Source organism: Anguilla rostrata, chromosome 1, assembly GCF_018555375.3.
Source record: "Anguilla rostrata isolate EN2019 chromosome 1, ASM1855537v3, whole genome shotgun sequence".
Lineage (NCBI taxonomy): Eukaryota > Metazoa > Chordata > Actinopteri > Anguilliformes > Anguillidae > Anguilla > Anguilla rostrata.
Genome location: NC_057933.1, coordinates 26,449,636 through 26,661,076, shown reverse-complemented (window position 1 = coordinate 26,661,076; position 211,441 = coordinate 26,449,636). Strand labels below are relative to the sequence as shown.

Here is a 211,441-nt window from a genome sequence, read left to right as displayed (position 1 = left end):
GGAATGGGATCTGGAAATTTGATATTTTAAGCATACAGTATTGCACTGCTAACTTTCTCGTCATGCGGCTTGGACTTCTTTTTCAACAGCGCTTGATATAGGCTACTGATCGAACTGGAAAAAAAGGAGGGAGCACTTTTGAACTTTAACTAAAAAGCAACACTACTTTTTGGGGGTACCCAGTGGTAAACCGACACTATAAGGGAACAACGTGGATATTATTGAACAGCAAAAAAAACTGAGCTGGGTTTTGATAGTGTGCACAGACCGGCTACGGCGGGTCTGCGCGATGCCTGATTTAACTGGTATTGTTCTCTGGGGAGCGAGCATGCATGGTAATATCGTGGATCCTTAGCCCTCACGAAGATATTTGTCTATTTAACCGTGGGATATTACAGCTCTTCAAACATGGATGTTACGGTTTCCGAACTTATGGTCAACTTTTTGGATTCCCCGCTGGTGGTTTGGGTAAGTAGCCTACCATTGTGTTTCACTAGATGAGAGACACGATGTTGTTAGTCTTAGACCGCGCCCTGCGGAAGAAAAACCGTGTGCACTTCTCATCCTCCTCGAGGCCCTGGAGCTTGGAGCGGAAGGTACATTTTTCCCGCTCTTCCCGGTAGAGGGTGGTGAGGCTCTGCCGAGTCTGTACAATTTCACTGCTAACATCCAGGCCTCGGGACTGAAGGAGGCTCAGTCTCTGGAGGGCAGCATTGTGATATACAAAGCTGCCCTCCTTTCCTTTGCCTTCCTCTGCCCGACTGCCCGGAAGTATCCTCGTACTCGCTCCTTCACCATTTCCCACCACTCCACCAGGGAGTCAAAGAGATGTTTAAGACTCACCCACTCCAGGCAACGTCTCGAGAAGGAGAGTCGCACCTGGGGGTCTTGGAGATGGCTGGTGTTCATTCGCCAGAGCCCCTTACCCACGGTTATAGGTTTCTTCCAGGCCAGGGACACGGTCACCATGTGGTGGTCTGAGAAGTGCACCGCCTGGATGGAATAAGCGGACACCCCCAGGCCTGGGGAGAGCAGAAACAAATAAATTCTAGAAGAGGAGCTGCCAGAGGAACTCACCCACGTGTGTTGGGGGGGAGAGGCGCCCCCGGCGTCGCGGAGGGAGAAATCCTCTATGAGGGACCGCTGCAGGTCGCTGGATCGGTCCCATCTGGGTCTGCTTCGGTCCTCGTCTGTTAGTGCACAGTTGAAATCCCCCCCCCACGACAACCTGCATTGTGCAATGTAAAAGTGGTGATAGTTTTGTAAAGAGGGAGACCCTCTCGGCCACGCTGGTGGGGCCGTACACGTTGATGACCCTGAGTGGGGAACCCCCGACCTCGAGATCGGTGACAAGGATTTGCCCACTCTCTACAATGTTGCTTGATGTTATTCGCACAAAGGGATTTTTCACCGACGTGCCGACCCCATCAGCTCTGGCGATGTTAGAGCCAGACCAGAGAGAGTCTCCCAATCTCCATTCTCCCTCCAGAATGCCATCCAACTCCCGGAACGGAATGCCACATTCCTGGAGCAGGATGACGTCCGAGCGGACCTGTGAAAGAAGTATTTTCATTTTTGACTGATAAATCCCTCTCTCTGCAGGTGAAAACCTTGGGGCCTCTCGGTAACGGCTCGGAGGATAAGCTGTCCGTGTTCATGGACCTCGTGGATGGCGTCTTCCTGCACAAGATCATGACACAGATGTAAGCAGCAGCTCTGCGTGTGATTGTATGAGAGAGCGAGTGAGAGAAAGAGAGTGAGAGAGTATGATTGGCCAGTGTATGCACATGTTGACAGATGATTGGTCGGTGTGTTTACTTTTGGCGTGATTTGGCAGGGGTGCATCATTGAAGCAGATGTTGCTTGAGAAGTGTGCGTGAGCAGCACCTGCTTTAGTGATGAAGCTGGAGGGAGGGTGTAATCCAGACAGTGTGATGACTGCCTCGTCTCGAAACCTTGTCTTTAATTCCGCCTCGAATAACTGCCTCTACCTAAGTAGAATACAACAGAGCCGTTTTGAGAATGGAGAGGACACTGAATCAGTTCGACTTCCCGCTCATTCACGCGTATTAGTGGATGGTATTCAGTGAAAGTGATAGCAATGTTAGCGGTACTGCAGTACTTCCTCACTGTTAACTTATGACAGTGATATCAGTGTAACAAGTAAAATGTGTCGAGCGGTACTGTTAATATTGTTTCTTATGTGCTATTAATGTTATCAGAAACGGTATTCGTAGTAATATAATGGTAATACGTTATTGTAATTAGTTGTAATTGTAATTTGTATTATTGTATTATTTCTTGTCCTTCCTGTGAGAGGACTTCAGCAGGAAGCAGCACTGTGAAGCTGGTTCAGTCCTGCTGACTCCCGGTCCGGCGGGTATGCAGGATATAGTCGTGCTGTCATGCAGTTGGGGTTGCCGTGCATGAATAAGTCTTGTGAAAACTCCAGTCTGGCGGTTTGAAATGATGCAAATGTCAGAGCCAGCACGAGTCTCTCATTACGCTGTGGCAGTCCGGTCTGTGACCTGTCGCCATGCCGACTAACATGGCGTCCCTCTATCCCTTCAAACACTCAACTGAGGGGCTGCAGCGTTGCATATTGCTGGGTTAACTGTAGATGCGCCAACAGATGCTGGTGAGAGAATATAGATCAGAACAGGCCTTGAATTCCTCTATTGGCACGCCCCTTGGAGCGACGGTTCTCTTAAGATTTGAGGGGGTCCTCAGTGATCATTACGGCAACAGTGGAATTCAGTTTGTGATGGACTCAGCTGCTCAACCATAAACAGGATCCTCTGAAAATTTGTTCACTCTCCTTAACGGGAGCCTCTTGGCTGTGTGCGGAGTCGTAATTTATTACCGAACTTGAGAGCACTTCTGCAAACGTGCTGCTTCTGCCATTAACGTCTAGTGCCAGTAGCGCTGGGCTAACCGCTCTCTGTGAAATATTTGAAAACGGAGCCGTGGGCGGGTTGGGCTATCCATCGGAATGAACCGCTGGCCTCTGGGAGCTGGAGTGTGCCATTTAACGGCGCGTTTTTACCCCCTTACACCCTTCTTTTCGGCGAGCCATGCGGCTGTCGGACATGCCTCTGCGCTAAGTCATTCCGTGCCCGCTAATCCCGCAGCGGCAACTGGACCAGCTGCGTCCGTTGCGAGGCGTTGCCAACGGCCGTCGCTTTGCCATCTCAGAACGTGGCTGCGTTTTAAGCACATTTTTTATTGACAAATGTTAGGGAGGGGATTTACTTGTTTCCCCCGGGCACTCGTTTGTCTGAGGCGGCTTCTGCACTCAATTTGGGGGATGCTCATGGGTAACGACAGGCCTGTTGACCCCTGAGCACCGGCTGTTGCCACGGGAGATGCAGAGAGTGAGAGAATATGACATGTGACCGGCGAGGTTAAAGGTGGGTCAGGCTGGCGGGGGGGCAAGGGGTGGGGGGGAGGGTGACTCACACCCAGCTAGCTCGGAGCATTGCATTTGCCGAAAGTAGAACGCGTTAGCGCGTACAATGCAACACACAGATGCCACGATGCAGTCTGGAGGCCTAGATGTATTGCATTGTGCCAGTTCATCTGCTTAAATGAACATTAATGACCTCGTAATGTGTTGACCTGGTAGCTGAAGCCTACAGGTTACGTGTGTTTGTTTGCTGCTTTGTGAAAGATGTAACGCTCTGTAAAATACGTCTGGCCTTGATTCTCTTTACTTCTCTTTCTGCGGATGACTCTTTCATAGAACTTTATGCCCAGATATGAGGAACTGTACATTTTCATCGTATTTGGAGAAATTACAAACCTTTTGGAAATATTGGTATGCCTATAGGGTTTGTCAAAGACTGTGGGGCAGACATCTGCTCTCAGGTCCAGAATGTCACTTCTAACCCCACCATAAAAAACAAATTTCAAATCGACTATTGAAGCCCTATGCTCAAGTGGTTGTGTGTGCAGAACTTGGCATTGCACTCGACAGGATGGGTAAGCGATTAGCCAGTGCGTTAGACGTAACTGTGGTGGAGGGATAAATTCATGGGAACTTTTGGGATTTTTAAAAAATGTTCATCTTCAATCAATCAATCATCAATCAAAATTTATTTGTATAGCGTATTTTAAAGCAGATGTCACAATACGCTTTACAGAGAACCCTGGCCTAACCCCCCACAGGAGCAAGCCTAAGGCAACAGTGGCAAGGAAAAACTCCCTGTGGTAGATGGGAAGAAACCTTGGAAGGAACCAGGCTCAAGGGGGAAACCCATCCTCCTCTGGTCGGCTTAGGGTGCCGACTGGTGACCAGAATGTCAGCCAGTTTCATAAGATATGTGATGTGGCCCAGATGATGGGTGGGGCCGGGTGGCGGTGATGGGGAACAGCAGGTGGCGACAGATGTGGGCAGGGTGGAGGCAATGACGAAGGAGGGGCTGGACCGCAGAGGTGGGGGAGACCAGACGACTCTCGAAGCACTCTCGAGGGTTGGGGCAAGAGCCCCGCTGGCAGTATGGGGAAGAGGGTAGAAAGGCAATTAGGGAATTTGCAATATAGCAGACAGTGAGTAAGGTGGCAGTGGTATGTATTGGGGGGACCCCGCCAGGAGTAGAATATGGCTGGATATCTACTAGGACAGGGATGGAGAGCCCATGCAGTCATGAGGGGTAGACAACCATACCCACCTATCAAGAGCCAGCCCATGTAAAGTCGGGTCACAGCTGATTGACAGGTGACAGTAGGGAAAGGATTGCCACCTACAAAGCTCTATGACTACAGGTTTCTCGCACCCTGTCTCCAGACTACAACTGATTGTAAGCCTGACCATAGAGGTGCGTTTTTAATCTAGATTTAAATATTGAGACTGACTCCTTTATAAATTTTGTAAGCTGGTTCCACAGTAGTGGGGCCCTGTAGGAGAAAGCCCTACCACCTTTTAGGATTTTGTAAATTCTTGGGACTACCAAGTAACCTGCGTCTTGGGATCGGAGTGACCTTGTGGGCTTATAGGGTAGGAGCAGGTTAGATATGTAACACAGGTGCACGTCCATGCAGAGCTTTAAAAGTCAGGAGCAAAACCTTGAAGTCTATCCTATGCTTAATGGGTAGCCAGTGAAGCGACGCTAGTACTAGTGTAATATTTCTTAGTTCTGGTCAAGATACGAGCAGCTGCATTCTGCACAAGCTGGAGACTCTTTAACGAGTTATTAGGGCAGCCAGAAAGCAGGGCGTTACAGTAATCTAACCTAGACGTAACAAATGCATGGATCAATTTTTCAGCATCCCCGACTGACAGGAAATGTCTAATTTTAGCTATGTTGTGCAGCTGAAAGAAGGCAATTCTGGATATGTTTTTTATATGGGTGTCAAAAGATAGATCAGGATCAATGGTGACACCAAGGTCTTTAACGACCATATTAGGTTTAGCCAAACAACCATCACAGTTTAGGGAGTAGGTGAGAGTAGACTATTTCTCCCTTAATATTTTGGGACCTAAAACCAACATTTCAGTCTTGTCTGAATTTAGGAGCAGAAAATTTGAAAGCATCCAAACCGTAATATCTACAATACAGGCCTCTAACCGTGAAAGCGGCAGTGCTTCGCCAGGTTTCATTGAAATATAAATCTGGGTATCGTCCGCATAACAGTGGAACTCTACGCCATGTGCCCGGATAATATTGCCAAGTGGTAGCATATATAGCGAGAAGAGTACTGGTCCTAGTACTGATACTTGTGGAATACCGCATTACATTATTGAGGAGCTGGACTCTTCTTTTAATTTTACAAACTGTTTCCTGTCACGTAGGTATGATCCAAACCATGCGAGTGCCTGTCCATGAAGTCCAACACAGGCCTTGATTCTGTCCAGTAGAATTCCATGATCAATTGTGTCAAAAGCTGCACTCAGGTCGTCCTCAGGAGCACAAGAACCGACACAGAGTTACGGTCGGCTGACAGTAGTAAATCATTCGTAACCTTTGTAAAGTGCGGTTTCTGTGCTGTGGTGGGGTCTAAACCCAGATTGGAATACTTCATGGATACCGTTAGAGCTAAGGTATGCACTTAGTTGCTTAGCAACAGTTTTCTCCAATAATTTTGGTAGAAATGGAAGGTTTGAAATAGGTCTATAATTTTCCAATTTATGAGGTTCTAGGTTTGGTTTCTTCAATAATGGCCTAATAACTGCCACTTTTAGTGACTCTGGTACATATCCTGTGACTAGGGATGTGTTAATGATTTTTAGTATATGCTGGCCTAGTACTGGAAATAGTTCTTTAATCCAGTTTGAAGGAATAGAATCGAGTAGACAGGTCGTTGGTTTTGCAGACATAACTAATTCGGATAACTCGACCATGCTAATGGGCGTAAAACAGTTTAGTACCGCTGTCTGTAAATCTTCCTGTTTTAACTAGGTTTGTTAACATGAACAGAAATAGTGCATGATGGAGACAGTTTGGAAATCTGGTCTCTAATAGCCTCAATTTTCTGATCGAAAACGTTCATGAAGTCAATGCTGCTAAGATTGGAGGAATAAGTTGAAAACTGATGATTGTTTTTTAGTTAATTTATCCACAGTACTAAATAGAAATTTTGGGTTATGTCTGTTTTGTTCAGTTAGTTTTGAGAAAAAGGCAGATCTAGCAGAAACAAGAGCTTGATTATACTGAAGAAAGCTGTTTTTCCATGCAAGATGAAATAGGCTACTTCTAGCTTAGTAGACCGCCATTTTCGCTCTAATTATCTGTTAGACTTCTTCAGGGCCCGGGTGATATCGTTGTACCATGGAGTGTGCTTTTTCCGACTAGGGTTTCTTCTTTTAAGGGGGGCAACAACATCAAGAGTATTCCTGAGGGTGAGGGTTAGTTAATGAGTCAATTGGTCCAGAGTAGCTTCATCAGCATTTTCATCAGCCTTTTCTTCTGTGGAGAGGAATGACTCTGGAAGCATATTTAAAAACTTTGGAATAACCTCAGGGTTTACTGATCGGCTGTAGTAATGTCTAGGCTCTGATACAGGAGAATTTGATGCCTTAATATTAAACGTAATGAGGAAATGATCTGATAGTATAGGGTTATGAGGTGCGATGGTAAGATTTACCACACTAATACCATGGAACAGAACTAAGTCTAAGGTATGGCCACGGTAGTGAGTAGGCTCACAAACATTCTGTACAAAACCAATGGAATCAAGAATAGAGGCAAAAGCTGTTCGTAGGGGGTCACCATTTTTATCCACATGTATGTTGAAATCACCAACAATTATGACCTTATTTGCTGAAATTGCTAGGTGTGATAAAAACTCAGCAAATTCCCTTAAGACCCAGGTGGCCTGTAAACAGACACAAGAAAAAAGGACTGCCCGCTAGCACTTTTATTAGCTAGATCGGGCTGTACACAGTTAGGAATAAGAACTTCAAAAGAGGAGAACATATATCCATGCTTAGGCGCTAGACTCAATAAGGACTGATAAATAGCTGCAACGCCTCCCCCTCTGCCTGATGGACGTGGCACCTGCGTACCTATGAAACCCACAGGAGACGCTTCATTAATCGCAACATATTCATCAGGTCTTAGCCAAGTTTCAGTCAGACATAATACATTGAGATCATGGTCTATTATCAATTCGTTGACGAGATCTGCTTTTGGAGTGAGTGATCTAACATTTAATAGACCAATTTTTAAGGATGGTTCACTATGATTAGTAGCAGCGTGCTTTGTTTTTATGACAATTAAGTTATCCACATCAATTCCACGGTTAGCTTTACGTTTGGCATAGATGCGTGGAACAGACACAGTCTCAATATAACAGATATCCGATTCTAGTTTAAAAGTATTAGTTAAAGGGGCTTTTGAAATACTATTTCTGTTAGCTAGCTCTGAAACGCACCTTGCAGACAGAGGCGTAGGGCCATATGTCTGGGACACAGGTATAAAGAAACGAGCAGGCAAATACGTAAGGTTAGAATCCTGCAGCCTGGCCGGCGCCCTGATGGAGTGTCAGGATCTGGCCTTACTAAGACTAGCAGCTATGTTGTTCAGTAGGACACGAGAACCTCTCCAGCTCGGGTGGAGTCCGTCTCTCTTCAGTAGGCCAGGCCTTCCCCAGAAATCAGGCCAATTGTTAATAAAGTCTATGTCACTAGATGAGCACCACTCCAACAGCCAGAGATTTAGCGAAGATAGCCTACTGTAGACCTCATCGCTCCTACGAGCTGGAAGTGGGCCAGAGCAAATTACTTCCTGACACATCTTTTTAGCCACTGCACACACCGATATAAAATTATTTTTAGTGACCTCCGATCGGATGTCGTTTGTGCCGGATAACAACGTGGATAACAATCCTAGAGTATTTACGTTTACTTTTAGCCAGCACTTTTAAATTTGCCTCAATGTCGGTGGCTCTGGCACCAGGAATACACTGTACTATGGTCCCTGGTGTCTCTAATCTCACGTTTCTCAAAATGCTATCCCCTATGATCAGGGCTTTCTCAGTAGGTGTGTTACTGAGTGGGGAATATCGGTTGGAAACGCGAGTTTGGTGGTGCTCGGCGGCCCTGGGCCGGCAACTATGTTTCTTTGGTACCGTGATAAAATCGTCCTGCAGCGAGGACACTGGCGGCGGAGAAACACTCGCATCTAAACTAGCATCCGGCTCGGGTAAAAGGGAGTCTAAGAAAGTCTCACTCTCCTGAATCTGATATAAGGTCCGGATGCGCGTCTCTAACTCAGCTATTTTCTGTGCCAATTCTAAATTAAGCTGACACTTAGAACAAGTACCATTACTCGTAAAATTGACAGCAGAGCTAAGACTAACCATACACCCAACTATGCAGGGAATGGAAGCCATGATGCGCTCTTACCGTATTTTCTTTAGTCATTCGATTTACAATCTTTGTCATATTAAAACTGCATCCTCCATTTGGTGGTGCTAAATGGAGTACTTTTGTATTAAAGGTTGTCTGTGTAATTTTTGGTCTTCATGAACTCATCCCAAGTGTCTCGCGCAGAAGTAAACCAAGCTCCTTCTGAACTTACGTTTCTGTGTTTGAGCTGAGGTTTCCAGATCCCCGCGGTCTGCCAGCATGCGCAAGAAAGGAACCTTCACCTAAGATCCTCAGATCATTCAAAGCTCCTCCCTGGCACCTTGGATGTCAGTTGGTCATAGGGTTCAAATCCACTGGTGGTTGTTGTGGTTGAGCAGTACTGTACGGACTGTACCATGTTTTACTGTCATGCAGCTGTTGTTTATTCAGGGACCACCATGCTCAAAAGACACTAGACTAGACTGAGGTAAGTGGTGTCTACAGCCCCACGGTGGCATGGCCTGCTGTTGATTCATCCGGAAGCAGTTTTATAGCCCATTCCCTAGTTTGCGTGCAGTCTTTTCCCATACCCCCATTTTCCGTGCCGAAATGGCAAGGTCCATCTCCCCACCTCCAAAAAGTGTAGCCCCGGTGTATGTTCTTGGTGTGGTTTTTGCTTTGGAATGCCGTTCAAGTGTCCTCCCTCATCCTCCAATTGGCTAGCCACGCACATACCACGCAACTCAATGGTATTTTTCATACCGAAGTGTGGAAGGGGCTGTAGGTTTCCCAGAAAAAAAGCATAAACGTGCAGTAGGAGAACGGGCTGTTTTGCTTTTCCGCACTACGGCGCCGTTATCAGCTCCCCAGGAAAAGATCATGCATGTGACCACTCTGCCCTGAACACCCTCGTTTCTCCTTTTACTCCTTCAGGACGATGAGAAGTTCCTGACGGACCTCTTCGCACAGCTAACCGAGTAAGCGACAGACGACCACAAAAGACACGAACTGGTAAAGAAAAAAGTGACCGCCATCTTAATATTCTTCTTTGGTTGGTGATTGTTATTATTATTCAGTGAAAGGCGAAGACTGAGGTTTAGAAGGGGTTATTTTACTGTCATTAGCGAAGGTTGACAAAGTCCTTTTTTCACAAAATGGATGTATTTTCGTGCTTGGCTTGGGTCCATTTGCTTGTACAGCATCACCTGAAATGAAACTCTTCAGTATTGCTGCAGTTGAAATTGAACCTTGACTAAGGAAACTGAAATAACCATTATCTATATGTGTATTCCTGTCTTGTGTATTCCTGTCTAATGCAACATTTTTCCTTGATGTAGGTAAATTTCCTGAAGGAATTTTGTGCTTTTTCTCAAACATTACAACCTCAGAACAGAGATGCCTTCTTCAAAACATTGTCAAACATGGGCATCCTTCCAGCACTTGAAGTAATTTTGGTAAGCCAGAGAGATGATATATTGGTCCCCAGCTCCACGGCATTTTCCCAGATGTTTTCAGTGATTAGGTGCCATATCCAAAGAGTATAGAATGTCCGCTGTCAACAGGTGTGTCCCTGCATACTTCCATGCTCTGTACTACCGTTCTCTTGAATGTCCACTCCAGTTTCTTGGAACACAGAAAGCATAAATGGAAGATTTTGTTCAGTACTGGGATGCAGTGGTGAGTTTATCCTCAAGTTTGCTGTAACTATTCAAAAACTGAATAGATGGTTCAGTTACTTCTTTCCCTGTCAAAGCATGCATCAATGCATACTTGAAAGTCACACTCCAAGATGGCTGCATACTCGCTTTGTGTTGTTGGAGCATGGAAGTTTGCAGTCTGGGACACACCTTATGTCTTTGTTCAGATTTTAACTTCCTTGTGCTGCTCTGTCTGTGATATCACAAGTCGTGAGTCTTGCTTGATTGGTCCTGGCTATGCAACATTGAGTGAGATTTATTTGGCTATATTATTCTGTCTGTGACATAAAAAGGAGTGAGTTTTGCTTGTTTGGGCCTGGCTCTCCTGCTTTATGACATCATGAGGGGTAAATCTTACTAGACGGATTATCCTTGCTGTGTCTGTGACATCACAAGTTTCTCCTCATTGGTCCTTGGCAGGGAATGGATGATGTCCAGGTGCGCAGTGCTGCTACCGACATCTTCTCCTATCTGGTGGAGTACAACCCCTCCATGGTGCGGGAGTTTGTGATGCAGGAGTCCCAGCAGAACGACGATGTGAGTGGTCTGCCCATCGCCGTCCGGACCCTTTTGGCTTTGTGTTTGGTGTTGTACCTTGTCCTTTCATGTTTCACTGACCGAAACGTGCAAAAATTTAAATTCTGTGTGTGGAAATGTGAGGAAATGACCACAGAGAAATGTATAGCTGAACTAAACGGGTAGTCCAGTTTAGTTTTTAAGCTTCTTCACATCAAGCACTGCTGCACTGTGGATGTCTTCCCACATAATACATTATTTCAAACCATTCATAGTATACCGGGACTCATGTGGCACAAGCATATTCGGATTCCATCAGTTTTCCTTCAGTGAGCTGTGTGCCTGTATCAAGAAGTAACCTGTTAAGGCGCTGCCAGAAATCAGTTGGAACAACTCCATTTGTCTCTGTCGCATGCAGAAGGTCCATCTGGCTATTACAGTATTCAGCGAGCATATACAAGTAGTCTGAGAAGGTGTGCCGAAGTCCACATGAACTAGCTTAAAAAACTGAACTAGAGTAAAAACTGAATCGCACTACGTGATTGGTGCATGCGAGCCATTTTTCCCAGTCATGAAACTTGAGTATTGGGGAAATTATTGGAGGCTAGGGGCAATGGAACAGGAGAACAGGTTTAGCCTTTGAATGTCTTTACCCCTAACTTAGCATAAACCTCTTGCGTATTGAGTAAGAAGCATCCCCATTGGGGCCGGGTTGGTATTTAATTTACATTTAAATTCATATTTACATGCATTTGTTTAGCAGACACTCACTTCCGGAACGGTTTATAGAATGCTGAAATCATACGCTTTTATCCTCAAAACATAAACCGCTGCATATCTGTCCCGGTTAGCGGGTTCCTTTCAGTCGGCCCCCAGTTTAGCCCTTGATAACAAGACTGTAGCCAATCAATGGCTCAAGTGAAGCACTTTTGGTCAATGCTAAAACACAGTGGACAGTGCAGCCCTCCAGGCCTGATGCCAGGTGTGCATGGCAGTTTGAGTGTGTCTGGCACACCAGTGTGGTACCAGCACTACAGTCCCTCTTATTCTGACGTTCCGTTCCTTTGTGTGATTATGTACTTAATGCATCGTCTTTTATTAGCTTGTATATTCACTCTGGATGAGGTGAGAGGGGAAGCACTGTATTGAAATAAACGGTGAGTGTGTTGACTTTGCTGGGTCACACAGATGCGCTGTAATGTGGCTCCGCCCCTCATTTTCCCAGGACATCCTCCTCATCAACCTGATCATCGAGCACATGACTGCGACACCGACCCGGAGCTGGGCGGGCCGTGCAGCTGATGGGCCTGCTGCGGACGCTGGTGGACCCGGAGAACATGCTTGCCACCGCCACCGTGAGCCTCGTCCCTTCTCTTTTTCTCCTCTCCTCCACCCTCTCTCCCCTCCCTCCTTATCTCCCCGCGACAGTCGCTCAGCCGGTTCGGAGATAAAGGAGAGGACGTCATGTCTGTCGTCAGGCGATTTTCAGAGATTGCGCAAGATGGACACCAGTGGTGGGAAATCCTGGTCCAGAAAGTACTCCTCAGTGTTTTGTTCCAATCACCTGGATTTTGTAATGAGCAAAATTCTTCAGCTGTTCTTCAGAGTTCATGGGTGGAAGAAACACGTTTACTTTCTAACCCCAGGACTTTCAACCTCTCATGGGCACCTTTCCCAATCGACATTCAATTCAATTTCATTTGTATAGCATTTTTTACAGAGAACTGTTACAAAGACACTTTACACAGTAGCAAGGCAAGAGACAGAGCAAACGGAGCAAACACCAGGCCTGTACCCCCCAAATAGCAAGTAAAATAGGTAAAAAAAACTCACAGTGGGGGGAGAACCCTCAAATAGTGGTGAAAAAACTCCCCAATGGAAAGAAATCACAAGAGGAGCCCCACTATAGAGGAGGAGCCCATGCTTCACTGGCCAGCCTAGTGTAAATTAGTAGACTGCAAATCAAATGGGGTGAGCAGGTTACATCTGAGGTGAAAACTAACAGGAATAATAGAAGACCAAATGGTATAGTTCAGAATAGTACATTTTCGAGGAGATATAGACAATCGACAAAGAGCTGTTAGACAGGCCTATCATTATTATTGGGGGAAAGTGGAATCTTAAGGTAACTGAATGAATGGTTTGGGATACTCACCTGTGCATCCTTCTTCATTTTGGCAGAAAACTGAGAAAACCCCACCTGTGACCAACAGAGAGAGAATAAATGTGCATATAGTCAGTGATGCCATTGACTATCTTAACTGCTAAATTGGCATCTTCAGCAGGCAGCTTTCACAATTTTCCAGTCCCAGCAGGGTGAAATATGCACACATTAACACCAAACCTGCTGCATTTAATCCATTGTCCGTTTTGATTCAGTGAAAGACTCTGAGGAGAAGGAGGTGTTGGCCAAGCCTACCCTGACGGGTCGCCAGAGCCCCAGCTTCAAGCTGTCCTTCTCCAGCGCCCCCAAACCCAGCCTCACCGGTCCGCCCCCCACCAGCCACCTCCCAGGGTCGCCCGGGTCACTGAGCATCGGGGCCAGGACCTCCCCACCAACGACAGCCATCACCACCAAGGTAGCCAGCCTGAGTTTCCACGCTCTGCCTTCAAATAGGACCACTTTCTTTGGTCTCTGCATGGTTGTCATCCTCTTCACAAAGGGAGGATTTAGTAACGGCCTTTCACAGATGCGTCTTCAAGCATTTCCTGTTTCCCTAGAGCGGCCTGGTGGGCCTTGTCGATTACCCAGATGACGACGAGGAGGATGAAGACGATATGGAGAACCAGGAAGAGATTCTGCCCTTGTCCAAAAAGGCGAAGCTTAGCTCTTAACTTTTTCTCCCATTCAGTCCTGCCCAGAGTGAGGCTCTGATCTCTACCTGTCCAGCAAAGTGTCGCTTCCAATGATTGCGGAAATGATTGGGGGGGGGGGGGAATGACGAGTATTGATAAACAGATCATCGCCGTCCACGTTCTCGTGGGTGCAAAGAGGTCCGAAGACGAACGAGCCCCTCCCCTCCGTGGACACGCCCGCCTCCACACGCAGTTCCTGATACTCAAGTGCCAATCGGACGAGCGAGTCGTGAAAGGAGGGGAGGAATCGTGGGAGGGTGCGTTGCCCCTTTTCTCGGGATGAAATGAGATTCAGCTTTCCTGCAGGTGGGGACTTGGAAGACTGACTCCCAAAAGAGAATATAGGGGGGTTAGGCCACACATTCGAGGTTTGGGGGTGGGGGGTTCCCCTTTGGGATGGACGGACACAGCCTACCCCAAACAGTGCAAGCCAGTCTGCTCGCCCTCGAAGAGACGCTGACTCAACTCCTCCCTCTTCCCTTTTCTGTTCTTTTTTTCATCTCTCATCTAAGCCCCCCCCCCCCCCCTTACGTACTGGGACCAGACTAAGATGACCCAGAAGATGACGTCCTTCACTATCACTCAGCAGGAACCCCTCAATAAATGCCAGCAAATTCTCCTTTCGTACAGCTTTCTTTTCTCTTTTTTTAATGAAGGAGACCTGCCTTTAATAATTATGACTGTCACCATTCGCACTAGGTCAGGGTTTTTTTTTTTTTTTTTAAGCCTCTGTTGAGGAATAATTGAAAAGTAGTCCCTCTTTAATCCCTTTATTTTGTTTTGGCCTTTGAAACTGCAGACATTGGAAACTTGCCCTCCCCTCTTCATTAAAGATAGTGGCGTTCTAGATGTGATAATTTTGTCATATCTTTTGTTCTTTTTCTTCATGAGTGTACGCTTAGTCATTGGGGACCATTAAAAGAATCTTTGATGTAATATAACTTAATTGTTGTGCTGGTACTTTGCATTGTGTTTACTTTTTGTCTATCTTAAGGTGTAATTAGTTGACTACAAATGAATGCATTCAGTAGCAATACTGTTTTTTAAATATATTTTTATAGTTTTTAATCCTGTCTAATGTAATAAACCTGCTCTATAAACTACAAATGCCAAGCTGTTCCAAGATTACAGTCTCAATGTCAGCATATTTCTGGAAATTGTTTTTTCTTCAAAAACTAACAAGATTTCCTTGTCACCACAAAAATCAACTTGCCAAATTGTGAAGTAAGTAACTCAAATTACACTCACATTATTTAATTTGAAGCCAAAGGGGCTGCTGGGTGGTTCATCCTATTAAGGCACTCTTCTAGAGCCTTAATTTCAAACAGTTAGTTTCAAAAGGGGGTCTTTAAAGGCACTGTAGGGGGGTCCCTTGCCAGACTTGATATGCAGTGACTATATATACGCTGCCCTCCATAATGTTTGGGACAAAGATGTGTTTTCTTGCTTTGACTATAGTTCACAAGTTTAGATTTGTAATCAAACACTTTTGTTAAAGGCTATTTTTATACATTTTAAATTCACCATGTGGAAATTACAGCAATTCATTTTAAGTAACCCCCTCCATTTCAGGGCACCATGTTTTTTTTTTTGGACAAATTGCTTTGCTGAGAAACTACTTTAACCTCATGGGAATTGTTTTATTACTAAAATTATGGAACGCAGAGGCAAATCAAGAAAGAAAAATGTCTTTGTCCCAGACATTATGGAGGACATTGTACATTTGGGAAAATTCATAGATTGGGTTTAAAAATATTTTAAATATAGCCCTTTATAACTTTGATGGGAGTCTCCTGGATGCCATTGCACCAGGTTGGGGGTGCCTGGAACACAAAAGGATGAAAACCCCTGCGCTGGAGCAGTCTTGCACCACACCAGCAACCTCCATTAATTGATCAGGGCCCCACAAAACTGCACATGAAGTGTCTCCCTCTGGCTTGTCTATGCCCACCCGGCTTTCAAACTGTCCAGAGGGCACCCGTGGACTGTATGCCGGAGCCGCATGTTTTCCTTCAACTGAACTCCATGCAACCTTGGCTGTGGGCTGCATTGTGGAAAGAAGTAGCCTGGGGCCACCACTCACACCTGGTGGATTAAACCTCACGCACACCGCATTAATGATTCATTAACGCGCTCAGTATATGTTTGGGTTGGTCAGCTCTCCCAAGTAAAACAGCAAGGGCTGAACCTTGATATCTCCATTTCGAACCCATCTCAGTGCCATTTTTCATGTGGACTACAATCACCATGGACTCGCAAACGACCGATTTTGGTATAGCTCAATTACACCATTACTGTGCTATGGATACCCCTAAAAAATTAGCATTAAAAATCAGACTTTTTTCTGCAAACATAACTCAGTTTAAACCCAGTGGATCCTTACACAAGACCCCCTGTTCCAGGGATCATCAACTCAAATCCAAATCCAGCCCTGGTTTTCTTTTCTCCCGGGTAATTAGTGCTACTGATTGGCCGGACTGTCTTCACACTTGACTCCCAGGCAAAGGGAGGGTGGAAAACCAGCATTTCTCGGCCCTCGAGGACCATGAGTTGCTGATCCCTGCCCTATTCTATTGGTGATTTTGAGACTTTTATATTTCAATGGCTGTTATTCAATTTGAATGAGACCTCAAAATTCTAAATGCAGGATTTATGATTTGATAATATTATAACTACACTAAGGCATATCTATGATGCACTGGCAATCTCAGTCTTTACACACTTTAGCCAAATTTGTGCACCTTTTACCAGTATTTGTTATTCTAAAAGGTGTTCAGGACATTTCTGGGCCTGGTGCTCTTTATGCATGGTCACAGAGCTTGTGGTTTGGGATATGATTCCAACGAAGTGTTTGTTGCTAGTTTGCTGCAGTGGCAGATGCTAAGAAGCCTAGATGGAGCGAAGCAAAAAGACAACCTGACAGGGCTCATTAAAAAAACTAGAGTCAACCTTGGAGTTACTTTTCTTTGGTGGTGTCAGCTGAAGTTCGCCAAGGGGATGAAAAGCATCGCGGAGTTTTCTGTTGGACCTGCAAGTAACGTTATTTTTAGCTAGTTACCTTACGCAGCTGAATGCCCCAGGTTGAGTAGCTTTTGCATCAAATTCTGTTCTTCTATCCTGCTGTTTTCCCCTCCAATAGGAACTGCTGTTACTATTTATAGTTGCAACTTAGCTAGCTTGGCAATTCACCGGCATTTATTTCAATTGGAAAATGAATTCGATCCTGCATGCATGCTATCTAGCTAACGTTATATGCAGCTAAGTCTTCACTAACAAAGAAAAAAAATAGCGAACAACTTCGAAAAGGTAACGGATAACTTAATGAAAAAGTCTTCATTACAACACTTTACAGTGAGTACAAAGCCAAGAGAGGGGCCAAAATTTTCAAATACAATTTTAATAGAAAGGAAAGTGCAAATGTTGAGTGCATCCAGGTGAAATTAATTTAAGCGTCATCACCAGCAATGCAGTGCTTTCTGTTGACTCACCGCTGATCTGTTGTGCAGCATTTGGGTCATTCATAATCATGTTGTCCTCACAGATAAATTATTTGGAAGTACAAAACAGGTGGTTTGAACTTAACTCACACCTCATGATTCATTATCAAGTTAGGCAAAAGGATGGAAATAAAACATGTATAGAACTACTCCAGGATACTATCCCATTCAGGAGAGCAAATTAAATTAGCCAAGACTTCATTAAAATACTATAACCTGTACTAACCTTTCTTTCACAATGTAGATAGCTTTTGTATTCCCTTACTTAAAAAAAAAAGCTTTTCAGTTGAACATATCTGTGATCATTTTTGGTTATGTATTCAAAATATGAAATATTCTAATGGACCAGATATTATTTTTCAGTTTAATTTAATTTCAATTAATTTCATTTTTTATTAAAAGTGTGATTTAATCTGAATGGAATATAGTGTTGCTGGAAGGTCTAGAACATTGTGAGTTTATACTACAGTTTATATGGACTCTTGTTAATCTGTGTTTTCAATCCTGGTACACACGGATAATGAAAACTGTTTTACTACCTGTGTGAACCACTAAATCTCGTATGAACGGTTAAACGGGAATAAGGAAATTGGAAAAGTGGAAAATGAAGGTTCAGACGTAAAAGTCCTCCCCAATATTTTTTTCCAGTCCACTGGATTTGCTAGTTCACACAATTAATCAGCCATGAGGTAGAAATCATTAGTGAAATTGGCTGGCTGAGTTCATGGGTGGAAGAAGCACATGGCAGGACTTTTCCTTTCTGAACCCTGGACTATCCACCGCTAGATATCGGTAGTCTTTGTACTGGGGGTGGTTTTTTCCATGGCCACACAATGTTGTACAAGAGTTGCAGGGCCATGGGAGCTCACATTGCATGTGCATTGGATTGTAAAAGCAATCTGGTTTAAACCATGCCCTCAGAGTGCTTTTCCACACCTGTAAATTGTTTTAAATACCAGGGCATAGACAAAGGACATGTATGCTGTGCTGTAGTTTGTTTTGAAACAGTGGTTCTATTACAGGAGGCAGTGAGGGTACTTCAGCTGCCAAAATATAACTTGTCCGAAAATATCCACCTATTTGCTTGTTGTTAGGTTAGGCGTGGAGGGTCTGATTTCACCTGATCTCTTTCCTCAAATTAGAACAATATTTAGTGGGCTCAGAAAGTAGACACATCAAATTTAAATTTGAATTTGTAATTGTTTATTATTCACAAGGAATTAAAAGATTTTAGTCATTTAGAAGTTTTTTTAATTCCTTCAACTCATAGGTCGCCATTGTTAATACAGTCATATTCTGGGTAGTGATGTCAGATGGTTACACAGGTCTTAGTCCATTGCTGTTGCCCACTGATCAGCATTGATAATGTCTTCAATACAGTCTTTTTGATTCGAGCAAGAGCGGGACATTACTCAGGAGGAAAGCACCGAGAACAGCCCTCATCGAATAAATCAAAACAATGAAGATCTGAGTCCAGAGGAGACAAAAGTACGGAATAAGCGATGGTGTCTGTGCAACAACTGCTCACCTATGCCAACAGAGACGAAAAAGTTGTCTGTTGTGAAGAGCTCCACTTTCTAGCAGCAGCCATTCAAAGTCACTTGACCATCAGGATCAAACTACCGCTTTTGGTGAAACTTAATCGTGTACATTAATACAATCGACGTAACGTTATTATTGATCCGCATCGTATATGAGTTTATGGCAGTGATAATACCTACTTTACATACATAATCCCTAATGATAATACATGCTGATACACTAAGATGTTAACTTTAGAATCCATCCTATTCACAGATATCCCATGTATCACATCAAACACAAATTCTGAGGCATTGTATTGATATGTTTCAATATTACTAACCGCAACTGCTGAGACAAAACAACTGAGTTAACCTACAGTGCAACTAATTTATGTAATCTACCCAAAGTGCATTGCGTGTCTAAAATAATGGCGATCTCCATTGGTCAAATTTTTTATTAAAGGCTGGGGTTTTTTAATATACTATTTAAATACTATGTATATCCTGTAGATGGCACTCTATAACTACAATAAGAAAACTATGGTTCAGATGTGGGTTCCAGAAAGGGAGCTAATTAAAGAAAGCACCAGAATAATCCACACACAAACTGTATCTGATTTTCTTATCATTCCCAGTTACTTCCCAGTTCCATCACCCTGGGCAGACTGGTAACATTTTGGTGGCCCGTACGTGGAATCGGCAACTCCTGCGGGCCAAAGACTGCTGATCAAGGAATCACATAGACTTGACAGTACAAGAGAAGCTGTGAGAATGTTTGACCCTGTGAACTGGAAATGGCATCTTCAGATCTTCATCACTGGGTCATTGGGAGGTGAACAAGAGTTGAACATCCCGGCAGCTACAGCTATCAAAGAGCTTGAACTGTTCAAATATATTGTTCACGACTTGAAGAGTGAGCAAGTGAAGAGCGAGCAACTGCTGAGCTTGGAAGGCAAGGGACTCTCAATTGCTTGCCCTGGACAAAAGATAGTGGAACTTGCTCACATTGTTTCTGCTGTGGGCAAGAGGGACAGAGAGCATTGAGCTGCTACAAGAAAGTACCACAGTCGGAAAACTCTGGGAGGTCAACAACTAGGAAAAGAGGATCAAGCCTGCTTACTGTTTAGCTGAGAGTTGATGTGATTTGTCAGCTTCCAGTTTTGCGAATGGAGATGAAGCTAATAAGAGAGGCAAATGTCGACACTTTGTCAAACAAGTCAAAATTGCTCACATTGTTTTAGCTGTGGCCAAGAAAGACACAGAGTAGTGGGCTGCCACAAAAAGTACCGCACTCGGGAAACCTGTGGAGGTCACTGCTAAGGGACGATCAAGCGACCAGAGCCAGCAGCCAGTCCCAATTTAATTTAAATTGCATCAAGAGTGAAAAGCCAACTGATCAACCTCGTAAGTACACGAAATCGCCAAAATAATATATCACTCAACTCACTGGCAAGAATTATACACTCTCTGGTTTAATAAATGGCATTAATACAGAAATGTTATTGGACAATGGGGCAGAAGTGAGTGTTGTGAGCAGAGAGTGGGTCGAAAATGAACTAGCAGATGTTGAAATACAGCCCACTGGGAGTTTACTACCTGATAATCAGTTTCAGATCACTGCTGTTACTGGAAAGGTTATTCCATTTGCCGGATGGATCGAAGCACTTCTTGAACTCGAGTGTTCACCATGGGTATGTTGCCATTCATATACCAATCCTTGTTAGCCAGAATTGTGTAAACAATGCTTTCTTAGGATTCAATATAATTTAAGTGCTAATCAGGAACGACAGCAAAAAGCCTGTACTCAACTTGAAAGGGCTAATGATTAACAGATGCAAGGTCTATAACGTGAGGTGCCGAATTCGAGCCTGGCCAGAGAATGGACCAATGCTGTTTGAGCCAGCGATAGAGGCCCTGTGGCCTAATGCTTTACAGCTATTTCCCTCCCTCATTGGTGTTCCTAATGACACCTCTAAGACTGTGAAGAACCCAGTTCAGAACCGCACGCATCATGAAATTTACCTTGCGCAGAGAAGTTTTGGGCACTGTTGCACAGGTACATTGAATCAGCCCAGTAACTGAAGCCTTTGATGTTGAGTGAAAAGTGTAGTTCTAAGTGCAAACCAAATTGCCCAAGAGAAACATCGAGAGCAGAGAGACGCCTCACATCTCAAAAGAAAAATGGCATCTGCCTGTTAACATAGAGCACCTCACTGTACATGAACAGTAAGTAGTCCAACAAATGCTTTACGAGGAGTCCAATGTTTTTGCACAAAATGATGGGGACATTGGCTGTATCCCAAGTCTGAGGCTCAAAATCGTTCTCAAAGATAACACTCCTGTTCAGAAGTATTATTGTTCAATCCCTAAACCACTTTGTAATGAGCTAAAGGAACATGTCCAGACACCTTTGCAAAGTGCTTGGATCAGAAAGTCCACATCACCAATTGTCTGTGTTCGTAAGTGTTACAACCCGAAAACTCCTCACATCACACTAACCAGGAGTTAGAATGTCCGAATATATTAACTAACAAGATCCTGAAATTACCATAAACAGCACCAAGAAACAGACTCGATGAAAGGCGACACAATGATTTCATTTGGATGATATGAGTTTGAATTGCAAAACCATCCCAGACCGACATCCACTGCCACGAATGCAAGATCTTCTCAACGATCTAAGTGCATTGCGTGTCTAAAATAATGGTGATCTCCATTGGTCAAATTTTTTATTAAAGGAGTACCATGGTGATTTTCACACACAGTAAAAATTGCTCACATTGTTTTCGCTGTGGCCAAGAAAGACACAGCAGTGGGCTCTACCAGCATCAAGATGGAAAAATGCATGCAACTGGATATGGATCAAGAACTTTTAACTTCGGCAGAGCAGGTTTCAGCCGCATGGCAAGGATGAAAAGATGTTAAAAGGATGGTGTATCAGGGGTAGCTTCTTTGAGACTCTGCTCATCAGACAACATGGAGGAAGTGATTTGTGTTTGAAGATGAAATCCTTGACAGACAGTCAGGACCACGTAAGCAGTTGGTGTTACCAGACAAGCTAACATTGGTGGTACTGAAGAGCCTGCTTGTTGACTTGGAGCTGCTAAAGTAACCCACTTAGCTGGTGAAAGATTTCATTGACCTTATATACATCAGAAGGTGGAGGATTACGCGACAAAGAAGTGTGCTTGCATAAAACGAAGACGGCTAAGCATTCCAGACTGAGCACCTATGGGTTCCATAAAAACCAGCATACCCCTTGAGTTAGTTTCTGTTAACTTGCTGCATTTTGAGCAAAGTAAGGGAGGCTATGAATATATTCTGGTGTTAGCTGATCATCTTACGTGGTTTGCACAAGCTAATCCAACTTGGAAGAAATCAAGGAAAACAGCCACAGAGAAGATTGTTCAGGATTTCATCCCACGCTTTGGATACCCAGAAAGACTGCATTGCGACCAGGGTTGTGAATTTGAAGTTGTTCCAAAGACTTCAGCAACCTGCGCAAATCCCTCAATCATTCAGAATCCAAATCCAGAATATTCTTAGGCCATACAGACCTCAAGCAGAGGAAAACACAAAACTGAGACTGAAAGCAGACAAGTTTCATCCAATCTCAACAAAGGTAGTAGAAAGCAGAAGGTGAAAACCAGATTCAAGAGGAAGGTGAAGAACCAGTTTTAGAGGATGCACCTCCGTCAGATCAAATGCCTTCTAAAACAGAAGAAGCAGAAAGGTCAGATGAAGAAGAACTGTGTACCAACAGTGATGATGAAACTATGGTTCTGGTGTGGGTCCAATAAACGTGATTAAAGACAGCTTCAGAATTATCCACACACAAACTGTGGCCGGTTTTCTTATGGACATAACTGTTAGTCTTTAAGGCCTTTCTATTTTAAAGGGAACCTCACCTGTTAAGACTTGTAAGGCTTAATGTGTTGTTAAAACCACACAAAAGATTTCAGTTATTTTAAGCCTTAATAGAAATTTGGACTAAGGTTGCACTGGAGGTTAAGTCACTTGTTTTGCCCAGCGGTTGTGATAATGTTGAAAAATACCAATACAATGGCTCAGAATTTGTGTGTGATATGACACACCGGATATCTGTGAATAGGATGGATTCAAAAGCTAAACATCTTAATATATCAGCGTGTATGATCATTAGGGATTATGCATTCAAAGGAAGTATTATCACTGGCTTGAGCTCATATATACAATGCCGATCAATAATAACGTTATGTCAATTAAATTAATGGGGACAATGTTTAAATTTCACCAAAAACAATAGTTTGATCCATATGGTCAAGTGACTTTGAATGACTGCTGCTAGAAGGTAGAGCTCTTTACAACAAACAACTATTCTGTCTCTGTTGGCAATGGCGAGCACTTGCTGCACAGACACCATCTCTTACGCCCTACTCTCATTTCCCCTGGCCTGCGATCTTCATCATTTAGATTTATTTAATGAGGGCTGTTATCGGTGCTGTCCTGCTGAGTAATGTCCTGCTCTGGCTCAAATCGAAAAGGCTGAGCAGAAGATAATTTCAATGTCACTCAATTCTAAAAAACATCTCCCTGTTTTCAAAGCATAGTGTGGTAGAGCAGGACAGAGTTGGGGTCTAAATACTGGAGCAGGAGTAAAGCATGGTCATAGACAGTAGAAGCTCTGACATAGGACAGTTGGGGGAGGAGCCAGGCTCTTACATGCTCTTAAAGGGGGGCCACAGCATTCCGCCTGAACAGTTTAAAACCAGACATGAGGCGGCGAGGTGTTTTAGCTGAGACTGACGACAGAGGCCCCACCCTGTTCTTCTTCCACTGCCAAAACTTCCACTTCTTTTCTAGACAGCTGTCTGCAGGAGCAGAGGGAACAGGTATAATGTTCTGCTTTTTCTTTTCCGTTTTAAGGTCAGGTCAACTGTATTTGTTAAGCTCTCTCTGAGCTGCAGCCTCCCCCCATAAATTCAAGAGGGTAGAGACAAACAATCCCAAACTGAAGGTTGTTGCAGTGAAGAGACAGCAATACAAGTACAGGACACAGTATACAACAGATTATGTGGTACAAAATAATTCCAGAATATAATCTAATTTAGAACAGAACATTTTGAACTTAAATTAGTTGAATGATTAATTGTGCATGTCTGTCAGGTGAAATGGGTTTACCTGCGTCAGTCTTTGTGATCTGTAGCTCACTGTTCTTGTTTGTTTTCTGCTTGTCCCCCATCTACCCATACAGAGAGAGAGGGAGGGAGGGAGAGAGAGAGAGAGATCTCAAACAAGCTGGAAATATATTAGTATATATTTAACATCAACATCCTTCCTGTTCCCGTTATTGGATGTTGTAAGTTCTGAAATTTTACCAATGTGTTTTCTGAAAGTGAAGATTTTGGTGGTATGAGACACCATGCACTAAATAATTTAAATAGACTTATCGATCTGTCAGTGCTCCATCTTAGGTACAGTTGAGTTGCTACAATTCAAAATGTAGCAATCCATGTTCTCACCTCGGAGATGATGTCTCCTGTTGGCTTGAATAGGTTAGCCATGTTGCCCTCATTTTCTGTCTCTGTTGTCCTTCCCTCTTGTTCAGCCTCCTCCCGTTCCCTGTTTTCCCTTTGGAGAAAATACAATGCTTCAGAGAACCCAACTGAACAAACCCTACAGAGGAATCTCAAAGTTAAATATTTCAGTACCAGTACATTTTGTAAATATGTAAAAACGTAGCCATTTCTTTGTTTGGGTAATTCATATAGATAGCTGCTTTGTTTTTATAGTCTTACAGAGTGAGCAAAAGTAGGTCCTTGGCTCAATCTGTGAGCATGATGGATTTCTACTCTAATTGTAATTGGGCTACTTATTTTCTCAGATAAAGTTAGCTTTATTTGGGCCATTTCTGATACTGTGTAAAGTGGAAATCAGCAGATTCGATCTGTGGGTCAGGACAGTTGAGGTGATTCAAAATATCAGAATGCAGATATGTGTTCATTCAGAAAGTGAATGGGCTTGGAGCTTGAGTAAAAAATGACCCTCACCTCTCCTCCCGAAGCAGACGCACCCTCTCGACCCGCTCTCTCCTCTCCACAGCCTCCTTCTCCCTCTGCTCCTCCGTGTCCTTCTGCACACGCTCACTGATGACATCGTAATCTCTGGCCACGGTTTCCAAAAGCCAGGCCAGCCCGCTCTTGATGGCTTTCTTCCCGATCTCTTTCACAGCCGAGCACGGTACCTGAAGGGTTATTCCACTCATGAGGCTCTCGTTTTTTATGTATAAGAACATATTACCCCTTAAAATTTAGTTTGTAGTTTCATTTTTAATAATTGACTAATTTGAGATGTCTTGCTGGTAGTATTTTGATCATTATACTTCATAATGCATTGGCATGATGCCAATAGCTTGTCATGGGTGCAGGTGTAAACAGGCATTTTATTGAGCTCGGTGTCCTCAGACAGAGGGTGGTAGGACATTCAGATGAAAATGCTTGGGAACCTCTGCCTTTCCACTGCTGTCAGACACGATGCTGTTACATCACAACTGTCTGCTGCAGTCTTAACCCATAACCATCTGTCTCAGCCTAACCCCAGGAACACTCACGATTTTACAGTAGCATTTGTTCAGGTTAACGGTTTTTTCCAGCGACAGGCGGTCAATGATGTCGACCTCACGCAGGGCCCCATTCAAATCCTGTTTGTTTGCCAGACTGAGAGAAGAGAGGGGAATGGAGAACATGTATTTATTATGTTCATCACAAGCAAATAAGGTTGGCTTTCTTTTTTAAATAGACTGCATCAACATAAATTGGGACACATGACACTCTTCTCAAAAACAAGGTATTTGTTTCACATGTCCATGCCATGGAATAATATCCAGTATCCCATTTTAATTTAGTTTTTGTTATTTAAATTCGTAAAAGAATGGACATTTTCAAACAACAGGCGTTACAAGTCACATGGTTAAACTGACGGTGCAGTAATTATGTTTGCCCAGTAGAGGGCAAGCTATTTGTCTGCGTATGCCTGCGTTCCCAGCGGTCGAGTCAGTGTGTACTCACAGAAGAACTGGCTTCCCAGCGACACGAGGGTGCCCAAGGACTTTGGCCAGGACTTTCCTGGTTTCCTGCATCCGTTGGACATCGCTGGAGTCCACCACGAAAATGACACCATGGGACTCGGAGAAGTAGTGCCTCCAAATGTCCCTGATGCTCTCTGTCCCGCCCAGGTCGAAGATGGACAAATCAACCTGGCCCTTCTTCAGGTCCACAGGGGAAAATCCCACAGTGGGAAGCACATCCTCAGGGTTTTCTAAGAAAAAAAAGTGTATTAATCATCATCATCACCATTATTATTATTATTATTACAGTAAAAGAAGGTAAGAGAGATTATTTATCATATGCATGGTTTATCACTGTCATGACAGGCCATGTAAGAATGCTGTGGATTTTATTTAAATTTCCATGCTTTTCTGCCATTTTCAACTTTCTATTCTCGCTTTTATTGTCTGTAAGAGGAACGGCCAGGAAAATCTCACCTCCTTTAATGATTCTCACAGTTGCTGTTTTCCCCGCATTATCTAGTCCCAGCATAGTCAATGTGACTTTCCTGAAAATTAATGAAGAATGAAGGTCATGTTGCCAAATTGCTAAAATGACATTACTATACTACTACAATATTATGGACACCTGACATCCAACATCTCATCCAAATTCATGGGCATTGATGGGGGCATTGTCATCCCAGAAAAGACCATGTTTAATCATAGGATAAATGTGATCACTCAAGAGTAACTTTGTATCGATTTGCAGTGACCCTTCCCTTTAAGAGGATAAGTGGACCCAAACCATGCCAGAAGCATGCCCCCCACAGCATAGCAGAGCCACAGTATCCTGTCACTGTAGGGGTCATGTATTCAGGCCTGTACCATTCTCTTGCTGCACATGCGCTTGCCCAAATATGGTGAAGGATGAATCATCTAACCATATCACTTATTTCCACATACAGTATCTGTAGACCAGTGCCTATGGTTTTTGCACCACTGAAAAAAATGTGCATGTCTTTTTAATGAGGAATTTATGTACTGCAACCATACTATAACCCCCACCCCCACTACGTTGTTGTTGACAAGACTGTTCTTGCTGACACTCTGATCACATCCTGCGTAGACATTCTCAGTCAACTGAGGAAGAGTTGCTCTTCCATTTTTTTAACATATTGAACTAATGCACAAGCATCACGATCATGGAATGTGTACTTTCAAGCACAATTTCCAGCTTTATTTACCGATGTCTTTCCCATAAATCTAAATTCACTAACCAGTTGAGCAGTCTTTGTGATGGAAGCTCATGCCATCCATACCACATTAATGAACCCTCTTTTAAAGTCACTTTGGTCTTTTCCTCTTGATCTTGATAACTATTGAACAGTTTGACATATTACGAGAATTACGGGTCTCGTCATTGGACTCAGTAAAGACCTAGCAACCACCTAGCAACAGCCTGGCAACAATCTAAAACAACCTAACAACCGCCTGGAACTCCATAGCAACCACCTAGCAGCACCGTAGCAACTGCCTAGAACTCCATAGCAACCACCTAACAACACCCTAGCAACCTCCTAGAACACCTTAGCAACCACCTAGCAACACCCTAGCAACCACCTAGAACTCCATAGCAACTGCCTATAACAACATAGCAACCACCTAGCAACACCCTATCAACCGTGTAGAACTCCCTAGCAACCAGCTAACAGCACCCTAGCAACTACCAAGAACACCCTAGCAACCGCCTAGAACTCCATAGCAACCACATAGTAACACCCTAGCAACTGTCTAGAACTCCACAGCAACCACCTAGCAACACCTTATAAACTACCTATAACTCCTTAGCAACCACCTAGAATACCCTAGCAACCACCTACCAACACACTAACAACCACCCAGAACTCCATAGCAACACCCTAGTTACCACGTAGAACACCCTAGCAACTGCCAAGAACTCCATACCAACAACCTAGTAACACCCTAATAACCACCTGTAACACCCTAGCAACTGCCTAGAAAAACATAGCAACCATTTAGCAATGCCCTATCAACCACCTAGAACTCCATAGCAATCACCTAGCAACACCCTAACAACCACCTGGATCACCATAGCAACTACCTAGTAACACCCTAGCAACTGCCTAGAACTTCATAGCAACCACCTAGCAACACCCTAGCAACCACCTAGATCATGCTAGTAACCGCCTAGTAACACCCTAGCAACTGCCTAGAACTCCATAGCAACCACCCACTTACATCTTAGCAACCACCCACAAATCCATAGCAACCACCTAGCAACACCCTAGCAACCACCTCGAACACGCTAGTAACCACCTAGGACTCCATAGCAACCACCTAGCAACACCCTCGGAACCACCTAGAACTCCATAGCAATCACCTAGCAACACCCTTTCAACCACTTAGAACTCCATAGTGACTACCTAGCAACACCCTAGCGACCGCCTAGAACTCCATAGCAACCACCTAGAACACACTAGCAACTGCTTTGAATTCCATAGCAACCAGAAACGCCCTACCAACCACCAAGAAATTCATAGCATTCACCTAGCATCACCCCAGCAACCGCCTAAAACTCCATAGCAACCACCTAACAACACCCTAGCAACCGCCTAGAACTCCATAGCAACCACCTATAACACCCTAGCAACCACCTAGAACTCCATAGCAACCACCTAGAAACACCCTAGACACCACCTAAAACACCATAGTCACCGCCGGAACAACATAGCAACTACCTACCACTTTTCACTCTGTTCAGCACAAAGTCGACTTTGCATTGGCGGCAACCACACTTCACAATTTATTATTGTTGTTGTTGGTAACGAAAATAACAGCAGCAACAATTATTATTATTGATGCCTGTCAGTATGTATTGCTGTTGTGATACTTAGGCCTATGAGCAAACTTAGCCTGTCCCTGTTACTTTTGTCAGTCACTTTGAGCATCTGTTGTATAGATAGATATTGATTGATTGATTGATTGATTTGCACCTCTTTACCCCTTTTTCACCACTAATACCTCTAAATTTTAATAATGTAGGCAACCCTTTACTGTCACTTTCCAAGCAAGTCAGTGTATTGTATGTATGATTTTGGTGTAATGATGGCCTTAATGAGTGACATAAAATAAAATAGGAAATAACCAGCTGCTTTGCAAAATAAAATTTTTCATACAAAGATCAATTTTAATGGAAAATTTGTCAGGAATATATTTTCTACTTTTGCTTTTTATTTAGTGTTTTTACTTTTCCTCCATTGTCACCCTTATGTCTATTCACTGACTTCTAAAGCCAACCTGTTGTTTGTTACTGTTGCTGGTGTGATACGTAAGAGAAAATTTAGCACATATTTGCTTAGTCACTTTGGATATGAGTCTTTGATGATAGTTGTTAATATCATGGCTACATTCAAAAGATGGGATAGACAAATGTTAAATACATATATGTTAATATGATACAAATGTATGTATAAATATTTATCCTCAATTTGTCTTCTCATTGTAATTTGCCCTGGATAAACGTGGCTGCCAAACGCCAGTAATGTACTGTATGGAATTAAATATATATTAAATAGATATTTGACTATATGGGTCCTATGCGGCTTTGTTCATAATATGGCTTCCATTTCTGTGTGTACGTAATGGTCAACTGAGTGTAAAACAGACAAAATATAGAAATAAAATTAGAAATGTATTCGGAAATAAAGACAATTCCTACCTGGCAGGCTTTCCACACATTTTCAGAAAGTTCAAGCAGTTGGCCATTAGGATAAAATCAATGCCAATATGATCCAAAGGTAAAATACAACAAACGAATGTCTTGAATGATATCAATTAAAATAGTGGTGTATGCATTGATAGTGCCATACTTAAATAAAAAGGTTGATGGGACGTCACAATAAACCTAATGATTCTCATTATGATGTCACAAAATGCAGATTCTGCATATGTGAATCAATGTTAAATAGAACTCAAGTCCAATTTAAAACATAATACTTACTGTAGTTGTTGTTATTGCTGTTATTATCATTTATTATTGTTGTTGTTAGTAACGGCAATAACAACAACAATTATTATTATTATTATTGCCTGTCTGTATCCATTGCCGTTGTGATATTTAGGCCTATGAGCAAATTTAACGCATCCTATAAATCTGTTATATAGATAGACAGACTGATTGATTGATTGACTGATTTGTATCTCTTTACCCCTTTTCCACCACTAATAGCTTTGGATTTTAATAATGTAAATGACCTTTTACTGTCACTTTCCAAGCAAGCCAGTATACCATATGTATGATTTTGGTGTAACGATGGCCTTAATGAGTGACATAAAATAAAATATGAAATAACCAGCTGCTTTGCAAAATAAGATTTTCCTTACAAAGATCACTGGTGTACACTTTAATCTGTACATTTTAATGAAAAAATTGTCATGAATAGATTTTCTACTTTTTTTTTCTTTAATTTTTTTTTTTTTTTTTGTGATTTTAGTTTACCACCATTGTTTCCTTTATGTCTGTTCACTGACTTCTAAAGCCAGCCTGTTATTTGTCACTGTCACTGCTGTGATATGCAAGCCTATGAGAAAATTTAGCATGAATTTTTCTTATGGCTTTGGATATGAGTACCTGATGATAGTTGTTAATATCATATACCTATATTGAAAAGAAGGGATAGACAGATGTTAAATTGATATATGTTAATATGATAAATATGTATAATATCCCCAATTTGTCTTTTCATTGTAATTTACCCTGGATAAATGCATCTGTCAAATGCCAAAAATGTTATGTAATTAATAAAATATATATTAAATAAACATTTGTCATGTATAGGCCTATGTGTGTTCATTTATAAAATGGCTTCCATTTCTGTGTGTACACAATAGTCACTTGAGTGCACAACAGCAAAGATTTTGAATTAGAATTAGAAGTGTATTCAGAAATAAAGACAATTCCTACCTGGCAGGCTTTCCACACATTTTCAGAAATTTCAAGCAGTTCGCCATTAGGATAAAATAAATGCCAATATGATCCAAAGTTAAAATACAACAAACAAATGCCTCGAATGATATCCAGCTAAGATAGTGGTGTATGTATTCACAGCGCCACACTTAAATAAAAAGCTTTATTAGGCGTCACAATAAACCTAATGATTGTCGTTATGATGTCACAAAATGCAGATTCTGCGCATTTGAATCAATTGCGAACTATAGTTACAAAATAACTCAGAAGGCTTCTTAAATAATCATAGTTGCTGTTGTTGTTATTGCTGTTGTTATGATTTATTATTGTTGTTGTTAGTAACTGCACTAACAGCAGCAACAATAATTATTACTGATGCCCGTCAGTATCTGTTGCTATTGTGATTTAGCCTGTTACTTTTGTCAGTCGGTTTTCAAATAGATAGATACCTTCTTTACCCCCTTTTCACCATTAATTCCTTTGGATTTTAATGATGCTGATGTTGATGTTGTCTACCATTTATTGTCACTTACAATACAAGCCGGTATTGGCCCTACCGTATATAGCCTACCTATATCACCGATTTCATAGGCTACTAGTGACCACGAGAGGGCAGAACTGACCTTCATATACAATTAATTTGTAGGCTACATGCTATTTACTGTATCTGTTAATAATTAATTATTCTTACTGAGGATGTCTACATCATTTTAATTCTCATTTCATTTTGAATCTCATAATTTTCATTCATTTTAATTCTCTCAGATATCGATTTAAGCAATTATACACATTCCATTATCCAGGACAACTTCGTCAAGTTGACCTACCTTAACTGTGTAACTGCAGTGTTCCACCAATTACTGACCACGTGAGTTAGACTCTGCTACACCACACAATAAAGACTTTGAAATATCATTGTATCATTTTTGACTATCAATTATATTCAAATGTGTACACTTACCCTTCCCATTACAATTGACATTTTACTTTCTTAAATTAGATTTTCTCAGAATCCCCAATATGTTCAGAATACAATAAAATAAATAAATAAAATATTTGGACGACGAGTCCTTGGCACCCGGTAGTATTTGATACGAATATTATTAAAATTTTGAAACCGAAGACAATATCACACAGTTAAAATGTAGAGAGTTAGTTTTAAGAGCTTGGTTTACGCATTTAAGGAGCCGTTAAACGGTTCAGGTAAAATGACACCGAGGCGTTTCTTTATTACAATGGTGGGGAGAGAGACGTTGGGTTGTTGACAACTTTCATGAGAGTTGGCAGAAAAATGTCGCTTGAATTCCTTTTTATTATTTTATACATTCACACAATAATTTCAACAACTGCAAAACTTTAATTACATATCTAAGAAACGAATACAAGAAACGTAGCCAACGTAAATTGGGTTAATTGCGGTTCGATTTAAAATGTAACTAAACTGCACTACAGAGGCGGTTATATCATAGCCAAACCAGCACAAGGTGCGATTGAAAATGTTAAACATTAGCCTAAACCTATGTCCTTTTGTCAGGTGGTTTGTTTTTCTGCACGGACAATGCTCTGCTCGGTTCGTTTTTTATTCTACTTAAGGCTTAGTCGAGTTTTGATTGGTTACGGGAGACGTCAGTAAGGGATGTCGCTCTTGTGGTTACAGGTTGGATGCTGAGAGAAATAGCGCGAGGTAGTTTGCTGAATGGTGAGGAGGTGGGCTTGATCAGTGTTGCCGTAACGGTAATATTTGTAACTTTTTGGTTCTTCCGTATTGCAGCTGGCAATCTCAACTGTAACCAATTGTGCAACGATATCGGGATTCATCTTTTGCCAGGTGGCTGGCAAGCTAATTCCAGTTAAGGCATTTCTTCTGCTTTCTGCCTGACTAGTTTTTTTCAACAATATAGCCAACTAGCTAAGTTAACATAGGCTAATGGAAGTGGCTTTCTTGCTGGGCTCCAAGCGAACACTTTTCTGAACGGAATAGGATCTGGAAATTTGATATGTTAAGCATACAGTATTGCACTGCTAACTTTCTCGTCATGCGGCTTGGACTTATTTTTCAACAGCGCTTGATATAGGCTACTGATCGAACTGGAAAAAAGGAGGGAGCACTTTTGAACTTTAACTAAAAAGCAACACTACTTTTTGGGGGTACCCAGCGGTAAACCGACACTATAAGGGAACAACGTGGATATTATTGAACAGCAAAAAAAAAACTGAGCTGGGTTTTGATAGTGTGCACAGACCGGCTACGGCGGGTCTGCGCGATGCCTGATTTAACTGGTATTGTTCTCTGGGGAGCGAGCATGCATGGTAATATCGTGGATCCTTAGCCCTCTGGAGTGTCTGCATTTGAGCCCTCACGAAGATATTTGTCTGTTTAACCGTGGGATATTACAGCTCTTCAAACATGGATGTTACGGTTTCCGAACTTATGGCCAACTTTTTGGATTCCCCGCTGGTGGTTTGGGTAAGTAGCCTACCATTGTGTTTCACTAGTCAGCCAGCCAGCTAGCAAGATGGAGCTAGGTTCGCTGCTGTGGTTTCATGTTCACCTGCCTTGCTATGGCAAACGTAGCCAGTGAGCTGATACGGGGTAGACCACGAGCGAAATTGCAAACGATGGTGTGCCGGACTTGGCTACTAATTCAAATTGGGCGAGTTTAACATGGGGGCTGACTTGGTCAGCTTTCTCGACAGTTTTTTTTTTTTTTTTTGGAGATCAGTATTTTTTTAACTTTAGTTTGAGCATACCGCACTATTTCAGGTGGAATTCAAATCAGTCTTTAAACCAGATCATAATGTCAGCATTGTGCAATATGCATAGGCTACTCTAATTGAAAATTTTAGCCGATCTAATGGTGTGGACTCGAGTCTGCCTAAATTCTAGTATCGTATGACATTGGATTGAATTATTTCGTTTAGTGTTTTATTAGATATAGAAATGCAATCTCTGATCAGTCTGTCTTACATTATTAAATTGGTAGCCTACTCACTCGCTGGTCCTAAACACCGGGTAACATTTCCTGCTTAGGTTCCGATGTGCTTTTGCGTCAGACAATTGGGGAAAGTATTTATTTTGAAGTGAATAATCATGTTAGAGGACGAAAGTGTAAAGTCCAAAGATCTACTTTGAATTTGCGCTGCTTTATTTGCTGAATAGGCCTATGCGGTTCTACCTAAACGAAACATTCAAAGATTAGTTTTAGCATATTAAAATCAGTGTTTTTGAAAATGTCAAATAAAATAACCAGCCTCATAATCGTTACTGTTAATACATAATCGTATAAGCTGTTACTGTTATCTTTTGAAATATTTGATGGATACGTAGGCATTGAAATCGCAATGTGTTTTCTTGAAATTGGCCCAAACGGCAAATGAACACCGTGGTAAACTTACGTTTATCAAGCCAGTATCCCTGTACGATGGTAGAGTGCCATACATGTACCCGAGTGTCATAAAGTGCGTTGGTGTCACCCCCAAAGAATCGTTTTATTATGAATATCCCAGCTATCGGGCTTTTTTTAAACCAAAGCATACAAACAAATACAAAGTCTGAAGACAAGAAAATATTCTTGAAAAATATAAGTTAAAAACACTTCAAGTTCTCTTAAAAGCAGTTTTTTTCGGTTGTAGGCTATAATGACCCTGTTCATTATCTGAGCCTGACTTACAGCTGGGCTGCTAACTTTTGATGTACGAGTGCTATGCTGGGAGGTTTTAGTATGCTGAGTATTTGTCCTCTGTCGGCGAGTTCCAGGCTAATGTCCGTACATGTTTTAAAACCGGACCAAATTCAGTTCAGTCGCTAAAACCGCAGCGCTGCACAGCGGGTGCGCCCGGTCCAGCGCACTTGCGCTGTCACTTGACCTCAAGGTCAGTGAAAACCCCAGGAACCGGCCCGGACTCTCCCTCACCCTGACCCCACATCCTGTTTGGCCAGCAAATCGGTAGGCAATTCCTGTCCTGTCCCGGTCTTTGTTTTGCTTTTCTCTCTCTTGTTCTTAAATCTGCGCCCCCCTCCGCTCCTCAGAGGGGCAAACCCACACCCACCAAGCCTCCTGCCTGAATTGCACACCCGACAGCAGCATCCCATATTAAAAAGCCACAGCTATGCAGAAATGGAGCTCCACAGACAAGTGACATGTATGCCTATACCTACACAGAGAGAGTGTGATGACTTTTATTGTTTTATTTAACCAGGCTAAACTAGTAGTGTTGATCCTGGCACTTTCTCTTTCATGTTAGACTCCTGTGTCCCTCTACATCAGTGTTGGGAGAAGCGCCTTTTTCATACAAGTGGTGTCATCGCACATGCACATTTGGCAGATTGCACTGCGATCACATGACTTTAACTGTGCTGATTGGGCACATGCATCCGAATTGCCCACCTCTGGGTGACTGCTCCCTTCAGTCCTCTATATTTATTCCGTCTGTCAATCAACTAGTCCCAGCTGCAGTTTCATTCTTTGAGACTAAACAGCCTTTATGGACTTTGGGTCCTTTTTCAGCGGGAGACCTGACGATGTGTATCGCCAAGCGGGGCAGGAAGTGTGACTGAGTGCGAAACTGAAGACGAGTGCACCTGGCAGGGCATTTCCGCTCGTCGCCGACCCTTTTTTCACACTTTGTAGCACGCTTTGTAGTGCGTGCTTTGGAGCGTGCTCTTTGGAGTGCATGATGTGGAGAGCACGCCTTGGTTGTGAATTTAATAAGGTTAGCATTTGCCTTTCCAGCCCCTCAACAGCAGAAAGAGTGACATTTCAGGATGGCGTGGTGTGCAGGGGACCTCGTGAAGATTCAGGTTTTGCACTTGTTGAACGATTTGTCTCGCGAGAGCTGCCCAGATGTGGTGGTCGGGAGCCTGTTTTTACAGCTTTGACTCAGTCATTCCGGTTAAGAGTTGCGAGTCCCAGTTGGATTTCAATGCAAAAGCCTGCACATGGGCTCAATTAAGATTTTGAGTGGTTGTGTGTGTGTTTGGGTACGTGTGTATGTTCATCTTGGAGAGAGAGACTGTGTGTGTCTGTCTGTCTGTGTGTGTGTGTGCGCATGTGTGCGTGTGCGTGTGTGCGCGCGCGCGCGCGCACACGCCTCCCCAAGCCTGCTTAGTGGGTTGAAACGGAACCCCAGCTGATAGGCTACAGCAGGGCTGTAAGGACGGCTCGTCGACTCTTTACGATACGCTTTAAGAGAGGGTAAAAAAAAGTAGCGATTTGACACAGGGGAAAGGGTATCTCCTGTATGTCCCCATAAAGCAGTATTCAAGCCTCGTGAGGCCCTCTCTGACCCCTTTCATCCTGAGAGAGGGGAGATTCCCGGCCCCTCTGGGGCTTTGATCCCCGCCGCTGTCCTCTAACGAGGCCCTGGGCGGTAAAGTGATATACGGACCGCATAATGACGCAGGGCAGTGTCGCTCTGCTGAGAGAAAGTGTAACTGGTGACAGACCTAAGTGTGCCGAGAGTTGGAATGTGGAAAAAAGGCCTGCGTTGTGAGGACTTGCGAATCCCTCCCGCGCTGCAGTGGTCTCGTCTCGTCTGTGAGCTGACCACACGCAGTCGTCCTCTCGTAACTCTTCGCTCGACGGGCCCACATGCAAATGAGGAATTTTCAGTTATGAAGTGGTTTCATATGGTGTGTTTTTTTTTTTTCTTTATCACGCAGTCTAGGTTTCAGAAGTGCTGTATGCAGAAATGTGCGTGCGCACGGTGTGACCGAAAACTATTTTTGAAACCGTGTAGGCTAGGTGTTCTCTATTAGATGACTTGTCATAGGTCCTGTATCATTAATGCCTTCATCATCTCTCTGTCTGTCTTTTGGTTAAAATAAAAATTAGCATGACTGTGAACAAGATTGTGTTTGCATAGCATTTTTTTTTACAAAAACAAAATGACACATAGGCTACTAAAAGCAATATCTCAGCATCCCTCCTCTTTCTCTTTTTAAAAAGAACTAGGAAGTAGGCTGTATCAACTGATTTAACATTTCACTGAAAAAATTACTGGAAGAGCAATACCAAACAAATTCTACATAACATGCAAAAGGTCATTCAGTGTCTCAGGCGGTGGCAGGCCATGACTTTTGGCTGCTAGAGGACCTGGTTTTCTCCTCCGATGGTATTTTCATTTTTGACTGATAAATCCCTCTCTCTCTGCAGGTGAAAACCTTGGGGCCTCTCGGTAACGGCTCGGAGGATAAGCTCTCCATGTTCATGGACCTCGTGGATGGCGTCTTCCTGCACAAGATCATGACACAGATGTAAGCAGCAGCTCTGCGTGTGATTGTATGAGAGAGCGAGTGAGAGAAAGAGAGTGAGAGAGTATGATTGGCCAGTGTTTGCACATGTTGACAGATGATTGGTCGGTGTGTTTACTTTTGGCGTGATTTGGCAGCGGTGCATCACTGAAGCAGATGTTGCTTGAGAAGTGTGCGTGAGCAGCACCTGCTTTAGTGATGAAGCTGGAGGGAGGGTGTAATCCAGACAGTGTGATGACTTCGTTTTTGCCTCGTCTCGAAACCTCGTCTTTAATTCCGCCTCGAATAACTGCCTCTGCCTAAGTAGAATACGACAGAGCCGTTTTGAGAATGGAGAGGACGCTGAATCGGTTCGACTTCCCGCTCATTCACGTGTATTTTACTCTAAATGGTGCCATATTTGGGTGGCAGTATTTGCATTCGGAGGAGAAGAAAAACGGACCTCGAATTCTTAAACGTGGCGTTCCGTAGCCGAGCGGCGGGCTGTGTCTTAGTGACGTCGCGTTAAGCGTGCTACGTTGACGGCGGTGTCTCTTCTCCGGGCCCCGGGGGGGGGAGATTTGCACAGCGCACCCGTCTGTTTTGTTTAGCAGTCAGCGGAGAGGCGCGGGGCCCGTGATGCATGCGGGGCAGCCCGAATGCGAGGGGGGGAGGATGAGTCAGACCCTCCGGACGGGAGAAACGCCTCCTTTCCCATGCGTCTGGAATCCCAATCAAAGGGCTTCTTTTCAGAGGCCGAGCGAACAACTGGATGCCCCGCGGCTTTTAGCGGATGGCATTCAGTGAAAGTGATAGCGATGTTAGCGGTACTGCGGTACTTCCTCACTGTTAACTTATGACAGTGATATCAGTGTAACTAGTAAAATGTGTCGAGCGGTACTGTTAATATTGTTTATGTGTTACTAATGTTATCAGAAACGGTATTCGTAGTAATATAATGATAATACGTTATTGTAATCAGTTGTAATTGTAATTTCTGTTATTATTTCTTGTCCTTCCTGTGAGAGGACACTTCAGCAGGAAGCAGCACTGTGAAGCTGGTTCAGTCCTGCTGACTCCCGGTCCGGCGGGTATGCAGGATATAGTCGTGCTGTCATGCAGCTGGGGTTGCCGTGCATGAATAAGTCTTGTGAAAACTCCAGTCTGGCGGTTTGAAATGATGCAAATGTCAGAGCCAGCACGAGTCTCTTATTACGCTGTGGCAGTCCGGTCTGTGACCTGTCGCCATGCCGACTAACATGGCGTCCCTCTATCCCTTCAAACACTCAACTGAGGGGCTGCAGCGTTGCATATTGCTGGGTTAACTGTAGATGCGCCAACAGATGCTGGTGAGAGAATATAGATCAGAACAGGCCTTGAATTCCTCTATTGGCACGCCCCTTGGAGCGACGGTTCTCTTAAGATTTGAGGGGGTCCTCAGTGATCATTACGGCAACAGTGGAATTCAGTTTGTGATGGACTCAGCTGCTCAACCATAAACAGGATCCTCTGAAAATTTGTTCACTCTCCTTAACGGGAGCCTCTTGGCTGTGTGCGGAGTCGTAATTTATTACCGAACTTGAGAGCACTTCTGCAAACGTGCTGCTTCTGCCATTAACGTCTAGTGCCAGTAGCGCTGGGCTAACCGCTCTCTGTGAAATATTTGAAAACGGAGCCGTGGGCGGGTTGGGCTATCCATCGGAATGAACCGCTGGCCTCTGGGAGCCTGAGTGCGCCCGTTTAACAGACAGGCCCGGCGCGTTTTTTACCCCCTTACGCCCTTCTTTTCGGCGAGCCATGCGGCTGTCGGACGCGCCTCTGCGCTAAGTCATTCCGTGCCCGCTAATCCCGCAGCGGCAACTGGACCAGCTGCGTCCGTTGCGAGGCGTTGCCAACGGCCGTCGCTTTGCCATCTCAGAACGTGGCTGCGTTTTAAGCACATTTTTTATTGACAAATGTTAGGGAGGGGATTTACTCGTTTCCCCCCGGACAGTCGTTTGTCCGATGCGGCTTCTGCACTCCCGCAATCAATTTGGGGGATGCTCATGGGTAACGACAGGCCTGTTGACCCCTGAGCACCGGGCTGTTGCCACGGGAGACGCAGAGAGAGAGAGAATGTGACACATGTGACCGGCGAGGTTAAAGGTGGGTCAGGCTGGCGGGGGGGCAAGGGGTGGGGGGGAGGGTGACTCACACCCAGCTAGCTCGGAGCGTTGCATTTGCCGAAAGTAGAACGCGTTAGCGCGTACAATGCAACGCACAGATGCCACGATGCAGCCTGGAGGCCTAGATGTATCGCCTGGTTTTTTTTTTTGACCTCTATATTAATATGCTATTTTTTTTTGCTAGTGTCATTTTACATTTAGTTTAATACCTCACGCTATAATCTGCCCAACTCTCTATTATGATTATCTGCTCTGATAAATTCATCCTATTATCTCCCGTATTAGCATTGTCTTTAACTAGTGATGTCCAGTTGGGCGGTGGGGAATGGGCTCCCCCTCGATAGCTGGGGTCGTCCTCCTGGGGAGTGTTTTCTCTCCATTTTTTTAAACCTCACTTGACTGTTTTTTGTGGGGTTCAAGCTTCATCTTTCCCAATTTCCTACTTCCTGTTTTTCCGTAAAGCGTCTTTGTGACGTTATCTCTTTAAAAACTTCTAAGCCTATACAAGCAAAATAGAATTGAATTTAAGTGAACTGTGGGACCAGCATGTGAATAGAACGTTTGGGTCCATCCATCGCGTAGGTGTAGACTGGCCCTGTCAGTGGCCCCGTGGAGTTCAGGGGCCTGGGTGAGCTCACTGCTGTGTAAATGCTAATTACATGTTTTATATGTGGGCTCTTTGAGTGGACTATGGAGGCCCTCAGTCATTTTCTGCCATTTCTACAGTACACCCTTTTAAATGGCAGTTAATTTATTCCTGGAATGGCAATGGACACCCGCCTGATTCCTTCTCTCTCCCTTTCCCCTTTTCGTCTCTCTCTCTCTCTTGCCTCTTGCTCTCTCTCTTTCACTGTCTCTCTGTCTTTGTCTCTTGCCCCCCCCCCTCTCTGAAGCGTCTGTGTCTTTGTGCTCCACCCAGCTGTGCTAACGGTCCGACCCCCCCCCCCCCCCCCTTCGCCGCCCACCGCACCGTCCTTTAACCCGCATTCACAGACCCCAGCCCCCGCCCTCCCCTCTCCCCCCTGATTATAATGAGTGGGCTTAAATTCCTACCCTCCCAAGACAAAGAAAATATTACAAGGGGGGGCGGAGGGGTTTGCTGGAGGGACACCTTTTTCAGAACAATGCACACGGGGCACGTATGTCACTCCGTCACGCGTGATCTCCCCGCGGGGATGCGCCTACGTCACGTCTGCGTTGCCATGTGCAGAGAAAAAAAGAGGGGGTCGGGGGGGGGGCTAATGTTTGGGTAACAATGGCGTGCCATATGTCACCTTGTCTGCAAAGCCCTTCCACCACACCAGCAGCGGCTCCCATTCTGAGATGAGTCCAGTCCCCTCGTCTCTGGGAGGAGACGCTGTGGAGTTCAGCCCTACACTGATATTGAAGTTTTTGTTGCCCTTGAACATAAAAAGGATGTGTTTTTGTTCCTTTCATTCCATAAACTTTCATTCCATAAAACCACAATTATCATTGTCCTTGAAAAGTCTTGGAAGCATGCAAATTTGTAAGAATAAAATAAACAACATAACACTTCATGAAAAATAACACTTTGGTAGAGGTAGTTTTAAGGTAACCTTTAAAAAAATGTATTTCCTTGTTTTCAGTAAATTATTACCTGAGTATCTGATCCTAGATCAGGATCAACATTCTGTTCGAGATGATTTGGGGAGGCCAGAGGTGATCTTGGGACAGCTTTCATTTTCGGTCTCCTGCTTTATTAAAGGCCTGCTCATCACACATCCTACTGTGCAGTTGCTTATTGAATGTGGGGGGATGGAAATTGGGGGCACTGGTGAGATTGGGAACCCTGTGAAACCCGTCAAGGTTAGGGTTAGGGTTAGGGTTAGGGAAGGGACTTCCTGCAGAACGGGGTCTGGATGCTGCTTCACCTTTGACGCAGTACATTTCCCCTTTAAAACCCCTCTGCCCCTTTTAGCGAGAGCAGCAAGGGAAGAGGCCTAAACTCACTGCAGTCTGTAGAAAGGAAAAGGAAAAGTAGAGTCTAAATAAATTAAAAGTGAAAAAAGGAGTAGGGGGGGAAAAAAAATGTTTGCGTCACAGCTAACTAAGGCCTTTTCAGAGAGACAGGATGCTGAGCCAAACTGGCAGGATTTGCATGCGGTTGCCACAAAGCAAATGTAAATGAAGGAAACTAGCGCCTGTCCAGGACCCATATAGGCTACTCCAGCGCAGTTTTAAGGAGTCTTTCGGTCTGGTTTGTGCCTCTACTCTCTGTACATGATACGTCTCATGATCATAATTTTTCTGACAGAGATATAGTCTCAGGATCTTCATTTTTCCCCTTACCTTGCATTTTGCACTAATCTCTTCCTTAACTAGAGCGAGAAGCAATCTGTATATCATTATGTGGTGTAATAGAATGGGTGAGAATTGGGGGGAGGGGGGGCGGGTTATGGATGTTGCTGTATGGATATCTCTATGAAAAACATTTTTTGCTGTGTTTAATTCCAATTCTGCTTCTCTTTCTCCCCTCCGTAGCGACCCCAGCCCCACAAACCAGCGAGTGAACAAACACGTCAACAATGACCTCAACCTACGAGCGCAAAACCTCAAGATTATAATCAGGCACATCAAAAACTACTATCAGGTGACTTGCTCTCTTCCTGTTCCGGGTCCTTTTTCTGGGTTTTGAGAGCGAAGCAAAAGCTCTGAGGTTTTTTTTCCCTGGTGGTTTGGCTCTCCTCTCGGCGTGGTTTGAATGCCTCTCCACCATAGAGTGCTGTGTATGTGTGTCTGCGTCTGTATGGCATGTGGAAGCTTTACTAGGTGGTAGTTAAACGTGGAACCTGATCATTATTGGATTTCTGAGACAGATACAATGCTGATTTTAGAGGGGGAAAATTCACTGTTATGGCTAATGATAAAGTGAATTTTTGAGTTAGATAAAATTAAAATAGACCTTTCTGTGTGAATTGTGTACTGGGTTTGCACTGATACGATGATGCAAAAGTACTCCAAAGGCTGATTTTTTAAAAACAAGTAGCTTTAATTGAAGAATATTTTGTTATTAACATTCACATGTTGTGCATTGTGTCTAGCATTTCTACACTGAACATTGTGACATAAGTATAGGCTAAACATCTGTGTGTTGAATGTCAACCAATTGCTGACCATAGATACTGCCTGTCAATTAGTGACACAATATGAAACACGAAGCATGGCTTCTCTGCATTTGCACCTGCCAGGGAGTTCCTCTTGCTCTCACAGGTGTTCCCCATTGTGGTAGAAAACTGTTTAAACAAAAGTAATGCTTTGTGTCAGTTCGCATGTTGAGAAACACATTTACTTACTAATGAGCGGAGGTCCAGCAGTGGCTTGCTGACTATAATCACTGATAAACAAGCGGCGAATAACATTACATTACATTACAGGCATTTGGCAGACGCTCTTATCCAGAGCGACGTACAACAAAGTGTATAACCATAACCAGAGAATAAGTGGGAAACTGTCTGAAAATGCTATGAATCTGCCAGCGGGCTCATGGAAAACCAATGAGCCAAAATGGCTGTTTCTGCCATTGGACCGCTAAAGGCTTCAGCATAGCTGGTGCGTCTTTGCCGACGTGTGGACCGCTTGCGACTCACTCGCACTCCGCTATCTAGCGCTGTTAGCTTGCTGTCGATCAGTTCTCAGACTGAGCTGGCCATCTGCTATTTAGCCATCTACCATAAACATTAGCCAGCTACTTTCATGTCACAAAAAAGAGCCGCTACATGCTGTCATTGATTACCAATACAGACATGGTTAAAAAATGTGAAGATTGGCTTCTATATCGGTCGTCCCATGTATCGGTTGGGCTCTAGTTCAAAGATGGCTGTCTGGCCATACATCCAATTTGACATCTAACTTTAGGAGATGAAAAGACATGTTTTGTTGTTACCTCATGCCAGCAACTAAGCAAACATGAGAGCAACAGCGTATCTCTTTTTAGACTGTGTAAAAGAAAGTGTGAATTGTACATGCAACTGTGTTTATTGTGATATGCACGATATCCTTAAAGTCATTTCACACACAAACTTTTATTTCAGCTCTAGTACCCGCCTCGTGGGCATATGTATTTATATGTATGTGTCCGGTGTGTGTAGAATATTTTTGGGAAACTCATTATTGTTAACTAATGCAAGTGTTACTAATTGTGTTTGATAATATTAAAGGTCTGCTATATGAGCGGTTATACTCTAACCAATCACATAATCTGCTGTCATCTTTGTGTTCGATAGATTGTGATTCCCAGGGTCCCATGGCTAACACTAGGCTAATTGGTGCGATTGTGACACTGATAAGACCTCACAGTTGAACCCTATCTGACAGACAGCAGTTTTTGTAGCACTCATTATTTTTAAACTAGCTTCTGTATTTAATCCAGCTTGAGATTTACAAATATCTCTGGGCAGTTTCACTATGTGCATTATAGCTCATTCTAAGTATAGAATCTTCTGTTGTTTTTTAACGCACAGACCATAATTATAGTCATTTTAGAACGGGCAGTAGGCTGGTTTCTTAGGAAAACACTTCCAGTTGAACTAATTTTAGGAGAAAACAGCAGAAGTTAGTAATCAGGAGTCCAAATTTTTAGGTTGAGAAATCATTTCAAGCGTCGTTTCCTCAACGGTGTAATTTAGTCGGATGTAAAAATGTACGGTATTGAAGCTGACTGCTTGGACAACTTGGCGTTTCTCCTTTTTTGAGTTTGGTGATTTGAGGCAGAACAGCTCCACATACTTGTGTGGGAGTGAGCACTGGGCTGTCTGGGGTAATGGGGGCGGGGCTTTTAGCTCCATGGTAACCTACCCCAGCCAGTGCTTCCACACACACCTCTGCCTGAATCCCAGTGTTGGTGGTTGCGAACCGCTACGCTAATGTGTTTATGTAGGCCTAATATTATTACATTTGTTGATAAGTTGGCTATACCTTGTATTATCCCCAATGGGGAGATATAGTTGTGTTACATTGTCTTAAAAGGGAACGGAATTCTAACAATTTCTAACAATTGTATTTAATCAAATTAAATATTATAGCCAAGATAGAATCATAGGACGTCAAAGTAGGCTGCAGTATTCATAAATATGACTGTAGAAAAACATTACATTTTTAAAATTTTATTTTGTATATCATTTGTGTCTGGTGCATATACTCGTTACTTTTTTCTGAATGTCACTTGAAATAACTAATTAATATTGTAATAATAATAACAATAATAATCATAATCATAATAATACTGTAATCTGGAAACTATTTGACTCACATCATTCATAGTTAGAGGGCTGTTGTTAAGGGGAGGGAGGACGTCTTGGCCTCTGCTTTATCATTTCTAATTGTTGTTCTTATTCTTTGCACATGATATTTTTAGAAAAAAAATTAAGTGAAATTTGTGTGGGAGATTAATGGATTACAACCAGGAATACAACCTTAAAAACCTCACCGGAGAAACACACTCAAAACGCCAATCATTGCCGCAATAAATCTCGGTATGCGGCATATCCGTATTGTCCTCAGCAGGATTTCCCTGCGGCCACAGAACCTGTCTGGTCACGACTTTTGGGCACGAGGCCCAAATTATGTTTTTATTCAACTGCCAGTTGGTCCTCCTGATTCTTTACTACTCTTCAAACAGATGCATTTTTTCTCATGATTGTTTTCATCAAGTAAAAGTTTCACTTCTCTGTATTATTATTTTCAAGGTAGTAATGGAAGAAATTCAACCTTTTGAAGACATTGCACAGTGAAAGTAGTGGGTGGGGCGTGTATGTTAGGAGGAGGGGAGGGGCCAGGTGGACAATGGTTGCAGAACGGAATGGTCCGGTTCCTATGGACTGATGATCTTTTGAACGTATAATTAGCTGTCTGATAGGCTAGCGCCAATGTCTTGAATTTCATGTGAGCCGGTAGTCAGTGAAGGGAGACTAGGGGAGGGAGACATGGCTGAGCCTGGGGAGCGTGACTGGCTGCTATACGATTTCGGCCTCCATTTAGAAGAACGCCAAGTTTTATTTTTTTTATTTAGTTTCCCTTTATTTATCAGAGAGAGAGCCCCATTGAGATTGTCATGTCTTTTTGAAGGGCCCCTGGCTAGAAAGCAGCACATACCAATACACATGCAATACATGCGTGACAACATTGAATTGACGATACATTATAACAGTGGTGTTTTCCAATGGGAAACAACACATAGGCATACCTATCTGAGATTTGTTCAAATTTATTTTTTATTTTTATGTTTTATAACCCTGCTGTCAGCTAGGTTTTGGATTAGCAATTTCCCTTCCTGGATATAGATGGTTCCATAAAGTTGGGGGATGTTTCGGTCGTAGGTTTATAGCAAAGAGATACTTGATTGCGTGTGAAAATGATACAATTTAGAATTGAACTGAGTCATTGGGGCTAATGACTCAGTTTAACTCAAAATCAGCTGCATGTACCACTGAACTTGTTCTAGATGATGATATACTTTCATTATATTGGCATGTGCTCCAATATCAGTGCCTTAACAGATACTAACTCTTGACCTGTAAACATTGTGAAGTTCCCATTATGAATATCCTGGAATGTAGCACAGACGTAATGGAAACTGTTCAAATTCACAGTCATGGAAAATGATTTGTTTCTGTAAAGGATTCACAGATTTTTCTTTCAAAAATCAGTAGCAGGATTTCAGTTACAATCAAATAAGTGTGCTGATAGTACTAAAAAATTGGGCAGCTCACTGTTTTGATCTCACTTGCCATCAAATCAGTATGCTGACACAAATGGGGCCCTGGTTTGTATATTTCTTCCGCTACTATTAGTCATCAGGCTGTGCCTGTGGAGATGCAAACTTGTCTCAAAAAAGCAGCCCCGTAGCTCAAGGTTGCCCTGACTATTGAAAATCATACTTTTATCCTTACATCCTTACATTTAGAAGTCACAGAAAATATATACCTGATAGGAGTGGGAACCCTGGGGTCGGTTGTCATATAAAGATCTTGTACTTGTATGGGCGCTGGGCTCTGTTCAAAATGGCGTGAGCCAAAATGCTAAATAGCTTATAATACGGTGTAGAGTTTAAACCTTGGATGAGACAGATTTTTGCCATTTAGCCTTGGATACATACTGAGGTTTACTATCAGCAGACAAGCACTCTTATCCACAGCAACATTTATACCGCTGCATGTACAGTATACTGAAGCAATTCAGGTTAAGTACCTTTCTCCAGGGTACAACGCCAGCGTCCTACCTGGGAAGAGAACCTGTGACCTTCGGGTTACGAGGCCAGTTCCCGAACCGTTGTACTGCCGTGACAAAACAAATTATGGGCAGTGGCGGGTAATATTTCTGGAGAGCATTCAACAGCACTGTGAAGTACTGTGGTGTTTCTTTGGTATTTCTGGTAACTGATTCCTCCTGATGCCAGGAACTTCTCCACCCCGTTAAAGGTCAGAAGTTTACGACTTGCTTTGTAAGGTGGTATTTGTGCTCATCTGGCAGATCGGCCCATTCTCGGCCCATTCTGATGTGGATTATTTGTCCGTTGCTAATATTAGTGTGTTATCCTGTTTTACAGCAGTGCCATTCTGAGGTTGTGATTGTGGTCCCCAGAGGGGCGGGGAACGGATGTTTTAGGAACGGATTTAGGGGCATTGACCATTCGTTGGAATGTTATGGACAGTTCTATGTGAGTGCTTGTGCACTCCAAGCACTGTGGCTCCAAGTGTGTTAAGGAACAAAGTTCAGCCAGTGAGTGTGTCACATGGGTGGGGAGGGGCTTTGCTGACGTCGGGGGCGGGGTCTCTGAACGAGGAAGCACAACGGCCAACTTCTGCACACAGAGCTATTCATTCATTCAGATGCCTGTACTCAAAACTGAACATAATCCATTAAGTTTTCTGTGAAGTAACGGCTGTAGGCAATGTGGAAGTGCATGGAATTCATGGCCGCGAAACACTTAATTAGGCCAAGCTTCGAAGGATTGCTGTTCAGGAAAAGTGCACATATTCCACACAATTTTCCATTCAAATTTAAGTATTTTCATTAACTTATGTATACGAATGAAACCGGGGAAACCTGTTAATTTTACTTGGAAGTAGCAACCCTCCTCTAACGCTCTCTAGCTGTGTCCGCACCAGGGTGCCCTGGCCTGCAATTGGAGCATTCCGTCCTCTGGTCATTCACAAAAAGAGCAAAGCAAACGCCAAAGGGCGGCAAGGCAGTTCCTCCACCTGTCCTCACAGCCAGAGGTAAACAAAAACAGTTGAGCTCAAATTCCGTCTGCCCCGTTGTAGCCGTTGGATCGTTTGTGTCAATGAGGTACAAAGCTGGTGGCGGCGGCGTTAGCGTTTCCCTCGAACTGGTTTAACGGTACACGATGAACCGCAGTTTACATTTTGAAAATAACAACGTCGTTCAAAATACGCGGTTAACCGTCTGCTTGCGGTCGCTTGAGCGTGTACGTATAAGCCCTGCGGATACCTGAGGGCTGATTTGTAAATATGTGCCCTCTGCGTCCGTCCACAACCAAACGGTTTTGCTGTTGGATTTTCGAACGCGTGGCTGCCCATATTTGGACCGGGCGTGTATCCAGGGCTTAATTAGTCAGCGGAGCTTGACTACCTCTCCTCAGCGCGGTGGGAAGAGTGGAAGATCGCTGTGGAAGAGTCTCATCAGGAGGGATCTGGTGTGCCCCAGTGGTGCTGCTCGTGAGGCGGGCACGGGGGCTGGGAACATGGGGGGTGGGGAGGGGGGGGCCTTGTGCTCTCCTTGGGGAAGTGTTGAGTTCATATGCTATCTTTGCCTATGGTAAGGCGGTGTCCTCAGACCTGACACTGTCTGGGTTCAGGTGGTTTGTTTGTTTGTTTGTTTGTTTGTTTGTTTGTTTGTGTGTTTGTGTGTGTGCCATTGCAGTTGGGGTGTGCCTAAGCCAAAGGGTGCCGAGTGCTGTTGACCCTGTCCCATTATTAATTATCAAGAAAATTATATTGTATTACACTGTTTTTGGTTGTAGGTATTAGTATTAATTATAATGTATTTTTAAATATCTTATTTTTGGTTATTTACGGGAAGCATATCTTAATGCCTCCAAAGCTTACTGTAAGTAAACATGCTGTTATTATGGGGCCTAGCACATTTCATGTGATGTGTTCTGTCTTATCTGGCTCATGTGAGTCATAGCAGAAAAACTGTCAATCATTACAAAGTTCTGCAAGAATATGCGGTTATAAGTTTTCCTCACTGGCAAGATTATAGAGTCTCTTGCTCTGTACCCACAACAGTACGTATTAGTCTAATTGCTAAACCTCCTTTTTTTACAAGAGGGCACACCTGTCCTTGTAATTTTCTTTATAGCTCTGATAATCAGGGGCATACATGAGCTCAGTTCAGTATTACATTTGTACCATGACTGAGGCACACCCCACATTATCAAAGCACTTTGTGCACAAACTTAATATCCTGGAGTGCTTCAAAGCATGACTACCGGGTTGTGTAAGGGTGTGCGTTTAGTATGTCTGAGCCATGGTTAAGGGAAGTGAGGCGTTCGCGTGCTGAATGAGCCTATTCATTTTAAACGGGTCACGTCCGTGGGCATTTTGTTTCTCAGTTGCTGCTCTTGGTCCACTCAAGTCCGGGTTAATGCTGTCACCAGCTCGACACGCAGGCCCCGGTAACCGTGTATAGACCTGGGGATCCCAAAATTCCAGAGCTCAGGACCCTCTTAATGAGGAAATGCATCTTGTCTGACCCTCCCTTTATGTAAATTGTGAGGAAACTTTTATTGTGCTGAAGTGCGTGCATTGTAACTATGCAGTCCACATTGAAAGGTCAGTGTTTAATTTGACTAGTATGAATCTCAGTTAAAATTATTTTTTTGCCCTCTATTTTTTTTTTCAACTCACCTCAGCTCCCCTCCCAACACGCAGGCTTTGAAAACCTGAATTGGTGCGCCATGGCAACGTGTGGGGTTGGTGAACTTCTCCCGAGCCAGATTGTTTTTGTTGTTTGTTTGAACCAGGAGGGGCTGGCTTTTGTGTGCCTCCTTTGAGTCCGTGCCCACGTCACAGCCGGGTGTGTACGTGTCGCGCGACGTGTTAGACCCTGAGGAACCCGTGGCCTCTCCCCACCTCGTAGAGTCACCCGTACTCAGGGGGCCTCTGCTCCGTTCCCTTCCTTCCTGGTTCTCCGGTCAGGGGATTGTGGGAATTGTGGTCCCGGAGTGCAGGGGAATAGATGCTTGTGGGAAAAGATTAATTCAGAGTGGAGGTCTGTGATAAAGAAATGGGGGGTCGACCTGCAGTTTGTTACCCTCTCTCTCTAACTCCCTTGCCTACGAGGCTGTTATTTACAGAAAGGTGCCCTAAAGCCCTGTCTCAGGAATTCATGTCCTACAATTTTGACCTTGTAGCTTTTTGTATGGGCTTTTTGTAATGTGTTTCGCTAATGCCTTGATCCCATAAGTGAGTTTTTTGAGAAGAGGGTTTTTCTCGGTAATCCCCCAAGTCAGGTTTCGGTCTGCCTCAGCACACCAAGATGTTAGACTCCACACTGAAAGTACAGTCCTAAGTTCTGCCACCAACTTTTCACACTCAGAAGTTGCCAATCGCAAAAAGTGCCAAATATGCAGTGGAACTTGCAGTTCAAATTTCTTTGCATTTTCTTGAAAGTACCATAAAGAATGTAGCTATTTGTACCCATAGGGAAGAGGGCTATAAAAGGATGACTCAGTCACCCTTCGAGGGGGCATAGTCAGCCAGTGGGAGGACCTTAACAACCAATTCAGCTCCTCTGGCAGTTTGCACGATCAATCTGCAGCGTCAACATTCGTCTCTGCACGCGTGCAGAGGAGAGAGACACAGGAAGCGCGTTATGATTGGCGGCTCAGATTGGCGCCTCACCGCTCTCAGGCTTTCGCGTCGGCGAGATCGAGCGCTCCCCTCTGCCGCTCGCGCGCGGCCTCGGAGGCCCGTCCTTGAACAAACACAGGAAAACCAGAACCGCTCTCCCGAAAAACACAACGCCGGTATCTCGGCAACGGGGCCCGGCGCCGCACACCGCCCCCCCTAACCCCCCTTCTCCTCCTCCCCCACTCCCCCCCCCGGTTGTCTGAGAGGCAAGAGGTTTAAACAAGGCGTGGCACGTTAGGCTTTCTGGACAGGATGGCGTTAAACACGTTTATACGCTCGACGTAGATTTAAAAAAAAGCTACACTTGCATTCCAGTCATGTGCTGTCTGCCTGCCAGATTTCAGAGCCCCGCCCATTTACACCTGCTGTCGTCTCTGCCAGTTCTGTCATTCAAACTTTTATGCTTGAACTTCATGTTTTACAAGGTGTATCAATGACACAAAAGATGTTCCTACTGCCTTGTTCCATTTTGCGGGAGCTAAGTTCAAAGCCCGCCTCTGAACGCCATATGGGACAAGTGAATATTTCATGGATTGCCGGGTGCTTAATGGCGGTGGAGGATGGGGCGCTTTCAGGATTAGCACAACTGCCAAATCTAATCCCGAACGCCTAAATTCTCCGGATTTAGGTTTCAATCCAAATCCGCCTGACGTCCGGTGGCACGGTCGGTCTGGTCACTCTCCTTGTTCAAAAGATCGAAGAGAGTTAGTAAGACCGTGCTCACTGGAAAGATCCGAAACAGCATCATTTGGTTCATGACTGGAGAGGTGCTAATTTCTTACATATGACTTATTGGGCATCTGATCTCTTCCTAAGGTTGTTATTATTTAGTTGTATTATTATGTAGTGAGAGAAGAACTTAAAAAACTATGACAAGATATGCAAGACGCAGTTCATAATAGCTGAACAACAAGGGCATGGGTGGGTACAGAGCTGCAAATAGCAAACGGGTCATTGATAATACATCAAGCCAACGGAGCATGGATATAGCCTACTACATGCGTGTTGAGTATAATATTTTAATAACTGCACAATTAAAGCTGTTATTAGTGCGGTTGAGAATATCATAGATGGCGTGCTCGAAAGTGGAGAAACCTTAGCGACAAACTGACGCGCTAGCATTAGCTTTGGAAAGCCACGTCCTCCTTTACCTAGGATGAAGGGCGCTAGGTAACGGGGAACGTGCTTGTTCTGGGAAATGCGGTACGTAAAGCTGGGGTCTTCTGTTTTCCGCATTGTTCACAGAGCTCTCGTCTCTCCCCCCGGTGACGCTCCGCACCGGCGAGGCCGCAGCGCCGAGCCGAGTCACGCAGGGACGCTCCCCGCGCGCGCACACTGCGAAAACAAAAGGGAGGGCGGGGCGGAGCAAAGTTTTGTTCCCCCTGGCCTTTTGTGAGCCGAGTTTCTTTAGCTGAACCGCCTGTAACCCGAACCCCCCCCCCCCTCGCTGCCGCTGAATGAGATACTCGAGCTTTTCACGACGTCGTTGGGCACCGAGGACGAAACGCGATCCGGCCGCTTTTTCACGGAGCCGTGTGAGCGGCGGCTACACGCCCCTGCGACGGGGAAACGAAGCGCTCCGGTGCGTTAATGCGTGTTTATGAAACGCGTTCAGCGGGATTAACGGGGTAACTGGTCCGCAGAGTGGCTTGCTAATACGCAGGCTGCCGTGCGTGGCGTTCCTACCGGAATAGTCGGTGAAATAAAATTCTTTTATTTATTTAATACCGCCAGTGGAGTGTTTTTTTGGCTGGACCGCGACAGCGGGGCCAGCCCTACAAACGGGAATGTCTGTGACTGACTGAGTGAGTGATGAAGTTACTCCATTGGTCAGCCGAGTTATGACGTCACACCATTGGTCAGCCGGTCCAGCCATATACTAGGTTTAGACCTGGTCTTGTTTCTATGATATTTCTCTCAAAAGAACAGGCAGATGCAACGCGTTGTTTAACACTCAGGTTGAGTATATGACAGTTCAGCAGTGAGTTTAGATGCTTTCTCAAAAGGTCCGGCCCGGTCGTCGAAGGCTGAGATTCACAAACGAGCCAGATTTGTTTCATTACCACAGTCAAACAAAATGTTAAGTGCATACGAATAGTTCTAATGAAATTCTCCAAAAAATAATATTCCCTCTAGCCTTCTAAAGGAATGTTTGTAAGCATAAGCCCCTTAAAATAATGATACTTTATTAAGACTCAACATGCAATGTAAAGAGTGCTATGGAGACCATGCTAAGGAATTTCACCAAGCTAGGAGAGCAGTGACCTTGCACGTGGGCTAACAGTAACTTATAGGGTTGCTAGATAACCCAGGTAATTGCAGTCTATTTGGCTACAGTAATTATCCTTTGAATAGCATGCTCTGTCTGTGACAGTTTAGCTTTGCTGTGGCCATTGTTTTGGAAATATTCCTTATTCCAGACACAATAAGACCTCCAAGGTTTTGCTGTGAAGTTGTCTTTCTTCGGGGCAAGTTTGGTGAGACGGTTATTCATCGGGCCACTTTATTTCACGGTTAATTAGCAAAATTGATGAGCAGTGGCAGGTCCTTTGATTCAAAAACATCACGCAACACAGCTAGTGACCTGTTTGAATTAGTATGGCCACAGGAGAAAGAGGTGTTAATATCTGCTGGAGGTGATGCTGTTTACTGGCACTTGTAATGAACATGTTTTGGCGTTTGTTCTCTCAGAGTGGTGTTTTTGTGAGGTAGAGGCTGGACAGACTGACCTCATATGTCAGTGGGCCCCCGTCATTGGAAGGTTTCCTGAGAACGCACACACAGACACAGACACACACACACACACCTTGTCTCTTTTTGTGGCTCTGGAGCTCAGCAGGGTGTGCCCTCAGAAATGGGCTGAAGGGCAGTTCATAAGAGCCCTACTGTGGCTCACTGGCTGCTATTTTCAAACTGAGATTTATTCTGCCTTGCCCTGGGAGATAGAGGCAGTATTATGTATACCTGTGTGTGTGTGTGTGTGTGTGTCTGTCTGTCTGTGCACCTGTGTGTGTGTGTGTGTCTGTCTGTCTGTCATCTGTGTGTGCGCGTGCGTGCATGTGTCTGTCTCTCTGTCGCCTGTGTGTGTGTGTGTGTCTGTCTGTCCGTCTGTGCGTGAGTGTGAGCTTTAAGAGTGTGCGTGTGGGTGTGTGTAATGCACGCCAGCGCTTCTGTTTCAGTAGATTAGCGGGGATGGTGTTTGCTGTTTGTCTCGAGGGAATTAATCTGCCGGAAAGAAAAAACAGCCTCACGTGTGACACGGAGACAAAAACCCGCTCGCGGTGTGAATAGACCCAGCCCTCAGCTGGTTGCCGCGCGCACCGCCCACCCTCGGTGACGACCGGCATTGATAATCAATGGCGGAGAGCTGGCCAGCGCTGCGGTGGCTAGGCCTCTGGGCCGGTTGCTGTTTTTGATGACGACGGCCTGAGCACTCTGTGTTAGGGAGGGGCTCTCTCTGAGCAGGGATAGCTCAGGCTCTTTGTTCTCCCTGCCAACGAGGTTCCTGTTCCCAGAGGTGTTGGCTTTCTACTGTACCTTTTACCTGGAGGAGGCAAGGGACCCCGCACAGTACGACTGGAAAAGAAGGCTTTTATGAGAGTGTACACACACACACACAAACACACACATACACACCCAATAAATGCATGCACATCCACCCATTAAAAACACTAAGTCAAAAAATATATAGATGCACTACACAGTAAACGTGTGCATAGAGGGACACAGCCACACAGACACAAAGCATACACAACAAACACACATGTACTATATAAATATAAAAGCACATACAAAAAAATCCTTTGGCAATTTTTACATTTTGTCAACAGCAATTCAACAGTACTCATCGCAATTTAAAAGATCAATACTAAAAACTTTATGATACAATTAAACATTAATATAATAATGCAATTATTATGATGCAGACTGAGGCATACTGTGGGTGTAGCGGTGGTACTTTAATTGATATCAGTATATTGTGGTTTGTTGTTTGCAGAATGAACATCAATGATCTGTCTCTCTTATATACTATGTGCACGTATGCTGTAGTCTATATAGAGTATTCAGTTTGAACACTCAGCCATGTCCTGCTCTATGTGTTTTTGGTAGTAAACTGACTGGTCTTCTGCCGGAGAGTAAGTTTCACCGTGCGAAGCTTCTGGGTTTCGGATGCTGAGAGCGCGTTTACGTGCCCAGCTTCGTACGGAGAGGAACACCCGCGGTATTTCACTGCTGGAGTTTTGCACGGTTGATTAGAGGGCTTAGATGATCCAAATAAAAGGCCAACCTAGTGGAAAAATCAATAAGGGAAAGCCACAGATGGAACCCTTGTGCCAGTGAGTTGAGGCTGGACAAAGTGCTGACTTGCCTTTTTTGTTTAAAAAATCTATTAATAAAAAAGTATGCGGGCTTTAGTACTACAGGAGAGCTAGCAACAGCTGGAGAGTCCTGTCGCTGATTGGCAAGAGCCAGAAACATGGTTAACCAACACCCATCTAACCCTGGTGGAACAAAGCCAATTATGTCACGCTGTTGTAGGCCAGTCATAGTTACCCAAGTAATGATTCCTACAGTAGAATGTTACTATTCAGTTTCATGTTATTAAAAGTGTTATGTATATGTTGTGACTTTATTAATATTAGTATTATTATTATTATTTGGTGGCCTTCCCCAGTGCATTATGGGAAGTACTGAGGTCAGCTGGCCTCAGATGGAGAAGCAGGTACACGTTTCCTCCACTTTGCATTCCATTGACGCAGGGGTCAGCTGGAATTCTCTGGCTGTTTCTGTATTGGGCTGGAAGCCAGCAGAAGATTTTTTCAAGGATCACAATGGTGGGAATTACTTCCCTTTACAAACATACTCATTAAAACAATATTTGAAGAAGTACTCTTTAAAAAAAAAAAAAGATTCCCTATAAATGATTCATTTATGTAACGTCTGTGTTCCATTTTTGTGACACAGATGGTGATTAATGGTATTAGGAAATTTATACAAATGTCCAATATGGGGTTAAAAAAAACACCTCAAGAAATGCAATGCGGTTCTAGAACACTGACTTAGAATTTTGAAATAACAGTCCAATGAACCCACTCTTGGGTTAATAGCTTGTGCAGGACCTGGGGTGGTGACCTCGTATCTAGCAGTGCCATGGGCGGCTGTCCTCCTGTTGGCATGGGAGCTTTACACAGGGCACTTGTGCAACTGCCCCCATGACCCCCCACACACACACAGACACACGCACACACCCTCTCCAACCCGCCTCCCCCACCTCACAGGAAGCCCCCCTCAGAGTCCAGGCCCGGCTGCCGTGGGAAACGGGAAAACAAAGCCTCCCCGAGCTTTGCCTTAATTCACTTCATTTTCCTCTCTTAATCCCTCTGGCCTAGATAACAGGCACATCCTCCTGAATTTCTGACATCTTCGCCGCGCCGTTCGTCCGGCTGGCCCTCTCCTCGGTCCTCCGCCTCTGCTTGCCCTGGTTTACGTGTTTACAGGTTGTTTTCAGGTGTCGATTGTCAGTAAGATCAGATTCAGTTTTTCTTAAATAGTCGATGGTTAAACTCGTTGGCAGTGCGGGAACGTTCCCTGAACTGGCTCATCCCGTGAGCGGTGTGGCGTAGCCTGTTCTTCGGCCAGCTCCCGGGCCATAAACAAATCCCCCCCCTCATGCTACTGGGGGTTTGATCCCCCGCCATGACGCTTTACGTGCTGCGGCCTCATCTCTGTCCGCAACCCTCTCTGCTTTCCCCTCGTCTTAATATTGCAAAAAATGCAAAAGTAGGCCGGAGAAAGGAACCAGCTCTGTCTGGTGGCATGAAAAATGATATTTTAGAATGATTTCACTCATAAAGTGATTCTCTGTATGTCTACTGCTTGTGTGATGAGTGACGACATAGAAAACATTCTGAGCGTTACAGGTTGATAACCTATGATGCAGTTGGCTAAGCTGTGCAGTTTCTAATGCGGTTACATTTGATTGCTCTTGTTTGTTTCGGCTGAGAAATCTTTTAAAAAAATCACAATTCTTTTTTAATTCCCAAATTTTATAACGATGGATTTCAAGCCAGTCCTGTAGCTCAGACTGTCACCTAAAACAGGTTTTCATTCCAACCTTAACAAGGCACACCTCATTCAATGGCTAGAGATATTGTTGAGCTGCTAATTATTAGTGTCAGGTGTGCCAAATTAGGGTACAGGATTGTGGGTCTTCAGGAACATGGTTGATTACCACTGACTTAAAGTTTCAGACCATGGAAAGGGGACCGTGTCTGTGGCGGCAGCCGTTAAGATCATCCATGTGGACCATGGTGGATTCTCCACCTTTCTAAGCCCCGATAACACTCGATCAACAAACCCATATAGTACATACAGTATGTTCAGCGGCATGGTGGGGCTGTGAATACTACTGTACACAGCCTCACAGCAACCAGGTACTTTGGTTTTGGTTTGAATTCCAACCGAGGGCCTTTCTGTGTGGACTTTGCATGTCCCCCCCCTGTCCTTGTTGGTTTAAGCTGGGTACTCCGGTTTCCTCCCACAATCCAAAGACATTCAGGTTAGGCTAATTGGAGACTCTAAATTGCCTGTAGGTATGAATGTTGGAGCGAATGGCGTGTGGGCCCTGTGATGGATTAGTGACCTGTGTCCAGGGTCCGATCCTCTCACCCAGTGCATGCTGAGATAGGATCCAGCCACCCTATGACCCTGACCGGGAACAAGCAGTTTAAGAAAATGGATGGATGGACTAAGAACAATTTCTAGTATTCTTACAAGAATGAAAGAATGCAAGTAAAGAGAATGCAATGCTGTAAAGAACTTCATGTACACTAACTGGTGCAGTGCTTGTAACAGCTGTGTATTTTAACTTTATTGGTGCACATGTGGTAAATGTATAACATAGGTTAGTTTTTTCATCTTGTGACCCACCAGTGGTCATGCAACACCTGATCTCAGGTGTTGACTGTCATGTGAAATGCGGTGTTTTGCCAGAAAGGTTGCGTCATGCAAGCTGATTTTCCGCTGGTGTTCTGCTCTCAGTAGAGAGTAGATTGAAGTTTGAGCTCTGTGGCATTCATACACAAGGCCGTTTATATTTCACCCCAATTAAAGTAATAATAACAGAAACCATAATAATATTAATACGGTAATTCGTTTCCCAACATGCTCCTCCAATACCCAAGGCGGTTTATGCCGGTTAAGTGCAAGGTCTAGACAGGCCTTTCGCCCTAAACTCATGTCACGTGAGTTGCATATTCCCCGCCCTCTCTCCACATATCCAATCAGGGCTCGGTGACCTCGGCAGTGCTTCACAGCTTCATTTGTTCTTGGGGAAATTTGTTTTCCCCCTTGGTGAACCCCTGTTTATTTTTTTGTGCAGAACTGGTCCACACTCTTGGGCTCTTTGGCTGCAGTGCATCCTTTCTTCTCACCCCAAAATGATCACGTGACAAAAGAAGGAAGAGGTCAGACCCTAGGGAGCCAAGTTCTTTGAAAGCATCCTCCGTCCATCCGTTTTCTGACCTATTTATTCCTGGTCAGGTAGCAGGGAGCGCTGGAGCCTATCCTAGCACGCGTTGGGCGAGAGGCAGCAATACACCCTGGACAGGTCGCCATTCCATCAAAGGGCACACACACCATTCACTCACATGCTCGTGCCTAGAGGCAGTTTACTCTCCGCAATTTTCCTAACCTGTACAACTGTAGGAGTAAACCGGAGTACCCGGAGGAAACCCAAACAATGAGGACACGCAAACTCCCCACAGAAAGGTCCTGGCCAGGTTGTAACCAAGGGTAACACGGTTGCTTCACGGGCCTTCTTGCTGAGAGGCAACGGTGCTGCCCCCTCTTTGAAAGCAAAGTTTTGTTTTTCGGCATTTTTCGTTGCTGGGCCGGTCACAATCTTTTCGCTTATGGTCCATCCGCTTCGACCTGACCCCCGTCCACCCCGCGGTCAGCCACGCGGAGAAAGGGGGTTCAGCTACAATACCCTCCTCTCAGCGGGCAGGGAGAGCTCCGGCCCTGGGGGGGTTTGGGGGGGCAGTGGGGTACGTACTGCTCTCCGACTGGATAGGAAAGGCAGGGTGGGGGCCTTCGGGACTTAAGGAATGCCCACCCGCCGCCCCCACCCTCACCCCCACCTTTCCGTCTCCTGGGATTGTATCGGGTTGGTACTCAAGGAGTCGCGGCGAAAGGAGGATGTGGGCTGTTGGGTCTGGAGCTACGCGCAATGTCCCGTTAGCTTGTCTGTGACACTCGACAGCGCGTTCAGGCTAAGGGTCGGTTCCGAGACGCGAGGAGGCCGCAGGCTTCTGCTTTCATTCAGCCCATCCCTCTCCTTCTCTTACTCACTATATGAATATGCATAGGTACACGATATTAATGATGACTGTCTTTAAAAAGAGTAAGTAGAACTGAGGAACAATGTTTATATTGCTGTAATTTTTTCAATGTTCTGCATTGAAAATGGTCAATTTCAATGCAGAAATGTCATTTAATTTGGCGCAATTCAGACTCCATTCACTCTCTCTTCTTTTGTCTCTGTCTCTGTTTCTGTGTCTCGCACTCTTTCTCTCTCCCTCCGCTCTTTTCCTTTCCTCTCGCAGAAGCACGTTTCCTCTAATTGAGTGGAACAGCAAAACTCTGGTCCTTTCATGTGTAGCGATTAGCAGGAGAGGGGAAACATTAGCCAGCCACATTTCAGACTGGAACGCAGACTGCCCACCCCCCCACCCCCCCCTTAAACCACCCATCCGCCAATCCACTATAAATCAGAACACAGCCACTCCCAAACTAATTAATCGCAGTCTGCTGCTTTGAGCTTTCCTTACGTACATTAAGAATCAATATTAAGCGCTCTCAGAAATTAAGAACCACACTAACCTGACGACCAGTGTCCAATTAGGAATCATCAGTTCTACTTGTCAGACACCTGCACCCTGTCATAGTGGGGGGGGGGAGGAGGAGGATGATGACATCCACCTCTGTAGACATCTTCATAGTTGTAGGCATAACTTGGGCTTGAACCTGTGAGTCAGCAGCTGCAGTATATGCAAGCATGACATGTGACGGGGAGGTCATGTGCTTTTTTCGGTCTTGTTTGTTTGTCTGCATTTGCTTTCTGGTCAGCACTTTTCTTTGGGCACACGTAGCCGCTACGTCTTGGTTGCATATGAATTATTATGCTGTTTCATGTCTCCTTTCTTCTTATCTCTCTGTCTGTCTCTTTTCATTTCATGACATGCAACAGGTAGCCTAGAGCCAAAAAGGAAAGGAGAATCAGGGAGAAAGTTCATCATGAATGCTCCAAGCACAATTCTCAAAGTAGCTAATAAATAGTACTCTGTCCACATGCAGCTCTGGAAATAGTTGAGACCAAATTTTCAGTTTCACAGTTTATGGGTGTGTATGTCTGTGCAATATAACACTGTATATATGATTTTTGGATATTCTTTCATGAAGTATTGACCACAACTATTTAATTTTAATCCTAGCAAAAATCTTGTCATTCAGAACACGTATTTCCATGAAATGACAGCTTGTCAAAATACTAAAATGCAGTATTGAATAATGCAAACAAGTTTATACCAAACTCTTGTACTTTTTTTTGGCTTCTCTTTCTGAGCAGAGCATTCAGAATGAGGAAGTTTTAAATTAGGCTTGAAGTCGTATGTAGATTCTGTGCGTGTTGCAATTTCGAGAGCCAGTTGTGACATCTGTCAATCTCACGGGGGGAAATGAGTGCCGTCACAATCTGTGCAAGGTTACTTTGGCTTACTACGGCACCACTGAAAAGTGGGAGGGCAAAGTAGAGATGCTGCCAATCAGCTCCGTCGAGCAGGTGCGGCACTCCTGAAATGGAAAAGACGCAATGCTCGTCTGTAAACGGCACGGCAGTACGTGAGGTCTGGGATTGGCTGGAGGTTTTTGAGTGAGCGAGCGTGCTCCTGCCAGTGTAGATACAGCACAGTTCGTAAGTATTTGTTCACAATTATTTGTGAGACAATTTTTGTTGTTTTGGCTCTGTACTCCAACACATTGGATTTGAACCATCTAGCAATTACTGCCCTTTATAATGGGGGGTCAAAAAAATGTACAAAAGGGCTGTAATTTTTTACACAGATCACCCATTATGGGTGTAAATGCCCTCATATGAAAGCTGAAAGTCTGCACTTAAACCTCATATCTCCTGTTTCATTTCTAATCCGATGTCCTGGAGTATTGCACTCGACTTCTCAGTGACACAGCAGAAATTGTGTCACTGTCCAGATAGCTACAGACTGCACCGTGAATGCTACGTACTCGGGGGTTAATCTGCACCGTGCCCTCTGCAGAGGTGTGAAAGTAGCGCAGTGGGTCAGCGGGGCTGGGGGAGGTGGACCGCGAACGCCGGCGCATTGACCGGCGGTCACACGCCACAGCCCGCGCGGCGCACGGGGCGTTCCGGTCCCGCAGAGCGGGCGGGTGCTGGTCGATCCCCCCCCCCCGGAGAGGTCAGGGGCGCTGGCCCCGCTGGCCGGGCTCGATGTGGGTCACGTATAGATTCTGGATCACATCGATCCGCCCGTTTCCACTGCTGGGTTTGGATCGACTCCTCCTGCCCTGTGGTTAACATGCTTGGCACAGCACTCATACACACGCACATACATGTACTCACACATGTATGTTCATGCATGTATACACGCACATATGCATCCATGCACATTTATGCTCACGCACACACACGCACGCACGCACGCACACACGCATACACACATACGCTCACACCTGTTTACATACCGCTATAGTTCCTTTAACACTTTTATCATTATTAACTGGAGCCTGCAGTACTGTAGCCTATATCAGTGGAGCACAAGACTACAGGTGGAAGGTGATTTGGCAGTCACTCATTTTAACACTGTGGGAAGCATGCACATGGATTCTGTCCGGACCTTGGGTAAAGACCTTTGGACTCACGATCAAACGAATCTCTAGAGGCAGAGCTGCAGGAATACACTGCATGGACCTCACGGCCCCGATCAACCCCCCTCCTCCTAACTGCTCTCCTGCTGAGGGAGGGAAGGAGGGGGGGCGAGGCAGACCTAGAGACAGAGGGTCGGGCCACGAGAGAGGCAGGAAATGAAAGGGAGGTGAGGGAATGAGTCTGCGTGCATCTGTCTCAAAACTAGCGACAAAAGTAGCAACAAAAAAAAAACGTGTTTAATTAAAACCGGTTCAGTCGAATGCGGTTTAGTTGCGATGACTGCGGCTGTGGCGGTGCGCGCCCTCTCTGGTTTGTGCGGTAGCGTGTGTGGCTCCTCCTCCGGGCCCATGGCTCCCTCTCAGCTTCTTTTGAATGGAGGGGAGCGCTGTGCTTGAGCCGCGAATATAAATTCGAGGATCCCCTGCCGCAGATGAAACGGCAGATAGGGGCGGGATTCCGTGACCGCACGACCGAGCGGCCCCGGGGCCACGCCCTGATCAGTGTCACCGTGCAGAGTGGGGCCGACGCACTGATCCCGCACGATCACCGATTACTGGCAGCGTTTGGCTTCTGCTGTTCTCTTCACGGCCAATCTGTCTGTGGCCTAATTTTAAATTTAATTGGCTATGACCAAGACAAACTGCATTCTGTGTTTCTATCGAAATAAAGAAACACTTTCGAAAGTCAAAATTAATGACAAATTTTGATTGAATCCAGAATTGTGCCTCCATTTTGGATGGGACTACCCACTTTCCACTTTGGCATACCAGCGGAATAGTCATTAGTTTTTTTTAAATGTGTATTTTTTTGACCTACATGGCAAGAATCATTCACACCAATACCAGGCTGTGGACATATGGTAACACAGATGAAAGAGAGGACACACTGAAACTTAATCAAGCTCTTGAGGAAGGTGAAGGTCATGACCGATCGATCTGGGAAGACGACCGCGGGTCTGTTTACCCCGGGGACGAAGCCCCAGCGCAGGTGACCTTGTGGTTATGTACACCCGCATGTGAGCGTCCCTGCGGTCCCTCTGTTGATTTTTACACAGGGGGGGTCAGAGGGCACGCACGTGTAGACCGGTCTCGCACACAGCCAAGCCGGTTCCGGCCAAATCCCAAAGTAGGGAGGGGGTCGGAGGTCAAAGGTCGCGCATTTCAGAAGAGAGAAACGGAAAGAAATGAAGGATCACAGCATGGGGTAATGCGCAGAAATGGGGCGTGCTGAGACTTTGGCGCTAAAAAGAAGCTTCCGGAATTCCTGTTTGATGAAGTGCATCACACTCATTAAGCCCTTCAAAGCCTCACTTCCTGTCAGGCGATATTGCAGAATGCAGGCTGATGACCTTACTTGTAAACCGCTGATAGGCTGTCCATTAGGACCACTGTATGTAAGTTCAAACGGGAGTACATAAACCATACTGTTTAAACTCTGTAAATGGCTCAGCTCATTATTTCGGCTTCTGAATTACTTTTTTGTTGGACAATGCAAAAACAAGACCAGGTTAAAACCTAGTATATGGCTGGACCTAACACGTGATCCGGCCGACCAATGGTGTAACTTCATCACTCACTCACTCACTCAATCACAGACATTCACGTTTGTAGGGCTGGCCACGCTGGTGCGGTCCAGCCAAATAGTTTTTGTTTTTTTTTTGCTCTCCAGCTTTCTTTTAAATGTATTGCATCATTATGTCTATTGTTTCATTGTGCTGTCGTAAAGCACTTTGAACATGTGGCCTGAAAAGCACTTTACGTGTGATCTTATCATCAGTAGTACTGTTGCTGTTATTAAAATATCAGTATGTTAATGGCAAGATGGAGTGATATGCCGATGTATGAGTTTAAGACACATAACTGACATTATTTGTATGTCTCATGCGTATTATATATATAATTTTATTCTCAGTGATTAAAGGGCTTCCATTAAGTATGCAGTAGGCCAAATTTGGCACCTGGGCTTCTGTTTGAATATACCTGTCCTACAGACTTGGCTTATGTTACAAGATTTTTGTGAGATATTATAGGATATTAGTCAATCCAAGCTGTATTCACAGTGTAATCTGTTTGTCCTTCAGACGACAGTAAAATACACAAACTTTGGTGAGGAGACGGTCTGAAATGTCACCGTGGTAACAAAAGAGATAAACAAATCTGTTTTGGGTGGATGATTACAGTTAAGCCTCAGATCAGAGGTGGGTTGTGGGTCGGTGTATTCAAACAAAGGGGCTGGGTGAACTGGCAGCCTTCTTAGAAAAGGGCTGGCGCGAAACGACATGAAAGTATGAAAACCGACGTCAGAATACCCGCCGTGGCGACGTCTCTGTGTGGGAAACGCGACGAGCGCGCGGCGTAGAGTTACCGCCAAAGGCCATTCTCCCTTCGGCCTTCCGTCTGAAGTACCTGCCGCCGTCACTTCAGTGAAATCTATTTAAAGAGATATTTGTTTAACTTCTGAGGGAGATTTTTCCCCCCCGGTTCCTCTTTGCTCTGCTTCCAATTGCCACTTGTAATTCGCTAATAACCCGGCTTGCCCTCGTTGTGAGTAGCCAATCAGGAGGCCCCTCTTGAGTCATTAGTAGTCCGTAGTTATTATCGAGTTTTCTCTCCACCTTAAGAAGCACGCTTTTACGTTTTAACGCTTGATCCAGCTTCAGTCGTGCTGATGCGTGGCATCTGTCGAAAAGAAAATGAGAAGGAGAGAGGGATGGGAGAGAGGAGAGAGGAGGGGGTATTACTTCAGTGTTCCATTGTCGGGCTACCACCGGTCAATTACTCTGGCAAACTAGCCTGAAATGTATCTTTCCTTTCATCAATAATGTAGACGGTGTGTATTCGTGCATGTCTGTATGTGGTGTGTGAGTGCATGTGCGCGCGTGGGTGTGTGTGTTTGCGTGTGCTCGTGCATGTGTTGTGCTTGTGTGTGTGTGTGTTTGTGTGCATGCGTGTACATGCGTAAGTGTATTTGTGTATGAGAGGAGTGATAGAATATCTCCGTACCCCATCTCCCCGTCAGCGTTCGCTAGCGAGATGCATCAGCAGATTGTCCCCGGCTCGTGTTTAGTGATCGCCGGTGTCGATGACATCACGCCGCCGCGCAGATGTCGGGTGCGAGCGGACACCCCCTGCGCGAGGCCCCCCTCCCCAGGTGAAAAACGATCGCGGGCGTAATTCTTTTTTCGGTGTCGGGTTACTTCCAGGTGACTACCTGTCCGTTAGCGCAGCGGTAAGGCAACACCGCCATCTCGTCGTCATGAGCACCTCGCCAATCGCGGGTGATTAGCCTCATGTTTAATTCGGTAGCCTCTGCCAACGGATCACGTTTGCCAGGGAATTCATTTCGCAGGTGTGAATAATGGGGCTGGTAGAACATACTGTACCCTGACAGGACTGTTTATGGGTCTCTGATTACTACTGAGCAGGTCTCTGTGCAAAAAATGTTCTTGTGCTGTTATTAGCCCATCTACAAGCTTGTGTGAACAAGCATACGGAAAGGTCTCTGGGGAAAACAGGGAGACGTGTCACCCCCAATATTTTCATATGAATTTATGGCTAGACTAGATATTACGCCCGCGAGACTTGATGTTTGACTACGTGAGACTAGGTGGTCTAGCAGCTTGTCTCCCCCAAAGGTGAAATGAAACCCGCTCCTATAGGGACGAGTCTCGGTCCTCGACGTACTCAGAAAGCCCCCCCCCCCCGTCCCAGTAGACGTGAATGTGAACATATTTTTTATGTGGAACTTTCGGTGTGCAGAAGTGCAGCATGTGTGTTTAAGCAAATTGGGAAATCGTATTAGCCCTATTATCAAAGTGCTGTGTCTGCCATCGTCTCATCAGCACGGAGGGTGCACCATTAGCCTCAGGCATGTGCGCGACTCTTAGGGGTTGGAGATAATGATAATCTTATAACATTGAGATGTTTCAATGCCCCCCCATGCGGACACGGGGGGGGGGGGGGCGTGCCAGGGCAGTGCAGTCGCCCCTGAAAAAATAGCACCGCCCATTTGCCTGACGGCGGAGCTCTGCCCTGGGGCCCTCTTTTGTTTGGAGAGAAGGTGGTGTGAGCCAATGGGAACCCAGGGAGGCTTCCCTCAGAGACAGGGGGTGTCAGCCCCCGCTGATGGATTACCGCGGGTAATTCCCCCACCGTACCCGGGGGTCAATCCATCAGCTGGGGGAGCTGGGAGCCGAGGGCGGGGTCTCGTGATGTCATAGGGGCCCGCTTTGCCATTCTTAACATGTCGGATGGTGGGGGGGGATTTTCATTGTAACTAGGCCCAGAGTAAGACCGTAAGGCTCCACAAGCTATTTGAGTGCTGCTTGTTTTTGTTATTTTTTTCATACGAGTAGCAGTTGGTCTGAAAAACATCTCGAGTGACTAGGAACTTTTTTCCCGCTTTTTTTTTTCCGCAGCGATACTCTTGGCATCTCGCATTCTTCCTCTCGTAGATCATCGTCTAGATCAGCAGGCCGTGCTGCAGACTTTTTTCAGGCAGTTTTTTACGATGCAAACCGACACCCTGAAACTCAAAGCGCTTGTTGCCGCGGAAACGGCCGCCCTCTGTTTTTTTTTTTTCTCTCCTCTTGCTTGTCATGAATGAGGTTTTCTTGGCTTACTGATCTTTGGCCTAAAGACATTTTAACAGTTGAATCAACCTTGGCCGAGATCCAGATTGACTGAGGCACACAAAGCTGGAAATAGACCCAAAGCAATCACACTGATAATAGTTGGTGAAGTTGACCCCTTTGGCTAAGGGACAGAACAAATCTAAATAAAAACTTGCTCATACCTGAATCTTAGCAGGTGGTAATGATTGACAGTTGACAGGAAGGTTGATGTGAAATCACTATTTTGTGATAACATTGTGAAATGTGATTACAGTTAGGCTATCACCTGGTTAAAAAAATGAAAATGTGTGTTCACATGCATATGTGCGAGAGAGAGAGAATGTGAAGGTGTGTCTTTGAGTGTGCATGTGTGTGTGTGTGTGTGTGTGTGTGTGTGAGACAGAGAGAGAGAGTGAGAAGAGAATGCTAAGGTGTGTGGGTGTGTGTAGATATGAGAGAGAGAACATGAAGGTGTGTGTGTGTAGAGGTGTGTGTGTAGATATGAGAGAGAGAATGTGAGTGTATTTTAAAGTGAAACCGAGCGGTTGAATGGAGCACTAGAGGGGGCAGGACATGTCCGGTCTTGTCTGTTGTTTGCAGTGTGTAGGAGCTGGTAACCATGTGTGCTGTATGTTGACCTATGGCTCGGAGCACGGAACAGTGTCAGAGTGCGAGTGTTCAGGCTGTCACCAGCTTGTTAGGGGGTACGTGCGTGCGTGCATACATGGTTGTGTTTGTGTGCGTGTGTGTGTGTGTGTGTGTGTGTGTGTGTGTTTGTGTGTGCACCTTTATGAGTGTGAATGTATATATCCCAGCGGAAACAGGGAAGGACAAATATTTTTGTGCTGTATTTTCATTTTATTTCAATGGCTGATTGGTCTAATGGCATTAGGGAGGATGTCCTCTGTAAGTGCCATTTTTGCAGTGTAAGGGATAGGAGAGGAGAAGTTGGGGTAAAGATTTTACAGTTGAATGGATGCTTATTGAGGCTTGAGGAGGAAGAGACAGCGGCATCCTCCCTGCTACATTTTCCCTTTGCAATAGAGGCTGCTGTTGGGACTTTAACGTTGGCAATTGGGGTTTTGTGTGTCCTAGATGCTTCAAAATGGATATGAAAGTGATTTGTCGACAGTGTTATTTTTATGGATTTTTTCACCTCAGATTCTTGAGGGGGACGGTCCTCCATGTCCTCCGTGGACGGACCTCCTGTGGTGCGCACATTCTCAGCCCATCCCATCCTTTTTCCTTTGCCAGCTTTATTTGACCCCGCCCTGCACACATAACACTGCTCTCTCTTCATCGGCGTTTCCTCTGTCTGTCTGCGAACACGCCTGCTCGTTCATGTGTTCCTTCCTCTCTCACGGCGCACGAAGCCGCGCGGCCCGACCGCCGCGAGGTTCCTCCGTGGGTCACGGGCCCCGCCCCCCCCGGGCCTCGCGATGCCGTCGCTGGGGTGCTTCCTGCTGCGTCGCCGTTTTAACCGCCTCCCCCCCTCTCTCTCTTGGTTTGTCTTTCAGGAGAACCTGCAGCAGCTCGTGGTTATGAACCTGCCCAACGCCCTCTCCATCAGCAAGGACCCTCTGTCAGGTAACGTCAGCCTGCCCCTCCCCTCCCCCAAACAGCTGGAGTGACACCTCAGACCCGGGGTGTCAATCAAACTGAGAGCTCCTGGGCAGAACGTGCATCTGAGGCACCAGTACAGACACTGGGCCTGATCCCACCTGTGGCAGTGCTAGCAGCTAACCATTAGCTGTTAGCTGTGGTACAGGGAGCCCCACAGGGGGAAGCCGGGAAGAGAAATCCCAGGGAGGGAGGGTATTAGTTGAAAGGGAGTTTCCTTCCTCATTGCCCCTCTGAACGATTCGGCACCCGCTGTTTACCTCAGCCCTTTTCTAAGCCTCTAGCACAGTAGTTACTCAGCTGACCTGGTTCAGAGGGAGCAGCAGCGGTGGCTGACTGAGGACGTTTCGGTCGCGTACGCTGCCTCGCTTGTGCTCTCAAAGGACTTCAGAGATATGGGACAGGCCTACGGTCACAACAGGCTTTCAGAATCAGGAGAAAATAAAGAAACTGGTGAATATAAATGAATAAATGAGAAGAACCGGACACAGCATTGCTGAAGTGTGCTCTGAGGACAACGTTGATCTCCATGCTGAGCTGCGTGGGTCCATAGCTGGCCTGTGCCCAGAGATTGGAGTTACTTGGAAGAAGTACTAAGGAGGACATGCGTAGGCTATAGCGTATGACATTACATATAATTAAGCTGTAATTCATGGCAGTCTGTGGTGTATTGTGATTGTAGTGTGGTGTTTTGTGATTATGATTCAGCTAAGGGGTGGGTGTTGGCCCTTAACCATGATCGAATCACAATATACTACTATATGGTATATTGTGTCAGTTATTGCTTAAATATATGTAATGTAGTTTTATTATTTTATGAAACATTTGCCATATATGATAATAGATACAGAGAAAATTCAATTAAAAACTATTTCATTACACAAATAATTTATAAGAGAGGTACTTCCTGGCTGCTCACACGTAGTCCCAGATGGTTGCTATGCAACATTAGTAAACACTTTTTGTTTTGCCAAACTAGCTAGCTGGCAAGCTAGCATTAGTGAGCTATGCCTTATTGATGTTACATATGTAATACATCAATAAGCTATGTTCCCCTTGAAGGTGCAACCACTCAAAAATTGTCCAACATTAGTGGGATCACCAGATTTTGTTTGGTAGAGGAGGTGCGTTGCTCTGTGTGGTGAGGTGCTCTACCTTCTCCTGTCCCTGTGCTTGAAGACGATTGTTAAAAAAAATCTTTTTCACTTTTGAGTGACTGGCTGCGTAGCTGCAGAGTGATAATTGAAATAGAACTATAAAGCATTAGACTATGGTATACATTTATTATACCACAGCTTTCAACCTATCAGATGGCGAGATTAGAGCTAACTGTTTTATGATATACAATGATGCTGTTTTTCTTTTGTCAACACTTATTATATTTGCATTTTGCTTTAGTGCACAGTGCTTGTGTGTTTGCACAGGTTGATATTTTTATGGTGTTGTTCTTGTGAGTTTCTGTGCAGTGCTGTTAGCCTGATAAAAAACTAATCAAGAAACTTTGGAGCTCTTGTTTTGGAAAGTTGAGTGGAGGGATAGATGGAGGGGGCATAGAGGGGAGCAAATGAGGAAGAGAGCGGCATAAGGATAGGTGTGGAGGAAAGGGAAGGGTGAGACAGAAAGTGTTGTTTTTCTTTCTCACACATTCTCTGCGGTGCTGAGGTGCAGATGGGTTCTTGAGCGAGCTTTGCCGTTCGAAGGATGCACATGTTGGCGTGCTTTAATGAGGTCAGGAAGTGGGAAAGGCAGGAAAGCCCTTTGCTGCTCTCCTCCCAGAGCACTGACTCTACAGCCCAGAGTCACAGAGCCCAGAGTCTACAGCCCAGAGTCTACAGCCCAGAGTCTACAGCCCAGAGTCTACAGCCCAGAGTCACAGAGCCCAGAGTCACAGAGCACTGACTCTACAGCACAGAGTCACAGAGCACTGACTCTACAGCACAGAGTCACAGAGCCCAGAGTCACAGAGCGCTGACTCTACAGCCCAGAGTCACAGAGCGCTGAGTCTACAGCCCAGAGTCACAGAGCACTGACTCTACAGCCCAGAGTCACAGACTCTACAGCCCAGAGTCACAGAGCCCAGAGTCACAGAGCGCTGAGTCTACAGCCCAGAGTCACAGAGCCCAGAGTCACAGAGCCCAGAGTCACAGAGCGCTGACTCTACAGCCCAGAGTCACAGAGCGCTGACTCTACAGCCTGACTTAAACAGCCTGTGACATGCAATAAATAGACCACAGATGCCATAGGCTGTCATAGTACTGCTGTAGTGTACAAGATGAATCCTCGCACTGTTCGGATATGAGGCACATCAGGCATCTGGACTAATTCATTAATCCTTGTTTCATCGTTATCATTAATCCTTAATTCATTAATTCTTGTTTCAAAATTGAAAATTCAAAATTTTTGTGTTGCGGAGGAGGGGGGGGATGCTAGTATGGATATACCATGAATGTACTCCACTTCAACAGGTTGTCAGCCTTGAATACAAATTTATATTGACATTTAACGGAGGCAGTCAGATAATCCAACAGGTCGCTTATGCAGGAGGTGGCTATTCAGGAGTTGTGCATACCTGCATTACATGTCTATGCAGGGTCTGTGAATGCGTAAAATTTATCTGTAGAATAGCTGGTATTTTTCATTGTATTTCTGTGAAGAACATAAACTAGCTCTGTACTGTAGGATCAGAAAGAAATTCTGGCCAGGGAATTCCCCTTTGTGATCCCACTGTCTGCGGATTTGAAGCACCATAATTTGAAGTCCAGCTGCTCATCCTCCCGTTCATGTTCAGTGATGTCCTTCTCTCCTTTTGTTTTTGTTACGAGTGTTTTGCATGTTTGTTCCTGTCACGGACAAAAATAGTTTTTCTTTTATCAGTTTGTTTTTTCCCCCAAGTCGCTGTGCTGAACTGATCAGTGGATGGCGGTAGATTTAGGCCAAACAGGCTCCAGTAGATTCAGGGCTGAGCTTATCTCAGTAGTTTCAGAGATGAGCCCATCCAAGTCTATTTAGTGATTGACCCTTGCGTGGGGGCCAGCGTGGGTTAAAGGCCTTCCCCAGGGGACCGTGATGCGTTAAAGCCCAGTTTCGGACTTGATGTGGCCATTAAAGATCCAGATCTTATCAGGAAGAGGAGGGGCTTCCTCGGTGTCTCGTACAAGTTCCCGACCCGACCTTCTCAGCGAGGTCAACCTTGCTCATTCCTCAACCTGATTGGCTCGGTAATTCCCTCCCTGTCCACCTCAGCTGACAGATGACAAGCATTCTGCTGCACAATGATCTACTATGCATCAGCCTGGTGGTGTTACATGCACAACTTACAGTTACCTCCTCACTGTGAAGTCCTTTGAGATTCAGAATATAAATGTGATGTGTTATTCGCGATAGTAGCATTTGGTGATAGTGAATTGGTTTATTAGTGTCTGTGGTTTATGGCGTCTCCCTGGTGACAGTGCCCTATTTCTAAGAGGATTTCTCATAGATTTTAGCCTCCTCCTGACCTGCTTTGGCTGTGGTGTATCGACTGACACTCTCTGTGATGGCCTATGATTTAATCAAAGGGGGGAGGAGGAAGGGTGGAGGGGTGGTGGGGAGGGGGGTCTGGGGGGTAATGCTTCAGGCTGTGTTCAGACAGCAGGGAAAACCCACTGCTGGGGTTTCTATGGGATTAGAGCTGAGTTTAGAATCTGTTTCTGATTAACTAGGATGGAATTGCATTTAGGGTTTGATTTTAATTGGGTTTTGGTGGGGATTAATTGCATTTTAACTGGGAATGAGTTGCGTTTAGGATCGGGTTTTGCATTTAGAATTGGCCCTAACTGGGATAGTTACATTTGGAATTGGTTCATCTTTGTTGAGATTGATGGGTATGGGATTTATCTGGGGATTGATTGGATTCTTACTCCAAATTGCAGTTGAATTATATTTAAGATTGTTTTTTATTACAGTCAAGTCATGTTAATAGTTGGTCTTAATTGCCTGTAAAAAGCCTATAGTCGTTATTATCATTAAATAATTACATGCTGTTTGTTTTTTTCCCCTCTGTTTAAGTGATGTATGTATGCTGTTTGTAGATATTTTAAGACATGCCAGTGTGTGTCCAAATGACATCTAGCTTTTCCCCCCGCAGCTAAAAGCATGGAGGAGATGAACCGGCTGCTGCTGCTGATGCTCGGCTGTGCCGTGCAGGTAACGCCGTCCCCCGCTAACGAACCCCGACGACACATCAGTTCCGCTGCCGCCAGGTCTTAGGGGTCTTGTGGTGCATTCTGGGATGGCAGGTGTGGGAGTTCTGGAGGCTTAGGTTTTTTTTTTTGGGTGTTTGGACACCATTTGTATGTATATAACTATTTTTAGGGCGAGAGAGAGAGAAGGAAAGGGAGAAGCTTTGCAGTCCCAGCATACACCTGCACTGACAGCACTCACACAGCCCCTCATTATTTGGTTAGGTAATGAAGTGTTCGTTGAAACCAAAGTGTGCAGTAATAAAAACTAGCAATCAAATGAGTCCCTCCAAGTGAGCGGGTTAATCCCCCCACCATGGCACCCTCAGAGCCGTGATACCACCTCTGTCTGTTACCCACTCTGCTTTCCCCCCTGTATGGATAAAGGCAGGAAAGGAGTGCACTCTCCTTTTAAAAAATGACATTTAAAAATGTTAGAATTCCTTTTGGTGCGTTGGTCCAAGAACTGATGTGGGACTGTAGCCATGGCTGCCAGCCTAAGTATTAATCCTGGAATGCAGTGAGTAATTCCTCAGCATGGTCAGTGCCTTACACTTCCCTATTCTCTCCCCCATAAATACTCAAAGACCCTGAATGACACACGATGTATTAAATTATATCTGCCGCCCATATCCAGCGTTGCCAGATTGGACGGATTCCCGCCCAATCAGCCTAATTTGTTAAATGTTACTGTGCGAGGAAAAACGGCTTCAGGCGGTTCACTTTTTTCAAATCTGGCAGCACTGCCCGTATTTCAGTCTGTGGTCCGTGAGGTACGTTGCTCGCCCCCTTGCAGTAAAGCCCGTGGAGATCAAGCTGGCTCAAACATTGTTTTTCTCTCCTCCAGTGCGATCGAAAAGAGGAGTTTATCGAGAAGATCAAGCTGCTGGACATCGAGACGCAGGCTGCTATCGTCACACACATACAGGAGGTGAGGGGCGGGGTCTGGGTGAGGTGTGCACAGTAGGCGGGGCCAGTGCAAATTTTTTCATTATTATTATTATTATTGCTGTCGTTGTTGTTGCAACCTTTATGTAGCTGGGAAGTTTCAGAATTGCAGTCTCATTTGCCAGTGAGGGCTAGTTCAGGTGCTGCCGTCTCCATGGCGACGGCGTGTCGAATACGTCCGGTTTATCCTAACTGCGCCTCGCTCCGGGGGGGGGGGGAAATCTGCAGGTGACCCAAAACCAGGAGAACGTTCTGGACCTGCAGTGGCTGGAGCTGGCGGACCTCCCGACCGAGGAGCTGGACCCGCTGTCCCGCAGCATGGCGCTGCACCTGCGGCGGCTCATCGACGAGCGGGACGACTGCGTGGAGGTGCCGCGCCGACCGCTCCCCTTCCGCTCGGTCGCCCGCGCGGTGCGGTTTTCACCGTACTCAGAACCGTACAGCAGAAATCATCAGACGCGATACAGGCTGCTCGCATCGTTAGTTTCACGGTCGCTTTTTTTTTGTTGGCTGTTAATTCTGTCAACATCAACTGCTCTGAGTGCCTCCGACGCTCAGGATACACTTCCTGTGAGGAATGTTAATGGTTCGGTAAAGGATTTCCTCGCTGTTACGCATTTAATTTGAGAAATTTCTCCAATTTGAAATTTCACATTTATGCAGACCACACCCAGTGCGGCTAACGGTAACTACGAGCATAAGGACAGAGTAGGTTGCCTGGGTTGGCTGTTTGTCACTACGCAAATGAATGGAATTAAATGTGGTATTAAGAGGATGCTTATTACGCTAGCTGTGAACTGCACTGTCAGACCGTTACCCGCTATAACCTCGTGTTTATGCAAGCCGCGCAAGAACATAAAATCACCTCCGTTTCGCTGACGCACTCATTCTGTGTGACAAAACCAAGTACATAAGTTCCTTCCAGCAGATTTATAAGAGCAGCAGTGACTACTGAGGGTATGCTAGCAGCAGTAACAGTGTAGCAGGGACTGCAAGAATCAGCTGTTCCATTAGCATAATCAACTGTTCTGCTGAATATTCGAGTATCCTATTATTCAGTATGAAATTAAGTTATACAGTCTGGATGAGAATAGATTAAGCATTATTGACCACTTGGTGTGCCCAATTTTCTTTTGGCTCCACATTGAGGAAGTGCATACAGTTATAGAAACGATGTTACGCAAATATACTCACGCACACACACACACACACACACACACACACACACACACACACACACACACGCACACATACACGCGTTCTCAGACACCTGCACTGAGGAACAGCGCCTTGCCCGTTTTTCGGGTAGCCTGACCCCGCCCTCCCGTCCAGGCGATCCTGGAGCTGACCCAGGAGAGGGACTACCTGCAGTCCCAGCAGCCCGCCGCCCCGCCGCTGAACTCCGCCCCCGAGCGCCCGCTCCTCCGCGGCGGCTCCGTCCCCATCCTGGGCAAGGAGGAGCGGCAGCACCTGTCCGTGGAGCTGGCCGACAGCAAGGCCCGGCTGCGCCGCTCGCGCCAGGAGCTGTGAGTGGGGGTGGGCGTCAGCACGGGGGTTACTAGGGGGTTACCCTGGGGGAGTTACCAGCGGGGAGGGCGGCATTACCAGGGGCGTTACCAGGGGTGGAGGGCGTTACCAGGGTGTGTTCCAGCGTAGTGGCTGGGGTGTGCGTAACCAGGAGTGTTACGGGGGAAGTTCCTTGGGCTGGGGTCAGGGGAGTTGGGGGGGGGGGGGGGCTTACTAGGGGAGTTACCAGGACTTACTGGGGGAGTTCCTAGGGGCAGGGTGTTACCAGGGGAATTATGGGGGGATTACCAGGAGTGTTACCACGTGAGTTACTGGGGGGGGGGGGTTGGGGGGTTACCAGCAGTGTTTCGGGGAGTTTCTGGTGGGGGGAGGGGGTGTTGCCAGGGGCGTTACTGGAGCAGAATGCAGGGGGCGTGGTGAGGCACAGACAGGAGTGTGGTTGTAATGAGACTGATGCATAGATGGATGGATGGAAATTCTGAATCCACATTTGTCCCGTTTTCCCACCACAGGGAGGAGAAGACGGAGCAGCTGATGGATGCCAAGAACGAGATCGAGAGGCAGGACCTGGAGCTGCAGAAACTCAAACAGGAGGTCTGTGTGACGAGGAACCTACGGAGAGACAGTACACATTACACACAGGTCCTTCACACACTGACACAGTTATCCAAGTGACAATAATGCAATCCACCAGTCTTGCCTCCAAAGAAAAAAATTTCCTTCCCCGTGTCTTAAGTGGCAAGATTTATGGTGTCAAAAAGCTCTTAGTAAAGTTTTTATTTCCCTCCTCTCAACTGGAATAGTCTCTTAAAAATGTAACACAGCCTAGACTATTCAATTAGCATACACTTCTACTCTGTGAGATGGATTCACCTAGAAGGAACCCTGAAACACAAACCTGTGGTTAGATACTCTTCAACACAGCAATATATTTTAGTTATCTTTCTCAATATTAAAGTCTTTGTGTGACTGACACTTTGTAATGAAATAAATCTTGTAGTTTATTTGTGATTTTGGAATGCAGTTTTAGCGTTTAACGTGTGCTCACCTGTGTCATCCTGTGCTGTCCTGTGTCCTTCTATGTCCTCCTATGCTCTCCTATGCTCACCTATGCCCACCTACGCTCACCTGTGTCCTCCTGTGCTCACCTGTGCTAACCTGTGCTCTCCTGTGTCCGCGCGCGCAGAGCATGCAGCTGCTGGCGGAGGCGCGGTCGGCGCGGGTGTACCGCGACGAGCTGGACGCGCTGCGGGAGCGGGCGGGGCGCGTGGACCGCCTGGAGACGGAGCTGACGCGCTGCAAGGAGAGGCTGCACGACGTGCACTTTTACAAGACCCGCGTGGAGGTCAGGGCTTGTGTATGCTCACACACACGCGCTCATATGCACACACATGCGCACATACGCACATGCACACGCACATGCAGACACGCGCGCACAGACGCACACACACGCGCACAGGCACACACACGTACATGCACACACACACACACACGGACGCACAGACATGCATGCACGCACATGCATAGACACACACACACACACACAGGCAAGGACATACACTCACTTGTAATATGTAGCCCCTAATGTGCCGACTGTCTGTTTCTCTCTCTGTCTGTCTGTTTGTTCTTATGTGTTTGTCTCCCCGTTTGGTTGTTTGTCCGCGTGTGTTTTTGTGTGTGCACCTGTGTGTGTGCGTGTGTTCGAGCAGGAGCTGCGGGAGGATAACCTGACTCTGATGGAGACCAAGGCCCTGCTGGAGGAGCAGCTGAGCGGGGCCAGGGGCCGCTGTGACAAGCTGCACGAGCTGGAGAAGGAGAACCTGCAGCTGCGCTCCAAACTGCACGATGTGGAGATGGTGAGGCCTTTCGGTCCTGAGACGCATTTCGCTCCCACTGTCTCCACAGCTAGTTTGTTTCTGTGTTTCTGTGTGCATGTGACTGCTTGTCCTTGTGTATTCACATATACATTTACTTTGTGTCTGTGTGTGTAGTGTGTTCATGTGTGAGGGTGAATTTCAAGGTGTGTACTTATGTAGTTATGTATTTGTGTGTGTACGCATACATGTGTATTTATATATTTACTTGCATACTTTACTAGTTGTCTACGACCATGAAATGCACTTTTTTTTGTACATCGCTTTGGATAAAAGCATCTGCCAAATGAATGTAATGTAATGTAATGTGTGAGGGCTTTTTTTTTTTGTTTGCTGATGTATTTGTATTTGCGTCTGCATGCATGCATGCTTATTAACAGATTTACTTGTGTGTGTGTGCGTGTGTCTCTTCCTTTCGTTTGTATCTACTTCCTTGCATGTGTGGATGTTTGAATTTGAATGTTTCAGTTTGTATGTTTCAGTTTGAATTTGGCTGCTGGTGTATTTCTGTATTTGTGTATGTATAAGTGTGTGTGTGTGTGTGCGCGTTCGTTATTCATATTAAATTTGAATTTGCATGCTAGTGCTTCTGTGTATTTATGTGTATAGGTGTTTTTACATTATTGAGTTAGAATTTGATTTTGCATACTGGTGTGTTTGCCCATATTTAAGGGTGCGTGTGTGTATGGGTTATTGATATTGAATTTGAATTTGCATACTGGTCTGTTTGTGTATTCACGCGTATGTGTGGGTGCATGTGTGTACAGGGTATTGATATTGAATTTGAGTTTTCATGCCAATGTATTTGTTTAGTTGTGTATTCACGTGTATGTGTGGGTGCGTGTGTGTACAGGCTATTGATATTGAATTTGAGTTTTCATGCCGGTGTATTTGTGTATTCACGCATATGTGTGGGTGCGTATGTGTATGGGTTATTGATATTGGATTTGAACTTGCATGCCGGTGTGTTTGTGTATTTGTGTGTTCACGTGTATGTGTGGGTGCATGTGTGTATGGGTTATTGATATTGAATTTGAGTTTGCATGCCGGTGTATTTGTTTAGTTGTGTATTCACGCGTATGTGTGGGTGTGTGTGTGTATAGGCTATTGATATTGAATTTGAGTTCATGCGTTTTGTATTGTTACGTGGTGTGGTGTGTGTGTATTGTATGATTGATTTGATGCGGTGTGTTGTGTATTTGGTACGTGTGTGTGTGTGTATAGGTTATTGATATTGAATTAGAATTTGCATGCTGGTGTGTTTGTGTATTTGTGTGTTCACGCGTGTGTGTGTGCATAGGTTATTGATATTGAATTAGAATTCACGCGTGTGTGTGTGTGTGTATAGGTTATTGATATTGAATTAGAATTCACGCGTGTCTGTTCTGCTGCGGCGGTGTGCACAGGAGCGCGATGTGGATAAGAAGCGCCTGGAGGAGCTGCTGGAGGAGAACATGATGCTGGAGGTCTCTCAGAAGCAGAGCATGAACGAGTCGGCCCACCTGGGCTGGGAGCTGGAGCAGCTGGCCAAGAGCAATGACAGCGGGGAGGGTCAGTACACACGCACACGCATGCACACGCAGACACGCACATACTCGCGCACATGTACTCACGCACGCGAGCACACACACTCGCAATCACACAGTTTATTTCTAATCTGCGAAGTCAAATATGTACCAGGATAGTGTTATCAGTCTCATAAATTAGCGTTATACAGTTGGGTTTTAAGCCAATTTGAGTACTCTGGAGTAAGTTTGATAGTTTGAAACATGACAGTGTTGCCAACATACACACAGTGGAAGTCTGGGCCTTGGAACAGAAAGAAAACCTGAGATGCTGTCTAAATTCAAACACTTGTGACCTCTGTCTAATCTGTTATGTGGCAACTCATACACCTATTTAGGTCAAGATTCCTTTTTTTTCGGAGATTCAGTCTTATATGAGTGAACAGTAAAGCGGAGAGTACTTTTCAGGCACAGAACTTCTGTCCAGCTTACATCTAAATCATATTTCCTCTTGGCAGGAGTGACACTTCTCCTGAGATATATTGGCCTGAGGGAAATATGCAGTAATATTCTTCTTCCCAAACCTTGCCCAGTTACGGAGATGTTGTATCTTCTGTAATACAGGCATGGTTTCTTTAATCGCCTTTTTAGGCCAGGGCGGAAAGCCTGAGTTTTGAGTGCAGTGAAGTATTGTGGGAAGTCAAATGTGTACATTTCTGTACCTTAATTTAATATCTCTGTGAGTAAAAGTCTGTTCACTCTGTCTACTCAAGCATTAGTCTCTTCTATTAGGCAATTAGAAGTGTCTAGCTCTGACAAAATGCTGAAATGTTTAAGAATGCTTGATGTTCCTCTTACAGTTGCGCACTGTAGTCACTGATGGTCTTTGTCCTCATGACGGCTCTTTATTGGATTATCTAGATGAGAAAACTGGGTAGAGAACCATCTCTGTTTCGGTCTTTGTGCTGTTTTTTTGACATTTGTATCGGCTAGAATGTCTGCCTTTTTTCACAAGGGTTTGAGCCTCGGAGTGAAGTGTTCCCGACAGAATATTTATGCCTTCGCATCGACTGTTCTAGCCTATGAATCAGCACATCAGACTTTGCGTCAGCATTTTGGACTGTCTCTTTGTGACCGCGTCTCAGACAGCAAATGCTGCCTTTGCAGGGGCGCCTCATAGGGCAGGAAGGCACTGAGGTGTCTCATTCGAAAGTTAGGAAAAAAAAATGATGCCTAAGCTGTTTTCATTCAGACGATTCTGAAAGCTGCATCAGAGGTATCCTTCGCTGAGTAGGATATCCCATAGGTCTTTGCGATTTCCTCAGGCTTCTTACTTAAGTTAAAATAATGGTGGCTGAATACTGCAAAATGGCAGTTACGGTAACAATGGAAGAGCTTGTTTAAAACTTGATCATTTGTTGTTGTTACATTTAAAAGGTGCATTTTAATTATGTATTTCACTGGAATAATGTATGTAATGTTTTTAAGCCTCGGTGAGCTTTCCATGAACTAGCCAGCTAGCTTTATAGTAATCATGCACCACACCACCTCTGCATAGAAAATGAACAGAATGCGCTGAACGGCGGTGTAACCACAAAGACTGTGATGCCTAGGTAGTCTGCGACCCCCTGTTTCCAGTTCCGGTGTCATTATGTGTCGACCCCTTATTGGATACAATGCTATCATGTGACTGTGCACTTGGAAACTAAGTTCTGCACTTGTGTATGTATAGTTGCGGTTTTGTTGGTTAACTTAATAGCCTTGTTGCCTGTGAACTACTAAAGATAATACTGCGTTCCTGTTTCTGCTCACAGCGCGGAAGTCGTTCGTGTTCGAGCTGAACGAGTCTGCGCTGAGCCGTCTGCTGAAGCTGGAGAAGGAGAACCAGGGCCTCCAGAGCCGCGTGGAGGAGCTGCGGGAGGCCTCCCTCAACCTGGACCAGGCTCAGCTCCGCACCCAGGAGCTGGAGAAGGAGAACAATCAGCTCAACGAGAAGGTAGAACCAACCGTACAAACGGTCCTTCCCGATGGCTTTCTCTGGTGTCTCTCAACCTGCACTAAAATCATGACTACACTTAGAAACTAGTGGACAACCACAACCTCAGCGAAAACGTTAACAAAACGTACAAGCCTTCCCAAACACGTTCTCTGTAGCTGCGCAGAGAGGTGTTTCCCCACCTGTACCAAACCCATGTCTGTACTCACAGAACTAGAGAAGGGCAACATAACCTCAACAAGATGATCTAATGACTAGCCAAATCCTCCTCTGTATTCTTCATTAGTGTCAGTCATGCAACCAAATTGGGTGGGAGGATGTATGGTGGTCCTTGCTTGTTACTATTGTGTGAATGAAAAAATATTAAGTTGATAATGTGTATCCTATATTGGGTTATGTAACTGACACCTGAAAATTAGAATGTTTTTGACATTAGACTGTTCCCCTGAGAAACTGTACTCCGGTCAAATAGTAAAATTGCACTGGGAATTAAATGATATGTTATAAGGGGTGAGTTGTGTCATGCCTTTATTTGTCTGAGTCGAGTGCGGTGTCTCTGTGATATTGCTGTGTCTCAGATGGAGAAGCTGCAGGTGCTACTGGAACAGGAGAAGCAGGCCACTCACGACATGGGGAACCTGGGGGAGGAGCTTCTGAAGGACAAGCAGAAGCTGGAGAAGGCTCTGGAGGCTGCCCAGGCTGAGAAAGACAGACAGGTGAACTGGCGCATATTCTCCACCAGGGGCTGCGTGAGTAGCTCTGGATACTGAGGGCAAGGGGGGCTTCAACCTGAGGCTCCCTGTGGACTTCCTCTCGGGCCCCAAAGATGGATAAGGAGAAAAATAATGCATATGTTTTTAGTGAATGATTTGCTATTAATTTTAAAAATGGAGTATGGAAAATATGTGGCTTGTCTTTCCTGTTTTTGTTCCATAATATAAACAGAATCTGCCACTCATGGAAAAATAGTGCCGTTATTGTAGGGGTACGAAGGTTCTTGCCTACAATTCCCCTGTGGTTTTGTGTTTGTGTGCATGTGTGAGTTAGAGAATTTGCTGCGCACGCTTTCACACACGTGCGCGTGCGTTCCCGTGACGATGTCCCTCGCGCGTCCCCCAGGCGCAGGAGCTGGAGCACCTGAACCAGGCGGTGGCGTCGCTGCGCAAGCGCGCGCAGGAGGACAGCGAGGCGCGCGTGCGCGAGGTGGAGGCGGAGAACCGCGCCCTCCACCAGACCATCTCCGACGCGCGCGGCAGGCTGGCGCAGGCCGAGGCCGAGGCGCGGCGGGCCGCCGAGGACCTGGAGCGGGCCCTGGAGCGGGCCGAGCGGGCGGGGAGGCTGGAGGAGGAGGTGGCCCGGCTGGAGGGCGCCCGGGAGGAGCTCCAGAAGCAGGCCGCCGCCCTGCCGGCGGCCCGGCAGCGGGCCGAGGCCCTGGTGCGCGAGAACGGCGGCCTGGAGCAGGACAACCGGCGGCTGAAGAAGCGGGCCGACGCGGCGCAGAACGCCGCCCTCCGCCTGGGCGCCCTGGAGGAGGAGCGCCGGCAGCTGGAGGCCGAGAACCTGGAGCTCCGGCGGGCCGCCGAGCAGCTCCGCCCGGCCGCCGCCCGCCTCCCGCAGGCCGAGGCGGAGCGGGCGGAGCTGGAGCGCGAGCGGGACGCGCTGGCGCGGGCGGCCGACGAGCTCCGCCCGCTGGCCAAGAAGGCGGAGCGGCTGGAGCTGAGCTGCGCGGCGCTGGACGCGGAGAACCGGCGGCTGCAGGGCTGCCTGGAGGGCGGGCGGGCCCAGGCCCAGGGGCTGGAGCGGGAGCTGCGCGAGGCCGGGGCCGAGGCCCAGCGCCTCCGCAGGGAGGCCGAGGAGGAGCTCCGGCCGGCCGCCCGGCGCCTGGAGGAGGCGGAGGCGGAGAGGCGGAGCCTGGAGCAGGAGGCGGGGCAGGCGGAGAAGGAGCGCAAGCAGGCGGAGAAGGAGGCGCGGAGGCTCCGGCAGCAGCTGGAGGCCAAGGAGGCGGCGCTGGACGAGAGCGCGGCCAGGGTGGCGGGCCTGGAGAAGGAGAACGGGGCCCTGGGCAAGGAGGTGGCCCGGCTGAGGGAGGCCGCCGGGAGGGTGAAGGAGCTGGAGAGGGAGAGCAAGGAGCTGCAGAAGCAGGCCACCATCGACAAGAGGACCCTGGCCACCCTCAGAGAGGTAGGGCTGTGGGACGGAGACTGGGCTGGGGGCGGAGGTGGGGGCGGAAGCTGGCCTGGGGGTGGTGAGGCTCAGGGTGGGATGGGTTTGATCAGGCCTCCCCGGTCCTGGTCCTGGAGAGCCATAGAGCCTGTCGGTTTATATTTCCACCCCATATTCACCCAGTTAAAACTCAAGAAAGCAGGCAAGGGGATTTTACTGTGTTAACTCACCTTACTGCTATAAACGATCAAATAAGTGCTGAGCAATAGCGAAACAGTGTGAGGAGACTGGGAGGTTGTGTATGCGTGTGTATGTGTGTGCATGCATGTGTGTGTGTGTGTTTGCTTGTGTGTGTGTGTGTTTGCTTGTGTGTGTGCGTGTGTGTTTGATTGTGTGTGTGTGTGTGTGTGTCTGTGTGCTCGTGTGTGTGCCTGTTTATACAGAATTGCCCTGATTGCAGGACCTGGTGAGTGAGAAGCTGAAGGTGCAGCAGCAGTGGAACGACCTGGAGAAGCTGAGCCACGAGCTGGAGAAGATCGGCCTGAACCGCGAGAAGCTGCTGCAGGAGGAGCACAGCTGCGAGGACAAGTGAGTGCCTCCACCCGCCCGCGCTCTCCACCTACACCCTCCGCCATCACCCTCACACACTGAACCCTACATTCTAACCGCTACCCCTCCTTCACACTCCATACCTGAAATCCTCACCCCGACTCCATCCGCACCCTCTAAACCCTAAATCCTCACCCCTACTCCACCCTCCCATTTTAAACCCTGAATTCTCACCCCCAACTCCACCCTCAAATCATCAACCAGCAAACGTAATATTCCAAGTCCCTCAGTGTGCTGAAGCACACTCACATCCTAAACCCTAAAACCCTGCATCAACTCCACCCTCACACTCTAAACCCTAAAACCTCACCCCTACACCACTCTCACACCCTAAATCCCAAAACCCCACCCTCACACTCTGAACCCTAAGACCTCACATCCTAAACCCTAAATCCTCCCCTCTGACTTCACCCTCACACCCTCATTCTATACCCTGAATTCTCACACTTAAGTCCACCCTCAAACCAAACTTAATATTCCGGTCCCTCAGTGTGCTGAAGCAAGGAGAATTTGAGTCTGGTATAGTGGTGTTTATGAGCCGTTATGGAGGAGCGGGTTTTGTGTGTTGTCCCTGTATCAGCGTTTCAAATGTGTGTCGTGCTGTCCTTGTTCTGTGGACGCTGCCCCTGGGGGCCTTGGCCTCGCCAGGTATTCCGGGTGAGTTGTTTGCGGTTTTGTTTGCCGTGTAAAAACCTGCAGAGTTCTGTGTCTCTCCCTGCTGCCTGAGGGAAACTCCTTACCAACTCTTAACTTTTTCATTCATTCATTCATTCATTCATTCATTTATTAACTTTTTTTTAACCAGGGTAAGTCGCAATGAGATTGATATCTCTTTTGCAAGTGAGCCCTGGGGCCTACATGTCTTGGACTGTAGACTTGCATGAGCTTGGTTTTTTTTTTTACACTGTCTCTGGTTGACTTGGGCATGTCTCTCCGTCCCACCAGTAAGTACAAGATCCTGGAGTCCAAGATCGATTCGGATAAGAAGACCTGCATCGAAGAAGATCAGGTCTGGCGCCTGGAGAGTCGGCACTGCAAACAGTGACCCGAGCTCACAACGGTCGGAGAATCCCACATGCGCGGCTGAGGATCGGGCAACTTGAACAAGTACAGGGAAATCACATGCCTGCCATGATATCAACAGGTACAGGAGAAATCCCACAATGCCCTGCAGTGATTCCAGTGGGAATATGCTGCACGTATGAGGAGAAATCCAACTCCCTACAGTATGAGAATCCCAATGCCTACTGATATCCAACAGTACGGAGAAATCACAATGCCCTGCTACTACTGATCACATGTAGTGAAGGGAGACAAGCCTCAGCAATGGCATGAGAGAAATCCCACAATGCCGTGCACACTCTGAAGTCACAGTCTTGAGAGAAATCCCGCAATCCTTTGCTCACTATGCTCAGTACTGTAAAGAATAAACCCAACCTTTTCCTCTCTCTCTCCAAACATGCCTCTGTGTGCAGGTGAAGAGGAGCCTGGAGGCCCTGAAGCAGAGGCAGGAGGAGCAGGAGGCGCACTCGAACCACACCCAGCAGGCCCAGCTCAGACCCCCGCCCGAGAAGGGAGAGAGGGAGGCCACGGCCGAGCTCCTCAAACTCAAGGACAGGCTCATCGACATCGAGAAGAATGTGAGCTGGGGGTGGAGAGGAGAGAGAGAAGAGAGAGAGGGGAGTTGGGGGAGGAGAGCGCAGAGAGGGAGAGGGAGGAGAAGAGAGTGGGACAGGGGAGGAGAGAGGGAGGCTGGGAGTGGGGAAGAAAGGATAGCAGAGTAGAGTGAAACTAGCTTGTACTAGCTTCTAGTTTCTACTAGCATTTAGCTTCAGGCCAATACATATATTAGCACACACAAACACGTTTTAGCTCACCTTTGCCTGAGCCAGAGGCATTCTCTCTGAAAGGGGCGGCGCCCTCTGTTGACCTGTGACCCCCGCACCCTGTGCCCCCCCTCACAGAACGCAGCCCTGCAGACGGAGAAGCAGCTGCACAGGGAGCAGCTGAGGCAGCTGGACACGCAGAACACGCAGCTGAACGCGCAGATCCTGACCCTGCAGAGACAGGCCACCGCCCTGCAGGAGCACAACACCGCCCTGCACACGCAGGCCGCCAAGCTGCAGGTCCGCAGCCCCGCCCAGGCTCCTCCCATCTTTAACGCCTTCACTCCCCATTCACCCCGCCTTCCCTGCTTTCACGCCGTCCTCTCCCTCCGCCCCTTCTCTCCGCCCCCTTCTCACGCCCCTTACCTCGTCCGAGAGCCCAGTGCCTTGTCTCATGTTCGTCCAGTTCCCGTTTTTGTTCTTGAATTTATTCTGCTCTGCTTTTGGCATCAGTGCTTCCTCTTATCATTGTGCCAAACACACGTTTTTCTGACAGTACAGTTCTGTAATATGGCTGTTTAAACCAAGTGTATTACTTACTGTTATGTCATTATGGTTTAATCACATGGGGGTTTAAACCATAATGACATAACAGTTACTTCCCGATATGACAGTGTGGTTCTGTCACAAGGGGGTTTAGACCACATATATTATGTACCATTGCGGCAATATGGTTTAATGGCATGACGGTTTAAACCAATTATATTGTTTTCTGAGTTCTGAGATATTTACCATATTTGGAGCTTGGAGAAATGAGAACTTTAGTGTGGGGAAAGTCATATAGCGTCAAGATTTTTCCCACGCCACGTGAACTTCGAGTCCCACAATTCCTTGCTTCCGGGTCCAGGTGGAGAACGCGACGCTGAACTCCCAGAGCGCGTCGCTGATGGCCCAGAACGCCACGCTGCAGGGCCAGGTGCAGACGCTGGAGGGCGAGGCGGAGGCGCTGGAGGGGAGGTTCGAGGAGGCGCGGGCCGGGCGCGAGAGCGTCCTGCAGGACCACGAGAGGCTGCTGGCGGTGCACGAGCGGCAGGCGGCCGAGTACGAGCAGCTCATCGCCCAGCACACCGCCCTCAAGGGCAGCCACCGCGGCCTGGAGCAGGAGCACCGTGCGCTGGAGAACAAGTGGGTCGCGCCGGGGTCGCGCCGGGGTCGCACCGGGGTCACGCAAAGATGTTATATACTAACCAGATGGTTTAATCTTAGATTCCATCAGTCCGTTCCCTGTTTTTATCAGAGAGGTTTTGTTTAGTAGCTGGGCTTATGCTGAGGTCTCAGAGGTCACTCTGGGGTCACATAAAGATTTTATATTTTGACCAGATGGTTCACTCTTACATTCCTTCACTCTCCTCCACCCCCGCCCCCCCCCCCATTTGGGGAGGCTCTGTTTAGTAGCTGGAGATTCCGGTGCTTCTGTACGTCCATTGAAAATGATTTGTGCTTGATCATGCTTACACAAAAGGAGCACCGTATCGGAATGTTTCAGTCTTGAACGGAAGGGAGACAGAACCTTCAGTCTTAAGAATATGGTGATGACCATCTGGTTGGTATGTAATATCTGTGTTAAACATTGCTCGTGCTCAGAATGTACTCGGATCATGCAGGGGTCGTGTACAGGTCGCATATATCATTCCGGGGTCACGGTGGGGTTATAACCTCCATATCTGGCTCATCCCGAGGTCAAATAGGGTCACAGGGCTCAAAGATTATAGATTGACTGGAGCGTCAATACATCTATCTAGCGGTGGCAGTGTAGTATAATGGCTGGGTTTGCAACCCAAAGGTTGCAGGTTCGATAGAACTCTGCACTGTACCCTTAAACAAGGTACTTAACCTGAATATATCCAGCAGCGTAAACGGGTACTGTGTAAAATGACCTATCCCTCCATCTTCTAAAACCGCTTACTTCCTGATCAGGGTTTTGGGCCAGCTGGAGTCTATCCCAGCAAGCATTGAGCAAAAGGTAGGAATGCACCCAGAACAGGTCACCAGTCCAGGGCACACATGCAAATTAACTCAAACGTTCATGCCCCAGGGACAATGTAGACTCGCTAGGTGTGTTAGCCTAGCCCGCATGCCTTTGTACCGCGGGAGGACACCGGAGTCCCCGCACGAGAACAGGAAACCCGCGCGGATGTGGTCACTTCCTGCTGCGAGGTGCCGGCGCCGCTCCCTGCTCCGCCGTACCGCCCTGCGTTAAAATGGCGCGTGAGAACGAGAGACTCTGAGAGACAGCTGAAATTTCATCTGTTTTCCACACCTCACGCGCAGTTCTGCACGGCTCTCCAGTTACACAGCTGCCCGAAGGGGATTGAGGAAGACCGTCTCTTTATTATGCTGGCCTTGGCAGAAGACGATGGCGAAGTTCAGTGCGCCGCCATAAAGACTAGTCTCATGGAATTAATCTTAGCATACGGTGCCATGAAAGCATTTGCCCCTTGCTGATATCATTTGTTATTGCATAATTGTCACTCTGAATGGTTTCACATCTTTAGACAAAATGTTAATGTTAGACAAAGGGAACCTAACAGAGGAGATCAGGAAGAGGGCAAATACTTTCACGCCACTGCATATTTATTTTGTCGTTCGTGCCACTCTCATAATGATTTCTGGTGATATGCGTAGATCGTAGCAGTAATACCCACCCCCCAGCAATAGAGGGCGCTAACGGTCCTGCCTCTCTGTTCCTCTCCTAACCACTCGGCTGCCAGCCGCTGTAACAGGAGGCACTGTCGGCTGAGGCTCGACTGAAATGAACCGGTAACTGGATCAGGCAGACTGCTGATGGCGTATGTTGGGCAAAGGCGACAGGAAGTGGTTGGTGGGGCCGGGGTTTGGGGAGGGGGGGGGGGGAGCTGGGGCGTGGGAGGTAAAGGATGTCATACCGCAGGCGACACCTGATCTCGGGCGAACGCGGAGTCAAGGTCGACCGTTGGTCGCTGGTCGATGGCCCAGCTCAGCGGCTGGCATTACGGTCCTCGGTGACTTTAGAGTTGAGCGGGGTTCGGTTTCACCGCCGGTCTCGTTTGGGGAAAACCCAGTAATAAAAATCCACTTTGATTTCCTGTGCAGATGCACGAAAGCAGAACATTAAAGGAGACCAGCCTCCCCCCCCCTCCCTGGGGCGGGTTACAGTAGTCTTGCCCCCGCACGCCACGCCAGATCAAATGTGCCAATAAAACCTAATGAGCAGTCGGAGGGGTGGGGGGGGGGATGGTCACGCTGCCGCAGAGCTGGTCTCCACATGGCCGCACAGTCAGGGCACAAAAACAGCAGCACATTCCCCCACCCCCCTGGTCTGTGGCTGCTCTTAGTGGGCCACAGGGAAATACCAAAATGATTTGGGGGGGGTTGGAGATACGTGACTGGCTAGGAAAGTGTGTTGTCTATGTGAAATGGTCTGCGCAATGGAAACTCTTTCAGCGTCTGTGTTTTCTTTTGGTCTATTTTTAAGTGTCGATCACACCCTTGTTTTTTTTTTCGTTTTTCGTTGGACCCCTGTGGAAAAATCCACTTTAGTGAGCCCCCACACAGCTCACTTAATGCTGCTCCCGGTTGGCGGGTCTACTGTACCTGAGGCTCAGAGCGTAGTGACCGGTGTCATGACCTGGGCCTTAAACCAGCGGCGACTGTCCCAGACAGAGGCCTCTGAGGCGATGCGCGGTTGGCCTCGACGTCGCCCACCAGGGAGGAAGAGATTCAGTCGGGATGGTTTTCCTTGCTACATCAGACAACAACTGTGCGGCTTGGGCCTGTAATAACGAACAAGTGGCTTGCTGAGTGTGCATTAGTGGAAGTAAGCGCTAATACTCGCGCTCCCAAACTGACTGGACAGGCTTACAGTCACGCTAGTTTTGATGTGCTTGTCAGTCTGTGTGACGGGCTTGTTGGTAGTAATGGAAGGGGCTCCCCTGGGGTCTCCCACGCTAAAGAGGAGGGGTGGCGACACCCAGACTGTGAAACGTCCGGAGCATTAGCGCCTCTCTGGGTTCCAGATGGCGAACGGGGCACTGAGTGCAGAGCGCACCTAATTACATTACGCACTGATTAATTATTCATCACACACACACACACACGGGCATACACACACACAATCACACACACACACGTGTGCGCGCACACACATACGCACACACATACACATAAACACACACACAAACACAGGCACACACATGCAAGTATACACACACATACATGCATGTGCCCACACACACACACACACACATCCATCTCCGCTGCCGTTTTTCTGAGCACTGTGAGGTGATCAATACAGTCGGCGCCAGCTCAAACGCGTTGGCTGTCAGGAGGTGGCCGGTCAGGCGATTCTGTTCTGTCTGCGCCAGCGGGAAACCCACAGAGGGGCAGCCATTTTCTCTCTCTGTCTGACCGTTCGATGAGTTTTCTACATCTGGTCCACCTGTTAGTACAGAATAGATTTGTTTCCTTCCCCAGTCTGGTTTCTGCAGACAGTCTATGGAGAGACGCAACGTGAGAGCCCGTGGCCAGTCGGGTGATGGTGTGGCACTGACCCCTCCCTCTTTTGACCCCGCCCCCTTGCAGGTACGCAGTGCTGCTGATGCAGAAGACGGCCCTGGAGGAGCTGGAGGGGACGCTGCAGAGAGAAAGGGAGAGCCTGGGGGAGGAGATCCACAAAAACGGCCTCATCCTGGCGGAGAACCAGAGCCTGAGGGGGGAGGTGGACAGGTGAGCGTGCCCCGCCTCCCTTCTCTGTTACCCCCCCACAGTGAACAGCGGCTGTGATGCGGCTCTTTCCACCCTCACGTACAGAAACGTGCATTTTCCTGCAGCATCTGGCCTGTCTGAACAGCGTCGCCCCCTGCTGGTTATACCATGTAATCATTTCTATAGCAAATTTTTAGCCGGTCCACCATCCTGTTGTATTTTTTGCTGTGCTCTGTCGGGTAGTAAGCAGAGAGGGTAACGGATAGAGAGGGGGGACCATAGAAAGGTGTCATGATGCTGATCGAACTCTATGGGCGGTGGGTGCGGGAGGCTTGATTCGGCTGCGCCATACATCATCCCAGCTTACATGAATTTTTAGAGTAATGTCTTCTTTACTGTTAATTTGAGTTTCAGGGAGTCCAGAAAGCATAAAGGATCTCCAGAGGTCTTCATACAGAGGTTAAATAGGGCCACTTAGTTCAAAGACTATGGATAGGACTGCTTACGCATTCATGCAGTTTTGCTTGGTTCAGCAGGTACAGGCTAAACGGAGTAGAGCACTTTCCTCATACCGACTACGTCAGAGCTTCTACTGAAATGCCTTCTTCACTGTTTTTTTGGGTTTGAGAAAAACCTAGTGTCCAAAATTCAGTATAGGTTTTCAGCGATCCTCTCGAGTCTCGTCACCGTAATGTAGGGTTACCCTATTTCCTCCTGCTGGACCCCTGCACCCCCCGTTTCCTGCTCTTCTGCCCCTTCTTCTAAATGGGACGTTTAGAGAAATTTGAGAGGCCAGGACACGAGGCCAAAGCGCCGTCCCCGTACGCGTGTCCCATCCCGTCCTGACCACAGCGCGTCCGTCCGTCCGTCCCCCCGCAGGGTGACGCAGGCGCACGAGCAGCTGACGCAGGAGTGCGACCGGCTGCAGCTGCAGACCAAGGAGCTGAAGACCTCGCTGAACGAGTCGCAGCTGGAGCTGAACCGCTGGCAGGCCCTGCTAACGAGGCCACTCTACAAGTGACAGCACCGAGGGCCTGACCTCGTTCGTGGAAACCTGCTGCGGGTGTGTGCGGCTGTGTGTGGCGGTGTGTGTGTGTATATACGTGTGTGTGTGTGCGTGTGTGTGTGTGTGCGCGTGTGTGTGCGCGTGTGTGTGTATATACGTGTGTGTGTGTGTGTGTGTGTGTGTGTGCGTGTGTGTGTATATACGTGTGTGTGTGTGTGTGTGTGTGTGTGTGTGTGTGTATGTGTGCGTGGGTGGGTATGTGCGCACGCATGTATGTGTGTGTGTGTGTGCATGTATGTGTACATGCATGCTTGTGTGTGTTTCAGTGTGTTTGTGCATGTTTGTTGGGTGGAGGGCATGCCCTGAGGGAGGGGGAGGCACCAGTTTTCCTGAACTAAGGTCAAATATTTTCAAGGAAAAATGTGCATTTACATCTGAAAGGAGCCCCAGGCACTCTGTACCTCTGGCTTTTTAAATGTGTGTTTATGTTTATGCCTTTAGCTTGCTGCTCTTTAAGTCACTGGTGTCCGTTGGTTTCGCCCAATGAAAAGCGCATGCTCTGAACTGACCCCGCCCTCCTCCCCCCCCCACAGCTGCTGACCCGTCTGAAGGGGAACCTGGAGGAGGAGAACCACCATCTCCTGAGCCAGATCCAGATGCTGAGCCAGCAGAACCAGACCCTGCTGGAACGCACCATGGAGAGCAAGGAGCTGTACCACGAGGAGCAGAAACAGTACATGTGAGTGTCCCTCGTGTGGCTGTCCGTGCGCGTGCGAGCGTGTCCACGTTTCCTTTCCGTACGGTACAAGCGGCGTCCTGTAGCACGTGTGCTTCGGTGTCCGTGGGTCCATCCCCACAACGCGGTCACGTTTTCTGTGGCGTGTGGGGAAAATCGAGGGGGATTGTTTTTAAAAGTGCGTTCTGGTTGCGAACCGTCCCGCGTTCTGCTTTCGCTTGCAGAGACAAGCTGAACGCTCTCCGACGCCAGAAGGAAAAGCTGGAGGAGAAGATCATGGACCAGTACAAGTTCTACGACCCGGCTCCTAAGAAGTAAGGCTCGAGCCGCCCTCCCCTTTCGCTCGTCGGACAAGCAGTGAAAACGGGGTCAAATGGGTCATTTCGAATATGTGGGAACGTCCCCAAAAATTGGTCAGCCTTTCGGGCTGCATGTCCCAACCTTTTATGGTCCCAACCAGACAGGCGCACTTCTGAGGAAAAATAATATCACATGACATCCGAGACACTCATTGACAGCTTTATAGTCTTTATACACATGTATTTATTTCCACAGAATTTGAGTATCTTTGAGTATCCCCGGCCTACGGTTTCGTGGAGGCGTGCCGACGCTCTTTGTCTCGTCTCCTCAGGCGGAACCACTGGGTCGGGGCCAAAGCCCTGGCCAAATTCATCAAGCCCAAGAAGGAGAGCAGCCGCGAGAGGGTCCGGAGCGCCCCGGAGACGTCCCGGCCCACGTCGCCCACCGACGGCCTGGACGGCCCGCTGCCCCCGCCCCCGCCTCCGCCCCGGCAGCCCCGCCTCAGCGTGGACTCGGCGGAGGAGAGCCAATCCCTGACCATCTCCCCAGCGTACACCAGCAAAGGTGCAGAGCCTGAGCGCGGGAGCTGGCGTTGGGCGCGTCGGGCTAGGGTGCGGCCATTTTGGGGTCGGGTTGTGGGAATGGTTAGGGAGGCTAGCTGGAGGGGTGCAGATGTGGGAGAGGATTTAAGGGGTGGGGTTAGGGTGCAGTGCTCTGAGGTAGGGTCAGGGCTACGAGTGTTTGGGGTGGGGTTCGGGGAAAGGGTTTTGGGGCGTGGTTAGGGGAAGGGTTTCTTGGGTGTGGTACGGAGGGCATGCGTTTGGGTCGTGGTCAGTGGGAAGGTGTTAGGGTTGGTTTAGGAAACAAGGGTTTGGGAGGGGTAGCGGAAGCCTTTTCAGGATAATATATTTGTTGTTTGTACTGTAGGACACCGGGCTTGTGGGTAGGTCTGAAGGTCTTGCCCATCTTGTAGTGCTGGGAACATCACATGGCTTAGATTCTACTCGTGTCCTTCTCCAAATCCATCCCACGGGTTAGCATATGGTACAGGATTATTTCTAGACCTGTGTAACACCAGTCAACAAAGCAAATGGGTGTTATTGACCTGTGGAGTAAGACCCATAATTTTTTCCATTCAGTTAACTGTTCAAATATTGTACGGACCACCGTAAGTATAATGTTCCCTCGTAAAACAAAAGTGAGAGTTTGAAGTCTCAATACAATGTGAAAACAAGAGAATGGGCCTCATTCTCAAAATTCTTCCTAAATTCTTCCTGTTCTTAAACGTTCCTACGAAAAGCCAACCGGGGATTTTCCCGTGCGTATCCCAGGTGTATCACACTGAATTTGTAAATTTGTTTGTAAATTTGATGCACGTGCCTGTTCGTATAATTTGCGTAAGGAAACACCGAAGAGATCGAATGAAGGGCATTTTCCTCCAGGGTTGTGTGCAGACATCATCCATGCATCGCTCTCTGCAAACATATCTGCACGGTCCCTAAAGACACCCTCTCTCCCAGAGGCACGATTAGTCAAGCCATCCAAAAGCAGCAATTACACCAATGCTAAGTGTTGGGCTTGGCTGATCTTTTGTGGGTCTTTATGTTTTATTATCATATCATCAATCACTTTTATCGAGAAACAAAATGTTACATGTGTTCCCGACAAGGTTATTGTCGTAAGCTGAAATAAAAATCCAAAATATTTATTTTTTAAACGAAAACGAACAAACCCACCCTTAAATCTAACCGAAACTAAACTGAAATTGAAATAATACGAACAATAAAATTAAAAAAAGAATTAAAAGTTAAAACTAGTGAAAAATGTGATTATTCAGGTTATAAGTAAATTATATTATTATTTGTTATATTAATCTTATGATAATATATTAATATTAAAATTTGCCCCTGATTGAAATAAAACAACTACAACCTGCTGACATGCAGTTGTCCAGGACTGCTAGGGTCGATTGCGGCATGGCTGGCTGGAGTTTAAACCTCTAGACCACAGAACTGCATTTCAACTGGAACAGCTATCTGACTCTGTGGACTAGCTGTTCCAGTGATGATTCAGTTCTGTGATTTATGGGGCTTAAACCTGTTGACTAAAATTCAGCTGAATGCACTGCGATTGGCCCCTTGAGTTTGAGGACGCTGTTTACATTTTACTTCATGACTGCATGAAAGCATCCACAAGGGGGCGCCTGAGACTAAACAAACTGCCAGAAGCTACTACAAGCAGCGCTGTTATCAGGGAAATGTCCTGTACTAATACTTCATACTTTGTTCATATTTTACTTTGACTCATCACATTCTGATTTACCATCTTTTTTTCTTTCTCTTGGTGTGGGGAGTGTGTGTCATTTGTCTATTCTAGTAGTGTTTCAGATACCCATTGCATGCTATTACTAATACTGGTCTTTTCAATGGTATGTGGGGCTCTTTTCACTGTGTATTTATTTATTTTATTTCAAAAAATCAAATGCACCTTCATTTCTTCCACTCATCCCTTTCTTTCTCTCATCCTTTTCTTCTGTTTGTTTTTTTATCTTTTATTTATTTTGGTAAACCCCGCCCCTCTCGTGCTCATCAGCGCCACCAGCTGCCAAGCGGCTGAACTTTCTGAGGAGTAAGAGCCAAGAGAAGCTCAAGTCGCCGCGGACGCCCCCCCAGCGGCGCTCGCTGTCGAGGCGCCTGCGCTTCTGGTCGTCCTGTGACATCACGCCCGCCCCCGGCGACGCCGTCTTTCAGAATAACCAGTTCTGACCTGTTTCATCAACGGCACCTTCGCCCCCGCACCCATCATCCCATCTCACTCCCTCCATCATATCTGTCTAACGCCATCTTTGTGTGGCCTTTTCTAATGGAACCTTACGAACACACACACACACACACACACACACACACACGCACACATTGTGACACCATTTTCTTGAAATGGCCGGCTAATTATAATTATAGAACTTGGGCGCGAACACGTCTGCGTCACTTTCACCGCCCTTGAAACCGCAGCTGCACACACACGAAACAACACGGACACACGTAACCCAGCAGTTCTTTTCATCAGAACTGTAACACGTCCCCCCATCCAGTCCAGAGCGGGCTCTGCTCAAGTAGAATGTGCAGTAAGTAGCAGCCTTTTCCCAGAACACCCTGCTCTTGTGTCTTCTCTGTGCTGCAGTGACTTATGCGTGCTCGCCCCGTGTGCTTCATCATGTGAATGGAGGCTGTGAGTGGGGTGGGTGACTCGACAGTGCCTGTCGGGGGAACTCAGTACGTCAATAAGTGGACGAGCCGTGCGGCTGTATATTAAAGTGTCAGTCTGTGGCGGGCGAGTGTTGCTATGCAGCCTGCTTCGGTGCCTGCAGCCCGCTGACTGTTGACGACTTGTATGCCGTTGGCACGAACAGCGAACGCTGAACCGCCTGCTCTCCCCTGCCCCAGGGTTTGCTGTCGACCGCCACCATGTGTCTACACCGCCCCCCCCCCCCCCCGTGCACACACGCTCACTCACTCACACACACACACACACACACACACACACACACTTGCTCACTCACTCACACACACATTCACTCACACACACACACTCACTCACACTCACTCACTCACAGACACACTCTCACACTCTCACACTCACTCAATCACTCACACACTCACACTCACTCAATCGCTCACTCACTCTCTTCCCATCCTACCCGGCTATCTGTCCATCTGTCGGTCTGTCCGTCGCGCCGTTGCTTAGCGATCGCTCCCGCGTGCGTGTGTGTGCAGGGGGCGGGGTTTGTAGGTCAGCTACAGAGAGGCCCCGAGAGACGCCTGGCTAAATGAAGTTTCACACGTGTGCTGTCACCCTTTGAAATACGGCTGGTGTACGAACGGCCGGAAATAACACGCGGGGGAGACAACGTGTAATGGGATTACCAATCTACTCAAACGACAAAGCTCACCTTCTGTGACCTCGTCCATTACCTTAATCAACACCGTGCAGACCTGCAGTTGTACTAATTGCATTTTATTTCGATGGCAGTCCAGTCGATCAGCCTCTTCTACCACACCTTCATATTTGTTCTTTGATTTAAAAAAATAATAGTTGATAATCAGAAACATTGTGACAAGTGTAGGTTTGATGCAAATATCTAAATGACACATGTACGAATGCCAATATCTCCAAATGATTTAATTCAGCACTCTAGTGTGGTGCTTCACAAACATTTAACTCTTTAATCTGTAAGATCACGAACATGAGATTAGAATGCTCTTAACTAAACGTTCTAATGTCAATTCAACAATCACGACTGGTAATTAAAATCAATGGAGTTCTAGAATACTGGCTTAGAATTTTGAAAAACATTCCAACCACGCGGCGTCCTCATCTGGGCGTGGCACGCCTCTCTCCCGCGGGCCACGTGAAGGGGGCGGGGAGGAACGAGCGCGAGACCGTAGGCCGCCATCGCGACCGCGGCGCGGCTTCCCTCGGCGAGACCCGCCCGTGGTTGTCTGTCACTCCCCCCTTCCGCCCCCACAAACGAACGAACGAACGCTTGCTTGCAGCGTCTCCCGCGCGGCGGCTCAGAAGCGCAACCCCGTCCGCAGCCTCCAACCGCTGCAAACGCCTCGTCCACCCGCCTGCAGGCGCCTCCTTCAACGCCCCCCCTCCCTATACGTAAACTCCTGCTTGCAGTGTCTCCCGCGGCAACGTACGCCCCGTGCGTCCCGTCCCCGCCCGTCCCACCAGCGCACCGAAGCAGATTTGCGATCGGGGTCATTTCGGGGGATGTGACCCTCCTCTCTCCCGTTCGTCTTTCAGGCCGGAGCGAGACCACCGGCTCCAGGGGAAGGGATGTGACCCGCTTGCCGGGGGGCGGCGGCGGCGGTGGCGAGACCCCCAATGGCCCCGAGGAGCCGCTGGCCAGGCGGAGGGCCTCGGAGCTGGGGGTCCCGGCCTACTCCACCCCCACCAACGCCACCTCCACCCCCGGCCACGCTCCCAACTCCAGCTCCAGGCATGGCCACAGGCCCAGGGGTAAGGCTCTTTCCAGAACACAGCACACACACACACACACGAGGTCCACGGCAACAGGGTTCCTCTGGTTACTGCTGCGCTCGTTTCTCTTAGCAACCAGGTGCCCACAGCCTGCCAGTCATCACCAGTGTGACGCCCCCCCTCCTCTAACTGATTGTTGCGGTCCTGTAATGCTGTGCGACTTGTAAGAAAATAACCACTGGCTTACAGCCTGGGAGCAGTGCGCAGAGCTGCAGGGTGGTGCTCAGGTCACCGCGGTCAAGGCAAAACTGTCAAGGCACATCTGGTGGTTTCAGTTTTAGAAAAAGGAAGGAAATGCTGTATCTTTGATATGTTTTGTGCTGCTCGTTAACAAAGGCTTCTTTGAGAAGCTTGGAGAAGCATTCCACTTGCTTTAAAACTGTACAATCTGGACTCTCTTCTGTTAGAAAAATTTCAAATCAGTTTGAAAATAAAAAAAATTGCAAGGCATGGTACATACTGTTTTGAAAAGATTCTGCTTTTGGTGAATTGTACTTCTACATCGATGGGAAGAATGCAGCCTGTCCCCTTTAATAGAACAGTGTGTCAAGTGCAGTTCACACAGGATGCATAGGCTGATTAACTGATTAACGTATGGCAAGTCAAAACAGAAGTGAGACAGGATTACCAGAGATATGATAAAGAGCTAAAACGTCAAGATGACGATACGCGCGTAACATAGAAGGACTAGAAGATGCGAGTGATATAAGAGAGTGATGCTTGGGAGTAACCCTGCGGAGGAGTAGCGTTAGAGTCAGCCATTTTGTATGGTCAAATTAAAGATTTTTCCCTAGCGCAGGAGAAGTGGGTTTTATTACAGTCCCCCTCAAAAAGCCAGTCATTTTTGTGGAAATTACCCGCTGAAAAATTCATGAAGTGGCGTAATGGCGTTGGATAACTAAGCGCGTCGTGTCACCGAGCGTGTTCTCAGCCGGGTTGCCAGGAGACGGACTTTTAATACCTCAATTAACAAGACCTGCCCGAGCCTAGCTCTGCTCTGCACTTCAGGAAACATGCCATTGTTTTTAATACCATCGGAGAGCTTTGTTTGGTTTCCGCTGGAGTGGCACCGAATGGCTACTGTCAGCGTCCTTAGAGCAAGCCAATTACACTGTCTACCGCCGTACTGCCGGCAGATATTCTATTGACGAGGATCCTCGGCTGTGTATTAAGAATGCACGTTTTAAGTAATCCCATTGATCAATGATCGCTAGTGTTAACAGTGAATAATCGATGGTCTTTAAGGTAAATTCCATTACCTATATAGCTGCACTGCTCGCCAATGAAAATGCGAGTGAGGCAAGAGGCTATTCTTTTCCCTGACTCCAGGCTTCATGAACGGGTTTTTCCCTGCATTAGGCAAGGCGAGTTCCTTCATATAGCACATTTCATATCCAGCTGCAATTCAGTGTGCTTCACAAAGAACATATAAGCAGGTAACATTTTATTTAAAAAGGGAAAAAACAAGATGCAATGAGAATGGGAATTATAAAAACAGAAATAAAAAGAAATGTATAAAATAGTATATACATGTATATACCATCTTATATAATAAATATATACTATCTATATAGTAAATAAAAATATAAAAAATAAGTTGTGACAAGTTTCACTTTAAAATAGGCTATGTAACTAGGTAAAAACCAACTGAGAACATACATGTTTTAAGCCCGCTCTTAAAAGTGGTCAGAGTTGGGGCATGTCTCCACAAATTGAGTACAGACTGTCATGACTAAAAGCAGATTCACTAAATTTTGTTTTTATTCTGGGAACAGTTAGCAGACCTGTTCCAGAAGGTCTGGGAGATCTGGAGGGTTCGTATCTCAAGAGCATGTCAGAGATGTTTCTATACCATTTAGTGATTAATAAACAAGCAGCGGAATTTTTTAATTAGTTCTTCCAGTGTTGACACACTGGAAGCCAATACAGAGCCAATCTGAGTACTGGGGTAATATGTTCTGTTTATTTATTTTATTTTTTGTTTTGTTTTGTTTTTTCTGGCTTGGTTAAAGCTCTGGCAGCTGCATTCTGTATTATTATTTTTTTGGGACCCTGAAAAATAACCATTGCAGTAATCGCCAGGAAATAAAAGCAGGCATTAGTCCGCTTTTGGCATAAAATCTCATATTTTTGTTATATTTATTCGATGATAAAGGCTGATTTTGTCTTGACTGAAAATCGTTTTGGTATGAATCTATAATGACACCCAGATTCCTGACTTGTTTTGTAGTCTTCAGAGCGAGGGAGACAATTTGGGTGCTGACTCTCTGCCTCACTTCCTTGACACCAAATAAAATTGCTTGATTTTTATCTTTATTTAATTGCAGGAAATTCCGGCTCATCCAATCATTTATTTGTGCTATGCCTTGAATTAGTGAAACTAAGGGACTATCGTCACCTGGTGAAAAGAGCTATATAAAATTGAGTATTGTCCACGTAGTTGTGATAGGAAATGTTATTATTTCATATGATTTGACTTAGCGGGAGCTTGTAAATATTGAACAAAAGAGGACCAAGGACTGAACCCTGGGGAACTGGGAACTCCACATGTCAAGCCTTTCATTCAAAGTCAAAAAGGTAGCGAGGGAGACAAAGTTGGCCTTTAGTCTTTAAGATATGTCTTGATGACAAATAGCTTTTTAATCTTTAAGATATGTCTTGAACCAATTTAACACTGGACCAGATAATGCAACTCAGTTTTCCAGTCTGTCTAGCTACAGTATTGTTGTGATCAACTGTGTTGAGTGAAGGTTGTTCAAGGGAAAAGATCTCTGTAAGAGCCGTTTCGGTGCTACGATGGAGTCTAAATACTCTTTGTAAATTATCATAATGACCATTTGAAATGAGATATTTATTAAGTTTGCTTGAAAGACAGTCTTTTCAAGGATCTTACCAGTGAACGGAATAGAAATGGAGGCCATTATGCTCTGGGTCTCTTCATTCTCTCCGTGTCGACCGCAGGGCTGAGCTGCGACGAGGACCTACGGCTGCAGTCCCCAGACGCCACATTCGGGAGCAGTGTCCATGGAAACGCAGGTACGGGCTCGAGCGGATCGATTGCACCGAGCTGCCGTTGCTCCCCTGGGCTCCGCCCCCAAAAATAAACATGGCTATGTTATTAAAAAAAGGCACGAGCACAGGAAGCTGGAGTGTGACCCGTCTGTCCCCCCCCACCTCCCACCCCCTCGTCTTATTTCAGGTCACCGGCTCAGCTCTGCCGAGTTCAGCCGCAGTGCCTCCAGCAGCGACTCCCCTGTCCACTCCAAAGGTATTCATCCCCGCTTCTATTACCCAGAGTATTCACCAACATTAACCACTGTTACCCAGAGTATTCACCCACATTAACCTCTGTTACCCAGAGTATTCACCCACATTAACTAGGGTTACCCAGAGTATTCACCTGCATTAACCCGTTTCCCAGAGTATTCGCCCTGTCACTATTTAGAGTATTCAATATTTTATGCTGTTAACCAGCATAGTGATTCATAATCATATCTTTCAACCAGCGTATTCATGCACAGGTGATTCACCTGAGCACTCACAAGTTTTCCGGTGCCACTGAGGTAACCTAACATAGGCTTGATGCAACCCAGCCCTCTCGTCCAGTCTCCAGATCTTAGTGTTATTCTGCTGTTCCCCTCCTCCTTCCTCCTCTTTCCTCTTCCTCACTCCTGCTCCCGCCTCCAGACTCTCTGGAGCGCCTGGACGCCCTTGCACTTGGGCACGGCCCCCGTGACTCCCTCCTGTCACGTGCCTCCCCGCTCCCCTCTGAAACCCCCCCACCGAGGACCGGCCCCCGCCTGGCCCGCCGCCGCCCCTCGTCCCCCGGCAGCGAGATGGTCACCCTGGAGGAGTTCCTTCAGGAGAGCAACACCCTCTCGCCCCCTACCGTAAGTCCTGATCACCCAGTGTATTGTGGGTAATTGAAGGCACAGTCAACAATGTAGGCTTGCCAGGTATTCAGCTGTGGGTACTTGATGGTTGAATGCTTCTCACTGCTGTTGTTGAAGCTGAAAGGATTCCGATTCGCTGGCTCATGAGGGGGGCGTGGCTGTAAACAAAACATCCATAGATGTTTTGCATAGCAGGACAGCACTGGAACCTAATTTCTAACCTGGACCTCCTAGCATAAGGAAGTCACACAGACAGAAAGAATACAGGAGCTGAGTTTCAGGTCATCAGGGTTTCCCCCAGAAAAGTTGTTAGGCCCGGTATCTTTTGACAGGGGTCCGGCGCGGGCCAGCGACAGACTGATGGTAGGATTAAGGTAGGGCCCTATAGTTTATGTGATAACAGAATCACGGACGGAATCGCGGAATTGAGAATTTAAAAAAGCTATAACACAGATTCCATAGGGCCCTACGTTAAGTCAGTGCTAAAAGCTGACTGGAGATTTAAAAATATGACTATGTAATGTGAATGTTGTTATAAATAAGTCATTTATTCAACACACATTTTAAAAAATCAACAACTATTTACAGCATAGTCTTACAAAGAATCTGACAACAATACACAGTCTTGGAATGCTGTGTTTTCAACAACAACAAAATAAATTAAATTAAAATAAATAACATCAAAGTTTTTGCACTCTACAAAAAACTTGTATTCAAGTCCTGATTGGCTACTGCATCTTACAACAAGCCTTGGAATGCTGGGCACATTTACGGGAAACAAGAACCGGTTCCAACTTGTCCTATTCATTGGAATCGTATGCCTCAGAGCTTATCGATTCCGGTTATCGAAGCCCATATGTTTTTACGACAGCTGCGCATTGCAGAACAATGACATAACGCCTTGGGGGAGGCGCACACGCAGGCAGCCTCTCTCAGGTGTTTGTTTTGGACAGCAACAAATTTGATCTGGGCTGCCAGCCTTGATACATTCTGTTGCAATAAAGATTCTAGGACAACTCAGCAATTTCTCTGAATTAACGGGTTATTTTCTAGCCTGAAATGCGAACGTATTACTAAATGGCTACACATGTCATGGAACGTGCAAGTAGTTGACTGTCGCACTGGATATGAAGTAAATGTTTTTACCAATAAATAATGATAATAAATGCGATTTTATCCATGGAAATAGCTATACAAAAAGGCAAAATAAATGTTGTGGTTGCGATTGCCGTCGTAGATGTCAGAAGAAAATGTCACTGACAAAAAAAGTTTGCTCTCTTTGCAGTGGTTTGGGCTGGAAACGAGCTGTAAGAGCGGGATATGCACAACACTGCCTATCTGATTGGCTACTGAATCTTACAACAACGTACAGCCTTGGAATGCTGGGCACATTTCAACAACAACAAAATATCTATGTTACTGACTGTTTGGCTACCTAGCTAAGTTAGCTAAATGACCACGTTGTCGTGCACATCAATGTCATCAATCTAACGTTATTAATAAACAAGTGAAGTCGCTATTTTGATGGCGATTAATAAGTCATGTAATGTTACAATGTATCGAATATTACACTAATGCTATTAGTTTAACGTTACTTACACACTGCTTAAGTTAATATAAAATGAATGTACTTACTGACGAGATGAAGTGATAACGCAGCTCGTAACGAGGTTAATTAGCCTTCTAAATAAGAAGTGGTGGCTTGCTAGGTAACGTTAGCTTGTGATAGTTGGAAGCGTCAAGTGTTGAACGTCACTACGCACATTGAGAGTAAAGAACACTGATCTCAGACCTGCTGTTTTCCTATAGTGCGTCCACGTTTAAACCAACAGATGTCGCTGGGGAGCTTTCCAACCGAGCCGCCCCACTGTAACTGTAGTTTAAATAACATATTAAAAATACATTTCAATTTTTTTTTTCTTAATTCCCCGATGCTTAGGCCCGGCGGAAACCCTGGGTCATTTTACAGTATGTGTTGAACTCAGATTTGAATGTTTTGTGCTCTTAGGGGCACAGCTAATTGCTGTCATATGATCTCAGAGCGATGGAATATAGATAACGTGCCTTATGTGCCGCAGTATTATTGAAACTACAGTAATTTAGAGCTTTTAAAAGGTGTCATGCATGTCTTAAACATTTTGTAGTTTACTGCAGTCCCGCAACTAAAATGTCAGTGATGTTATTTATTCATGATTTAATTCATTTATTAGACATTTCAGTTATGATGAAAACATCTCAGTACATTAAAGTTCTGTCTGTCTTATGGTCTGTTACAGAAAAGGGGCTTGTTTTTTTAAGCATATATTTCCACTTTTTCCCCCATCATCATTTTTAGCTTTGTATCTGAAAAGATTCACTGTATTGTTACTAATAAAATTGTTACACTCCGCTAGTCTTATCCCACTTGTGTCAAGCCCTGTGTGTGGATGTGGGTGCTCACTCGTGTCATCTGGCCGAATGGGTCAGATGGAAGAGGCCAGTAGAGGTGGGGGGTGGGCCACACGTGTGGTTTTGGTATTCAACCCATGTCCCACTGGAGGAACACAGCCAATCGTAAATGGAGGTCCCCCCCCCCCCCCCTTCTCCTGTGTGTCCTGAGGGGGGTGCCTCCCTATGTTCCGGTCACCCTGGCAACATCTTGTGCAATATGCATCTACCCTCCATTATTTAATGGAAAAACGTGAAGAGTGCTCTGAATCACATTACCCCCCTGGCCCGGAGCGCCGTGTCAGAACCTGGGCGTGTCGGACACGTCGGCCTTGCGCCTGCATTCCTGGGGGAGGAGCTTCCGGGGGAAATGCAGCTGTGGAAAAATCAATCAAGCAGCACGCTACCGTCCAGCGAGGGAGACGATCGCACACAGACCACGTGCCTCGTGGGCTTCCAACAAGTCCCGACAGAAACTGAGATTATTAAGAATGACCTGCACCAACCAGAACAAGTTTCCCGTCCTGCCTGTCAGTTCCGTTAGTGGAGCTGTTGTACTGAACGCTAGAAGTTTCTACAAGGCGCATTTGATATGACCGCGCAGGCTGATACTGAACACTGCGAAACTTTCAAGTACGATCAATTATATTCAGGGGGGCTATTTTTGGATGTATGCCTTTTGGAAGAAGCGGTGTGTGACGGTGAAAATTTGATTATTATTTTTTTCCGTATTTTATCGGTCGAATTAGTTTCGCTCAGGACATTGGATCCGTCTGTTCGTAGCCTCTGCACAAGTGCGAGAGTGTTCTAATTGCGGGTTTTTTCGAGGTAATTGGGTTTCGCCCCGGTCTCGTGACCCACCGGAGCGCCAGACAAATTTCTTCTCCGGCGATGAATCTTCGTTCGTCGCGTGCGCGCCGAGCCGTTCGTCGCCATCGCTGCCTTGTCTCGCTTTGGCCGTACGTTCTGTAATGGCATTTGATTTCGGTGTAGCAGAAACGCCAGAGCGATGTCCGCTATCTTCGTGTGAACCGGTCGCTTGAAATGAACTTCCCCCCGATTCATTACAGATGGTGAAAGGACACGCCCTGTAAGCCAGTATGTTGATAAGAGAGGTTGCAACTTTACAAAAACCAGTGCCGGCTGGAATGTGACTGAAATACCAAATTAGGTTCCTTTTTTTAAACTGTGTGAACCCCTTGTTCCCCTATAGCAGGCTTCACATTGATATCTTCCATCTGCTATGCAAAATAGTCACTTGAAGAAACTGACAATAATTCTCAATGAGGGTGAGGGTAACTTGAGTAATTATGGTTTTCAACCAAACTCTACATCGTCACAAACAGACGCATTGGTGTTAGCCTATCAGGCAGCTAAAGGTACAGCTCCATTATATTTTTAAAAGACTATCAGACCCCTTTGTTGTGGTACCTCTGGGTATCTGGGTATCTTAGGTGTAGCCCCCAGGGGTGGAATGAGCTACCTACTGCAGTCAGGACAGGAGAAACCCTGTCCATCTTCCAACACGGACTGAAGACTCACGGCTTCAGATTGCACCATGGCTCCTCGACCCCCTCCAGATATTCTTTCTTACATTTAAGTTTTAGGTATAGTTGCGAAGAAACATGTCATTGGTCTAGTCGCTGGTCCTTTTGTTAGAATAGTATTACGCATAGTGATTATAAATGAGCCTCTGTGCCTTCTTCTGATGATACCGCATTTTAGTATTCTGAGAGCAGCACTGATGGTTTTCACTACTGTATGTCACAGTGGATTAGAGCATCTGCTAAGTGACTGTGATGTAATTGCAATGCAATGTAATGTAATTATGTGACCTTTCCTTCCATGTCTACCTCCTCCAGGTGCAAACAGGCAGCCGCGAAGATCTGATGACCGACTACTTCAGCAAGGTTGGGGAGTGGCCCAGCACCGGACGCCCCACCCCTCTGAGGGACGGGGCCAAGACGCCCACCAGTTACGTCACTCCCACCGTGAAGGCCACGCCCCCCGTGGACCCCCGAGCCCTCAAACCGGGGCAGACCGTCAAGCCCAGCGTCCGCCAACCCGAGGCGGCCACTCCCCCCTGCCACTCGCAGACGCTGCCCAACCGGCCAGCCAGCGGGGGGCGGGCCCTTCCGCAGCACCACAGCGGGGGCCCCCTGAGGGGGACGAAGGGCGGCCTCAGCCGAACCTTCAGCCTGGCCTCGGCCGACCTCCTGCGCTCCAACGGGCCCGACAGCTACCGGCAGGAGGGGGGCGGCGGCGGGGCGTGGCCCGGGGGGGACGAGGGGCGGGAGGACGCGGGCGTCGCCAGGAGGGCGGGGGCCGGGCCCCGGGAGAGGCCGCAGTCCGCCATCCTGGCCGGGTCCCTGCACCCCCTCCAGCCCGGAGATTCGGGCCACGGCCGCCTGTCCCTGGTCCCGCCGAAGGAAGAGCACCTCCTCCCCCCGCCCCAGCACCACTCGTCCTCCCTGTCCCTCTCCTCCAGCCCCACCCCCACCCCCCGGGACCGCTACGGGGTCCGGCGCACGGGGACGCCCCTCCACCACCGCGGGGAGGTCGCCATGGTGACGCCCGTGCGGGCGGTGCCGGCCCTGCGTCAGGACGACAGGGAGGAAACCCCGGAGGCCCCGCCGGCCGAATCGCCCCTCGCCAAGAAGTGGGAGGGGGGTGGAGGGGGTGGAGGGGGCGGGGGCAACTGCAGCATGGAGGAGCACCCAAAAAGCACCCCAGCCTCCCCGGACCCCAACAACGACCCTCAGACAGTGTGGTACGAGTACGGTTGTGTGTAGAGGAGGCTCGCCCTATTCTCACTGCATCTGCAGCAAGTCCTGCTCTTAGCACTGTGCTCTAGGTCACCCTCCTTGTCCAAGGGGAGAAGGGGGGGGAACATTCAGTTTATATGTAAACTTCATTACGCTACACCCAAAGAGCACAGACTGAAAGACCTCATAGCCGCCGACAGGAAGCGCTTTACCTGCAGGAAATTACCGCGGTTTAGCGTATGTAGATGCAGCCGGTCCCTCACTTTGACCTCTTTTTCCAGGATTCAGCAAGGTCGTATCACCTTATACGGTCTTTCCGCACCTTTAATACAAAGACGCTGCAGCTTTGACTCATGCCTTCGTGGCAACTGAGCTGATTGGCTTATCTTAAACGCGGTCGCCGGACTGACCTGAGATGCGTCAGTTTAGAAATGACCGGTCGGGAAAAAGGGCAAAACGGAGAGAAGAACACTGACAAAACAGACTGGAAAGTATTATCGCGCTGGTCTCTGCTTATAGCTCTTGATTTTCAGCTCCTTGCCTGCAGCGGCGTTCTTCTGGCCAAGTTCTATTCTGAATCAGAAAAACAAAAAAGTTTGGGAAAACGGAAGAAGTGCCACTCCCATCCTTGCGCGGTAATTACAGCCTCCGTTGCGGGAAGCGGAGGACAGTGGTCGTCCCATCTTTTCGGCCACCCCTTGCGTGGGATTACTGGAAATGCTCTCGTCTTTCTGGAACGATCTTTTCTTTCTCGACTGAGCTTTTCTTGTGCTTTGCGGGCAACCTCTGTTTGTCAAACATCGGACTCGTTTCAAAAGAATCTTTTGACGGAGCCTGTAATTGGCGCCAACGGAAAGACGTGTTCCTGTTTTTTTTTTTTAAAACGGTCAGGCTCCCGGTCACCCTTCCCCTAGCACTATGGCCTCCGCCTCCTTCCGCTTTTCCTGTCAGTGCGAGCCGTGTTGAATGTTGTACAGAAGGATCTGTTTAAGCTATCATGTAAATGCAGAGGTTTTTGAATGCATTTTCAAAGCACTAAGTATGTAATGAAGTAGAAACCGAGTTTGAACACGAGTGCGTTTTTTTCGTTTAGCCAATATTTATGTTGTGTGTGGCTTTTTTGTTTATTTTCCTTTCTTTTAATTTTTTTATTTTCATTTTTTGTTTCACTTGCAACATGATTCACATAGGCCCCAAGCCCCCGGTGAAGAAAAAAAAGTATTTATTGTTCTGGTCCACACAATTATATTTGAAAATTGCACTGAAATTGGTGTTTCTCTTGCATTGAGCTGGCCTCACAAAGTGAAGCTCAAAACAGCGTGGGAGTAATGGGTAGCTGTGGCTGAGCCAATTCTGAGCCACTTGCCTCGCATTGTACGTGGTAGCTTATCTGCAAATGATACGCTTGCATTGAATCACTCAAATGGGTGTGCAATGCCCTGTTGAATTTCTTAGCAGATGCAAACCTGAGCCTCCCGCATGTTGCATTGTGCGTGATAGCTTATCTGCAAATAATACGCCTGCATTGTATTTCTCAAATGGATGTACAATGCCCTGTTGAATTACTTAGCAGATGCAAAACCATAATTTTAAGTGATTGCTTGACATCTAAAAAAAATTAATAAACAGTTTGAATGTACAAGAGCAATGGCCCTGCTCAAAGTAATGTCCATATGGCCTAGAATCCTGTGTTGCGAAAGCATCGTTCGCAGTGTTTGCATCTTAAGTAGACAGACCCTGTGTAGAAAGGTGATTCAAAAGAAAATGCGATTCGATGTCTTCCATAGACAAAACATCAGACACAATCTCCAGAAGAAAACCCTTCCCCCGCGGTCTCCGGGGACTGTTTGTGGTTTTTCGATATCAAAAGAAGGCACTCGAAAGATATCGATCTGCCCCAATTCTCTACGTCAGCCATCTCCCGAGAGTACGTCAAACTATGTCCCAGAATAATCACAAGACACAAACGCATCTATCACCTTGACGTTTACAAACTTCAGAAAGCAGAAAAATGTGTTTATAGGGGACCGGCACATCTGCATATGTCGATGCTAGATCAATAAGAGGAACTCCCTATCAGTCTCTCTTTTTAACTGTTTCAGTGCTGAGCTTGCAAATGAAATTATGGAGATTTCCGACTGTGCAGAACTACTGTATGATTTGGAGCAGTACAATTTTGAAATCAGCATTTTAAAATGGGTTTTTAACACTAAATACTATGCTCTCTGTGAATATTACAATTTCCCACGAAGCCTCGTAAATTGTAAAATGATTGTACCTTTTCTATCAATGGAATCTTTGCTGTAGTTGATTTAGAAGGGCGGCGCGTTTGTTCTTTTTGTCGTTTTCTTTTTGTTTTTGAAACTACTGCAACCTTTGTAATAAAGATGTTCGAAATGTCCTCTGTGTCGTTGTCTTGTAGTCGGATACGTGATATGATACACATTTGGTAACAAAAATGACCTGCTTGTGATCATTTTTACCCTCATGCATATAACTTTTACAATGACTAAACAATGTTCGTTTTTTTTAACGAAGATTGTATATGTAAGCATATGTTGAAGATAATTTTTTCCCATTTAATTTGTAGCTGCGCCAATGTGTGACTGATGTGTGGTAAGTTATTATAGAGGATTCATCTTCTGTAACTAAATTTGCATGTCCGTTTCTCACCTTGAAGCGTTTCTCAGAACTCACTTGTTGAGTAGGGGGGCCAAGACTAAGAACAGGAAAAAATAGGAAACTTTGAAGCGCTGTACCCGCCCAAGAGTTGTGACACGTAATCTGGGGTCTCCTACGCTCCGCGTTTGTGCGCTTCCTGGTTAGAGGAGACGGCAACTCCTGATTAGAGGGACTGCATAGCTGTCGGATACTGACATCAGATACCCAACTGACTGGCCGATGCACTGTGCCCGGGAGGTGGATAAAGGTAGGGAATGACTTAAAAATCGTGAAACCTGTCATACTCCTTGTCTGATATTTACAGTCTCCAAGACTGACACGTGCTTCTTGCTGTTGTACGCGTTTAGTGTTTCCGTTCACATTTATGCTAAATATGTTGTGTTGCTTACTAAGCTTTGCAGTCACAATATAAATACTTTAGGTAACGTCCTTGTAGATAAAAAATGTTTTCTTCCTCCAGTTGTAACGGCGCGTTTATTATTCGTGTTTTATTGCTTCCTCCCTGCTCGGTTGCTCTAGGCAAACGACGATTGCATCTGTTGTATTCTCATCTCATGAGATATTAAAATTTCACTCCAATGTTTCTCGATCAACCTCAGACAACATTTCGACTCGTTTAGTGTTGTCCCAGGTCATTAGTCTCGTACCGGTTTTTTATGAGGTGTTTTGATTGGGTAGAAGATATTTACGCAAATACGATTGTTTACTGCACATACGCCTGTAGATTTTGAGATTGGCCTGGTTGCCAGTTATCCTGCTGGTTCTTTTGGTCGGAGGACCTTGGTATGCCAAGAATTTTCTGCCAACTATGAATGCGGCTAAATTGAATGTGCCAATGTAGGCTACTGTAGATTGCTTACCGCGTATGAAGTCTACTTCAGAACTGTTTACATGTTTGTCAGAAAGCTTGTTAGACATCGCATCATAAAGTGACGATCCCGCGAATTTATCCATATAGCCCAATACTAACACTAATATGACTATTACAAAAACGATTACTTTTCATTGAGTGTCCCAGTCGGTTAGTTCTTCCTTCGTAGCGTCCTGTTGTGGACACGGAACACTGCAGTCAGCTCCGCTGGGCAATTTCGCCGGTGGCCATGGTCAGTTGGTGGAATGCGCATTGGTTTATAGCACTTGTGATTAAACTGACACCGAGTAGATCTTCCACCGCTAGTGGTTGTTGACTTCGAAATGGACCGCTGTCGCTGTGAATCACAGGAATAGGTGGTACGAAGAAAATGATAATATGTCAAGCAAGTAATCCAATTGCTGGAGGACCGCTGATTTTTCTTCGGGATATGATAAATATATTTTGGAGAAACACTACTGTTTCATCGAGAGTTTTTTTCCGCATATTTATTATATCTGATCACATAGTGAAATAATAATGATTCGAAACTTTTAAATCAGCAGACTTGTCTTCTGTAGGCGATTGACATATGTAATGCAGCCTCACCTAGCATAATTGTGTAATTCCACAATTTTGCATGTCTTTCTAAGCATTGTGGTCTACATGAGAACTATTGCCAGTTATTTTGATGTCCGTGTATCCAGTTTTCGTCACTTTTGACGAAATACTGGATTCAGTACACATTCAGTGTGTAAATGGACAGTATATATCACATTGTGAGTTGTTAGCATGGACCAGTCACTGGAACCATACGTCTGAAGTTGCTATTTACTTAGCCTACAACCTGTGAGTGACGATATTTGTACAGCCGAAGGTCTTTTAAAAATCTCTCATTTATAGAGCTAGGAAATAATAATGCATGTAATCATGACCATGACATGACAGCTTTCATAATAATATTTTGTCTAGTCAAATTAACCCCCCAAAAGGTTTATCAAATACACATTTGTCATCAGCAAACGTTCGTCCTCTGAAAATACACATCGGAGTAATTATATTGTACCTGAGTATAAGTTATAGTAAACGATATAACATTGCACCATATAGTAAGCAGGTGTCTCAAAGGAGCCTTCATATACAAAAGTGCTCCCCAACCCTCATCCTGGAGACAATTCTTAGGGGTCATATTGCATGCATTCCAAGAAAATGGAATTTGTTTTTGCACAAGATGTTGATTTGTTCATAATTTAGCATAAGCTTCCCTGATTATAATTTATTTCTTTCTTCTTCTTTTTTTTTTTTTGTAAATTTTATTATGCTTGAAAAAATGTATAATCAGGGAAGCTTATGCAAAAAAAAAATGGACTTGGGGTAAACTCAATATTGGAAAATCATTCGAAGGATTCAGTTTTGCCAAAATAGTTTTTAAAAGACCACAAGGGGATATTCACATTCATATTCATCTTTAAATTATATTCAATGACAACTCTCATTCGTCCATCCTTTTCATGTTAAGACATTGACATGACTAAGTCAAAAGGGCATGGCCCATTTCAGATAGTCCTAGTCAGATGAGGTTAATGCCTTTGGTTGTTACGACATTGATGTGGGTTGGATGTTTATGTGTGAACCTTGTAATTGTTAAATTTCATTCCTCCCCTGCACAGGAACTGAGAGGATCCTTTGCATTTGGGAATATGCTAAGCCTGCGCGTGGGTACATTCTTCCATGCAGATTTACTCCTCTAAATGTTAGTTTGTTGAACATTTGAGCCCGTTGAAGAATGTGCTTCACAAAAATAAAGTTTCACTTTAAATATGTTAAGCTGGCATGGTGTAAAACCTATGACTTTTTGACCAATGCCTCCAAACCACTGTTTGTGCAGATTCTTATAGCAACCAAAATTGCCGTTCCTAAATTATATGTAAGCTCTTGTTTGAATGATCAGTTTACCGTGCCCTGTCCACTTCCAGGACCATAATATGTCTGAGATGGATTTTAGCTCTGGAATAATGGTATCCAATATTATTTTAAGCAAGACTGATATGCAGATGCTAATCAGTTTGGACAATCAATGCCTTTACTTCCAAAGTGAGTGCTGTAGCATTGACTTCAGTTAGCAGTTGTATTTGCGCAATATATTCATTGACTGATAAATATTTATTTATTAAACTTAATCACCCTGCTGGAGGAATACAGTTATGTATAGAGACAACAAGATGATGGGCAAAATTTCCGGGACTTTGAAGTCCGTTTAAAGACAATAGTCGTGGAACTAAACGTGGGTTTTTAAAGTATCGATTTGCTTGTACAACAAAATGATCATACAGCGTCAATTAATTTTGGAAGACCTGACTGAGAGTTTCTGTGGACAGCGCAATATCTCGTTTCCTTCGCCTTATATACTTGGATCTACTCCCAGCAGCCGTTCTGTGCAATTTTCTTGCAAATGTGTTCCATGTCAGCCTCTTTAATCAGTAGATTTTGTCGCTCCCCACCGATCGATACCACAGCCTTCGTCTAAGATGGATAGTGGAAGCCCAGCCATTGTCAGGGCAGACAACACCAAAGCTATGCTCAGATATCGTGCTATTCAACACAGGACATCACGAAGCTTCTATTGTAAGGGCTTGAATCCATCTCGTCTTTTTATAGTTCGTGTGCAATGCGAACAAATGATTCGTGAGGTACCAGGTCCGACGTATTATGACCCCCCGAAGATAAGGTAACGTCTCTGACGTGCAAGCATCGCAACGTCGTGGGCTGAAATATTCAGGACAATCTCAAATTAAATTTTTCACGAAATTTAAATACAGCGCAAATGTGCACAGATTGACGGATTATTACATGTCGCACAGCAAATATTTTTATGGCTATTTAAGTTCTGCAAATCAACCATTTTTCCTTGATATGTTTCTGGTGTTAACGCAGTGGACATACACCTTATTACAACCTTTCGGGGTAGGATTTATTTCAGAATAGTGACTATCTACCGCACGGTCAAGATGCAACAAATTGTTGTCGCGCACCACCCGTAAAAAACCATTAGCCATTTAAGCTACAGCTCATGTGAACGTACCTTAGCAGCAGAATCACTTAAACTTGGTGGCAGTCAGTAGTGGTGGCGTGCCCATTGATGGTGTACACTTTTCTCCAGTAGTTCATAATTTTTGTGCCGACCCGCCTAATGTACTGTACTCCTAATGTAATTTTGACATTTTGGATGAAATATTCAAATACTGCGTATCTGTAGCTATTATAAATGTTCATATACAGCACATGTGGAAATATAAGATTAAGTAATCTGGTGGTACAAATTTAACTGTATGTTTCAGTTAATTCATTTTTTAAAATTATTTAGCCCACTCCTGGAGAGGTCACCTTTCAAGAGGAGAACTGGCCAGGTGGGTTTTTTTCTGTTAAAATGCATCCAGTATCCACTGACCACTCATTCTTAAAGGACAGAGGCAGTTTATATGAAGGTGAACTGTATTTGTATAACATGAACAATACATAACAGTGGTCTCGGAACAAGAGGAGTTCTTTGAAAACAGGATAGGTGCCTACGTGGTATCAGTTTGAGTGTAGGACTTTCTTCATGAAGGCGAGATGGTGGAGTGAACTAAGTACTTGGAAGTTTTGTCTGTGTTGAGGATTTGTGCCAGTGTTGGATTTGGCCCAACCACCCTGGTTTGCAAGCATGCCAGCACTTCTGTTGCATACAGTCACTGCTGACCATGTAGCAGGCATGTGGTTAAGTGTCACGATTTGTAGCTGAGCCAAAAACAAAAATGTAAGCCAAAAAAAAAAAAAAAAAATAGGTCAACTGTCAAAAAAGGAAATAACAGATTCAGTGGTGTGCTACATTTTACTCTGCAGTTGGAATCCAATTTATTTTACTGGGTTTAAAACAAGTCTGATTTTTTTAAACCTGCTGCCTGGATATTTTCAAATGTGAGCCATATCAGTTTATGGTGCTAACACCATGGTTACATTCTGACATAATATGCATGTGCGGATTATTCAAGGTCTGATTCGCCTGTGCTGTTTTTTTAGTTGAAACACGATAGAAGCCATAAAAACCACAATAATTTAAATGAACCTTTCTTTTCTCTAGCACTGAAGGCACGAGCTCCAGTAGCTACGCTCCATTGTACTGATGGCCCTTCTCAAAGATTAATCTGTTGTGGTACCATCCGGTTTTGCTTATACAGATGTGCTTAAGTGCCAGAAGTGAATTCTGTAAGTAATAGCTGTTTTTAATGACAACAATTAAATCTGATGTATATAATTCTCGTGCTTGGACATTGTGCACAATAAGTAGGCAGCTGAGAGTTGTAAGCTATGATGAAAAATACCTTCACACTCTATAAAGCATGGAAATGATTCCACATTGACTGAACGGATGGTTTTCCATCCTAGACTTGTTCCTCAGTCAATAGATAGGCTGTTGTGTTATGGTAATTTGCTCATTGCTAACCAGCTAATTCTTGTTTCCAACTGTTTAATAATAATGTTTTCCTTGTTGCATCTTTCATTGTATGTTTACCAAAATGAACCTGATGAAGATGCACTGAAACCCTTGTTGTTTATTCACAATTGGAAACATTTAAAATTAATATTTTAATTAAAAAAGTTATTTTCCTCCTTTCAACTTTGACATTATATCCTGTATATTTTCCTTCCTTTAATTGCGAGCATTTTGCCATATCAACAATGCGTAGCCTCACGTAAAAGCAAGTTGGCAGCACGTCAAGGTAATATGCAATGTTAGTGTCATACAGGTGCTCATTAAAACACAAAGCACAATGCAGTTGTAATCAACAGGAGACTAAACCCCGCAAGTTGATATACACCCTGGAATAGGAAATGATAGGTCTTAATCTTGTTCTACATCCAGGAAATATGGAAAGTCGTGTTTTATACCTGCTAATCTCTCATTAATGGTAATGCACCCTCGTATTACTCTGCTTGTGAAACATGGCAAGACTATTGCATGTTGGGAATTCAGGATCAGATATCCTTATGCTCTTCTTTTTTTGTCACTTAAATGTTTCTTGTATTTTTCTAAATTTATACAACCATAATAACAAAGTACAATAACAAAACACATCGTCTTCACAGCCTATCTAGTCTTGTTCTTGCCTTACATTTACATTTCCATTGTAGGTGTCTCCCCATTGTGATATAAAAACAATCCATTGTCCCACTTATCTTCTAATTGAAATCCTTGTACTCTAAAATATGTGGGGTTCCCTATCAAAAAGATTTCCTCTACAATATCAAACCACTGTCCCTGACTAGGGCTCAGTTTTGTACCATTCTTGTTACTGCTTGTAGTTTACAATTTCCCATCAGATAATTTCCCATTGATTAACATGTTGGGAATGTGAATAACACACATGCAGATGCAAGCTATAATCGGTCGCCACCACTGCCATAGGTACAGACCGTCTCACTCTCTTTTGCAAAGATTCTAAAGGAAGAATTCTCAGGCAATAGGTGAATGACGTTCGCAGCAGTAATATTGGCAACAGCAAAGCGCTTTCAACCTGAACTAATATTAGTTTTCAGTTATAATTCCTGCCAGCTTATGCCAGCTTATTTCAGCATTGTACATAATATTGAGTCTTGTCAGTTATTGACACTTAAAACATGTTAGTATTGATCCTCTTCTCTTATCTGTTCAAAATATGTGATTTTGAGTTAAGCAAATTTGTATTTGTGGTGTAGGTTATGTGTTCAAAACATTATCCAATGTGTGCAATTTGGAGAGATCTTGGAAAACCCTTGCACATTTTCTCCTTAATTATCTACACATTTTGTTTTATTTTTTTTGCAGTGGTGGGAAAGAGGTTGGGGGTGAAATTTATATAATAATTTTGACACTCGCTCATGTGACTTTTGTGAAATGAACAGTACTGTTGCATTTTTATGTACATTTTGTGTATACCACAAATAAAATTCTTCACATATTTCCTAAATTTTGATACATAGTCTTGGTCGCACTCATGTGCCCTTAAACCATAATCTCTCTGCTGTGTTGCCACAAAGTTGTAAGGCTTTATTTAAGAGTAGTACACACAGGTGGAAATTGTCTTTGTGAATGCTTCGGGAGAAAGGGTTAATGGCCCAGGTCCTCCTCAGGCCAGTCATGGCAGGTTATCACAGCTAGCTTTTTATCAAAGTGTGGAAATCGGCCATAATGTTTTTAGTGGGGGCATGACTAACACCTTTTAACATTTAGTGATTTTGGCACCTCAGAGACCCAACTGTGGATGAGAAAAATGAGCCAGTAGTCTTTAGCAAGAGGCTTTTTGGATAAACATGCATGAGCCTTTGACTCAACCTGACTGGCTTGACTTTTATTCAGATTTTTGGTTTGGTACTGAAGTGAGTATTACAGGACAGAGAAGACACATAAATACAGCATATAGCATAAGAGCCACTCTGTTCCATTATTTGAAGTAAGAAGCGGGAAGAGTAATGGGTATGAATAGCCCTGTTTTATATTATGAAAGCAGCCAGTTTATCACTGCTTGAGAGGCTGCTTCTCTTTAAGCATAGCCTAGATGCACATTATTTTGAATATATTTTGCTTGCTCTTTTCTTGTTAATGATTGTGTTTAGTAAATAGAGATGAGGAGCAGGAATCCTTTGGCCTGTACATAAATGGGCTTCTACAAGATGTTATGCAAATTTGAACTCTTCACTTCATTTGTTCCACGTTCATCATTAGAACAACAATTATACTACTGAGACAGGATTATGTATGATCTCATCAGTTCTAGCTGAGACCATAAATGCTTTTTCCACGAGCTGGAGAAGGAGAACCTGCAGTGAGGCCTTTCAGACCTGAGACACATTTCACTCCCACTGTCTCCACAACTCATTGACTCTGGTGCCTCTGTGTGCACGTGAATGCTTGTCCATGTGTATTTACATTTACATATACATTTACTTTGTGTGTGTGTGTCTGTGTCTGTGTAGGTGTGTGTAATATCAATGAGGTTAGTAATGTGGCCACATCGTCATAGTTGTCCTCTTAAACCTAGTGCATGCATCTCGTACAACACGTTTGCCCCTTTTGTTCTTATTATTCTAAGTGTTATGAGTTCAGTTTGATTCTCGTTGAAATTCAGTTCCTAAATTAAAGTCAGATTCTAGCTCGTCCAAAATCCTACTTCATCTTTTTTCTGATGTCGAGTTGATGAGGTAGACTGCGATTGCCTAATGACAAATGACCATTCAGAAGTACTGGCAGCTTTTGTTGAGTCAGGAAGACCAAAACAGTCACTTGTTTTGCCAATTAAAGCATTTGGCAGAAAAGGTGTTGATTCTATGCCAGAGTTCATATTTCATTTGCTTCTTTGAGGATCGTGTCCTGTGGCATGAAAACCAGATTGTCAGACGGTGGATTTACCCTTTCCTTTAGCTTTTCTTGCTCAAGCAGTGAGCAAATGCAGTGGGAGTTGTAACACAAAAACAAGCCCTACTTTACTCGGCTCTTAAGTGATCAACTGTGACAGTTTAATACCCCTCACCTACCTTCTGGGCCAAAATTGATCTCTGATTTTGAGGTGAAAACAGAAACCAGCCGCCGCTATCAAGTTTCATGTTTATTTATTTAAAAGGAAAAATGCACATCTATGAACATAATATAAAATGTGCCATATTCAGCCATTGGGGCTCATTTTCATCTGCAGTTCCTGGGTGGGTTGTTAGAAAAGCATAATAGATAATATAAATCATGACATAATAGTACTTACACTGGCATTCAAGTACCAGGGTTGAGTACTATGGCTGTATTCTGACTGGTGCATGCTTTTGAAGGTCCTGTTCTAAGTGCTGTGATGCGCCTTGTGAGGATGGAACAGGAGACTTGTGGGTTGACACAGACACAACAAAATTCATGAAGTACTTCCAGTATATAAACTCTGTTAGTTAATTTTTTAAATTTTAATTAGTCAATTCTACGTACTAAAAGACACCAATGAAGGCAGGGAGGTCATTAGGGAATCCCCTTCCGCACGGCTCACTAGTGACTCAATGGGATCAAAGAGGCTCCTTTAGTCTGCGTACGCCGACTATGTAGCTCAGACACACCGCAGACGAAGAAGAAATAGGCACTGGTTGACTGTATGTTTTGGAGGATAGACATTGCTGATAAGCATCCTCCCTAACTGACTGGAGGACATTGCAGTAAAAAGGACAGCTTGGAGTTGCAATTGTATTTCCCAAATTGTGGAAAATAAATGAAGGAAGACACTTTGTTATTGAAAGTGTTCTCAGACTGCATGGCAATCTGCTGCACTCAGTAGAACAATCGGTCAGAAATTTCTTCAGCAGTAGCAGCTGGGCTCTGGGGCAGGGATTAATATTCTACTGGATCTTTCTGTTATAAATATGTGCCTTTAGGTCTATATGCCTTTGAATAATGCATTTGTTCTACCTTTTCCATTGCGTTGTTCTTTATTAAGAATAGTTCATTCAACTAGCATATTGGTCCCATTTGAAATGTACAGTGGTTCCCCTCCTCTTCACCCTCTTTTAGTGCTGCTATAGTCCAACTGCGAATGAAGAATAGATTCGGATTTGAGAATTAATGGGCCTGCATAGAATTAGGGAAAGCCAGAACTATAGGCGGGCATTCACAATGGGGTGTGGTGGTTCAGCCAGGATACTATTTAGGTGGCTGTGCCCTACCCTGACCCACCTCTGTCTACACCAGTGCTCTGAATGAGAGGAATCTTCTCACTCAGGGTTCGTTAGATTAATTTGTGACACTCTAATGATTACAGTTTGACCACTGGTTCTGGCCTCCATGCTGTCACACTGATCAGACTCCTTCCCTTGAGAAATGTTCCAACAAACTTGTCTAAAAAATAAAAATGGAAATTTGTCTCAACCATTGATTTCTCAGCTTGAGCATCAAACGTGGCTAGGGCCTGTAGCTGATGAAGTTTAGCATGTAGGCCATCAACCCTTTTGCTAGCCACAGAGCAGAAGTAAATGTTTAACTACGTAATAGCTCAGTGTAGAGCATCGTATCAAATTAAATTAGTTTAAATTAGAAAGGCCTGTAGCTATGGTAGGCCTAGTGCAAAGATGAAGCTGGCAGAACATTGCACTAGGTCTACCATAGCTACAGGCCTTTCTACAGTTCACTTACCTTAACTAACTACTTAACTTACAGTGCTTTAGCCAGCGATACCATACAGGTCTTTATATAGTTCACTTGCTTTATCTTACTACTTAGCTGACAGTGCTTTGCTTTAGCTAACTACTTGGCGTGTAATGCTTTAGCTAGCAGGCTAATAAAGGCAAGACTGTCCAAACCAGATCCTACATAAATAACCACAGTTACGCATACTTAGTGTTGTTTCCAATGAGATGTTGATACGTACATGTGTCACCAGTTCCGGAACTGACCGGAAGAGGAAGGCAACCCTTATTGCAACAGGTTATGCAGTGACACCTCATTTGTTTTGTGAGTTAATAAATGAGCTCAATGGCTCAAATGGAAGATCTGCCTGGTCTGTCCCTCACAAAAATCGCTATGATATTTAGTTCAGAGTACTGTCCAATTGCTTTATTGAGCTGTGTTTCTGGGATTCATAAACTATTTTTCTGAAGCTGAGTGTGCTTCTTCCTATGACATTTTTCAGCTCTGCTGACACTGCAAACTGAACCAGACCTTCCAAATAATATTTTGTGACAAGAGTCGAAGAGGAGCCAGAGGACATGGTCTCACTCTTTTGTTTGCATTAACAGAGACTGAGTCCTCACAACTGGATGCAATTTCTATGTTGGGAAATATTTTCCACTGGCTTGAGGTCCACCGTGTTACTGCTCCTCTAGAGCACCTCGTGCTAACGTGTTGGCTAGGGAAGAAACACAAGAAAATCAATCAAACCTAACATTCGGCAGAGTGAGTACCAGCCTGTACAGAAGACCTTAAATAATTTCTGTCTCCTGGCAGTGTAGATCATGTGTAGTGCAATGTGTTCCCTGCAGCAGTCAGACTAGCTGAGTCACTATAAGTATTCCATCACAGGCGCAAAACTGGCCTGTTCAAACTGCATTTGGCTCAGTACACCATGAAATCTCAGCATTTATTCTGGGTTGCATGCCCCATACTTTACGCTAGGTTAAACTGCACCCTCAGATTTACTACTTAAAGCACTGTATCCTCAGTCTCCCTCTTGCGCCTATTGCACTTACCATTATGCTGTAGCTTTATGCAATGGCTTCTTCTATCGTCTGTGTCACTGATAACTTGGTGCAGTCCAATTTTATTGTGGAAGCATTAAAAATCCATGAAAAATTTCACTACCTTTCACTATGCAGTGGAGATGCAGTATCTACGCTAGACCAGTCTGCCTGGAGACTGTTGCTAAGGTTTGAGATAATAGGGTGTTTGAAACTGATTTCCCTCAAGATTTCCTCTTCAAGCATTTTTATATTTTGGAGCTTGTCTGTGATGTATGAAAAATTCATAAGCAAAGAAGATGAGCATTTTGCTTGAGAATTTTATCAATGCTGCCAAATGCCAGTGGAGAGCTGAAGAACAGAAGGAAAAAAGCAACTTGTCTATCTAGGACAGTGTGTACATACTGAAATTTTCAATAAACAATATGTATAAAATGACAATTATGATTATAAAAATAAGTTAATGCTATACTGAATTAAACAGGCCCCAGTGTCACAGTGTAATTAACCCTTTGAAGACTAGGCTTTTTGGAATGTTTTTCTTTTTCTTCAAAATGTTAAGTTAAGAGCTGCTCCTCCTGGAGAAAGGGTGGCAGAAATATTTGTCAGCCACGGGGAATAACTGCACTGTCTCAGACATCATGAAGAGACAGCCCAGCTCTGCATCAAGCCCACCTCTGCCCGAGTGGTACTGCCAGTACCACTTGGCGCACATTTAACCCTTTGTAGAGTTGGCTTTTTGGACTGTTTCTTCAAAATTCAATGTTGGTGTTCTAGAACTTCATTGCTTTCAAGTACCTGTAGCGATTGTTACATCACCATTAGAATGTACACTTAAGAACATTCTTTTCACAAATTGGCGATCTCACACCGTAAAGGGTTAAAGGGCTGAATGAATCTGGAAAAACACAATTTACCAGCCAAAATAAATTTCCCATATGATCCAGTACAGAAATATGATTAAAAAACACAAATAAAACATGCTCTAACATGTTTTCCCTTTTTAACTTTGCGCAGTTTCTAGTTGACTTGACCTTGGATCCCCTGCCGAGAGCCCTAGCAGCTGTGGCCCCCTTCCGAGTTTGAGGGCGGCGTGGGGGGAGATGAGGAAGAGGCGGCACCCGGGAAAAGAGGCGGCATGAAGAACATGACAGAGGAGGGAATCATTAACTGCACCATCAGTCACGAGATCCACCAGTACCTGTTTTCGTGGGTCTACATCCTGGTCCTTCTGATCGGCTTCCCCGCCAACGTGTACTCGCTGTACCACGCCTGGCAGCAGCTGCGGGCGCGGAACGAGCTGGGCATCTACCTGCTCAACCTGACCGTGTCCGACCTGCTCTACCTGGCCTCCCTGCCCCTCTGGCTGCAGTACATCTTCAAGGGCGATGACTGGGAACACAAGGAGTGGCTCTGCAAGCTCTGCGGGTTCCTGCTCTACGAGAACATCTACATCAGCATCGGCTTCCTCTGCTGCATCTCCATCGACCGCTACCTGGCCGTGGTCTACCCCTTCCGCTTCTCCGGGCTCCGCAGCATGCGGGCCGCCACCGCCGCCAGCGCCTTCATCTGGCTGAAGGAGGTGGCGGTGGGTGTGGTCTTATTCCACCGCAAGGAGCTGAGCACGGACCGGACCAACCAGTCGGTGTGCTTCGAGCACTACCCGATGGCGGACTGGGAGCGCCCCATCAACTACTACCGCTTCTTCGTGGGGTTCCTCTTCCCGCTGGGCATCCTCTCGGCCTCGTACTTCCGCGTCCTGCGGGCGGTGAACAAGAGCACCGGCACCCAGAGCGCCCAGAAGACCCGCATCAAGCACCTGGTGACCAGCACCATCGTCATCTTCCTGGTGTGCTTCTCGCCCTACCACCTGTTCCTGCTGATGCGCACGGTGCTGGAGAGAGCCTGCCCCTTCATCGAGGCCATCTTCAACTACTACCACTTCTCGCTCATGCTCACCAGCTTCAACTGTGTGGCCGACCCGGCGCTCTACTGCTTCGTGGGCGAGTTTGCCCAGCGCGAGATGCTGTGGGCCCGCCAGGCTTGCAGCCGGGTGCTCTGCTGCGGTCCTGACGCCGCCGCCGCCGCGCCCAGCGGGAACGGGACCTGCGAGGCCACGCCGGTGCAGGAGTCCGAGGAGATGGGCGTGGTCGCACCAAACAAGGGGCGGGGCGAGGGCACGGACGGACAGGACGAGGAGGTGGATGACCACCCGTGGGGCAAATCAGATCTGGTCTCAGACCAAAGGACCACCATCTTGTAGGATTTGTCGCTTTATTTATTCGGTGTTCTTTTTTTTAGTTTTTGAAGGAAAAAAAGGGTGTAAAACGTATCATTTGGATTAAAGTGAGGAGTGGAGTACGAGAGGAGGACTGGCCTCCCCTGATGGCTGCAGCTACAGGAGTTTCTGGTCACCCCAGAAAGGAATCCTGCATGTCTTTGACCAAACCCTGCTTTTTTGCTGTATTTATTCAATTTGTCAACAACATTGTCAGGCAAAGTTTACAACACAGATTTTTTACCCAAAAATTGAAGTCATTGAAGAATATTAGCTTGATATTAGTTTATTAGTTTCCCACCACCGCAATGTCTCCTTTTATAAAACCCATTTACATTATTTGGTCAATTGCAAACAAAGAATCCTGCCCAGAGTTCTTTGTCCTCTGCCAGTGCAACACAATATAATTTTGAAACCAGACCAAATGCTTTTTGTATTAGACAATATCTTTGCAGCAACTGGTGTGCACTAGTGTCTGGGAAATCTATACTGACACAGAAGGAATACCCAGATGTACTAATCTGTCCCTGCTTGGCAGAGATGAGTCTAATATTGACTCAGGATATGGCTATTAAAGTCCACACAAACCTACCCTGTGACAATTCAAACAAGTGGTGTGGATCCCCCAAAGAGGGAGAATTCAGGTATCATTCAGGTATCTCAAGAAAGAAATATTCTAATTTATTTTTCATCAAGATACAGATGTTATCGAGCCATTATAGAAATTAATGTGCATTTGTAACCCATTAGCTTGCAGGCCTCGACAGCACCCAGTCTCCAGGTCGTTTTTTTACTTGCTTTACGGTCGAAATGCAGTGAAATGATATGACTGAAGCCTTTAACAAACCCAAAATCATGTTACTGTCTTTCCTATTTCCGGCTAATTCTGGCAGTACTTTGCTTGCTTAAGCTCAAGTTCCACAGCAGACATTAAAAACCATTTTGGGGGCAGGGGTAGGGTAGGGAAGCAAGCAGCATAGTGAGCTATGCGACAAAGGGGAGGGGGGGGGGAGTAAGCAGCGTAAATATCCATAAGGGGTGTGAAAGGTCTGATGCGGGGTCCCAGGTGGCCTGTTCCGTTGCCTGGGAAAAAGACTGGGCTGGGATTGGGTAAACAAGATGTCCATGCAAAGCCATTTTGCGAGGGAAACCGTACACACGCATGGGACAGGAATCAGCAGACAGCTTATTTTCCATAACCCAGTCCCACATTATGGGACAAGTGTCCAGCAATGTGCCACATAATGGGTGTAGGTTAAAGGCAGGTCCAAGTCCAGGGGTACAAAGGCACAGACCAACAGAGCTGCTCGCTCCGGATGGAATTTTCCTGGGCAAAAAACAACAAGCTATGAAGTAATGCTGTCTAATTAGCTGGATATGTAATGCTGTGGAGAACAGCTGTACCCTGGTGGGCACATGTGTATATGAATATAGTTGCCTTACAGTTATTATTATTATTTTTTGTATCTGATAGATGAGACCTAAACAGACCTCCAGGATGAGATTTTTTATAGCAATTTTATCTTTGGCTGAAAATTGAGCTTTAATATGCCTCCATGGATAGGCACAACGGTTTTTGATTTTTATGAAGAGCAGCGATCGATGAAAGGACTAATCTCATTTTAGAAACGGACAGGTACAAGCTTTGCTGTTGTGTCATATGGCAGTAATTAAATGTTAGAATGGCTGGTTCCGTCTTCCTAGTGAAATGTGTTTATGAGCATGTTTACGACCCCTTTGTCTGGTGAACCTTTGACCAAAGTATGTTTTACAGTGTAATGCATAAAGTATATATTTTTATAGGATTTGTGTTGTTTTTATATTATCAGTGAATGCACGGGTAATTTCCTCATTCAGTGTCTAAACTGCGTGTTGTTTTTGGTGTGGGAAACTTGCTTTGTGGCAAGCAACCTTTTAACAGTATTGTACTGCACTCGCTGATGTTGGAAATGGACAGACTGACTGAGAATTACAGATATTTCTCCAGCCTGAAATTTGTGCGCGTGTGTGTATGTGTGTGCACGCATGCGTGATTTAGCATACAGTGGAATCCCAAGAATTTGGATATGTCTTAAGCTATGTTCCTATGAGCTTCTTTTGGCATGGTTTTGTACTTTTTTTTTTTTTTTTTTTGAATATGCAAATTTTAAAAGGGAATTTTTTTTCTTTTTTTCTCACACAGATAGTACAAATGTACCTCACATTAAAGTACATGATGCCAGTATTACGCTGCACTGGAGAATGATTTAGTTTTTGTGCATTGCTGTCGCTATCGATCCAAAGTGTTTTGATTAATGAGGTGGGAGGTGGGGAGGTGACAGAGTACCAGAGGGAGGAGAATTTTAGAGCACTGAGATCCCGCTCTGCCGTGAGTGGGAGGCTCTGGATCTTAGCCAGACTGCAAAGGACTGTGACATCTCCAATTTAGCACTTCCTGATTTCACATCCCAGTCATTACACCCCTGATGAAAAACCATGGCAGCACAAAACAAAAACACTGAAAGACAACATTGTGTCTATGTGCAAATGTATAAAATATGTACTACACATCCTAACGGTCTCATTTATACAGTACATTCACATACAGAAATCCACATCGAAGAAACAAGACATGTATAAATACAGACTAATTCTCTCTCTCTCTCTCTCTCTCACAGTTGCTGTTTCACTGTAGTCAGGGGAAGTGGTTTCTCTCTAGTTGCACTGTAGTTCCTTCTGTAGTTGTGGTGCAATTTTTCAATGGTTTCTTTTGCTAGACACCAAAATGTATGTCTACTGCCTCTTGATCTTCCTGGTCTTCTCATATTAACATTATTGCCCAACAACTGGACTCTGCTGAGTGTGTACTGAAGACTGCAACTGGAAAATTTGAGCTTCTTTGCTATATACTGTATTCAGTGACCACTTTATTAGGAACAACTGCTTGTTAACACAAATAGGCAGCTCCTCCAAGCAGCGAATCATGTGGCTGCAAATCAGAATGTAAAGCATGCAGACATGAAGAAGAGATTTAATTTGTTGTTTGGCCAAGTATTAGAAAGCTCAAATAAATGCATAACAACTGAGGTGTGAAACTGATGGGCTACAGTAGCAGAAGATCATGCCGGGTTCTACTCTAATTAGTTAAGAACAGGAAGATAAACCTCAGTTGTCACATAATCGCCAAAACAGGATGGTTGAAGATTGGAAAAATATTGCCTGGTCTGACAAATGTTGAATTCTGTTGTGACACGCAGATGGTCAGATGGTAGGGTCAGAATTTGGGAATTTGGCATAATCAGCACAAATCCATGGATCCGTCCTGCCTTGCGTCAACAGTGCAGGCTTAGGTGGTGGTGTAATGACTCATTGGCACACACTAGACCCCTCAGTACGAATTGAGGATAATTTGAATGCCACAGCATACATCAGTGTTGTTGTGTTGTTGTTGACCATCTTTAGAGCCACAGACTACCCTTTTTTAAATGGATACTCTCAGCAGGATAATATGTGCCATGTAACAACACACATCATCTCAAGCTGGTTCCACGGACATGACAGTGACCTCAGTGTACTCCAAAGGTCTGCAAAGTCCCCAGATCTCAGCCCAATACAGCAACTTTGGGATGAGGTGGAGCAAGTTTGCAGCATGGAATGTGTGGCTGAAAAATATGCAGGAACTGTATGATACTATCGCTCTTAGGAATGTTCTAGCATCTTGCTGAATCCATGCCGTGAAGATCCAAGCTGTTCTAGACGTAAATGGAGGTCCTACCTGACACTAGATTGGTGTCCCCAATAAAGTGGCCACTGAGGGTATGTGTGTGTGTATATATATATATATATATATACGGGTGAAAAATTAAATTAAAAACCAATATAAAGTGTCTTAGTAAGGTGTTGAATGAATCATGAATGAAACATTGCATTGCAGAGATAAAGGCAAACTCACCTCACCCACCACCAATGTGTAGCACCTAGCTGGCTGATGCACGGCAGCTATTTCGCAATACAACGCTCTACACATTAGCTAACGTGGAGCGGGAGAGAACATTTTTTAGCAAATTACATCTGGGGATTAGGCGGCAGGTTGAGAGAGCAAAGTTGGGAATTCAGGAAGGACACTGGGGAACCCCCCCTACTCTTGGTGTACACCACACATGTCGAGAATATGGTGACGGGTGACTCATCTAACCATATCACTTTTTTCCACATCTCTGTAGACCGGTGGTTTTTGCACCACTGAACTTTCGAATGTGCTTTTTTTCATTCTAATTTATGCACAGCAACCCTACTATAATATCCCTCTCTATTTAAGTGTCAACAGACAGTTCTTGCTGATCACGTCCTGCATTGACATTCTCAGTCACCTGAGGAAGAGTAGCTCTCCTGTTTTTCCTTACATATCGCACTATTGCACGAGCATCACAGTCATCAAATGTGTGTGTTCAACCACAATTTCTGACCCCAATGCAGATGTCACTTGTCACTAGTCATTGTTTCTGTCAACCAGCCAGTTGAGCAATCGAGCCTTTGTGACTGAAGCTTCTGCTATCCGTGCCCCAATAATGAACCCTAAGTCACATACAGTGGGCTCCAGAATTATTGGCACCCTTGATAAATATGCACAAAAAATGCTAAAAAAAACGCTTAACTAAAAAATAATACAGTTATTGACATAAGCTTTATTTTCCAACATGTGTAAACTAGTGTGCTTGATTACTGATTCATTGGAATCAACCAACATCTTACATTTTTTTAATAAAAAAAAAAAATTCCTCAAAATACAGGTTCCACAATGATTGGCACCCCTGGTTTAATACTTCGTGAAAACACCCCTGGCAAAGATGACAGCCATGAGTCTTTTCCTATAATTTGTGATAAGGTTAGCGAACACATTTGGAGGGATTTTTGACCATTGCTCCATGTAGAACTTTTCAGAATCATTGATATCTTTGGGTTTGCACTTATGGACCCCCCCTCTTCAGTTCAGACCACAGGGTTTTGGATGGAATTCAAGTCTGGAGACTGAGATGGCCATTGGAAAACATGGATGTTGATTTCACTTAAGCATTTCTGTTTAGATTTTGATGTATGCTTGGAGTCATTGTCCTGCTGGACAATCTACCTATGACCAACTCCTAGCTTCTTAGGAGATACAACCAAATTTTCTGCCAGAAATTCCTGGTACTTTGTTGAATTCATTGTGCCATTGATCTAACATAGTGCCCCGGGACCACTGCCAGCAAAACATCTCCAAAATATCAATGACCCACCGCCATATTTGACTGTAGGTATGAGGTGCTTTTCCTGTATGCATTCCTCTTTTGCTGCCAAACATGTTGATGGTGTGTATGGCCAAAACGTTAAATTTTGGTCTCATCTGACAATAGCACTCTCTTCCTCGTCATAATTCCAGTGAGGTTTGGCAAGCTCCAGATTCTTAGTTTTGTTTATTGTGCTCAGTAAGGGATGTCTTTGTACCACCCTTCCAACAGTTAGTTGGTATGGAGGTGCCATTTTATGTTTTTTTCAGACTTGTTGACCACAAGAAACAAACCAAACTCTGCAATTCTTAAACAGTGATCCTTGGGTTATTAATGGCCTCTTTGACCATAGTCCTCACCGTCCATGCACTTGCTTCCTCTTCCTGGTAAATTTGCAACCATTCCATATGTTTTACACCTTTTTATTAGTGCCCTTACCGTGCTAAGTGGTATGTTTAACCATTTATGTCTTTTTTTGTACCCATTATCAGACTTGTGACAGTAAATTACCATCGGTCTCTTCTGAACTGACATTATTTGGCTTTTCCCATGCTGATGGATGACGAAGGGATTTTGTATGCTTGTTACCTCATTTTTATTCTCTAGAGAAACTGGAAGTGATGGAATGACACAATATAGTTCCTTTAGACTGAGATGAACTAAATTAAGTAAAATGGTATTACCAATTTCATTTTGTTTGATTTTACTTACAATAATTGTTAGGGGTGCCAATAATTATGGCACCTATGGTTTTCAGAAAAAGTTCATTTTTATTAAGTGTGCCAATAATTCTGGAGCCCACTGTAGATCCTCTTGATACAAATTCCAGATTTCCTCTGTTACATATTTCACACTGAAGGGTTTCATATCTTTAGACAAAATGTAATATTAGACGAAGGGAACGAGTAAACACAAAACACATTTTGAAAAACAAAAGTTATCAGACACCCACGTGAAAAAGTAATTGCCCCCTTAAACTCAACTGGTTGCATCACATTTAGCAGCAATAACCACATCCAAAATCATCCAGGTGTTTTTAACTCCTTTCTTAAGTTATTTTTCCCCTACATGCAGAACTTTACATTTACATTACAGGCATTTAGCATACGCTCTTATCCAGAGCGACTTAGACAACTTTTTTACATAGCATTTTACATTGTATCCATTTATACAACTGGATATATACTGAAGCAATTTCGGTTAAGTACCTTGCTCAAGGGTACAACGGCAGTGTCCTACCCGGGAATCGAACTTGCGACCTTTCGGTTACAAGTCCAGTTCCTTACCCGCTGTGCTACACTCCGTCCTTTAACTATGCTGAATGTCATCACTCATATTTCAGCCCACTTCTGGATTTTGTTCAGATCTTCTTGAATTATTCTAGTAGATTCAAGATCATCTGCCAGGCCTCCAATCATTGCATGATCTGTAAGGCCATTTATATAATAGGAAGAGTAAAGGCGCCAGTACCGATCTCTGTGGGACTGGACCATGCTCTGATACGATTCCTCCAACCATGACACTTCAGGTTTGGTCAAGCAGCCAATTCTAAACCCGCTCTGCTATGACTTTTGTAATTCCTACTGATTTCATTTTCGTTACAAAGACTTGTCAAAATCAAAATACATAATATCATAGGCCTGGTTCAGGTCACAAAAATAATGAAGCTTCCTCTAAAAAGTCAGTTTGTTTGACATGACCACCCCTTGAAAAACTTTTTTAGTCTCTAATTAAAGATTCCAACATTTTCCACATAATGCAAGTTAAACTGACAGGCCTGTAATTTCCAGGGTCAGCATGGTCACCTTTCTCATATATTGCAATTATACTGGCATGTTTCCAATCCTCTGGTATTTCACCAGTTTTAAGAGACAGATTAAAAATAGCTGTTGAAGGTCTGTAGATAATCTGCCCTAGTAGTCTCGGATATGTCCTGTCAGGGCCTTACTTGCCTTAAGTATTTGCAGTCTTTTTAGTACTTCTTCCTCCTTTTCTATCAATTTTATCTATGACATACCCATTATCATTTCACTAGTGATGCACTCAACACAGCTGTCAAAGGTATCACCAATAGGTTGTTTTTAATATTAGCATAATTAGTTTAGCAAAATCTAATTTTTAAGCATGTGTGGGTGTGGGTACATACTACATTGGTGCATATGCAGTGGAGTCCGTAAGTATTTGGACAGTGACAGAATTTTTTTTTTTTTTCGGCTCTGGATTTGAAATGAAACAATGAGTCTGAGGTGCAGACAGTTAAGTACAAAGCCAAAAACAACAGTTGTGTCACTGTATACTACAAAATACTTATGGACTGCACTGTATGTGTGTGTATATGCATGCATCTGTAAGCACAAACATTTTATCACTCAATATGTCTAAACAGTTTATGATCCACGTGCAGTTCATGACCAGTGCTCATTTCAGCAGTTTTTGATCAAAAGAAAAAAAAAAACTATTTCCGGACCACATTGCCGACATCGCCGGTGGTGTTTTTTTTTTTGAAGAAGAAGAAGAAGGTGCGGTGAGCTACATTGTGCATTCAGATCATGCCAGACGTTACTGGTTCCTGGAAAAGATGCATGCTCTTACGTTATCACCGGTCTGCGTTGTGAAATCCAACGCTGACTGTAGCACATTCACTCAAGCTGCAATGGCCCTTCTCTGATTCGTAATGAAAAGGTGTTGCCCTGACTTGTACTCAGCGTGACTGAGAAATAACGCAACAGAGTCATAAAATCGTCAGAGTTCATCAGAGTTCAAGGGGCTGATCATCATCATGAAATGAGAGTCTTAATTTGTCTGGCCTCTATCCTCCTATGACTCAAACTCTGACACTAACCACCTTTCTCTCGTCTTCCCTCTTTTCCTCGACCCAACCCATTCTTTGACTTCTCCCCCCCCCAAATTCTCCCTCTCCCTCTCTTTCTCCCCAATGGAAATAGAAATATATTTCCCACTGAGTCACTTGTTCCTAGGGAAGGTGGGTGTTTGGTGGTGGTGGTGGTGGTGGTGGTGGGGGGGTGTAAATTCCTCTGCACTTTCCTTATCTTTGCCATCTCACCCTTCAGAAGATACTGACAAAATATCACAGATACCCAACACACACCAGCACCGTCCGGCACACACCGTGTTGAAATCAGGGAAGCCTCCAGTTCACAGGAAAAGCTATCTATAGCCGCGTTTCCACCGCAGGAACTTTCCCCAGGAACTAGGAACCTTTTGAGGAACTGAGTGCGTTTCCATCGCAGGAACCATTAAGTTCTGGGGACTTTATTTTACCCCCAAAAAACGTCCCTGCTCGGGGGGTAGTACTTTCCAAAAGTACCGGAACTTTTGGGGTGGGGCGCAAGCGCTGAATATTTCTGATTGGTTTCAGCAGTGCTGAAGACGATAAGATGCCGAGGAGAATTTATTTTACTTGCAACACAAGAATCCCCGTTAGCATTCCATTGGCACAAAAACCATTACAAAAGGTCAACCGCTATCTTTCCTTCTTATGAATTTAAATAAATAGTGCAAAATGTTTCAAGGGCGTGTAAAGTACGAAATGAGATGGGAAGCAGAATGGGGAAGAAAGGTGATTTAAGTGACTTTGAACGTGGCATGGTTGTTGGTGCCAGACAGGTTGGTTTGAGTATTTCAGAAACTGCTGATCTACTGGGATTTTCACACACAAACGTCTCTAGGGTTTACAGAGAATGGTATCCAGTGAGTGGCAGTTCTCTGGGCAAAAATGCCTTGTTGATGCCAGAGGTCAGAGAAGAATGGCCAGGCTGATTCGAGCTGGCAGAAAGGCAACAGTAAATCAAATAACCACTCGTTACAACCGAGGTATGCATAAGAGCATCTCTGAATGCACAACACGTCGAACCTTGAAGCAGATGGGCTACAGCAGCAGCAGACCACACCTGGTACTAGCAAGTACCTAATGAAGTGGCTGGTGAGTGTATATATATATATATATATATATATATATATATATATTACATATATAGCACAGGCACAAATTAATGTAACTCTGAAAACTTCTATCTGCCCTCTCTACTGTTGCTGTTTCTCAGAGACATTTTTGTCTGTAGAAATGAAGTCAAAACAGTCTTCTTGACATCAACTGAGTTTTCCCAAGGAAACTTGCTATATCAAGTTTCCTTGGAAAAACTCAATTGAATGACATTTCCCATAATAAGACAAGGTCACACAAACTTCCTTGTGCAAGAAATAGTTAATCGATTTCTTTTTAATGCCTTAATTTCTCTCCCCAGTTTGGAGTTGTGCCTCAGTTACACTGTGTAAGGAGCACCATGGCTGAAACGTGGGCACTCTGAGGTGCTACGCTCTTAATGCACACTACACACCACAATGATCTACAGGAGAGCACTAGCGCTGACAAGAGGAGAGCTACATCTCAATGCAGACAAATGTTTTTCTGTTCAAGGACAATTTTATGAGTACTGGTTTAATTCAGCAGCTATGATAAGTGTGATTGCAGAAGTGAAGATGTTATAACCACAAATGATTGGAAATGAAATAGAGGCCACATATTTTTTATGTACTTGGTTTCAAATGTACTGTTGCACCAACTTCTCAGCAGAGGAAAACAACACTTGATTACACGCAACTGTGACCAAGGACACTGAATAAAAAAAGAAAGAAACCAGCAATCCTGGTATCCTGTTTTTTGTCTGGCCTTATCTCCTGCCTGCTGTAGCATGGAGACAAATTTAGGACAGATTCATGGAAAGGAAGTCTACATAGGCAAGTGAGAAAGATGGTTGGTTAAGACTGACTTGAATAGGCCAACAGGCCAGAGAGCTAGGGGTCCGGTGGCTGCATTTTTGGAGTGTTTGATTCAATGGTGCCAGACATGTGCATTTAAATGTATATTCATTAAAACAAGCAAACAGTCCCTAGTTAATGACTGAAAGGCACAGTCCTTCTCACCAATTTATTGGCTTGGGTGGGGTTTGATTGGTAGGGAGAGGGGGTCAGGCCAGAGGTGGGCGGGGCTTTAGGGTGACATCGCTCAGTCGTTGGATCAGCGTGGAGTGGACGGGATGGAAGGGCAGGGCGTCCACCTCCATCGCCAGGTTTCCGGACTTGCCACTGCGTATTCCATAATTCACCAGGATAGCCAAGAACTGCTCCTCCTGGAGAAAGGGTGGCAGAAATATTTGTCAACCATGGGGAAAAAATGTACTGTCTCAGGCACCATGGAGAGACAGCCCAGCTCTGCATCAAACCCACCTCTGCCAGCTGGTGCATTTTCAGCCCTTTGAAGAGCAGGCTTGTTGGACAGTTTTTTCAAAAATAGTCGGTGTTCTTGGACTTCATTGCTTTGAATTACCAGTAGTGATTGTTACATCAGCATTAGAATGTTCAGAACATTCTAATCATTTATTTGTGATCATACACGTTAAAGGGTTAAAATGGCGAAAGATTTGGTACTTTATTTTCAGACAGTGGGCCAGTCCAGTGGGCAGAGGCTAGGTTTGCGGCCAAAAAGTGGGACAAGAAGGTAGCAGCAGTGGCTAGACAGGAACCGAAGGGGGCCTCACCTTGGCAACAGTAGGCAGGCTGGCAGCCCAGTCGTTCCGCTGGTGGGGTTTCGGGGGGTAGCCTAAGCCTCTGCGTAGATAGCGCTCATGGATGGGGCAGATGTTGAGGAGGTAGAGGGCATATGCCACCGCATAGCCCCCCCAGTTAGACACACCTAGAGGAGATTGGGGGGGGGGGTGTTAACACATAGGCCTTCAGAGCTGAACCATTCCACCTACTCTGAAGTCTACTGAGGGCAGCAGGCAGTCTACACACATGGCTGCTAAATGTAACACACAACCATAAATGACAAAATATCTAAAGTAGTACCCAAATAAAGAAGTGACAAGTTTTAATTCCATCAATTTGCTTAAAAATACAGTTCCTCCCATCCTTTCAAATGAGCTAAGTTACCCCTGACCCTGTTTTAAGTGTATTAGCAGAAACTGTTCTCAGTTTGTGTTTTCCGGAGGAACTTAGATATCTAAAGGACAGTGAGTCAGGACATCTGGACTTTGGATTTACAAAGGTCACAGGGCAGCAAGAGGGCAGTCTGCTGCCTTTAAGCAATGACCCAAATTGAGGCCCTGGTGTTTTCGCTTCTTTGACGGCTTTGGTCGAGATTTTGTCCAATGGCGCAAAACCACTTCTCCTAAGCGTGCGTGTGCCAGTGGCCTGCAGCGACTGCGTCGTCCTCAGCTGCCCTCTGAACTATTCATCGATGCCGCCACGCGTCCCCTGCTCTACAGGAAGTAGCGCTTCCTGGGAGTACACTGAGGCTCGTTACAGCCAGGAGAGCTGTACAACAGTGAATGTGTACAAACATTACATTTCATTACAGGCCTTTAACAGACGCTCTGGTATTTATATTTATACAGCTGGATATATACTGAAGTAATGCAGGTCAAGTACCTTGTGTAAGGGTACAATGGCAGTATCCTACTGGGGAATCGAACCAATGACCTTCAGGTTTCAAGACCAGCTCCTTACCCATTGTACTACACTGCCACCCCACTAAAAGGCCTTCTTATTCACAAACTCCTGTCTAGGTGTGCTGTCCTTCCTAATTACAATGTAACTTTGCTGTCAGGAGCGCAGTACATCCATTGCAGATCCAGAGTATTGAGCTCTTCTGCAGAGCAGTTATTCCTCAGTAGTGACTGAGTGATCTCGCATGCGATTCCTGTTAAAGGTTTGTTCACTTCGGCCTTCAGTCAATCTGTCCTTAAACGCTTGAAGCCCAATGACCGTGACGTTAGATGCCGGCGCCTAACAATAACATTGTCTTAAATTATTGCTTTCATTGGTCATTGATTCAAGATGCAGCGTTATAACCCCTACACCGTGAAGCTTAGACTGGTCACACTTTGATCCAAAAACCCCCCATCCCAATCGGTAAAATCAGTAGAGATAACCAAATAAATGACAAGGCAGCCCCCTTCCAGAGGTCTGAAACTGACAGCCCCGGTTGATTTTTACGGTATTTTGTAATCCAAAAAATGTCCGCAACAAGAAAAATGGCTACTAATCCTTCTCTACTGGGATTTCCGTAAACAAAGGACCCCCTCATCCAAAACAAATGAATCCACTCTTTGCACTCTTTCTTCTCCTAGGAAAAATCGATGCATTATTTTCCATTGAGATTAATGACTTTTCTGGAGCACCTGAAAACGAGCATTTCTGTTTACGCAAATACAATTTCAAACAGGAAAAACGGTGTCTTTCCAAATAAGCAAATTCTTAGCTTACAAAGAGTGAAAAATCTCAGACATTCTAGTGCTGAGCATATCACCTGAAATCAAGCTCCCACCTAGAAAACATCAACCCTCTCTATGATCTACCCATCGTAACGCTGGAAACCACAATATATGTTGCAGTCACACCTGCCAGTCTTGTATTCTTCCAGATAATTTCAAAATCATTTCACGGCTTCCTTCTGGCTGAAATACTCCCTGAGATATTCTATTGCGTAACCAGAAACTTGAAGGAGGACAGTTTCACAGAACGAACAAGGTTTGCGCACCCACCATTTATTGTTTATAAGGGCTTTGGTCATCGGCGAATGCTTGCAAAAGGGAACTCATGGGAACTAAGCATAGGAGGAAGTATTGAAGAAATTGGAGTGTGACAGTAGCGACTGTCACTCTGCACAGGAAAGATTCAACTTTGCAGAAGCAGCAGCACACAAAGACGGCAAGGATCCTCTTTAGCATGTGGGAGTCTGTTTACTTACGTTGCTATTAGTTACTCACCAAACATCAGTTTCATCTGCAACAATGCAGGGATGACTCCGGAAGACTGGCCATATAGGCAAAATATCAAAGAAAAAGCCAGTTTTGAAACTGGCAAAGAAGAAGAAAAGGTTACAGTGAGCAAAAGAACTGGATGGTGGATGACTGGTGGATGAAGTGTTTTATGGGCAACATCCTGGAGTCATCCTTGCACTGTTGCAGATGAAACTGATGTTTGGCGAGTACTATTCAATGAAGCTGCCAGATGAGGACCTGTGAAGCGTCTGTTTCTCAAACTACAGACTCTGATATACTTGTCCTCTTGCACAGTTCTGCATGTGGGCCTTCCACTTCTCTTTCGGTCTTGGCTTCTTTACCTTCTTCTTTCAAGACAGTAGTGCACACCTTTGTATGAAATCTTTGGTTTCTTGGGAAGCACAAGCATAGAACAGCCTTTATCTCTCAAAACAATTGACAGACACGTTTTCAGAGAAAGCTGTTTCTTTTTGCCCATCTTTAAACCGAAATTGAACTATAGAATGCCAGTGTACTAGATACAGTAGCAACAGAAAGAAAGATATTTTTTATCTTAATTAAACAGCACAATTGTTTTCAGCTGCACTTAACAGAATGGGAGTAATTTCTCTCGTACCAAATGAGCTAATTAGCATGAATACAGTGTGCCGTCAGTGCACTGGAGTAATGGCTGCTGAAAATGGGGCTTTGCAATCATATCTAAAGACTGAATTAAAAAACTGTCATTTCAAACACTAATTTGTAAGATTTATCAATGTCTTTGCTGTATTTTATGATCAATTTAACGCTACCTTGGTGAATAAAAGTATCAATTTTTTTTTCGAAAATTAGACATTCCGTGATTCCAAACTTACTGTATACAGTAGTGTATATATACAGTAAGCTCCATGATGTTTGGGACAAAAGCATCTTTTTCTTGGTTTGGCTCTGTACTCAATTTTAGATTTAGATCAAACAATTCCCATGTGGTTAAAGTGCACATGTTCAGCATTTATTCAAGTGTATTTTTCACTTTGGTTTCGCCATGTAGAAATGACAGAACTTTTTATATAAAGCCCCTCTTCCCCGTTTTAGCACCATAATGCTTGGGACATATTGATGTAAATGAATGTAGCCAGCTTTAGTAATTTGTCACATATGCTTAGCATGCGATGACTGCTTGTGGTCTGTGACCCATAGATATTATTAGATGCTGAGTGCTTATCTTCTTTGGTGATGCTCTATAATGTCTGTACTGCAGCAATCTTCAGCTTCTGCTTGTTCTGGGGGCAGGTTGCCTTAAATGTCCACTTCAGAATAAGAAACACAAGTTAAATTGGATGCAGATCATGTGAAGGACTTGGCCGGATTTTTCTTTGTGGAGAGAATCCTTCGATTATCAACAGGAGAGGTCTTCCTTGGCCTATCAGGCACTTTGGGATTACTGAGAATCAAGACTAGATACAGAAAGCCTCTCTTATAGCTACAGTAAGGAAACAAAAAAAAAAAACACACCTGACTAATCAGAAACACCTGTGAAGCTATTTGTCCTAAACATTATGGTGCCCTGAAATGGGGAAAGTTACGTGTATGTAAAAAAGTGCTGTAATTTCTACATGGTGAAACCTAAATCTATAAAAATAACATTTAATATATATATACACACACATACATATACATACATACATGTATATATGTATGTATGTGTATGTCAGTTTTGTGAATGTCAGTGAACTGCACCTCACATCCCAGGAGCACGTGTTGGTGTTGTCGCTCACTAAACTTTTCTGAAAACTGTTGCAGCAGCAATTTCCTTTTTTTTTCAACCTTGACATTTCCATTGCTGAGAAAATACGATGTCATGTCAGCAGTGGATTGCACAAAACCCCTGATTTAGTGTCATCCTGTGGTATATCCACTTCCAGTCTGTAATAATTCTACTGTAAATGCCTGGCGCATTCCACTGAAAGTGCAGGGGAGGGAGACCTCCATCGTGCCAGCTGAAAAAGACCAGCTGAAAATGAGTTTCTATTACTGGGTGCAAGGATATAGAGGATTCTGGGCAATGCGGTCTCTGCCTGGGTGCAGTGTTCTGGCTGACCTCATCCCAGGCTAAATGCAGAGGAACAGAGGATTCTGGGTAGGCTAGTATCAGACCCGAGGGAGAGGCCGCGTGAGGACCGGTCGCGGGGCGGGCGGGGCCTACCTGCGGTGATGGCGAAGTCGGCCGCCACGTCGCAGGCGACCAGGCTGCCGTTGGGCATGTGCGCCCTCACGGCCTCCTTCACCTTGCCCATGCCCAGCTCGTTCCCCCCGTCCCCGATCCCTGCAAACGTAGGCGGCAGCGTGAGTCAGTCGCCCAGGAAACGGGGAGGAGGGCGGAGCTCTGAGGAGCTGTGAGTTCAGGGAACTGGCAAATCAACACTTCTATATCTGCTTGGTCATCTTCACCGTTAATCATCCAGAGTAACTCAAAGTATTGCAGACGCATGGGGGAGAGGGAGACAGGAGGAGGATTTAGCACAATGGAAATAATGGTAGGGAACATTTCAAGGAGTGCCTTGTTACTAATCGAGTGAGAAACAGCTTGTTGCTCATAATACATTCAGAACGCAACTCACCTCACTCTCTGAGCTCTATCAAATACTCCCCGATCTTCAGCCTCATGTGTACTACTAGTGAATGTAATTAGGACTGCAATCAATCCTACTGTTCAACAGCTTTTTTACTGTGAACAGTTCTACTTCAATATGGCAGCAATGTGTGGCACTGTGTTTATTACAGCAGCTCTGTCCTGAAGCGTGATCACGTAATACTTAAATAACAGTTAACAGTTCAAATCATTACTCTTCAGTTGCTTAAAAAGATCCTCCTTGTTTTTATCTAAATAAATGTCTCATTGACTGGTAATCCTTATAAAGGAAGTAGAATGCTAATTATAAAATGTAAAGGTAACTGGGTTTTCTACTGCAGAGGGTAGCAGAAGGTGGTAGTAAAGGCCTCTGTTGACATACCGGAGGTGGTGATCCCAGAGATGGTGCTTGCTGTGGTGAAGAGGTCGTCAATGGGGTCCACCAGATGCTTAATATTCACTCCTCTCATGTTGTAGTAGTTCCCATCAGCTGCTCGGCCGCTGCGCTCTATTGCCACCAAGTGGTCAAACCTGGGAATCACAACAGCAAAAAGACAAGGGAAAAATATTTTGGACAGATAATTCATAGAGGATTAACCACATAGTCATCAAATATACCCACATTGCAACATTAAAATAAAAGACAATTTTTTTTTGTCACGGATTACACACACATACACTATAATATCCACCCAAACACCCGGGGCTCGTCAATCACGTCACCTGGGTCTTTTTGGGTCGCCATCTTGGCACAGGAAATGCAGAGCAGATTCCTGGCCCGGGTTCTGGAAGCTGAGCAAAGGGACCGCCGTCTTTATCACGCCTGTGAACGGGGGGGGGAACAGACAAGGGGGCAGGGCTCAGATGGGTCGCCCAATCAGAGGGAGCATACCTGCGTCTGCTCTTCACCTGATATCACCAAGCAAGGCAATTTACATCACAACGCAAGCCATTCATTTCAAACATGGCCTCCTAACAGAGATGCTGTCCCCATCTTTCACTTCCCCTTCTTAAAAATTAATGATATAAACTCTGGGTTTTCAAAAAGGGGGTCAGTGGACCCCTGGCAGCCTTGAGGGTACTGTAGGGGGTCCCTGGCCAGATTTGATATGACGATGACTTTATTTGGGAAATTTTAAAAAATAAATTTAATGTGGCGGTCCCCTGGACTGTTTTTAGCTTGAGTGGGCATACCTCGATCAGAAAAGGTTGAAACCCAATGATGATGATGATGATGTAAATAATAATAATAATAATAATAATAATAATGATAATAATAATCTAAAAGCCAAAAACAGAGGAATAAACTTTGTGTTTATCAGTGCTAAATTTTGGCAGTGGTTTTTATTTCTTTTACTTTAAGGGAGATCTCTCCGGTTGACCCCTCTCACATTTATCTTCTTTCTCCCCCCCCTCTCTTTTCCCTCTTGGTCTGTCATACATTCCTTTTCGTCTGTTTGCCCTGCTGTTCTTTTTTTTCGCAAAAAGAAAAAAATCTCAACCAAACGAGCTATCAAATAATATGAACCTAATGCTGTAAGGACTGCCATTTACCCACTAGGAATGCGCAAACCCATAAACAACCACATACGTGTACAAGCAGACACAGACACGAAAGCATGAACGAACGAACGAACAAACAAACTCACACGTGGTACCCCCGTACCTTTATCCACAGCGTCCTCCATGATCCGGGTGTTCATCTCCAGGGTGCGGTGGTCCACCACCATGGCGACCTCCTTGCCGAGGGCCTGGAGGGTAGCTGCCATGGCGATGGCGCCCGGTGGCCCGTCGTTCTCCTCCGGGGGGGTGTGCATGAAATGGGTGGGGAAGCCGGTGGTGATGAGGACGGAGGAGGCGTGGGACAGGGACAGGCAGGACTTCAGGAGCTCGTCCTGGACGAACAGGGCCCGGATCCCCCGCTCCCCTGGAACGGGTCAAATGGGGGTCAGGGGGTCAGGGGTCGGGGCTTGGCCAGCTCATACAGGGACGGAAAGAGATGCATACAATATGGACTCTGTCAGAATGCTCCATTCAGCTCGCTGTACAAGTCAAGCATCCCCAAATGCATACATACCATTCCAATCCCAAAATACTAGATCCAACCTCCTACCATGCAGGGCGTGCATTTCCAAACTGCTATGCATTGCCAATGCTATATGGCTAACAATGTATAGCAGCTTGAACCAGCTTCTAGGTTTTACCAGATGCATGTGATCATCCTGAGTGAAAGCCATTTGCTGGTGCACTAACATTTTTCTAGGAAGGCCTGAAATGGCTCAAATGGCTGTGAACCAACTCATATTTATACTGCTGCCATACCTGCCGCCAAGTTTACCATCAGCAACCAGCAGTTTTATCAAGAGCTCTTCGATGATCAGTTTTCATACTTTTGAAGAGCCAATTTTGTAAATCAATTGCTTAAAAATAAATACTCAACAAGACATTTTATTGATTGAGAATCCTGCCCCAACACTCTAGCCTTTAAGTGAGCCAATTTAATTTAGAAACTTCAGCCTGCCTGCCAGAGGCCTTTCCACTTGTTCCATGGTAACTGCATTCTGGGATACCTGGATCCTCCCCAATAATCAGCTCCAGGGTTCGGATCCGCTGGACAGTTGCCTTGGATGCCAGGCTGTAGTGCAATGGCTGCTGGGATACACGGAAAGCCACGGGTTGCTGTTCAGGGTCGGAGGTCGCCGCGGCAGGTGTGCACTCTCTGTCACTGATGAACATGCAGCCAGGTGAGTGGGTGAACGCTAGTGGGGATTCTGCATGAAACACAAAGGCCAATGAAAACACCTGGCCTCTTCTAAATGGAGAAATATAAACCAGACCAAGTGGTTTACCTGGAGATCAGCAAACATGAACATTGTAGATTTTAAAAATTCATTTGAAATATAAACTTTCTCCTTTTATTACATTTCATTTTAAATTTTATTTTAATGTAATTGACGGGTGATAACTCTCTAACTTGACATAACATAAAATGTGAAACAATAAGATCGTTATAATGAATGAAAACTGAGAGGAGAATAAAAAAGGCTATTTTTAATGTTCATATTAATGACGCCGAAACTCCAGAGCAGTGGTTCTCAACCACATCTCTACAGCATCTGTCAGTTTACATAGGCGTTTGCACAAGCACTTATCGGGTTGTAGCATTTCGTGTAGCATTTCTGAAGGACTTGCGCAGTTCTAATAAACCCTTCATAGAAAAGCGTTTTCTCTCACTAGCGCTCTGCACCGCCTCCACGCCCGTCACCCCGCAGGCCCAGAACACCGGCACGTCGCCAGGGGCGGGGTCCACCGCATCGCCGTAGTCCGGCCTGGACACGTCCTGGATCCCGATCAGGGCTGGAGAGAGAGGAGCACACGGGCTGCTGTCGGTGAGGGCACAGAGGGACGGCGATCACATCAGTTCAGAGCCGGGTGGAGGAAGAGACTCCACGGGTCGACAGTAAGAGTCCTGTTTCTTCCACCCATGAACTCAGCCAGCTAATCTCAATAATTAGTTCTAAATTCTTGCTGAAGTAACTGTGCTAATTAGCAAATCCAGATAACCGGGTACAAAATACTGGGGGAGGACTTTTCATTTTCTGAACCGGGATTTTCCACCTCCGTTCAGGGCTCACAGGAGTAACCAGGGAACACCGTGGCTGATTCTAGCACACCTCACCCACTAAAAGGCCACTGCCCCTTAAAAAATCCATAATGCTGCAGTTGTGCTCGACCACTTTATCATCTGGACAATTCAATAACAATGTGCAAAAAAAAAAATAATTAAGCAAGACACAAAAAACTTTTTAAGTTCACTTTGGTGATTCAGTCACAACGTCAGGTGAAAGACAAAAAATGTTGGCTGTTAAAACTGTTAATTAAAAGTTAAGGATAAATAGATTATCAAAGATTCTGATACCACCCCCACCTCAATATAAACAGGATTTATGTACCCAGATTGTTGATAGTCGTGTATATTAGGATGTTCAAACTTGGCCATGGGAACCCACTTTGTATGCTGGTTTTTGTTCCAAACATAATTGTAACCTCTCAATTGTAATGAGCAGTTAATTGTCCTTAATTAGACACTTTCGAAAGTCTACTGAATGATTCATCCACTTAAACTCACATTGAGTTTGACAAAGCCATTCATGTCATTAAGGATAAGTGGAATCATTTTCTGTAATGAAAGGAAAATGAATCTTCAAGTTAGATTTTCCAAGATACGCACTTGCACATTCTAATGCACTGTCAGATGAAATTAATAGGGTACAGGGTGTCTAGCCACAAAGTCTAGCCATTTGTCTTCGCAGACACCAAACCATTAACTGCTCAAAGACAAGTCAAATGACAATGAGCCCAGTTTATTAAATTAAAGGGAAAAATCGAGTAGAAAATTAAACTTTTTCAAGAACCTTAATTGATCAAGAGATTCTGTCTGAAAACCTCCAGTGTACATTAAAGCAACTAAATTTTTTTTCTAAATGTGAGACCGTTCAAAGATGCACAAGGTGCATGAAAGCCCTGATAAAGTCCATACCATTTGAAGGGGTTCAGGTGAGGTTGGGTCAGTGCTCACCTGGGTCCCCAATGTGGACGGGGTCCCCGTGGGCCATCGGGGCCAGGTGCGAGGCCTGGGCCACGGCGTCCAGCTTCTCCTCCGGCACCGGCCGCATCGACACCACCATGGGGCACCGGAACACGCACACCCTGTGGCAGGGCAAGGAGGTCTGCGTGCGACAATAGGAGGGAGGGGCACGGGGCCAGGCTAAGTCCCACCCACAAAGGAATACAGGACCAATGGAAATAAAACTCAGCTGACAGGCAGTGGTTCACTTCAGCCAAACACTGACACTTAACAACCCTGCCCTAATCTGGAGTGCAGTTATCATGCGCCTGGATTGCAGAATGTACAGGCCTTTGGCTGAGACGTTCAACTGAGGTCCTGACTCACTACGGCAGTTAAGAATCCCAATGGCGCTTTTCAAAACAGTTGCTGTGTTAACCTCGGTGTACTGGGCCCCTCGCACTGTCTGGCCCCCTAATCATTCCCAGTTGTCTGGCTGCCCAAGTTCACTGGGTACAAAATCCTTTACATTTTCCATTTATACTAATTCCTCTGTTAATCGTTAAAGATTAAAGTTCTCCTGCTAAAGTTCTCTGTTGAGCTACCCAGTTAAATGAAGGTAAATAAATACATAAATAATCAGTTTTTGGCCATATGACCAGGCAGCAGCCCCGTGCCCCATTCCTCACCCTGTACATGCTGACGTTGCGGTCCTGCTCCACGTTTCGGACGGGGACGCCGGCAGCCTGCAGGCTGCGCTCGAAGCTAAAGCTGCAGCCGAGGTAGAAGGAGACCATGTCCTGCATCTGCCGGGTGAAGTCCGTCAGGCTGGGCACCTGGGCCGTCAGGCGGCCATTTTCAAACACGCAGTACCGGGGGCAGTCCGTTCTGCGGGGGCACACCGAGGATGAGGACGATCTCTCGCCTTCGCTCCTCGCGTAAATTTCCAGCATTCCAGCGCTTAACTCAAGCGCGTACAATTTTGACGATGCGTTTGTAGCGACGCTCAGAAAATCCAGTGAGCGTGTAAACATCCACATCCACTCCACTAGGTGGTGCTAATATTTTTGGGAGTCTCCATGAGTATGATTACATGTTCACCACATAAACAAAGACTTCTTATTAATACTCTCGTTCACTTTGTTTTCCTTAACAACCTTGCTGAACCAACAAGGCTGCTCACCTGTCAGTGATTTCCCAGTCTTGGCTGTTTTCTGCTGAGCCACCACTCTCCAAACTATTTACTCAGTCCTGCAGAACTAGCTAATCATTCATCAGGCTTTCAATCTATGAGCGACAAACTGAGATGCAGGTTTCATCCTGTGAATAGCTAACCATACTTACCTCATCTCATAGTATGTCCTCTCACCTCATGAAGCTGTCACAACCGCACTATGTTTACCTTTATTTATTTGTGTAAAGAAAACGAAATACTCGCCTGGTGGCTTTCTGCAATTATTTAATTCACCACAAATGTCACAGAGGATTCAAAGATAAGAGCGACTTGCCTGATGTCGGAGTCTTCGGCGAGAGGGGGGCAGGCCCACTCCCCCGGTTGGCTGCGGTAGAGCAGAGGAAGGGGGCTGCTGTTCACGTGGCAAAACGCCTCAAAGTCATCTGCTAGGCTCTTATGCAGGATCACCACATTCGCTTGCTGATACCCTTTAAAGACAATGCATAACTCCTAACTAACAGCAGAACTAATATGCCAATTGTACATAACAACAATAACAAATGCATGGTCGTAGATATACAGCACTTTCATAATAAGCTACTTTGATAGCTATTCTGTTTATCCTTAAATGAACTGAAGGATAGTTAAGGGTTGACAAAAATATTAATCCACATGTTAAACTGTTTAAGAAAACAGTTTAACATGTGGGATTTCTTTTTAAAATTTGGCATCTCCAACCCCACCCAAATTCAAATTTGCAAACTATTTAAGCATGTTCACATACACTCCGACTGCTGGCTCAGGAGAGTGAAAATGACAACCAGGTCTCCTTCTCAAATACACGGTGCCAGCCAGCACTGAAACCACAAGCCGTGCATGCATAGAGCCGGGGCAGAGGAGATACAATTATACACGTCTGTAGAGAGCAAGTCACAGGCACCCTCTCATATACCCCTTGGGTGACACAAAACCAGTCGCACGCCACCCCCTGCAGGGCAGCCAGCCAGTCGGCGCCAACGCCGTCCACATTCGACCCCAGACTGCGTTGCTCACACGTGCGTTGCTTTTACGGAGTGAGCTACCCAGCAGCCCGTGGTTTCCTTTTTAAAAAGCTTAGCCCTCCTCACCTGAAGCAATGCCCGAAGTGTTCCTGATATCCTGCGTTTGTGCACGGATCAGCGCTCGAAGAGAGGCTGGGCTCAGACCTTTTGACAAAGGCATTTCTCTTCTGGTTTCCTACAGTTCAAAGTTTTCGCCACTGACAGCTACAGAAATAGCGCCTTTAGTTAAACTGTGGGTAAACCAAAATTAAAGTGTAACGAAGGTATTGCGCAAGGCCATGAAATGACAGCCAAAAGCTGGGTAAATCGTGGCAGGCTTGGAGTGAAAAAAACTGACTCCAATTCCACCTTTGTGGAATGCACAAGAATGTAACAATTAATAAATCCATGTCCAAATAAATTGTTTATACTTCTATCTTACAGAAAATGGATTCAATACCTTGACAGGAGTTGTTTAAACTAAAAATTGCAGTAGTAGGCTGCTGGTAGATCACTTGGTAAAAGCACATGAATGAGTACAAAGGCCTCGAACCGAACCTAGTCCATGTCAGTGCCGACTGTGGCAGGCAGCCCTGCAGGGGAGGCACACAATTGGCTTTGTGTCGCCCAAAGGATATATGGGAGAGATTCAGTTAGTGGGGATTGCAGTATTCACTGATCAACACATGCCAATGATAGGGTCTCTTACACCCCTGGCATCAGAGGAAAACCACAATGTGCCTTCACTCTCCTGAGCCAGCAGCAGAAAGTTTATATGAGCAGGGGCTGTATTTCAGTTCACAAATTGGACCTTCAAGTGGGAAACTGGTTTATCTGACCAAAAAAACTAAATAATGGTGCAGTATTCCAACATGTGTCATTTTGTGTATAGCAGCCATTGGCATACAGTGTAATAACTTAAATTATAAAGTACAATGATGATGCTTGTTGACCAAGTCATACAGCAGGCATCTGGGCGAAAATAATTTTTTTTTTTTTAAATGCCAAGTGAATTAAACATTGCCTGTCCTTTTTCTTACCTCAACCACAATCCCAGAAATTTAACAAGCTGTTAATTTTTCTTAACTTTTTTTTTTAACTTTTCATGTTTTAGAGCTGGGGTCCCCAGTCTTAGCCAGAAAGGGCCAGTGTGGGTGCGCACACCTGATTCTATTAATCAACCACTAGAATCTTAGAATCACTAAGCACCGTGATTAGTAGAATCAGGTGTGTGCACCCACACTGGCCCTTTCTGGATTAACAGTTTGTTAAATTTCTGGGATTGCAGTTGAGGTTGGAATGAAAACCAGCATACACAGTGGTCCCCCAGGACCGAGTTTGAGAACCACTGCTCTAGGACTGTAGTTTGAGACCCCTGCCCTAGATACTGGTTCATAGGTAGACCTCATTATTGTATTTATTGTGATATTTCTAGAATATAGAATACACCTGGTCCAATTAAATTTGTTAATATGAAGGGGGTGAATACTTAAGTCACTTTCAGGTTTTTATTTTTTAAAGAATTCTGAAGATATCAAAATACTTTCTTTCATGCTGACATTGTGGAGAGTTACTTACATAGGCTACGAGCAGAAAAAAAATTTAATTAGACTTTGCAACACTGCAAAATGGGAAATAATCAATGGGAACTGAAAACTGAGCCTGCTTTCTCAGATTATTACAATGCCAGATCAGAATATGAAATTTGTTCACAAGAAAACTCCTTACCAGATTTCCTCCTTGTTGCCACTCCCCTTACATGCATTGCACCTTGAGTTGTAAGTCGGAAGGCAGGTTTCATCAACCAATCCATTATTTTAACAATTCGAGACATTGCACTGTACGTTAAAAGTACAGTGTATAAATTAACTTCTCTTAATAACCAAATGCTATACAGATTTAGGCCATGAAATTATGCTCTCCTTGTTCACCGTGTTGACCTAGACGACAGCATTGAATCCGATCTACATTTCTCAAATTCTGGGCTGCGCAGTCTGCTGACAAGTTCTGCGTTTGGCTGTCACCTGTACAAACCTAGCCTACTCGATCCCGTTAGCTCCCTCTTCAGCAGGCTATCTAGTGAGCTAAGGTCAGCTACATGTACACAGAGCTACAGGTATATTCATTACGTAGCATACATTGAGACTGAATTCCGCCCTTTGAAGAATCGCATCAAATGGTAAATTAAGGCCAGTAAACATACACCGCGTAACTACCTGGAAGTGAAAACAAGTTGCTAACTTCGATATAAGCTCGTACTGAAATGATTCAATGTAACTATTAAATTCGCTCCGGTATTGGCTAGACCAGAGCAGCTACACTAGGTGACTACCATCACTAGCACGTCGAATTTGCTTACTGCATAACTTGTCAGCAAAACTAACTACCAAACTTGTTTCGTTTTGGTACTTCTGAGCTCTAAATCGTAAACAATCCGGGTATTTTCTCTAGCTAGTGCATTGACATAACGTAGATAAAACAAGGTTCTGCATTTCCCACGCTAGCCCAGTTCTGCGTATCACCCTCTGCTGGTGATCGAGGGAGCGAATAATTCTCCACACAAGTGACTCCCAGTGCAGAAGATGGCGGAAGGCGAACTGAACGTAGATAGCCTCATCTCTCGGCTTTTGGAAGGTAAGAGACTGTTTCGTTTGGCCTCTCTTTTCACCGACGTCGACGGTGTTTTGTGAATATTCTTAATTTTCAGATCGATGTTTACTGTTCTATAAAAAGCCTCAGCTGGCTAATGTTAACGCAGTAGTTGGCTATATCTTGCACACTGAACGGATAATGTCGATTTTGTTTTGGGTAGCTAGCTGGCTAGTTTGCTAACGTTCGGAGGAAAAGAAGTGCATGGGGTGGTGGATTTTAACGAGTTCTACTCTGGACCCCAAAATAGAGCAAGGGTGTCTAAAATTGTCTGGTCGTATTATATATTTAGTAAAGATTTAAGTCGAGTTTTTTGTTTGATATTTGTTATTTAGCTCGATAGCAAGCGACTTGCTAAGCTCGGTATGTCATTGTCAGATGTTTTGGACCGCACATTTGCCTACTAGCTACGCAAGTTACTACTACTAGGTAGCTGCCTAGCTTCCACCACAGAATTTAGATTGTGCTTTCACTGATTCGGCTTGCGGTGCTTCGGCGATTTAACCGTTACAGTTCGCCAGCTAGCTAAAGGTTACTAGATACATTAGTGCCTTGCACTTGTCTAGCTCGTGAAAATATGAACGTTACCCAACAAGATCGATTACTGTAAGGTAGGCACACTTTGACGGTATGGTTACAGTAAAAGGGATGCAACAACCTGGATAGCTCTGTTAAACATGCTGCTACTAGCCTGCTTTTGTAACCATTCCTCTGATCTAAGTGCAAGATAGGATATTAAGGAGGAACATAAATATTTGTAGATAATTAACTAAGTGACGAACCTTTCTAGGGAATAATATTTTGTGAGAGGGTTTGGAAGATGACATACTGCCTGCTAGCAAGCATTTCTTGCCGCACACACCCCTTTTCCACGTTTAGAACGTCAGTCGCTTGGGCGGTTTGCATGGCTTGCTACAATTAACCGTTAGCTTAGCCCCTCACAAAATATTTAGCTGTGATTACACACAGCAGTTTTGGAGACGTATATGTCCTTGGCAAAAAATAAATATCGATGACAAGACTGGTCTGATAAGAGGTATTATTAAAGGACTATTCGCGTTAACAAAAAGAGTGTTGTAATGAATGTTGTTGTTATGCATGTATTATGAGTTTATATTAAATAAAATATTATATTTATATAAAAAGTTACTGTGTGAAGGAGTTGGGTGAGCAAGTGGCCTTCAAACAATCCTCTCTGCTCTTGTTAGCATAATTGAATTCCAGTGGAGTGAGCTGCTTTTTGACTCAACAGCTTAGCAATGTGATTTGCTTTGGTGCTCTTTAGTCATCCGTTCAAGCTGGAACTGGTGCCTCTTATAATTACACATTCTCTCGTACAGTTAGAAGCCTAACTTTCCAAATGCAAAAACTTGCTCCGTGTCTGATCCAGGGCAGGAAACAAACTTTTTTTGCTCTCTGGACACTGTGGTTGGTGCATCCCAAAGTTCACTAGCCAGTTTCAGTGCTTGAACAGACAAATATATATATTTAGAATAGACCAAGACCCCCAAGTGATGGGTGATTACCTGCCTAAGTGGCTGGTAGATTAGACAAACTCACCTGCCACAGATGAAATTTACCAGCATTTGCCTGGTGTCTGGTGTTAATTTAACATCCTGGTCTGATTTAAATTTGGCCTCGCTCCCCCGTTTTTATATTGGTAGTGTCGTAATATATGGCACTTGTTTTTATTTATTAGATAGTGTTGGGATTTTTGGGCACAAGTAAGAGGTATTGAGTGCATTGACGATGACCTTAAAGCATAACAATTTCATCCCTTGATTGTTAAGCAGGACAGAATCACTATTAGGTTTGTACTTGGAGGGATGAGGTGGGCCTTTTAAAAAAAAAAAAAAAAAAAAAAAAACCTTTATCTTGTTTAAGCAATTTTGGACTCCCTGATGTAAGAAAGGGGATTAGTAGAGGGAACAAAAGGACACGGGACAAAACCATGTTGGGGGTGGGCAGCGTGATAATCTGTTTCTGACCGCATTGGATCAGCTTTCTGTCTGTCGCCCCCATTAAAGAAAGCAAAGCAGGGGAGGGGGGTGACTGTCAGACAGGCATGCCAGCCCCCCGGTTGCGGCGCTGAATGTATTGGCAGGGGGCCTTTGCGTGTCCCCAGATTACCACAGCTCAGACTCGGTGCGTTTTATTGTTGGAGTTTGAGACCTGTGAGTTTCTGCCCATTGACTTCTAAAGGGATGGGGAACGCTGGGACTTCACATCTACCTTCCCTTCATGTGGAAGAATGGTGCTCAAAGAAGCATTGCATGGATCAACAGGCTAATAAGCTGACCAAAGTTTGAGACAGTCTGACAGAGATTATTGTTTAGGGATGGGCATGTGTATTGGATTGACCGATTGCTGGTCTGATATGTACCTACTCGATAAAAAAAAAAAAAAAAGAAGAAATGCATTAAAATATAGGATATTTCTTCCATCTTACAGAATAAAACAAATATATTTTGCATGTGCATGTTTCTATTGCAGTTGTTGATTGCAGTTATTTTTTTTGCTGCTAAGCTGTTGTTTGAGTGGGATAATGTTCGAGAGGCTAAGCATTAGGCTACGTAGTTTGAATGCCCTGTGCTTAGGAAAATTGCCCGAATTGAATTTACTACTTCCACCAATTGTAATGAAAATATGTGTTTGTGAAACATGCAATTTCATTACAATGGAAAAGTTACCACTTATCAAGGAATGCTTCTTTCTAACCAGGTTGCTTAATATTAAAATTCAGTTTGGTTTTAAGGCAAAATGGTCTCTCAGCATGTTTATTATCACAGATAGCTAGCTAGCTGTCTGTGTATATAACTGTGAATATAACTGGTCAGTTGTATTCAAAACGGAGGCTAAATTATAAACATACTACGTAGCAAGCTATAACTAGACTAGCTACTCTCTATACAGTCAGTCATGGACATCACGCTGACACTGTTGCAAGTATGATATTGTAACTACGGGCTTGCTTTATTTTTCAAGTCAGACTGATGTGGTTTAATTTAGAACGGTGACTGAACTTTTGCAGGTGCTAGCCTACTTCATAGCCCAGCATATGAGGAAAAATAATGCACACGTCCAAGCCAATCAGAATTGAATATTCAGCCAAGCTGTTGTATATTGGCTTTGTGGCCACGCATCATTTGTGAGCTGAGAATAAAATTCTTAGTATCATATCTCACATTGTGTGTTATTGACACAGTTGGCTAAGCATTTAGACTTTATATGATGGCAAAACTTGGGTACTGATAAGTGTTGTTTTGCGTGCTTTCATTTTCAGTACAAGGAGTGGTGCCACCCAGCCAAGTTGCATTCGAAATATAGATTCTTCCCCATGCTAGGATTCGAGCACTTTCAGCGATCGCTCAGTTTGTGAAATAATTGAATATCACCATCCCTACTATTGTCTCTAGAGTATTTTCCATGGGTGTCCAGTATTGTCAGCAAATGCCCTTAAATGGTAATTTGGTCTTCAACAAAAACTTGGCGATGAGTTTTATGGTGGGTGTCAGTCGCCTCCCCTCGTTGCCAGAGGCGACGCTTCAGCATTTTCAGAAAAGAACGAAGGGAGCCGCGATCGCAGCCGCTCCAGATGGCTTCAAAACACGCTGGACGCCAGTGTAGTATAATGGCTACGGAGCTGGTCTTGTAACCTAAAGGTGGCAGGTTCGATTCCTGGGTAGGATGCTGCTGTTGTACCCTTGAGCAAGGTACTTAACTTGCATTGCTTCAGTATAAATGTATAAATGGATGCAATGCAAATGAAATGTAGGCTAATGCTATGTAATGTAATGGACGCCTGCTGCCCCAGAGCTCAGGGTAGCCAGTGCCGCGCCCGAGGTCACTTTTGTATTAGAAAAGACAGACTCATGCGTCATTTTTCTATCTGACCCAGGGAGTCTGCCCAAAGGAGACACCTGGTTCCATTGAAACGTTAACCTTAAGGCCAATAATTTTCACACTGATGGGTTTTTAAAACAAATGGATGTGTTTGCCCCCAGTTAAGCAGCTGGTAATGAATAATGACGGGGTAGTGTAAATGATCAGTCTTTCTGGCTGTCACACAGGGCAGAGGACCAGGAGAAATGACTCATTAAAAAAAAAAAATGCCTTTTTATAAACCATTTATCTTATATTTTTGGACCAGTCTATGCACATTGGCTTGTCCAAGATGCTGACAAAAATGGACACACACACACGCATTACACAGGGTATGAGTTTTCCAAGATGTTAATTTCTCTTGTATTAATTCTCACTTCACTTCACACCTCACATTTTTATTCTCTGTAATGGCGTGGGGTTATATTTCATTCATTTCACTCGTTTCATAGTTCACTGGAGAGCAGCTTTCTTTAGATATGGATAGGTCCTTTGTGTACATTGGCAAGCACTTCTTAAAATAATTATCTAAGTATATTGTAGTGAGAGGACTTGGACGTCCCCGATGACTTTAAAGCGTGTAACCTCATAATAATGAGAGAAGGGGACAGTGTACAGAAATAGAACATAAATCTACTGCAGCCTGCGCCCTCAAGTAGTCCTGGTGTGCACCCAAATCAACACCACAGGGATTTATGGTCCAATGGTATTCCCGTATTTCTCTATTTTTCACTCAAGTTTATTTCAGTATCACTGCTATTTCGCTAACATACAGCAGGTCAGGAATAATTCTGTTTATGAAATACATTTCATTTTCATTCAAATTAGGCTAAGTCTTGGCTAGCTAATGTAGTTAGGCTTAATTATTTGGGAAAGAACTTGAGTTGTGCTTATATTGTTATTTAGAAGTGAACTGAAATAGCCTTAAATTTAACCATTAAAACACACGGTAGTTTGCAGTGACTGTGAAAATGCATAAAGGTGTACAACTGAGGAGAGCAGCACATTAGAGAAGCTGCTTCATGTTAAGCTGAATTATTTCACGTCTGGTGTGTTCTTGTCCGTTATCTAGGCTAGTTGAAATAAGCTTGTTGTGGAACCAAGAGAAAGATGTTTGATTAGCTTGTGCAACTCCTGTTGCATTTTATTGTGTCAAGCTAGGGCGAAATTATGGGTGGGAGTAAGCATTCCTGACTGGAAAGTATCTTTAATGAGGACAACAAGCTCACTTTGGGGTCGTTTCCAAATACATTCGGGTGAAGTAGCCTACTTGTAATAGCCTGCCTCTTTCACACTAGGAAAATCAAACACTGTGTTGGGAGTGCACACTTTTCTGTGTTTCTGGACAGTGATTTAACAAGGGGTTGGTCACAGAAAGTACTTTGTGCAACTGGAAAGATTTGGGAGCCTGTGATTTTTCTGGAACTTGAAGCTGTGTGGGGGAGGGGTGGATTTCAGTCTCCGTGGGTGTCTGCCAATGCAGAAAGCCTGGCCACTCTGTGTTCGCTGAATTAACCAGGGTTCCCACACTCCTTGAAAATACTCAAAAGTCCTCAGATTTGAAACACAGACACTGCCACAGACGGAGGGACAGAAGTGACCCCTAACCCCCACCAGTGAATATATACATATACAATATCTGTTTTTATTAATATTATACTTGCTAGTATAATTTATTTACAGTATTATAATTTTGTTTATTGTTATATACTAATATGTATTTTATGTCTGTTATATTTGCATATTTTCCTTTCATTATTTGTATTATTATTCTGATTGATTACCACGCTCTGGCAGTACATATTTCTATACAAATATGCCAATAAAGCATTTTGAATTTTAATTTTAAAACAAAAAAGCACAACCAAGGGGCTGAATTTCCTGAAAACAAGCACATCCTAACTGAGCTCTCGTGAAGTGCTTGAATGCTCATTTTGTTGGGTAATTTTTTTTTTTCCCTGACTCATGAATGGCTAGGTTTTACATTAATGATGCCTTCAGAGACTTTAGATCCTGTATGAGGAGCCGTATCTATTAAAAAGGCTGGTGGTGGTGACGATGGGGATGGTGAGGCTGAAGAGTCCTCTCCCTTCTTCTCTCAGTGCGGGGATGTCGTCCTGGGAAGATCGTGCAGATGTCGGAGGCGGAGGTGCGGGGGCTGTGCATCAAGTCCCGCGAGATCTTCCTCAGCCAGCCCATCCTGCTGGAGCTGGAGGCTCCGCTCAAGATCTGCGGTCAGTAGAGCCCCCTGCCTCCTGTCTGTCCCTCTCTCTCTTTCTCTCTCTCTCTGCCTCCTGTCTGTCTCTCTGTTCCCCCCTTCTCTCTCTCTCTGCCTCCCCTGTCTGTCTCTGTTCCCCCCCTCTGTCACTCCTGTGTGTGTGTCTGTCTCTCTCTTTCACTCACACACAATCACTCACTCACTCACTCTCTCACACACACACGTTGTTCTGCACATGCCAGTTAGCAGTACACCAGGTTCACGTCCGTTCGTGTGCGGTTGCTTGCAGCAGCCGAGCACTTCAGACCGACATGGTCTGGAATAGAAAGTTCTACCCGCTTGGCTCTGAGGAACAAATCTGCCTCACGCAGAGCTGGTCTGTTGCCCTGCTTGTCCTACAGCTGCCTGTGACACCGCAGCAAGGGCAGACATCTGTTCACACTGGGGGAGAGGGCCACCTCAGTCTCTGACTCTAACAACGGCTCATCTCAACCTTGAAAACGGTCTCTGTTCCAGCACACTAGGGGTTCCTCTCGACGTTGTAAATAGTCTCTGCGCCAGCAAAGTTGGAGTTCATCTCAAACTCGCAAATTATCTCTACTTCTGTCAAAGTAAGATTGCTTTGCCTCGACTCAACTCTTTTTGTCCCGGCTCAATTAAGTGGCTAGTGACTGTGTTTCACCCATGCACGTTCAGCCAGCATTGTGTCTCTCAGGAAATGACGTCAGAGCCCATGTTCTCTCTTGCCCTCTTCTGAGCAGAGTTCTGTTTTCGTCTTTGCTTTCTGCAGATAAGCGTGCCAGTAAATGCTGCATTACCACACACAGACCCCAAACAACAGGGTGCTTCTGACAGGACATGAATAGCACAGAGAAGCGTTAACCGTGCCTCACCGAGACACACAGACGCTCTCAGGTTACTGTATCTGCGGGAGACTGTTGCTAGGAGATGGAACAGTTCCCCGGAGCAACGCCGATGTCCGCCCCCTGTTGTTTCCCGTTACTTTATTTCTCCCTGGCGCATGTACATTGGGGACCAAAAGTCTGAGGACATGGCCAGGCCCTGATTGTTTCCATTATTTATCAAGGAATAATGGAATTATGGTACTCCAATTAAATTTGACAACGGGATGAGTTTATTAGGATAGCATTCACACAGTCACCCAACCTGAACACAATGGCACATTTGAGGGAACTGTTGAAGAGGGAAGAGGCCAGACATAAAGTGACAGATGAACAGATCATCTGTGGGAAGAGCTGAGAAAAGGCTGGGATGAACTGGAAGAGGTGTCGCGTAAGCTGGTTGAATCGGCAATAATCAAGGCAGAAGGCATACTCCCAGTTTCACGGTTTTACAGTTATTACAGGGTGCTTTATTATGCAAAACTATAGAAGGGAAAAAACACATTTTATAATTAAAGGTTTTATTGTATCTTTCCACATCATTCTTTTGGTCCCGCACATAAAACTTGTAAGCCTACTTTATACTGAAAACATACACTTAAGGTGGGGAAATGTCGGGTGAGTAACAGTTTTGGGCCAGCCCTGAACTTTGTTTGCATTAGCAAGTTGAATAAAAAAAAAAAAATTTTGCCATGCATGGGCATGCAGGCAGGGATGGTGATCAGAGAAGATGCTGAAGCATGTTAAGTCGTGTCGGACCCGTTGGCAGCCACTTTTCGTCAGCATTTTTTGCAAATTGTATATGTGGCTATCATCTTCAACAACCTCCTGGTCATTTTTTTGGCATCCAGAATGCTCTGCCATTTCGTCTTTGTATGCTAACTTTTGCCACAGCCTTGTCTTTGGAACTCGCACACAAAAAGCCACAAGTCAGCCAGGCACACTGCACATAGATACAACGTGACTCACTCATGAGTCGCAGGAGGAGGAGTTTTGACTGGGCAACGTTGAACAGATTGCTTAATACTGTAGCTAGATAGCGTAGCCTCCTAAATGCTTACGGTTTGGAAACCATGACATTTTTGAGTGCAGTTAATAGTGAAACTGCTTAATCGCAACATCCCTACTACAGAGTCCCACTGACTGACATTAATCTGGCGCTCCTGCTCACTGAGGGACCTTTAATCCCCTGTACTCTGCTTCCTGCTGCCGTCAGTCTGTCCCTCCACATACAGACCCCATCGCACCCTTTACCCTGTGTGTGCTTGGGGTGTTTGCATGAGCACATGAGCACCTGAGTTTTAGTATGAGGGCTCTGTCTTTGACCCTGTGGAGTGCTTTACCTGCTCAGCTGCCTCTTTAAATACGTACGTAGCTTCCTAATGTTGGATAGCTACCTGTGTTGTGCAGTTGTTTGAAATGGGAAAACCCATTAGAATTGTTTAAGGTTAATAAAAGCACTCAGATTTTTAGTTATGTGCTCTCTCCTTTCTTTATTTTTCCTGTGTTTTAAAAAAAAATCAATATGTATACTTTTACTCAGAAATGGTCAGTTTTTAAGAGCTCTGTCTCTCTCCCTCTTTGTCTTTCTGTCTCTGACTCACTCACTCTCTACCTCCTCCTGAAAGGAGGTTGTTTCAAAGTAGTTCAGCAACTAGAGCAGGAGGATATTAATGGAAACTGGGCTGGCTCGTGTGGGTTCCCCAAGCGTCCTGCAGCCCTCGGTTTGAGATGTTCAGGGCATGACTGTGCTGGCCTTTGGTACTCTGGTGTCTCAGTCTGTATACACAAGCGCCTGACTGGATTGGTCCAGAGCTGGTGAGCCCCTGGCTTGATTGGCCCGTAGCTGGTTGACCCAAAGACCTGGTTGGTCCACAGCTGGTTAGACCCATGTCCAGAAATTATTATTGTCTAACTGTATTTGGGTGCTGGTGACATTTTATTTGAAGCTGCCAGAACGAATAGGAATTCCAGTGTGGCTAACTGGTTTGGTTGACTTTGGCTAACACTAAGTTAGCCTAAATTAGTTTGCATAGTTAATGATTTGGGTAATGACAGACATCATTAGCCTGGATTTACGGTAGCCGCCTCCCCTGAGTGACACAGCCAATATAGCGGCAGCAGTATCTCACTCTCTGGCCCGCTTCGTGTCCTTGAGATGTCCGAGTCCCTCCGCCACACGCTTAATATTCATCTGGGTGGCCCTGTGGCCCTGCTGCATGACAGACCTGGAGATAAATGAAAAACAAACCCCACCTGACCTCATTTCCCTGCCCCCCTTCCACCTCCGCATACCCCACCCTTTGTCTGTCTCTCTGTCCCCTTCAATCTATCTATTCTTGCTTTCCTGCTCTGTTTCTCCTGTCCTCCGGACCCCGCCCTGCCCATCCTTTCCTTTCCTTTCCTCCGGTCCGAAAATAAACCGGCGAGGGAAAAAGAAAATGGCCGCCAATGGTGAGAAGGTGATGACGGGCTCTCGAAACATCCCAAAGGAGGGTGTCGGTCCGTCTGTCACTGTCTGTAGGCCCCCACCACCACCACCACCACAGCCTCATCCCCGGTTCTGTCTCCCCACAGGCGACATCCACGGGCAGTACACGGACCTGCTGCGGCTCTTCGAGTACGGCGGCTTCCCCCCCGAAGCCAACTACCTGTTCCTGGGCGACTACGTGGACCGAGGCAAGCAGAGCCTGGAGACCATCTGCCTGCTGCTGGCCTACAAGATCAAGTACCCCGAGAACTTCTTCCTGCTGCGCGGCAACCACGAGTGCGCCTCCATCAACCGGATATACGGCTTCTACGACGAGTGTGAGGGACGCACGCGTCGCGTACCGCACACGCGTTCTTGCGCACGCTTCCGCGACGCGTAGCAGAGACAAACTGGCACCAGCAAAAAACCAACCGCGTCTGCAGCTTTGCGTGCGTGAGAGAGAACGCTGGAGAGGTGGCCGGGGGGCATTCGCATTACATCCATTTAGAGCAGACGCTGTTAACCGGCATGACTTGCAAAAAAAAGTATATAAGAGCAATTAAGTAAACGGCAGTGCCACAAAAAAAAGGCTAAATAACACTTGTGAGACTGAAAGTGTAGCTAGAACCCGTTGTATTGTTAGCATAATGAAATATCTAGCCTAGCCTGACCGTGTTAATCGAAATGCTAAGACTGTGCTATTGCTATACAAAAGGGAAGGGAAGGTTGAGGGAGTCTAGACTGTCTTTTTTTTTTTTTTGTGCCGCAAATAAATGTTTAAATGCGACTTGTACTAAAGTTCAAGAATGTCCTAGGCCCCGCTTCCTGTTTGTTGATAATTTTCCTGTGTTTTCCGCAGGTAAGCGCAGGTTCAACATCAAACTGTGGAAAACCTTCACCGACTGCTTCAACTGCCTGCCCATCGCCGCCATCATCGACGAGAAGATCTTCTGCTGCCACGGAGGTGTGTTCACCTGCAGTTCAGCGAGCGAGTGGGGGCTGGAAGGTGTAGAAGGGCAGTTTCAGTCATGTGACGTGCAGTTTGAGTGAATGAACAGAAGTGCAGAAAGGCTAAGTTTCCGGGGGTTAAACATATCTTTTGTACTTTTTCCATTTTATGAAGGAAGATCAAATACAAAGTTCCAGATGCTCACTCCTGTCATATGCTCTTTATCATCTCCCTCTCTTGTTCCTCTGCCTTCTGGTCACCTTTCCTTCTTCTCTTCTCTCTCTCACTCTCTTGTTTTCTCTCTGTTGCCGTCTGTACCTCCCTCTCCTTCTCCAGGTCTCTCTCCTGATCTGCAGTCCATGGAACAAATCCGCAGAATCATGAGGCCAACTGATGTCCCTGATACAGGTGTGTGTACTGCGTGTCTGAGTGACAGAATGCGTGTGTGTGTGTGTGTGTGTGTGTGCATGCATGTTCAATCCTGTGTATCATTCAGAGCTATGCGTGTGTGTGTATCAGTCGATTTCTTGGTTGTTTGTATGCCTCTGTGTTTGTGTTCCTGTTTTTTTACATAGGGTTAGCCTCATATATTCCCCGTGTGTTAGAGAATACGCACTCACAGCGGGTAAAGATTTGCCCTTGCCTGCAAGCCGTGAGCTATGCCTGCCTGGTTCAGCATCTGGTGCTAACCTTGAGCTGAATGGAATGGAGTGCTCACAGACGCTCTAATTACCGAGAGGATGACTGCTCTTCACTCGGCTGTCTGTCCTGCCAGTCACGGTCCTTTTAGAACTGGCTTCGAATTTTTAAAATTGCAGTTTTAATTGCTGACACTCGCTTATGGGGTGAGTCAGTGTCCTGGAGTGTGGAACAGCAAGAGAAACTGTGACTTAATGACCATCCACTGTCTCTCAATCCCCCCCTCTCTCTCTCTGTCTGTCTCTCTGTCTTTGTCTCTCTCTGACTGTCTCTGTCTGTATGTCTGTCTATCTCTTTGTGTTTCTCTCTCTGGTTCTCTGTCTCTCCACCCCTCTCCCTCCCCCAGGTCTGCTGTGTGACCTGCTGTGGTCAGACCCAGATAAGGACGTGCAGGGCTGGGGGGAGAACGACCGGGGCGTGTCCTTCACCTTCGGGGCCGACGTGGTCAGCAAGTTCCTAAACCGCCATGACCTGGACCTCATCTGCAGAGCACATCAGGTACCGGACCGGGACCGAAAGCAGTCTTTCCCTCTCTCTTTCTCCTGATGTGACAGTTCTCTTGAGAACATCTCAATCAAAACCGCAAGCCTAGGTGGGCTGAATTGGCTGTTCTCATCGCCAAACATTCTTTTATTTTTCCTTTAAAGATTTTTTCCCTTATTCTTTATTTTATATCGCCTCTTTGTTGCTGCAGTCTTTTATCGATTCGGGACAGAAATAGGAATATGCTCTCCTGTGAAGCATGTGATGTCACGTATTAACACACCGAGATTCTGGCTCAGACTTCTGAACTGCAGTGCTGTATATCACTGTTCACCTGCTGACAGTAGATTTGTTCCAAGCAGGATGTGATTTGTACTGGTAGGGTGTATATCAAGTACATCTAGTTGTGTAGTGTTGTTTAGGCACAATTGTGGTGTCTAACTTACTAGGGGTAATGCTGCCTAACTTGCTAGGGGTAATGCTGCCTAAATGCAGGTTTTTAGTGTAAATATTGGATCTGCTGTGTTTAGCTTTGTCGTGTGGAGTAAATGAGGCATGTTGTCATGCGCCATCATCAGGCCATTAAAGGCTAGCGCGTGTGTTCGTAGTGCACGCGGGGGGGGGGTTCTCTCGCCCGTTCTGACTTCAGGTTGCGAAGGACGGCGGTAAAGTCTTCGATGTTATGCGTGGCGAGGTCGCGTTGTGTGTCGTAAGCACGCTTTGTGGAGAATGGGTAAGGGGTACGTATTCTCCGGTTGCATTGTGACCTCGTGTCTGTTGGCAGGTTGTGGAGGACGGGTACGAGTTCTTTGCCAAACGCCAGCTGGTGACTCTGTTCTCGGCCCCTAACTACTGCGGGGAGTTTGACAACGCCGGGGGCATGATGAGCGTGGACGAGTCCCTAATGTGCTCCTTCCAGGTTAGTCACACTGGTCCCTTATTTTTGAGGAGTTATAGTGTATGCTTGTGTTACAGCAGATATAGGCACATATTACTGAGCCCTTATTTCTGTTATAAGCATAATAGAATCGGTTATAAGACTACTATAATTAATGACAATGCAACGTTTTCTTTTGTAAAGTGATGTATGTTACATTATAGTTCATTGATAGACTTTTGTTACAGTACATTTTTACATTTGTTATTAATGTTATTTTAAAGTTTTTTTGTCAGAAAGCAAAACAAACGCTCACAGTTCGTCCCATTCTTTCACACACACACACACACACACACGGCCGTTCCCAATGCCACGGCGATGTTCAATAAAATGGCGCGCGTTTATGCACGCGCGCTCACGAACGCTCCACCCGCCCCTTTCTCCTGCTGCAGATCCTGAAGCCGTCGGAAAAGAAGGCCAAGTACCAGTACGGGGGAGTGAATTCGGGGCGCCCCGTCACCCCGCCTCGCACCGCCCAAGCCCCCAAAAAGAGGTGAGCGGCCAGCACTGCCCCGCTGGCCCTCACCCGAATCCCCCTCACTGCACCCCAGTAACCCCCCCTTCCCCCCCTCTGTCCTCCGCCTCTTGGGAGCAACCCGGGGCTCCCTCTTCCACACTGACCGTTCTCTTTCTGGTATACGTGTATATACATTTTGCTGTGACCAATCAATATCTCTCTTTCGTTTTTGCTTTTTTTTTTTTGTCTGTATTTTTGAAATATAAATATTCTTGTGTCTTCTGATGCCGTGAGGTGTTTTTCAGCTCCCGCTACACGGAGAAGCAATATAAAACAAAACCGTTCGAGAAGGGCAACGTGTATCAAATACGATTGCGGTTGCCTGACTTGTAAAGAAAAAAAAAAAAAAAGATTTTGCTTTGGTCTGCGTAAATGTGCGAAACTGTATTGGTGTGATTTCAAGCTGCTTCCCTGGTGGTCTGTGGACTGCGAGTTCCTCCCAGCATTGAGCTTGCCTGCACTGTCAGAACGTCTTTGTTCGATCTACGTTATGGACTAAAATGCACTTCTGTTAATCTGACCACGATTGTGGCTTAGATGCAAGACGTTGGGCACAAACTTGTTTGATTGAAGGGAGAGTTAAGTGCATTAAGTACACTGAAATGAAGTGTGCTCACAAACACACACACACACACATACACTCGCGTGGACCCGTACACACATTCACATATACATGCACAGTGAGGACCACGCAGCCACACTAAAGCTAAGAGTGGAGGTGCGTAGATCAAGTGACGAAAGGAAGCTTGAATTGTTCTGGAGGAACTCCCAGTACACGGCCCCAGGAACACAGGATGCATTTATGATAAACAAGAGGTCAAATTAGTGCACACTCTTCCAGTGCCTTTCACTGAGCTCCTTACCCAGCCCACGCGTCTCGCGCCCTGCGGACCCCGCGCTGAGCGGTCCCGCTCGGCGTGCTGCCGACCGCGCGCACGCCGACCAACCCGCTACCGCTGCTAAAGGAGGGCGGAGCCTCTCGCCGGGGCCTCGGCAAGGAGAAGCAAGGCCCGCCGCTCTGGCAAACGCCATTTCGGTACGCCCACCCCGGTCCATGCCACACTTTTTTTGAAAAAAAAAAATCTGCTCCCATGTGATAAACTGACAAGAACATTTGATCTTTACCGTCACGGACTGCCGTCCCGTACTTCCACAGACCAGGGTACACAAGGTTTGCGGCTTCGACTGCCGTTGAATGTATTAGGAAAGCAGGGTTGGGAATATTGTTTTCTTTTCTTTTTTTAAACATCCCCCCCCCCCCTTATCATTTTTAGAATTGGGGTTTAGATGAAGGACTGGGGACAGTTACCCCACAAGGAAGCTTGATTCTTTTTTTTATTTTTTTTTTTGCGCATAGACACCCTAAGGAACGGTACGACTTGACAAGTTAAATAGCAGAAGGCTTTGCTGAAAGGGTGGTGCAGTGTTTTGCTTGGCAGTGGAGACGGATTGTCAAGTTTTCAAGCTACTTTCAGTCACACAGCAAAAATGTTTTGTTCTGTGCCCTTCATTCTATCCCCAGTTGTGATTTAAGGATATCCAAGGAGTGTGGGTGCTGATTTGAAAGTACTGGCATTCCTTGCTACCGTGGATCTGTTGCCCAGAGGGTAGACTCCTCTTCGATTTTTCAGAATATGATGCCTCGTTTTAGTTTGTCTTTCATATTTTGTATGTTTTGAAGTTTATATTTAAGCTTTGTTAACTTTTTGTTAATTTATTTTCTCATTCTGGGACACAAAAGTTACAAAACGCAGTTTTCACGATTTGTACAAGGTACCGTTTCAAAACTCTTCGAATTCAATAAATGTAACAAACTGCAAGGTAAACCAGGCCTCTTTGTGTTTATTTGGTTGTGTTGTGGAGTTCTATTGATTCCACAATCCCTCTGTAATACAGAGGGAGGGTGGAACCTGGGGTACAGGGATGCATCACTGTTGCAGTAGTAGTGGAAATGACACCGAACCTTTCTCCCCAATTCAGTATAACCAATTGTGCCTTTCAAATTACAGGACTGCTGTCGAACCACTTGCATTCCTCCCATTCCCTCATCTGTTAGCCATTTACTACTTTGCACCATACTGTCTGCACAGTACTTGAAGAGACAGCTGGCACCACTAGGGGGAGATTATATGTGATCACAGGACTCCTGACATGCGCCACAGAGCTTGCCACAGAAAAACGTGGTCTTCAGCTGACGGAACTTCTTACACAAACGTAGGGGGGTGACATTGCTTTTTCAATAGCACACTATACGTTGTGTCCTTTTTGTCAAGCAAATTAGAATTTTACCTGTTGTTACTCTTTTAATTAGGACTCTACATATAGCATACCTTTAACGACACCAGGATAAAACTATACATCAGCTGTCTATGCATACCACAAAATATGTTAAGATTGTCCAAATTAATTGAACGCTCGTACCTAAAATGCCCTACAAACTGTAGCCAGTTAAAATTGGCAAACGATTGCTTTTGAGACGATCTTATGAAAAAATGAAATGGGATTTAAGTAAGGGTTTAAACGTTATAAGACAGCCAAACGCTTTGCTAAGATGGTAAAATGAGTGAAAGCCGTGAAGTGTGTGAATTTGCATTCAGCTTTAAAGGTTGTGTATTGGTCCTTTCACATCGCTGCAAACGTGGAAGTTCAGACAAATTTAAACTATTTCCCTTTACACCGTTGTGGATTCATTGTCTGGCTCTGTCGTTAAGCCGCCAATTAGTCGAGCCATGCGACCCTTGTCAGACGGCATCAATTTACCATAATAAACGAAGATTATTGTGAAAAACTTTGTAGTAGTTAGCGTTAATGACAGGGAATTAGTCTCACATCGACACGTTTAATGACAAGAAACTATACAAAAGTGGATTATGTGGAAGTCTGAATGCTGACCACTGAACTAATCCCCGCTCAGAAAAAAGGTATGAAGGCAGACGTTAAGACATAATGGTAAATTAATTTATTCGCAAACGTCAACATTAGAAAATATGCTATTCATATACAAACCAAAATACACTCTAAATACAAGCATTTACATTTCATTCTGGCGTTGCCTGTGAACTCGGGCATGAATGCAAAAAATAGAGGCTACAAATATAAATTACTGTAGGCTATTTACAAATAAGTGCTTCTTTGCAACGTGCGCTATGTACAGGAGGTGGTATTGGCACGCGATGCAAACTCGTCCCGCTTTGTGGCAGTGTCACAGTCGTGACAAGTTTAAAAGTACTTTCGTTCTGCATGCGTTTGTGTTCCAAAGCCACAGATCATGCATGTCATACAATCGATATATTGTCCATTGTGCATCCGCATTTCTCAACAATCATGTTGGGGAATTCGGCCACTTCAATCTCAGTGTAGTCTCCTCTTTTCACCAGGTACATCATTGGCAGAGGCGCGCTCTCCACCACCGCGCAGGTCCGCTCCCCATAGCTGTAGTTACGCTTTGGTTGCTTGCAGCCCCCCGCGCACCGGAATGCCTGATAACCCGCTGGCTCAATGATCCAGTACTGGGTCCAGGTGAGCTCTCGGAAGTTAATGAAGTACTCTTCTCTGCAGCACACGTCGTTGGCTTTATTCGGTTCACAGTCGCCCCGGGAACTGAATGGTAAAAAAAAAAAAAATTAAGAGTTAGAACCATTCCTCAGATATAATTTACACCAAGGACATTTTATAATGTACAATAGCCAACTTTTCATTTGTGGCATAAAACACTTACCCATATTCTTCGAGGTTTAGTGTGTACAACACGAGTTCTGGTTTCCCCAGGGTCTTGTCCGCGGGGTCTTGAGTTGCAAAGTGTACGCACTTGGCCATCTCGGCCGCGTAACTTCCCGGTCTCTCGCCTTCGATCCAAACCTCCAGATACAATGGGGTCTTGCGCTGGGTTTTGGACCAGTAGTGAATCGCCTGTGACACGTCAAAGCTCTTCCAACCGGTCTCAATAATGGGCACTAACCTGTCAACAAAGATAAGCATTCATATTAGCCCATTTCATTTGGCAGTCAATAAACGTTTTTTTCATTGAGTCAAGCCAGTGCGTCTAAGATATACAACGCTTTTGTAGAGATTTGTATTTACCTTGAGTCCACAAGAGATGTCCGGTTGGAACCGTTTTCCAAGACCTCCACCCAATAAATACTGACTCGGGCATTGTTGGCAGGTCGGTGTTTCCTCTTCTCGGGTACGGGTAGTTTTCTTGGAGCCTTCTTGAAGAGTTTTAGCTCTGCCATGGTGACCTCACTGTTGTCTGGAATCCTAGCCTCCATGTCAAAGACCAGTCGCTGCCTTGTCGTGTCAGAGTACATGACCTCCCCGGATATGTCTGAAATTAAAATACTCAGGTCAGGTATAATGCAGCATGCCAACTAATCCTAATCCAACAAGTAATTGTGCGGGCCACTTTCTTTAGCTTGTTACATTTATTTTGACATACAAGTCATGTAGTAAATTATTTAAAATTTAAATAATTTAAAGGTTATGCATGGTGTCATGTTTTATATGACGGTAGCTGACCTATTAGGCTATCGATTACTACTAATACTACTACTAATACTAATAATAATAATAATTGCATACATTTAAATATATACCTATGCACGTATGTGAAAACGTAGCAAATATGAAATGCATTAGATATGTAAGCCTACATCTACCGTTGGTCAAAAAAACGCACCATACCTGCATTTCCAGGGATCCCCCTCAGAATGCCGGCCAAACTGGGCAGAGACCTGCGCCGCCGCTTGTTGTGCAGCCTCAGCATGGAGAGGTATTTATTCTTGATGTGCGCCGGGATGACAAGGTTCTCCAAGTCCCTCTTGTGAATTTTGGGAAGCTCATTTAGGTCCAGTTTCTGTAGTAGGGCTTCTTTCATATCCTCATGACTGAAGCATCGCGCAGTGGAGAAAAGGACGGCGCACAGCGCCCAAATCGCGAAAACACCCATCCCTGAAGACCGAACAAATCTTACACTGCCAGTTGCAGAGGAAAACAATGTTTGCCAGGTGGGAATGATGTCCGTTGCTCTCAGCGTAATGGTATGATCTTGATCCCAGGTTGTCTTTATATAGGCTATACAGTCAACCCCTGACACCCAAAGAAAGCCGTTCTCACTTGCAGAAAGGGGTGGCGTCGCACTTCAGACGAAAGGGCTGGACTTCAAAGTCACATTCCAATTAGGGACTAATGTCAAGAGTGTCACCCTTGGAAGCTCAGCCCCCTTCCTGAAGACAAGAACGTTATTATTTCATGGAAAACATATACTTGTGGTTCAGAAAAATGAATAAAATACACTTTATTTTGAAAACGTGTGGACTTAAGTCAACAAACTACAATGAGGTTTTAAAAGCAATTAACCTTCCTATAATCGTCATCAAAGGATGGCTTGTATTAAAACATTTGCATATCTAAAGCGTGCTGTTCTAACAGTGAAAAAGAACCCTTTGCAGGTCTACCTAATATAAGTACTATTATAAGCTTCACAATTGCTGCGCTGTTTATAGAGAAATTATTCGTCATTTCATGTCTATAGGCAACATTAGCAAATGTTGAATTACAGTTCTTACGATTTTATCAAATTAATTTCAAGTGCATTTTAGGCTTTCCAAGACACGATATGTTCAACAGTGGTAGGTTAATGTATAGCCTTTCATAACCAACATGTCTGCTGTTACTGAAACTGTAATAGGTCAGTTTAGATGGAAAGGGACATGAGATTTTTCCATCTGATATGAAAATAATGAACTTTATGCAAAACTTTAAACACACTGCGCTTCGAGAACTACATTATTACACAAACACAATCAACTGAAGCGCGCACTGGGGATGTGGATTGGAAGGGGTATTTTTCACAAGGGGGTGATTATCTGTTTTTTTTTCTTGCCGAAGTAGCCTTGCCTTTTTTGTCACTTAAACACTAGAGAAGCCAGTGGCTTCGGGTTGGCTAATCTGTGACTTTGTGTATTGGGAGGGCAAATTTTCCTGAGATGTCAGACAGCGTGGACAGGAAGAGCCGATGACAGGCCGACACAAATCAGACGTCTAGCCAAATATAGGTCTACTGTCTAACGCATGCTAATCGTATTATTCCTTGTATTTGCTGAGCTGTGTCCCAAGAATGATTCTGTTTTACAATGTTTATGCATATTATTACTAAATCCCTAGCGAACCAATAAAATCGCAAAGAGACTAAGGAAAATAGTAGTCATCAACAGTTTTCACTTGGAATACAGTTTTGTGCAAAGTACTTGTGCAGTTCTAATAATGTCATACGCAGTAAACACACAGCCCAATTTGTTTACCTCAGCTTAAAGATTTGTGAATATAAAAGAAAATGTACGGCGAGAGATACGGCTTTTAAAAACTTTTTAACCGCTGTCAAAGAACAAAATATAGAATTTGGACATTGATAAAAAAATATAAACAACCAACCAAGAATAAACACAAAAAGAAACAAACGACTGCATTAAAAAATATGTAGACCTATATCCCCTCAGGGCACGGCGGAGAGAGAATACAAATAAACCTATTTCTGAATTCTACTTGCTTGCAAGGAGATGAGAAGTCACGGATTATACTTGGAAATCATGCCAGACGTGAATTCAAATCAGATAAACAATGGTTTCCAGTCTGGAACCCAAAATAGACGGACGCTTTTCACATAGCACTTGATATATTGAGTAACTAAATATACTTAAAGCACTTTATTTTAGCTGTATCATACTGCTAATTAACATACACGTATTTTGAAATGCCATAAACCATTCGCAACTCTCTAACGTGGAAATTGAATTCAGGGTAAAATCCTCTTCTGTTTTTCACCTGTATCTTTTTAATTTGTCTGGATAGATTTGACGGGTCTGTTGGTGAGCAGTTTGCGTGGCTTGCAGTACCTCCAACAATGATACCACCATTATTTCCTGCAATACAGGGACTATTTCGTAGATGTGTTTGAAAGTCATGAAATGTATGAATCATTGTTATTAGCAGTAATTTTTTCTCATTTATTCGATAGCAGTTCATAACTTGTTCAGATTTACACTGCTTGAAGCATATGTAATATGCCTATGCATATGTAATGTGTGCGTGTGTGTGTGTTTTCAGGAGAAACATAGGTAAATCTTCATTAATAATAAAATAGATTAGACTAATAGATTGATAATAGCATATTATTATGATAAATTAATAATATAATAATATTTTATCCTGCAATTTAAATTTAGGTTTGGGTTTTAATCCAGTCTAACTGGAGCCCTCAAAAAGGTGGGCAGAACCTGTTGGAGATTTGGAATATATTGCACTTCCCAGTGTGCATCACTGACTTGACCTACGAATGAGCACGTTTACTTGTGTATTGACCTGTTCACTAGTAGCCTATTATGCATTAAATCCTCTTGTCTAGGTTGCTAGCATCAGATGGCTGCATATTTGACGTAAATATGCATTCATTTTATTTTCGCTGAATCGATGTAAATTAAGATATGCATATGATACACTTTTATAAAGTAATTGCAATTAATTTTCTAAAATCTATTTTTCACCGTACGGAAATACTGATGTCACCAACAGTATTTACTGGTACAGTTGTTCTGCACTAATTCTTTAATTTAATTTCTTAACCTTTGTTGTAGAGTAGACAGGAGTATTTTCTCACTGTAACTCTGATGTTTCTAAATAAGCAATCTGGAACAATTTTATTAAACTAAGTTTAACTTCAGTTTAGTATGAATGTTGCTGTATCTCCTGTTAGTCCAAAGTCTGTTGTTACTTCAGCAATATTTGTTTGTGATCCTTTCTTCACTTTCTTTAAAAAGCTAATTCTGAAAGTTTCCACTGAATTAATATTCTGATATCAATTAAAACTTTGTATAAGAGCAGACTGATTGCTGCAGTTAACAGCAAAGTGTATTCAGTATAATTAATCAAGTGGTTGTTACATTTAAAACAGTTTCTGTTTCTTTAGATTAGAATTCCAATCATTTAATATTCAAAGACTGAGTGTCTCTTTCATGATCCAATTCTTTCATCATATTATCAAATGTTTTCAATGCTACAGTCAAACTACGGTAGTTCTAATGATCTTGCCTTTTATATGGTCTACTAAAGGACCCACGGCTCTTTGATTAGTCAAAAGCTGTTTATGTCAACAATATGCAATTTTCACTGAACTGAAAGGGTTGAGCCTATGTGTGAGATTCACCAGTCTCTGCATCTTCCCCATCCCCAATTAAGGAGTGAGCTCCCTGGGTGAAAACAAACAGACCCATCCCTCAGGTGCCAATCCCTCCCTGTACTTTTTTAATCAAAGACCAGGGGCGAGATCCCTCAATCTACAAAAAAGGTGTTAATGACTACCACAAGATTAGCATTACAAAATCTGTCCCTACTGACATTCCCTGAGGAACACAGAATGGCTGACAGTGAAGAATCTCAGACATGTTGTTGGTAGGTAATGCACTACCAATGTAGCATTATCAGAGCAAGAGGAAAGCAGACTGGTATCCGGACTTATCCGTAAAATTAAGTGTATTAATTAATTCACACAGGTTAATACGAGCACCAGTTGTGCCAAGCAATTACAGAACTAGAAAATAATTGTTTAATAAAAACCAGTCAAATTGGGATTAGCTAACTGCCAAAAACATGTGGCAAAGAGGGCACAGATGTCTTATGACAAACATAACAAAGTTGAAAGCATGAACGGTTGCACACATTTGTTTGTTGTGGTGTTTGGAGAATGACACACACATATAGACATTCACATTTGTCTGTCTGTCTGTCAGTGTCAATCACAAACCTCTATTTGTATTGTGCGTAACTGACCAAAATTGAATGCAGGGCGGATCATTACATTACAGGCATTTAGCAGATGCTCGTATCCAGCACGATTTATGTTTACATAGCATTTACATTGCATCAATTTAAACAGCTGGATATATACCAAGGCAATGCAGGTTAAGTACCTCACTCAAGGTACAACAGCAGTACAACCTGGGAATCGAACCTGTGACCTTTAGGTCACAATACCAGTTCCTTACCCGTTAAATAATGTATCTGGATGTATAACTTGCCTAAGCTATAACCAAGAAATAGTTCTGAAATCTAACTTCCTGATGAGAGGTGACATACTTCCTGTAGCCGTCATCCTAGTCTTCAAATCAGACGCCCAGTGAACATGAAAGGAGTGATTATCACCTTGTTAGAACGAGTGTCAGAAGTCACATGGTCCCAGCCAGAGTCTGACTGAAGCTATAGTCATGTCGGCTATGAGGCCTGAACAAAGGAAGTGAAGCTACTTTAATGTACACCATCTTTAATCCTGGGTCTTATGATCTCAAATCAGTGGATTTATCTTGGCATAACACTGGAAGACATCTGATACAAGCTGCATGATGACATGAAAACCTGTTGTTAATGTTATGGCTTATAAGACATTCCTGTTCTTCCATGAATCAGGTTTAAAATCCACTTGGACAGCTTCAAGGACAAATACAGACTTAAATAAAGATTTTTCCATCCATTCACTTTATCCATGTTTATACCTTCTCAACTATACTTTGATTTCTGAAGTTCCATGAAAGTTAGAAATAATCACACAGTAGCAGAAGTGCACACATCTGACAAATAAGTTTTGTTTCAAATCTGCTTTAAAAACAGCTATAGCATAATATTGTGTTCCAAGTGTATAGCTAAATGGTGCACAAACTTAGAAAAATATGTACAATAGTTCCAATAGTGGTTGGACATTGCATTATATCAATTTATTATCAAACTTTTAAATGTAACATTCAGTAAACAACACAGAAAGCAGAACTCCAGTCATTCTTCATGTAACTGATTTTACTTAGAGGTTAGTGACGATGGCAGTTAGCAATTTTTTAGTGTTCCAAAGATCCCTCCAATGCATTATTTGATATCACAGTTGGTACATTCCATCATCAACTTACACAGTAACCATCACAATCATTTGACCACACATTCATCACCCTGCTGACACAGTATAACATGAGAGTTCCTTCAATACGTTTGAGTGTTTTCATTTACTTTGTAATTGACTGCATTAGTAACGTCAGAATGCAATTACATGTACTTCCAGGTGTAGGAGGACCTTCTCATTTATTTTGGTCTGACAGTCAATGCAACGTAGAGGCCAAATTGTTGCGATGAAAATGATGCAGCCCTACATGCCGTGCCGGCCAGCTGCACGCGCGTCAGAAGACGCACGCTACACGATTCAGCAGGACACTGCGGTGAGGAGACACGGGGCATTCCGATTTATAAACTATGAACATGTATTAGGGGAAAAAAATAGACTTATTTGGTCAGTCTATTTGCACAAGTCTATAAAACAGGTGGACCATTCACACAACCGATAGTTCAGAGTTGACCGGTGGTCACCCTCACCCTGAAACTTGTACCAGGTGGCGTGGGACCCAGAGGGACTACAGGCTGAGGTGAGCAATGTTAGGAGCTTGCAGCAACATTTTGCAGCAATTGTCAAAGAAAAAAAATAATAAATGCATGTTTTTAACATCATACTCAAAATAGATTAGAATACAATATTGGGGAGGAAAAAACTTTTTTTAACCCCTTGTTTAGGCCCTTGAAATCGAATCACTTAGAAGCAGCAACATAATGCATTGTTTTTTTTGTAAAGGGATGAATCACATCTAATGTGATCATCCACTGCCAATGGAGGAACAAGTAAGCATTGCTCACACATATATGACCATCAGGAGGTCATATATAGTGTAGTCTCTCTGACACACTCAAGCACATGCTCTCTGCTTCTGACAAATAATATCCACACAATCTGAGAGCCAACTACACAATGGTATTTAACAAAAAAAATATATATTTACATGATATGCCCTCTGTTCTGTCTACATGATGAGACTCCAAATCCAAGATCCGCGCAGTACAGAGGCCCAATAGAAATGTGCTTCCTCACCTCGGAGAGGGGGGATGGATATAATATCAGTTACTTCTCCATCTGGCAGTTTTGGCTGAGTAGCACCATGGCCACAGTCCAATGGCCCTGTATGCCGCACGGCATAAATAGGCGACAAGCCACAACTGATTTTTGAGCAGAAGTGCATTTACTCACATTTGAATCAATGTACCCCTACTGGGTGCAATAATTATTCAGCCTGAAATGTAAACATGCATGTTTTGAGGGATATCACATTCAGTTGTGAGTAGCGAGATGTGTGGATATTGTTTGTCAAAGCACTGCAAATCCATGTTCTTAATGTAGACATCCTTCATTTATCTTTAAAGAGAACTCAATAAATTCAGTGCTAACTTATCCATATAGTGAATCGTGTAACAGCGAGCGACATTATACCACTATGCTTTATACACATGCTGTACAAAAGTTATAAGCAGCATAAATAGTTACTTTTACGTACAAACATTAATTTTTCTTGGTCGGACTGACATTGTAAACAGCCAGAGTTTTTTTGAATGGCAGGACAACGAGAGGTGGGATTTCCTGTTTGTCCCGTTTGTCAAATATCTGATAAAAAAGTAAATACTATCTTATATATTTTCTTATTAGGAGTGCAAATAAAATGTCGATTAATTACATATAAATATTATAGCCAACAACTGCATGTAGTGATAAGGAAATAAAAAGTACATAGCACAGAACATACATGTTAATACATTTTGTATGCAGTATATGGGTCCACCTTAACAAAAAAAGAACAACAACTGCAAAGTAGTATTATGCTATTTACAGAGACCAGCCATTTTGTCACTGCCTCAACTTGATGTGGGACATGGCAAGCCTTCAGAAAGGACCTAACCACATGTAACAGGCAGAACTGGCTCTTTACTGAAACATAAGCACCTCCCTTTGGTTTAAATCCTCTCTTTAAGCAAGGGTAGCAATGACAATAATAGCTACTATATTATTATTTTTTTTATAAAAAAGGCACTGAACTTTGGAAGCAAGGAAAGAACATAAACAGAGAAAAAAATAGACTATTGACTATACCTCCGTGATTTAGGATTTACACTCTGTAAGTTTAAATACAAGCAACGCAATGGAAGAAAAAACAGAACAAACTAAACATCTGTTGCCTATTCTGGTCAGTGTTTGTGGTAGCACCCAGGAATGAGATGTCAAAGAAAAAGAATACCCAAAGAATGCTTTGACCAACTGTAGTGTAGCAGCGAGCAGGAAAGCCGAACAGCGGAGATGACACTGGCTTAAATGCTTCTGTGTAATAGGGCGGAAGTAATATGTAAAAAACTTCCAAAAAATCCTATGTTATGAATGCAGGACATGCTGGGTCAATTGCTTAGCTGGAGTTTAAACCTCAGGCTCAAGCCCCCAGACAACAGAGCTGCATTACAACTGGAACAGCTACCCAAATCTGTCAAATAAGGATTCGCTGCGGTCTGAGGGTTCATAGCCGAGGTGTACGCTCCAGCTAAACACACAGAAATCGAGCCACATTGTCTAGAATTACATCCTTGCTTTAGCACCCAGCATATTTTGAAATCCAGTCGACAGTTTAAAAATGAGTCACAACTGCTCGCCGAATACCTTCCAGATGGAACGGTCACCTTTAAACCGGTAAATTCTGAACCATTTCCCCACCCCACCCTCCAAAAGTAACAGGCGTAATCAAGAAAATCGAGGTGCTAACATTAACACTGCCATCAGGCCTTCCAAAATTAGCAGGGGGAGAAAGCAGCTTCAGGATGATTATTAAATAAAGCCTTCACCCCCGCCCCCACCCCTTGTCTGCTCCTTGCACACCTCCCTTGGTTGCTACTAGTTTAAACTCTGTTCTGTTTTATCATGTGACTGTTACACGCTCAAATAGCTTATGGTCACAGTCAGCAGTGAGAGAGATTTTTTAGACAGGCATAAATAAAAAAAGGATCCAGATCAAAACTAGACACTGAACACGGGTATACAGGTATGAGAAAGGGGAAAAAGACAGGTGTGTAAAAGCTGCATGGTTCAGCATTTACCTCTTTGCAGTCGTCTGTTAATCTTCCTCTGACCAGCACCAACCAATCAGCAGTGTAAACGGAACTCTGCAGCGTCTGAATGCTATGGTAGAGCCGAGGGTTGTAGTGTATAAGGGTCGTGACAGTAGTGTTTCAGGGTGAAATGTGGTTAGCATTGTCATTCGGCGGGGAATTCCCCCTCTGCCCCCCGCCCCACCCCTTCACTCAACGGCGCCTCCTCTGGTTAATCGGGTGCCTGCAGCCTGCAGTGACGGCGGGATTGCGGAATGTAAAGAAACAGCAGCCGGCAGCACGCGCGCTTTGGGCAGCGCTTGTGCTACCGCGCACCCTCCCGAATCAATGGCGCAACGTTGCAGCGAAGGGGACAGCCTACGGTTACAATTGCGATTGAGCCTACTCAGCTGTAGAGGGAATACAAAGATGTTCAAAGACTTTTAAAAAAAAAAAAAGTAGTATGTGCGGATATGTCAGTGAGTTACAGGTTGTACTCTGGTCCCGGGGGGTCCGTCCCTCTCCTGTGGCGGGGGGACGTGGACGCCTTGGTGGGCGAGGGAGACGCCGTGCTGGAGGAGTCGCTCCCAGCCGTGTCGCCGCTGGAGGGCAGGGAGGAGAGCTGGGGTATGGGGGGTCCCCTCTTCCTGGCCAGGAGGCCCCCGTCGAAGGCCCCCCTCTTCCTCGCCTCCTGGCGGGACTCCGCCCCCGCCGCCTCCTCCTCCGGGGGCGGGGCTTTCCTCCGGGTGTCGCCGGGGCTGTCGGGCGGGGGCGGCTGCCTGGGCGGCTCCGGCTGGCCCTCGGGGGCCCGCCCCGCCCACGGCTCCGGGGCCGCGCCCCTTCTCTCCCCGTTGTCTCCGCCCTCCCCCAGTGAGCGCCTGGCCTCCCCCGCCCCCGCTCCCAACCCCGCCCCCGCCCCGGCCGTCGCCCCCGGCGACGTGGCGCTCTGCCCGTTCAGCTCCAGCAGGCCCTTGCCCAGGCTGTTCTGGAATTCGCGGCAGCTGTGGAAGCTCTCGGTGCGGCGGGCTCGGGCCAGCAGGGGGCTCTCTCTGTACGGCCGGAGGGCCCCGTAGGTGGCCGTTTCCGGGATGGGCTCGTGAGCGTGCAGCTGCAGGCTGGGGCACAAAAACATAGCAGGGAAGCGTAGGATTATGGGTAATCCTTATCTAAACTGTCTAATTTGTTTTAATATTTTATTTAGCCATTTCATTAGAAGGAGCTAATGCAGTGGGGACCTCAGGACTTAAACCCACCCTACCCCTGGTGGGATAAAATTCCCAGTCACAGTTCTGTTGCTGACACAGCAGTGATGCTGACCTGGGCAGTGTCTGCTATAGCTCTGGTTCACAAAGTTTACGGTATAGGAGGGGCTTCAGGTGGGTCACGACATACTTTACATAAGAAAAAAAATATTTTCCAATGTAAATACTTTCCTTTAACTTTCCTTTTTCTGACAACAGTCAGAAAATACAGTTTATATTCCCAGTACTAGTTGCAGTGCACATGCAGTTATGCTGTTAAAATTTCATACAACTAAATGCAAAAGTATTTGGACAGTGAAACACTATTTGTTGTTTTGCACTGTACTCCAGCACATTGGTTTGGAAATAAAACAGTGAACATGAGGTTAAAGTGCAGACAATCAGCTTTAATTTGAGTGTATTTACATCCATGTAAATACACTCAATACATAGCCCCCACCCCATTTTAGGGGAGGATTTAGGGGACGACTATGGTGGCTCAGCCGTTTCTTGGTCAGCTGTGTGTCTTCATCAGGTCGCGCACAAGAAAGCAAACAAAAGGTCTAGACTTGGTTCTATGTGTGGAATTTGGGTTTTTACAGGGGTTCACAGGGTTGTGACCCAAACTGACCTGGAGCAGGACTCCCGTAGCCGGCTGTGCTGCAGGACCGAAGGGGCGGGGCTGATGTTGGGCGTGGCGCAGCGCGACGTGCTCAGGTCACATTGGTCCAGCAGCTTCAGTAGCTCCTCCTCCGTGGGGCCGCCCACTTCTTCTCAACACAAACAGAAGGAGATTTGTTTACTGCATTTATCTCAGGGGGGCTTAATTGGTACAACGCCACAATAAAGTACTCCGTCCATGTAAATACACATAAACAAATATCTGTAAAAACAATCAATATAAACCTTGCATAATTTTGTAGCCTATTTTTTTTCTTAATAGACCAAATAATTATTTTATACATATCATTTAATTAGAATTTATTATTCACAGTTCTTAATCATGAAACACAGCTGTTCCAATTAAACCCCATGTGCTCCAGTTGATGAGATTGTGTTTAAACACAATGCAAGACAACGGTTTTTATTTCACAAGCATGCAGTTCACTTATCATAAACACAGAAAACAAAGATTTTCTATCAATAGTTCATGAGGTTGCCTTCTTTGGAACACTTACGGGAATAACTGGCACACCAGGTATTAAGTCCATTCTGGATATTTCATATACAGTACTTCATCTCAAATGTCAAAATGTTTATAAATGAAGTCATAACTTCAAATGAGCCATACATCTTTCATTTTTACTCAAGTATGTCTTCAGAAAATGTGTAACAGACATCTCAAAAAGGTTTAAACTTAGATTTGAGTGGACTAAATAGGCACAGTTACCATTAACTTTCCTTACTTCCATATATAGAACTGTGTGTAAAACTATGTGGGGCCTTTTAAAACATTCTGGGGGTTTCCAAGGTTGCATTTATGGAACTTATTTAAGAATTTCTCATGCTAATTCAAGGGACATCTCAAGGGCTTTCATGGTGAATTTTCAAATTCTCACATTTTTGTAATCAAAGTGTTGTAATGGGCTTTGGCCAAACCTGCACAGCCACAGGCCTTACCAGCTTCCCTCTTGGCCTTGTCCTCGGTCTTGTTGGCCAGGTCCATGGCGGTGGTGAGGTCCCACATCTGGATGCTGCCGTTGCCGTGGCCCGTGAAGAGGTACCGGCGCGGCCGGGACCCCATGCGGCTGGACCCCTCGCACTCCCGCACCGTGAAGCAGGTGATGGTGGTGCCGTCCACCGCCTGCACCTCGCAGATCCTGCAGCCGAAAACCCACCAATCAGAACACGCCGGCAAACAACACCGGCAAATCACCACACAGATTGTATCCCCAGGAGACACTAGGAATATCTAAATGTATAAAATGTGAGTGTATAAGATTTAGTAAGACTATTTTTCTCTTTTTGCAAGGATAGCTTGATTAGGCATATTCTGGCCCTGTGTATAACAAAATGGTACTAATCTGCAGCAACACACTTAAAAAACGATGAACTAAAATTTTGCGTCAACAAAAAGACCAGAGAAAGCAAATTATGTATCGATCATTATTTGTTTCCTACTGGGCCAGTCGTCTTTGCCATGAAGACTGGTTTACAACTGCAGACTTTCATGAAATTCAAGCTGTCCTAAACATTTTAGAACATTTTGATTCGGCTTTTTATCTTTGCAGAACAATAAGGTTCTGTATATTATTATAACTCTAAGTTTCATTAAGCTTAATTTAAATCCACGCTGGAGACAGGAATAAGATGGAATAGTAAGGTAAGGTCAGTAAGGATCTTAATCAGTAAGGTCTTCAGGAATGGGGTAGATAATCTTGGTCATGTTTCATAATGATCTACAGAAATGTGTGTGTGTGACGGAGTAGCTGCTTTTGAAAATAAACAAAAATTGCGGATTGCAGAATGCTGAGAAATAGATAATTTGACCTGAACAGCCACTGCTTACGCAAATCTAGGTTTTTTAAATAATAGGAGATTACATTACATTACATTACAGGCATTTAGCAGACGCTCTTATCCAGAGCGACTTACACAACTTTTACATAGCATTTTACATTGTATCCATTATACAGCTGGATATACTGAAGCATTCGGTTAAGTACCTTGCTCAAGGTAAAACGCAGTGTCCTACGGAATGAACCTGCAACCTTTCAGTTACAAGCCAGTTCCTTACCCACTGTGCTACACTCCGTCCCCGAGATAAATATTTAAATGGACAATAGTCTAAGAACTATGAAAACATTAGCCCGTATTACCTTTTACCAGTTGAAGAGAGGCGTACAAACAGCTTGTTGGTTATTGGAATGACTTTCTGAATGAACACCTGCTGGTCATCCCTCTCTCCAAAAGGGCCTGAAAACAATTAAAAACCACTTATAACCCAGAATCATAAATCATCTCAATTTCCCATATGAGCTCTCACACATTCATGCAATGAACCTTCACAGTTTTCATAAAGGTCTAGGCCTCTGGGTTTCAGAGTAGCAGTGCTATCTAAGCCAGTCAATGACCAGGTTTTGCAGTCCTGACTAGAACACATAGCACATGAAGAGAATTCCCTGTGTCCACAAAACTGTCACTGTATAACCCCGGGTCCACTTTGCACCAATACATGATGACCCTGCACAAGGACCCTCTTTGCCTCTTCCTTCTCCTCCCCTCCTCTCTTCCCCTTCCCTCCCTCCATCCCTCCCTCCTCCCTTCCGTCCTCCCCCTCTCCTCCCCCCCGCTCACCGATGTCGTTCCCGGAGCAGTAGCTGCCGTGGCTCTCCGCCTCCTCCAGGGAGAGGATCTTGAAGGAGGCGAGGGGCGTGGAGCCGGGCTGCGTGGAGATCATGCCCCGGAAGCGCGTCACCGTCCACGTGCGCACGTGGTTGTTATCGGCGCACACTGGAACCGGCGGGGCGAGAGGGCGCAGCGTGAGCGCTCAGGGCATTTCCATCAAATGACCCAGCAGTCCTATATGGCCATTCTATGTCAGGGGTGATGGGCTTCAGTCCTGGAGGGCTGCAGTGTCTGCTGGTATTTGTGCTTTCCTTTCAAACAGCAGCCAATTAAGGCCTTGATTAAGACCAAGGTGGGTGGACTCTTTAGCTAATCAATGATTGAAATGAATCACCCGTGCAGAAACACACCAAAAACCAGCAGACACTGTGGTCCTCCAGGACTGGAGTTTGACATCCCTGCTCTATTTGGAATCCACGTTTACACATTTTACACATTTACATACTTGAATATGTTCATCAGCATAGTTGACTGTTATCAGGACAAATGGTTTGAACACATTACAGTTATTTGCTCTAAAGAGTGTCAATTATCATTTTCTGCATGTATTTTCTGTACTGATCCTCTAAGTTACCCGTTTGACAGCACTTGTATACTTTGTTTTGAAAGTGGATAACTGGATGCATACAAATGAGTTTAATGTAACACAATATGGAGAAATGTAACACAACACATAACTGACTGAAATGTAGCTTAATGTACTGCACTGGACATAATGGAAAACACAACATAACATGGTGCAATGTAACTGATATACACACGCCCCCGTCCTCCAGAACGTACGCCCACCTGAGACCAGGTGTTTCTCGGAGAGCATGATCTTGGTGACGGGGCTCCGGTGCACCGTGAAGGTCTGGAAGAGCTGGGGCCCCGACCCCACCGTTTCGGGGTGCTGGACGATGACCCTCACCGCCCCCGAGCTGGTCCCGTAGGCGATCTCAATCCAGTTCCCACTCACACCTGGGGAAACAGGGTCGCGTCAGTGACAGTGGGTGAGGAGCATCATGGGTAAAATAAAAAGGGTGGGGAAGGGTGGTGGCTCACTGGTCTTGGGCGTGAGGTAGACGCTCAGGGCGGTAATGGCATCGTTGGAGGGGTCGTGGTACAGCTCCGTCACCAGGAGGTCGTTGTCCTTCATTCTCAGAGGGAATTTCTGCATGTCTGAACGCCAGAGACATAAAAAGAGAATCATTTCTCACTTTTTAGGTAATTTCTGAAATGCTACACCAGTGGTGCTCAATCATGTGCCACGGGCCAAGGGTATGCAGGTATTCATTCCAACCAATCACTTCAGCTGCTGATTTCACTAACTAGTTGTCTACTCTCTGGTTGGCAGCATGTTAATTAGTGAAATCAGCAGGTGTCGTGATTGGCTGAAAAAACCTGCATACGCTTTGGCACATGTGTGAGCAACCCCTGCGCTACACAAACAAACAAGCTAAATATTTTTTCATTTTTATGATTGAGTAGCTCCTGTACTACAAGGCCACACAAGCTAAATATTTTTGCATTTTTACAGATTCAATACACGTGAAAGAATACTGCATATGACACAGGGTGTGCGATGCAAAAACGGAACGTTCTTGCAGCGGTGGCTTGAATTGCTGATGGTATCGGAGCTCAGGCGGTGTCCTGCAGGGCATGGTCGAGAGTAAGTCATGGTCTTAGCTGCGGGCGTGGCACAGTGATCACAGCCATGTCTCACCAATGTAGTAGATGGAGCCGTTACTGCAGCCCAGCAACAGGAAAGATCCGGCCGTGTCACAGCTAGTGATGGGGACTACATCCTGCACCTGATAGGACAGAGAGAAACCACATTACTCTCCTCCTTTCATACACCCGCTCATGCACACATACACATTTCATAAACTGCATCATCAAAACCAATGGGAAAGGATATATACATTAGACCATAAGAATGTTGCATGAAGAGGCCATTCAGTCCACCTACTCTTGTCATTTTTATCTGCCATCTACTTCCCACAAAATTCTGACATAATTGGAAATGTTATGAAGTACAGAACTTTTTTGCCACTCCGTACAGTTTCACACAGTTTGACCTTTGACCAATGAAGCAACCTTTGACCCCTGAAGTACAGGTACTGGTCTTTGAGAACATGATGTCGATAAGGACACAAAATGCAGCACCGACTTCAACATCTCTTTATTTAGTGGTCTTCTCTTGACATGATTTCATAAGCCACAGCGTCAACACCAAAAGGAGTAGATTTTCTTTGACATATTGTCATTTGACAAACCAATGTGCTTAACAGCCTGTATTTTTGTCATTCATTTCCTCACTTGTTCCACGTTTCATAATCTGCAGCATCGATGGCAGTTTGCAAGACGGCAAAAGAAAGGTAAGTGGAACACAGTTTTGCTTGTTGACCAATGGCCAATTTAATGGCAGATGGGAAGAGAAGGGTTGAGGTGAAGTTTGTGTGAAGTGTCTCACCTGCCAATGCTGGGTAACAGCGTTCCACACCCCCACCTTGCCCGTGTGACTGGTGGCTACCAGCTGACTGCCAATGAAGAACAGAGAGTCCACAGGCACACCCAGGCTGAACACACCTGAACACAGAGAAAGAAACTGAACACCTCTGGAAAAATAAAAACAAGAACAAAGACAGATACACCTGGACAGACACACTGGCAGATTGAGCACAAGTTTACATAGAGAAACACATACAGACATGCAAGCATGCAAACATACATGCACTCATATGCATACTCACACATACAAACACACACACACACAACACACACACACACACACACACACACACACACTCATGCACATGCGTACATACACATATGTGCTTAGGCATGTAGCTCACTCTACCTATCTCATTCCCACTGCCTCCATCTTGGATGCTCCAGAGGATGATGCTGCTCTCCGATGCCGCGGCAACCATTTTGTCCTTGTCTCCATGGGGACCACCCACCACCTTCGCATTGAGCGCCACACGTTCGATCGCCCAGTCCAAGTAAGGGCTGGAGAATACTTGCTGCCATCCTGAAGATTCCTTTATCCTACAGTGCATTTACACACAGGCACACAAGCACTCAGACTTAACTTTCTGCTCTAAGCACACTAAATGTTTTTCTATGTTGTATCTGAAGGGCAAAGACACAGATGGAACCCTAACAAACACACAAGCCTCTCATATGGATTTATTTGCACTTGCAGTGAAAGAGCTACCTGTAACAGATGACAAAATGTGCATATGCTGCAACAATCCAGTTGTGGTGCCCGGCGACAATGAGCACTTTCCTGGGGTCTACAGGTGACCCTGTGGAAGACATAACCAGAAGAAAAAAAAAAATTACCGGGAACAGTTCACAACAGCACATGCACAGTCAGGAACCAAGAACCAAAAATATGGCATGTATGCAATAGCTCAGCTAAGTTCAGCCTTTGCCATTAGTGAATCTCACATTGTAACGATTTGCTAGCTCAACATCAATATGCACAGAGGGGCATATTGAAACATTTACAGAACATCCATCGACAGCAACTGAAACCTGCTATCTCCAAGATTACAATGCACGTTAAGTGCTTAAAGAGTTGCTGATTTGTGTATAAAATATTTGTGCTACTGAATTTGTTCAGAAGTAATTTACATCCCAGGAACATTTTACCCGACATGCTAAGTAGCCTCCAACACTTCCAATATTGTTTTTAAGCACATGAAGTTCCTTTGGCAATACCCCCAATATGCCACGTTTATCATGTGACACTCCAGGTATTTTGAATTTAAAATTTTGACCGCAAGTAACATGCAAGCAGATGCTGGTAACTGCTATAGCTGCCAACAATAGAAGTGGTTTAATCTATATTGATTATATTAAAAGAATGAAACCTAGTCTTAGCAGAGTCCATTTCAATGTGCAGTCAGAAGCGATGAAGCTCACTGCTTTAAAATGGAGGTTGGCGGCCCCCATAGACTCACCCAGTCTTTGGAGGTCCTCGGCACCAGGGGCCCCGTGAAGGGCGGTCTGCGGGGAGGCCCTGGGGAGGCCCCCCTCAGCCCCGCTCGGCACCGGTCGCTCCTCCTGGCCAGGGGCAGCCGCGGCGGGGACAGGGCTCTCTTTGCGGGCTGGGATGGCTGAGGGCACAGAGGACAGAGAGACCGCAAAAATACTGTGAAGTGCCAACCACTTATTTAAACCAGGGGTGCACAACTCCGGTGCTGGAGGGCCCTTGCGTGCTGTTTTTCAAACAATTACCTTCGTTCATTTCAACATCTAACTATGTGATAACCTGTTGAGCACAGTAAGGTCTTTAGGATACACCTGCAGTCTACGGGTGTAGTTGGTGCTTATACAATTCAAGATATGATTGAGCTAATGATTGAGTTGGATTCTGAAATGGATCGGCCCTTGTGGAACCCTGATTTAAACACTAAACAGTGTTAGTTAATTGTTTATAACAGTTTAACCAATCTGGAAAAATGTGGAAAGAATAATTACTTTTTCAGTTTACTTGTTCAATTTAGGGATTAAGATCATTTTTCTAACTCAAACTGGTGTTTCTTCTTCATTTTAATGAAAACTATTCTAAACAACCCTCATTTTGAATAATTCTGTTTTGGGGTAATACCTGAATCAGTAAATGCATGTAGTACCGATACATATGTATTATTACAGAGTCATATCCAGTTAACAAAATCCTAATACATTTTCAAGTGCTTTCAGATCGTGAAAGATGCTACTTCAATGCAATGTGTTATTACGTGTGGCACCCATGCTACTGGCACTCTAGGGGGCACTGCAGATCCACCTGCAAAACTGCAACATTTACAAATGTATTACGCCCATCCTGTTTCACATACATGCACTGAATTTCACATGCCTACCTCCTCATCCTGAAAAAATAATTTCATAGAACCCATAACATCTGCCACATTGGATTGTCCACCATTTTCAATTTTCTTAAAACTTTTTTGTTCTTCTCCAACAATATTTACCTGATTCTCAGCAAATTAGGCATAATCTATGCCACATCAATGTGTTACATTTTGAAGGAAATATGGATATATCAAAAGATGGCCACAGGACTGTAATTTAAATTTAGCAAAAATGGCTGACCATGCCCAAAATATGTGTACGGCCTCAAATTTGTGTCTATTGCAACAATACTTCAGGGGATGATAGACAGCCTGCACAGCATGCACAGGCTCACAGGGTTAGGCCGGAAACACACCCTACGTAAGTACGTGAACGCAGACGCTTTAAGCTATGCAAAGTCAATTTCACGCGTAGTTGTGTTCTAAAATGTGTCACCTGAAATTCTTGATGCAGCGCAAGCGTGAGTCGCACTTTCAAGCGTCGGAGCGAGGGGCATTACAGCAGGTAAAAGCCGTCTTCTTCCACTTGCGCTTTCTTCTGCTCAGTATTTCGCAATTGTCCTGAATCGCCCCCTTGAGGTCTCAGGATTATTAACTCCATATGGACATGAGAACGCACGTTGAGTAAGCGCAACTGAGCCGTGCGTTCGCAGCGCGTCGGCCTGCCACGGTCATTTGCATCTGCGTACTTGCGTAGGCTTTGTTTCGGGCCTTATTGTGCAATAGGACCTAGAGGAGGGCGCTTGTTGCAAAATACTAATTTGCATAGGCTCCACAAGGAAAAATTTTACTAAATTTGACAGGAACCCTCTGAAAGCTTCCCTGCAACAGTGCTGAGTGCATTCCCCTCAGTCCACGATTTTTAAAGAAAATGAAACATTATTTATATGCATATATTGTGGAAGACTTGACCACACCTCCGTTAAATCCAGTCTCTGTTCAAATATTTGAAATGTACAAATTGAAGAGTGACTCATGTTGGGCATGTGTACCAAATTTCATGTGACTACCACCCTAGGGTGACGCTACAGCACCACTTCAAATTAGCCACTTCATAGTGCCACCAGCAGAATTTCAATATTGAAAGAATTATTGCGGCCACCCCCTTTCACTTACGTGCACCAAATTTTGTCCACATGCGTACCTCCTCCTCATATGACCTACAGGGGCTGCTTTTTGTAAAATACTCATTTGCACTGGCTCCATAGGCCCAAAAGCCCAAAACTGACAGGAACCCTGAGACAGCTTCCATGCAACAGTCTTGAGAAGCACACCTCCTCACTCCAAGATTCTTAAAGAAAATTACATCTGAATATGCATACAATGTGGACAACATATTTCACCTATTTGACTGCACCTACTTCAATTCCAGCCTCTATTCGAATGTTCTGAAATGTACCACTTTAAGAGGGACCCACATAGGTCATGTGTATCAAATTTCATGCCACTACCACAATAGGTGGTGCGACAACACCACTTCAAAATTTCAATTTTCAAAAAAATTATAATTACAGATGTACCCTAACATCCAGTACACACCAAAGTTGATATGAATGGTATTTTGATTAGGTTTGCAGTCCATGACAAAGTATGCCCCAATGCACCATGACTCACCCTTGTTGCTTGGCCCCTGACATTGCTGTTGGTAGCTATATTCATTATTATCACTATTATTATCATCATCAACCCCCAACTCAGCTCTGACAGGTATACCAGTGTGTTACACATGCAAACAAAGAACAACAGACGCATTTAGTACAAGCTGGAAGGCATTGTTTCACCAGAGGGGACGGTTGCTAGAAATGATGGCTTATTATCATAAAGCAGGACACAAAGACCTGTCAATGACATAGTAGTATCTCTGTCAACTTGACTACCACTGTGCTTTAATAGAGTCTGTGGACATACCTGGAGGGGGCAGGTAGCCATGGAAGAGCACGCTGCCACACGATGACCTCTCCAGCTCCTCACACAGTAGCAACCGCCGCACTGCCCATAGCAACCACGGCAGGAGAGGGAACAAGTTCACCCAGAAATAAACAGCAAAGGAGGAAGAAAATTAACTACGAAAAGTGACACAATGAACTGATTCACTCAACAGCAAATCACAACAATACATTAAATCCAGGCATCTCCTTGGGAACATGTATCAAAACTCAGGTTTCAGGTTCGTACTACTTTGCCAGTGTTGACCATTCCTGAACTGATGCCTTACAAATCTGAAAGGGTTGTCTGGAAACAGCATTTGAGCTAATCGGGTTGCCACGGAGCCATCTGCCCAGATCAAAGTGCACAGCTGAAGTGCGTGCACTGCACACTCCTCTGCTGTACTTGCCAAAATGCTAGTGATTGTTTTTCATACTACGGGCCACACTGTAGGAGAGCTGGTAACACCAGCCTGGTGTGTTGCAAAGATGAACAGTGGTGATATGAACCACTGTAGCCTATATCACTCCTAATTATCTGTAATATAACTTAAGTACACGGCCCTGGTTCGAACCTGTGATGTCTGAGCTGCAGGGTCCATCCTGCGGTTGGTGACCCTTGACCTACTAAGCCACTCAGGAGCTTCATCAATGGTTTTGCTTCCTATTTTTGTCTGACTCTACAATTTGATTAATCACACTTATTAAGTGAAAAATATTTAATGTGCCCATCGAAAGCATACCTAATGGTGTTATCCCATAGAACTCTGCTTCATGTCGAAGAATGTTAATGTTCACTCCCCTGTGGAAGAAAAAGTATGCCTTTGACATTATTGCCTTTTCAAAGGAAGTTTCCCAACAGTATCTCCAGCCCCAGCTGTAACATAGCGGAGAATGTTTCCCAAATCACCTACCGTAGGTCTAGTTCTTTCGTACGGAGGAAATTCAAAATCGGTGCAAATGCTGTAGGGTCCCTGTCAATAAATATCTGTGAAACAAAGAAGCAACACAGCACAACAAAGTAAAACTTTGTTCACAGACACACACATATACACACGCACTTACACACATTTCCAATTACATTTCAGAAAAACTTACACCAGGATGCACACTAAATGTACACAACTTAAATTTTTACCAATTCCTTTTGTCTCTCCCATTTAGTCAGTGAATATATCTGGTATATGTGGCAGTCTTTAAGGCAGTGAACATTGTAAAATGTAAAATTCCCTAAGCGTCACTTCTAACACTTTGGCCCAATGAACAAAATACAGTAAAAAGAATGTGAAAATAAAAGACAAAAATGAATGAATAAAAAAACATGACAGCCAGAAAGCTTGAGGGACCGCTCTCTACAGTGTAGAACAACTGGTGGGAAAACAGTACTCACAGCTCCAGTTTCATCCCGTAGCGTGGATATCCTGCCACTCAGCAAACTGAAAAACAAAACGGTAGAGCCATGAGAACCGAACCACTGAGGCCTTCACCCACTGCTGGCACTGCAACTGTTCTTACCAGCTGTTACCCATAATGCATCAGGCAGGTCACAACACTTGAAAATGTTCTTATGATTACAAATTCATTTCACAGCCACCTACACACTGTACAATTAAGCTAGACATGTGCTGCCTAACATTTAACAATACAGCCTTTTTCAGCATCAAGTACACAGGAAGATATTCAGAACAATTTAAAGTTTAGTTTGTCAATTTAAAGAATAATTGAGATCAATACAGAATTAAAACCAATTGTTTTCTCACTTAGAAAGCTGACAAAAACAATAATGTTTTTGAGAAGCAAGAATTTGACAGGATTTCTGCATTTAAAATGTACGAGTAGAAATGCTAGAAACGGGTTGCAAAACCAGTGGAAACAGGAGAAGTCACAAGTCAGTTTGTTTTAAAATACAACAGCCAACATCTTCCCAGTAAGTTTGATTAAAGATAAACTTTATTTTAATGTTCTAAAGGCAGTCAAAAAAAAACTTATCTCCAATAATAAGTATTTTCATAAGTATGTGCATATATAATTTGCATAGTTTTTGCAAAAATGTAACAAGTTAAACTCAAACCGGTAAAGCAGGAACCTACCTTGAGAAGAAAGAGTCAGGAATCCACATCAAAGTTTGCCTGGAGGTGCTGAACCTGAAATGGATGGACATTATGTAACACTGGGCCATTTCCATTACCATACACATTAAAGGTCCAAGAAATTGAAATCTGTGAATTCTTTGATCATGTGTTGTTTTCATACTTTTTTTTTTGCCAGACCCAGAAATATTTTTTAATTATTCTTGCAAAAATACAAACAAACAAAAAAAACCATAGAATAGCTTATCCCAAAATTGGCTTGCTTTCCCCCTTAGCTAAACGCTAGGTTATCAATGGCCGGGGTTAACTGGGTACAATGTACGCCGCTGAAACGCTATGACCGGTGAAATCCTTTCTACTTCCTCTTGCTGCTTTTGTGCAGGCCAGCTAAAATGCCTAAGCATTGTGCCCTCTCTGGATGCAGAAAAACCATATGATTTCGGCATATGATTTTTTTTTCCGATGAAGGAAGAGAACCACAAGAAATGTGTTTCATTTCTGGAGGCCCACAGGCACTGCAATATTGCAATAACCCCAACAGTTGATATTTGTAGTGACTTCACCAACTATCTGCAACAATGTGGCTTTGCTAAGAATCTTACGCGGGCACATGGTGTAGTGCCTTCCTTCCCTCCCTCTCAACCGTGCTGCTAGTGACACGCCCGTTGGTCTCCGAACAGATGCGTGATCAGAAAGTAGGCCTATCGTTAGCTAGCGATAATTAAATAGCATTCAAGTTAAGATATACTATACAACAGTAAAGCTTAGCTTATGTTGCTTTCTTTCGTGTTGCTGGGTAGCTACTGCACTGAACAACCTGCCCTAACCTAGTGACAAGGAATGGTCTAGTTTCCTGGACCTTTAAAACTACACCTAGTACACAATAAAATATTTTATTCCACAAGAAACCTCAAAAGCAATTAATGAAATGTCATGTCTTCCACTAACATTGTGTAATGACCATTCAGGTGATAAAATGCATTCACTCTGAGTCATGGTGCTCCACCAACTGAGCAGTGCACAAAAACAGGCAGAACTTTAACTGACTGAAATGAAGAGTGGTGGCCATGTTGACAAGGTAATACTTGGAATTTGGGGAGAGCTTTTGCCACTCTTTGACATTAGTGCAATTGGGATTTCATTGATCCCACTTAGAAAGAACTCTGGTTAAGTGCTTCATGTCAAAGGACAGCAAATCTTGAGCCTGGGGGTTTTTCCTGTTAGGAGAGAACAGTACCACACATAGCACTGCCCCAACACCACCTGATCAAAGCTGATCTCTGTGTACGAACTGATCTCCTGTGGAGGTACTACTGCAAGTACTAACAAAGAAGACTGGACTCAATGGCTGAGAGGGCTAGGGGCAGGGGTTGTTGACACAGGCAATGGCAAAACAACCATTTTAATTTGAAAATCAGCTCATTCCTATCAGTCATGTGGATGCAGAAGAAAACGTTCAGCTTATTAGTTCTGCATTTCATTTGTTAGTGCATGACATAGAGATCACTGCCATTTAATGGTGTAACATAACATGTGACCTGTCCAAAAGCCTTGGCAAGTAATTAAGGTAACTATTAAAACAGTTAATGGAGAAATGTAATACAATACAGGCAACTATAAATTATGTAACAGGTTTCTGCATCCAGTTCCACCATCATTTAACTTTTGAAAGCTCTGTAGAATTATAAAAACATGATAGGATTTCACACTTAGACCTTAGAATGTTTTCATATTGAAACAAGCTTATTGACCTTAAATTGAGCAAATCTACAAATATTTAATTATAATGGAGGTGGGTGGATTTGTTGCTTTAACTAATGTTTACATTACGACGTGCAATTAACCATTTAATTTAGAGCCATCAAATTAATTGTAAAATGAGGGTTGCAACATCGTAGCAGCTAATTACGGACAGTGCACATAGTGCATTTGAGAGAAAAGTATTTCGGTTTTCTGATATTCTGCAACGCAAATTGTTAGTGGCATTGCACGAATATTTGAAAATATTTAATGCACTATTGCAAGAAACATTATCAGTACAAATGGCATACTGACCGCAGCTGTAAACCATTGGCCAGAACTGAAACCACAATACGTTTTAAATGTGTGGATATACATTTGATCTTTAACTACAGCGAAACTAAATCGCTATTGCCAATTCACCCGTGAACACAGAAAACTGTCGTTTACAATGATTCTTATTTAATTTTTTTTTAGCTATGTCGATGGCCTGACAATGTTGGAGATCACACATTATAATATATGCTAGCCTACATTATATTACGGCAATCATCACATTAATGAATATAATGAATATACGCGACAGAAACGTGGGGATTTCACGTCTGACAACTCGACTACGACTAGTCAATAACGCATGTAGCCTAAATAACACGTCTTAAATGCAAAGTACACCAGAGACTAGCGGACTACGACAGCTAGCAGTTCATTACGCAACAGCAACGCAAATTAAATACAAATAGAATGACTTGACAATAACTCGTTTTGAGTTCCTTAAACGAATAACTGCCCCCTAAAAAGTCATATGAGTGTACAGAGGGTTATTCAAGACTTCAATCTAACTTCTAACTCATATACATACAGTCTGCATGTGAGTTTTCAAAGGCTACAGTCATCCTAACCGAATAAAGTGAAACCTTCGGTTAAGCTACGGTATCAACATTCGGGCCTGTGTCACTCGACTATCTCCAGGCAGTCAATATTGCTGTCCGCTACGTTATTCCGTCCGCACGCCACTTGGAGACTATTATCTGTATTTAACTAGATAACCACTGCATCACTTACCTTGTACCTCCGACATTAAGTTGAATAATTTCCCCCGTTCCCGTTGTTACACTGTTGCAATTCCCGGCCATGTTCTCTCCCCTTTCCCCCGCAGGCACCCACGCCAGCGCACAGCAAGACCAGGCTGTCAAATGTTTTCAATTTCCAGTTTTTAAAAAGAAAAACTCCAGTTATTCCTCTTCCGAAACTCGCTACTACCCCTCCCGCCTAACTTCCCCCTCCCAGAAATGCACCTAACTAACGAGACTTCCTATTTTACAATTTTATGGATCGGGAGAGGGGGGCAAATATGACCAGTTCATCGTGTTCACAGGCACGTCTCTTGGGTGTTTTGAACTGTGTACCGTGTAATATAGGCTCAGGTCTCGCAACGGGTGTGTTTTGTCAAATGGGTGCAACACAGCACCCCTTGTCGTCGCATTTCACAGTGTTCAACTGTGCATAGGCTATGATCCAGTCGACTACACCAGCTACCGCTCCCACTACGTCATTCCCAGATTCTAAAACTCGCAACTTCACACAAGAGAGATTAATGCAGCCACTGTTCTGTATGTATTACACCGTGACGTAGCACAGACAAATGGGTTTATCCGGAAATGACGAACCCAGGCGGGAGGGGCACTGTCTGGCGATGTGGGCATTGTCCTGCCAGCGAGGGGACAGGTAACAGGACAACCGGGACGACAGCATGACATTGGTTAACGTAAAGAAAGAGCAGCATGACGTTACAATAAAAAGGCTGATTAAAATCTAAATAAAAACTAACAATGTTAATGACAGATTAAATATTAGATCAGCATTCACATCTATAACTGATACTTCAGATGTAATGACCCACCCAATAATTTTGAGTTTGACCGATACAAGAATAAAATCGCAAGATATTTATTGCAATGCACTCACCCTGCTGGCTTTTTAGATGGATAATTATTTAATAACCTCTCAGCATGAAGCCTTAAACGACCATACTGGTGTAGGGTAGGCTATGCCTTCTATTTAAAAGTCTCTAAACAATGAATTACATGATTCGAGATTCAAAGTCAATATTGTTCACATATTACATTCATATAGAACAGCTGTGCAGCTACTTCAGCATAACTGGCGTTCAAAAGGTGATCTGAATTTTAGGTCATTTGAGGTTCAGTAGCTGTGTGTGTGTGTGTGTGTGTTTGTGTGTTGGCTGACACCATATTTATTTGGTAGCAGCAATTCATTTGTTAGCAGTCATTTTTTTAAATCAAACTTGATTTTGGAATATGCAGAACTCTGGAACTTTCAGATGTTTTATCATGAAAATAGGTCTGCACCTTATTACACTTCTTGCTTTTTTAAACATATCATCCAAAAATACAGTTGATTATTTCTCTGAGGTTATTCAGAGAAATAAATACTATATAACTTGGCAACCTCTGGGTTAAAAGTCTGATTCAAGAAAGTGTGAACTGCAGCCAACACAATGTGGGAGAAGCAGGGATGTGGAAGTTTTACTCAACTAGACTGCGTGTAGGTTTTAGGGTAGCAGTGTAGAACAGGTTCTTTGAAATTTCCATTAATCAAGAATTAACATACATTTGACCACCAGGTGGTACTACCGAGCATATTAACCTGACTGTGCCATTACCGACTGCTGCAGCCGATAATTAATAGCTGGCAGTCTCACCCAGAGAAAGAGAATTTAATTGCACAATAACACATCTGGTTAATTGCATGCTTGCAGTCTGCCTCTTCCACCTGTGTATGCAATGTTCTATGTAGCACCTTGCAATGGGATGCCCTGGAACTTTCTTTTCTTCTATTTTTGTCTCATATTTGGAATATCCAGTTGTGACCACAAGCCAGTTTTTTCACAACTTCCTCTGTCAGGTTGGGGTGGTTGCACCCAAGCGGCCAGCTGCTTTTCCACTATGTACTGTCAAAAAAACTAGTAGAATCAAAACAAGACAGATGCTTGCTGTGGGTTCAAAAACCCAAACCCAAAGAAAAAAATTTGCAGTGTCACTGAGGGCTCTGACTGATTATGCCAATAATCAGGCAAAGATCCTTGGTGTGATCATGGACCCTGAGCTAACCTTTGAGGCACACATTAAGCATAAAAAATTGACTTCACTACTGTAATGCCTTTTCTCTGGTCCTTCATTATCTATAGTCAATAAGTTACAGTTAGTCCAAAACTCTGCAGCTCATTTATTAACTAAAATCAGAAAGAGAGCATGCATAACTCCCATTTCAAAATCTCTTCGCTGGCCACCTCTTGGTTTAGGATTAACTTTAAAATTATTTTTAGTTTACAAGTCTCTTCATGGCCAAGCACCCCCTAGCTATCTGACTTGCCTTAAAAGTACATCAAGGTACAGGACTCATTCTAGTTTCACTTATTTTATTGATCTTATTTATTTCATTGCCTCCTTTTTAGGCCCTACTTTGTTGTATATCTTTCAATGCCCTTCAATATTATCTTTTTATTTATCTGTTCTTTTAATTTATTTTCTTCAAAGAATTTTTTGTTGTACTAAGGTGAATGAAATGTGCTATAAATAGAAGGGTTGATTGCTTGAGGTTAAGAATTTTGCTTAATTTAATAGTGGCATTCAATAAAATATGGATTTGGTAACATCACCAAAATACATAGGAACATATCACTTCAGAAACAAGGTTGGTCATCACCCCCGGGTAAGTTTATTGAATTTGGTCACTTCCCCTGCAGTTATTGAAATGTGTTTTCTTTTTCCTGGGGATTTCCACAGGAATTAACACAGTCACTAAAATCAAAGTATTTTCCCTCTACATTGTATATAATACAAACACATCATTGGACTGTTGATTACCGCATGAAATTTTTTGTATTTCAGCACAAAAATTGTGAGTACAGCCTACCCCAGGAAATCCAGCAACTTAAAATAGGCAATTCATCATACTGAACAAATTAAAACAACACAAATCCTTCTTCGAAAAGGCCTCTACACATCAATCCAATGGCTACAGGCTGGCCAGAACTGGCAAAATCTTGGAGACTACTTACTTCTTCACAGCACAAGGTGAGCTTGCGTATGCTTAACTTATAGTCATTTTCCTCCCTGAGTCTACAGGGGGTATCAAAAGCTTCTTCAACAATGGTTAAAAATACTGTCTTTACCTTCACAATTCAGGATAAATATTCCTTGACTCTCTGTGCTTGGGTATGGGATATGCCCTGTCAACCAGTGACCTTGGCAAAATTGCCATGCATCCAAATTTTGAGTCAAATTTTTCAGTTGCTTTTCCACACCCTACAAACAAAATATCTGGTGGAGATACTAGGGAAGGCTAAAAGGGACTATTAATGCTGTAAATTAAAAATATGATTTAATTGATAAAAAAAACAGTTTAAAATGAGATGAACCATCTGTTAATATTCCAGCTTGTCAATATGAATCCCTGCACTTCTGCCTCAACTGAATTTTAGAAGAACTCATTTTCTTCTCTTGTAAATACAATGACTACATGGTGACAGCATTCCCAATACAATATTTACTTCATAAATACTGAAGAATAAACCTCTTCAGGGGGTAAAAGCCAAACAAATTGTATTTAGCAATTTTAGCTATCACTTCAAATTGATCCCGAAGCCCTGCATTCCTACTTATTTACAAGCACAGAAGTCAAAGGTTTTTTTATTTTTTATAGCCAGCCAAGATTCTTCACATGGAAACGGGAGATGACCCTGGTCCATCTGCTGTAACCAGGTTGATGTGTAGAGGTCAGAATATCATATGGCCCAGAAGTAAGCAATCCAAGAGAAAATAAAGAGTGTAGTGAGAATATTGTGCCTTCAGAAATATCAGGTTGTAAACTTGCATTGGTTGGGGTTTTCAGGTAAGAGGTGAAACGTATATGGTCATAACCTTACATTTACCCACTGTCATCCATACTCTGATGGTGCTGTGCACGACACTCTTGTGGAGACAGAAAAAAAAATCAAAAGTGTGACTCCAGCAACTGAATATGTTATTAGTATACAGCTTACATCCCGTTCATTTCTGAGTAAGTGGTTACGGGGTTTAGGTGAAAACAGTTGAAAGACGGCAGAAGTAAGACAACAACAACAACAAAGAACTACAGACACACAACTTCAAGAGGCCACAAAAGGAAAAACAAAAGGTGTGAAAGTAAATGGAAATGTGAAAAGTGGAAAGGCCTGCGCTTCAGCACCGCGTCAGGCCACCCTGTTTTCGTATTGCACGAGGAATCCCTGAAAAAACACTAAAACAAAAAAGGGCAGCGGAAAACAAAAACAAAACAAAAAAAGGAAAAAAAAAAAATCTTCACATTAGTTGGTCTCTTCAGCGGGGCAGATCGCCCCCTAAGGGTATCCAGGCCGCGTGGAGTTCGCTGGTCCCTTTGGCGCCCTCCTGAGGGGCGGGGCGGCCACTGCGGCCGTCAGATCTGCAGCACCAGGCCGGCGGCCGAGATGTTGTCCCCCCCGCCGGCGGTCTGGTGGACGTCGGTGCACACCAGCACCGGCGCCACGCAGATCTGGTAGTCGTCCTCGTCCCAGCAGGACACGGGCCGGGTGTCCCGCAGGTGGATGCGCTGGCTGCCCTCCCGGCGGCTGACGGAGAACGACTCGTCCATGATGAGCTTGGCCTTGTCCGGGTCGATGTCGGGCGACCCGCACACGTGCCGGTTGGCGGTGAGCGAGGCCTTGGCCGTGGCCGACATGGTGTTCTTCCAGCGGGAGCCGCGGGCCACCGCCAGGGCCTGGAAGGCCAGGGTGTGCACGTGCAGGCGGGTGAGCCGCCGGCCCCGGCCGGACCCGCGGTGCCGCTCGTTGACCAGGCGGTAGAGCTCGCGCATCTGGTCCAGGACGGTGGCCACGCGCGGGTTGGGGTCGGACAGCACGGTCACGGTGCTGCCCCGCAGCAGGCTCAGCAGGTTGGGCAGCTCCTGCTCGTTCATGCCCAGCGAGTCGGCCCACGGGAGCACCAGCTCCTGCAGGTCGCCCAGCAGGTCCGAGTCCACGAAGCTGGCCATCTCGAAATGCACCCCCGTCTCCAGATCAACCGAGGACAGCAGGCCCCCCAGGCGGCCCAGCAGGGCCTCGCGCTCACCTGGAGTCACATCAGAGGAGGAGGGCAGAGGGGGGAGAAATGAATAAAGAGAAAAAGGGAAAGAGAAACACAATATTTAGACCATTTATTTTGCACCGTAAGGCATATTCAACTGAACCGAGCTGAAAGGGAGGGAGACTGAGCGTTCCATAATCATGGAACAGATGAATAAAACTACAGATAAAACTCAAATAAGACTTGGGCAAGCAATAAGCAATAATGTGCACATTAGCTATGGATGAAGCCTGTGCGAGAGTGTGCGCGCGTGTGTGTGTGTGTTTACCCCTGATAAGGGGGCCCTTATCAGACCCCCAAAGTAAAAACAGACAGCGTTTACTGCACTGACATGGAGTCAGCAGGGTGTGATAAAGAAACTCAGTTGCAAAACCCCCTATTGGACCTGCATTATGTAAACCTTAGGTTCTTCCATAATACTGTGTAATCATCTTCGATATTGTTGGAAAGCTGATGTCATGGGGAACAAGTTGGTGTCTCAGCTACAAAGGTTAACCCAATGATACAGGTTTACAGAGTTAGCACAAGCAGGATCAGTAAAGTTACTGTTTTGTTATGATGGTGTCTTTATTTGATGACTTGGGGTTTTCCTTTTATCTTTGGGTACATTATGGGAAAAGTGCAATGGTTCTGGGAGACTCTGCAACACAGTCTCCTGCGTATCATATGCATCATATAGCCATTCAACTACATTACATTACATTACATTACAGGCATTTGGCAGACGCTCTTATCCAGAGCGACGTACAACAAAGTGTATATCCATAACCAGGAACAAGTATGACGAAACCCCTAGAGAGAAGTACCGGTCCAAGTACAGGGAACAACCGCATAGTTCAACTTGGACCCTGGTGGTTAAACTGATTAACACTAACAACAAGAACGGCAACAACGCAATCTATGGAAAAATAAAAATAAATAAAAATACAAGTAGTCGTTAAGACTGGCGCATCAACTAAGTCACCTATTAAACAGCTGCCTAGTTACACCCCTAAGTTTAGTCATTTACAGGGGGGGAAGGGAGGGATGGGGAGAGGTGCAGCCTGAAGAGGTGGGTCTTCAGTCGTCGTTTGAAATTGTTCACAGTCTCAGCTGTTCTGACCTCCACAGGGAGGTCATTCCACCATCGTGGGGCCAGAACAGACAGGAGACGTGTTCTGGAAGTGCAGGTGCGAAGAGGGGGAGGTGCTAGGCGTCCTGAGGTAGCAGAACGGAGGGATCTGGCTGGCATGTAGGGTTTGAAAATCTTGTGAAGGTATGCTGGGGCTGATCCCTTGACTGCCTGGTATGCTAGAACCAATGTTTTGAATTTGATGCGAGCTATAACAGGCAGCCAGTGGAGGGTAGTGAGCAGGGGAGTTACGTGGGAGTGTCTGGGGAGGTTGAAGACCAGACGAGCCGCAGCATTCTGGATGAGCTGCAGGGGTCTGGTGGCAGATGCCGGTAGTCCAGCCAGAAGAGAGTTGCAGTAGTCCAGGCGGGATAGAACCATTGCTTGGACCAGGAGCTGGGTTGAGTAGGTGGTGAGAAAGGGGCGGATTCTGCGGATGTTATATAGGAAAAATCTGCATGCCCGGGTTACTGCTGCAGTACACGGTTACTGCAACTACACACACATTTTGCACCATTGTATATTGCCATTATTGAGCACACTGTACAATAAACTACATTCACTTTGACCATACATTCCTCTTTGACTCTTACCGTTGTACAACTAGCAGTTTTAAGGTCCTAACACACACACAGAACTCAGCATATCTGCACCCTGTAGTCACTTGCCTATACATTAGTGTAATAGCAAGGTACACAATTGTATCTATGCGTGATACACATGTCCACGTCTACCAAGATAGACAGTGATCCATATAGAGCCATACTACTGGCTGAAAGCAGTCTCCTCCTTAGCAGAGGAAAGGTTAAAACATTACTTTGGAGTCAGATAACCGAGATATCACAAAATGAATCCTGTTGCAGTAGCACCAGGTAAGACTACATGCATTCATTTGCCACTCAAATACTTCCGCTGTTTGATATATCTGAGGGGTTTCTTACATGTTTGTGTGTATGTTTATGTATGTGTTCGCATGAATTTGAGCATGGGTGTATGCGTGGGCACATGTACGTTTGTGTGCATACATGCGTTGCATGTGTGTGTGTGTGTGTATACATGCGTGTGTGTATGAAAACAAGTATGCAGGTGCAGGCTTGTGTCTGCGTACTGGTGTACACATACATGTGGGTGCCCACATGTTTGTGCATGCACAGTGCTGACATCTTCTGACCCCTGGTATTCTACTTCAAAAAGCAAACAAACTCTGTCTACACCCCAGGCCCAGTCTCCCATGGCTACCAGAGCCACAGTAATCTCTCAGTGCTTACAGAGCTTTAGGGGGTGGAGCAGATTGTGAAACAGCCATCCCCCACTCCTCTACTGATTTTCATCTGCAGACTGAAAGACTTCACTGGCCCAACTGGACGAGCGACTAGCCTGAAGAGCGAATATTCTAATGTTCTTCGACAAATACTGACTGAAATGTTGACGAGTGTGTTTTGAAACAACAACAGTTGAGAGGACAAGGGCAATGCAGTGGGGGAAGGGAAAGAAGACAAACTGATACTAGCCTGTCGTCAGCGTGATGCCAGTTAGGGATCACTGCTCAAATGCTGTAGCTAGCGTCAGCCAGCTTCTCACAAACCAAGCCATGATTACCCCATAGTCCACAGGAATCTTACATCCTGGTCACAGGTGCAGTTTCTCATTATAGGTGGTATATTCAGGAGCCTGCATTGTTTGAAACGCTAAATTCAAATTTTCCAAGGGTCCTCGTGGGCAAGGTTCAAAGTTTAGAAGGACCTTATTCCTTATAAAAACTGAGGTAAATCCCAGCTTTGCCCAAGGCGCTCCTGCACCAGATGCCAATGAAGTGTGTTCTATCAGCACAACGGCTGTGCAGGTCAGACCTGGACTGCAGACTGACAAGAACAGCGGCTGCTAGCCTGCTGCTTGCTCTCCTAAATTGATGAAATTGACACTGAATTGATGGTTTGGGCCCTGAGAATGAGACTGGCCACCCCAAATTGGGAGGAAAAATAAAAACCAAGAGATGGAATTTGGTTGAAAACGAGTTCATCTGGGAGGCTAGTTCATCTGGGGGATTGTGGGTGGAATCTACCACTTATACCGATACAGTTGAATCCGCAACACGCTACACTGCCCTTTGTACAGGACAGGTACTGCCAAGGGAAAAGTACATTCACCAACAGAAAATCAAGCACCTTTGAGGAGTCCACAAAAAAATCCAAGCGTTTGAACGGTTTTGGATTTTCCACATACAAGTAATCACATCCTGTGTAAATGCATGCAAATGATGCATCTTGTACACATCTGAGGTTCATCACCTTGTTTAAAAGGGAAGTTGTCCATCATCTGGAGGCCACCAACCACCACCAGGTCAGGCTTGAAGCCCTGCAGCTCCCTCTCAAATTCCTCTATGGATGCCAAGTATGGATTGTGATCGTCGCTGTGCACAATGTACCTAATGGGATAAAGGGATTCATTTAATAATTTATTCTATCGAACACAAGGAAGGATCTTCGAAACATAAGTGAATATTTATCAATTTTTCTGACAAAAGCAGATGACGCTTATAAAGTACTCAAGCAATGAAAGTAAATGCAGACCACTGGCCCTCCTTATACCAGCTCTCAGGCATTATATTTAGAGAATGTTTGTGAGAAGTGAGAAGGTTCTGGGCAGAACATCATCTGTGCCGTGTTATAAAGATAAAGACTGTGATTCAGACCAGGCTGTAAAACAACACTCTAGAATGGGATGGAAATGTGACGTGCCAGGAAAAGTACTTTTTGGGAATTTTCTCACTGGGTTTTATTGTGTGTGTGTGCGCACGTGTGTGTGTGTTTCTGTCTGCATGTGTGTTGTCCTGTACATGGAAGTGAGGGGAGTAGAGCAGGAAGTGGAACCATCTGAAATGTGTGTGACTGGGTATTGGCTGGGAGGGGCTACATGTAGCAGGTTTGGGCACTACCTGTTGGCCCTGCGAGAGGTGTACTGGCCCCAGGTGGCCCCTGCAGGGTACTCCAGAATCAGGTGGATGTCTGGCTCCTCCACTGTCTTACCTACCACTGGAGGGAGGAGAAAGAAGAAAGAGAAGGCCAGAAAGACAGAAAGAAAGGAGGGAGAAAACAAAAAAAGACAAAAAGACAAAGGACATTATAATTGTGTATTTCAGAACTGAACATTTCTGCTGTGACCACATCTCTTCCATGTATCAAGGCAAGAAAGTCCCACAGAAGCAAACCGCATTAAACTGACTGGACAGGAGGGATAAAAAGAGGCACTGCATTAAAATTACTTAAAAGCTTTTCCTTCTCTTGCTTCCATATCTCGTTTCCTATCAATCACCAAAGACAAAGGAACAGAGGATATGAGAAACAGTGCTCCTGACACAGGCTCTAGACTCCTTCACTCCAGTTTCATTTTAAATATTAATTATGTGAATAATGTTACAGTTCCACAATGGAAAGAATAATAAATAATAAATTCTAATGTGGGTCCCGATATTAAAAGGTTTAAGAAGCAGTGCATTAGAGAACAGCCTTCGCGATCTGAACCTAATGCATCTGTTATGCTGTATGAAGTCATAACCGTATAAAGCCGATGGCCACCAAACTAAACTAAAAACGAATCCGTGCAGTCTCTAAAAGGCTTTAATAATAGCACAGTGTGAAATGAAAATGGGTAGGGCCTCGTTTGAGATTTCGCTACACTGCTATCTTCAGATTATGCATGGTGAATTTAAAATCAACCACTTTGCGCCCTGGGGGGGAGCAGAAATTAGAACGAGCATAACGCGTGTCCGTAATGCATGCAGTACACAGCGTGACCAGCAGTCACAGGCCACGGTCACAAGACAAACTGGCACACCATGTGCTACTGCAAATATTATTTTATTATATAATGAACCAATATGAAGATCCTACACTTCTGTCTCACAAGCATACACACATTGATGGATCGCTGAGAAATAAAAACAGTGCTGAATCAGTCGTAGTAAAGTTATGCCAACAGTTTTAAGGGAATATGCACACCTTTAGGATAAAACGCAAGGCAGAAAATATCGAGGGCCAGAAACGTGCTTTAGAGAATCAAAAATAAACAATGAATTTACTGGGAGCACAAGAGAGTGCACAGCTCTCCTTTTTGAAGTTAAATATTAATCCACATAGCTTTAAGCCAAACTAAATTAAGGCTGTGTACACCATTGCAGCATGGAAATCATTTTGCTTTTCTAGGTGACACCGGTTAGCTGCCGGTTCCCAACATTGCATTTCCGTTTCACTTGTAGTTCAATCAAGAAATTTCATTTCATAAACGTATACACGTTCTGAACACGTCTGTTCCACGAGTGCTGGAGTTACACTGAAGTCAGGCACTATAAATGAGGTCACATTCCTGAGACCACGGAGAAGGGCGGGGGAGGGGGAAATAAAGGTCTTCTAAGGCCTCAGTGGCTGGAAACACTAAATCTGTACTTCGCTCCCTTTTCCCAACCGTACGGAGGAAAAATGGAGGGACTGAGGTGCACATAATAACTAATGCCCCATATTGTGTGGCTTATAATACCCTCATAATGAAACCATTCCACTCCAACACTGCCCCCAAGAATATACAGCTGTTTTCTTTACAATTTCAGACTTTGACAAAATGGTTTTGCTCTTTTTCTCCCCCCATTTCCCCCCATTCTTCCTGTTTTCCTTCCTCCCAAAATATCTTACGTCATCATTTCATCTCAAATTTGACTAACTTCCTGGTCCAACGTGAAGATGTAAGCATTTTTCTTTGCCATTGTGGTTGCCTGCAGGCTGAGCACAGTACCACAGTTGGGAAGCCAATTTTAAATGGTTTAAAAGCCCTCATAAATGAGAAACATTTGTCTTAATAGAAAACAAAACACGTTGCAAAAAATGGCAACGTAAATGCTTGGCAATTACGGCAGTTATTTGAACGTAATAAAAAAAGGGCTCTTTTTTTATTACATAAAAAAGAAATGGGCTCTGCAGGCTGCAAGAAAAAATTATTATAAAAAAAATAAATAAAAATAACACGGAGCGACCTTATAAATACAAAAGGTGAATGCATCGATTTTCTGGAGGCACCAAACTATGGTTGTTTAAAAAGTGCTTTTAAAAAATCAGAAATGGACTCGGATGAAGGAGAAACAGGAATATGCTCACCCGTGATGTGTTGGGAGAGGACGTCAGTGAAGTCGGGGCTGAAGTTTCCTCCCAGGAGCACGTCGCACCCCTCCTCCGCCATGCGACCCGCCATGACGGGCGCGTTTCCCCCAACCGACCAACGGTTGTCAGGAAGCTCCCGGGAGGCCTCGACCAGCTGACTGAAGAGGGTCTCGTTCACCACAAACCTCCTGTGGAAGGAAGGAAAGGCAGAGAGAAAGAGTGTGTGTGAGCCCTATGCTGTCACAATACTCACAGATCCATTTCCTGCCAATACCACATGCTAAATTTAAGTAGAGCTACCACCTCTTTGGATGCTTTTGATAATGAAATGAACTAATCTAAGTAACACTTGCGGGGAAAAAATAGGAAAATATCCAAGTAACTTAGGACAGACGGATAGTAATACAGGAAGTTGAATGATATGTGCGGACTATAGCCAGGAAGAAGGGAAAAGTGTCAGCTGAATGAAGAAGCTGGTGTCAACGCCTGTGCACCAAAGCCTTGCACCTCAAAAGCGAACAAAGGAAGCCTAATTAACTAACACAACAGCCTGTGGGTGATAGGAACTGGTGTTTGTGTGTTCACAAACATAATTTCCCTGTTGTGTTTAGATTATGAGGTCTGGTTTGAGGCAGGGAATTCTCAACTTAAATTCATACAAATAGTAAAATTCACTACAACTGAAGTGAAATGCAGCCAGTACGATGCGCCAACTGCATCCATCATAAATTAATTTTGTCTCATTAAGACGAATTCTCCAATCACTACAATTGAACCAAAAAGGAACAGACTTATCAAACATAAGTAGAGAGCACCAACGCCACGTGTCAAAAGGTTGGCCTGGCTGAAAAGCCCAGAGGGCCTTTCTGAGTCATGCGAGGCTCCAATCCTGTCAGACTGATTTACTAAAGGGAGTGACAGAGCTGGACACACCAGGCCCAGCCTAAGCTCAATGACGCAGCGCAAAACATCGAAAGCATGGCGCACATTTGCTGAACCGATTCCTCCCACACCCTCACTTTGCTTTCTGTTTATTGAAATTAAATTTTAAACAATACAGGGCAACAATCCAAGAATGCACCTTAGGTGTGTCAGATTCAAATCTCACGCAGAACAATAGCGTGGTACACTTCAGCAAGGCACTTAACCAGAGTTTGTTCAGTATCACTACAAACCTGGAATGAAAATGATCATTCCCCTGCAATGAGGGTGTGAAACTTTAAAAATGGATGCCAGGCTATTTAAATGGGATTCCAGAGCCAAAGGTTTCCAGCACTCAGTGCGAGTTCCCATCATGCATTGCTTGAGCCATGTGAGAAATTCTCTATTTGCATACACTTCTCAATGGCTGGAAATAATGGCTTGTAAAAACAGCGTCTGAGCCCTGTTCAGGTTGCTTTTCAAACAGGATTCCAGCCAGCTGCAAATGAGGTCACCACGCCAGTACACAGAGCCTTTCCAACACCAAGTAACACATGTAACTACACTAAATTTATGGCAGCAGTTATTACCTCTTAACATTTGTTTTTGCCCAGTATCTCTCAGAAGCAACGCACACCTCCAAGAAATAAAGTCACTGCACCGGTCAGTTGAAAGAGTACAGCCATCAATAAACTTCTTTTACCGTGGAGTAGCATGGTCTGCTACTGTCTCTTCTCATCTCCGTCCCCTCAGACTTCACTGTTTTATCAGAAAGCCATGCTAATTAACTCACCAAACCAGGTTTGTGGAAAACAAATGGGATGCACCCCCTCACCAAAACCGTGTCATGGCAAGATGAAGTGCCCAGCAGCCCCCTTAAGCTTGTTTTAATAACCCCCATTGTGGGTGGGGCTAACTCACTCTGAGGCAGCTCCCGGGGGGAAGAAGTAGGCGAAGCTCTGGGCCAGCTGGTCGGCATTCTGGATGTAGTCATGGTGAAGAGGCTGGGCTCTAGGCTGCAGGCCGATTTTGTTCAGCAGTGCCACGCCGTCCACGATGATGTCCACACAGCCCCCGAACCCTACAGGATGAGAAAAATCATCCTTACGCCAAACCCGCCTTTAGATACTTGCACACACAAACGCATCCAGATCTAGACAGCACCCAGCACCACAGGAATAGCCAACACACCATACTGTATCATTCAAACTGTTCATCCTATCAAGGTTAATTGAGTAAAATTATGCCCTCCCCCCAAAACAACAGTGTTCAGTGCTACTACAATGCAAAAACAATGTTTAACTAATGATTAGATGTGAATGATAAAAACAGTGGTTTTATCTCCCACCAGGAATGAGGTGGAACATTTGAAGAGTACATTGGTATCTTGACATTCCTCTTATTCTTTGGACCCTAAAGATAGCAGTGAAAGGACTTTGCATCCATGTCCACCATACACTCCTCTCTGTTGCTAGCGTCATGGCACTCTTTGTGCATAGAAGTTTTCCCCTAAAATTCTCCCCTTTAGACAGTGTGAAGCACGTTATTGGCCTTCCTTTCTGGTCCAGCAATGGTCAATGATGGCTGTAGAGGGCAACCAGATTGAGGGAGTGGAATAAATCATCTTTGATCATCTCCCTCCTAAAAATATATGACTCATCATATTGTAAGAAACTAACCTGACCATTGTTAATATGTTTTCTATATAAAAGGAGAATTGTAGTTATCCACTGATATATTTTTCTGAAGAAATGCAAAGGTAGCCCTTGTGATTACCATTGGGCAATATGAATGTTTACAGGATTATCTCATTGGCCAGCTGTTTGTAACTGATACAACTTTCAGGTGGACGTGCAATCTAAAAGAATATGACCTCACCAGACAAGAGTCTGGCACACACAGAACATGGCAGACTCATTTATGCGTAGGTATCCTCCACTTATTCCTGGTCAGGGTCGTGGGGCCTACCCCTAGCATGCATTGGGGGAGAGGCAGGAATACACCCTGGACATTTTGCCAATCCATTGCAGGGCCCACACCATTAACTCACACACTCATATCTCTGGGCAATTTAAAATATTCCCCAGTCAGCCTAACCAGCATGTCTTTGGGCTATAGGATGAAACCAGAGTACCCAGCAGAAACCCACATGGACATGGGGAGAACATAAAAACTCCACACAGAAAGGCCCCACCAGGATTTAAACTCATGAGCAGTTCCTTTCATTCTCCACACTTTGCATCTTGCAGTGAGCATTCTGAGGTTAAGCTGGTGCAATCTCTTTATTTTAGTGTTTGACACATCTATACCTTCATCCTCGACAGTGTTCTTGATCTGTTCGACAGTTGAAAAGGTGTTTTTCTTCACACTTGACGACATTCTTTGGTCAACCACTACAGTGATCTTCTGTGGTCTACAAAATTGTTTACTATAACTGAGGTCACCGGTGTGTGTCTTGCTTCTTAAAGGGAACCCCACCAGCTAAGATGTGTATTCCTTAATAGGTGTAAACACCTTCAATTATATAAATGTCATAAAAACCACATGAATGATTTTAGTTATTTAATTTTTTTAATCGTAGGTTGCCATTGTTATTACCATCACACTCTGGGTAGTGACGTCAAATGGTTGCATGGGTCTTGGTCCATTAGTCTTGTCCATTAAACCTTTTTGATACGAGCCAGTGCAAGACATCTCAGCATGAAAGCATCGAGGACAGCCCTCATCAAATAAATGAAAACGATGACGATCGGAGGCTAGAGGAGACGAGAGTAGGGCATAGAGATGGTCTGTGCAGCAACTGCTCGCCTATGCCAACAGAGCATATCCCGAATCACGAATGAACTCCTCAGAACATTTTGTGTCATTCGGAGTTTGCGAGGACAATGTGTTAGCACCCTTGTTGTTGAAAAGCATATTAAATGTTACGGACGTATGCTGCCTGTTCCTTCGGCAATTCTTTTTACAGAAATGACATAATGTCACTATTCTTTAACCTAGAACTCCTGACCTAGAGGCTTGCTTTTGAAGCCTAGTTTACAACCAGCCATAAATCCAAACAATTAAGAAGTTCAACACCCAAGTTAGCAAAAGAAAACGTTGAGGATGTCACTCCACTAGGTTTCAGGAAAGCAGGTAGACTACATTACGGAAAACCGGAGTGATAGTAGCTTATAAGACACTTGGGGAAGCTTTTGAAAAACAGAACTTACAGTGTTATAATAGAACAGGATTGTGGGGTGTGAAATGTTCTAATTTATTAATTGAGTGGGTTGTTTTGTTAAACTTGATGTAAAAAGTTACTACCTGTGAAACCATTTTTAACATAGCCTACAGTAACATACCTGAAAGTTACAATCTCAAGATGATTTTAAACAAAACAGGCTATGGCTGCACTGGGAAGAAAATAGTGTGAATTTGTGAATCTTTACAATGAATTAAGTCGAGTAATATACTGTACAAAATTGACAAAATGTGAGAATTATAATAACCTACCTAGGCGTACATAATAACTTCAGGCTACAAATTTGTAAAAGCAAGTGTTATGCTAATAACATGGAATCCACGCGCCTATCTTGTGCTATCGATACATCTATAGCCTATACTCAGAACAACAGATCTCTTTGATTTTGACACATAAATATCCAGATTGATAGTAACAATCGCACGCATTTCCCCCAAATTGACCCTAATATAAGATTGCCAGATGGTTGCTTGCTAACACTGAAGATAGGAACGAATAGAAACAACTGAATTTGCCTACGGAATGTCTTACCTATGGCCACCCTGGGTCTTGTAAAGCCATTGATGTCCGCTTTGCGTTCAGCTCTGAGCAGGGAAGACAAAACGTTGTCCAGCCTCTCGTCCAAGTGTGCATCTTGAACAGGCGATCGGTACCAGTACGCAAACACAACTACCACGAGAGACACGACGGTACCATACTTCACACGGGAAGACATGCTTCCCCCTTCAACCGCCATCGCCAACTACCGTCGATCAACGCTGCAATGTTGCTATTGCTTGTAACAACGTAGCTAGATGACAATACCCAACAGCCTCGAATGAACGGAGTAGGGGAGTGACAACAAAGCGGAAGTAATGGCTTCAGAACGCCCCGCTTAGAATTTACACAACCAGCTCCAAAGCAAATGAAAATAAATGTAGGACTGGGAATCGTACCAAACTAGGCCATCTACGTAACTCGTCATTCTGGCTTCAGTATTTCCATATTGATTATCCTGCTTTAAGTTCTTTGTTCTGAACGTTCTAGAATATTTGATTACGCGTTTCTATGCGTAGCCTAATTTACTGTTGCGGATTCAAAGTTATCCATTTAAATCCCCGCGTCTCAATGAGTTCTGTAATTTTGTCCATATATTGCAGATCTAAATAAAACGATCCATTTTTTCTAAGAACACACAGAAAAGTATACACGTCACAACAATGCAGATATGGGAACCACCTGGATGCCATCTTTCCTATCTAGACTCACGGATTGTTTAGGCTAGCCTTATGTGTGATGCATATAACGTGCGGTTTTTGTATCCCGCAAAATGTCCCAGATCCAAAATTTAGAACAAGAAAACGAATGCCAGAACAGTAGGCTACACTCTTCGTTTGAATTAATACCAGCTTCCGATGTAACAAGCTCCACATGCTGGTGAATGTCTGTACTGTCGATACAGTTCGCAATGGGGCGTTCATACTTTGCTATAAATTAACAGCCGAATAAATTAACATACACAGCCTATAAACTATTATAAACCTTGCTTGGGATAATTTATGTTAGTCTTATTTTTTACTGTTTAGTTGCAAATATAGATATTTTACAAATATAAATAAGCCATTACCCATTTGGTGATATGCACTTTGTGCAGAATCTGGTAGCAAATTAGTCACATTGATAAATAAATAAACGTCCCAGTTTACTACAACCACTGCTCCGTTGATCCTTTCACAACCTGGAGATTTGCCCTGTTTGTATTACCGTTCGTAGTCATATTGTTACTGTGAAATGATAAATACGAAGAGTAAGAATAAAGAAAATGTTATTGTGTAACTGCTTGGGCTACGTCATCATAACCGCGCGGTTACATGAAACAAACTACTGTTATAGGTAACCTACAGCCAAGATGAATGTGAAATAAATACTGTTAAAGACATATGTATGCATTTGTACATTCATTTGTAAATTTACGATTGCCGGCAGCTCTACCGAAGCTCGAGATAGACTATAACTGCCTGTACTATGCTGAGTTACACTGTCCTCTCCTGGACACTTGACGTCAGCACACAACACGAAAATTCCGTGCAGTAAATAGACTGTATAAAAATGGTCCAGTATTGTTGTTGTTGCGGTAGCGAATGTAAGGCTGAATTCACACCAGATCAGGCAATGCGGCAAAAACGGCAGTCCTCCCATTCATTTGAATGGGGGTAGTCCGTTTAGGCTGCGGCAGTGGGGACCGCACGGGGGTGCAGAAAAACAAAACGCAGACCACGTGTGGGACGAAGAACCAGAATTAACTTTTGCCGTAAGGCAACCCGACGTCACGCTGCGGTGGCCAATCACGTCCGATCAGAGCGGAAGAAGCCCACGGGAAGAAGCGCACGGGAAGAAGAGCCTTGTTTACCATGTAGCATTCCGCTGTTTACCGAGCAACTGTGAAGATATGGAAGAGAGACTGATCGCCGCCGTGATGACCTTTCCAGAGCTGTACAACCCTGCCATGAGGGAGTATAAAGACGGCAATCGCCGTGCAGTGGCTTGGCGTTGTATCGCTCTTCAAGTTCCGATTTCTGGTTAGTATTTCTACTTGTGCTGCAATCAGCATGGCCAGCAAATGCTAGCAGCATGAATGACCAAAACACGATGGAGTGTAACGTTATGTTTCACGTGTACTCACTTAATTTGGCCTTGTGCACCAGTTTAAAACCCACCGTAACGACAGGCCTCGCATCCTGGTTATTTATTGAAAGTAAATGTGTTTTCGCTCGTAGAACGCGGTCATAAAATTTTTCCCGAACGTGAAAACTGCCGTACTTGTTTACATTTTGTACAGATGTGGCTTGTGGGTAAATCTATCGCTGTTTCCGTCGCAGCACTTTCGACACAAGCAAAAATCGGAAGCGCTATCCTAAAATTTCGTCTTACCGTGAAGAGTGCCTGACCCTCAGCCGTAGTAATGTGTTAACACGGCGGCACAATTATATCGAGAAATACCGTCTTTGGGAAAAAAGCTATATTCTGTAAATGCATTTAGATCAAACCTACCATGTATAAAACATAAAAACGCTCGTCAATCACCCACTTCGAAAGTGCTGCGACGGAAACAACGATAGATTTACCCAGGAGCCACATCTGTTCAAAATGTAAACAAGTAAGGCATACTTCACGGTCGGGGAAAGTTTTAGGCAACACGACCTAGCAAATGCTGACCACAACAACAATGGTGACTTCCCTGTGTGTTCCATTTTAGATTTACATACAGTATGCGCTTACACAACAGTTTAAAACACATCATACTTACATGCCATGTGTCCCTATTATTTATCAGTTTTAGAAAATCTGTAGTTTGTCTACCTATGACAAAAATAAATAGATTTTTAAACTCTGACTTTGTAAGTAGGGATGTAAATGTAGGCTAATTTCTCTTGTTTGTGTTTGTTGCACATGTAGAGGAGGACGCTAAGAAAAAGTGGAGAAATCTCAGAGACAGATACAGGAAGGAACACATGGCTGAGAAGAAGAGGCGTAGCCGATCGGCAGAAGAGCCAAGGAGGACATGGAAATTCATGCCACTGCTTCACTTCCTCGACCCCTACGTCAAGGACAGGCCGACATCTTCCAACATGAGGCATGGCGAGGGTGCTTCTGAAACGGACAGTTTCTCAGCATCGGAGCCGAGCCCCATACTGAGTGATGCTGAGGTGCCCTCCCGCAGCACAGCCACCAACCCAGACATCAGCCTTGTGATGCGCCCGGTGACGTCTCAGGAGAACTTCTGCGAGCTCACGCCTCAGGAGAACTTCTGCGGGGTCACACCAGGACCCGTGATGCCCTTTGAGTGCCCCCGCATGCCCACACCTGGTCCTTCACAGCCCCTGCAGCGCCCCTGCCCTGCTACACCAGAGCCCCTCCAAAGCCCCAGCAAACCCCTGCACGAAGGGAGTCGACCTTCTCGCCCCAAGAGAGGACACACAGAGCTCTCTGAATTTGAGGCCCAGGTGATGAACACACTTAGCAGCCGTCCAGACGAGGAGGAGCACTTTGGATTGAGCCTGGCGGCAACATTGCGGAGACTTCCCCCATCAAAGAGACGACTGCTACGGTGCCACATTGAGCAGCTAGTCTATGAGGTCGAGTTTGGGGATGGACTGTGCAATAGAGGGTATGCACTGACGTCACTTTCCCACCGGAATACGCCCCCTCAGTCAGACTGAGTGGCAAAACAACATGCTGCAACATGGCTGCCTTTAGTAGGGGAAACTGCGAAACCGGGAGTAAAACAAACGATTACCTGCTTAAATTAAAGATAGTTGGACTCCGCAGTGATCCTTACAACCATAGGAGTAGATTTCGGGGGGGACTCAGTGGATACGTCCCCCTCAATATTTAGAACACATGCATTTGTCCCCCCCCAATAAAAACTGAATTTTGTGTTTTCCTTTACATAAATAAAGACATTTCCACCATAAATTGATGCAGAAAAGGCACAAATTGGTGCATAAAAATTCACCAGAATGCAGGAAATGAAGTGTTTGACGCTCAAAATTTCCTGGGGAGGACCCCCCAGACCCCCTGCTTAATGTGTCTCCCCCAATGTTCAAACGAAACCTACACCACTGCTTACAACTTACCAAAGAACCAGTGGTCCATGGACATTGACATGTGGCCAGGGATCGGGTTTCTTGACATTTATATGTACCTGATTTCAACGCCGGGGAAATACACAAAGCAAAGCCTGAAGGCATACAAAAACCTTGACGCTTGGTTGTACTTCAAGGTGGGATTTGTTGGCAAAATTAAAGTGACGAGGACACCAATGAATATTCTGGTTGCACGTGGACAGGTTTGTACAAATATTCTTATTTTATTACAACTTTTGGGGCGACGTAGCTCAGGAGGTAAGAGCGGTTGTCTGGCAGTCGGATGGTTACCGGTTCGATCCCCCGCCCTGGGCGTGTTGAAGTGTCCCTGAGCAAGACACCTAACCCATAATTGCTCCTAAAGAGCTGATCGGTACCTTGCATGGCAGCCTTTCACCGTTGGTGTGTGAGTGTGTGTGAATGAGTGAATGAGAGGCATCAATTGTAAAGCGCTTTGGATAAAAGCGCTATATAAGTGCAGTCCATTTACCATTGAACTTTTATCTGGAAAACTGTGAGCTAGCTAGGCCTTCTTTGTTCGTAGCTAACATTGCCACTCACTGACATTATATATTTGTGCAGGTAAAACGCAGCCAGAGAATGAATGAGCCCCCATTGAAACCTTGGATAGCTGCAGAGAAGACAGGGACAGTTTGACAGCCCATTGTACATGTATGGCAGGACTTGGAGAGACATGTTCGCATGCAGCAGCGTTGATGTTTGCAGTTATGTCCGGAGTGAGGATGCACAATGACACACTGCGTACTTCATTGGCATGCCAATGGCTTCAGTCAACACAAACAAAGAAAATCTGCTGCTCTGAACTGTCTTCTATAGATATGACCTGTCCCAGAATGCAGAGTAGAAAGGTTTTGAATCCAGTGGACGAGAATGTGGTCAGTGAAGCTACACCAAGGAAGTCAAGGCCCTGTGATGCTACACATAAACCTACAGGAAAAAACGAAATTGCAGACTTTCTGGATAAGCTCAAGCATGCAAACCCAAGAGCTGCCGTGCTCTCTGTAGCTCCAAAACACTCGAAAGACTTTGTCCCTATGGCTCTGAAAGATGGCTATCCTACACCATTAGGAGAACTTTATGAAGCTGAGAATGTTGGTTTGACCTACAATGAGGTTCTTGACAAATGTTCTAAGGTTTTTGAGGATTTGTTGATCACAGATGCTCAGTGTAAGCTTGTTGAACAGAAGACAAAGGGACAGGCTTCATCAAGGATGTGGTATACCTACAGATGTGGCAGGATAACTACTTCCAAGTTTGGTGCGGTTATAAAGAGCAATGATAATCAGCCCCCCGAATCACTTGTGAAAGCTATATGCTACCCAGAGTCAGCAAAGTTTACAACTGCAGCAACGGTATTATTTATTCATTTTAAGATTAAAGGCAAATTATGAAGTTTCAAAGTTGTTGTTCACTAATCAAAAGGGTGGGGCTAGGGAATGATAAAACCTCTCATAAAAACCTATTGCAGAGTAATTATGGACATGTATATTTATGTGTTTTATTAAATATTTCCAGGTGGGGCATTCAGCAGGAGACCAAGGCAAAGGAGGCATACATCGAGACCATGTCATCAAAACACCTACATTTTGATGTAACCCCACCCCCACTGGACTCTACATTTCTCCGCAGTACCCTCATCTTGGCGCATCACCTGATGGGAAGGTGTCTTGTGACTGTTGTGGCTCTATGTGCTTGGAGATCAAATGTCCCTACTTGGCAAAAGACAAGACACTGTTAGAACTGTCAAAAGAAAAAGACTTTTGCTTGGTTGCATCCTCAACAGTGCCAGATTCATGTTACAAAATCACCATTTTGTGACTTTTGTGTGTGGACACCTTCAGAATTATATATTGAGAGATTCAAATTTTGAAAGACATTTTATGAAGGCAACAAAGTTTTTCAAGTATGGAGTGTTGCCAGAATTGCTAAGAAAATGGTTTACACAAAATGCAGTGCTGAATCTTGGTGTAACATCTGATCTGTAGGCCTGTTTCCTAGAAAGGAAAACAGAACCAAGGAAACAGCTGTTTGTAATTTCAAACGGGAGATAAATCCCACTTTGCCCACAGAGGAGATTTGAAGCTCAAGTTGCACAAGGAAAGAGTCCCACAATTGAGTTACTGTATGACTGGGGGACAACAGTACTGTGGGGGAACTACTGGACATTTTGAAAAGCTGCAAGTTACTGGCTGCTGCTTGTGTACTGTTACCTGGTATGTTTCTAACTCACATTTAAAGGAGCAATTTGTGACACAAATTTCATAGAAGTAAACATCTTTTTTAGTAGAAGATAAAACACAATTAGTGATTCAACCTATTCCCATTTTGTGAAAGCTTTACATTGCTGTTCTAAACCAAGGTTTTACAGTGTTTTCTGTGTCGAGTCATCTTCTTGTCATCTATTAGTCTTTACATTTTATATGGAATATATCTGTTTAGAATGCTGGGCTCTTTCCCCACACTGTTTTCATGTCTAAGGTTGGAAAGTGAGGCATTAGCACAGCAGGGTTTCCCCCAGAAAGGTTGTTAGGCCCGGTGGCAAGTATCTATTGACGGTGGCTGGCGGCCCAGTCCGGGCCGGCGGCCAAGTATCTTTTTTGACGGGGGCCCGGCGCGGGCCAGCGACAAACTGATGGCAGCATTAAGGTAGTGCCCTATAGTTTCTGTGATAACAGAATCACGGATGGAATCGCAGAATTGAGAATTTAAAAAAGCTTTAACACAGATTCCACAGGGCCCTACATTAAGTCAATGCTAAAAGCTGACTGCAGATTTGAAAATATGACTATGTAATGTGAATGTTATATAAATAAGTTATTTATTCAACACACATTTAAAAAATCAACAACTATTTACAGCATAGCAGAGTCTTACAAAGAATCTGACAACAATGTACA

The 211,441-nt window shown here is 44.7% G+C and overlaps 10 protein-coding genes across 15 annotated transcripts; 5 read left to right on the top strand and 5 right to left on the bottom strand.

Moving 5' to 3' along the window:
* The first annotated feature begins 6 nt into the window (after positions 1-6).
* LOC135253297 (serine/threonine-protein phosphatase 4 regulatory subunit 3-like) lies at positions 7-14,798 on the top strand. Of its 2 annotated transcripts, XM_064332405.1 has the most exons (8): positions 7-468; positions 1,603-1,703; positions 9,722-9,799; positions 10,126-10,242; positions 10,906-11,022; positions 12,227-12,356; positions 13,381-13,580; positions 13,723-14,798. In XM_064332405.1, the coding sequence occupies exons 4-8, from the start codon at positions 10,210-10,212 to the stop codon at positions 13,834-13,836; spliced, it is 594 nt and encodes a 197-aa protein (XP_064188475.1). In that variant the 5' UTR covers positions 7-468; positions 1,603-1,703; positions 9,722-9,799; positions 10,126-10,209; the 3' UTR covers positions 13,837-14,798. The 2 variants fall into 2 exon arrangements, with proteins under 2 accessions (XP_064188475.1, XP_064188483.1); XM_064332413.1 differs by lacking the exon at positions 1,603-1,703.
* A 7,946-nt stretch (positions 14,799-22,744) lies between these two features.
* LOC135241665 (ADP-ribosylation factor-like protein 13B) lies at positions 22,745-26,293 on the bottom strand. The gene is made up of 7 exons (XM_064312227.1): positions 26,278-26,293; positions 25,924-26,173; positions 25,467-25,572; positions 24,907-25,100; positions 24,379-24,487; positions 24,038-24,098; positions 22,745-23,727 (listed from the first exon to the last, which is right to left on the bottom strand). Exons 1-7 carry the CDS (start codon positions 26,291-26,293, stop codon positions 23,585-23,587), a joined length of 879 nt encoding a protein of 292 aa, XP_064168297.1. The 3' UTR covers positions 22,745-23,584.
* A 6,202-nt stretch (positions 26,294-32,495) lies between these two features.
* Positions 32,496-107,363, top strand: ccdc88c (coiled-coil domain containing 88C). Its single transcript, XM_064332357.1, is given in 30 exon segments — positions 32,496-33,358; positions 37,047-37,147; positions 41,791-41,899; positions 67,276-67,345; positions 71,505-71,563; positions 72,446-72,529; positions 72,775-72,915; positions 73,879-74,072; positions 74,586-74,667; positions 75,260-75,418; positions 75,783-75,929; positions 77,354-77,498; positions 79,267-79,448; positions 80,027-80,164; positions 80,568-81,629; positions 82,072-82,199; positions 83,166-83,280; positions 83,696-83,860; positions 84,185-84,346; positions 84,954-85,231; positions 88,667-88,810; positions 89,669-89,861; positions 90,389-90,534; positions 90,756-90,845; positions 91,163-91,395; positions 95,641-95,856; positions 98,839-98,913; positions 99,077-99,145; positions 99,565-99,767; positions 104,060-107,363. Coding segments are annotated over 30 exon segments (5,880 nt in total). The 5' UTR covers positions 32,496-33,298; the 3' UTR covers positions 104,990-107,363.
* Positions 107,364-107,463: 100 nt separating this feature from the next.
* On the top strand, positions 107,464-121,046 carry LOC135253254 (ovarian cancer G-protein coupled receptor 1). Its single transcript, XM_064332320.1, has 2 exons — positions 107,464-107,891; positions 119,727-121,046. Exon 2 carries the CDS (start codon positions 119,848-119,850, stop codon positions 120,970-120,972), a length of 1,125 nt encoding a protein of 374 aa, XP_064188390.1. The 5' UTR covers positions 107,464-107,891; positions 119,727-119,847; the 3' UTR covers positions 120,973-121,046.
* A 7,696-nt stretch (positions 121,047-128,742) lies between these two features.
* Positions 128,743-145,452, bottom strand: dglucy (D-glutamate cyclase). 4 transcript variants are annotated; one of them, XM_064332281.1, is made up of 12 exons: positions 145,159-145,452; positions 142,725-142,878; positions 141,906-142,104; positions 141,229-141,379; positions 139,884-140,006; positions 139,220-139,420; positions 138,316-138,576; positions 137,373-137,472; positions 137,032-137,180; positions 136,224-136,343; positions 131,792-131,946; positions 128,743-131,383 (listed from the first exon to the last, which is right to left on the bottom strand). In XM_064332281.1, the coding sequence occupies exons 1-12, from the start codon at positions 145,262-145,264 to the stop codon at positions 131,222-131,224; spliced, it is 1,881 nt and encodes a 626-aa protein (XP_064188351.1). In that variant the 5' UTR covers positions 145,265-145,452; the 3' UTR covers positions 128,743-131,221. The 4 variants fall into 4 exon arrangements, with proteins under 4 accessions (XP_064188351.1, XP_064188378.1, XP_064188361.1 ...); XM_064332308.1 differs by lacking the exon at positions 145,159-145,452 and adding an exon at positions 144,471-144,586; XM_064332291.1 differs by lacking the exon at positions 145,159-145,452 and adding an exon at positions 143,518-143,999.
* Positions 145,453-145,925: 473 nt separating this feature from the next.
* LOC135253268 (serine/threonine-protein phosphatase PP1-beta catalytic subunit-like) lies at positions 145,926-160,203 on the top strand. Its single transcript, XM_064332342.1, has 8 exons — positions 145,926-146,064; positions 152,064-152,195; positions 155,659-155,889; positions 156,411-156,515; positions 156,837-156,908; positions 157,546-157,697; positions 158,467-158,601; positions 159,012-160,203. Exons 1-8 carry the CDS (start codon positions 146,013-146,015, stop codon positions 159,114-159,116), a joined length of 984 nt encoding a protein of 327 aa, XP_064188412.1. The 5' UTR covers positions 145,926-146,012; the 3' UTR covers positions 159,117-160,203.
* Positions 160,204-162,080: 1,877 nt separating this feature from the next.
* LOC135253262 (left-right determination factor 2-like) lies at positions 162,081-167,062 on the bottom strand. Its single transcript, XM_064332330.1, has 4 exons — positions 163,817-167,062; positions 163,217-163,460; positions 162,855-163,094; positions 162,081-162,736 (listed from the first exon to the last, which is right to left on the bottom strand). Exons 1-4 carry the CDS (start codon positions 164,079-164,081, stop codon positions 162,412-162,414), a joined length of 1,074 nt encoding a protein of 357 aa, XP_064188400.1. The 5' UTR covers positions 164,082-167,062; the 3' UTR covers positions 162,081-162,411.
* Positions 167,063-168,872: 1,810 nt separating this feature from the next.
* Positions 168,873-188,925, bottom strand: kctd3 (potassium channel tetramerization domain containing 3). The gene is made up of 18 exons (XM_064332268.1): positions 188,374-188,925; positions 185,569-185,622; positions 184,869-184,914; positions 184,393-184,466; positions 184,222-184,280; positions 183,462-183,542; positions 180,657-180,812; positions 179,906-179,996; positions 179,546-179,736; positions 179,159-179,274; positions 178,409-178,496; positions 177,748-177,864; positions 177,493-177,663; positions 176,653-176,808; positions 176,175-176,271; positions 174,976-175,175; positions 173,987-174,125; positions 168,873-173,229 (listed from the first exon to the last, which is right to left on the bottom strand). The coding sequence occupies exons 1-18, from the start codon at positions 188,442-188,444 to the stop codon at positions 172,599-172,601; spliced, it is 2,538 nt and encodes an 845-aa protein (XP_064188338.1). The 5' UTR covers positions 188,445-188,925; the 3' UTR covers positions 168,873-172,598.
* Positions 188,926-191,026: 2,101 nt separating this feature from the next.
* adpgk2 (ADP-dependent glucokinase 2) lies at positions 191,027-205,208 on the bottom strand. Its single transcript, XM_064332233.1, has 6 exons — positions 204,430-205,208; positions 201,576-201,735; positions 199,731-199,921; positions 197,522-197,618; positions 196,875-197,011; positions 191,027-193,460 (listed from the first exon to the last, which is right to left on the bottom strand). The coding sequence occupies exons 1-6, from the start codon at positions 204,632-204,634 to the stop codon at positions 192,790-192,792; spliced, it is 1,461 nt and encodes a 486-aa protein (XP_064188303.1). The 5' UTR covers positions 204,635-205,208; the 3' UTR covers positions 191,027-192,789.
* Positions 205,209-206,214: 1,006 nt separating this feature from the next.
* LOC135253221 (uncharacterized) lies at positions 206,215-210,319 on the top strand. 2 transcript variants are annotated; one of them, XM_064332247.1, is made up of 3 exons: positions 206,215-206,456; positions 207,334-208,045; positions 210,060-210,319. In XM_064332247.1, the coding sequence occupies exons 1-3, from the start codon at positions 206,327-206,329 to the stop codon at positions 210,280-210,282; spliced, it is 1,065 nt and encodes a 354-aa protein (XP_064188317.1). In that variant the 5' UTR covers positions 206,215-206,326; the 3' UTR covers positions 210,283-210,319. The 2 variants fall into 2 exon arrangements, with proteins under 2 accessions (XP_064188317.1, XP_064188326.1); XM_064332256.1 differs by lacking the exon at positions 210,060-210,319 and having other exon boundaries at positions 206,218-206,456; positions 207,334-208,704.
* The last annotated feature ends 1,122 nt before the right edge of the window (positions 210,320-211,441 follow it).

Bases quoted from the DNA above. Each gene is read 5' to 3' on its own strand.
- LOC135253297 (XM_064332413.1), top strand. From the start codon at position 10,210: ATGGGCATCCTTCCAGCACTTGAAGTAATTTTG. The intron at 10,243-10,905 runs GTAAGCCAGAGA...GGTCCTTGGCAG, and splicing joins CAGCACTTGAAGTAATTTTG to GGAATGGATGATGTCCAGGT. The intron at 11,023-12,226 runs GTGAGTGGTCTG...TCATTTTCCCAG, and splicing joins AGTCCCAGCAGAACGACGAT to GACATCCTCCTCATCAACCT.
- LOC135241665 (XM_064312227.1), bottom strand. The intron at 25,573-25,923 runs GTGAGTACACAC...CTCTTCTCTCAG, and splicing joins GCTGGGAAGCCAGTTCTTCT to TCTGGCAAACAAACAGGATT. The intron at 23,728-24,037 runs GTAAACCCATTT...CTGCTCCTGCAG, and splicing joins GATCACAAAGACTGACGCAG to ACAGCTGTCTAGAAAAGAAG.
- LOC135253254 (XM_064332320.1), top strand. From the start codon at position 119,848: ATGAAGAACATGACAGAGGAGGGAATCATTAACTGCACCATCAGTCAC.
- dglucy (XM_064332281.1), bottom strand. From the start codon at position 145,264: ATGTCTCGAATTGTTAAAATAATGGATTGGTTGATGAAACCTGCCTTC. The intron at 140,007-141,228 runs GTGAGCACTGAC...CTCTCTCTCCAG, and splicing joins CGTCCACATTGGGGACCCAG to CCCTGATCGGGATCCAGGAC. The intron at 131,384-131,791 runs GTGAGGCCCCCT...CCCTTTCTCCAG, and splicing joins GCCTGCCTACTGTTGCCAAG to GAGGAGCAGTTCTTGGCTAT.
- LOC135253268 (XM_064332342.1), top strand. From the start codon at position 146,013: ATGGCGGAAGGCGAACTGAACGTAGATAGCCTCATCTCTCGGCTTTTG. The intron at 156,909-157,545 runs GTGTGTGTACTG...TCCCTCCCCCAG, and splicing joins AACTGATGTCCCTGATACAG to GTCTGCTGTGTGACCTGCTG. The intron at 157,698-158,466 runs GTACCGGACCGG...GTCTGTTGGCAG, and splicing joins TCATCTGCAGAGCACATCAG to GTTGTGGAGGACGGGTACGA.
- LOC135253262 (XM_064332330.1), bottom strand. From the start codon at position 164,081: ATGGGTGTTTTCGCGATTTGGGCGCTGTGCGCCGTCCTTTTCTCCACT. The intron at 163,461-163,816 runs GTATGGTGCGTT...TTTTAATTTCAG, and splicing joins GGGGATCCCTGGAAATGCAG to ACATATCCGGGGAGGTCATG. The intron at 163,095-163,216 runs GTAAATACAAAT...CTTTGTTGACAG, and splicing joins ACATCTCTTGTGGACTCAAG to GTTAGTGCCCATTATTGAGA.
- kctd3 (XM_064332268.1), bottom strand. From the start codon at position 188,444: ATGGCCGGGAATTGCAACAGTGTAACAACGGGAACGGGGGAAATTATT. The intron at 179,997-180,656 runs GTGAGTCTATGG...TGTCTTCCACAG, and splicing joins CGAGGACCTCCAAAGACTGG to GGTCACCTGTAGACCCCAGG. The intron at 177,664-177,747 runs GTGAGCCACCAC...CTGTTTCCCCAG, and splicing joins CTACCTCACGCCCAAGACCA to GTGTGAGTGGGAACTGGATT.
- adpgk2 (XM_064332233.1), bottom strand. From the start codon at position 204,634: ATGGCGGTTGAAGGGGGAAGCATGTCTTCCCGTGTGAAGTATGGTACC. The intron at 197,619-199,730 runs GTGAGCATATTC...TCCTCCCTCCAG, and splicing joins CCTCTCCCAACACATCACGG to TGGTAGGTAAGACAGTGGAG. The intron at 197,012-197,521 runs GTAGTGCCCAAA...TTATCCCATTAG, and splicing joins ACCTCTCGCAGGGCCAACAG to GTACATTGTGCACAGCGACG.
- LOC135253221 (XM_064332247.1), top strand. From the start codon at position 206,327: ATGGAAGAGAGACTGATCGCCGCCGTGATGACCTTTCCAGAGCTGTAC. The intron at 206,457-207,333 runs GTTAGTATTTCT...TTGCACATGTAG, and splicing joins TCTTCAAGTTCCGATTTCTG to AGGAGGACGCTAAGAAAAAG. The intron at 208,046-210,059 runs GTATGCACTGAC...AAATATTTCCAG, and splicing joins GATGGACTGTGCAATAGAGG to GTGGGGCATTCAGCAGGAGA.